General features: G+C 43.9%; 2 protein-coding genes across 2 annotated transcripts; both read right to left on the bottom strand.

The window, feature by feature from the left end:
* Positions 1-47,838: 47,838 nt before the first annotated feature.
* On the bottom strand, positions 47,839-185,464 carry SMS (spermine synthase). Its single transcript, XM_066599796.1, has 11 exons — positions 185,314-185,464; positions 169,169-169,289; positions 142,072-142,162; positions 140,436-140,500; positions 124,952-125,127; positions 121,945-122,099; positions 117,832-117,921; positions 115,751-115,865; positions 112,801-112,880; positions 65,312-65,427; positions 47,839-51,170 (listed from the first exon to the last, which is right to left on the bottom strand). Exons 1-11 carry the CDS (start codon positions 185,360-185,362, stop codon positions 51,131-51,133), a joined length of 1,098 nt encoding a protein of 365 aa, XP_066455893.1. The 5' UTR covers positions 185,363-185,464; the 3' UTR covers positions 47,839-51,130.
* A 24,840-nt stretch (positions 185,465-210,304) lies between these two features.
* On the bottom strand, positions 210,305-282,623 carry MBTPS2 (membrane bound transcription factor peptidase, site 2). The gene is made up of 11 exons (XM_066599794.1): positions 282,488-282,623; positions 279,954-280,102; positions 278,467-278,605; positions 270,803-270,906; positions 268,750-268,877; positions 260,615-260,733; positions 230,117-230,297; positions 222,234-222,328; positions 220,835-221,030; positions 218,574-218,649; positions 210,305-215,183 (listed from the first exon to the last, which is right to left on the bottom strand). The coding sequence occupies exons 1-11, from the start codon at positions 282,560-282,562 to the stop codon at positions 214,961-214,963; spliced, it is 1,485 nt and encodes a 494-aa protein (XP_066455891.1). The 5' UTR covers positions 282,563-282,623; the 3' UTR covers positions 210,305-214,960.
* Positions 282,624-288,358: the final 5,735 nt, after the last annotated feature.

Below are 288,358 nucleotides of genomic sequence, written 5' to 3'. Positions count from 1 at the left end.
AGCTCTATGAGGGCTTATTTTTTGCGAGACGAGCTGTAGTTTTTACTGGTACCATTTTGGGGTACATACGGCTTTTTTGATCACTTTTATTGCGTTTTTAGAGAGGCAAAATGCTAAAAATAAGCATTTTGCCTCAGTTTTTTAGCGTTTTTTTTTGCGTTTTTTTCCATGCACAGTCAAAAGCATGTGCAACTTATTGTGTCGTTACGGATGCGACAATACCAAATATGTGGGTTTTTTTTTATTTTACCTTTTTTTATGCTAATCTGAGAAAAAGGTTTTTTTTACTCTTTTTTTACATTTTTTTTATTCATTTTTTTAATCTTTGTTTTTTGTACAACATTTGTGTCCCCCTGGAGGACTTTAACCACTGCCCTGATGATCGCTGTCATAAGGCATGGCAGAGCTACTGCTCTGCCATGCCTTATCGCTTATACAGCGATCATAGGCATAGGCAATACAGGACGCCACTGTCTGGCGTCCTGTTGCCATGGTGACAGGCCGGGCTCTCGCGATGTTATCGCGTGAGCTGGCCAGAGACACAGAGGGAGTCCGCTCCCTCTGTGAACTCTTTCCCTGCCGTGATCTACTTAGATTGCGGCAGGGAAGGGGTTAACAGCAGGACGCCGGCTGTGACTGACAGCTGGCTCCCGCTGCGGGATAGCGCGGGATCATATGTGATCCCGCTCTATCTCCAGGACGTAAGTTTACGTCCTGTTGCGGGAAGTACCCTGCTGCCAGGACGTAAACTTACGCCCTGCAGCGGGAAGGTGTTTTAAATGCTAATGTCAATTCTGAAAATGGCATTTAAATGCCCCGATCGATGTTCGAGGGTCCCAAACAACCTCGCTCGATGAGATTCGAGGATGCCGTCCGGTTGCCATGGCCTTCTGAAAACCCCCAGGACTGCCATGGCAGATTGCATGGCTTAATAGAAGGCTGTTAGATCACGGTATGGTGTAGTATTGTGGTATTATATCACACTGCAGCAATGATCAAACCATCGCAAATCGCCTGTGGGGACTTTTTAAAAATCTAGAAATCAGCTGAAAAAAGTTTTATTCATTCTTAAAAAAAAATGAAAAGTAATAAAAGTTACAAAAAAAATAACGTTTTGCCATATTAATAATAAAACAAACTAAATAAAAAACCCCAAAACATATTTGACATCGCTGCAACCATAAAAGTCTGATATGTCAAAGTAATGCACTATTTACCCCGTATGGTGAATGTTGTCAGAATTGCACTTTTTTGGTCACAGAAAAATAAAAAAGTTATGGCTGTTGGAAGATGGAGGCAGAAAAGGAATTTATTTTTTTCCAAAGATATTTTATTTTTAAAAATAGTACAGCAAAAAAAAAATCTATATTAATTTGGTATCTTGGTAATCATACTGATCCACAGAATAAGGACTCTTTCCCATGAGCATAGGCATTTTTACGTAAGCCCGCCAGTGCTGTAAAAACGCATAAACGGGCTCACAAATCTAACGTTTGTGCTCACGTTTAGAAGGCACGGGCCTGGTGCATATACGCCGTGCCCGCAATGCTGTTGCCTCCCTTCCCTCCCCCTTGCCGGCTCACCTCCTTTCTCCTTCCCTCCGGCTGTTTGCAATGGGAGTGCGCGGAACAGGGGTGGAGCTAAGAGTCCACCCCCTCCCCTTGTCTGCGGCCAGCAATGGGAAGGAGCGGAGCAGGGTGGGTGCAAACAGCCGGAGGGGGGGGGGGGAGGAGGAGAGAATGGGGAAGGAGTTTAGCAGTCACGCTACTAAACTCACTCCCACCTCCCTTCTCCGGCTGCTGTGATTGGCTCCCATAGGAGTCTATGCAGCGGCCAACGTATTCCAGGCACACAGATGGTTGCTGGACTATCTTTGCTGCCCGGCGTTAAAGCAACTGGTGCTATATTTGCCGGTGGGGGCGCTTTTACGCCGCAGGAATAAGTTTTTTTCATTCCAGTATATGGTACATTAAATAGTACCATTGAAAATATAACTTGCCCCCAAAAAGTAAGCTTTCAGACAGCTACATTGATGGAAAAATAAAAGAGTTAGGATTTTTTGAAAATGGGGAGGAAAAACCAAAAATGACACATCCAATAAGATTTAAAGATTTTATTTTCCCAGCTGAATTCTGGCTTTCCTTCTTCTCAAATGAATTTAGTACTGCCCTGCACACCTATGCAATGGCTATATTAGAGGCTTGTTCACAGCTGCGTTAGGACTTTCTGTCTCTATGTTACGTTTTTGGAGCAGAAAAATGTAATTAAAACGGAAATAAACATTTGTTTTAATTTTAATTCCATTTTTCTGTTCCAAAAATGCAACCGAGAGATGGAAAGGCCGAACGCAGCTGTGAGCGAGCCAGCTGTGATAAGTGGGTGGGGCATTCATTACATGATTCTCAGTCAGCGTGATCAATAAAAGGCATGAACAGTAGAACTGTGTGTGTAATGCTGGCTGCATACGAGCAGGTCGTATGCCGCGTGCAGGAGCGAACAGCAGAATCCAAAGCTGTGCCCGGCTGGCGACCCCACATACCTGACTTTACTCTTCTTTTTTCTGTACTATGGATGGCTGTGGTGAGCCGCTGTCAGACATGCGCAGTACAGATTTTTAAAAATGTTTCTTCTGTTTATATGTCATCGCCTAGCGATGGCGCGGGTACCAGCGACTATTCCGCAATGCCCATCCGTGTGCAGACGGCCTTATTGGTTTAGTTAGATTGTCTTTGTGTGTAATTGTGAATTAGATAACAATCAAACACTTTTTATAATCAATGCAGAAACGCAGGTAACGACAAAGGATTTAATGACTTGTTCTTGCATCTGTACAAGGCGGGCAAGTGTCGCACTCTGATAGGCCTTGGCTATGTGAAGAATGTGCTTATTAAGTGATGAGGAGTGCTTTCTAAGAAAATAGTGTCATTTCCTGGCCTCCTTGTGACATTTGGCTACAAAGGCTAGAAGAGATGTCAATGAGACTGCTGACATTTCCCTGCAATGTAAAGGGTTACATTTGAAGCATTTGCTGCATAACATTGGCAACATGTCAAGGTGAAAAGAGTCATAAACTTCTTAACTCTTGAGACTATTCTAGTGACAGTTTCCAATTAACATCTCCATTTTATTCCTGAAGGTCTCTACCAATATAAACTATCTTCACAACGAGATCATATGGAGATAAATCTTTCTATTACTAGCACAAGTATGGTGTGGTGATCAAGAGAAGGTTTGCAAATGTCATTAGATATACAAAATAACTTCAAGTTGCCTAAAATTAGTTTATTAAGTGTAAAAAAAAACTTAATAAGAATGATGGAATTTTATAGGAATACTCACAGATGATACAATGTATGTTAATCAGTACATATGGAGGATGATTCTTCTCAGATCTTGCTGCTTGGCTGTTTAGCTCAACTCCATTAATGTAGAGCTGTGATTTGTGACTATAGTTAAGCTAAATTGTCTATAGGGAGCCTGTGGTGGTCTGAGACACACCCCCTATTTAATCATTAGTTCAAGCTGCAGCTCTGCCTCATTCGATTGGCTGTTGTGTATAAATACAAGCCTACCACAGGCTCACCATAGAGAGTACATGGAAAGCTGATTGATATTACAGCAGGGGGAGAATAACTATAAAGAACAGATTACTAAACCAACAGTGAGAAAGATATAATTACCTGGTAAATGTTACACATGCACTGAGGAGAATGAGTGTTAGGCTTCATTAACACAAATGTACATCGGCCGCACTTTCGCGGCTGGCCGATATACATTGCCTATCTGATGCATTGGTTTACAATGCATCAGTTCAAATGGGCATATTTCCATGGTGTAAAAGTGCCCAGTGGCAAAAATAGAGCATACGGTGCACATTTTGGCCAGGCGCTTTTACACCGGCCAGGAAAGATAGTTCAGGAACTATCTTCTGGCCCGGAATGCGGTGGCGGCTCCCATAGACTTCTATGGGAGCCTATGGTAGCTGCCGGATAAAAGGAGGTGGGAGGTACTTTAGCAGCATGTCTGCTAAACTCCCACCCCCTCCTCCTCTTCACCACTTGCCGGCTGTCTGCAATGGGAGGGGGCGGCACAGGAGCTAGTTGCTAAGCTCCCACCCCCTCCTATTGCTGTCAGCCAACAAGGGACGGAAAGTGGGCAGGAGCTTAGCACACAGGCTCCCGCCCTGCTCCCTTCCCTTGCCGAGAGCCGGTAAGGGGGCAGAAAGGGGGAGGCAGTTTAGCAGAGCTAAACTGTCTCTTCCCGCAGATGGCATTCCGGGCTCACCGTACATCTGCCGGACCCGGGCCGTCGAAATCTGCCGCTTGTGCGCCCGTTCACGCGATTTTCAGTCACACTGTGGCCGTGACACGACCGACCAAAAATCACTATGCTCATGTGCAAGAGCCCTCAGTAAGGGGGGGGTGCTAGATAAATGATTTAATTAGGGACCATGCAATGTTTAACTATAAGAATAATTAGACGACTAACTACTGAGGTGATCTGCCCATACCGAGTGGATTAGCCAATTAATTTAAAGAGAGACCTTTGCATCTGTTTGCTGCTCTAGAAGCAAATAAATTGTCATTTTGTTTCATACGGTCCCTATAAAACACATTTTGTTATTCCTTCAGATTTAACCCTTTCCAATCCACTGTCTGACATCTAAAGACATTCTGATTGAAGGTTGTACAGCTCCGAAGTCGGAAGACGTCCGGCCGGGTATTCTTACTGTGGATTACTGGCTGCTCTGTTGTCGGGGCCCTCTCCAGCATGTCATATACCGCTGTACTAGCTCTAACCAGCAGATGGCACCATTGTATAATGGCAGAAAGAGAAAGCCCCCCTAGGAAACCCTGAATCCAAAATTGGATTGCAAAGGGTTAAGAAAATAGTCATATAACAAAACAATATATGTTATGTATGGAAATTCCTTTAAGTACACTTTTTAAGACTGGTTTTCCATGAGGCATTTTTGTAATTTTATATAATTTTTTCATATGCTTTTCAACTACTGTCAAATACCTTTTATATTCTGCATGTGTTTTATCTCACATTGCTGGGGTAATGTGTTGCAGTTTTCAGCCTTGTAGCTCTTGTAGATGAAGTACATGGTTCCAACTTCTCCCAGTATGTGCTTGCTGGATAATTTGGTTTCCTCTCACACTCCAAAAATATAGTGATAGATTAACTGACTTTCTATGAAATTAGCATTAGTAAGTGTGCCTTATAATGGGCAATTAGATTGAGAATCCCACGGAGGACAGGGACATATGTGAGTGATTAGTCTGTGTACAGTACAGCATATCTTGGTGCTATAAAATCAATAGAAAATAAATTAAGTTCCTATTTAGCGAAACACGGCTTCTGTGGTCTGCATACTTATATTTCTAATCAAATGTGTGTTCTTCCTTTTTGTTTCCAATTCCTCATAGACACCTTGGGTTTTCTGTACCACGCAACTCATTTTTCTTTCTCTAGTTTCATAGATTACTTATCACTCAGTACTTATCATTCCCTGAGAATGTACAATATATTTTAAGTTGCATGCATTTATCAATTTTTGCACAATTTCGATCAAATAGTGACATTTAAAGCAGCCTATGGACAAGAATGGTATTTTTTGATACAAAGTAGCCTTGATTTACAAATCTCATAAAATTCCTTTAACCTTCCTATTACCAAGGTCATACATGCACACCCTCAGTTGGTGGAGGAGGGTGTATGAAGCAAGCTCAGAACCTGAGCCCGCTTCATACATGGCGGGCATCAGCTGTATGAAACGCTAACATTGTGACCTAAGCTCTTAGCTGGGGGGCTCCAGTGGCAATCTTAATAGATAACAATGACAGGTAAAATAAACTGCAATATGGAAATATTGCAGTAAATTTCTGTACAATCAATCGCACATTCAATGGGAGTTAAAAAATGTTTTAAAGAACTTAAAAATATATATTTTTTAGGGCTCTTTCCCACTAGCACATATCGCCTGTCTGTTTTCACGGCTGGCCAATATGCACTGTGATCTGATACATTGGATTCCAATACATCAGATCACGTGGGCGTATTTCTGAGATGTAACAACGCCCGGCCAAGCCAATATAGTGCTGGGCGTTTGTCCATAGCCATTAATGGTCGGAGGAGGGGTGGACTGGTGCTTAGCTCCGCCCTGTCACACCCACTCCCATTGCTCAGAACGACCAGGGAGGAATGAGGGTGAGCCTGTGATGGGGAGGGAGGGGAAATGGGTGATGGCCTCGTGAGCTCAGCGCATTTGCACTGAGCTCACCAAGCCATTGGAACGGGCGCACAAACATTTGATTTATGCGTTTGTTCACCAGATTTTCCTCTCCCAACGTAGCATATATCGGCCGACTGTGAAAATGGTGGCCTATATGCGCTTGTGGGAAAAAGCCCTTAAATATATAAGAAATAGACTTCAAAAAAAGATTTTTTTTCCCCATTTTTTACAAAAAAATCAAAATTAAAAAAAGAAACATAATTGCTAACATCACATACATATAGTTTGAACTATTAAAATACAGTATAGCTTTATTTATCTTGCATGATGAACACCATAAAAACAAATTACACAACTTCAGAATTCCTTTTTTTTCAGTCACCCAGCCTCTCAAGAAAAATTGGATAAAAAGTGATCAAAACCTTATGTATGTATTGCGAAAAGGTTCACATATAAACAAGAGCTCATCCTGCAAAAAAACATGCTCCACCAGTGGAAAATTAAAGCATGAAGAAAGTTAAGGATCTCTAAATATAAAAGGTTTCTTGTTTAAGTAGTAGACATAAAACTTAAAAAACAATATAAATTTGACATTGCCATTCATACTGACCCACAGAAAAAAAGATTAGTCATTTTGACCACACCATGAATGCTGTGAACACTAAACCCCAAGAACAAAGGTGCAATTTAATTTTTTTTATTTCACCTACATCTTTAACAGTTCACAATACTTTATATATTAAATGAATACATTAAAAAAAATACAACTCGTCATGCAAAAAACAAGTACTCATGGCTATACCAATGGAAAAATAAAAAAGTCATAGCCCTAGAAAGGCTAAAACAAGCAAAACAAAAAAGTCAATGAAAAGTGCCTTTTGAGGGAAGGGGTTAAAAGAAAATCTGACATTACTCAAAATCCATTAAAGCAAAAAATTCTCTTGTCTAAACAGAGTAGGCACATATATCCATGTTGGAATTTCCTGTGGTCAATGAAAAGTGAAATATTGAAACAAAATGGTTATTGTTGTGTCACACATTCAGTGAGAAGGGGTATTGTACATATATTACACGGAACCTTTAAAACAACACTAGTGATAAACAAGGCAGTCATCTACCAAGGCTAAAAAAAGTATCATGCATGCACATGATCAAAGTTATGCTTTTTAGAGGGAGTAAGTTGAACTCTCAAAAAACAGTCCATGAACTTAAAGGAGATGTCTCGAGGAAGCAGTTAATTTTTTTTTTTGCCCAGTCCCCCCCATTAAACACACATTACTAAGCCCCCCTGTAAATGACATTTCTAGCTGGTTCGTACTTACCGTTCCAGCGTTTCAGCAAGTTATAAAAGTTTCCTCAAGATGGCCGCCGGCTCTTTCCCAGTCGCTCGCTGCAGCCCGACGTGCGCGCTCCCGAGACGCCGCCAGCTGTGTCTCCATGGCAACCGGACGCATCGCAGCCGCCGACCAGACGCCCCGCAGCCGCCGACCAGACAGCAGGTAACCGGCGCTAGCCCCCGGCTCCCCAGCGCTAGTTCCCCCGGCGCAGCGACAGCCCCCCCCCATCGCAGCGACAGCCCCCCCGGCCTAGCGCTAGCTCCCCCGGCGCAGCGACAGCCCCCCCGGCCTAGCGCTAGCTCCCCCGGCCTAGCGACAGCCCCCCCCATCGCAGCGACAGCCCCCCCGGCCTAGCGACAGCCCCCCCGGCCTAGCGCTAGCTCCCCCGGCCTAGCGACAGCCCCCCCCATCGCAGCGACAGCCCCCCAGGCCTAGCGACAGCCCCCCCGGCCTAGCGACAGCCCCCCCCATCGCAGCGACAGCCCCCCCGGCCTAGCGACAGCTCCCCCGGCGCAGCGGCAGCCCCCCCGGCCTAGCGACAGCCCCCCCGGCGCAGCCCGGCGCAGCGGCAGCCCCCCCCGGCGCAGCCCGGCGCAGCGGCAGCCCCCCCCATCACTTACCTGGGAGGCTTCTCGGGGCTGCTGGGCTGGGCTGGTCTTCTCCGCTGGGCAGCTCCAGTTTCTGCACCTTCCTCTAACAGAGGATGGTGCAGAATGGCCGCTTCAGCGCGCTCCCGAGCAGTGACAGCTCGTCTGCGCATGCGCAGAAGAGCTGTAGCGGGGAGCACACTGAAGCGGCTCGTGCTGAATGGAGAAGACCGGACTGCGCAAGCGCGTCTAAAAAAGCAAGCTGCCAGCGAATTTAGACGGAACCATGGAGACGAGGACGCTAGCAACGGAGCAGGTAAGTGGAATAACTTCTGTATGGCTCATATTTAATGCACAATGTACATTACAAAGTGCATTAATATGGCCATACGGAAGTGTATAACCCCACTTGGTTTCGCGAGACCACCCCTTTAAGTCAACCTTCACAAAGTATTAATAGTCAGGGAAATAAGGAAGATGGAACCTCTGCAGTGCCAGCTATTAGATGGCAGCATTCCTTCAAATCAATCTACGACTCTTTAAACAAGAATAAACAGAATAAGTTGGCGCTATACAAATAACGATTATTATTACAGGAAACTAAGCCAGAAAACCATGCACAGACAGCTGTTTCGGGGTGTTTGCCCCTCATCAGTGTGCAGTAGGTTTCTGGCTTTGCTACTGAGAGGCCTGTGACATGGGTCAGAACGGGTGTCGTCTCTCCTTAAGTAAAGCACCCAAAAGTGTCTGGAGACACCAATAGATGAGTGGGTCGGGGGAAGTGCATCGTCTCTACCCAAGGGGAGCACCAAAAGAGGTGTGGAGACACTTAGGAGGTGAGTGAGGAGACTTACAAGTCAGGGAATAACTATTAATTGACAATAAGGTCATTATTACATTGTTCTGATAAGTGTGATTGTTCTCAGTAAGAGAAACCAAGTAATCTTGTAGATATGATACCTTTTCATGGATAACAAAAATAAATTATGTTAAAGCAAGCTTTCAAACCTAGTCAGGGTTCTTTCTCAGGCATAATGGAACAGTTCTAAAGATGCATTTATATAAAAACATATACACATGATCACATGGGAGGGCACAAACATGATGTGCTTAATTTGCACTTGGAATTAATTCGAGGACAGGATAAGAGGGTACAGACATGTTGTGATTAATAATACTTAAATAAATACCAGAAAGAGATGAGCATAACAGTAAAAACGTAATTAGTGGCAAGGGATGTGAAAGTTTTATGGTCTCTATATTGATACTAGGGGGTCACCACCAGGCCAATGTGTTACCTCTGCTCTGCGTTTTTCATATCTCATTATTTCCACCAATGTAAAACTCCCCTCTGAGATTCATTCCGTTTCTGATATTATCAAAGGTGGTTATACATTTACATTCCCAAATTCTTCTGTGACATTGGGACTTAAAATTGCCTTTAAGTATAATAACTTTCATATGTTGTATGTTGTGTCCATGACTAGAAAAATGCTTTGCCATAGGTAATTCTGTCTTTCTTTAATTGTGTGGCTTTCAGTTTTTGTCCTGTTTCCCCAACATAAAGACCCTGTTCTGATGAGTTATTCTTAAAGAGGCTATGCACCCTGATGAGTGTACAGTTTTTATGGACCTTCACCCACATTCCTTTTATGGGAGAGTTATCATGCTGAAGGGCAACATCAGATTGCAGCATCACAGAAGAATTTGGGAGTATACATTTATGGCCATTTTTGATACCCCCGAGAATGTAATGAAACTCAGAATGGGGTTCTTGCATCAGTTAGAATATGAAAGGTCTAAAGGAGATCAAGAGGGGTGTCCTTAAAGAGAGCACCCAGGGGGGAATGGGGTATGGATACACCTGGGGCGTGAATAGGTTGGGGGATGGAATCATCTCTTTCCAAAGAGAGAACCCTAAAGGGGTGCTATTCCCAATCATTGTTTTACAGATTTGGTAAAAAGTAATACATTGATTTGAAGGAATGCTGTCATCCAATATGTAACAATCTATCAGGAAAGTGCCTTGTGAATAGTGTATAGTACCCACTAAATTCTAGCTGAACAAAAATTTGAGTGTTGACTCACCTGGTGCTAGGTGGGGTTGTCGTAGATTTCCTTTGCGGAATTACGGCTTACTCAATTTGGAATGTTTACAGCCCTCCATATTAATTCTGAATTGATAATGCGCATAAGAAGTTTTTCACACTGACACGGGGTTCAGCATGCCTAGCTTCCTCAATTCTAACTTTAATGATCGGCGTGTAGCCTATTTTAAGAGTTTAACAAATCCGCCCATCTGGGCAGTCCAAAGATTACATGCATACAACGTATTGTTTAATTATTGGATAAGCATCTTGCAATTCTTCCATCCTCCGGTCATCTGTGATTGGCCATCAGGGTCAGGATGAAATGAGTGGGTTGTCTTGGAGCCATGTGGGGTTCCTTCGATATGATTGGATGTTACATCATGAACTATAAATTGCACAAACCTCCCATGTTATTTGCATACGTTTCCAGTAAAATTGCTTGGGTAATTTCTGCGGTTGTCCATGTCTGATTCCTAGTTCCGTATTAGTGCATGCAGCTGGACAGTCAAATATATTTATACATGTTGGTTACGGGCTAAATTCCATCTTTGTCAGCAGAGTTATGAAAAACAGATACTTTCATATGTAGGAAGTACTTATTGCACAACTGTCATGAACTATATTTGTAGCAAGATAGAAGTATGTATACAGAATGTTAAATTGATAACTGTCTACTGCCAAGGCCCAAAATATAGGAATACTGGACTTCCACCACAGACCCCCCTTGAAACTATCTGTTTCACTAAACTCGCCCTGCTCCGTCCCACCCCAATCCCCCACCGCTGACCCTAGACTCGCATTGTTTTGTAGACGACTGGGCCTACTACTGCCATGGGGGTATAGGATGGTTCGACATCATCACATTCTGGATCCATGATGACGACGGTTGCGCTGACAGTGGGCTTTTTGTTGGACGTCGTAGTGGGACAGGTGGACCAGGCAGTCATCAGGGTCGGAATACACTGTATGCAACAACAAACAGAAATTAGGATGACTATAAAGGTGACAAATATAATCAGGTTAGGAGAGGTGCGACTTTCACTATTTCAGGTAAACTCTGCGTAACTTGTATAGAACCCCGCCTTCTTGACGTTACCTCGATTCATCAACAAGAGTGCAAAGTCAGGACTATCTAATGACTGATCAACATGACTGAACCCCTGTCTTATTAGTAAGTGCATTATCATATATATTAGTCTCGAAGGAAAGAGCTACAAGCTGATTATTCCCACTTCCCTTTTCCAGAGGCGGCAAGGTAACAGGACCAGGGGCGTTGTAACACCGGCATGTTGCGTGGACATAAGCAGAGTGCACTGCAGATAAAATAAAGCAAAGTCTTAGCAAAACCCTATCACAGTGTTCTAAATACACAATGTTCCAAAACCTATTTTTCTATATTTTTTCCTTCTCCTGTTAGGTACCTAACTGAGGAAAACAGACTAAGGTTAGCTCTTTTTAGTTAGTGCGGTCAGCTTCTTAATGGCAACTGCGTTTTTACCTGTGGGTCACGTTTTGTCTGGAATGTAGGTACAAGTCTCCCCTATCATCTTACAGACACTCCCTTTTTTGGCTAAAATCGTACCTAGTGCCATTCTACTTTGAAAAGTCGTAGTCGAGGTAGGTTCTATTGGTCGACTAGTCCCTATAAGGCGTCTCTAGTATAATTTATAAACCGCTGTTAATTATAATAAACCTAATTAATCCAGTCAACATTTATTTACCCTAATGATCGGAAAAATGGACTCGAATCTAGTTTTAACTTGGTCTCTAATTTTTAAAACTTGTCAGGTACCCCCCTTGGCTATCCTATGATGTCAATGTATACGTGTAAATCAAAACTATCACCAGGAGCCTCTCTACTCGCTCTAGCATAATGTTACAATACTAATAGCGTGCACAGGTACGCACGGCGTGGGACTCCTTAATCTTCACCCACACCAATGTCCCTCCTGGAGATAGTCCTAATGGTGAACACGTCCAGTTCCCCTCACCCTTGCGTCAGGGTTTTCCCACTGCCCGTAAGTCCCTACTCCTAAAAGGGGAGGGATCCCTACCTCACCTCAGAAGGAGGCCATGGATTCCCTGGGCTTATTTCCGGGCATCCATACCCTCTATCTGTACGAGTTAACACCCCACAGGGTGTGCCCTCGCCGGAACCTAAGGTCTTCTGCACTTTCCCTAGGCAAATGGGAAGTCCACTGACAGTCCATCTTATGAGACTGAGGCAGGCGCAGTACTGGTACATTTCTCCATTCTTCTGGTAACGTACCTGGTTGGCATTATCGGAACTGGCTCTTCATCTTTTTCAAACAAGGGAAACATTGGTCACATTAAAGGGAGAATACACGTACAGGAAATTACATACCCCACCTCTTCCTGCGAAAATCATATCCACGGCCACTCTATTTTGGAACGCCATGGATGCAGTGGGCCCTAACTGGTTAGCTAACCCTTGCAAAGCATCTCTGGTGTAGTTTACAAACCTCTGCTCATTGTAAGAGATATAACTCATCCAATCTACATTATTATTAACAGTGACAAAAGCAAATGAGGAATCAAAACCTGCTTTAACCTGATCTCTAGAATTAAATTAATTTCGCTCCCCCCTTGGCACTCCTATTACATCTATGTGTACATGTGGATCAAAGTTACCACCTGGAGCGTCAACGTCTCTCTTAGCACGATGCAGTGTTAGATTCTCACCCTCAGTGTAGGCTTCATATTGCACATTTGATTGTATTAATTTGTTCTGAAACAGGGGGCTAGTGTACAGTAGTCAAAGGTGTGTGTTAGAGGAATTGTACCACATTATAGCATGTAAGGATCATTAGTTTTTTCAGTGCGAAGTGTGGATCCAAGTGGGTTTTCCTTTGAGCTTGACTGCAGTTGGGGTGGTGAACAACATCTGGTAGGGACCTTCAAACAGGGTTTCTCTCTTAAACTTTTCCACATAGACCCTGTCACCTGGTTTTAGATTGTGACACTCATCTGTAGGACCTGGGGAAAAGCAGAGACTGCAGAATGCATTACTAACAATTCCTTGGAGAGGCCTATGACAAAATTAACAAGAAAATCATTCCCCAAATTCAGCTACTGTGGCATGTATCCTCCTAAGAAAAAGAAAAACTAATGAAAGACACTCAATTTCAAAATTTACCCATTTTCTCTATTGCCTTTCGTATCTACTTTCCCCCTACTCCGTGGATGGTAGGGTGTGTGAAAAGCCTGAAATATACCCAAAACAGACATGATGTGTTGCATTATTTCACCTGTAAAGTGTGTACCTTTGTTCGACTCAATTACTTCTGGTACCCCATATCTGCAGATTACCTCATTCATGAATTTCTGTGTGGTTATCTGCTCATTTACCTTAGTATCCGGGTGGGCCTCCAACCTGAAAAAGACTCGAGCAACAACAAGCACATGTTCATACTCCCCAACAGGTGTGAGCTGAATGTGGTCAAATTGGCAATCTCTGAAATGGGTAGAGTGGTCAAGGCAAGTGTTATATGGCCACCTTACTTCTGTCCGGACTCGCATATGGCAAAGATCATGCTAACTGGACAAATGATGCAGCAGCTACAGAGAACCCAGGTGTCACCCATTCTTGTTCAGTGTCGCTGTCATCGCTGCTTTTGATTCTGTATACCAGCTGGGCCATCATGGGGAACAGGGACCTCTGTAGGCAAGTTCTGTTGATTGTTCGCCATACGCCGTCCTGTGCTGTCGCTCCCGTATTTTAGCCCATCTGCTTTCTTTCCTCGTTGACTTGTAACTGTAAAGTCCTTGACATATCAAAGTCCAAAGTTTTTATCAAAGTCCAAAGTCTTATCACTGACTCATGCTGTCAGTATCTATTCTTCTTTCTTCCACGGCTTGAGGGCCGCTGCCTTTGCTGTGTTGTCGGCGAGGGAGTCATCTCTCGCTTCTCCGTTGTAGAAATCGGTGTGGATTCTCCATTGCCAGGTAGTAGTAGTAGGGTTTCCATGAGACTCTGCACCGCTGCACCATTCTTAATTGGCTGTCCTACTGAGATAACAAGCTGTCTGGCCTTCCATATTGGGCCATAATCATGAGCTATGCCAAATGCATTCCAGGAGTCAGTGTAAAAAGTTGCCGACTTACCTTCTACCACTCCACACGCCCCAGTGAGGGCCTCCGGTTCCGCTTCTTGCCCTGAGACATGCGGAGGCAGAGCTTCTGCGTTTAGGACATCTTGTTGTGTGACCTCTGCATATCTGGTTCGGAATCATCAATCCTCACCCTGATACCATCTACAAAAGAAAACTCAAAATATGCATCATTACCAGTGTGTACATCACTACAATAATGCTATTTAAAAAAATAGCTGATCCGCCATACTCAAATCACCTATGCCTCCCCTCCCCCCAGGAATACCTGATTAAAAGAAGAGTAGCCGGATTCAAGGTATTACAACATTGGGAAGCTCAGAGCAATATTGGGGGAGGCATGGAAAGAGCACATTGTAGCCGGATCTAATAGGCCAGAGCTAAGTGCTTGGGTTGCACTTGCATGAGTATGTTCTGGGTGTCATTTGGCGTGTGGACCACTAGGGGGTAGTCCAATACCAACTTAGAAGATTTGTCAACCATTGCCTGTACTGCTGCCATCGCAAAAGCAGGTGAGGGAGCTCCTCAAGTCACTGGATCCACCCTCATGGCTGTGGTTGTCCTTCGTGCTTTTGTGTCAATACTGTCATATAGGCGGCAGTATGAAACAAGGCCCAGAAAGGTGCGGAATTTGGCAACGGGTGTAAGTACAGGTATGGCCTGCAGAACTTGGTTAGTCTTTGGAGGCCTCCAGGCCTTACAGCCTTCTGCAAGAGAAATTAACAGTGAAATTGTGGCCGGTTGGCAGTTTTTTCCAAAGCATCAGCACACAGCACCTAACATGTGTGGCTGACCCTTCACCCCCCTTTTTTTTTTTTTTTTTTTTTTTTTTATTATCTAGGGGGATACTGTTTGACCCAGGGGTGTGTATCTGGGTCTCGTATATATTATCATGGTCGATACATTCAATTTCCCTATGCCTGTCTTGCAGGTGTCCCATAATTTGTCAGGAACCGTGGAAAGCTGAGTTTGAGACAGGAGAAAAAAAACAAAACTTTTTCTTCTGGCTATCTATGATTCTTACCCCCTCCTTGGATAAGAGACGTGTTCTTGCATCATCTAGCTCCACCCCTCTGAGTGTGGCTAATCACTTACTTCCTTATTCCCTCATTCAATGTTTGGCAGTCCATGGGTACACATCACAACTCAATAAAGATAAAGTCTTATGCACCACACAATTTACATTTTACAAATTACGGGTCAATCCTGTGGATACCTGGCCTTATCGTTACCTGCTTGTTTCCTATTCCTTGGCTTCTCTACTGTAGTTTATTTATTTATTTTATATTGTCTGTGAATATACGTTACTTGTGCTGGGACTACAGGGCAAGTAACTTCCTCTTTTTAGGTCTCTTACTCATGTGACAGCCCAGCGACAGGATTATAAGGGAGATAACGGGAGTACGTGGCTAATTTTCACTTTTACAACAATTTTTGTCAGACTTCCGGCGACCGGGCAGATGCAGTCTTAGATGCCGGGCATCTCCATCTGATTGGTAATGTACTGCAATTCTCTCTATTCACTAAGCTGGTGTCTTTGTATATTAATACAGACGCCATTGCAGCCCACCTTCACTTCCTCTTTTCTGACACTTAGAGAAATTCTAACGTCTAATGCATAAATCACATAGATTATGTTGTAACTTCTGTCACAGCGGTGGTTACAATTGAATTGGGGACTAAACACCTATTGGGGACTTGGCAAACATAGACGTATTTTCTTGTGGGCACGGTGTATTGGGATTTGGTGGGCTACGCAGTCTGTATTCTTAAGAGCCCCCTCAGGATGTGAGTGGCATACAACTTTTTACATTTGTATGACGGATGTATTTGTCTGAAGGATTAGGTTACATAACAAGCCATCCGCAGTAGTTTTAACATCCAACAGTAGTTATTTATTACAGCACAGGAATTGCTCCGCTTCTATTAAGAGTTCCACTTCCTCTTTTTAAATGTAGTTAGCAGCTTTTTTTTTCTTTCTTTCTCCAAACACACTTACGGGCATAAGCCTATACTTCTATGCTATTATTAACGTTTAACAATTCAAAGACAACACAGTTTAGTAGTCTGTCTTTTACTAGAAGGGATCCAATAACGCAACCTAACCTATAAAGTCCAAACCCACAGCGCGCCGCTGTGTACGGTGCATTATCTTGGCTATAACCCAGCCAATGCATTCTCATTGCTAACACTCCCTTCTTACAGTTTAGCAGGACTGATACTAATTCTATATGACCAACAAACAAACTATTCCTATATAACAACTCAGCAGGATTAGCTCTACACAACAAACAAGCACACTAACTTTATATAGGTAGGACACACAGAAAGATTGCTTGATTAATCAATGATAACTTGACTCTCCACCCCTTCCACACTTTTTTGGAGGGTGTAAGAATTAACCTTGGCTCATTGTTTGCTGCCTTGCAATTTCAATCATGGCTGCCAAATTCATGATTATAGAAGTCTCCTCAGACGCCGGACACAGTATGCCCCGCCCTAGAGTCTCTAGCATTTCTGTCGCTACACAGTTTATCAATCTACCCTCAGACGGAGGGATCTACTCGTGGACATTTAAACAATAAACAAATATTTGTGGACACACACAAGTAGACAGACAATTAGACGGAGCACCAGTACGGCTGGTTTGGTCTAAACTGCCCCTCGGGATACTGTCTGGCAGGCCCCCCTCCTAGGTCTATTACCAGACTCTAACGGAGCAGCGTTGCCTGTCCAGACGTTTGACCGAGCCTGAACTTAGCCACACAGGTATAGATAATTAATTTATCTCACCGTGTTCTGATGATATTTTGGGCCCACCAAGTCCAAGGTCGCATATGTCCGTGTCTTCTGTCCGAATTCTATGGAACCTGTCGATCACAGTCCCATCTGGGTCGCCACTGTCGTAGATTTCCTTTGCGGAATTACGGCTTACTCAATTTGGAATGTTTACAGCCCTCCATATTAATTCTGAATTGATAATGCGCATAAGAAGTTTTTCACACTGACACGGGGTTCAGCATGCCTAGCTTCCTCAATTCTAACTTTAATGATCGGCGTGTAGCCTATTTTAAGAGTTTAACAAATCCGCCCATCTGGGCAGTCCAAAGATTACATGCATACAACGTATTGTTTAATTATTGGATAAGCATCTTGCAATTCTTCCATCCTCCGGTCATCTGTGATTGGCCATCAGGGTCAGGATGAAATGAGTGGGTTGTCTTGGAGCCACGTGGGGTTCCTTCGATATGATTGGATGTTACATCATGAACTATAAATTGCACAAACCTCCCATGTTATTTGCATACGTTTCCAGTAAAATTGCTTGGGTAATTTCTGCGGTTGTCCATGTCTGATTCCTAGTTCCGTATTAGTGCATGCAGCTGGACAGTCAAATATATTTATACATGTTGGTTACGGGCTAAATTCCATCTTTGTCAGCAGAGTTATGAAAAACAGATACTTTCATATGTAGGAAGTACTTATTGCACAACTGTCATGAACTATATTTGTAGCAAGATAGAAGTATGTATACAGAATGTTAAATTGATAACTGTCTACTGCCAAGGCCCAAAATATAGGAATACTGGACTTCCACCACAGGGTAAGCCTGGTAGGGGAAACCCACCTGTACCCCATGTCCCAGTGTGCGTATAATAAATTATCCTCGTCCACAATCCTGTCCTCAGGAGAGACGTCTGGAGTGGAAAGCAGCCTGTGGATCAGATGCTTTAATCTGGAAAATCACAGGGAAGGAAGAAAACTCTGCACTCCTGTCGGCTCATGCCGTTCAGAAATAGGACTGAATGCATGCTTCCAATATCATATTTATTAGTAGCAGATCAGTTCAGTAGCAACGCGTTTCAGCAAAGGCATCATGCCTTTTTCAAGCTTTAAAATCAATTAACAGTATATCACAACAGTATGTATATATATATATATATATATATATATATATATATATATATATACACATACACACATATAGTAGTGAATACACTGATATATATATACAAACTGTTGTGATATATTAATCGATTTTAAAGCTTGAAAAAGGCATGATGTTTTTGCCGAAATGCGTTGCTACTGAACTGATCTTCTACTAATAAATATGAAAAGGGAACCATACGCTCAGTCCTATTTCTGAACGTCATGAACCCACAGGAGTGCAGAGTTTTCTTCCTTCCCACTGACGATTCAATATGTTGCGCTGCAGAGGTATTGCTTTATCTTCCTTATATGCAGGTCTGAAGGAAAGATAACGCACAGGCCTGTGACCCCCTAACAGCAGTTTACAGATCATAAAGCTGCCACATTTCTTATCAGTGGACTAATTGAGTATTTACTTATCCGCTCATCTTGTCTGGTATTGTTTTAAGTGCAAATTAGTCTTGCTATGTCTGTGCCTTTTCATGTGTGTACATTTGTGTGTGTGTATATATATATTATATATATATATATATATATATACACACACATATATATATATATATATATATATATACATACACCATCCAGTTTCATTAACCCCAAGGAAGGATCCTGAGGTCCGACAGCTTGCAATAACATCATGTATTTTTGTTAAGGTCTATTTACACGGGACGAAGGTCGGGAAAACGATGCCCAACACTCGTCCCTGTGTTTCCTCGCTCCCGTGCTCCTGCGCTCACAGAGCAGCCAGCAGAGGGGCAGTGCAGGAGATTTCTCTCCATCTCGCTCCCCTGCCCCTCTCCATTAGGATAACACAGCGGCTGTTCGCTACTGAACGGCCACTGTTTAAACTGAACGATGGGCTCATCGCTGATCTTTTATGCTGCATGTTCGCTACTGAACGGTCCCTGTGTTATCTCAATGAAGAGGGGTGGGGGAGCGAGAGGAGAGAAATCTCCTGCACTGCCTCGCTCCCCTGCAGGCCAATCCGTGAGTAAGTCAGCTCTGCTGGCTCCTTTGCAGGAGCACGGGAGTGCGGAAACACAGGGACGAGTGTCGGACATCGTTTGCCCGACATTCATCCCGTGTAAATGGACCTTTAGCCATTAAAAGGTATCATATCTACAAGATTACTTGGTTTCTCTTACTCAGAACAATTACAAAAGAATACAATAACCTTTCTCATCTTGTCACCTAAACATGATTTATAGAGTTTTTGGGACAACCCCACATCTCTTTATTGTGTCTGGGTTATTGGTGCATGGCCTAGAAGTGTGCAATATTATTAATATATTGCTGGAAGGTTATATATAAGAATTTATCTTTTCTTATAATATGTCACCACTTGTCTTGTGATCCATTGATGTTTATCAGTAAGATATGCATGAGAAGCAAGAAATACTGGCGTCCTTTGTCTCTATATTAAGCATCAATATTTCTGAGGTTACCATAAATAGGCAATGCATTGTAACCCCTTACTGACGAGGCCTGTGTGCGCCTTAATGACCAACTCATTTTTTCAGTTTTTTTAATTGCTGCATTCCAGGAGCCATAACTTTTAATTTTTTCATCAACATAGCCATATGAGAGCTACGTTTTATTGCGGGACAAGTTGTATTTTTTAATGCCATAATTTTTGGGAACAAGTAATGTACTGTATAACTTTTACAAATTTTTTTTTCTGTGAGGATTACAGGAAGAAAAATTCTGCCATTTGTTTGTTTTTTGGATTTCATTTTTATGGCATTCAGTTTGCTAAATAAATAATGTGATAACATTGTTCTCTGGGTCAGCACGATTCCGGCGATACCAAGGTTATACAGTTTCTTTATGTTTGGGTATTTTTGTACACAAAAAAACAAAATGCTTTTTTTTAGGATTTGCTTTTGTGTTGCCGCATTCCAAGAGCCATAGAATTATTATTTTTCATCGATGGAACTCTATGAGGGCTTGTTTTCTGCAGGATAAAAATTCTAGTCTTCATTTATTAAATTTTTGAAAACATATAACATCTTGATTTCTTTTTATTTCTTTTTTTTCTAAAGGCAAGATTAACAAAATCTGCAATATGGTGTTTTTTTAACTTTTATTACCATTAAAATATGTTAAATTAATTCTGCAGGCCTGTATAATTATGTCAATACTAAATTGATTACGTTTTTTGTTTTGCAACTTTTTCACACCTAATTATTAGTGCTGTATTCAAAGAGCCCCAACATTTTTCTTTTGTCAACAGTGCTGTGTAAGGGATCTTTTTTACAGGATTTGTACGTTTTATTAATATCCTTTGTTGATCCATGTGATGTTTTGATCACTTTCTATTCCTTTTTTTGTAAGGCGAGAGATTGGTTACAGCTATTTTTGCCATGTTTTTGTATTTTTTTTCATGATGTGCACTCTGCAGCATAAATAATGTATAAACGTTTTTCTCTGGGTAATTTTAAATTTTTTTACATAGTAAAGGAGAGTTTTGACATTTTTTGTTGTATTTTTTTACAATTTTTGCTCCTTATATACTTTTTTAACTTTTTATTTTTGTCCCACTAGGGGACTTGAATATCACCATTTTTTATCATTCTTTTACTATACAACTATACTTCAGTATAGCAGTGTATTAGAAAGCCTAAGAAGCTCAGCCAGAGGCTGAGTCTTCTAGGCCACTGGGTACCATAGCAACCCAACAGGAGCCTGTAATTGCATCACGAGGGTCTGATGGGTGAGAGAGGGAGACACCTCTCTCTGTCAATGTTTTATATGCTGTGGTCACACTGACCATGGCATGTAAAAGGTTGAACAGAGGGAAACCATAATTTCTTTTGTTCCCGCTGTTAGAGCAGATGCCAGGCTGCTATCCAACAGCTGAGCAACCGCTCCCTCAGCATGGGAGACCTGTGGCAGTTTTATGATGCAGCTCCATCAAAAGATGGCGCATCAGAATAAAGCCCCTTAGTGGCTGTTGTCAAAAGATGTAATGGCTGTCGTTAAGAGGTTAAACAAACTGGTGTTTATGTGATAATCAATGTGATGAATAGCAAAAGTGCAAAGCACTTTAATTACCTTACTTATGCAGTATGCTTTGATCAAAATTATGCTTATGTGATAGAAGAAGTAATAATTAGCTAAAGTGCAATACACTTTAATTACCTATAATGAAAAATCCCTCTAAAGTGCTTTCCACTGGGGGTCTTACTTCTGTCTAATTTGTTGGCCAATGCCTGATGTCAAGTTAAGTCTGTCTCTAGTGACAGAAACACAAAGACGTATTACAGGACGTGTGTTTGTGGGTCCTATCTCATGCTGCTCATAGAAGTCTTTCGCGAGAGGAGAAAGTTGCTGCAGAGGGACAGAGAAGCAGAATGACTGATGTGACTGCAGCTTCTAGTGAAATCATATATACACTTCTCAGTCCTGCTGTATAATGTCCCCCATGATGCTGTTATTTTTCTGTCTGCGTTACAGAAAGTTAAGAGGCAGATTCTGATGTTTTTTTCCACGTACTGTTTTGGTGAGACATCATAGCAGACAGTCTACACCCATCAAGTGGGGAAAACTAGTGAAAAAAAAGGATACAAGTTCTAATAGTAGCAAATAGCATTAATTACACTGGACAACAAAATTGAAAAAATTGTTTGGTGCCGGGAATGTTACAACTGATTTAGTGTATATTTGACCTTTTATTTGCAAATATGCAAACAGTTTCTCCCTATCAGCTATAGTTTCGGCGCATGCGCATGGCCAGTCATGCTGTGTCACATAGCCAATCTTATTCGTACATTTAGTTTGTCCCGACCAGTAGTGAGGAATGGTTGTGTACATTTCTCGCCCGAGGTGTTGTGGGGTGTTGTAGCTATACAATCATTGTGTTCAGGGGCGTACCTAAAGGCTTAGGGGCCCAGGTGCAAAAGTTCAGTTTGGACCCCTCCCTTCTTCTTAAATTGTGCTGCATACAGCTGCAAAACACATTTCCATACATGAACTAGCCCCTTGGTGTAATCTTTCCAAATATAACACATTTCCTGCGCTACATGAAAATTTATTTGTAGCCCCTTTGGCCACTCCTACACACACGCTAGAGTACTAGAATACACACACACTAGGGTACTATCTGATTGCTGACTCCTACCACACTGGTGACATCACCACAGGTCCTGGAAGCTGCTGTCCGCTTTGCCAGTGGGGGTCCATGTGAGACGGCTGTGAGGTGAATGATAGCAGCGGCTGTCCTCTCCTCTTCAGGACAACTGGGGTGATCTTAGGCTGGCATCCTTTCCTCCTTTCCCGCAGCTGCTACACACTGCTGGTGACCAGCCAGTCAAGCACTCAGCATACCCACTGCTCACCCCCGCCGGCACCTGAATCTTTTCTGCTGAGCAGACAGGTACTCGAAAAGGACGATACTCGCTCGAGTATTTTCCCTTAACGAGTATGCTCGCTCATCTCTATCAATTTCCCATTAGTCCAACAAGGCGGGTACACAAAATATCCATGTTTTATGTGCCTCTGGGACACTAGGGCCAAACAATATTGTAGAAAAAAACACTAATTTGTACGGTATTTGTTTAATTATATCAATCATATGTCTAATATGGAATATGGTAACAAAATTCAGTCGGTGCCTATATCTCAGAAACTAGAGCTGATAGGGGGAAATGGATGGCATATTTGAAATCAGGGCACAAAATATACCTTATAACAGCTGTCAAACGCTCTGCACCAAAATATGTGTTGGCCAGTGTTATTATGTAATTATTATTATGTAAACAACTGGTAACTTATTTTTAATAGTCAACCAAAAGTGTGGGTATTTTTAAGTTTAAAAAGTTACATAAAATTTCAGAAAGTAATCTTAATTTCTTCATTCCTTAATAAATTTTCAGACCCTCTAATATGCAGTTTACAACCTGTTCTTAGTTTCAGACTTTTCATGTGGGTGTGTACTTCCTACAAATACATGTTGGATGTGAGTTCTGTGTTTCCAGGATGCTGCTTGCTTTCCTGTTTTGATTTCTCTCTCTACAGTACAGAGACAGACATTGGTGATGAAAAGTGTGAGATTCCCCACCACTGTTAGACCCAACTATGTGATATCTCCTCATTTAGACTGCCTTGCATGTGCTGTCCTTCCTATCTATAGCCTGTACCATCTGCCTGATGTTTTCCCTCCTCCACATTCTGATCTGCCATGTATACATTCTTTCCCCTCCATGCTGGTATCTCTAACACAGAAAGAAGTGATGGAGACAGCAGAGACAGCTAACACAGCCAGAAACATTGTGGTAATGAATCTATGTCAGATTCAGCAGGATAGCCAGCTATGTGAAAGCGTTACACAGTCTCTACAGCAGCAAAACCATAGAAAACATAGTAACAATTGCAGTGCAAAGACATCCACGACCTTTAAGGAAGTGGTACCAGAATAGACTTTTATTACCTATTGAGGTAACAAAAGATTCATTGGTGGGGGCCTCACTGCTGAGACCCCAATTGATCCTGAGAATGGGGTCCTGAGTCCCTACTCCTCGTCAATGCAGGATCACTGCAACCCCTGCAGTAAAAAGGAGATTAAAAGTCTTGTATGCACAGTGCCATTCAATTCAGTTTCAGTGGAACTGCAGAATATAGGTCAGTACTTTTACTCAGCTATTTCCATCACTAAAATGAGTGGAAAAGTGGCAGCACATGCATGGACACTGCTTTATTCAATCTGCAGGTGGGTGCAGTGGCAAATAGAGGGTGACAAGGGACCCCTGTTCTTGCAATCCTTGAGGGTCTCAGTGGTAAGAGCCCTATCGTTTAGAGTTTTATTACCTATATGTATATGTCATAAACGTCTATCCTGGTATAACTCCTTTAAGAGTGAAGGTCACATGATGAAAAGCCTATTAATTATATTGCTATAGTAGTCAAGAGATTAAAAAACTAAGTGTGCCTGTATTAGAAGGTGACATAACTTTTGTTTTATAAAATAATTATAAATATGCAATATTGTTATGAATTCCATTCACGCAAATACTTTGAATGACAATGCAGGGCTTGTACAAAGGAGAAGGAGTCATCATTTCATGATTTCAGCACTTTGTTGTAGATTTATGATGCTTTTCCTGCTTGTCAACATCAAGCAATCTTCTGAAGAGGCTCTTGTAAACTATTCAGTAGCTGCTAATAAAAATTACAAATGACTAACAATCTGGGAAGCGAATGCAGTGCTTTACTACTAGATAGAATTAGGCTTTCCTTACCATTGTGGAGTAGGGTGGCAAGTCAGTCATGGAGAGTTCCAGATTAGGACATGACCATTTCCTGAAAACCTCCACTGAATGCTGATACTTTGTACTTTTATGTCCCGAATATTGTGAAATGCTTTGTTAGAATTGTTCATTATATAATAAATCTAATTAAAAGTAGTTTTGCCCTTAAAAAAAAATAAAATTAAAACATAATATATATAACCCTTACGTTGTTCGATTCCTAAATTTATTATCACATTTTTGCTTCAATAATCCAGCAATTTTTTTTTATTATTGTATATTTGATGTTAAATCTGTCCCGGCCTATTCTAGTAACTAATCATTTCTGTTCCTAATCATATTATGTACCTGGTGTCAATATTCAAATTGACCTCCCTGCTTTTAGCTCTAGGAATACATTTTTTAATGGCCATGCGGCTAATTTTTTTTATTCAGCTAGTGTTATTTTAGTTAGCTATTCCCTTCTCTATAAGACTCCAGGCCTTTTTTTCTCATATGGTCATGTGATCTCAATTCTGACCAGCGGAGATTTACTTGGGTTTATACTCTCTGGAACTAGTCAATTTCTGAGTTTGTGTGATACTGTTAAATGAACCCTACCACAGAAACTGCCTAGAGGGGTGCACAGTCATTCCTGTCATAGTTACTAATGATCAGCTAGTTCCTGCCACAGTTATAATAGAGGAGATCACAACTCATCCTCCTGACTGTATACTTATGGCAATCTTAACAGTAATATGGTTCTTCTTCACCACTTTTTCCTCTATACGTCTTCAATTATAGATAATTACAAAACTGTATTAGAACCAGATAGGCCTTTCAAAATTCTTTGGCATCACTAAGCTTTTTAGTTTGATTCTCTTAAAGAAGTGTGCAGAGTAAATTGACAGTAAGGTAACTTGCATGAGCTGAAGTCAGTGGACGTTATTCTGAACAACTCCTGAAAACTGCACTATTAGAAATTAATATCTATTAACTTATTCAATAGAAGCTACAGCTGCTGAACATTACATTTCTATGGACAAAAGATCATTGTAGGAAATTTCATCATGGTTTACATGCAATAAACGATGAAGCCACATGACATGATGATCATATGTTTTCCATTGAAAACTCTTTGGAGGTTCAGTTATTACAGCCTTAAGGTTAAATAATAAAAGTGTGGTTGGTTTCAGAAACCACTAAGAGGGCTCACTACAGCACATATAGACTTAGAGCACTGAACTCTATACTAGCTGTATAAATCTGTATACAATTATATGGATCCTGCTTGCCTGTATGATGTCAGCTGACCGAGATGGGGGATGCTGTCTGCCTGTCCTGGCTGACCCACATCACACAGGCAAACGGGGTCCCCTTTTAATCCTTCGGGACCCTGCAATTGTATAACAAGCTGGATGGTCCCTTTCCTCTTAAGTCCGCGGTTCCCAAAAAGAATTTCCAATTTTGAGTAAAGTGACCACACGATAGTTTTCCATTTTACCTTAGTCTATTTTAAATGAGCTTTCGCCCAAATAGAACACTGTCGGTTTTGGACTGTGTTGATATATGGCTTCTTTGCAAGATACAACTTTATCCTGTATTTATGGATTGCACAGAGAACTGCATTCACAAACAATGATTTCTGGAAGTATTTCTGAGGCCAGGCAGTGATCTGCATTATAGAATCATGACTGTTGATAATGTAGTGCCACCTGAGGGCCTGTAGATCTCGAGCATCAAATATTGACCATCAGGCTTGTCCCTTGTGCACAAGAATTTCTCCAGATATTCGAAATCTTTTTATGATATTATGTTCTGCAGAAGGTGGGATACTCAAAGTCTTCACAATAATATGTTGAAGAACATTTTCCTGAAATTGTTTCACAATTTTTAGATGCAGTTTTACACAGATAGGTGAATATCTGATCATCTTTGCTTCTCAAAGACTCTGGCTCTCTAACATGCTCTTTTGATTCACAGTCATGTGACTTAGTAAGACAATTGATCCTCCTTCATAAGTGCCACTTACTTTTCCAGCCTTTTGTTACCCCTGTCCCAACTTTTGTGAGATGTATTGCTGCCATCAATTTCTAAACTTGTTAATTTTTTAACAGGAAATAAAAAAAATAATGAAAATTTGGAAATCTCATACAATCCTATTTTATTCACAATACAACATATATCAGAAGTTGAAAATGAGACATTTTTCCTTTACACTTATTTACATTTTGCACAGCATTCCAGCTTTTTTGGAATTCAGGTTGTAGATGGTGTCATTTATTTCTAGATCGTCTATTAAAGTGACTCACCATCTTTCTGCACTCCTCTGCGAGGGCAGTACAATGTAGGGACAGGCACACTGATTGCAGTGATATGGCTGCTGTGTGGATCTGTGCAGTAGTTTTTGAGAAACCTGCCTATTATTATCAGCAAATGCATAGAAAACTACTTAAAGTAGTCCTGGATATTTATGAGCTGCAGGCCAGCTACACCCAACCTGCCTTTCAGCCAATGATTCCCAGCTTTCTGCTAATTATTGTGCATAGAGAGGCCAATCAATGTCTGAAGGACAGGGTGGGTGTGGCTAGAAATTAACTCATGAATATGCAAGACTAGTCCTGTAACTGGCACCTACTAATTAAATGCAAGTTTTTCCAAAACTACTGCACAGATCTATACAACAGACATATCACTGTAATCAGTGTGACAGGCACTACTTTATGGTACTTTCATTAAGGGTTGCAAAAAGATGGTGAGAGTCTCTTTAAGGCCAGAAGTTAAGCTCTCATTATACTGGAGTTTAGGGAGCATGTGCTGTTTATAGATGACATAGGTTTGTATATGTCACATGTGTGTGTATCACATGGGCATATCATCAACCACCTGTGTGAGTCTTGGATGGTGTGCATATGTTAGACATCACCAATTACACAACATATTTTTTTTTTTATAAATTCTTTATTTATTTTGGTTTTAACTTGGGTACAGAAAGGAAAAAAGGGGGAGGGGAATATACAGCAATAAAATGCAAGGAGGTTTGTTCACATACATTCAAGTCTTGTAATTGAGTTACGTATGATAGGAGAGGTTAGAGGGTAAGGGAATACGGGTAGGTATGAATGGGGGGGGGACAGGGTCGATTTTTAGTAGCTTGCTTTATGATCCAAATTGTAGGTCGTTTTAAGAAATAGAGTAGGGTTATTGTGATTATGCACATGGTACGCAGATTGGTGTGTTTCTAATTGGAGGATTGTTTGTTCCCATAAGAGATCCACTTGTTCCAGATAGTGAAGTACTTTTCTGGTTCTCCTTCTTGTAGGCGTCTCGTTTTTTCGTAACTGTTTATTAAATTAACCTCATTCCACCATTCGTGGATGTTAGGGGGGTCTACTTCTTTCCAATGTCTCGGAATTAGTATTTTCGCTGCGTTAAGTAAAAGAGGGAGTAGTGGGTCGCTTTTTCCTGACACCTTCCGGGGTAATATATTTAAGAGGAGCAGTTTGGGTGTGAGGTTTACTTCGTAACCCAGAATTGATTTTAGCGTCCTTTGTATATCCCGCCAAAAGGGGGCCAGTCCTGGGCACAAATATAGAATGTGTGAAAGGGATCCCTCTGCTTTAGAGCACCTCCAGCAGGTCGAGGGATATTTCGAATCTATTCTATGGAGTAGTTCTGGAGTTTTGTACCACCTGGAAGTTATTTTATAGTTCAGCTCTTGATATTTTGTTGAAACCGAGCTTGAGTGAGAATTGCTTAAGATGATCAGGGTTTCCTCTTGGGAGAATGTGGTGCTGAGATCTTTTTCCCAGTTGGAGATATAAGAGGGTTTTTTCTTATTATGGATGAGAGTATTGTAGATTTTTGAGGTGATCCCCTTAAAGGGGCGAAATGTCCTGAGGAGTTTATGGGAGAGTAGATTGTGGTTAGTGCTCAGAATGTCTGGTTGAAAGAGGGACAGTGTGTCCCTAATGGTCTTGTAATCTTTAGAATGGAGTTGTGGCAGGCCGAGCAGGTTTTGGAACTCCTGGTAGGTGATAAACGAATTGTTGTGAAATAATTTAGATGCAGACATAGAATGTAGGTGAGAGTGTTGTGAGAGGTAATTTTTAAGCCTCTTTAATTTGTTTGGTAGTAAATTCAAAAAGGGAGTGTATCCGCTGACCTGAGGTAAGAAGCGCAATTTCTTGTTAGTTTTGTGCCAAATTTTAAAAGAGGTTGCGGATAGGGGATTGGAGATTCCTTTTAGTGAGGGTTTATTGTATGGTGTCACCCAAGGTAGAGAATAAAGATCGGTCTCTAATGGGTGACGTTCTATTTGAGCCCATAATTTATTGTTGACTGGGTGCATAAGGTCGAAAACGCAGGATAGGTGTATTGTATTGTAATAGTGTTCAAAGTCTGGTAGGCCGATGCCACCAGATTTTTTATGTCTGATTAGGGTTGAGTATTTTACTCTGTGGCTTTTATTTTGCCAAATGAATCTGGATATAAGGCGTTTTATTTTAATGAAGAAAGACTGTGGGATTTCTATTGGGAGTACTTGCATCAGATAAAGGACTTTGGGCAGGACCACCATTTTAACTAGGTTCTTCCTTCCCATCCCCGACGCCTGTAGGGTCATCCAGGAAGCTAAGTCTTTTTCGAGTTTATCTAATAGTGGGACAAAATTTAGTTTATATAGATCAGATAAATTATGTGAAATTTTGGTTCCCAAATCTATATATATAAAGCTGAAAGCCCTCACTGACTCACTCACTCACTGACTCACTGACTGACTGACTGACTGACTCGCCAAAAGTTCTCCAACTTCCCAATGTCGTAGAAACATGAAATTTGGCGCAAGCATAGATTATCTCCAAAATAGGAAAAGAAATTGGGTCCCAACTCGATTATTCAATTCTAGCGCAAAAGAATTGGCGTCGAAATTTAACGTACATAATCTACATCACTCACTTCCCAATGTCATAGAAACGAGAAATTTGGCACGAGCATTGATTATGTCATAAATAGGAAAAGTTAATAGGTCCCAACTCGATTGTTCAATTCTATGCGCAAAAGAATTGGCGTCAAAATTTTACGTACAGAATCTAAATCTCTCACTTCCCAATGTCATAGAAACGTGAAATTTGGCAGGAGCATTGATTATGTCATAAAAAGGAAAAGCTAATGGGTCCCAACTCGAATATTCAATTCTAAGCGCAAAAGAATTAGCATCCACATTTTACGTGCGGAATGTAATTTTCTCACTTTCCGGTGTCATAGAAACGGGAAATTTGGCACAAGCATTGATTATGTCATAAATAGGAAAAGTTAATAGGTCCCAAATCCATTATTCAATTCTAGCGCAAAAGAATTGGTGTCGAAATTTTACGTGCGGAATGTAATTTTTTCACTTTCCGGTGTCATAGGAACAGGAAATTTGGCACAAGCATTGATTATGTCATAAATAGTAAAAGCTAATGGGTCCCAACTCCATTATTCAATTCTATGCGCAAAAGAATTAGCCTCCAAATTTTACGTGCGGAATGTAATTTTCTCACTTTCCGGTGTCATAGAAACGGGAAATTTGGCACGAGCATTGACTATGTCATAAATAGGAAAAGTTAATAGGTCCCAATTCCATTATTCAATTCTATGCGCAAAAGAATTAGCGTCGAAATTTTACGTACGGAATCTAATTTTCTCACTTTCCGGTGTCATAGAAACGGGAAATTTGGCACGAGCATTGATTATGTCATAAATAGGAAAAGCAAATGGGTCCCAACTCCATTATTCAATTCTATGCGCAAAAGAATTAGTGTCCAAATTTTACGTGCGGTATGTAATTTTCTCACTTTCCGGTGTCATAGAAACGGGAAATTTGGCACGAGCATTGATTATGTCATAAATAGGAAAAGCTAATGGGTCCCAACTTCATTATTCAATTCTATGCGCAAAAGAATTAGCGTCCAAATTTTACGTGCGGAATGTAATTTTCTCACTTTCCGGTGTCATAGAAACGGGAAATTTGGCACGAGCATTGATTATGTCATAAATAGGAAAAGCGAATGGGTCCCAACTCGATTATTCAATTCTATGCGCAAAAGAATTAGCGTCCAAATTTTATGTACATAATCCAAATCTCTCACTTCCCAATGTCATAGAAACATGCAATTTGGCACAAGCATTCATTGTGTCATAAATATGAAAAGTTAATAGGTCCTAACTCGATTATTCAATTCTAAGCGCAAAAGAATTAGTGTCCAAATTTTATGTACGTAATCTAATTCTCTCACTTCCTGATGTCATTTTATATGAAGGAAACGTTGCATGGTTACCTCCACGTGGTGTTTCCTGGGTTACGCAGAGAACTATGCAAAATGGTGAACATATGTTTTTCCTCAGTATCTCTAAAGTAACCACGACTTCATAAGATTTTCCGTGTGAACACCAGATAAACACCAGTACCAAATTAACTCGGGCGAAGCCGGGTATATCAGCTAGTATGTTATATGGGAGCGTGTATTCTTAAATGGAGATGTTTTGCATAACCTGGACCATATTTTTTCCTCTATATTTATATTAAGAAGGTCAGATTTTGAATAATTGAGTTTGAAGTTTGAAACTTGTCCAAAGAGATCAAATTCTCTCAAGAGTGGTTTGAGAGACTGTTGTGGCTGGGATATTATTATCAATACATCGTCGACAAAGGAAGCTGTTTTATGCTCAATCTGTCCGCAACGGAGGCCTGTGATTCGCGGATTTTGCCTTATACTTTCCAGAAACACCTCCATTGACAAGACAAATAAAAGAGGGGAGAGGGGGCAGCCTTGTCTTGTGCCATTCCTAATAATAAAGGCCGAGGAAAGGCTTCCATTTATTTTGATCTTAGCTGAGGGTTTTTTATATAGTGCCATAATTTTGTCGATGAAATTGTCAGGGAGGTCAAATTTTTGAAGGGCTTTTTTAAGAAATAGCCGAATTACCCTATCAAAGGCTTTTTCTGCATCAGTTGTAAGGATCGCTAGGGGAGTTCTGGCATTCTTGGCTTGGTGTAACGCATTGCTCAGCCTGATGGTGTTGTCTTTAGCTTCTCTAGAGGGTGTGAAACCCGCTTGTTCTGAGTTAATAAGGCTTGGGAGAAGATGTTTGATTCTATTCGCTAGGATTTTGGCATAGAGTTTGATGTCATTGTTGATTAATGAAATTGGCCTATAACTGCTGCAAAGGGAGTTATCTTTTCCTTCCTTCGGAATTAGGGAGATGTGGGCGGTGAGTGCTTCTCTTGGGAAATCGTTTGTGGCGTTGATATGGTTGAAGTAATTGAGCAGGGCCAGGGTTAAACTATCTTTGAATGTTTTATAATATGAAGAACTAAACCCATCTGGGCCTGGGCTTTTGCCTTTGGGGAGGTCTTTAATAACATCCTCTATTTCTTCTATGGAGATTGGGTTGTTTAGTGCCGATTTCTGGGAGTCTGAAACTCGTGGGAGATTGATAGAATCTAAGATTCTCTGAATCCGCTCGGTTCTCTGCGTATATGATATCTCCTGATTATCTATATTATATAGATCCGAGTAGTAAGATTGAAAGGTTCTAGCTATAGCGTCTGTTGTGTGATGGAGCTGGTCGTTCCTATCTTTAATTTTCGTGATGAAAGATCTGGAGTTTTGTTTTTTAATTAAGGAGGCTAGTCTTTTCCCGCATTTGTCTGCTAAAGCATAGTGTTTGAATTTGGCGTAATATAGATATTTGTCGGTATTTAGGTTAAGTAATTGCCTCAGCTTTGAGCGTAGTTCAAAGAGGTCTTTCTCCAGGGGGCGCAAGATTGTTTTCTTACGTTGTAATTCTAGTTTTTTTATTTGTTCGATGAGGTCGTTTTTCTCTTTCTCCCTTTCCTTCTTCCTTCTAGAGCCTATTTGTATGAGAAGACCTTGGATCACTGCCTTGTGGGCTTCCCACAGAATTTCGGGCTTTGAGGAGTATTGGGCGTTATCAGTAAAGTATAATTGGATATTTTGCCTAATTGGGGCAACGTCTTCTTTGTTATGTAGGATGCTATCATTTAGTATCCAATTCGGTGGGCATCTTTTTTTTTTGCTAGTGAAAGTTCGAGCGAAAGAGGGGCATGATCTGAAAAGAGGATTACATCATAAGCAGTCTTGGTCACCGAACCCAGTAAGTGATGCGGAATATATAAGTAATCTATCCTAGAGTATTTCTTGTGTACGGGCGAGTAGAAAGAAAAATCTTTTGTAGAGGGGTTGTGTATTCTCCATGGGTCAACTAAGTTAAGGTCAGTTAGTAATTTTTTTGAGTTTAAGGTAGGAAATTGAAGACGTTCCATTTGATGTGTGCAAGGAGGGTTGGAGTGGAACATTAAAATCGCCGCCTATAATTAATTGCCCTTCTTTGAATTTTTCCAGGCGGTCAAAAACTGAGAGGAAGAAATTTACTTGGTTGCTGTTTGGAGCGTATATATTGGCCAGCGTGTAGGATTTGTCGTACAGAGTGCCCTTAAGAAAGATATATCTTCCATCTGGGTCAGACTGAACATTGTTGAATTGAAATGGTAGATCTTTATTTAGAACTATTGCCACTCCTCTGTGTCGTTTAAGTGGGGAGGAGGCGTTATACCATTTAGTAAATACTTTATTTTTGGATAAAGGTGTGTAGCCTTTTTTGAAATGCGTTTCTTGGAAGAAAATTATATCAGTTTTGTTTTTCTCTAGGTAGTGGAGAATTTGGGATCTCTTATGGGGGACATTAATACCTTTGACATTGAAAGTGGTAATTTGTAGTTTAGCCATTAGGTCTTGTAATGAGTTTTGTTCGATATGTGGTAGGATCGGCAGAGCTACTTAGGGTGAGAGAATCAACAAAGGGGTAAACACAACAATGTTTCATCATTATAAGAAAATGAGAAAATGAAATAAACAATTGGTAACGTTTTGCAGCTGAGCGCGAGTAATTAGACATTGTCCGCTCGCACTCAGGTTCAAAAGCAATCAATCAAGGTTTGTGGGGGGGGGGCCCGCAAGCAAAGAGGATCAAATGGGATCCAACATTAGCAAAGATCGGCGGGAGGAGCTGACTAGACCAAGTTGGGTTTGTTCCCGTCTGATCTCCCAGCGCAATCCATATAACTTAAGAGAAAACCGAAGTAAAACAGGCAAGTGTAAATTGTGAGAAAAACGTGAAGTCTATACTTATCTCCTCAGAGGAGAAAATGGGGCAAGGCGGAATAAAGAGTCCCATCTTGTCAGGTGGCGTCTGGTAGGAGGCCTCTTCTAGGGGACTTGGTGGAGTCTTGCTCCATTCTCCTCGACTTCCTGGGCTTGTTTGGGGTGACTTGAGTCCAAGATTCCATTTTGGGAAGAGCAGGAAGGGCCAAGGAGTCCTCCGCTGATGTCCAATCCGAAATTTGAATATGAGAGAGGTTTAGTTTGTTGAGAACCAAGGGGAGGTCTTCTGGGGTTTAATAACCCAGGTTCTATTTGGGCTTAAGATTGCTAGTCCAAATGGAAAAAGCCATTTATAGGGGATGTTTTTGTCTCTCAATTCTCTTGTGAGTGGTTGTAATTGCCTCTTCAAGTCTAGTGTAAGTTTGGAAAGGTCCTGGAAGATTTGGATTTCGTTGTTGTTGTATTCTATTTTCTTTGCGGATCTCGCCTTCTGATGATTTCTTCTTTGAGTTTGAAGCTCTGGAGGCAGCAAAGGATATCTCGGGGTTTGTCTGAATTCACCGATCTGGGCCTGAAGACTCTGTGGGCCCTTTCCAGCCCGAGGTCTGCGTCCTCTTCCCTTTCCAAGAGGCTGTTGAAAATTCGGTAGAGAGTGGTGATCTCTTTGTCGGGGATGCTTTCTGGAATACCGCGTATGCGGATATTGTTGCGTCTCGATCGGTTTTCTAGATCATCTATATGTAGACGCTGGAAGTACATTTCTTTATGTTTGTCAATCAGAATATCTTTAACCCTTTCTGCGTGGTTGATTATCTTTGTGCAAGAATCTTCAAGGGTATTGATTTTGGCGTGTACTTCTTTGACGTCTTTCCTTAGGTCCGAGATCTCCTCCTTCACCGTTTGGGTGAATTCTTTAAACAAATCTTTAATGCACTCCTTAGTTGGCAGCGCCTTGATGTATTTTTTTATATCTGAATTGGAGATCATGAGTGAGTCATCTTCTGATTCACTTTCTGAACCTTGCAGGGAGGCAGTGTGGTTTTGGTTATCTTCGTCTAATGCCATCTGCTTGGGTTGAAAAGTGGGAGGGATATCTTGTGAGGTCCCAAAGTTTTTCATTAATGCTTGAGATCTTTTAGGTGTTTTGAGATCCTTGGCATTGCTGTTGCCTAGAGATTTTGTGGGTTTCCCCATTTAGCCTGTCTTGATGCAATTGCGCTGAGAGAAAAAGGGTGAGAGGGGTTTTACATATCACGTTTTATAGAAACAACTTTTCTGGTCTTTGTATTTGAGAAGCTGATATATGTGGTTTTTATTGCATTACACAACTAGATAGAGCAAGAGTCCATTATTAGTAATGCGAACAAAGCAGAGCCACTCATATGTAAATGGGGCGATAGGGTAGACTTCAACGATGAGACTGTGCACAATGTTATGCTTTGTGATCATAAGGGGGGTTGCCTGTGCTGCAAGTGTCTCCAGGGACTGTCCTACCCTTCAGGGTTAGTATGCTGTTGGTTGCTGTATTTAACCTTATACAGATCAGAGCAGAGAAATGTGACCTAAGTAATTGGCTGCTCCACGTGGTGCACAGCAAATGGTGGTTGTTTCCTTCTGCACTTTCTAGTGCAGATGTTATGTAGCTGTTATACTGTTATGCAGAGGGGAGACGTTAGCACTCTGCTCTCTCCCCCTGCTCCTGCTCTATACAATGATTTTAGCCTTGCAGAGGGTTTTGCTGCTGCTGGCTCCCTTTCCTCCTTCCGTTCCTCCACAGCTCCACGTGGGGCACAGCTAATGGTGGCTGTCTTCTTCTATACTTTGCAGTACAGATGTTTTGCAGCTGTTGTGTGGCTGTTGTGCAGAGGGGAGTTTATGGCTCTGTTTCACCCGATCTCCCCCTGCTCCTGCTCTTAATAGTTATAGCCGTGTGGAGGCTTTGGCTGTCATGGGCTCCCTCTCCTCCTTCAGTTCCCCCACTCACTGCCTCCCGCGCTCCTGTCTCCTCAGCTGTCGGCACAGCAGGTGTCTTCTCCGCTCTGCTTCTTTAGCTACCCCGCTCTTCTGAGCTTCTCCCTCCGGCAGGCAGCAGGGAAATTCAGCGTCGGGCCGTCCGGCAGCCGATGGATCCCAGGCACCGCGGAGTCAGGGTCTCCGAGCAGGCAGTCTCCGGAGCTGATTACCGCGTCCCGCCGCCTCCACAAGTTGCTGGGTCCGCAGAGTCTGCCCAGGTAATGCAGCTTCTGTCTCCTTGGCACTTTTCTTAGGGTTTTTCTGTTGGTAAGTGGGTATTTTGTGCCCGACTGATGGGAGCTCAGGCTAATTGCGTCCGGCCATCTTGCCTGCTGGCCACGCCCCCCAATTACACAACATATTTACATCATCTTAGAATGCTGGAAATTGAATCTGCATTATACCTGGACCCCAAGCACATGCGCTATGCGGAATGTACCCTGCACCGATGGATGACGTTTAACATATGTATTACGTGTGCAGATGTGATTACATAATCTTATTCTGAAAGTGACTGGTAAGTTGACATGTTTTGGTATTTTGATTTTTTACCATAATCAGTCGAGAACCTGGAGGTGTGCGTGAACTAGTGCCATCCATGTTACACATATCATGGATGTCATTACCTTTGTTGCATGAATATTGTATTACACATCTAGTTACCATGCATTTTTACCACATACCATATTAGCGGCTATTTATTTGATTTTGTTGTAATTCCCTGATGAACCCTATATCACCATTAGGGTAAATGCATCGAAATGAATTGTTTATGGTAATTTATGGGATCAGCCCTATTCACATTTTCACAAGGAAAGACTAGAAGCAATGGGATGAAAATGAAAGGGAGGAGACACAAATTCGATATTAGAAAAAAACTTTTTGACAGTGAGGGTGATCAATGAGTGGAATAGGTTACCCCAGGAGGTGATGAGTTCTCCTTCAATGGAAGTGTTCAAACAAAGGCTGGACAAATATCTGTCTGGGATGATTTAGTGAATCCTGCACTGAGCAGGGGGTTGGACCAGAAGACCCTGCAGGTCCCATTTAACTCTACTATTCTATAATTCTAATTTATGTCAGAGTTTTTTTTTTGGGGGGGGGGGGGCGTTGAGAAAAGGTCTAGTAGTGGTCTTGTAGCGAATAGTTACTGTGTAACAGGGTCACCCTTTTCTGCGGGGTTCATCCAGTTGTCAAGTAGGGACTATATAGCGCATTTATAGGGAGATTCACTCCATTGCCCACTTGATTCCCCTTTTTTTCATTGGACATATGTACAGACTGGGACTCTGCTAGTCAATTGATCTTTTGGATAAAATCTTTGATCAATTTCCCAGGATTCGTGAGTATTCATTCTATTATTTATCAATGGATGATACTTTTTAATTAATTATACTGTATGTTATTGACCTCATCCCTTGCCACCTATTTTAGGGGTCTTGTGTGACGCAGAGTGCTAGGGCAGCAGAATGCAGTCCTAAGCTCTCGTTCACGACCTGAAGGTTTGGGTTCAATCCTTGAATGGTTCAGGTAGCTGGGTCAAGGTTGACTCAGCCTTCCATACTTCTGAGGTCGGTAAAAGGAATACCCATCTTGCTGGGGGGTAAAGATGACTGGGGAAGGCAATGGCAAACCACCCCTCAAAAACAGTCTGCCGAGACTTGGTGCTGGCACCAGGGGACTTTAACCTTACCTAGCAGGAGTATATGTGTGCATATTACATTGTTTTTCTAGAGATTGTATATAATAAATCTTACCTTTTCAACAGGAGGCTTGAGAGTACACATTTTGTAATTCTTTTTTTATTCACTCTATATATCTTTTTGCAGTTTATGGCCCGAACAGGAAATCTGAACTTGCAATTACTTGTACAATATAGTACTGCTGTATACTGTTATTTTATTGAGTCTATTAAGCCTTGCCATAGACAGGGCTCAGTAGACTGCAATACTCGGCAGCGCTGGGAGCCTTTACTACGAACCCATTGGCAGGCCCCCTCAACATTGAAAATGGCATATAAGAACTTAACAGCTATGATCAGTTAACTCCAATCAGGGTCATTTCTGGCTGCGGTCAGCTGTTGAAAATAGCCGACAGCCCCTGGATATAGAGCAGCCTTGGATTTTGACTATGGGCCATACAACACCCACGCATGTACAATGGGTAGTCGTTAAAATAATTTTGTTTTATTTTCCTGAAAGGCATAGGTTGGGCTTATGGTAGAGGTGGGGTTATAACTTTTCATTTTTAATTGTGAAACATATTTACCAATAGGTAGCTTGAAGAAGCAGAGCACACTTATGAAGTAGTAGAAATAGAGCTTGTGATAAAATAAATATAACCGGCTCTCAAGATGTCTTAGAAATTGATTTATTAAAAACTATAAAAATACGGCATAAAATATGCAAATTGGGCACATTTCTATTAATTTTATAGATATCAATAAGGAATTCAGCTCCTTCTACATTAGAGAAGTAGAGCTTGTGTCTGTTTTATATTAGGGAATATAATTGTGACACCGTAACAAGAGTCTTAGCATTTTAACCTTGCAATGCTATGTAACTGAGAAAAATCAAATCAATGACTGATTTGGCATGTGGCCAAAACAAATCTATATAGCAGATGTATCCTTTCATACTTTCTTTGTGTTTCTATTAAGGTTTTAGGATCAGAATGTATTTGGTGTTCTTGGGTACACTCTCAAGAGCCTATTGCAATTTAGATAACAGTTGTTTTTGTTTTCCCAGTTGAGTTTTTGGACTATGTCACCACAGTTTAAGGATAGGGGATGGGGACCTCTTGATTTTGGCAATAAACATGCATGGCCCTAATGCAGCATAGTTTCCAGACATGGACAACCACAAACAAACAATCTTCTGGTGCGGTATAATGATTAATCAAACTTTGAAAATGGAGACTTTGAATATGAGTTTAAATGAAAAGACTCAAATGGTTCTTGGTCCTGAAATAGTAGAATATGCATAGTTTTGATATATTTACAGGAGGTACATCTGGAAAGAGACAGGATCAAGTGGCTACATAAAACATGGACTGGATGAAGTCATCCTCCACTTTCAGCTATGGGAGTCTTGGGAGACACATGGGAGTCTTGTTTGTAATTCAGTGATAACTATTCTTTGATCTAACTGAGGTAGTACAGATCACTATGGGCATTCTGTTCTCATACACACCACTATTAACCATTTCAAACTTTTACTAATTGGAACATATAAACCCACCCCCCTCTCAAGTTTAGTGCTCAATCCTGCGATACAATTAATAACTTCCAAGGTAAGGGTGGTAATGATATGGATGGCAGAATTTAATTGCATGAGTGACCGCCTCAGAGACAAAACCATCACTACATGGATACACTTGCCTCTTCACCAACAATGCTTCAAAATGTAGCAGTAGTCTTTGTATTACCTAATGTTTTGTGCCATCTGCATCTAAATGCCCATGATTTTTCATTCTTCTCTGCTTCATACGAGTCACTTTCCAGAATTGATTTAGTATTAGTGGTCTATAGGATACTCCCCCAGGTTCTGCATGCTGAATATTTACCACATTCTATATCCGACAATGTCTACTTGATGGTAAACTGAGGATGGGAAGATAATTACCCCCACCCCCATTGGAACTTATACTCTTTCTGGCTTACCATAGTAAAACGAGTCACGTTTATTTTGGATAGAGGCCCAATACTCCCCTATCATATAGTTATGGTGCTTTGAAAGATTACATAACAAGGGAACTATCAAAGATTATATACAGTATGACTTAAAAAGGAGTCTCTTGTTTCAAGTTACCACTCTGGAATTAGGACACCACATAGAATGAACTAAATTACATCATATCTCATAACTAAGTCCAAAGGAAATTGGTTCTTGAATGAAGAAAATTGTCTTTGTCCTTAGGGGCAAGGAATCATTTTAATAACTGAGTGGCCAATTATTAGCTAACAATGCTAGAGTACATTAAGAACCACCTCTGAGAACCAAGGTATTTGACACCGTGGTCAAATATAACATCTGAAATCCATGTCCAAAGCACTTATCATAGTAATACCGAAGCCTGGCAAGGACTCAAATTAGTGCTAGTTTTATAGGTCAATATCTTTACTCTAAGTAGATATTAAAATACCGGTCAAGATATTGGCTTCTGGGGTAAGCAAAGTCATTTGACATAGTAAAGTCTACGCAAACTGGGTTTATAGCAGAGATGCCCATTTCTCAGCCTAAAATCCAACCATAATGATAATTGCAGTCCAGGGTCTTAAATATTACAAGGGCATTTGATTCCTTCGAAAAATCTTACCTCTCTCAAAAATTTAGCTTTCCCTTTAACTTTCATTAAGTGGGTCAAACTCCTTTACTACAACTCAACTGCTAGTGTTCTCATGAATGGACAGGCAAAGTAACACAGTCTGTAAGACATACATTAATCCAGTTCAGGCTATTATGTTGACCTAAGTGGAAGACAAAAAAAAATTCATGAGGTACAAACCAAATTTTCTCATCTCAGGGAGAAGAAAAAAAAGTTTCCTTCACAAATTGAGATCTGGCAATCAGAATAAATCCCTGGATCTACAAACCTCTTGAAGTAACTTAGTGACTATAACCATAATATTGTTACATTCAGGGTGCTTTCAGACGAGCGTGTGCATACATAGGTGCGCACAAAACCATGCATCTATTAGAACCATTGGTTCCCTATGGTTTGTTCACATGTCCGTGTTTTACAGGCGTGCAAACACACGTACCTGCAAAACATAGGACATGTGTGCACCATAGGTCTGTGTCAATATTGCCCAGCGAGGAGTCCCCTCATCACTGAACACTGACAGCACTGTCGCAGTGTTCAGAGACAAGGGGAATACCCAGGGAGTAAAGAATCCCCTGCCACAGCTGTGGCAGAGGATTGCAATGTTCTCCCATTGCTTTCAATGGGACCGGCACTTCTGCAGCCCCATTGAAAGCAATGGGCTGCTGGAAAGCCCTACAGGGATTTTCGGGTAAGGGCTTTAAATATAAGCCCTTCCCTGAAAATCATCGCTAGAATGCGTTAGAAATAGAGATAAGCGAACGTACTCTTCCGAGCTTGATACTCGTTCAAGTATTAGCGTGTTCGAGATGCTCGTTACTAGAGGCGAGCACCACGCGATGTTCGAGTTACTTTCACTTTCATCTCTGAGACGTTAGCGCGCTTTTCTGGCCAATAGAAAGACAGGGAAGGCATTACAACTTCCCCCTGCGACGTTCAAGCCCTATAGCACCCCCCTGCAGTGAGTGGCTGGCGAGATCAGGTGTCACCCGAGTATATAAATCGGCCCCTCCTGCGGCTCGCCACAGATGCATTCTGACAGAGATCAGGGAAACTGCTGCTGATGCCGGAGCTGCTATAGGGAGAGCGTTAGGAGTGATTTTAGGCTTCAAGAACCCCAACGGTCCTTCTTAGGGCCACATCTGACCGTGTGCAGTAGTGTGGAGGCTGCTTTTAGCAGTGTTGCACAAATTTTTTTTTTTGCATATCGTGCGTGCAGAGCATTGCGTCCTCAGTCTGCAGTCATTGTACAGAGTATAGGGCCAGTACTGGTGAGGCAGGGAAAGAGATATATAGGCTATATAGGCAGTGGGCTTTTTAAAAAAAATTGGGGAAAAATACTATATTTGGGCTGCCTGTGACCATCTTCAGTTTACTGCGTGTCTGCTGGGGGTAGTAGTCCTAATTAATACGCAGCTAAGCGTTACAGCAGGCTTGCGCAAAATTGTTTCCTGGCTCTGCTGTCTCCGTTACATCACCGCCGTCATCCCGGCAGAGGGAAACAGTATACATAATATTATACGCTGCCTACAGTATCTGTCTGCTGGGGGTAGTAGTCCTAATTAATATGCAGCTAAGCGTTACAGCAGGCTTGCACAAAATTGTTTCCTGGCTCTGCTGTCTCCGTTACATCTCTGCCGTCATCCCGCCAGAGGGAAACAGTATACATAATATTATACGCTGCCTACAGTATCTGTCTGTTGGGGGTAGTAGTCCTAATTAATACGCAGCTAAGCGTTTCAGCAGGCTTGCGCAAAATTGTTTCCTGGCTCTGCTGTCTCCGTTACATCACCGCTGTCATCCCGCCAGAGGGAAACAGTATACATAATATTATACGCTGCCTACAGTATCTGTCTGCTGTATCAGCTCAGCATTTTAAAAAAATAGAAGCAAAATACTTAAGGCCTACTACTGGCCTTTGGCCACTTGACTGCTTCTGCGCTGAGAATTCCACTAGCTCAGTCATACGCACCTACGTCTCATTACAGGCGTGCGCAAAATTGTTTCCTGGCTCTGCTGTGCGTTCCGTAGGGGGAGGTCAGCCTCCAACCACAGGCCAATAAGTGGCACATTTAATTACAGCGTTCTGTTTCTGAACTACTGGTAATACACCATGCTGAGGGGTAGGGGTAGGCCTAGAGGACGTGGACACGGGCGAGGACGCGGAGGCCCAAGTCAGGGTGTGGGCACAGGCCGAGCTCCTGATCCAGGTGTATCGCAGCCGACTGCTGCGGGATTAGGAGAGAGGCACGTTTCTGGCGTCCCCACATTCATCTCACAATTAATGGGTCCACACGGTAGACCTTTATTAGAAAATGAGCAGTGTGAGCAGGTCCTGTCGTGGATGGCAGAAAGTGCATCCAGCAATCTATCGACCACCCAGAATTCTGCGCCGTCCACTGCTGCAACTCTGAATCCTCTGGCTGCTGCTCCTCCTTCCTCCCAGCCTCCTCACTCCATTACAATGACACATTCTAAGGAGCAGGCAGACTCCCACGAACTGCTCCCAGGCCCCTGCCCAGAATGGCCAGCAATGGTTCCTCTCCCACCGGAGGAGTTTGTCGTGACCGATGCCCAACCTTTGGAAAGTTCCCGGGGTCCGGGGAATGAGGCTGGGGACTTCCGGCAACTGTCTCAAGAGCTTTCAGTGGGTGAGGAGGACGATGACGATGAGACACAGTTGTCTATCAGTCAGGTAGTAGTAATTGGAGTAAGTCCGAGGGAGGAGCGCACAGAGGATTCGGAGGAAGAGCAGCAGGACGATGAGGTGACTGACCCCACCTGGTTTGCTACGACTACTGAGGACAGGTCTTCAGAGGGGGAGGCAAGTGCAGCAGCAGGGCAGGTTGGAAGAGGCAGTGCGGTGGCCAGGGGTAGAGGCAGGGCCAGACCGAATAATCCACCAACTGTTTCCCAAAGCGCCCCCTCGCGCCATGCCACCCTGCAGAGGCCGAGGTGCTCAAAGGTCTGGCAGTTTTTCACTGAGAGTGCAGACGACCGACGAACAGTGGTGTGCAAACTTTGTCGCGCCAAGATCAGCCGGGGAGCCACCACCAGCCTCACCACCACCAGCATGCGCAGACATATGATGGCCAAGCACCCCACAAGGTGGGATGAAGGCCGTTCACCGCCTCCGGTTTGCACCGCTGCCTCTCCCCCTGTGCCCCAACCTGCCACTGAGATCCAACCCCCCTCTCAGGACACAGGCACTACCGTCTCCTGGCCTGCACCCACACCCTCACCTCCGCTGTCCTCGGCCCCATCCACCAATGTCTCTCAGCGCACCGTCCAGCCGTCGCTAGCACAAGTGTTGGAGCGCAAGCGCAAGTACGCCGCCACGCACCCGCACGCCCAAGCGTTAAACGTGCACATAGCCAAAATTATCAGCCTGGAGATGCTGCCGTATAGGGTTGTGGAAACGGAGGCTTTCAAAGGTATGATGGCGGCCGCGGCCCCGCGCTACTCGGTTCCCAGTCGCCACTACTTTTCCCGATGTGCCGTCCCAGCCCTGCACGACCACGTCTCCCGCAACATTGTACGCGCCCTCACCAACGCGGTTACTGCCAAGGTCCACTTAACAACGGACACGTGGACAAGCACAGGCGGGCAGGGCCACTATATCTCCCTGATGGCACATTGGGTGAATTTAGTGGAGGCTGGGACAGAGTCAGAGTCTGGGGCCACTCACATCCTACCCACACCCAGAATTGCGGGCCACAGCTCGGTGGTGGTATCTGCGGCGGTGTATGCTTCCTCCACTAAACCACCCTCCTCCTCCTACGCAACCTCTGTCTCGCAATCAAGATGTGTCAGCAGCAGCACGTCGCCAGCAGTCGGTGTTGCGCGGCACGGCAGCACAGCGGTGGGCAAGCGTCAGCAGGCCGTGCTGAAACTACTCAGCTTAGGAGAGAAGAGGCACACAGCCCACGAACTGCTGCAGGGTCTGACAGAGCAGACCGACCGCTGGCTTGCGCCGCTGAGCCTCCAACCGGGCATGGTCGTGTGTGACAACGGCCGTAACCTGGTGGCGGCTCTGCAGCTCGGCAGCCTCACGCACGTGCCATGCCTGGCCCACGTCTTTAATTTGGTGGTTCAGCGCTTTCTGAAAAGCTACCCACGCTTGTCAGACCTGCTCGGAAAGGTGCGCCGGCTCTGCGCACATTTCCGAGAGTCCTACACGGACGCTGCCACCCTGCAACATCGGTTTCATCTGCCAGTGCACCGACTGCTGTGCGACGTGCCCACACAGTGGAACTCTACGCTCCACATGTTGGCCAGGCTCTATGAGCAGCGTAGAGCTATAGTGGAATACCAACTCCAACATGGGCGGCGCAGTGGGAGTCAGCCTCCTCAATTCTTTACAGAAGAGTGGGCCTGGTTGGCAGACATCTGCCAGGTCCTTGGAAATTTTGAGGAGTCTACCCAGATGGTGAGCGGCGATGCTGCAATCATTAGCGTCACCATTCCTCTGCTATGCCTCTTGAGAAGTTCCCTGCAAAGCCTAAAGGCAGACGCTTTGCGCTCGGAAACAGAGCCGGGGGAAGACAGTATGTCGCTGGATAGTCAGAGCACCCTCCTGTCTATATCTCAGCGCGTTGAGGAGGAGGGGGAGGAGGATGGGGAAGAGACAGCTTGGCCCACTGCTGAGGGTACCCATGCTGCTTGCCTGTCATCCTTTCAGTGTGTATGGCCTGAGGAGGAGGAGGATCCTGAAAGTGATCTTCCTAGTGAGGACAGCCATGTGTTGCGTACAGGTACCCTGGCACACATGGCTGACTTCATGTTAGGATGCCTTTCTCGTGACCCTTGCTTTACACGCATTCTGGCCACTACGGATTACTGGGTGTACACACTGCTCGACCCACGGTATAAGGAGAACCTTTCCACTCTCATACCCAAAGAGGAAAGGGGTTCGAGAGTGATGCTATACCACAGGACCCTGGCGGACAAACTGATGGTAAAATTCCCATCCGACAGCGCTAGTGGCCGAAGGCGCAGTTCCGAGGGCCAGGTAGCAGGGGAGGCGCAGAGATCAGGCAGCATGTACAGCACAGGCAGGGGAACACTCTCTAAGGCCTTTGACAGCTTTCTGGCTCCCCAGCAAGACTGTGTCACCGCTCCCCAGTCAAGGCTGAGTCGGCGGGAGCACTGTAAAAGGATGGTGAGGGAATACGTAGCCGATCGCACGACCGTCCTCCGTGACGCCCCTGCTCCCTACAACTACTGGGTGTCGAAGCTGGACACGTGGCCTGAACTCACGCTGTATGCCCTGGAGGTGCTTGCTTGTCCTGCGGCTAGCGTCTTGTCAGAGAGGGTGTTTAGTGCGGCTGGGGGAATCATCACAAATAAGCGTACCCGCCTGTCAACCGACAGTGCCGACAGGCTTACACTTATCAAGATGAACAAAGCCTGGATTTCCCCAGACTTCTCTTCTCCACCAGCGGACAGCAGCGATACCTAAACAATACGTAGGCTGCACCCGCGGATGGAAGCATTGTTCTCTATCACCATCAAAAACGTGGAACTTTTAGCTTCATCAATCTGTGTATAATATTCATCCTCCTCCTCCTGCTCCTCCTCCTGAAACCTGACGTAATCACGCCGAACGGGCAATTTTTCTTAGGCCCACAAGGCTCAGTCATATAATTTTTGTAAACAATTTTTATACGTTTCAATGCTCATTAAAGCGTTGAAACTTGCATCTGAACCAATTTTTATTTTAACTGGGCTGCCTCCAGGCCCAGTTACAAATTAAGCCACATTAACCAAAGCAATTAATGGGTTTCACCTGCCTTCTTGGTTGGGCATGGGCAATTTTTCTGACGTACATTAGTACTGTTGGTACACCAATTTTTTTGGGGCCCTCGCCTACAGTGTAATCCAATTAATTTTTGCCCACCTGCATTAAAGCTGACGTTACCTCAGCTGTGCTGGGCACTGCAATGGGATATATTTATGTACCGCCGGTGGCTTCCTGGCACCCACCCATGCTGTCGGTCCACAGGGACTTCACAATAGGGAGTTGTACCTGCCTGTGTCTATGAATTAAAAACCCCGGTCAGGTTGGGGCATGCAGTGTGGGCCGAAGCCCACCTGCATTTAATCTGACGTTAGCTCTGCTGTCCAGGGCACTGCAATGGGATACATTTATGTATAGCCGGTGGGTTTCCAGGGAGCCACCCATGCTGTGGGTGCACACGGAATTCCCATTGCGGAGTTGTACCTGCCTGTGACTATTTATAAAAAACCGCAGCTCCTGATGGCGGTGGCACAGGATTATATTTCTCATTGCTTCTGTACAGCATTTTGGGCTATCGCCCCGCCCCTTTTAAAGAGGGTCGCTGCCTAGCCGTGCCAACCCTCTGCAGTGTGTGCCTGCGGTTCCTCCTCATGCCAGACGCACTTATAAATAGACATGAGGGTGGTGTGGCATGAGGGCAGCTGAAGGCTGCGCAGGGACACTTTGGTGTGCGCTGTGGACACTGGGTCGTGCGGGGGGGGGGGGGGGGGCGGGGGGGGCAGCATGTAACCCAGAAGCGGCAGCGGAGTGTCATGCAGGCAGTGATTGTGCTTTGCTGGAGGTAGTGTGTTGCTTAGCTAAGGTATGCATTGCTAATGGGGGCTTTTCAGAAGTAAAAATTGTTGGGAGGGGGGGGCCACTCTTGCCGCTATTGTGGCTTAATAGTGGGACCTGGGAACTTGAGATGCAGCCCAACATGTAGCCCCTCGGCTGCCCTATCCGTTGCTGTGTCGTTCCCATCACTTTCTTGAATTGCCCAGATTTTCACAAATGGAAACCTTAGCGAGCATCGGCGATATACAAAAATGCTCGGGTCGCCCATTGACTTCAATAGGGTTCGTTGCTCGAAACGAACCCTCGAGCATCGCGAAAATTTCGTCCCGAGTAACGAGCACCCGAGCATTTTGGTGCTCGCTCATCTCTAGTTAGAAATAAAAAAAATATATACTCACCTCTCCGCAGCTGCCGGGGCTCAGGCGCATCCAGCCGGGTCTTCTCCCTACACTGCTCTGAATCTCTTTCCGCAGGCGAGGATTTAAAATCCCCAAGTCCTTTTCCATGTCAGTTTTGCAGTGGCTTCCCATACAGTATGCAATGGTGACATCTATTTTCCCTCCCCACATGCCTAACTTTACAGATTAAACCCCATCTGACAATTTTTTCTAAAGAAGGGCAACCATTAAGGCCGCCCTCTATCTTCGATCATATGCCTGTCCCATGTAACCACTGGCCGCTATGATCGGAACAAAGGGAAAATCCAAAAGGAAAAATTGAGTGAAAAAGCAAATCATCTTCTATGCAGAACATACTCTTATTTTTCCACACTAGCTAAATCTCTGGAAAATATCCTGTACCTAAATTAATAGATTTGGTACTTTCTTTGTACTAAAAGTTAAGTAGAGCAATTCCAATATTCTCTTCCTGGATGTTTGTGAATCCTCCAGCCTGAATATAACCAACCCCATTAATGGGCAGGTTTAATTACAGACGTGGGTATATGGCTGCCCAGGTAAGTAGAAGACATTAAATTAACTTTGATGCCACAGTCCGCTGCAAAAGCTACATGTAACACACAAAGTGTCGTGACAAATCTGTGTCAAAAAAAGTAATCCACATAGTGCTCACATGATGGCCCAGAGAACACATACAGAACAGTTAAAATACAGGGGGAGGAGCGGGTGGGAGCGATAGTAGAATTAGGTTAATAGTTTATCAAGAAAGCAGACCACTATAATGTTTTTCTTTATTTTTAAAGCAGACTCAATAAGATTACGGAGCGCATGTAATAAGAGTACCTTTATTTAAACATAGGTACTACATGGTGCAGCAGATGCAAGGCAAGCAGTCTTCTTGCAAATGTCAAATCATTAACAATCAAGTTTTCTAAATGCATCACATTTCCAGATGGAAGCAGGTTTGTAGTGCAAACAATCAAAGAAAGCATATCAGTCAGTATTTTACATCTGTTTGTACACATGGTGAGCCTATGTGTCCAGCGCAAACTTGCCAAACGGATCAACAAGGATTGTTAACAGATCTCAGTCTACATAGGTTTTAAAAGCTCGTTTCCACGGCATCTGTAATCATACAAAATAAAATTTCAACACTCAAAAGGAGAACTTTCTTATCCGAAAGTCTTCGCTGCAGCAGTGAATTCTCACAAGACGAACACACCAAGATCTAAGCTCCAAGAACTCCATGTCTCGATGGGTTACACATCAGCATTGTAAGAGTCTTCCACACCCTTATAAGTTCTGTAGAACCATTCTCCAATATAGCGTTTTTTTTTATACAATATAAGCAAAGTAATACAATTTAGGAAAATAAAACATTACATGCACATAAAAAGCTTGGGGATAAAGAGAAAATAAGCCAAAAAGGTTGACATTTCTATGCCTATTATGAAAACGTGGGGGGTATTGCCCATAGGAGCCAATAAGCTAATTCTTTAGTGTTAATTCTGTTAGAATATTACTAGTCACTAAGGAAGACACCTTCAGTTTCTCTTTGCACTACTTTTTTTTTACAAACTTTCTCCATTATGTTTAATCAAGTAGTAGGTAGTTCATATGCTACTGAACTTCCATCATCTTTGGAAGTATCTTAGAAAATGGTAGGTTGTGGGCAACATGTTATGGTTTGAAACGGGCATCCTCTCCCGTTCCATTAATCATCATACTTGGACCAATGTACTTACCTTAGAAGAGTGCAGATAGGAAACCAATAGAAACAGATGGAAAAAATAAAAGTAGTCCTATCGTTAACTTCACTGGTATATCTCACCAGAAAACTGGTTGCTCCACAGAGAGCCGTCAAATAGGAAGGAAGGGTGTTTTTTTTTAAAGTTAAATAAATCATTAATCATAAGTAGTAAATAAAATGTTTAGTTAGAAAATGTGGAATATTTTCTTTTTTTTAATTAAAAACATTAATATCTGATTAAAATAAAAGAACTCCAGTGTGCTCTTCCACCAGTAGTTTATAACACATTACTTACACAACAGGCAAATATTTTACCAAAAACCAAAATCCTACTCTCCTACAAAAACTGAATGACTGTACATTACGCATGTATCGGTATAACATGGTCATGTCCAATTTTATAGTCCGCGTTTAGTGCAAATAGACAATATAATGTGCCTAGGTATTGTTCAAAGTACAGTATCTTCAACTCGCCACTTCGCTCTCCAAATGATCACAACACGAAGGCGGGTAAAATAGTAACTACTTTAGTTTTTTTTTCTTTCTACAGTAATTTTTTTCTTTTTTTTACTCATTTGCGTTGCTGCTATTTTGTCTATATGTTCTGGGACTCGGCAAACGCACACAGACAAATGCACTACAGAAAACTTGCAGTAGCTTTTTCCACAGTAGGATCTCGAATTTGTAGAGTCTACTACATTGCGTACATGTAATCGTTGCCGGCAATAAATAGCTATCAATATAAAGAATGGAGGACATAAACCAAGCTGTGATTCCGTATCCATCATACTAAATGCGAGAGATATCTGGTCGGATGTAGGCCATTTGTCCTGATGGCTCCATTTAAAAAAAATAAAACTCTATAAATGGAATGAATTAACCCTTTAAATTGCTGTATCGATGGATCTATTGATTCTCAAAGCAATTTTATATGTTTCATGGTTTAGACCCTGTAAAGTGGCACAAAGAGTCCCTACGGTCCCGTATGACAGGCCCATAGACTCTTTATATGCCGCCATATGGTGATACCTTAGGGCACTGTATTCTTCCCTTAGCGGATATTCTTCTCGGGAAGAATGCATAGGCGATAAGGCATGTGAGGTAGTGTGCCACAATTTCTCTCACGGATTCATATAGAATAAGTGAGAGAAAAAAAACTTGCTGTACCTCTGTATAGTAGTTGTTTTAATGCATGGGGTCTTATATGATTCTCTGTAGCCTTTTGCAAAGACTCAACATCTCTGGCTGTGAATAGGAAAAGATTCTATCTCAAATGGAAGCACTGATTGCTCAACTTGTATAAAGTGTGCAATACTAAGTTTGCAAAACATAGCACCAAACAATACAAAGGTAAATAGGAAGAATAGCATTGCTGAACATCTGTTACATAAGGCTATGCTGCTGTCAATAAAGGATCGAAGCAAAATGTGTTAATTCTCTAATAAATTAATAAAATGAAGTAACGTCTATGTGCTTAACTAGATCAACAGGCTAACGTCCATTGCAAAGTTAGCCACCAACTTTCTTCAAAAAAGTTTTAACGATTTTCATGGCGTTGGAATATAAAAAAAAGTGTCAAAAATATACATGGTAGCATCTCTGGTTTTTAATAGTGTGGTCAATTTTATTGCTGGAGTCGATATCTATGCCTGAAGGCAGAAAGGGGCCATTGAAATGTAAAAATGATGTAGCTATTACCACATACTACTACATTTGTAGCTTGACTTGTGTCTATTGCAGCTCGAAAGCACCTGGTCAACCAAGGCCTTGTTAGAAAACCCCAAGATATTACAGTTGTAAGACTGTAATACCCCAGTGACTGCCAGATCCTCCTAGTGTTGCATCAGCTGCCCACCAATGCTTGATTCCCCATTTACAGTTAACAAGGGTAATATTGTGACTTAAAAACAAATAGCATTTCTCCATGTATATATGGATAATATACACACACACTGACATTTTTGAAGACCTGCGAAAATATTAGGGGTCTTATGACATACAAATCTTAAAAAATAAAATAAAATTAAAAAAAAAAAATAAAAAAAATCACATTCTTTAGGTTCAGTGCATTAAGCAGCTTTAAGCTTGCTAACAATCTCCGAGCTGACTTTTCAATAAAAGGAAAGGAAAAAAAAAACACGTAACAATGCAAAGATTAAAGTAACATCATACAGTTCATAGAAAAATTTTATAATTCACTTTTTTGTCAAACTTAAATAGTATCTTAAATCGCCACATACACTTGTACTAATCCTTCTTAAGATTATCTACAGAGTATAATTTAAGGTTTTCACAATGCCCACATGCAGCAGGTGCTAAGCCTAATATGCTCCATGCAGCATGGAAGAGCTTGACCTATGCGATGCTCAGGAACGGCTTTTCTTCCATATACTATAAAACACCCATCTGGGAGAGAAGATTCATTAAGGAAAATGATATTGAACACAGTCAGATAACATGTATGGGGTCCTGTTTCTAGAATACGAGACCATTTCAACAGAAAAAAAGACATTTTTACTTAATGCTGAAAGAATATTGCGTATTCACCTAGAATTATAGAAAAAATGACAACTGCTTTAATATTCAGTTCTTTGCATCCCTATGGGTAGAGATCTATGAATTATGAATGAATTTCTGCACTTGTCATTTCAGGTCATTTTTCGTAATAAGCTGTGTTGTGTGCGTGCAGGAGTAGCATTATTTCTGTCCATTATATGGCTTATATATGGAATTTTTCAATAGTGTCCACTTCTGTAAACTCCACATCCAACTGCCACTTTCCCCTGAACTAGCGAGTATAGACTAGCTGTTCTTATGCCTCCTATACCCAGCACACAGAGAAAACAAGAGTTCCCAATTCCCTTCATCCCTTCCATCTGTCTGTAGCACATCCTCAGAAGCAGTAACAGCATGGAGGACGACGTACTCGGGCGAAAAGATTCGGGGGGCGCCGTGGGTGAGTGGGGGGTTGCAGCGGGGAGTGGGGGGGGGGAGAGGGAGAGGGTTCCCCCCCTGTTCCCCGCTGCTACCCCCCGCGCCGCCACGCCTCCCCCCGAATCTTTTCACCCGAGTACTGAAGTACTCGAAAATCGCGGTGCTCAATCGAGTAATTACTCGAAACGAGTACGTTCGCTCATCTCTAGTTTTGAACCAAAGATTTCTTTGGGCTGCATGAAGACTCAACGCTTAGTGAGCTGATTTCCTCAAGATGGATTTTAGCAGTGCTTACTGAATGATCAGTAAGTGCAGAGACAGACATTTTTCTCTAATAACACATATTACACATTTTCATGTATTCACTTGTGCTATTGGTTTATACAAAGATTGTTGAAATGGCAGTGCCTATTTGAAGGGGTATTCTGTAACATTTTTTTTAAATTTATACACAGGTCAACTCGGATTCCTGCTGATCAGCTGATTCTCGAGGCCTCCGTCACTTCAGTCAGCACAGGAAGCAGAAAGCACTGACCACAGCGTGGAGGCCTGAGTTGATACTGTAGTGTTGCTCCCATGAATTTGTGTTTGCGTGCGTTTCCTCCGAGTACCCCAGGTTCTTTGCACACTTCAAAACATGCTAATAGGTGAAGTTAAAAGTTGTGAGCCCCACTGAGGTCAGAACTAGAGATGAGCGAGCGTACTCGCTAAGGCAAACTACTCGAGCGAGTAGTGCCTTATGCGAGTACCTGCCCGCTCGTCTCAAGAGAGTCGGGTGTCGGCGGGGGAGAGCGGTGAGTTTCGGGAGTGAGCGGGGGGGGCTTGGGGAGTGAGAGAGAGATCTCCCCTCCCCTCCCCCCCCCCCCCCCCCGCCCCCCGCCGAACCCATAATATCAAGTGATGTGGAATACATATGCACTATAGAAATACAGGTGATTATTGAGTAAGGTCTGGGAGTAAAAACTCTATTTAATAGTTTGACAGTGTAAGATCAGGCAGTCCAAAAATGTACCAAACTTATGACTGTGTCTCAAGCTGGATAATACATCTGGTGCATCTCTAGACATTTCTGTCTGATCTTATAGCACCCATTGGTTGGCCTAGCTTGAACCAGGATTGTGGCATACCATGTCACATTACAGCTACATCTACCTTCCCCGCAAAGTGATGCCCCTTGACGAGCAAGACACAGTAAATTATAATTTTTGGTGTATTTGCTTCAATATTAGATCTGAAACTTGCTGAAACATACGTGCCGCATTTTGGAGCATTTTATGACAAACTATAGGTGCAATAACATAAGTATACCTGTCCAAGTGTTTATATTCACTGAACCCAAGCACATATCTTGAAAAGGAGGAAGTGGAACACAAAACTAAATTGCAAAGTCTTTCATTTATAATTATTTTTTGTAATATCTAAAACAGGAGACCCCTTTTACTGCAAAATACGGAGAACCCCTTTATCGCATACAGTACGTTCATATTGATTATTCTCTTCATTTCAACCCAGAAACAAACAGCAAATGGATTTTCTAAAAGTTATCTACTCCGTTGCTGAAAATTCTCTCTCAATAATAAGAAAACTAATAAAATGTATTTTTCCTTGCTCAGGCCTTGTTCAGACATCCTTGAGAGTGGACAGTCCGTAAATAATATGATGAGCATAGTAAATAAATGGACAAGGTTCCTGTAAAGGCCAAGGGCTCGTGCCTGTCGTAATCACACCAAAATGGCCATGATGAACGGCCTGTCCCCCTGTTATTCAATATTACCTATTTTGCTGTCACTCTGTCATACTTATCGCTGCCTAGTCATGGTCGTTTGTTGTCAGGTCGAACCGTATGTGGACTAATGCTGTAATATTTAACACTAGGTTAGTCCTTCAAAGATAAACAAATTGTGGCAGACCAAGGAGAGGAAGAGAGGAAAGAAAAAAACGACACACAAACAAGCTATTTATTCCTGCCTTGGTAAAAAGTACGGCCAATAACAGAGAACTGCATTACCAGTACAAGCCGAAACCACTGCAGTGTCATCCAGAGGATTCTGTCCCTACCCTGGGAGAGGATGCCCGTTGCAGTGATTTTTTTTTTAGATCTGTATTAATATGCCATGCCAGCAATTTAATTAGATGTGTGGGACAAATGTCTTCACACGCTGTGGTTGAAATCAGTTTTTCCTTTAATGCACAAACCACAATGCAGTTGCAATGCTGAAACCCAGCCTTATGAAGACCTAGAAATGCAAAGTCAATTTCTTACTGGAATTTTGCTGCATTAACAATCTGAAATCTTCCTTATTATTAGCATGTTTTGACAGATTTACCTGGGGAACAATAACCCTAGACAGTACACATACAAATAAAAAATGCCTCTCTTAATATTCTTCCTTAAACTGAGAACAATTGAAAGTAATCTTCCCCTATGTATCCCAAGAGATCATCCGTTTCCCTTCCATCTCACAAACCATGACAGGCCATAGTAAATCTTGTTGCAGAAGGAACCTTCCCCTGCACCCTTGGCTAAGCCCCTGGCCAGCTATTTACCAGCCCAAATAGTAATAACTAGCCCGATACCAAATGCATGTTCTGCATCACTATGATCGCTAGAATGTCCAAACTAATTTATGATGGTAAAGAATTCTAATCCTCAAAAAATCGTGCAGCGTAATAAAATAAATAAATCTTGTTATTTGTATAGCGCCAACTTATTCCGCAGCGCTTTCAGGTTATTTATTAATTCCCCCCCACCTCAGAAGGATGGAAGGCTGAGTCAACCTAGAGACGGCTACCTGAACCATGCGGAGATTGACTCGCAACCTTCACTTGAAGGGGACCCACTTTCTTCTCTTGAGATACTTTTCTAGACATGCTGTAACATGTAGGGGTCATTGAGCAGGGAGATGTTAGGGTTCTTTTAGATAAGCAGATTCTCATTTGAGCGAGGGAGGGACATCACCGCTAACTCATTCGCACTCGCACAGCCTGTTTAGACAGCAAATGCATCGTTGGCTCGTTCAAACGAGAATCATTCCGTCTCTGTATAAGCAAATGAGAACGACCACTGAACGAGCGCTGTTTAAACCGAACGATAAGCGAAGGAGCCAACGACGGTTTTTATGCCTGCTCACATTTAGACCAAACGATTATTGCTCACTTTCGCTCATTTGAACAATTTTTAACAATAATCGTTACATCTAAAAGCACCCTTAGTGATCATCGCTGACTGAATAGTGGATTCTGCTATTTCGTATAAAAGAAAAAAGCAATCACGAGAAGTTCTTGAAAAAAAAAAAAAGTTTAATATAAAAAAAACCCCTCGATTTCTATCATGGGTCATTTTCTGATGACACATTCTCTTTAAACCTTGGAGGTATTTTTTAGATGTCTAAATAGCATAACTGGTCTGTACTATATATACACACATGCCAAATACTGTGTTCTATAAAGAGACTTAAGCCCTATTTACACGCAACCATTATCGCTCAAAATTCGTTCAAACTATGTCTTTTGAGCGATACTTTTTGCGTGTAAATGCTAGCATCATTTGCTTTTCTGTCGAATGATTTTTAGTTCAGCATAAAAACCATTGGTCAGCCGGCCAGCCGATAGCAGGGACCACATGCTGTGATTCTCTACGGGAGCGCTGATAACATGGCTTTCAGCAGCTGTCCCATGGGAGAACAATGGAGCTATATGTAGATAACAGAACACCTGATCTGCAAACAGCAAAGGAGCCTTATTTACATGCAAATGAAGATAATAAGCTACTAATGGGCATTAGTACCCATTAGTAATTTATGCAAAATGATCGCTCAAACTGTCAATCAAGCTATCTTTTGAACTAATTTTTAGCGATCATCTTTGCGTGTAAATATGGCTTTACGCCTCAATGACCATTCATCAATTGCAGAGGATTAAATTAATAGAAAACTAATGAGACAGGAGTTATCTGATACATTTAAAACATTTTGGCTCCACAGAAATCAAGAAATGGATTTCTTTTCTATCACACATGTTCTCATTGGTATCCCGTCTGTAAACGTCTGTGCCATCCTATGCATCCAAATGATCTAACTGTATCCTTAAGGCAAACACTGACTCAAGCTATCGTCTATGGAAAGCAGATGATAAATGGATTTTAAAAGTTGCTTATTCTTTACCGGAATGAAAATGCAGCAAGGGATTGAAATGGAGGGCAAATAGAGCATTTCAGCATCCATTACAAATCCAAGAGTGGGATCGGTCAAAAACGTCTTTTTATAAAATGAAAAAAGAAATATATGTATAAAAACGTAACACTAAAATGCTATTGTGGACGTAACCTAATGTGTGAAATTTGCACTAGTATACTATGCCTATTGTAACTAATATGGAGTGAGTTTATGGCCTATAAAATTATAGGTTTTTTTTAACCCATTAACCCCTTAATGACATGGCCTATTTTGGGCTTAAGGACGCAACGATTTTTGGCGGATTTTCTTCTCCATTTATCAAAAGCCATAACTTTTTAACGCGGCCGTATAAGGGCTTGTTTTTTGCGTGGCGAACTGTAGTTTTTATCGGCATCATTTTTGGGTACATTGACTATATTGTAAAACTTTTTTTTTTTTTTTTTTATGATAGCAGGGAGAAAAAACGCATCAATTCTGCCATAGATTTTTTTTTTTTTTTACAGTGTTAATCATGCAGCATGAATAAGACATTCAATTTTTTCTGCGGGTCGGTACGGTTACAACGATACCAAAATTCTTACATTTTTTTGGTTTTTCCACTTTTTTGCAATAAAAACCCCTTTTTTTGGAGATTTTTTTTTTTTTTTTTTTTAATCGCTGCATTCAAAGTCCTGTAACTTTTTTATTTTTAGATGTACGGAGCTCTATGAGGGCTTATTTTTTGCGAGACGAGCTGTAGTTTTTATTAGTACCATTTTGGGGTACATATGGCTTTTTTGATCACTTTTAGGCCTCGGTCACACTGGCGATTTTTCGCGCGATTTGCGCATGCGATCTGCGATTTTATAGAACCATTGCTTTGTAATGGTATCAGACACATGGGCGCTTGTTATGCGCTTGTCCGATAAATTATAGGACAAAAATTGCAGATCGCGGCTATCTGCGTTCTGCGATTCCTTGTGTTCTCTATATGCGCTCAATGGGGCCGGCGGCAGCAGCGCCGACCCCATTGAGAACATATACTACACAAATCATTCTCCTCTGCCACAGCTGTAGTGAGGCAAAATGCTAAAAAGTTTTTTAGGGTTTTTTTTTTTTAACGCTTTTCTCCGTGCACAGTCAAAAGCATGTGCAACTTATTGTACGTGCCAATACCAAATATGTGGGGTTTGAATTTTTTTTTACCTTTTTTTTATGCTAATCTGAGAAAAAGCATAAAAAAAGGTTTTTTTTACTTTTTTTTTTTTAATTCATTTTTTTCATCTTTTTTTTTTTTTTACAACATTTGTGTCCCTCTGGGGGACTTTCACCACAGCCCTGATGATCGCTGTGATAAGGCATGGCAGGGCTACTGCCCTGCCATGCCTTATCGCTTATACAGCGATCTCAGGCACTGGCAACACAGGACGCCATGGCGACAGGCAGGGCTCTCGCGATGACATCGCGAGAGCCGGCCGAAGACACTGAGGGAGTGCGCTCCCTTTGTGAACTCTTTCCCTGCCGCGATCTACTTAGATCGCGGCAGGGATGGGGTTAACAGCGGGAGGCCGGCTGTGACTGACAGCTGGCTCCCGCTGCGGGATAGCGCGGGATCATGTGATCTCGCGCTATTCCCAGGACGTAAGTTTACGCCCAGTTGCGGAAGTACCCTGCTCCCAGGACGTAAACTTACGCCCTGGAGCGGGAATGGATTAAGGACCAAGCACTGTAAATTTACGGCTCTTGGTCCCGGGGTTAAGGCCCAGCCGTATGCAAAATTACGGCATGGAATAAAGCCTTCTGCTTCTGCAATCAATCAGAAGCAGGACGGGTTGTCGGCTGTTAGTTACAGCTGATAACCCGGAGGAGAAGGCAGGAGGGGGTTTTAACACTTTCTGCATTTACCTTTCTCTAGTACACATCGCTCAATGAGCAATATGTACTAAAAAGGGAAAGCGGAAGTATAATTTTTAATACGCAAGCCGGCAGTCATTGACCGCCGGGTGACCTCTGACACAGCAGAGCTACAGGGTCTCAGCTGACCCTGATCAGCTATGCCAGTGACTAATGTCACTACAGGGGAAGATTTTGCCTGTAACTGGGGCTCCTATGGATGCCCCAGCTACAGTTGGAAAGTGTTAAATAAAAAAAAACAAAAAAAAAAAAAACAAGTGAATGTCCCCCAGAGGTCTTATATGACATCATGGGGGACATAGATAGTAAAAAGAATAATTACATACATAGGTAAAACAAAATTACAGAATAAAATAATATATCCATAAGCAAGAAAATAACCCAAAGCCAACACCAACCAAAACAGTCGCTATATGTGCCCTATAATCCAAAACCATACATATTATCTATCAAAACATCCGAAACAAAAAGAGGAACCCGTTCCCACACTTTATTTTACTGTAAATAAAACAAATTTTTAAAAAATAATAACTATAAATCTTTTTTTTTTAAAACATTTTTTTTTAGCTTTTTACTTCTAATAAAACTAAAAAACTGAAAAAAAGTGTGTGAACATTTTTTTTTAAAATAGCCCTATATGCCACGGGGAAAAAACGCAGGAAAAATAATTTTGGTAGTTAAAGGAAAAAAAAAATAGGGCAGTAAAACTACCACATGGGTAAAATCCCCCAAAAGTGTCTGGTCCTTAAAGGAGATGTCCCGCGCCGAAACGGGTTTTTTTTTTTTTAAACCCCCCCCCCCGTTCGGCGCGAGACAACCCCGATGCAGGGGTTAAAAAAACCACCCGCACAGCGCTTACCTGAATCCCGGCGGTCCGGCGTCTTCATACTCACCTGCTGAAGATGGCCGCCGGGATCCTCTGTCTTCATGGACCGCAGGGCTTCTCTGCGGTCCATTGCCGATTCCAGCCTCCTGATTGGCTGGAATCGGCACGTGACGGGGCGGAGCTACACGGAGCTACACGGAGCCCCATAGAGAAGAGGAGAAGACCCGGACTGCGCAAGCGCGGCTAATTTGGCCATCGGAGGGCGAAAATTAGTCGGCACCATGGAGACGAGGACGCCAGCAACGGAGCAGGTAAGTAAAAAACTTTTTATAACTTCTGTATGGCTCATAATTAATGCACAATGTATATTACAAAGTGCATTATTATGGCCATACAGAAGTGTATAACCCCACTTGCTGCCTCGGGACATCTCCTTTAAGGTACAAAACAGCCTGGTCCTTAAGGGGTTAAAAACATAAACAAGGCAAGTCATTACTCAAAGCTACAAAAACAATGACTACAAAAAGCACAATAACTGAAAAAAACCCTGAAAATTTATGGACATACAAGCGTGCTACATGATTTTTCTCATCTGTTGGAGTGATACGGAGCCAGGCACATGTTAACCAGATGTTGAACTTTCTAAGTCAGTGGTAATCTGAGAAACGTCACAGTTTCAGAGAATATTCTTGGTAAAAATGAAATGGAGTTTTTAATTATACAATCTATAAATTGCTTCATGCTAAATATATTTAATTCCAAGTGATTTTCCAGAACATATATCAAGACCTAAAGAGTTGTCTGCTTTAGACGGCCCGTTTCCATATAACCTTGGGACATGAGGCCATATGGAGATAATAAAAGGGAGTACCAGAACAGCCCATTGGTTTTATTAGCACTGTGTAAAGCTTGGCTGTGATCCTCAGCGATAAAAGCCTGATGACTTGGGGGCTCACAGAAGCAGAAACGTATGTGTACAGCAACCACTTTTGAGCAAATATTCAAAATATACAAATACTTTAACCCTTTCCAATCCACTGTCTGACGTCTTCCTACATTCTGATTGAAGCTTGTACAGCTCCAATGTCAGAAGATGTCCGACAGGGTATTCTTACCGTCCAATGCCAGACACTGTCGGAGCCTCTCTGGCGCTCACACTGGCTTTAGCCAGCAGATGGCACCGTTGTATAACAGCAAAAAGAAAATGCCTTTTAGGAAATCTTGAATCCAAAATTAAATTGGAAAGGGTTAATGTTTTGCATCTCTCCCTCTCCCCCCAACCCCCCCCCCCCCCCCACTCACCGCCGCAACTCACCTCTCACCCGCGCCGGCAGCCGAATCTTTAGAGACGAGCGGGCAGGTACTCGCATAAGGCACTACTCGCTCGAGTAGTTTGCCTTAGCGAGTATGCTTGCTCATCTCTAATAACGACCCAAAGCATTACTCCAAATCAACAAAAGAATGGCCTTGTCAGAAGATTGACGTTTTGAAATGGCCCAGCCACAGCACAGACCTAAATCGTGACATTAAAGATCTGTGGGCTAACAGATTGCAAAATGAAAACTTACTGACTAGAGGAAAAAAAATTCTCTTTCATATAGTATCAGTAAGAAAAAATGTAAGCTGACTTTTTTATACTTCAGCTTGAAAAGTGGTAACTTTTATAATTTTTGTAAACAATGACATATTTGATGGATTGCTGTGAAGTGCCTGTAGGTCTTCAGGAATTGAAAACTCACTAGAATAGTGACTACCGCTAATATAATACAAGGTACAAATATCAGGTTTGTATCCCCTTTTGGGTAGATGTTACAGTGGCCCAAACCCGGTTCCAAATTTCCTTCCACAGAGAATGACATATTTTGAGGCACCCTTCAAGCAAAATTTCAAGCTAGCTTTGGAACCAGAAGAGTTCTAATGGTACTATTAAACTTAGCATAAGTCCCAAATGTCCCAAATGTATTAATAGCTAAAAAAATGCCATGTTATTCATCGTTGTGGGCGCACTTGCAGACACCCCCAGTGGTCTAACTCAGGATCCATTAGCTGGAGGAACCTACAACGTTGGGAAATGTCTTTTGATACCATGGGCGTGTAATACACAAATTGTGAACAAAATCTGAGATATGAAGGTGGGGACTTTTTCTTGTTTTGGACCACTTGATATTGAATGACTCAAGTGTAAGAATTAGCATGGAGATTCCCTCTGAACAACATGTTTGCAAACAACTACTGAACAATAAGCAAAATAAAACAAATGGCTGCCGTTGGTACGCTTCAGTGATTTTTAGGAGCACCTCACGGAAAAACCACGCCCCTCCGACGCACACGCGATTACGCAATCCGCAAGCGCCGGGTCGGCCACCATGCACCGCTGAGCTGAGGCAGGGAGACGCAGACCCGGCAGTCAGGAGAGGAGGCCAGGTATGGCTCCCACACTTAAGACCCTCTTTGACTAGAGACCGCGGTGGGAAGGAACCGGCTTGGAGGGCTGCCTCTTTCAATCACAGCCGACCGTAAGAGACGTTCAAGGAAGGGAGTGCTGCTCTCATCCCAGCCCCCTGATCCACCTTACTTGCTAGGAGCCCAGAGAGCTCCCAGCACCTTTCGGATGTCCTTCCTCTGACAGGACAGGAAAATACCAAGGAAGGTGGGAGCTTTAAACCTCTCGTGTCTCCTGTCCTATCAGGGGAGGATAATCTTAGCTGGTGCTGTCGTGGAGACAATAGGGAAAAAGGCGTTTTTCAATAGCATGCTATGGGCGGTATTTACTGCGGAATCCAAAGGCGAACGCCCACTCCACATTCCACAATGCAAATATGCCCGTGTGCAGCAGGCCTTACTGGGATAATAACTTTGGAATGCTATTAATTCAAGTGATTCTGGGATTGTTTTTACAGGACACTTTTTACTTTATATCTATGGCAAATTTTGGTAGGCATGTATTTAGGGGAAAAAATGCAAAATTTTTGCATTTTTCAAAATGCGTTAATTTCATCTTGTAATACAGATAGTCATACCACACAAAATAGTTAATAATTAACATTTACCATAGGTCCACATTATAGCGACATCATTTTTAACTGTTATTTTTACGGATGTTAAAAGGCTTATAAATATAGCAGTAATTTTTCTAATTTGGAAGAACATTCCCAAACTCCGTTTTTTCACAGCCATCACATTTCTGAAGACTATGCTGACTGATTTCCAGGCTGAGCCCTGTAATCTCTGCTGTCATCAAAAACCAAGATAACAGAGCTCCAGCACAGTGTGGGGGCTCCATGGGGATTGACTGCAAGGTTTTAAAATGTCCTTGCAGAGATAGATAAGGACTGCCTGGTTTATAGTCCATGGGCAATGATGAAGTGGTTAAATTGAGAAAAACCCTTCCAAAAATGTCACTTTTTTATTGTACATCATGCATTTATGTTTTGTATAAATAGATTTAGTGCAAAACTTAGTTGCCTTAGGCCCCCTGCACACGGGTGGAAATTTCGCGTCAGGATTTCCCGCAGAATTTCCGCCCATGGAAGCTGCCATAGGATTGCGCAAAAAAACGCAATCCTAGGCAGACTGCTGCGATTTGTTCGCGTGAAATCATGCGCAGAAAACAAATCGCGGCATGCTCTATTTCTGTGCGGGGTTCGCAGAGAAGTCACTTCCCGGCAGCTGGCTTCGCTCTGCGCATGCGCCGACTGGCCGGCACATCAAAGAGCCGGAGCTGCAGAAGAGGGGAGTGCTGCGCTGGCCCCTGCAGGGACTTGGGACGGGTCCCGCAGAAAACAATCGCGGCATGCTCTTTTGCACAGAAATGTCACTTCCAGGCCACCAGCTCCACTCTGCGCATGCCCCGACTGGCCGGCACATCAAAGACCCGGAGCTGCGGGAGAGGCGAGTGCCGCGCTGGTCCCTGCAGGGACTTGGGACGGGTTCCGCTGCGAGAATTCTCGCAGATCCGACTCGGCCATCTGTAGGCGGCCTTAGGTGCATTTTTAACCCCTTAATGACATAACTAATTTTAGCCTTAAGAACCAAAAGGCTAAAGCGAGAAACAAACAATGGCTATTTTGGCAAGCACATTCTGATGCAAAAATCTCATGCATTTTTTGCCACAACTTTCAACATTTCAATGTGCAGATTGAGATCCAGTGCAGATCTGCAGCACTATCCACACCAAAATCCCCATGTAAAGGTCCACAAATGCATGATACACTGCAAGATGCCACTTTTATAGATTAAAGGGGTTGTCTCGCGAAAGCAAGTGGGGTTCAGCACTTCTGTATGGCCATATTAATGCACTTTGTAATATACATCGTGCATTAAATATGAGCCATACAGAAGTTATTCACTTACCTGCTCCGTTGCTGGCGTCCCCGTCTCCATGGCTCCGTGTAATTTTGGTGTCTTCTTGCTTTTTTAGACGCGCTTGCGCAGATGGGTCTTCTCCCTTCGGCTCGGCTCGGCAGCAGCGGCGTTTTGGCTCCGCCCTTTGTACACGTCATCGCGTAGCTCCGCCCCCGTCACATGTGCCGATTCCAGCCAATCAGGAGGCTGGAATCGGCACATGTAGTGGGGCGGAGCTACGCGTGATTGGCTGAGCGCTCAGCCAATAGCTAAGCAGTAGCTGCTATTGGCTGAGCCTCCAGCCAATCTGTACAGCCCTTTCAGGAGGCGGGGATTTTTAAATCCCCGACTGCTGAAAGAGCTTCATAGCAGTTCCGGGGAGCCAGCAGGAGGACGCGGCTGAGCGCAGGAGAGGGGAGTATGATTTTTTTACATTTTTTTTTCACACTTATTGATGATTATCGGGGAAGGGCTTATATTTCAAGCCCTTCCCCGATAATCATTCTCTTTCTTGCGCTGCGATGCGAGATTTTTCTTGTGCTCTCGCAGCGCAAAAAAGAAAATATCACCAGTGGGTGGGAGCCCTTAGGTAGTTAGAAGACTGCGGCGGCCATCCTGGACGACTGAAAATGGCAGATCAGAGTGACCATGGCACAGAAGACCAACGTCAGGTAATATAACCCCCTACGTTTTGTCCCAGGACTAGAGTCACTTTGAGACTACAGAACTACTTGTACTGTAAGCGCTCTCTCTAAAGCTGGCCATACACCTTAGATAGCGGTTAACTGAACAGCTACCCCTCCCAACCCCCAGATACACATGTAATACTTGGCTTGGGGTGTGATTTATTGTTTATACAGGCAGATAAATCGTTCGCTTGCAAATCGTTCAATTTCACTGTACCAGTTAATGATTACGACTGAACGATCCGATATTAAAATGAAAAGATTATTGGATGAGCTAATGCTGATTTTCATACTTGCATGAAATCAACGATGAATGGTGAGTGAATGAATTATCGTTCATTGTTCGATTGTTGGCTGTGCTTACACTGAACCATTATCATTCCAATTCGAACAATCCAGTGATTTTTTGAATGATAATCGTTCTGTGTAAAAGCACCCTTAGTCGAGCATGCATTTCTTCCTAAAGGGATAAGGGGAGTAAGACACTGTCACAAATCTCTATGGGTGACTTATCTTCCCTGAGAACAAAAGTACGGGAGATGTTGACATCCCACTGCCAGATCAGTCTCTCCTTTGATGTCTACGGTCAGGGGAGAATTGGGATACCACTCTATAGCTTTTCGCCATATATTACACACAATGTTGGCCGATCCCTCCCTCCACAATCGTCTGCTTAGGCCAACATTACTTTAATATAAATGGTCTGCTTAGTACGAAACTGGAGCGGTTAGCTCTGACAATTGTGTAGCTTCCGGCGCTCATTATGGCAGGCACAGTTCTCACTGAAATCAATGAGAGCTGCACCTACAAATATACATAGGGGTCAGAGCGTCAGCTTCTGCTCCGTACCCGTGTGTTGTGGCACTGACAGCAGGCACTCAATCAGCTAAATCAGCCAGAGTCCCGAATGGTGGATCTTGGTCGATCAACTACTTTATGACCTATTCCTGAGAATAGGTCATCAATAGTATTTGCCTGGAAAACCCCTTTAAGAGCTGTATAGGTGAAGCCAAAAACGCCTTAATAAAAATTAATCATGGTATTACAAAAGGGATTATGTCATGAAGCCAATTCCTGTCCTTTCAGGGCTTATTAAAGTGACCCTCCGGTACTGGATAAACAAAGATGGCTGTCACTGCTTCTCTGACTGCCTGATGCACACTGTCTTTCATTAGTCATTATCAGTCTAAGACACAACGCCTACTGTGATTGACCAGTGTTGCCCATGTGAGCAGCACTGGCCAGTCAGATCAGCATGTAGGGTCTTAGTCTACCAATGCATACTAATGCGCATTGTGCGTACTATAGTCAAGGAAGTGGTTCGGCCATCTTTGTCTGTCCAGGCCTGGAGGGTCACTTTAATATTACAGAGCCTTGGTTTGCAACCTACTACTACTGCTAGAGCTTCTATACTTTAACTAAGAGTTTGTAATATCAGGGCAGATGGATGGTTCATCCTGTGGGTTCACCTCTTCTAATCAGTAACCTGAAGCCTGATTCTATTAAATAGATGTAGAAGAATCCTGATTATATTAAGGCTAATAAGAAAATAAAATAGGATGTCTGCACTATTACAGCAGCCGGTGTTCCTGTTATCTTCAGAATATAATCATAATATTTTTTTATAAAAGCCTTTTCCCTGGCAATATTAATAATGTTGAGGCAGAACTTTGAGTTTATAAAGGATACAGCTCCATGTAGGAAGGAACGCACACTATTTCCTTGGAGAATTCCACAGGGCAATAAAGCATGTTCAGCTGTTCTTCATAGAGTGTCAGAGCCTCAGTCAGGTTTACACAGTTTCCCTGTGGGAGGAAGCAGAAGAGGAAAGTAAAGGTGAATTATAAGCTTATTGACAAGTATTATAAATGATGACCTTGTAAAGGCTTCAAAAGTAAAATAGGAACTTGCCATTTATCACAAGAACTGTCTGGGAGTCTGGGCTGAGCATTAAACAAATCCTAAATTTGGTTAACCCATGAAGGTTTAAGAACCTCCAGATCGAGGCAAGAAACCATCTCAGAAATTGTGAGAGAAGATCCACAACAGCGCGGTATATAATCAATTTCAGTCATAAATTACATGCTTGGCTCTAATCTACTAAAATTGTCCACCTTCTGAAATGAGTTTACACCCAATGGCATCTTTGGGATTGTACCCATAATCAGTCAACAGATCAATGTTCCAAAACAGATCATCAACGGTGACTCCCAGGCCATGTTCACATTTGAATACTGAGGGGCAAATTTACTAAGACCGACATTTTCAACACCAGTCTTAGTATAATTTGCTCCCGATGCACCTGATACATGTAGAGGCACATGTCACTTTATGTATTAGGCGCATCCTGACAAGTCTGTGCTCCTTCTCAGAAATATACACCCGGCTCACCCTGCCGTACATTTCTGGCATAATTTACACTAGATTCTGGCGCAAGTTATACATAAATTTGACGCCAATCCTGATAAGCGACAAACCCTTTTTCGGAAACCATCGAGACGTATGAGAAAAGTCACAAATTTTGTCGCAACTTTTTAAGGCCAGAATTCTGATGTAAAAGCTGTAGTAAATGTCCTCCTAAGTTCAAGCATTCCCAGTGCATAAATTGAATGTATACATACGTTCCATATCACTTGAGTTATGCCAAAAAACTCTCCCTTTGGTATCCACTGGGAAGGTATTTGTTAGCATAACTTTTTTTATGTACCAAGTCTCCATGTAGCTTTGATCCCCCTCCCTTCCGCACCTCTTCTAATTCTCTCTTAGCCTCTGACCCAACGACAGAACAAGTCTTGAGGTTCTAGCTCTTTTTCTCTCCCGGCTAGCTGCATTACTGCTACTATTCCTTCACACCTTGCACAGGCTGTCATGAGTCAATTCACTACAATATTAAACCTCTCTATTTCTTCTGGCATTTTCTCCTCTTTTACATATGTTGTCATATTCCACAAAACCGCATCTTTTCACCTACCCTGTAGTGAGCCATCTCCAATCTTCTGCAACACTTGGTCTACTCTCGCCTAAAAAGCCATTTTGTCTATACTAATTTTATTCTCACCCCCTTACAATCTGTTTTTTTGTAGTCTGCATTCTACAGAAACTGCCCTCACTAAAGAGTCGAATGATGGCTACAACTACTGATAACTACTCTATACGAATTATTTTGGCTCTCTATGCAGTGTTCAATAGCGTAGATCACCAACTCCTTCTCAGTATGCTCCACTGTATTAGCTTTAGGGACACTGTTCTCGCTTGGTTTTCAACCTACCTCTCTGACCACTTTTTCAGCATACCATTTACCAGATCTTCTTCTTCCCTACCTCTTGCTCTTGGGATTCCTCAGAGTTCAGTTCTAGGTTTTCTCCTCCTTTCTATCTGTACAGTCTCTAATGGACAAACTATCTGCAGATCTAGCTTTCAGTATTAACTCTAGACTGATGATACCCAATAATATATCTCTTTCCCATAACAGCCCCCTTTGACCCCAGTGTCTGAGGCAGAAAACGCTGGTAGCGTAATAGCCGACTTCAGTTCTCATTGATTTCGATTGGTAGTGAAGCCAACTATGGTAATTCCTCTCCCGTCCCCTATGATGATCAGATCATCACTGGGGATCCAAAGCGGCGGGTCCCCGGCAATTAACTATTGATGACCTATCCTGGTTATAGTTCATCAAAAATTTTTGTAGGGAAAATCCGTTTAAACTAAAAGATCAGCCAATGAGTCTCTACTTGTTTGTTAGCTGATTGTTCATTCCCTTTACACGTCCCAATTGTCGGGCAAACGTGTGTTTGGAAGAAAATTCGGGCTCAAAAATCTGACCGTGTAAAATGACATTAAGAGTGTAATTCAACTTCATGAAGGAGACAATTACTCAAACTTACTCAAAGTCAATTTTACTAGAGTTGTCATGGTACGAGAAAAAGTGTAGAATAATGGAAGGAAAAAGGTGGAGCAACCCTGGTGGAAAAAAAAATGAGATAAGAGTGGAAGTAGGGAGCTTAGCTGCTGAGGTGAAATAGAAGAGTCAGATACATGGTCAATATCTTTAGATTTGTAGCCCCAGAAAGTACTGAGGAAGAGGTCCCCATACATCGAAACGCATATACAAACTGGTTTTAATAATACACAGAGATATTTTTGGCAATATACGGTAGGAATGCAGTATCAGAATGGCCTGCAGAGGCTGCTAGACAGGCATTCTAATACCCGAAGAAAGAAACCAGAGGGTTAACACCCTGGGTGTGGCAGGAGGGTAGATACAAAATTGCCAGCTCCTGTCACACATTTAGAGGAAGTGATAGCACATTGGAGCTGAAGGGCTGCTAGCCAGAGGTCTTGTGTGAACCTGTTTGGGACCAGTCACCTGGTCTGATGGAGGAGGACACCCTCTGGATGTCTTGGGCGGGGTTGGTGATCGTGACCCTGTGGGTGGTCAAACCCTGAACTTTGATTTGTATGCTGTACAAGTTTCGTTGCTGTTTGCTGTGCAATAAAACTGGCAGGTGCCAGATTTTAAGAAACATGAGTTTCTGGAGTTGCTTCTACACACATGGTGCCCATTTCCTGATGTTGTGGTTGGCCATTGTCAAGCGAGTAAATGCCCTTGCCACAATACCTAATCTCCAAAATTGATATAATGTCTGAAGGTTGCGTCACATTCACCCCTCCATAAGATAAGTTTTTCTTTTTCCCCACTTGGGGAACTAGAAAAAAAAAAAGCAGTGTAGCCTAGGCCTTTGTTGCTACATCATTGTATCGAGATGACTGATTGATAACATGAAGTGTTTTTTTAAATGGTGTTGGTTTGTTTTCTATGATAAAATCCACTAAAATCTGTCCACTCCTCACCACGGACACGCTAAAGACACTCATTGTCATCCTCATCCATAACCGAATCGAGTACTGCAACTTGCTGCTCATTGACCATCCCCGCCCCAGACTCTCCCCTCTCCAATCCATACTAAATATGGCAGCTAGACTCATCCTATCCAGCCGCTCCTCCGACACCTCGGCACTTTGCCAGTCGCAGCATTAGCTCCCATATACTACAGAACTGAATTCAAACTCATCACCCTCACCCACAATGCTCTCCATGGCGCCGCGCCACCGTACATCACCTCCCTCCTGTCCATATATCACCAAACCCGTGCGCTCCGCTCTGCTAACACACTCAGACTAAACACCCCTCTAATATGAACCTCACACACTTGCCTCCAGGCCTTCTCTAGATCATCATCGATACTCTGGAACGCTCTACCGCAAAACATCCGGACAATCCCTGACACACAGAACTTCAAACGTGCCTTAAAGACGCAACTTCTTCAAAGAAGCATACCAAACCTCCTAATCTAGTCTCCCACCCCCACAATATGCCTCCTGTCCCTCCATATAGCTTTAAACTTTTGCCTATCATGTATACTTCCTGCCCCGTAGCTCCTGCACACCCACCCATGTTTCCTAAAATCTATATATCGAAAGTTATCATCACATTGCTGTATTCCCCATTGTTCCACCTCCTGTTCCTTTACCTTCTAGATCACCCTCACCTCCTTTGTTTCCAAATAATTGAATCATATGAAACTTTTGTAACTTCTGTAATTTTCATATTGTTTGTGTTCCCCTTGTGCCTCGAAAGTGCTGCGGAAAAAGTTGGTGCTATACAAATAAAGATGATTATTATTGCGATACACTAGATAAAACAAATATCTTTTCACACTAGATAAAACAAATTATTAATTACAGTAACTCTAGCTTCTCCATAGTCTGAAAAAAGATCGGAATCAAATCTCATAGAGCTGAAAAAGGCCAAATGGCATTACACAAAGTTACTGTGGCGAGACCTAAAACTGGCAGTGATGGAATATCATCAAATTATTAGATGCGCTTCCATTCCAGCTAAGAGTAATAAGAATACAAACTTGTTGTACGCGTTCACTCGGGTTCCCTTTGTCGAATATTACCATCAGAAGACTGAAAAAAAGGCATAAATTCATCCGGTATAATATAATCAATTAGTGTTGATTCAGAGGAGAAATAATAAATCCCAGATCAAAAAACCCATCTCAGGCAATCTAGTAAATGTAAATTATTATATTACATCCAGAGCCTTCTAATATCATTAAAGGGGTTGTCCCGCGCCGAAACGGGTTTTTTTTTTTTTCAACCCCCCCCCCGTTCGGCGCGAGACAACCCCGATGCAGGGAGGTAAAGAAAGCTCACCGGAGCGCTTACCTGAATCCCCGCGCTCCGGTGACTTCTCTACTCACCGCTGAAGATGGCCTCTTCCTCCGTGGACCGCAGCTCTTCTGTGCGGTCCACTGCCGATTCCAGCCTCCTGATTGGCTGGAATCGGCACGTGACGGGGCGGAGCTACACGGAGCTACACGGAGCCCCATAGAAGACTGCAGAAGACCCGGACTGCGCAAGCGCGGCTAATTTGGCCATCGGAGGGCGAAAATTAGTCGGCACCATGGAGACGAGGACGCCAGCAACGGAACAGGTAAGTATAAAACTTTTTATAACTTCTGCATGGCTCATAATTAATGCACAATGTACATTACAAAGTGCATTATTATGGCCATGCAGAAGTGTACAGACCCACTTGCTGCCTCGGGACAACCCCTTTAAACAAAATCAGCCATCACAACATGCTGGGCAGATAATTCCACGGCCTCGCTTCTCTTCCCTGCCATGTTAATGGCCAAAGCTTCTTTCCCCTAAAGTATTGTTTCTTTATACTGTATTCTAAAACGGAATGAAATACACACCGAGTAACAAATATGCCACAATAACTGTACATATATGTAAGGGGACAATTCATTTTATGTTTTTGTATCCCCTTAAAAATGTGCTGACTCATTACTTTTTAAGGTGAATTCCTGAGTTTAGCATCCAAAATTCCATAGCGATTGCGCTTGTTATTTCCTTCCCCACTGCTCGTCTCACACACACCATGCAGGGAGAAAACTATATATGTAAAACATGTGCCTTGTACAAATAAACCGTATATTCATTGCTTGTTTACAGGATGTGATGCCACACTTAATATCATGGTGGTGTTTTATAATAGTACTTATTTTTGCAAATGCAAGGTTCCATACACGTCATTATTCTGGATTAGGCCTAATTACAGCACTGGTTCCTGCCGCGATAATTACATGCTGGAAATAAAGCGCAGCTCTGAGCTATGGAAGCATTTCCCATGCAATCATATACAAGGTTAATATTTCTAAGAAAGGAAGAAGATATTCAGTGAAACCTCGGTCTGGGATACAAGTAAATGGGGTGGATTTCTGTATACAAGCTGTATCAAGAATCACACCATTTTTGCTCTTGAATTGCAGTACTAGAACTGTCATGTTTTCGCCTGAATTGTATTAGTATTTGTTACGATCAGCAGGAATGCTCTGTTTGTTCTGAGATGTCCTGTCCATTAATTTTCTTTTTGCGAGGGCAGTTGCTATCCAACTATGGCCGCCTGCACACAAACAGGCTGGATTCCGCATGCGGGATCCCACAGCAGAATCTGAGCCTGTGACCCCTGCGTACCTGTCTGGATTCTTCTTTTCTGTGCGGTGGATGTGTCCGACAACGCACATGCACAATACAGGTAATGCAGTGCCGTCGGTAGGCAATGATGCTGATCCCGCAACCTTTTCGCAATGGAGGCTGTCCACATGGAATCCAATTTCAAAGAGAGCATGCCCCCTCCCCACGAGCAGAAAATCGCTATTGATTTCCACTCGTGGGCAGGAAAAAAAAACGCTTTTTCATAGCATGCTATGGAAGGTATTTGCAGGAGTAACCAGGGGCAGACGCCCGCTGCGGATTCCGTAATGCAAATCCATCCCTGTGCAGCCGGCCTATCTTCCAGGATCTATTAGTGTGGGTCAGTGGACCACACTGCTGCCTTGATTGGGGAAGTGTTTCTCATTTTCTAGCATCTCTTCAAGTGTTCCTGACTTCTGCAAGGTGTTGCTGCTTATAGTGTATACAATGTGCATACAAATCCAGTATTCTTGTATGCTTCTAGTAGATTGTTCCTAGTGTAGCTTTATTTCACATCTGTGTGCAGATGCACAAAAGTGTAACTTGACTCCTACGCTGGGATCACACGAGCGTATGTTAAAACGCTGCGCATATAACGCAGCGTTTTACCGCTGTGTGGGCCGGCGTAACGCTGTGTATAAGAATGATTTTTGACTACGCATGACAGTGTATCTCACACACGCCGTCATGCACAGTCTTCTTGGTTTCAGTTTTATTTCACATTTCCCGCTCTGCCATTTAGCAATGTTGCGTATAAACACCGCACATATGCAATACAATTTCATATGCACAACGTTTAGTATGTACCCATAGAGAACAATAGGGCTCTAACACGCGTAATAAGCAGTAAAATAGAACACACTGTCTTAGTTTTTTACTCGCGTATTATACACAATGAAATTGATTAATCTGAATTGCCGCCATGTACCGTGTATTATACGCCCGTACTGTATGCGTGTAAAACGCGATTCAAATACAGTCCTGTGATCCCGGCCTCAAGGCGCATTTCACACTGGCGATAAAATTACACGATTTTTGCGTGATGCGAGTGAAAACGCAGGATTATGAAACCCATACTCTTTAATGGTTTCCTTCACATTTGCAATGTTTACACATGCGATGTTGGGAGAAAAAAATTGCGACTTGTCCTATATTTCTTTTTTTTTTAATTACCCATGTTTTCCTATGGATCCTTTTTTTATTCGCATTGAACTAATGGCGAGTCATTTGTTGCTATTAACTTCTCCATTGCTTAGTATTACCGTGTCCTACATGATGTTACGTCTGTGTGTGTGTTACAGACTGTTAGAGGGCAGACTTTATAGTCCATAGGATACAACATAGCAGCAGACTTCTCCTACCAGTTCTGAGAGAACTGAGAATCACAGATACAAACGACAGAGGGGAAAATAGGGAGAATGCAGCATACCTGTCATAATAGCCAGGGATGGTGTCATACCTCATGTACGCACACAACAGCTGATTTTGAAAAGTCATCTGAAAACTTAGGTATGCTTCAAAAGTGCTAATGCACTCCAAAATGTATCATTGCCTCTTTGTTCCCATAGAAACCAGTAGTTGAACATCTACCAATCACCTGCCAATGATATGTTATCAGTAGGACTTCATGAAACACCTTTAAATATTGAACTAAAAAACCTAAATTGTAGTTAATCTTGTTCAATGGCAGTAAACGGCTACAGTGCAGCTTCCTGGAGACCACAAAACACCAACGCCACAAACTTGGCGTAGTTTCCGCTGACAGCAATGTGCCCTATTTCAAAAGTGTTTTATTTCTGGAAAGCTTGTTTTTGTTGCACAGCTTAATTTAGCTCGAGTGTTAAATGTAGAAAAGTGATGCATCAAAGTGGTTAACATTTTCGGTAGGAAGTTACCGGTCCCGGATGAGGTATGATGTTTACCCAGGTATTCTTCTATAAAAAGCTTATAAGAAAGCAAACATACCATTTTCCGGGACACATTCAAGCACAGCTATTCAATATTAATCATGAGGGTTTCTTTCTCAATGGTAACCATACCTCCTGGGCAGCACGCCTGCTGTCTTGGGGTTATGTCTGACTCGCACCTCTCCTTTGCTCCCTAAACATAAATCAGTTACATGCTCATATCACCTGCACTTCAAAAAATATCTCCAGAATCCGCCCTTTTCTACTGTGGATATATCAAAAATGAATATTGCTACCCTGATCATAGTGTTTAAGGCCGATAAAGACATATGTCCATCCAGTTCAGCCTATTAACCCCCAATGTTGATCCAGAGGAAGGCAAAACAAACCCCCGAATGAGGTAGAATCCAATATTCCCCATTTAAGAGAAGAAAAATTCCTTCCAGACTCTAATCTGACAATCTGAATAATCCCTGATTCAACAACCCTTTTGAAGGTATTAATGATAACATGTAGTATTGTATCTCTCTAGAAAGACGTCCAGGCCCCTCTTGTACTCTTATCGAATTTGCCATCACCACGTCCTCAGGCAGATAGTTCCACAGTCTCACTGCTCTTACAGTAAAGAACCTCCTTCTATGTCGGTGTAGAAACCTTCTTTCCTCTAGACCTAGAAGGCACCACCTTGTTACAGTCACAGTCCTAGGTGTAAGTAGATGAAGAAGAGATCTCTGTACTGTCCCCTGATATAGTTATAAGGTCACCCCTCAGACGTCTTTTTTGTAAACTAAACGATCCCAATGTTGATAATCTCTCTGGGTATTGTAGTCTGCCCATTCCATTTATTACTTTAGTTGCCCGCCTTTGTACCTGCTCAAGAGCTGATATATCCTTCCCGAGTACCAGTGCTGGCGGTCTCATCTTGATTACTGTAACTCACTACTAATAGGTCTTCTCCTTACTAAACTCTCCCCTCTCTGATCTATCCTGGATGCAACAGCTAGACTCATCTTTCTGCCCAATCCCTACACTGATGCCTCCACCCTGTGCAACTCACTGTACTTGATGCCCATCCACTATAGAATACAAATTTAAACTGCATTCTCATCCATAAAGCTCTCCGCAGAGCTGCACGGCCATACATGTTCTCCCTAATCTCCGCCTACCACCCTACCCATGCATTCTATTCTAACAATGTTACATCCGCCGTAATCCTGACCTCTGACTCCCAACTCCAAAACTTTTCTTGAGCTGCAGCAGTTCTGTGGAATGCACTACCCCAGATAATAAGATTAATTGCAAATACCTACAGTTTTAAGCATGCGCTAACCCCCCCCACATTTTTAGGCAAGACTATCACATTCGGTAAGGCCGCCTGCACACGGGCGGAAATCCCACCGCGGGATTTCCGCCACTGAAAGTTTGCATAGGAGTGCATTACAATACGCACTCCTATGCAGACGGCCGCGGTTTGGCCGCGCGAAATCTCGCGCGGCAAACAAACCGCGACATGTCCTATTTTTGTGCGGGGCTCGCACTCACCCGGCCGCCGGCTCCGGTCTGCGCATGCGCCGGCACATGAAAGAGCTGGGGCCGCCAGGCGCGGGAGAGTACGCGCTCGTCCCTGCAGGCTCTCGGGTCGGGTCCCGCGGCGAGAATTCTCGCTGCCGGATCCGACCCGCTCGTCTGCAGGCGGCCTAAGTCTTCTTTATCTACCCCTCTTCTACATTACAGTGTGTGCAGATGCTGGTTTCTTTTTGACAGCGTCTCCGCAAGTAAACACTATGCAAGGTGGGTTATTGTCCCTAATGGCAATATTCCGAAGTTCGAAGATAGGCTTCACAATCGGGTGATATTTTTGCTATGTGCACCTTTCTGTATTACTTTGTATAGTTTTCTAATTTTGCTGCATAAAGTTGAAGATTATTTCAAATAATTGTTTGTTCACTTAATGAAGCACCTTGTTTTATAGGATGGCTGGACCATTGTACAGAACAAGCACTTTTACCTTTTGTGTCACTCTGATTTCCTCCTAGAACCGTGATGGCGAACCTCTGACATGCGTAGCCACTTTCGCTGACACGCGGACACATACAGAGAAGTATGGGGCCGCATGCCGAGAAGGATGTTTCATCCTCGGCTCTTGCACGGCCAGGTACAGTAGCCGAGGATAAAACATTGCTGTAGACACTCTGTGCCGGATGTCTGTGGGCCAAAACAACAGAACTCCGGCACAGAGGTACTAGTTTTGGGACTTCCGGTTAGGCCGCTGACCTCACTTCCGCCCGCCAGAGCAGAGAGCTGACACACCAAGCTCCAAAGGTTGCCCATCACTGTCCTAGAATGTAAGCTCTTGCAAGTGGAGCCCTCACTCCAAGTGCTTGAATTGCTTATCTGTTTACTACTGTAAGTAATGTCTGACTTTGGCCGTATATGTACCCTCTGATTTGGTGCTCGATCAATAAAATTCTTTGCTCGCACTTAGTTTACTAAATACAATATGTTCGACTGATGAGCTTGGGCTTGTAGTGAAAGCAACATCAGCAGATTTCTGGCTAGAATTGCATAACTATTAATCCATCTGGCAAGCTTCATTATATCTGTTAATTAAAATCTCATTGCATACTCAAGCATGAATATAAGAGAAGTGATCCAACAATTTATCAAACAAAAATTGATATAATCCTCAATATAATCCTAGAAAAAAAAAATGTTGATTTCCTTCAAAATCTCCCTTTTTTGGCTGGAAACTGATGCAGCGCTTACGAAGGACGTGGCTTAGCTTGCCATGTAAGCAAATACAGAAAAGCAGGTAGGTTTCTGCTGTGGTAAGCTGCCTCCCAGCTAGGGAACGATCAGTTCGAACATCAGTGAGAAGGACGAAATGGAGATCTCCTGTGACACAGATTAAAAGGGGTATCTCACTAAAAATATGTATCTCCTATCTACAGATTGATTGTGTTCCCACTGCTGGGACCTCAACAGTCCCAAGAATGATATACCCCGAATGCCTCATGTGAATGGAGCAGCGGTGTGCATGTTCAACTGTTACTGCATTCATTACTAGGGAATGGCAAGAGATCGATGCACTCATCTATGTATCTCTGCCCCATTGAAGTAGAGGAAGAGGCTGTCGAGCATACATCATACAAGCGTTCCATTTATATGGAGCATTCAGGGTGCATCGATATCGAGATTGCTGGAGTTGGACCCTCCGCAATCAGATATTTATCACCTCTCCTATGGACAGGGAATACATGTCTTTAACTATTTCCAGTCCACTGTCTGATGTCTTCCTGCATTCTGATTGAAGCTTGTACAGCTCCAATGTCAGAAGACGTCCGACAGGGTATTCTTACCATCTATTGCCAGCCACTCCTTTAGCCAGCAGATGGCACCGTTGTAGAACAACAAGAAAAGAAAGCCTTTTAGGAAACCCCAAATTGAAAATTGGATTGGAAAGGGTTAATGGTAAAACCTCTTTAAAAGACCTCTTTATTTTTCACCTCTTTACATGGAAGATGGAGTAGAATCAAAGAGGTAACATTAAGCATTTTCTCTTTCAATGTTCCTTTAAATGTTAAATTAATGAATCCCGCACAAATATATGTACTGACATGCACCCATATATCATGTATTCGGTTACAGAATATCATAGAATGGGGACCTGGGAAATTGCATAACTATTAATCCATTTGGCAAACTCCAATTATATCTGTTAATTAAAATCACATTGATAAATTGTTGGATCGCTTCTGCAATTTTCATGCTTGTGTATTCAAACAGAAAAAAAATCAATATAATCCTCAATATTCACAAGTGTAAATGTTTATCTCGAACATGGTATAAATATTTAGAAAATTTAATTTCATCCATTTTAAAAGGTCAGGGGATGGATAAACATAAATCCATTTATGGCATTATAAAAATATGATTTATGGAACCTCTCCCTGTATACACAGACGATCCACACTTCTCATAACTACACACCCTTAGTGCTGGAAATGTCCAGAGTATCCGTATTAATGAGGCCCTCCAGGCTCAAATGTCAATCCCGAGAGCAGATCTCCGAGACCGTGGCTACCAGGACAGCGTTTGTTAACATATCACAGATCCAGGGAAAGGTTCCAGCTACTTACAATAATATACCTCTAGTTAGAGACAAAGAAACAACCTCAGTAATGTTAGTGTAGGGACGTCCAAGACATGAGGACCCTTGACGCAGGTTGCAAGTTTGTGTATTTGGGCCAAAATACTAACAAATAGCTCATATTTATCAGAAGGAGCAGTCTGTCTCCGAGATGCTTGTGAGTTCAGGGTTGTCAGTGCTTTGTGCACATGGAAGGCGTGGGGAAGCCCACCTTATTTAACAGTATGGACATCATTAGCATACAGGGTGCACACCATGTATCTGTGTGACTGGCACCCTATGCATGCCTCATCTATGTGCAAGTGTAATACTTTACTAAGCAGCTCCCATGAAAGGCAGGTGTGAGTGGTTGTTCATCAGTATTTTGCACCTCTACACCCTCCGCCACGTAGCATTTTTTCTTTGTGCATGTTGCTGGGGAATAGGGCTTGTACCTTCATCCACAAAGCCCTCCACAGCGCAGCGCCCCCCTATATTGCCTCCCTCATCTCAATCTATCACCCAGCCCGGGCTCTCCGCTCTGCTAATGAAACTAGACTGCACACCCCTCTAATTCAAACTTCTCACTCTCGCCTCCAAGACTTCTCCAGAGCAGCACCGGTCCTCTGGAACGCACTACCAAAGGATACCCGGGCAATCCAGGACTCAAAAAACTTTAGGCGTGCTCTAAAAACGCACCTCTTCAGGGAGGCATACCGCATTCCCTAAACTAACCCCTCTGTACTCCGCCTGATAACATGCTCCCTGACCTACTGACTGCAATCCCTGCTAGCTGTCATAAACCACTCCTGCAGTCATACTGATCCTGCCGTCACACGGCTAAATGTCTGACCATTGTCTATGTGTATAACATCCCTCACTCTCCACCTCGCCATACAGTGCACATCTCCAGCCCCTCTACCTTCTGTATCACCCCACTATTCGTAGTATGTAAGCTCGTTGGAGCAGGACCCGCACCCCTATTGCTTCCATCAACTGATTACTATTGTAACTGTGGTTCTGTAATGTTTGTACTTTTGTCTTTCTGTATTCCCCCTGTCTATGTAAGCGCTGCGGAATATGTTGGCGCTATACAAATAAAGATTATTATTATTATTACCTGTCTTTGCATTAGGGTGCATGCATATTTTGGTTCGTGAATACACAGCTTATTCACTGTTGACTCTTGTTTTTACTATCGGCAGTTATTTCACTTGCGTGAATTGAGCACGAGTCAAACCAGGAGTTGGTTTGAATACTAAAATAGTACCTTTAACCATAACCATATGGTAGCTTCTAGTGTGGTGCCTTACATAACCAGGGGAATGTCCAGATTGGCCAAGGTTCGGAAAGCTGGATGCACAAACTGGCCCTTTAAGAGGCGGGCACGGTGACAGGTTGAAAGGTGCAGTAACTGCCACACATGACAGGAAGAAGATGTTGCTGGACGTGACCAGCACCCAGAACACAAGACTACTAACAAAGTAAGATTTTTTATTATGGATGCAGTGGAGCACTTAAAAATTTGTAGCAAAAGGGTTTTTTAACACAACCTGATGTGAGTTGCAGTACTGATCAATGAGACTGGCACTTATTTACCTTGCCTGCACACAGGCAGAATCAGTTTTCAGCATTGTTGGCAGTACATGCCTGGTTGACATAAGAAGATGTGCTGTCAAAAATAATGATTTTTTTGGTTGCGCAAAAGAGGTCATCAGCATGAACGAGCTTACTCTTTCGCTGATTGATCATTCTTGCCAAATCACCTGGCTGTGCCAAAAGTCTTTTAGCGACTGCGGTATCAGGACAAAAATTCTGTCCTGGGACCAAAGGGGAAGGGAGGATATATCGCCTGCAGTAGTTGTTCTCTGTCGACCTTCCAATCCACCGTTTCCAGGACCGATTTTCAGTTGTCCAATATGGCTGCAACAATTTTCTAACTATGTAATACAAACTGTGTATTGCTCTCTAATTGGTCAGTACAATCATGTGAGAAACTCTGCCCACTCACAGAGCAGATATAGTACATTGATTGTCTACCACTGCCAATGCACTGTGTGGGATTAGGTAGTCTGAAGATTGTGTTGGCCATCTTGAATGCTCAAAAAGAGGACCCACAACCACTGCATTGGAGGAACGGTAAAGAAGAACAACTGCAAGTCATAAAGCCCACACCCCTTCTGGTCCTAGGATGAAATTTTGTCTCGAAACTGGAGGGTTGCTTTAACCTTTCATAAAGGAGATGTCCAAACACATGAATTCCTATTCGTTTACCCTATAACCCAGTTGGGATGACTCAATCCACAATAAAAGAAAGCTGCCAAGATAGAATAAGAAATTAAATGACCTACAGAAAACTGATTTTTTTCTATTACTGAGGTATAAAAAGTGCCACTAAAACCCTGGTCCTGAGGGGGCTTAAAATATTGTAGGGCAAACAGAGTCTTAAATACACAACAATATATGCTGTTGTATGGAGCCACCATAGGGTTCCCATTCATAAGCAACAGTTTTACTTTATAAGAGTCTATATGAATCGGCCAAAGAAATAATCGTGGCATGCTCCATTGTGTGCTTTATATAGGGAGCATTGCTTCTACAGGAGGATAGCTGCCAACATACATACCAATACCGCTACGTATCAGGGTCCATGCACATTGTACTACCGTGGTACACAGTATCCTGATGGCCCATTCCAGTTCTAACCCAAGTGCAATAACTATAGATTTTACACCTGGAGATAATAGAGGTTTCATATATCATCGCCCCGGTATGCCAGGAGCTGGATATAACTGATGCCAGAGTTTGATATTCACGAGATAGTCGAAAATGTTGTGATTTTTAATCTTTCTGAACGTGGAGATACACCTCGGAGGTTTACGCTTCCATTTCAATGACATGAACGCAGTTAATCATTTTATCAGCTGGGGTCTGATTCTTAGACAAGTACGAGTACGATGAAGAATAGATTTGATGTGTTTACTTCTGCTGAGTAAGCAATTCAGCGTACGGTAACTGGATAATATTAGCAAATAAATACAGGAACCTTCCTTGTTGAATTCCCATTGTAGCACCGTACATCCGGACACGGCTATAGATCACAGATGATCTGGGAATCCGGCCCAGTACCTTAACATATGATCTACAGACCTTCTACTGCTGTAGCTCTTGTATGGTCGCTCACATACGGTTTCAATTACAGCCAGTTAGACATATGTAGCACTTACTAAGCATGTTTTACTAACACTATTAAATCAGCTTCCTGGCCATACCTGCAGTCTCTGCTACCTCATGTTTATTGAGGTTATGGTGGGAAGCGAACGGCTGACTATGGAATTCTACATTGAAACAAATCATCCCTTATTTGGAGAGCTTCTTCTGCGGCATTAGCATTGTGGTCATCGGTTTGATTATGAAGGATTTCTGGAAGGCACAGTGCTGTAGCAGACCTCAATTCGTTATGTAAATTCCCATTTATACTCCGCAATTATTGGTATGTTTAACTTGTTTCCGAATGACAGTAACATTCAGACCTCCCGCTTAGTCAATGGTAGGTTTGGGGTAATTGCTGACAATGCAGCTCCCTAAAGGCCCATTTAGACACAATGCTTATCGCTCAAAAGTCACTCAAAAGACATCTTTTGAGTTATAATCGCTGTGTCCATTTACACGGCAAGATGATCGCTCAAAATTTGCTCAAACGGCAGTTTGAGTGACAGTTTTGAGCGTTCACTTTGCATAAGTGTGTAAATGAAGGCTCATGCTGTATGCAGAAGACAAGCGGGACCGCTATCTTCTGCATACAGCTGGTGACTTCTCGGAGCACTCAACTGGTATAAAGCTGAGCGCTCCAAACGGGGTATGCAGAACAGAGCTGGAGTGCTGTCTTCTGCATACAGCTGTTGACTTCTTGGAGCACTCAGCTGGTAAACAGCTGAGCACTCTGAGCGGGGTATGCAGAACACAGCTGAAGCGCTGTCTTCTACATACTCCTGCTGTGTTCACGGAGTCCTGATAAGACTCATCGTTGTCTTTCAGCTTGCTGTCGGCCATGCGTAACACAGTTTGTTTTTTTATATTTGTTTTTCACAGGCCATCGCTAGGCGATGATGCGGGTACCTGCGGCCCATCCACAATGTCAATTGCAGACTGGCAGCGGGTCGGACGGCTTCCATTGACTTCAATGAAAGCAGTCTGTGCGGATTCTGCACAAAAATAGAACATGCTGACATTTTAAAACCGTTCGTAGAAATTGCAATTGCCATCTGCTCGTCTGAGCAGACATGCGAATGTTCTATTTTTTCAATGCATGTGGAATACCGCGGATGGTCCGCGCTGGTGACGATCACAGATTCCGCAATTGAAATCCAGTTGCGTGAGACCGCTCTTAATGCTGAGAATGCAATTCCCCAATACTTAACATGAAACCCCAATTTTATCATCAAGTTGCTTCTAGTTCCAAAATCATAAATGAATAATTATAACCTGTCTCATTTCTTACTATATCTTCATAGCCATTCAGGTTGATCTCAGAAGGACAAGCCGCCATGATGTTCGTACTGTGTCCATCCTCTATCCCCTTGCAAGTCCCTTGGCCCGAGAGCAGGGGAGGGGTTCAGACTACTGAAGTACATAGGTTGTGGTATGTTCTTAGAATCTGGCAGTTGTTTGACATACATTAAGAAGGGACTGGGAATGGGATAAAACGTGGCAACAACATTCAAAAAGTAGGACACCGGGTATATTTTCTACACATTCTCCATTTACTGTATAGAGCTTGAAGATCTTTTCCCACATCTAACTCCTTCCAACGCTATGATTCTATTAGCCAGAGTATGTTCTGCTAGTAAAGGAACTGCTGTCTGCCAGAACATGGCAGTAAATCCACAGAGCCTTCTCAGCCGCAGTCACATACAAAATTGCCAAAGCAATTAAAATGACTTATTTTATGATGCAATTGATTAAATAGTGTTGCTTGCTATAGTATAGCTATTAAAGCCAAAAACTCTCAAGAGATTGCATTGTTTCCTGGCTGACATTATGTAATACATTGTGTTAAACTGAATTACGAGGGTGATCTATAATCCTGGTTACAAGCTCCCCTAGACTGCCGGAGTCATTACCTGGCCATAGCCAAGAAATGCCCGCAATTATCTTGGTGGGGAATATCGAAGCAATCAAGTACAAAAATAAATAAAAGCAGAATGTAATATTTATTGACTATACATAATAGAACAGGACCTTGTGTACCAGTTCTTCATATGCCCGCACTGTTCGGAGCCACTCATGTACAAAAACCAATGTGTTTCTACAAATATCTTTGAAAGGTCCTGAAACATAATGTCTTTTTTTGTGTTCCTCTGAAATACGACGGCTCCAGGTGTCTCCAGTCGCTTTTACAAACAGGACAATACAGCAGCCTTTTATAGATTACAGGACATTCTAAAAAATGCAACAAGCACGGCCATTAACCCCTTAGGCCTCATGTCCACGGGGAAAATCAGGCCCGCTACGGATTCTCCATGGAGAATCCGTAGCGGGTCCCTCCTGCCCCGCGGACATGAGGGCTGAAAATAAGAATAAACTCACCTGCTGCGGTCCATGCAGGTCTTCCCTTCTTCGCGGCCGGATCTTCTTTCTTCGGCCCGGCGGATATGCTTGGCACGCCGGCTGCGTGCCGCGCGCATGCGCCGGGCAGATCCGCCGGGCCGAAGAAAGAAGATCCTGCCATGAAGGAAGATCTGCATCGCCCGGAGCAGGTGAGTTTAATTCAGGCGCGGGTCTCCTGCGGATCCGGACAGCTTCCAAAGGCTTCAATAGAAGCCTGCGGGAGCCGTCCCTGCGGGAGACCCGCACCTAAATGGGGCATGTCAATTTTTTTTCATGCTCCAGAAATGTTTTAATTCCCTTTTATTGACCATCCGCGGGTATTTATCTACCCGCGGGTGGTCAATGCATGCCTATGGGGTGCGGATCCGCGTGTGGGTGATCCGCTGCAGATTTTAATTCTTCTTTTCCCCGTGGACATGAGGCCTAAAGGACTGGCTTGTTTTGGGCTTTGAGGACCAAGCGACTTTATTTTCATCGACTCAGAGGCATAAACCTTAAAGCACCAATTCTGCTATTGTCCATTGTGCTTTTTTTTTTTGTTTACAACCAGTATATTTAATTCATTGGTTGACTTTTAGAATTTTTTTTGCACGGGGGAAGGCAAAAAAACCCCCAGCAATCCAACAATTGGTTTCTTTTCAGCAAAAACAAATCTAATCTATGTGGTTCAATGACTGCGATGTGTTCTATCTACAGCTCGTAGAGGAACCATATAACTCTTCTTTTTACCATTTTAAAAAGATATGATAAAGTCTGTTTTTTTGTGGGAAAGGGGTTATTTTATTACATCTGGTTGATCTTAATTTTACCTTTTTGGCCCCCTAGGGATCTAGAAGCTGCAGTTGATCCCATTTCTAGTGCTCAGTGTAATTCCTCCTAATGTTGTGCTAATCTTATTTGTAGCTGCTAAAAACTTTTGGTTATTGCTGCTAACAGAGCATCTGCAGGTTATGGAATTCGAGGGTTCACTTACATTTTCACCCTACCCTATCAATCTTTCTTAATGTAAATATATTGTGTGTTGCTAGCTTAGACTGCGTTTCCTTATACTTGTGACTCAGACTACATTTTAATATTTACAAGGGGTTCACTTACTTTGTCACAACTGTACACACTATATAACACACTGTATACTTGTTTTTCTCCTAAGGCCAATGTACAGCATGCCACTGTTTGCCCATGCATTGGAATGTGATATGTAATTAATTTTTGCTGCATTTTTTCCCATGTCATACAGGTCTATTTTTTATATCTTTTTTTTTTTTTTTTTTTTACATTTTTTTGTTTTATTAGGGGTAAAAGTTTTAGTTTTTGTTTTTTTAATAAATTGAATTTATACTTGTTTATTTATTGATAAAATTAGTATAATTACGCCAAAATAAAGTGCGGGAACGGGTTCCTCATTTTGTTTCGGATGTTCTAATATATAAATTTGTATAGTCTCAGATTACAGGGCGGATATGGTGACAGTTTAGGTTGCATCGTCAGTGAGTCATTTTCTTTTTCATATATATTTTTATTCTGTAACTTTTAAGCTTATTTTTGGAATTATTTTTTTATGTCCCCCATGTTGTCATATAAGACCACTGGGGGTCATTCACATTGTCTTTTTTTTTAATTTCACACTTTTCCACTGTAGCTGACACATCCATAGGAGCCCCAGTTACAAAAAAAAAAAAATTTCCCTGTAGTGACAGTAGTCACTAACAGAGCTGATCAGGGTCTGCAAGGACCATGCAGCTCTGCCGTGGCCGGGAGCACCCAGTGGTCATGTGATCACTGGGTCGAATAGCGGAAGTGACATTTTCGTTTTCTCTCTTTTCTACATAGCGCTTATTAAGCCTGCAGAAGCAGTTAAAAACCATTTCCGCCTTCTCCTCTCGGTCCTTGGCTGTGACTAACAGCTGAGGACTCAACCTGCGCCTGCTAGATTGCAGGAACAGGAGCTTTAATCCCACATTGTTTTTTTGTACCATCAGCTGGGATTGACGCCCAGGACCAAGTGCCATAAATTTACGGTGCTTGGTCCCTAAAGGGTGAAATATGGCCCTTTAATACCCCTGAAAATGGTTGGGATTTCCACAAGAACATGACGTGATGCTTGTGGATAAGTAAAAGAGAAGTATTTTGAGCCTAGATCTAAGAATACAGTTTTATTGGATGATAATAACAACTTATGATGTATTTAATTTCATAACAAAAATGGCATTTTAACAGAAGATGCCATATGGACAAAAACCGCTTTGTCAATGACAGAGCAGAGAAAGTGACTAACCAAAGGATTCCCCACAAGAGTCACGAGGCGAGCACAAGGGAGGTATCTGACTTTTTTTTTAAAAAAAGGTTAAATGTGTTCACGGTACACTGAAAATTATTGCCAGATTCATTCACAGATGATGGATGCATCCATATTGCCAGAAGTGGAGTCTATACATCTCGGAGTTCTCGCATGTGACCCCTGAGGTCTCAAAGAAAACGCACAACATATTTAATTACTGTCCGCAGAGACGTGATCTCAGGTAAACCATTATCAAAGAGGAGCAAACAACTGGTAGGTTAACCCTGCAGTGTCTGACCCGAGGGCATCTCAGGACTTTTTTATTTTCCCGTTGACATGACCATGTGATTGTTTTTGGGAATAGCTATATTTTTTATTGGCACCATTTGGGTGGGCACATAAGCTTTTATCAAAGGGGTTGTCCCACTTCGAGCTACTGATGATCTATCCCATAAATAGCAGGTCTGCAGGGGTCCATTGTCCTAATACCCCCAGTGATATACACACCTATTAAAATGCCATGTTTTTATCATATTTGAAGTTCAGCTGTTCTAGTAGGATTTCCTGACATTTTCTTACTTGCATTTTTCAGCAAAAGCCATAAAGGGCTTACAACACATCAAAGGGATCTGATTGGTGAAAGGTATCAGCCAGGAGAAGGGGACCAAAACATTTCCAAGCCATTACATATACCATGGGAGACAGTGAATATGTCATCAAGAAGTGAATTAGATTTGGCACAAAAGTGACATTACCAAGAGGAGTTTACAGATTTGGTGCGCCTTTGCAAGGAAGAGTGGGCCAAGTCAAGATGTGCCATGCTGATAGACACCTACCTAAACTGAACTGAATGCTGTCATAAAGTCACAGGGTACATCAACAAAGAATTAGCTGTAGGGTGTGCATATTTATGCAACCACAATATATATATATATTTTTTTTTTTTAAGTTTTGCACCCTATAAGATTTTAGTTGGTTTTTCAAGGAAATTGTACAGATAACGGGTCACATCGAAGACGGCAATAAATGTGAAATGCTATATCATCAAATTTTTTTATTATGCCCAAAACACAGCATTTTAACAAGGGTGTATATACTTTTTTACATCCACTGTAGCTGTTCCCCCAAGGCCGTGTCTGGGTGTATGGAGCGACCGTGCTGCAGAAAGCAGACAGCTCCATACATTGTGCAGTGGCCTGGGTTTAACCGCAGGTCCCACCGAAATGAACGTGACACTGGGGAACAGATGATCATTGGGGTAATCTCCTATTTATGTCCCATATGTCTTAAAGAGACAATACATGTACCCAAACATATCTAACCCAAAATGTTGCCATTAAAGAACAGCTCATTGCTCAAAAAAATAAATTAAAAAAAAGCCTTCCTATGGCTATATCAATGTGGAAAAAAAAGTTGTCTTTTGAAACATGGATTTGAATACCCCCAAAGTAAACTAGGTTGCGTCCTTGGGGAGTTAACTAAAATTAAATGGGCTGCTCGAATTTTTTTTTCTTTGCGCTCCCCATGCCCAAACATAATCTTTTGGGCCCCACCAGTTCCAGAGCCACAATCCTCTGGCCCCGCCATTGATGCTGCATTTACAGGCTGCAGTCAGTCTGTGTATAGGAAATTAAAGGCTGCGTCAGCCAATCACAGACCTTAGCACTCAAGTGCGGACATCTGTGATTGGCTGCAGTAGTCTTGGACGTACAGTTCAGAGACTGCTCTGCAAACTGCAAACAGACCTGGCGCCAAGTACAAAGGGGGCATCACTAGAAATGCAAGTAGCTGAGAGGAGAGAATAGGCTGTTTTGCAAATTTTTAAGCATAGGGAGCACTAATTTAAAAAAAACTCAAACAACCCATTTAGCATTTACTGGTATATGAAAACAAGTCAAGGTTCAGCTAACGGTTCGATAACATAAGCTTTGCATCACATGGTTTCCTATGAATCATAGATTGTGTTTAATTGCTTGTCAATGCAAACTAGGTACAAATCACTGCAAAAACTAATCAGATTATATGTCATAAACCCCGGGTGACCGACCGTCAGCGCAGAATACGACAGAAACATAATAAATCTATAGCTAGGAGGCAGGGATAAAGTAGTAAGGGAGAAATAATTGCGGAGGACAGCATGAAACAGAATAGCTTGGTACGGATTTCTGACATTACTCACATGCATTATCATTAGCTAAGCAGAAAGAAACAGTTGGCTGTCGATGCCAAGAAGGCTGTTTATTGTGGAATACTTATTGCTGGTTGTAAACAAAAATGCTACTAGTCCGCCTTTGCCAAAGCCAGTTCCTATTGTGGTTCTTGTGGGATCTTTGTAATTTGTACCTTCTCTATAGTCCCAGAACAGTCCGGCTGCAGAATGTTACATGTATAAAGAATCTACTGCATGAAGAGCTTGAACTAGGTGAGCAATTCAGGCCCAATGCACACGGGGTATTTGCATTGATGAACCCGGAGCGAGTGTCGGCCTCCAGATCCCGCAGTAAATACTGCCCATAAACATGCTATTGCAAATCGCTTTTCCATGTCCACCAGGGGAAATTAATTGCGATTGTCCAGTTGCGGAAGGAAAATCGCAGCATGTTCTATTTCAGCGCGGCATTCGTGCAGACAGCTTCCATTGAATTCAGTGGAAGCAGTCTGATCCGCAGCTGACACAGTAGACGGGCTGCAGAATCCGCATCATCACCTAGCGACGGAGCGGCATAATCTGTACTGCGCATGTGCAGGGGCCAGCACATGCACATACAGATAAGAAGAAATCTGGACAGGTACGTAGGGCTCACCGGCCGGGCACAGGGTTGGATTCGACGGCGGGTTCCTACATGTGCGGCGGAGACACACAAGGGCATTGCTACAGTTAAAGGGAATCTGTTGACTCAAACATGCTGTCTAAACTGCAGGCAAGATGTTCTAAAGCAGCAGGAGTTGAGCAGATTGATACCGTGTTTTCCCGGGGGGGGTGTCTAATAATACTTACCTAGCATCCGGGTCTCCACTGCAGGCTGCCGTGTCCTCCAGCACGCCGACAGAGCAGTTCTTCTGGTAGCGGGGCTTGAATACCCCGCCTCCAGCAAGGTAATGCTCTGATTGGTTAACCGAGCATTGCGTCAGCCAATAAGAGCCGGCGTTCGATTAGCCAATCACAGCCATTCATTGAATGACATAACTTTACAGTCTCACAGCTACGGGGATCACATTGAGACTTCCCAGTACTTCTCTATAATGTCTTCCATACCGGTGCTGCTTCTTATATATGGCAGATGGTGATAGCAGAACGGAATCTCCTCTATGTAGCATAGCAGCTTGTGTCCACTCACCAGCTCAAGGAAAACTGAGAAATAGAGACTGAGCCTGCAGAAGGGGAAAACTAATGCAAAATTCCAAGCCCTCCAGTGACCAGAAGTAGGGTTATTCCTTATGTACACACAACAGCTTATTCTGTAAAGTGAACTGAAAGCCCAGGTACGCTTTCAATAATGTCTCTGGAAAGTCAAATGGTTGCCAGGCAACCTAAACTATCACAATCTGCAGAATACATTATGAGAGGAGCAGAGAGAGGATAAGTAATATGGATTCTGCAGAAAAATGTAGCACCCATTCAACAAGCTATATGTAGTCACTTCATTAGATAGTCTTAGGCACAAAGGGAATCGACAAGAGCCTGATAAAAGTGTATGCAAAAACAAGAATGTGACATACAGATAGCATAAACTGGAGGGCTAAGTGGCAAAAATAAAGACATTGTTTGTACACCTAAGATGAATCGACTATCCAAATACTTCGTCCCTTGCAGACAGAACAGCAAATTTATATTCCAAACGGATCATGACGGCAACGAGCCTACTTGGAGTCTATGAGGTTGCGTGTGTGTCTTGTCAGTGAACTGTCCATATAAAGTTCTGCCGGGGATGACTGCAAGGAGGCGATTCTATTCTCTGCACTCATTTCTGTCCTATATAAATGATGCATAACACTAACATTACTGTGTGTGCATATATGACAAATGTTGGGAATTTAAAACATGCGCCCCCGTGGAGACGATGACTGACGTGAGTGGATAAAGTCTCTGTATACTGCTGGAGAATATGACGGTTAGATACATAATTAATCAAAAGATACAAAATGATAGAAGAGAGGAGGAAGAAATAAGAACTCCGCTTTATACCGTGCATCCTCTAACTTCACAAAACTGAAGTCAGCGAGACTCGTACCGGTTTGTCACATCCCCAAAATGGTGCGTTACCGGGAACAAACAAAATCTTCTCCTTGGCAGATCTAACGGATACTTTGGAATAGGATGTGGTTAAATAGTTGCATATCATAAATTGATACTCACTTTGTAATTGCCAAAAGAACATGCTAATAGATTTGTGATGTTGGTGCCACCTTGTACAATCCCATCATCGGTAAGTGTCCAGCACTTTTAAAGGCCTTCCACATGGCTCAATGACCAAGCAAGAACGTTTGTAAGAATGTTTGCTTGCCGATTATCTGAAAGCTCATGCGTTGGCCAATCGTGTCATTTGTGTAACCCCTAAATAACTCACCGATCAGCAGCACATCTTCCTGTGCAAAGGTGGAGATGTGCTGCTGACTAATGCATGAGGACAAATGCTCAAGCCATAGTACAGATGCAAACATTATTAATGACTACTGATTGATATGTTCATTGTCGGGCAGCACCCATTCCAACAGGCAGATGATCTGCTCATGTAAAACCACCTGAAAGTGTTTTCCCATCAGATAGCACATCAATAGTTGATTGGCGGTGGTTCGCTGCATGGGACCCCCACCAATCAGCTGTTCACTGAGACGCCCTCTACAGAGCAGAAATACATACTGCATACAGAGAATTGAATCCAACGAGGACAGTGCCTGCATTACCATCCGGGCCAACTGTAAAGCTGGGTTCACGCGGGACGGAATTGCTGCGGAATTTCCGTGCGGCAATTCTGCCCATGGCTTCTAATCCCTGGAAAAATCTCGTCCACACAGGGCGGCCAATCCATCGTGGCAAAGCCGGGCAGAAATGGACATGCGGCGCGGAATTCAATTCCACGGCATGTCAATTCCTTTTTTTTCTGCTGCGGCCTCTCTCCTCTCTATGGGGAGAGAATGGCACAGCGGAATGCCGGCAGCCGAACCACTCTAAAACCTGCGGCAAAATGCCATGGGTTTTGAAACTGCGGAAATTTTGCGGTTTTTCGGTGTGGTGAGATTTCTGTCCCGTGAGAACCCCGCCTAATGCATACAGAGCTGTCCGCTTCCTGCTCTGTACACACTGTCAGCAGCCTGGCAAACAACTGATCGGCAGTTGGTCTCAAGCAGTGGACCCCCACCAATCAACAATTGGTGACCTATCCCTAGGACAGTTCATCAATAGTGAAGAGGTGGATAACCCCTTTAAGTCCCCTTAGCATGGACACCATTCATTTCATGAATCTACCCTCATAAATCACTGTATCAACTTCACTGTGATGTCTATTTCCTGAGCAAATCAATGGCTGGAAGCACTAAATCCAACCCGGTAATACAATGCAGGCACAACAAACCAAAAGACAAGGGAGTCTGGATTTCAGCTCTTCCTTTTCCACTTCGATTAGGGGTTTGATGGAGAAAATGCCAAGTAAATGTCAGAGGAAGGCAGAGTACAAATGAACAATTTGTCATGTGAGCAATGGGTGCACACAGTAGGGAATCCTGTGCAGAAAATTAAGGAATCTGCATGGCAACTGTCGCAGATTAAAGATCCGCAGTCCTGTCCGTCTGAGGCGGCTCAGCCAGCAGCTTGGAGAGAAATGTGTTATTCTGCACTAGATACAAGAGGTAGGCTTTGTAAATTGAATATGAAGCCGCACTGTCTCCGTGCATAGCAAATTGCTTCAACAGCAATTCCATAATACGCTGTAATTACAGAAGGTCCTCTTCGGATATGGGTGCTGTAGGACAGAGCCCTTCCCCTAGAACTACTGACTATTCCAATTAATAGCAGAGAGCCCATTTATACATAGCAGATAGTTATAAACTACAGTCTGCAAGGGTGGGGGCAAGCACTGACATCCTCAGCCTTATGACTTTTCCTTTTTATCACTCCTACATCGAAGCACTTGCACAATACGTGCAATTAGATTCTTATGGCCATATTTCATGCCCAAGACCTAATATGGATAAAGCTGGCCACCCCCATTGGAGTTTCGTCAATGGATTCCATCATTTCAAAGTTAGGGCTATGGGGTCTGCTGTAAGGCGATACAGCAATCTTTTGGCTATCTCTGGAAAAAAATGATATAATCTGGGGCAGAAGGAGATAACAAAGAAATTAATGGAACAGTGGTTGGGCACATGCACTACCACACCATTCAGATAAGCCATTTGTGGCGCGCCATTCTCAGGACTGCTGGGGGCAGAACCCAAGCAATCTGACATTTAATCCAATATCTTGTGAACAGAAGATAAAGGTCTTCAGTGGAAAAAAAACCCATGCATGCATGTTAGAGCAAGCATAGTATGCATTATAGCAATGGATTAGAGATAAATTGTCCAAACGTTACGTTAGGCCCAATACTTAATGAAAAGCAACATAAGCATACTCTCACATATGGCCAGCCTGCACTGCAGGTGCTAAATTTGCTTAACGATATTAAAAGTTAAAGGTCCCATTTAAAGGCAGAGTGCAGATATAAATCCGCATTGTAAAAAGTGAAATATACAACGAAAAAAAAGCCTTGGCGATTCTGCAACATAACGGGCATGAAGCGGAATCCACAGAATGGCTCTGTTCGCGTGAGGCTGCACTCAAATGTGTGTTGGAATCTGCATTCTTATCGCATCCCATGGAGTGCAATGAGAATCCATGCTGTAGATTATATGGTGCAGATTTCAAGTTTACGCCATGTAAATTAACAAAATTATTGACATCTCCATTCTTGACCCCGGATGCAATGGGGCTAATCTGTGTGCAGATCCTCGGCATTTTCAAATGCAAATGTGATGCAGAAAGCCATAGATTTATGCCACAGATTAGGAGGTGGATCTATGTCCAATTTTTAGATGAAGATTTCAGACCGTGTGAATGAAGCCTATGTACTCAAATGCAATCCTCAATACAGAACTTGCAGCACATGAAGGACAAGTCGTAAGTTAATGCAAATTGGGGAAGTAGAAGGTGTCGCTTATGCAACGGTGAGCAGCCTGCGTGGCCTAAACATGCTACCACTGCCTAAAGCATCTCTGAACTTTTCTCTCATCCAGCCCATCTGGGACATTATTGGTTGGCAATTGCAAAAGGAGTTGCCAGCAGCGCATCTTGATGATTTGTGTGCCCAAGTGCATTCAACATGGCAGAACATTCCTCAGGCAATCATTACTGACTTCATTGCTAGCATGAAAAGTTGTGTAAAGGCCCATTTAGACACCACGATTATCGCTCAAAAGCCGTCTTTCAAGCGATAACCATTGCATCTAAACGCCTGCCCATCGTGCACTTTTTGTTCATTGCTCACTTCTAGTTTTCTAGACATGAGTGATGACCCTTATCAATAGCGCAGGCTGATATCCCAGCTGGCAGCGCTGATAAGATTTTCTCAGCTGGTATCCCGCTGGCAGTTCTCAGCAGCACGCCAGCTGAAAGCGCGGAGAAGAAAGGAGCTGTATATAGAAGATAGCACTCCAGCTGTCTTCTATATACCCTGCTCGGAGCACAGCAGCTGTCTACAGAAGACAGTGCTCCAGCTGCTTCTGTATACCCCGCTCTGAGAACATAGCAGCTGTATACAGAAGACAGTGCTACAGCTGTGTTCTGCATATCCCGCTTGGAGATCTCAGCTGGATACCATCTGAAAGCTCTGGGAAGAAAGGAGCTGTATACAGAAGACAGCACTCCAGCTGTCGTCTGCATTCCCCACTCAGAGCACTCAGCTGTATAACAGCTGAGTGCTCCGAGAACACAGAAGCTGAATACAGAAGGCTGCGCTCCCGCTGTCTTCTGCATACAGCAGGAGCCTTCATTTACACATTAATAAGCTCTTACGTAGCTAAATAGCTACATAAGAGCTTATGTAAAGTGAACGCTCAAAACTGTCACTCAAACTGCCGTTTGAGCAATCATCTTGCCGTGTAAATGCACACAATGATTATCGCTCAAAAGATGGAAGAGGGCGGATTTTGAGCGATAATCGCTGTGTCTAAATGGGCAGTAAGCGAGTGTATTTTTGCATGTGGCGCTCATACTAGATAATGAATAAATCAAAATGTTTTGAATATTTTGTTTCCTTTTTTAATCATTTGCCTATCATTAACATGTCTATTGATCCTGTGATTTCCATAATTACACAACTTTTAGTTCTTGGTGTTGCAATTTTAAAGTTAAGGAACGGATATGTTAATTTGTTTTTGCTTTGTGTGAATGGGGTTTTAAAAGCTTTAGCATGGGGTATCGTACCAAAAATCCAAGACAACTCCGCTACGTGTTAATGTGACTTCATAATCACCCAACGAGGACAATAACTATCACACTGGAACTCTGTATTATATATAGAAGTCTTATCTGTGCACAAATCCTTCCTCTCACAGGTAGATTCCATTACCCTGAAGCAGGCTGGGATATTAACACCAATACGGTCAGACTTCTATAAATCTGCAGAATGCACAGCAGGAAGCCTTTTGGAAACCGTAAAGCCTAATAAGCAGTTATCAGCATTAAACATCTCAGGGTCGGCCATACATATTGTGCCTGACACAGGATGGCAAATACACCAAGTTATTGAGGGGGGAGCAACTTTTTAAAATAAAACCCACAGAATAAGTTTATTGTGCCGGACACGCTCTAAAACAAAGATTTCCATTAAACCCATGACAAAATGCATAAGATATACAGTATGTAATTGATTCCATGCCGTAGCACGGACACATGTCCTATTTTACTCCAAGTAAACATGCCAATCTGTCACAGAATGTTGTTTAAATCCACTGAAATTGATGATTTGTTATACACTAACATAATTTAAGTAGCTGCTGTAGAGACTCAGATACCTATCAGTATTTCAGTGTCGTGCGCGGCCATACCTGATGCCTAAAAGAGCTCCAGTTTTCTAGATATCTGATTAGATGCCGAGAACATAAATATACTATACTTATACTGCCCCCTGGTGGACATGCTGAGAATTGTAGATTTGGTTTTAATATCTAATTTGGCATGGCAAGACTTCCAATTATATCACTTCTGCTATAAGAATATTCAGGGGTGCGTTCCTCTTATGTTTATGTCACAGCGGTTTGGAATAAGAGAATTTTGAAAACGTTATTTAAAGAGAACTTATCAAAAATCGCATGTCAGCTTTATTTAAAAATAATTAATAGTTCAGCCCAAACTAAAGAGTTTTAGTAAATGTGACCCATTGAAAATAATAGATGCATCTTAAGGCTACTTTAAGCTGAGCGCACTCAACATTTACTGGGCATTTGGTCCGTGTTCTACAGACCGTAATACCAAGCTAATTTAAATCTATGTATCTGTTCACATGGCCGTATTTTGCAGCATTTACCACTTTTGCTCTTTTTTGCCTCAGTATTTGCATTTATTATATTCTATAGAGCTCATACAGATCTGTATTAGGTCAGTAAAAAACAAAACCAATAGCAGCAAATATGGATCATTGATAAAATACTGATGACATACGGTTGCAATGTCATTTGTAACACTTCCGAATCAAATATCCAGATGTAATTAGACGTGTGACAATACATTCATCTGAAACTGGCCTGACCAGCATATTAAAGGGGTTTTCCAAGAAAATATTATTGATGACCTGTCCTAAGCATAGGCCTATATTAGTTGATCTGGACCCCATCCAATCAGCTCATCGGGAGCAGGTGCTACTGCTCCGACCCCTGTGTAGTGGCCAGCGCTTGTAATTGCAGGCACTGGTCTCATTAAAATCAGTGACAACTGCGCCTGCAATTACCAGGTGTGACCACTACACAGGGGTTGGAGCAGCAGCTCCCATTTCATACCCTGCATGCAGCGGCACTGATAGTGGGAACCCAATCAGCTGATCGGTCTCGGTCCCAAGTGGCGGACCCCAGCCCATCAACTATTGACCTATCTTACGGATACGTCATATATTAGGATTTCCCTGGAAAATCCCTTTAAATGCCTGCCTCCCCACAGGAGCCAGGCACAAACTTCCTGTTTATCTGCCCCCGGTATTCCTGCTGAAGTCTCCACTTTCAGAACGTAAGATGTTGTGTTCTGGCTAAAAGAAAAAAAAAAAGAAAAAAAGCAGCCCCATTTTCTGTTATAATAAAGCAGTTATCAATCAGTGACTGCTATATTAAAGCCCACCAATTAAAAACGGTTTTATTCAAGGGGTTTTAGTTATTTGGGAAAAAACATCAAGCAGACAAGGTTGGAAAATCAACAATAAATGTATTAAAGAACGCCTGGGATAAGCATAGCTCTATCCAATCAAACTACTAACGACCACTTGACAGTTAGTATGTGAGTGCTTCTCATGCTCCGCCCCTGGTGATGTCATTGAAGGTCCTACAACATATATAAAACACAGAGTTTGACTGCCAGAAGAACAACACAGTTAGGGCTCTTGAAAAGGGGAGGACAAAAATAACAAAATGAGAATACAACTAAGTTATTATCTCAGCCACAACTCAGTGCTCCTGACAGAAGACACCGACCTATTGTCACCACAGAGATCCGGTGGACTGAAGCACTGGTGGTGACGTCACTGTTGTGGGAGGAGCCAACGTGCAGTTTGGTAAAATAGATCTGGTGGGCTAAAGGACCTGTGGCGACGTCACTGATGTGGGAGGTGCCATTGTGCAGTTTGGTAGAAAGTACTGTATACTGGATAAACCAACAGCAGCTACTACCAGGTCCTGTGATGACGTCACCGTCATGTGATCACCTGTGTGGGTGGAGTTCGGAACCACATGACCAGGGGTGATCACTGTTTCCAGGAGTCTGGTGATGTGTGGAATAACAAAGCTGTGTGTTTGTGTGATATGTGAGAATCAGGATGTAGCAGAGCTGTGTGTGTAATGTGTGGGAATCAAGATTGATGTAGTAGAGCAGTGTGTATGATGTGTAGGAATCATAATGAATGTACAATGTAGAATAGCTGTGTGTGTAATGTGTGGGAATCGAGATGGATGTACTACAGCTGTGTGTGCCATATAGCAGAGCTGTGTGTGTAATGTGTGGGGTCAGGATGGATGCAGTAGAGTTGTGTGTGTGATGTGTGGGGATCATAATGAATGTACAATGTAGCACAGCTGTGTGGTGCATTGCACCACCAGAAACACTGGTACTATGATTTCCTAATAATTACTAGTAGAAAAATGAAAAGAAAATAATATAAGGGCAGACTAGGTGGATCAAAGGGTCTTTTTCTGCAATCAATTTTCTCTTAAAATGGTCTAGGTTTCCTGGACAATCTGTAAAAAATGCAGGGATTTTTCCTGCGACTGTGAAAAAAATATACGGTCGATTTTTAGTTATTTATTTTTGAGTCTGGTTTTAGTTGAACAGGTCATTGGAATTGTCATTTTATGGCTGATAGTAAGTAATGGTAATGATTTTATATCTGACCTATAGACACATCACTTGTCAATAATTGTGGTTTTCCAATTCGTCTGTAAATAACTGTTGGTGATTTTTGGCTAAGCCCGAACAAAGAAAAATTCAGGTTGGTAGCTCTGGTGAAGTCCCAAGCATCTTACCTCAATGACCAACTTCGGAAATAATGTATTACATAGTGAGAACACTTCTTTCAAATCCTTGCTGAATATTGTGTCCCCATTGGTAGACAGTGTGCCCCTCAAAAAATCCTTTGTAACAATGCAGCCAGCAGATCATTATACTGGATTTCCATGTTCTGATACAAACTACAGTAGAGGGGTTCCTGCAAAGTGACACTTTGTGATTAGCTTATTGTCAATAGACCTGACTAACAAATTTGGATACCCCATTTTATATGTAAGATGAAATATGAACCCATATAATATGGGTTAAAACAGCATTCAAATGGCCAAGACAACGTCCCGATGTGTTTCACCTAAAAAATGCAGAACAGGCTCAGTAGGGCACAAGTAATCGACAAAGAAGCCTAATAAACGCCACTGACTGAATATAGGGCTAAATTCCTGTAATTGCCACAATATGTGTAGACAAACTTTGATTAGACCATAACGGCTGCGTAAGCAATTCAAATCAGACGTGCCGTTAGCATGTTAAGTATAAATAAAAGGAGTCCATAAAAGGATCTCTTTACGGGGTCGTCCTTGTCAGGAAAGTTACTCTGTCATCGTAGGGCTTAAAAGCCGGCAGGGCATATTAGGGCGAAACCTTTTTATCAAGATCAGGCAGCCAGCCATGCGCCCCTTTCTAGACACTTGAAAAAGTGGAGTGAGAGGCATAATACTTGTTCTTTTTGACACAAATCTATAGTAAATTTGTCTAAATTGATTTTGAATACTTGTGCAACACCAGTAATAAATGTGTCCCACTGTGTGTAGCCTTTACATTTAGTACATAAGCCGGATAAACTTCATGATGTATGCCAAATTCAAGCCCTACCATACAGTGCTGGTATATATGTTTCTTTGTGGCTTCTTTCTGCAGTGAAAGGCATAGTCAACTAATTATTTATATATATATATATATATATATATATATATATATATAATCTCACACATATGAAAATGTGTTTTAATTGTTTGCTTTTCATTGCCTTCTACTTGCCTTGATGGATCTCAACCAAACTTGGTACATACACTCTCACAGCAACCAATCACAGCACAGCTTTCATTTTTCTAGAGCAGCTTAAGGAATGATGATTGGTTACTTTATGCAAACACAGCTTTCTTTACACAGTTTCAATAAATGAGGCCTGTTGTACAATCTGTGGGAAAATGAGATGTTTTGAGAATCAGCATAGTGAATCAGTAATTAAGCAGAAAGAGAAAACCATTGGACAAGTCCGGCCAACAGCAAAGAAAGTAATGTTATTGTCAGTGAGACACGTGAACAACATGACTAATGACTTCAAAATAAGCGGGAAAGAGACAGATCATTAAGGGATGCAGAGACCTCGGAACATCATGAGGTCCGAAATCGACAGGAGAAGGAAAGACCCAGCGCATCAGGGACTGCAGAAACTCAGGCAACACCAAGTATATAATCTAATCTATTAAGCCCTTGGTAACCACTGATACGCCTTTTGGTGGCCTGTATGGGTGGTCTATAGAGATGAGCGAGCACCAAAATGCTCGGGTGCTCGTTACTCGGGACGAAATTATCGCGATGCTCGAGGGTGCCCTCATGCCACCCCACCCTCATGTCTATTTATAAGTGCGTCTGCCATGAGGAGGAACCACAGGCACACACTGCAGAGGGTTGGCACGGCTAGGCAGCGACCCTCTTTAAAAGGGGCGGGGCGATAGCCCACAATGCTGTACAGAAGCAATGAGAAATCCAATCCTGTGCCACCTCCATCTGGAACTGCACACGTGGGCATAGCAATGGGGAACCTATGTGCCACACACTATTCATTCTGTCAAGGTGTCTGCATGCCCCAGTCAGACCGCGGTTTTTTAAAAATAGTCATAAGCAGGTACAACTCCGCAATGGGAATTCCGTGTGCACCCACAGCATGGGTGGCTCCCTGGAACCCACCGGCTGTACATTAATGTATCCCATTGCATTGCCCATCACAGCTGAGGTAACGTCGTGCTTAATGCAGGTGGGCTTCGGCCCACACTGCATGCCCCAGTCAGACTGGGGTTCTTTAGAAGTGGACACATGCAGTTACAACTCCTTGTGGACCCACGGCATGGGTGGCTCCCTGGAACCCACCGGCTGTACATTAATGTATCCCATTGCATTGCCCATCACAGCTGAGGTAACGTCGTGCTTAATGCAGGTGGGCTTCGGCCCACACTGCATGCTCCAGTCAGACTGGGGTTCTTTAGAAGTGGACACATGAAGTTACAACTCCGTGTGGACCCACGGCATGGGTGGCTCCCTGGAACCCACCGGCGGTACATAAATATATCCCATTGCAGTGCCCAACACAGCTGATGTAACGTCAGCTGTAATGCAGGTGGGCTAAAAATTAATTGGATTACACTGTAGGCGAGGGCCCCCAAAAATTGGTGTACCAACAGTACTAATGTACCTGAGAAAAATTGCCCATGCCCAACCAAGAGGGCAGGTGAAACCCATTAATCGCTTTGGTTAATGTGGCTTTAGTGGTAACTAGGCCTGGAGGCAGCCCAGTTAAAATAAAAATTGGGTGAGGTGAAAGTTTCAACGCTTTAATGAGCATTGAAACGTATAAAAATTGTTTACAAAAATTATATGACTGAGCCTTGTGGGCCTAAGAAAAATTGCCCGTTCGGCGTGATTACGTCAGGTTTCAGGAGGAGGAGCAGGAGGAGGAGGAGGAATATTATACACAGATTGATGAAGCAAAAAGGTCCCCGTTTTTGATGGTGATAGAGAACGATGCTTGCATCCGCGGGTGCAGCCTACGTATTGCTTAGGTATCGCTGCTGTCCGCTGGTGGAGAAGAGAAGTCTGGGGAAATCCAGGCTTTGTTCATCTTGATGAGTGTAAGCCTGTCGGCACTGTCGGTTGACAGGCGGGTACGCTTATCCATGATGATTCCCCCAGCAGCACTAAACACCCTCTCTGACAAGACGCTAGTGGCAGGACAAGCAAGCACCTCCAGGGCACACAGCGCGAGTTCAGGCCACATGTCCAGCTTCGACACCCAGTAGTTGTAGGGGGCAGAGGCGTCACCGAGGACGGTCGTGCGATCGGCTACGTACTCCCTCACCATCCTTTTACAGTGCTCCCGCCAACTCAGCCTTGACTGGGGAGCGGTGACACAGTCTTGCTGGGGAGCCAGAAAGCTGGCAGAGGCCTTGGATAATGGTCCCCTGCCTGCGCTGTACATGCTGCCTGATCTCTGCGCCTCCCCTGCTACCTGGCCCTCGGAACTGCGCCTTCGGCCACTAGCGCTGTCGGATGGGAAGTTTACCATCAGTTTGTCCACCAGCGCCCTGTGGTATAGCATCATTCTGGAACCCCTTTCGTCTTCGGGAATGAGAGTGGAAAGGTTCTCCTTATACCGTGGGTCGAGCAGTGTGTACACCCAGTAATCCGTAGTGGCCAGAATGCGTGTAACGCGAGGGTCACGAGAAAGGCATCCTAACATGAAGTCAGCCATGTGTGCCAGGGTACCTGTACGCAACACATGACTGTCCTCACTAGGAAGATCACTTTCAGGATCCTCCTCCTCCTCCTCTGGCCATACACGCTGAAAGGATGACAGGCAAGCAGCATGTGTACCCTCAGCAGTGGGCCAAGCTGTCTCTTCCCCCTCCTCCTCATGCTCCTCCCCCTCCTCCTCTTCCTCCTCCTCAACGCACTGAGATATAGACATGAGGGTGCTCTGACTATCCAGCGACATACTGTCTTCCCCCGCCTCCGTTTCCGGGTGCAAAGCGTCTGCCTTAATGCTTTGCAGGGAACTTCTCAAGAGGCATAGCAGAGGAATGGTGACGCTAATGATTGCAGCATCCCCGCTCAGCATCTGGGTAGACTCCTCAAAGTTTCCAAGGACCTGGCAGATGTCTGCCAACCAGGCCCACTCTTCTGTAAAGAATTGAGGAGGCTGACTCCCACTACGCCGCCCATGTTGAAGTTGGTATTCCACAATAGCTCTACGCTGCTCATAGAGCCTGGCCAACATGTGGAGCGTAGAGTTCCACCGTGTGGGCACGTCGCACAGCAGTCGGTGCACTGGCAGATTAAACCGATGTTGCAGGGTCCGCAGGGTGGCAGCGTCCGTCTTGGAGTTGCGGAAATGTGCGCTGACCCGGCGCACCTTTCCGAGCAGGTATGACAAGTGTGGGTAGCTTTTCAGAAAGCGCTGAACCACCAAATTAAAGACGTGGGCCAGGCATGGCACGTGCGTGAGGCTGCCGAGCTGCAGAGCCTCCACCAGATTACGGCCGTTGTCACACACGACCATGCCCGGTTGGAGGCTCAGCAGCGCAAGCCAGCGGTCGGTCTGCTCTGTCAGACCCTGCAGCAGTTCGTGGGCCATGTGCCTCTTCTCTCCTAAGCTGAGTAGTTTCAGCACGGTCTGCTGGCGCTTGCCCACCGCTGTGCTGCCGTGCCGCGCGACACCGACTGCTGGCGACGTGCTGCTGCTGCTGCTGACACATCTTGATTGCGAGACAGAGGTTGCATAGGAGGAGGGTGGTTTAGTGGAGGAAGCATACACCGCCGCAGATACCACCACCGAGCTGGGGCACGCAATTCTGGGGATGGGTAGGACGTGAGCGGTCCCAGGCTCTGACTCTGTCCCAGCCTCCACTAAATTCACCCAATGTGCCGTCAGGGAGATATAGTGGCCCTGTCCGCCTGTGCTTGTCCACGTGTCTGTTGTTAAGTGGACCTTGGCAGTAACCGCGTTGGTGAGGGCGCGTACAATGTTGCGGGAGACATGGTCGTGCAGGGCTGGGACGGCACATCGGGAAAAGTAGTGGCAACTGGGAACCGAGTAGCGCGGGGCCGCCGCCGCCATCATGCTTTTGAAAGCCTCCGTTTCCACAAGCCTATACGGCAGCATCTCCAGGCTGATCAATTTGGCTATGTGCACGTTTAACGCTTGAGCGTGCAGGTGCGTTGCGGCGTACTTGTGCTTGCACTCAAACAGTGGCGCTAGCGACGTCTGGACGCTGCGCTGAGAGACATTGCTGGATGGGGCCGAGGACAGCGGAGGTGAGGGTGTGGGTGCAGGCCAGGAGACGGTAGTGCCTGTGTCCTCAGAGGGGGGTTGGATCTCAGTGGCAGGTTGGGGCACAGGGGGAGAGGCAGTGGTGCAAACCGGAGGCGGTGAACGGCCTTCGTCCCACCTTGTGGGGTGCTTGGCCATCATATGCCTGCGCATGCTGGTGGTGGTGGCTCCCCAGCTGATCTTGGCGCGACAAAGGTTGCACACCACTGTTCGTCGGTCGTCAGGCGTCTCTGTGAAAAACTGCCACACCGTAGAGCACCTTGACCTCTGCAGGGTGGCATGGCGCGAGGGGGCGCTTTGGGAAACAGTTGGTGGATTATTCGGTCTGGCCCTGCCTCTACCCCTGGCCACCGCACTGGCTCGGCCTGTGCCCACACCCTGACTTGGGCCTCCGCATCCTCGCCCGCGTCCACGTCCTATAGGCCTACCCCTACCCCTCAGCATGGTGTATTACCAGTAGTGCAGAAACAGAACGCTGTAATTAAATGTGCCGCTTATTGGCCTGTGGTTGGAGGCTGACTTCGCTTACGGAACGCCAGGAAATAATTTTGCGCAAGCCTGCTGTAACACTTAGCTGGCTGCGTATGAATTAGGAGGACAACTACCCCCAGCAGAGACCCAGTACACTGAGGACAGTCACAGGCAGCCCAAATAGATTTTTTTCCCCAAATGTTTTTGCGAAGGCCCACTGCCTATACACACTGTATATGTCTTCTCTCTCTGCGTCACCACTATTGGCCCTGGAGTATGTCAAATAACTGCACTCTGTTGCACCGTGGACTGGAATACAGCGGTGATTTAACAGCCAACACAGAGCCAGGAAATACTTTTGCGCAAGCCTGCTGTAACACTTAGCTGGCTGCGTATAAATTAGGAGGACAACTACACCCAGCACAGACCCAGTACACTGAGGACAGTCACAGGCAGCCCAAATAGATTTTTTTCCCCAAATGTTTTTGCTAAGGCCCACTGCCTATATTCAATAAATATATGTCTTCTGTCCCTGCCTAACCACCACTTCTGGCCCTGGAGTATGAATAATTACTGCAGGGTGCAATGCTCTGCACGGCCGATATACAAAAAAAAAAAAAAGTGCAACACTGCAAAAAGCAGCCTCCACAGTACTGCACATGGTTAGATGTGGCCCTAAGAAGGACCGTTGGGGTTCTTGAAGCCTAAAATACTCCTAACACTCTCCCTATAGCAGCTCCGGCACCAACAGCACTTTCCCTCCTCTATGTCAGAACAAATCTGTGGCGAGCCACGGGAGGGGCCGATTCTTATACTCGGGTGACACCTGATCTCGCCAGCCACTCACTGCAGGGGGGTGGTATAGGGCTTGAACGTCGCAGGGGGAAGTTGTAATGCCTTCCACGTCTTTCTATTGGCCAGAAAAGCGCGCTAACGTCTCAGAGATGAAAGTGAAAGTAACTCGAACATCGCGTGGTACTCGTCACGAGTAACGAGCATCTTGAACAGGCTAATACTCGAACGAGTATCAAGCTAGGACGAGTACGTTCGCTCATCTCTAGTGGTCTACATATGAAGAGAGATCGCTGTGCGATCTCTGTTTATACACTGCAGGCTGTTTCTTACAGCTGACACCTGGTGGCAACAGGTCCGATGTGTCACGCGGCTGATCGGAGTGATTTACCTTTAAAATCCCCCAAACGATATTTGGGGATCCCGTACTGCTCCCCGCAATGAGATCGCAGGGAGCCATGCAGGTGTCATGGCAGCCGGGGGCCTTCTGGAAGCCTCTAGGTCTGTCCTGGCAGAATGCCTATCAAGCCATCCCTGTGGGGTGGCGTGATAGACTGCCTGTCCGATCGCAGTATGATGTAATGCTATGGCATTTTTAGATAAATCATGTACACGTGTGCAGTTTGCAGGAGTTGCATAATTTTTTTTATGCTTATTAAAGTGTCCAGAGGCCCCTTTTTTAAAGGGGAGGTACTGTTACGTGCACTGCTGAGACTTGTAGTACTATGGTTTCTAGCAGCACAGCTACACAGGTGGTGAATGATTGAGCTGGCTGGGTGTGGTGACTTCCTGCTAGCCAATCTCCGGGGTCTTTGCTCACATATAAGCCCTGTCCCTGTCAGTGTCTGTCTAGCGTCCAGAGTGAGCAGTCATGTATCCATGTCCGTTATAGCTTGCTGTGTGTTTGGTGTTCATGGTGAGCAGTCATGAATTCTTGTCCGTTGCAGCTTTCTGTGTGTTTGGTGTCTTGCTGGTTCATGTCAGTTTGTACGTTTATTTTTTGTCAGTTTTATGTCAGTTAGTCCAGCTAAGTTTGTTTGCTATTTCTGCGCTAGGGTGGCCCCTAGGGTCCTCTAGTAGATGTGTCTTGCTAGTGTAGGGACTGCAAGACACGAGGGGCTTTGCCGCTTAAGTTCATTGGCCAATGTACAAACTAACACCTCGCTTTTATATTTAGCTTTACCATCTGCTGTGAAGTGCGAGGTTGTGTGGTGAGGTTGTGCATTGTATCAGTTCTGTCTGGTTGTAAGCATTTCCCTTTCAGGGAGAGCAGGTTCCAGCGTGGGGCCGCCTTTATATAGGCGATCGCCCTGCATAGTAGGTAGGGCCTTATCATCTTCCCTTCAGTTCGGGGCCAGTTGTCAGAAACCTGTGCGTGTGTATCCGTTCCATGGTCACGATCGTGTGGGCCCCATGCTTAGTTTGCCCACACGATCGTAACAGTACCATTGAAAAATACAACTCGCCCCGCAAAAAAAGCCCTCATACAGCTATGTCAATGGATAAATAAAGGAGTTGTGAGTTTTTAAAAGAGGTGAGGAAAAAGCGAAAATGGAAAAACGAACCAAAAGCTTGGTCACTAACGGGCTAAAAATGTAGGTGCGCCTCAAGTTTTCAGCAGCATTGTGGCAATGGCAAAAAGTGTATTAGAACAGAGTGAAATCATCAGAAGTCAAATAGTAATAAGCAAAGGACTTTCTCAGCATGAAATGATGGACAGACTCAACATTCCTAATAAAACATACATGGCAAAAAAAAAAATTACTGAAACCGGATCCGTTGCACTCAAGCCCAATCAAGCAGACCGAAAGAGACCACATTGTCAGATGACCATTGTTCACAAAGGGAACGACAAGTTTATCAAACAAACAGAAACCACTAAATAAAGTACTAGAGACTCCAATCAGCCACAGTACTGAAGAAGGCTGCTCATGGTCTGAAGTCTTATGTGACCCAAAGCACTAAGAGTTTGAATGACATATCTAAATGGAGATTTGTATTTAACCTTGGCATTATTTCACATACAAACATTTCAAGTGAAATGTACAAAGCTATCACTCCGATTTTGTCTATTTCCATATATCCCAAGGCAAGGATATCATCCGGGGTTAATGTAAAGTGATGTTCTCCTTTTATACAGAAAAGGGATATGTGCAGAAAAAGCTGGTGACCTTTCATTTCCAAGCTTGTACAGCTCATAGGAAGCCATTACCCAGAGAAGTCTTCGGTTTATAACAATTCGATTGGATAGCACACAAAAAAAAAATCCACCCTGATAACAGCACATTATCAGATGCAGAACCTCTGTGAACCCTTCTGAAAAATCCCATTGTCCTCTACTAACGAGTTAGGGATAAAAATGAAGAAAGAAAATAAAGAATGTTCACGGTGATGATAAATGATTTTGACTACTAAAAGTGACTGTTGTCAACATTACCTGATGAGTAAAATAGCTGTAGTTCTCTGCTAGATCACGGTTATCTTACGTCATATTGGAAGAACATACATTACCATGTTATTTTTAAAGCACTATTAACTCTGGATCGAAAAAAAACAATAGCAAAAATGGACCTAGACGAATTGGAAATCGGGGTGAGAATAGGTGGAAGCAACATCAACAATCTCCGTTACGCAGATGACACAACTCTGCTTGCAGAAACAGAAGCCGGTCTGAAGCAGCTGATATGCAAGATTAAAACTGAAAGTGAAAAAATAGGCCTCTACCTGACAACTAAAATTATGACAACTGCAAAAAAAGGACAAATTCAAATCAAAATCGACAATGAGGTCATGGAATGCATACAAGGCTTAACCTTCCTTGGCTCAAAAATTGACCAGGCTGGAGAATCTATGCCAGAGATAAAATGTAGGATAGCATTGGGGCGGAGCGTGATGCTAAACATGGACAAACTCTGCAAAAGTAGGGATATCGGTACAGCAACTAAACACAGTATAGTGCAAACCACCAAATTCCCCTTAGCCATGTATAGATGTGAAAGCTGGACTGTGAAAAAAGCTGATAGAAGGAGGATTGATGCATTGGAGCTGTGGTGCTGGTGAAAGCTGCTGCGTATACTCTGGACGGTGAGAGTAACAGAGAAGTCCTGAATCGTATAAGACCCGATATATCACTGGAGGGTAAGATGACCAGACTCAGACTCACGTATTCTGGCCATGTAATGCGAGCAGAGTCGCAAAAAAAAATCTATAATGCTTGGACAGATCAGTGGCAAAAGACAACCCAGCCGCCAAAGGACACGATGGCTGATACTGTAAAAGCCGATACTGCCATGGATATCAGACAAATGAAAGAAGCAGTGCAAAACCGAAAAACATGGAGGGAGCTCGCCTTTAGGGCCACCGAGGGTCGTGAACAACTAAATGGCTAACAACAACAATGAACTAAGGTTGTTTCACTTCTGCCTCGGAACCTCCGGCCAGAGGTTCCATCACAGCTGCGTCTGTAAACACCAAAAGAAAAAGCGTCGCATGCAGTACTTTTTCTTCCGCCCAAAAACCGGGCAGCTGGGTGGAAACCAGGCGGACCACATTATAGTCAATGGGGTCTGCCCAGCACTGTACGATTCCATTCAGAAAGGGAACTTTTCAGCCATGGGGATTCCCCTTTCCTGATCCCGAACAGATTAGGAAAGCGGAATCCTAAGGGCAAGTGTGAAACCACCCTAAACGAGTGACAGATCAATACAGAGGAAGAGAGGACCCTGCCCGCGAGAGTTTACAATCTACAAGGAAAGGGGAAGAAAAAGTAGGTGAGGTTAGAAGCTGCTGATATACTGGTATGGTGGTAGCAGGGATTACAGTAGGTTGTAGGCTTTTTCTGAAGAGGTGGGTTTTCAGGTTCCTTTTGAAGGTAGGGCGAGTCTGACGTGTTGGGGCGATGAGTTCCAGGGCATGGGGGATGTAAGGGAGAACTTTTAGAGATGCTTGTGTGAGGAGCAGACAAGAAGAGAGTTAAAAAGGTTTTCTGAGGGTCATAGATAATATGTGGGGAGGTATTGGGAGATTAAAGGTTATGGACCTCTTAGGGGCATTTTTTTACACTAAAATTCCAGTATTTTGGGTTGACAATCATTTCATTTTTGAAAAAGGGTTTCTATAAATATTTTGCACCGTTTTTCTTCTGCAGCTTCTACACTACATCAATATATATATAGAGGAACCGCAGAATAAGTCTCAATAGGAGGATCACATAGTGAAGCTGTACTGACAGCTTAGATTCCACTTCTCTCCTGAATATTCTAATCAGCTAATTCATAATCTCAAAAAGGTTTACTTGTGCTGTGTTCATAAATTACCTGATAAGAATGTGAAGGAGAGGAGAGATAAGGGCTGAAAACCAAGCCATCAGTCAAGCTTCACTGACTTAAACTCCATTAAAATGCAACAATTATTGCTCAAAATTCGTCAAATGATGGCTTTTGAGCGATAATTGTTGCAAGAGTGCAAAGTCCAGACCACATGCTGAGTATTGCAAACAGCTGCTGGAGGCTCACTTACATGCAAACAAAGGTAATAAACTGCTAATTGAGATTAGTGTCCATCAGCTGTGTATGCAAAATGATCGCTTAAGGCCCATTTACACTGATTCATAATCGCTCAAAAATCGCTCCAAGGACAGTTTTGAGTGACAGTTTTGAGCGATCTTTGCATAACTCCAAGTAGCTAATTAGCTACTTTAAGAGTTAATGCAGGCGGAGTTTTACTTATGCAAACAGCTGCATTGTTCTCGGAGCTTTCAGCTGGTGTCCTGCTGAGAACGGTCAGCGGGATACTGAAAGAATACCATTAGCACCATTCGCTGAGAAAATTAGCGTGTGGCGCTGATAACAGTCAACAACAATCACCAATGAACGAGTATGAAAAGTGCACGATGGCCATGCATTTAGACGCAACGGTAATCGCTCAAAAGATGGCTTTTGAGCGAATTTTGAGCAATGATCGTTGTGTATAAATGGGCCTTTCAATCGCCTTAAGGATTGTCTTTGCGTGTAAATGGGCCTTTAGACTGCAGTTTATCATATACATTGATAAGTAGAAAAGTAGAAGCTGCAGAAGTCAAACAGTTCAACATTTTTAATTAAAAGGTCACTGCAAAAATGAATATCAACACAAAAGACACATATAAATGAAAAAAATATATAAAAATGGCCCCAAAAACAAAGGTTACCGCAAGGTAGCAGACTTACGAGAATGGGGAATTTGTGGAGCAGTTGACTGTGCCATACCTAACTAGAGTCTCTATTTAGGTGGTGTATCAGAGTATTTATGCTTTATGGCAAGTGAAAAAGGTGATAGTAAACGAATACAGTTAAGCCCCTGGTCCTCTAATGATCATGAGATGAGTCTGCTGACTCTTTCCCAATCTGCACAGCAAAGCTGTAAAGTAGCTGTAAGAAATATCAGCTTATTGTGTGTGCTATAGTGCCTAGCATGAAAATTGAATCTCCTTTTTAATATGAATAGTCGCATAACTGTTAACCCTTTCCAATCCAATTATTTTTTCTCATCCATTCTCCCCAGCTCTAAATAAATCAGAGCTGGTGAGAATTGATGAGAAAAAATACATTTCCCTGCACCCTCCTGAACTGACAGAGTTTAGGAGGGTGCAGGTGCTCACTGCACCGTGGGGGGGCCTGCTTACCTGTCTGGCGTCTTCCGCATTCTCCCTCTGCCTCCCAGCTCGGCGATCATGTGACCACTGGGGGTCAGGTGACACCGGCGGTCACATGATCGCCAGCCGGAATCTCCTGCATTACATAGCGCTAATTGAGCGCTATGTAATGTGTAAAGAAGAAGGCAGAAAGGGTTAAAAACCCTTTCTGCCTTCTCCTCAGGGGTCCTCGATGAGGACCAGTGCAGACGTGTATCTGCACCCGATGTGTCTGATGATCGGGTGCAGATCCACTGCTGCACTGCAGTGTCGGGCCTGCCCCGACATCGGAGCTGTGGAGGGAAATTATGATGTTGGGGCAGGCCCGACATTGGATTGGAAAGGGTTAAAATACAATTTAAAAAAACAAATTTAACCAACTGTTCATCTTCTGAGGGTATATTTCCTTTAGATGACAGTGATGTTTACCCTCATCCATTGCCACAAAAAGCTCAGCAGAACTACAGATAAAGTAAATTTCCACAAGACCGGCATCTGAAACCTTGGCACTTGTTTCCAGCAAAGAACTTCTTCATAACCCAGAATGTTGCCGGGAAGATTTAGCAATTACCAATTAGTAGGCTCCTCTAATTAATAAAAATGTAGTTGCATAATTTATGCATAATTAGTTTTCTTGGCTCAAGGGCATTTACAGTATTTCCCTAGGTTTGTCTGATCGTTTCCAGTGTTTGATAATGCAACAGCTGTCTTGTATCGTAATGCCTGATGAAAGCACATTTACTGTACTCATACCTATCAACAATAGTAGAGCCCTTCAGCATTATGACTTGACAAAGATCTGGCCCTGGCTTAAAATTAGGACCGGCCAACAAAAACAGGACGTTTTAACTGGATTTATAATGCAGAATTTACACTACAGATGTAAGTTCTACATTTCATGCACAAGTCTATGACCCCATTTACACTGACAGATGATTGCTCAAGTCGCTCAAACAATAGTATGAGTGACAGTTTTGAGCGTTGATCTTTGCATAGTCTATAGTAGCTAATTAGCTACTTAAGAGCTATGCAGGCAGAGCAGGACACCGCCGCTATCGTTCAGCGAACAATACAGCTGTTCTGCATAGGCAAACAGCTGTATTGCTCTCTGCGATTACAGCTCATGTTCCGCTGTGAACTACCAGCGGGACACGGGCTGTAAGAATCTTATCAGTGCCGCCGACTGTGATAACAGCCTGCACCGCTGATAATAGTTCATCGCTCAATTCAAAAAAACTAGAAATGAGCGAGGAACGACTCGTGCACGAAAACTGCACGATGTCCGTGCATTAAGACCAGTGGTTTTCGCTTACATTTTGGGCGAGAATCATTGGGTCTAAATGGGTCTTTATAAAAGCCGTGCACCTCCGTTTAGAGGTAAGGCCGCCTGCAGACGAGCGGAAATCCCGCCGCGGGATTTCCCGCGGGATTTCCGCCGCTGAAAGTCTGCATAGGAGTGCATTACAATACGCACTCCTATGCAGACGGCCGCGGTTTGGCTGCGCGAAATCTCGCGCGGCAAACAAACCGCGGCATGTTCTAATTTTCTGCGGGGCACGCACTCACCTGGCCGCCGGCTCCGGTCTGCGCATGCGCCGGCTGCGCGGCAGCCGGCACATCAAAGAGCCGGGGCCGCCAGGCGCGGGTGAGTACGCGCTCGTCCCTGCAGGCTCTGGGGTCGGATCGCGCGGCGAGATTTCTCGCTGCCGGATCCGACCCGCTCGTCTGCAGGCGGCCTTACTTTATAAAAACTATTATAAAGACATGCAATATTTCTTTGCAATAGTCATATTTCTTTACTCAATACTAATGTTAAGACTAAGGCCTCGGACGCCTTCCATTAACTTCAATGGTAGACGTCAGTGCAGAAACTGCAATGAAATGGAGCATGCTGCGATTTGATTCCCGCATCCAAAAGATCCACAAATCAAATTTGCATGCTTTAATTCAGCTGCAGACGCCCGCGTTTCCCTATGGGTCCCTTGAACTCCAGATTGTCCGCAGTTCAAATCTGCCCTTGGACATTGGGCCTTACAGCCACTATGTTGCAGACAAGCAGAGTAGGAAGGACTGTAGTTGGGGAGTTTGTCAGGATTAATGGCATCCTCAATGCAGATATTTAGCCACCATGCAACATCATGAGGGAGGCATCTGATTGGCTTCAAATATATTCTGCAGCAGGGGACAATATGCCCAAATATACAGCAAATATTAAAAGGGTGTGTGCCAAGATTACAAGTTATCCCTTATCCATAGGATAGGTGATAACCTTACTGAGTGGTAAGGGTCTCACTGCTGAGACCCCTGCCGATCTCAAGAATAGGGTCCCACGCAGTTACAGCAGAATGAATGGAGCGCTGGGCGTGCATGCACAGTTGGCGCTCTAGTTATTTCAATGGGGCTGACGGAAGCGCTCCGGTATGTCTGCAGTCCCGTTGAAAGTGAATGGCGTTTGGTGTGTCAGTGCTCTTGCATGACCAGTGCTCCATTTATTCTCCTCCTCGCTGCAGGAGGTGCAGTAACCCCACTGTGAGTAGGATGGGGATACAGGACCCTCGTTCTTGAGATCTTTGGGGTCTCAGACCCCAATGATCAGCAATATATCGTCTAATCTGTAGATAATTTGTGATCTTGGTATAACCGCTTTAAGAACTATCTTCAGCATAAGGAACAACAAGGAGTTCTGGAAGTGATGGCAGATCCCTGACCGCAACAACATCGAGTTTGTCTGGGATCACATGCAGAGTTCTCCATGGAGAAAGAGGAAATGGATAACTACTATACTCTAACCCGCCTAGGGGGGAAACAGGCTGAACTACATGGACATGGTTTCCCTTCAGCCTAGCGTACTATGTTAGTGGCAAACGTCTAGGGCAGTTACGCAATTTAATCATTGCAGCATTGTTTCAAAGTTTATCTCAAATTTGACAATGGAGTTAGTGCAAGAGAAGTAAAGAGAACTGCTGCCATTACATCTGAATACCTAGTAGCAGCGGAAAAGAGAAAAGAATCAGTGCCTGTCTTGTAACACAATAGAGCTTAGTTGTCCGAACCTGCAGATTTTGGTGGGGTCAGACTACTCTCTCGTGTCTATGAGGGCCTCCTTACATTCCCCAAAAAGAGGACGTCGGCAGAAAGAAGCTTACTTCCCGCTCTCCATGTAAAACACATGAACTTTTGGCTGAGCCGAACATTTATAAGTTTGGGGGAGTTGGGGGAAATAGTGAAAACTATTGAAGGTGCTTGGGCACCATTATGCTCATGTGAATGCGATCTGTATATTGTACTCTTTCTTCACTGGACTCCCAATTTTAAGGTTTTCTTCTGTCTGTGTAATCAGTTTAATTACAGGTGACATCTATATTGTTGAGATAGCAACCTTTGGCAAGTTCCTATTAGTAACTATTCAATGATCACGTCCTATGAGCTCCATGACCTGAACAAACAGGCTCACAGGACAGGAGCCGCCAAGTCTGGCGGTGCAATTATTTATTCCCATCTGCCTCCTGTGACGACCACACCCCGTGCATTGAGTGGACTCATCTCTTCATTTCCTGCGCACACACAAGCGGTCCATAATGGGAGAATAGTGTGTTCGCTCAATGCGCCAAGCAGCAGCTTCATGTGCTGACAGTAAGGGCATCAGGAAGCAAACGAGCATATTAAAAGGCAAAAAAAAAAATTATATATATATATGTATATATATATATGTATAATTTATCATGCCCGGTCTCCACTTCCTCTGTCCTATGAATCCATAACTTTAGGTTCCCTTTACGTGTTAAGCTACTAAAAACATAATCAGACATCCTAAAAATCTTCTACCCCAGGAAACATGTAATATATTATTCATAAAGAAAACCAGCAGCTCATAAGCTCAGCTCAGAAACACTTATCTCACATTTGGACAGTAAGGACATACCTGAGTGAAGTATTTCCCATCTTGTTTCAAGACTTTAATACAAAGATCCAAAATCAGTCTCAAAAATTCCCATGTAGAATCTAAATGATAAAGGAAGAAAAGTAGTGAGGTAAAAAAAAAAAAATCTTTTCCATACAGCCACATGAAAATTATCATATTAGTGAACATTTTGCTGACGAATCATCCCTCAACTAACTAGCATACAAATCCTTACACATACCACCCTTCCAAATATCTCCATGTGCTAACCCCCCTCCTTTCCCTAATAGACCCTTTTACCATAAAGTAAAAGCCTTCAAGTGGCACACATAAGTTTCTGGTTTCTAGTTGATATCTAGTACTCAAATGATGAGCTACATCAACCTGGCAACTACTTTCTTATATTCTGTAATACTATTCAGCAACGCATTGCATGTTTAACATATCTATGTCCGCTAATTGTATTCTAACGCAACAAATATGTCAACTTCTGGGGGGTTTTTTTGTTTGTTTGTTTATTATAAAATCCAATTAAAAATTATCGAAAAGAAAATGATCATATTTGTTTGCTCAGGCTTCAGAATGCCTACTGTATATGCGGGATTTCACAAGAGCCTATTATTACACAACTTCGCCTGTAATATGGACAAGTGTCCTAGTCCGACCGCAGGCCTACTGACCTGAATTCAGAACATAACAGATCCCTATAACGGTCTGAGTTTGGGTCAGTAGACCCGCGTTCGGGCCAGAACACTCAGGCATATAGTGTATTAGTAGGTAAAGAAACATTGTATCTATTGTAAGAATAGACAGTTTGAGCTCGGTGTGTTCTTGACGACAGCTTATACGTAGGGCAGCATATTAAAAGGGGTTGTCAGAGTATTTATTTTAAAATTTAAGCAAAAACATTACAGTAACATAACAAGTAGACATATACTCCCCTTACCCAGCTTCCTACATTCCCACACCACTGCTCGGTCCTCCGTGCCCAGTATTAGTTTTGACACTGCAGTCAGTGACAGAGATCAGCAATTGAGTGCTGAGCTCTGGCATTGGCTGCAGCAGCCTTTGACATACCGTAAACAGGCTGTTTTCACCTTTAAACGTGATGTTACTGAGGAGATCCAGAGCAGCGGTGCAGTTTACAGCAGGGAGTGGTGACTATATATGTCTGTTAGTGAGGGCGCCTTCACACTGGTGATCACAATTTTGCCACGAGAAAATAGCAGCAAAATTGTGTCTTTTTCCCGAGACTTTTGAGCGTCAGAGTTGCTTTTTCTTGCAAAAACCTCGCTGCCGCTTGCAATTTTCTCATGTGTTTTATTGCAAAAGTCAATAGGACTTTCTAATGTTAAAAATGTATCGCACAATCAGAAAAAAATTTCAAGTGGTGCTCTTGATTTATTGGAGTCACTTTTAAGATGCTATGAGGCACCAGCCAATAGTCTAATAGAAATCCTACACAGTCTGACAATGTAAGCACTGATTAGAGATAACAGACTATGTAGGGACACACACTATTGACTTAAGCAATGTGGCTGGATGGGGCGTGGGTCAGATGACATCCATTGATTTTAATGGAAGCCGGCCACGTGTAGTCCCTGAAAAAATTAAGCATGCTGCAATCTTTTTTTCCTACTGGTTTGAATTTGTGCAGAATGCCATGGATCGTCCACGCAGGACGTAAACTTAAGTTCCAGTTTCCGTCAGTTTCTCACATAACTGCTGGTAACTCTGACGGGCTGCTGGCCCCACTACCACTAAGCCCATCCACTTAATAATAAAAGATAGCGATGGGACCAGAAAAGTCAAAATAAAGTCACATTTTAGGTCAAATACAGTGCGTGGCAAAATGTGCAACTATTTTACACTGGAACATTGTTGCATTTTACATAATAAATCCCACCACCCCCCATCATAAACTTAAAGTAATGCAGGAGTGTAACAAAGTAAACTACTAGGTGATTCTGGGTCCAAAAAAAATGGCACAGCCCATATATTGGATTCAGGCTGGTCTCACAATTGCATCGAGAGGTTCCATCGCCGATCCTGTTGGAAATACTGGAAGAAAAAGCGCTACATGCAGGGCTTTTTTTTCCGTCCGAAGGCCAGGTGGAAAACAGGCGGACCCCATTACAGTCAAGAGGGTCCACTCGGCGCTGTTCGGTTCCATTCAGACAATGAACCGTTCAGCCGCAGGGATTCCCCTTTCCTGCTCCCCGAACTAGGAAAGCGGAATCCCCAGCACAGATGTGAAAGCACGCTTTAAAGTGGCACAAAGACACATGCAAATGCATCTTCTTCATAGAACACTTGGCAGTCATGTTTACCCCTCACTAGGACAACCGTCTTCATTTATCTGATGGGCTTTGATAGAACAGCTGTAATTTACAGCCATGCAATGTGTGCTGCACCTCAATGACGTCCTTGCACCAAGTTTACCTCCGTCCATTCCTAGAAATATGGTGCGTGTCCGATAACATCTACAGCATTCTTATAGATGGGAAAACTGCCAGGAGAACATTATTTTACATGCAGCACGGCCTCCTGCAATAATTCATGTTCTTTGGGCTAAACGCACACTTTCTGACTATATATATATATATATATATGGACCAACTGGTCTTGGTATACAGTAAATGTTCTTTATTTTGGAAACCAATTCCAGGAAGCGCTCGTTTGCTGACTTGTGAGTGTAAATACAGCTATTACCTTTTTACCTATTTCCCCTTCTACGTAACAAGTAATGTTTTTAGCTTTTTTCATGCATTTCTTTTATAGACATTAATAGTCCATTCCTTCAGGCAGTTTCTTACAGCAGCATGGGCCAGGCTAAATTAGGCCAAAATAAATTAACCAGGAAATACTGACAAGCCATTCACAAGTGTTAATAGAGCACGCAACTAGGACTATATGTGCTATGTAATAATAGAAAGAGATAACAGAGAAATAAGAATGAATTAAGAAGCACCTTCTTCTGGAGAGGTGGAGATGGGGACAGCGGTAAGGTCATTAATCACATAATCAAATGTTCGCCCTTCTTTGGCATACATCTTCAACACTGGAACACAATCCTCAACCAAAACCTGTGCAAGGCAAATATTCAGAGAACAAGGTTTATATTCATTTTTTTTTTGCACAAAAAAGACAGAAATGATACATTTTGCTGATAAGTTTAACATTTATATATCGTGACATGGAAAACTAGAAATAAAATAGGTTTAAATAGACACTAACTTTCCCCACAACGCATGCTCCTCTGACAGACTATGTGTGCATCATCAATTTTGTAATATACTTGGATTAAACTTTTATTTATTTTTTTAAACCACTGAAAATCAAGTTTGATGTGCCTGCCACCAGGGGTCTCACTTACAGAACCTTTACAATTCGCTGCCTGTTGTTAGGCATTTGGTTTCTCTAGTAACAGGGACATAGGAACAATGCTACTACATGCAACAAAGGGGCAGACATTCAGATGCTACCTTGCAGTTGATAGGAGCAGAGACATGCAAGGCAGCATGGAAAGTGTGGAGAGGAAGTCTCGAACAGTACAGAACTGGCTTAGGACGCCCCCATCCCCTTCCCCAGTAAGTGGATTGCAAACAGCAGGGTAGCAAAAAAATTGAATCTACATGGAAAAATGAACTGATTGAGGTGAAACTAGGTGCAAACAGTAGCCAATGAAGACCTGGGCTGTCACCAAAACTTTTGGAAAACTTAGGTACGCTTTAACAGAATATAGCTTATTATTGGTCTTTTTATAATACAATGCTCCAAACTCCCTTCGTAGTCAAAAAATTGATTGCAGCCACGACTAGATAGAGCTTACTGCATGCTGTTTTATGAATGAGCTCAATGTATCAGAAATATGCAGAGAGCTCCCTTCTAGTGCTTATGGAGCTAATTTGTTGCCAGAAACACACAGCTCCGTGCACACTGCAGTGGACTAGGATTGTATTGCAGCCAAGTGTGTACAGAGCTGTATGTTCCTGGCAACAAATTGTCTCTATATACTAACACAGAAGCCCAATGATCAGTTGGGATCTTGTCCTGTGAACCCCCACTAATCTACTATTGATGACCTATCCTAAGGATTAAAATCAATGTGGTTTCAAGACTAGAACTCTTAAAGTCCACCTATTACGATATACAGTACTAGCTGATATACCTGGCCTCGCCTGAGGTAATGTGATACAGATGTTTATGTGTTGCTTCCATGGAAAATTATACGAAGTCAAAGTTACTTTAGAGTAACCGAGGAATAAAATACGTATACACAGAGGAGCGTTAGATTCTCCTCAGGCTGCATATACCGATGTCCCTCTGCAGAATGTGTCACCCCTCCCGCTCTCTTCATTTGGGACCTAAAGAATGCTTGCGACAAATTTCACGCTAGTACGGCACCGGGAAGTTACATTACATAGAGGTGCACTTACTTTTCAAGTAGCATTGAATAATCAAGTTGTGATCCCTTTACCTTTCCTATTTAAGACCTAAAGAATGGTCGTGCCAAAATTTAATGTTTGTATGACACCAGGAAGTTAGAGAATTAGATTAGGTACATTACATAGGGGTGCCAATACTTTTGCACTTAGTATTGAATAATCGAGTTGTGACCCCTTTTTTACTTTTCCTATTTAGGACTTAAAGAATGGTCGTGCCAATTTTCATGTTTGTACGACACTGGGAAGTTACATTACATAGGGGTGCCAATACTTTTGCACTTAGCATTAAATTTTTGAGTTGTGACCCCTTTACTTTTCCTATTTAAGACCTGAAAAATGACCATCCGAAATTGCATGTTTGTAAGACATCGGGAAGTTAGAGAATTAGTGGCGAGTCAGTCAGTCAGTGGTGGCTTTCACCTTTATATATATATATAGATAAACTATACATTGAAACCTCTGCAAAAGACCATCTCTTTGAGACTATCGATCTAGAAGACGACTTTTCAATGCAATGTTTAGGTGGTCATCTGAAAGGGGTTTCTCTGTACGCATTTGCAACAGTATATAAAGCTAAAACTGTACCACCATATTAAACACTTACCTGATAACAATCCCCTTTCAGATTGTCTAGCACATCGCCACATGTTTTTCGCATATGTTGTCTACATCCATCGATCACCATCTGGTCTATGTTAGAAGCAAGTTAAGGTGGGATTACACGATGGTGACATTAGAATGAGTCTCCCTGGCAAACAGAATGCTATTTATTTCATCATTCACATTAACAGCCGAGTATAAAAATTGAATCCGAGTTGAAGGACATTAGTTTCACTGACGCCATCACTCAGTCCGTCAGCTACAATTCTCATTCACGGGCTAGATTTCTGTATTTGTGATTGTTAAACACTTCATCTGTTCTGGATATATAACAAATTCATTGTCGATTTTGTTTTCAAAAAGAAAAATGGCTTACCACCAAAGACATTCATGCCCCACGAATGGAGCAGCAGAGCGCATGTGTGATCACCACTTTCATTCACGTCTATGGGACGGATGTAGATTGCCAAATGCATTAATCTCCACCTGTCCCCTGCGCTCCATTCACAGGGGCATTTGGATAGGGAAAAAAATGTCTTTGGATTATCTCCTAATATGTAAGGTTTCTCTAATAAAGGGGATCTGTCATTAGGCTGTGCTGTCTGTTTCATTGTGGATGGGTTTTCTGCAGTATTAGCCCAAATGGCACAAAAATGGTCACTTGGCTATTCGTAGTTAACAAATAAGACAACAGACTCACAGTTATCAATAGTTAAAGCAATTCATGACAGCATATCAGGTGTAAAAAGTAAAAGGCCAATTTTTATCCCTCCATCTACTAGGGGAGCGATCTGTCCACCACTGAGTTATGGCTGCAGTATAAATTATACATATAGTTTATATATATAATTATATAGTTTCACACATATATATATATATATACACACACAGATATATATATATATATATATATATATATATACATATACACACACACACACAGATATATATATAGATATATAAATATATATATATATATATTAGATATGAGATAGATAGATATGAGATAGATAGATATGAGATAGATAGATATGAGATAGATAGATATGAGATAGATAGATATGAGATAGATAGATATGAGATAGATAGATATGAGATAGATAGATATGAGATAGATAGATATGAGATAGATAGATAGATAGATAGATAGATAGATAGATAGATAGACTGCAGCCCATCATTCGCTGGTGAGAGGGAAGGGAAGAGGCAGTGCTCCCATCAGAAAGACAGCAGACTCAGCTATGAGGTCTTGACAATATAGTTTTCCCGTCTGTGGCAGGCTATATAGGGATTGGGTTGTCCCATTTGCAATACTGATGACTATATGCCAGGGACGCCAGTTGCACACCAGGCTTATAAACCCCCTTTTTACTTCTTCTAAAATATTTTGCACACCAATTCCTTACATATTTCAAGAGGTCTGCTTAACTTTAGTGAATTTTAAACTTTACTCCCAAAGGATGAATCACACAGAAGCAAAACTAACCACAAGTAGACCTCCGATAGTCCTTTACTAATTACTCAGGGGCTAAGTCAGGTGTTCATCCTATGGAAATGAATAAAAAAAATAAAAAAACAGGAAAATGCTCAAAAATATGGATCATAAGAGGTCTATAAAGAGGGGGACCAAAGAAAGAGGAACACCTGTACGCCTGTAAACGTTGGGAAGGCCAATCAGTTATCCACAGAATAGGCAGAATAGGTGCAAATCCCCCATCACTAGAGCATCTATCAGGGAGGGCACCAGTCGGCAACCCAAGGATCTAATCAGGTCTCGGTGGGATACAGACATTAAAGAACAAAAAGACAGGAAACGCCCAGAGGAGTTCACCAATTATGAATATACAAGGTAGAAAGGAGGCGTACCGGTACTTCCCCAGAGGGAGTATGAAATCCGATGCTCTACCCCCCTCTCCCAGGAACACTCATCAGACTGCAGCAGGTAAGCACTATTTATAAGGGGTGACAGTGATGATCTGCTGCAGTCTGACAAGCGGGTAAAGCATTGGATTTCATACTTCCACCGGTGAATTACCGATGCGCCTCCTTTCTACCTTGTTGTAGATTTCTAATTGGTGAGCTCCCTTGAGCGTTGCCTGATTTTAGTTCTTTTCTATCAGATAATGAACAAAGATTTGCATTGAAAGCCATAATGAACCGCAGTCCAAATTACGGTACAAAAGTGAATTACTTTTCATAAAATAATGAATAAACTTCATCTGTTAAAACCAGAAAACCTCCTTTAAAACACATCAGGCAATCAACACGGTAGGGGAATATTAATAACACACGATTTAGTAGTTGGAACACAAAAAAAGCTGAATAAATATTATGGGATGATATAACTTCCATAACGTACACTCTCGTGAAATACACCAGACCGGCTGGATTTCCGTTTTCTAAATGGTAGAGACCCATTTTAATCTTCCATCTACATTTTAATGGTCTTATGACTATTTACACTAACCGAACTTGACAGATATAACCACATTTCAAATGGCTCATTTTACATTTCAGCGCTGGAGAAAGCCACATAAATAATGAGATTATGGTTAAGTGTGCAGCGCCTTTGGATTCTAGCAGCTACAATTCACAGGCCTAGACAGAAATCGAATCCATTGCCACAGCCAATTAGCACTGAGCTATGCTTCTCCTGCAAACCCTGGAGGCACTTTCTTCAAAGTTGCGGTAATGGACAGACGATGGAGGGATAGAGGGATTATTTTCTAATCTGACAGTTTTCTTTTAAATGCTTATAGCATAGATGCATAATATATATATATATATATATATATTCAGTGAGCTAAGACTCTTGATGCTTCATACTTATGTGCTGCTTCAAATGAAGCAACACGCAGGTCATAATGCTATTTCACATACCTGTCCTGTTAATTCTGTCACTCTGTTCTCTTTAATGTAAGTTTTCAAGGTGCTCAGTAGACTTTAGGGCTTTAAAAGGATTGTCCACCCAAGCAAAACCTTTTGACCGGATCCCGCTTCTCCACTACTGTCGTGCCCATGCCTGGTTCTCCAGTGCTCTCCACTTACTGCTGAAACAGATACAACATGGGGACATGTGACCTCTACAATTAATCACTGCCAAACTGGCTGCAGCAGTCACATGTCCTGGTGTTGGTGACATTGCGGCAGCAGACAGCAGCAAGGCAGCATGCAGCAGTGGAATGGAAGTGACAGGAGATCAGGCGGAGCGACGATGTCTTCTTTTATGTTTTTAGAGCACTCCAAGCTACCTTCAAAAGGTTTGGCTTGCTGGATAAACCCCTTTAACTGGAGCCATTGTTGCATGTTACTAGTCTGTACAGGTATGCTTGTCAAAATGACACTACCTACTCTCACCCAGAACTGTGACGGTAACAAGAGGGCATCCTCTACATCTTGAGGAAAAGAAGGTTTCATCGCTAACACAGAAGAGGGTTCTTTACTGTAAGAGCAGTGAGACTGTGGAACTCTCTGCCTGAGGACGTGGTGATGGCAAAATCCATTGAGGAGTTTAAGAGAGGACTAGATGTCTTTCTTGAGAGCTATGATATTGCAGGATATAGACATTAAATAATCAGCAGAGTTGTTGATCCGGGTCTTGGAGTCAGGTAGAAGCTTTCAAATATTGATCAAGGGATTATTCTGACTGCCATTATAGAGTCAGGAAGGAATTTTTTTCCCCCCACAATGGGCTAAATTGGCTTCTGCCTCATTGTTTTTTTTTTCCCTTCCTCTGGATCAACAAGAGGGGTGGAAACAGGCTGAAGTTTCTGAGGTTCAGTTTCAGCCAATAGCTGCAAAGCAGTAAGTAATGTCATATTAGGGGGTTATGTTTTGGTAGCCCCTTTCAGTCATCTGTGCAAAGAAATCTGTGTAAAGGCATATATACATCCACCCAGCCTGTGAATAAAGTATATAGCTACATAAGTAAACAATGGAGAGCATATTAGCGAGTACTGCAACACATTCTATTTGTAAATCCTAGAGAACCCCTGTAAGGTATATGAAGAAAAGCAATTAAGTTCTCTGTAGGTAGGTAGGAACACCCCACAGATAATACTTGTAGAATTGTATTTTGCACTAGTCCACAACATCACCTAAAGACAGAAAAGGATATTTCCACCATGGTAGCCATCTTTGGTTTCAGTTTGACGAGTTCGTACAGTATGCCACCATCGCCTCCTCCTAGAATTAACACTTCTTTCCCACAGTAGTCCTCCTTACCACTGCCCATAATGGCCTGGGTGTACGCTAGATCACTTTCTGCTAAGTCTGTAAGAATACAAATATGGTACAGTCTGAGTAATTCCTTAAAGAGAATAATAAAGTAAGCCAAGTAGAATTATTTATGAGATATACACCTACATCCTCCCATTCATGCAACAAAGTATTGCCTAGGGATATTAAAGATTGCTCAAAAAGAAAACATACAGCAGTAAAGTACATTATATAGAATAAGTTACTAAGCATGTATGGTTTTTTTCCGGGACTTAAATATTAATGACCCCTCTTTAGGAGCCATGGATGCTCTTCCAACTCTACACAGCCTGTAGACGAGGGAAAGCATCAGAGACTTCTACAAAACATCAATCTGCTATGCAACCTCCTCACCCTCCCTGCTACGATCTCAAGCCGGCACAGCCATTAGTTATGGCCAATCCAGCAGGACAGCCAGATACATAAAGAGGTACACAAACTTTACAGCAATAGGGGCCACCTAATAACTGTATAGATATATCAGGGGACAATACAAAGATCTCTCACATCATCTATTTATACCCAGAACTGTGACTATAACAAGGGGGCGCCCTCTACATATAGAGGAAAGAAGGTTTCTACACCAACGTAGAAGGGGGTTCTTTACTGTAAGAGCAGTGAGACTATGGAACTTTCTGCCCGAGTACGTGGTCATAGCGAATTCGATAAGAGATCAAGAGGGTCCTGGACACCTTTCTTGAGTGATACAATATTACATGTCACTTAGGACTTCAGATGAGTCAGTCAGTGATGCAAAGAATTTTTCGATTGCTGGATTAGAGTCAGGAAGGATTTTTTTTCCTTCCTCTGGATCAACATTGGGGGATAATAGGCTGAACTGGATGGACATGTGTCTTTTTTCAGCTTTACATACTATGTTAATAAAATAGTAGGACATTTTCAGTGAAGATTATTCAGAAAGTTTCTAAATTTTGCATTTGGAAAGTAAATGAAAAATATAAAATAATATCCAATAAAAAAATACGTTTGAAAGTTTCAAAAGTTTTTATGGTCCGATTACACAGATATATATATATATTTTTAATTCATACAGTTAAAAGTAAGTGCAATGATACAGCAGAAAAGCAAATAATCATCAACATACACTAAAAGTATTGTTTAGCATTGGTGATTGTAAGGCTCTGGTAATATTTGTTATGCCTTTTCACTGAAGTTTTGATTGCCTTTTGATCTGCAGAAAAGCATAGCTACATTTATAAATCGGTAAAAAGAACAACCCCAATGCTGAAGTATCCAGCATTGCTCCTGTAAAAACACAAGCCATGCCACCAGTGTAATTAATGCCATAGGCTTGGTCCTCATGGGGCTGATTTTCAGCGGAATGTTCATAGTGGGCATTCCACTACAGATAAGCTGCCGAAAGCCTTTCCCTAAACTTGCACCACTTGGTGCAGGTTTTGAAGTGGGTTTCAGTGCGGAATTCACCCCCCCCCCCATTGAGAGGGGGTGAATTCTGCAGCGGAGACAGTGATTAAATTGACATGCCGCAGAATTGGAATTGCCATACAAAGGCATCCTATAACTGCATACAATTTGTATAGCACATATTTCTAACAGTATGCAGGACAGAGCTCTGATGTTGGATGCTGTTCTGTATATGTATGTAACAGTATGCAGGACAGAGCTCTGATGTTGCAGGCTGTTCTGTATTTGTATGTTACACTATGCAGGACAGAGCTCTGATGTTGGGTGCTGTTCTGCATATGTATGTAATAGTATGCAGGACAGAGCTCCGATATCAGAGGCTGTCCTGCATATTGTTACATACATATGCAGAACAGCCTCTGACATCAAAGCTCTGTCGATAGCTAGATACCCTATTTCCCTGAAAATAAGACCTACCCCAAAAATAAGTACTGGCCTTATTTTCTGAGAGGCTTGAAATAGAAGCTTTATCCCCAAAATAAGCCCTAGTTGCACTACATTAAAAAAAAAAGAGAATACATTACCTAGCAAGCTTTGTCCAGGTCCTTCCCGCTGCTCTCTAGAGGTTCAACACTCTTCCCACAGTCCTCAGACACTTGTACAACCATCACTTCTTGGTTACGGGATTCATAAATAAATCCCACTTCTAAGAAGCACTGGATGAACCAGTGAGATGGTTATGATTGGCTGTGGCTCAGCCAATTCATAAATCCCACCTCTAAAATGCGGTTCTTCCATCACTGCTAAGCCAATCAATGCAGTACTGGATAAACCAATCACAGCCATTGCATTGGTTCATCCAGCGCTGCATTGATTACCTGAGCAGCGGTCGAAGAATCAATCACAGCCATCAATTTTTGGGAGGCGGGATTTATGAATACCTTAACCAAGAAGCGATGTTGTATGAGCGGCCAAGGACTGTGGGAAACGCGTTGGAGCTGTGGAGAGCAGCGTCTGGGACCTGGACCGAGCCAGCTAAGTATAATAAGACCTCCCACGAAAATAAGACCTAGTGCCTCTTTTGGGTGCAAACATTAATATAAGACAGGGTCTTATTTTCAGGGAAACACGATATGAGATAGATAGAAGTCTTATTATATAAATGGATTGTTACAAATTATCTTCCCGATGTTAAACACTCATAACTCTAGTATTTTTTTTTTATTGCTAATAAAATCATCATGACAGATCATTCTTATGTGTTTCTGTTGAATAATTTCAAGAAATCCACAACGCGCTTTCCAACCCAAAATAAGAGCTGGGGAGTGTGCGGATGGCAGGGAAAAAGAATTGAAAAAGGTTACCATTTTATGCAGACTCAGACTGTAAAATGTTCTAGTTATGTTGTACAAATTTCACAATCTTTTTTGAGCCATTACATTAATCCACTAGACATCACTGATAAAACAGAAGTCACTTACTAACATCTCCATTGAGGATGAGAATGTTTCCAAACTGCTGGGAGTGGAGAATCTTGATGTTCTGATAAGGTGAATCTTTACTGTAAACTATTTCATCTATGTCGTACTCTACTAAGCGCCCGTCAGCGGTGGGCCAGTATCTGTCAACCTTTGCTCCCCGAACAATGGCTGGCAATCTAAGGTGGAAAAGAAACAGAACAATCAATCATCTGTTTACTAAAGAAACAACCAAATAATGGGCACAAAAGGAAGCTAAACTTCATAAACTCGGTATATTTATTTGGACTACACGATGCACTGCACTATAGGACACGCTGAGGCTTAGAACTGAAAAAAGAGAAAAAAATATGTCATACTTTCTTTGTCATCCAAGGTAGTGAAATGGCCAATGACGCTTCGTTATGGTGGTGTAGGCCAGAAGATGGTGTTCATATTTTATAGTAAGCTAAACAGATAGTCTCTCCATGCATGGTCTTCCAGGTAAGTCTGTAATAGACTTGTGTTATAAGCTTTAAGAGACAGCAGCAGCCTGAACCAGAAATGAGAGAGGGGGTGTGTCTCAGACTCCAGGAGACCCTGTAGATCAACTACCAACCCAGATCTCAACTCTGCCCTAATGGGGATGAGCTAAAATGCTGCCAAGGAACAAGATCTGAGGAAAATAAATAGCAGATAATCATCATCTACAAGTACTGAATTACATTAGCATTTTTGAACTCCTAACTGGACAGTCACTTTAAACATTTAAATTATACCTATTATGTTGAATATATATTGGCGATGCATGAAGATAAGAGAAATAGTTAATAAAAGCACTTATTACATGTGTTTATAGTCTGAAAAAATGTGTATCTTCAGTGTCATTTCTTCTGAAAACGTATTATAAAACACAGCAATTATACACAAAATTTGATTACAAGGGGTTGTCCAAGTTACATATATACCGTATTTTTCGCTCTATAAGACGCACTTTTTTCCCCTCCAAAGTTGAGTGAAAAAGTCAGTGCGTCTTATAGACCGAACGTGCCGAGATCAGACCCGGCCGGAGCTGAAAAGGATCGCAAATCCTTCTTACTGAGCTGCCGGCCATTTGCATACAAAGCCGGCATAGCAGTAGAGCAGAGCGGCCGCACAACAGCTGATTGCTGGGGGCGGGGGAGGAGCAGGGAGCAGAGCGGCCACACAACAGCTGATTGCTGGGGGCGGGGGAGGAGCAGGGAGCAGCGCGGCCGGCTCCTACAGCAGCTGATTGCTGGGGGCGGGGGAGGAGCAGGGAGCAGAGTGGCCACACAACAGCTGATTGCTGGGGGCGGGGGAGGAGCAGGGAGCAGAGTGGCCACACAACAGCTGATTGCTGGGGGCGGGGGAGGAGCAGGGAGCAGCGCGGCCAGCTCGTACAGCAGCTGATTGCTGGGGGCGGGGGAGGAGCAGGGAGCAGAGTGGCCACACAACAGCTGATTGCTGGGGGCGGGGGAGGAGCAGGGAGCAGAGTGGCCACACAACAGCTGATTGCTGGGGGCGGGGGGAGGAGCAGGGAGCAGAGTGGCCACACAACAGCTGATTGCTGGGGGCGGGGGAGGAGCAGGGAGCAGAGTGGCCACAACAGCTGATTGCTGGGGGCGGGGGAGGAGCAGGGAGCAGAGCTGCCACACAACAGCTGATTGCTGGGGGCGGGGGAGGAGCAGAGTGGCCACACAACAGCTGACTGCTGGGGAGGAGCAGGGAGCAGAGCGGCCAGTACAACAGCTGATTGCTGAGGGCTGCCGGAGGAGCAGGAAGCTATTATACAGACAGGCAATTCCTGCTATATTGCTGACAGTGTGATAAAGATAGCAGGTCCGCTCCACACCAGCACCCATACAACAGATGATTAGTGAGAGGGAGCTGCTGCTCCCCCTGCTCAGCAGTCAGCTGTATGTACAGACACTCTCACATTTGCCAGCTACATAGGAGAGGGAGGGGCAGAGGGAGAAAGAGCTGCCTGTATTGTGTATATATTTGTGCCTAGTTATGCATAACCATAATGATACATGCCATGCAGGGTTCCTAGAAAGTTGGGTGACAACTAATGGAATCATTACATTGTCACTCAGCTCTTCCAGGATCCTGAATGCCAACTGCACAGTTATGCAAGCATGCATACCCCATACATTGTCATAACTATTCAACGTGGGATTCAGGGCTCCTGGAAAGCTGGATGACAAGTAATGAGATCACCATTACATTTATACTCAGCTTTCCTGGATCCTGAATGACAGGTTGACCTAGTGGTATATACTTCATTCCGAGGCGGTACTACTGCTGTTTATTTCTCCTGTAATACCTCCCTCACTGCCTGGTCTGAGGAGTTCAAAATATTTTTCTCCTATTTTCCTCCTCTAAAACCCAGGTGCGTCTTATCATCAGGTGCGTCTTATAGAGCGAAAAATACAGTACATTTTTTTCCCTTTTAAGTAAAACCCTGTTCTCCATGCTATAACATAACTAACCAGCGTATTCTCCCCTCTCCCCGGCTGTGTCCCACGGTGCTCCTCAGTCCTCCGATCCTTTGTTTGTTTACAGGCTGCAGTCCCTCCCGATTTACAGGACATCACAGGTGCTGCCGCCAATGACAGAGCTCAGCAATCGAGTGTTCAGCTCTGTCATTGGTTGCAGCACCTGAGACGTCCCGTGAGCAGCCCGGGGGCAACCTGAAAATGTGACGTCAAAGAGGAGACCTGGAGCAGCGGTGTTGGACACAGCAGGAGCGTGGTGAGGGGAGCATGCGCTGGTTAGTTATGTTATAGCATGGGGAATGGGATTTTACTAAAAAAATACAACTCGGACAACCCCTTTAAGGCATTGTTACTTGGATTGCATATAAGATATTATCATGCAAAACATGTCTATAAAAATAATCTAGAACTATACGGTATTTCTATGTTACTTTACATGTAAAAGTATAAAAAAGATACATTTCTGGTAAGCTTCAGAGCCAAGAAGAATCAAATGAATGCCTTGTTTGTTCTTGACATATGGATGGATTTAAAATTAAGAGCCAAAGGAAATGTTATCTATCTATAGAAGAAAGCTACCAAAGATAGAGATTCCTTATGACATAAAATTTTAATTGTCAGCCTTATGGTGCTTTGAAAATCTAAGCGTGGGTGCCCTACAAACTTCAAACCACAGCAATCCTACAATTCAAAGGAGTCACAGCCCACAGCAAAGCATATTAAGAAGATGAGCCGAGGCACGGGGCTTGTAATACCGAAAGAAACATGTTTCACCTAAATAAATGTAACATTCAAAGCGCTGGATCAGCTAGTCTGAAGGATTACTATGGGAATGACCTACATGGTATAGCAATAGCAGCAGGCAGAGAATCTCACTAAGACATTGGCAGATAGCACCAGGTCTGTAATAAGCGATGGCATAATGTACGAGACACATGTGGACAGTCGGCACTTCACTAAAGGCCTCCATACATATTAGACCATAGTCATCTGAGCCCAAAATTTGTAGTGGGGCTGAACGACACTCAACTGTGCCCCTTCAGTTGTCTTCACTGCCTGTCGGCTCCTCTCAGCAGCTGAAGTCAGGTGCATAAACGTCTATAGAAATCTATGCGTTGGTATTCAGCTGCCGAGGGGCGCCAAAAGTCAGTCATGACAGCCAAAGAGGACGAGGCACTCACCTGAGAGCTGCAGCCCCTTCATTTGAGTGATTACCAAGGGTCTCAACACATGGACCTCCACTGACCAAAGCTTTTGGTATGGTGCTCTGACATGTCAAAAGTTTTTAAAAAGTTCATTTATTCTTTAATTTCCCAGCTGGCTGTTTTTATTCATTTGTATATGAATGTTCTTAAAAGTTTAAAATACGCATACACATTTGTCATGTAAAGCAATTTTTTAACCCCTTCATGATGCGGTTTTTGAGTTTTTCTACAGGCAATCTCTCTTACTGCTTCATCAAAATAACAGGATTTTTTACTCACCGTAAAATCTCTTTCTCGTCTCGTCATTGGGGGACACAGCAAAGACCGTGGGATATAGCTTCTGCCACTAGGAGGCGACACTAAGCACAAAAAGTTAGCTCCGCCCTCTGGCTATATCCCTCCTGCCGACAGCAGGCTAATCAGTTTGTCATGCCAGCAGTTGGAGTAGCCATGCAGGAACAGAGAGACAACAATAGTTAGTCATATGACACGTCAACAAAAAATTTAACTGTAATGAAAAACACACGACCATGTGTGACTTACAGAATCCGGAGTCCGACCAGGACCACCACTGTGTCATATAAAGAAAGAGGGGTGGGTGCTGTGTCCCCCAATGACGAGACGAGAAAGAGATTTCACGGTGAGTAAAAAATCCTCTTTTCTCGCTCGTGTCATTGGGGTACACAGCAAAGACCGTGGGACGTCCCACAGCCGTCCCCGAGGGTGGGTACAAATAAATCATAAACGCATGTGGTCAGTTTACAGCCGTCTGTAAAACCTTTCGACCCAGCGAAGCGTCGGCTGACGCAAACATATGTAACTGATAAAACTTAGAAAAGGTGTGCAGGGATGCCCAGGTAGCTGCCTTACACACCTGTGATACTGAGGCACCGTGATTGACCACCCATGAAGCCCCCACCGCTCTGGCGGAATGCGCCGTCACCTGGAACGCCGGTGCCTCACCCTTAGCCCGGTAGGACTCCACCACTGCCAAACGGATCCAGCGAGCACTTGTCATCTTTGATGCCGCAAGGCCACGTCTCGGACCATCCGGTTTCACGAATAGGGAATCCGAGCGCCGGAAAGACGCGGTCTGGTCCAAATATGTCCTCAGGGCGCGGACTAGGTCTAAAGTGTGCAGAGCCCGTTCCCTAGGGTGAACCGCCTTTGGACAAAATGATGGCAGTACAATGTCCTCATTAATGTGAAAGGTAGACACCACCTTTGGGAGAAAAGACCGCACCGGTCGCAGCACCACCCTATCCTGGTGAAAAACCGTAAAGGATGGTTTTGCCGACAGCGCCACAATCTCCGACACCCTGCGAAAGGAGGTAACCGCCGCCAGGAAGGGGACCTTCCAGGACATCAGCCGCCGCGGTATCTCCGCTAATGGTTCAAACGGATGGGCCTGTATGGCATCCAGAACCAGTTTTAGGTCCCAGGTTGGCACCGGAGACCGAAAAAGGCCGGAACCTATCCCTTAAGGGAGCTGGAGCTCAGGCCCAAGTCCAACTCGTCCTGCAGAAAAGACAGGAGGCGGGCCAACGAGAAATGCCTCGGGTGTGCCCCCCTCTGCTCGCACCAGTGAAGAAATGTTTTCCACAGCCGGTGATATAGCAAAAATTCCATGCAGGAAAAAGTGTAATCCACGCTTGCTTGCAGAGTAAAATTTGTAATCTTCTTTATTTAGTCATATTTAAAATTGCCCGGTGTACCCATCTCTAACCAGACATGTATTGGCTGCACAGAGCCCTCGTCAGTGGTAGTGAAGTGAGCAGGCTGACAGCACAGCACACCATATTCTAGTGTTTGTTCTTCGGAATTACCCGGTTATATACTCTCAATGACGATGGCTTTCTAGCCCTAATCATTGTTTGAATAACTGGGTCTGAGAAACCCTCAGTACCGTGGCCTCAACCGCCACGCTGTCCAACGCAGCGTAGCCAAATTCTGGTGGTAGAGGGGACCCTGAGAGAGAGGTTTTTTCCGCAGGGGTAACCACCAGGGCGCGACTGCTACCAGGTCCATGAGTTCAGCATACCATGTTCTTCGCGGTCAATCTGGGACTAAGAGAATCACAGCTAGCCCTCCTTCCTGATTCTCCTGAGCAGCCGGGAAATGAGAGGAGTTTGTGGGAAGACCTAGGGGTAAGGACAACCCGTCCGGGGAGCCATTAGCACACCTGCTGCTAGTACTCTGGGGTCTCTTGACCTGGCCAGCTAGGCTGGAAGCTTCTGTCTGAAGCGGGATGCCATCCAATCAAGTGACTCCTCTGCTGCAGATCCAGCCCTGATGGCTTATGTAAGCCACCGCGGTCGCACTGGCATTCCCTCCAGCCGATGTGCAAAGAACTGCAGGGTCCGGAATACTGCTTGCAGCTTCAATACATTTATATGGAGACCGGATTCCTGCCTGGAACAGGTTCCCTGTGCCACCAGATCCCCCAGCGCGCACCCCCAGCCTGTCATGCTGGCGTCTGTAGCCTGCACCTGCCACTGCAGGCGCAGGAACGACCTGCCCTGCTGAATGCGTGGCGAGTCCAACCATCACTGGAGTGACTGCTGAACCCCTGGCGGAATCCTTATCTTCCGATCGAGGGATCATGCCAACCCGAACTGGGCAAATGAAACCGCCTCAGAAAACGAGACTATAAGGGCTCATGTCCACGGGCAAAATGAGATTTAAAATCCGCAGCGGATCTCCCGCGCGCGGATCCGCACCCCATAGGGATGCATTGACCACCCGCGGGTAGATAAATACCCGCGGATCGTCAATAAAAGTGATTTTTTTAAAAATGGAGCATGAAAAAATCTGGACCATGCTCCATTTTCATGCGGGTCTCCCGCGGGGACGGCTCCCGCGGGCTTCTATTGAAGCCTATGGAAGCCGTCCGGATCCGCGGGAGACCTAAAATAGGAATTTAAAGCATTTACTCACCCGCAGCGGACCGCGAAGCTCTTCTCTTCCTCACGGCCGCATCTCCCTTGCTTCGGCTCGGCGGATGTGCCCGGCGCATGCGCGCGGCACGTCGACGACGTGCCGGCGACGTGCCGCCGGCGTCAGGAATTCATCCGCCGGCCGAAAATGAAGATCCGGCCGTGAGGAAGAGCAGAGCTTCGCCGCCCGCTACGGATAGGTAAATGCTTTTAAATTGCTATTTTCAGCGCTCATGTCCGCGGGGCAGGAGGGACCCGCTGCAGATTCTACATGTAGAATCTGCAGCGGATCTGATTTTCCCCGTGGACATGAGGCCTTAGGCCCAAGACCTTCATTGCATGGCGGATCGCCACCGGTCGCCATGATAGAAGGGACAATACTTGCTTCTGCAGCAGCTGGCGTTTTGCCTCCAGGCGAGCCACTCGACCCAGAATCGTGTCGAAGTACATCCCCAGGTACACCATGCATTGTGCTGGCACAAGAGATGACCTCTTATAATAGATCAGCTAGCCAAACCTGGAAGAGTGTCCAAGGCAATCTGCAGGCTCTCCAGGTTGTCCCGCTGGGTCGGGGCTTTATCAGGATGTCGTCCAGATACGGCATGGCAACGACCCCCCTGGAATGCACAAATACCATTACTGCTGCTGAGACTCTTGTAAACACCCTGGGAGCTGTTGCCAGCCCGAAAAGCAACGCCCCGAACTGAAATGCTCCTCCTGGTACCCGAATCGGAGGAATCGCTGGTGCGCCTGACGAATGGGGATTTGTAAATATGCATCCTGGATATCTATCGAGGAAAGGAACTCCCCTGCCTCCAAGGATGCGATGACCGGTCGTACAGATTCCATGCGGAAATGACTTGTTCAACTTCTTTAGATCCACAATCTGACAGACAGCCATCCTTTTCGGGGACCACCAAAGGATTAGTGTAGAACCCTGCGAAGTGATCCTTGGGGAGAGCTTGCACCACCACCCCCTGTAAAATAGAGAGTGTGGACCGCCTTGAGGTAAGCTGCTGCTTTCCCTGGGTCCCCCAGGGTTCTGGACCGAAAAAAGGGGCGGACGTGTGGTTGCGTCAGGAACTCTATCACATAGCTCCTGGACACGACCTCCTGCACCCAGGTATCTGAGACATGAGTCGACCAGACCTGGCTGAACTGGAGAAGCCGACCCCCCACCCTATCCGAAACAGGTGGGGGCAGTCCCTCATGCGGAGGGCTTTTGGAACTCCTCGTAGGCTGAGGCCCACGCCAAGAGACCTTGGTTTAAAGGGAGGCCTCTTCCTTTATTCCCGCTCCTGCGGACCTTTCCTCTCCGTCCTGCGAGGACTCGTCCGGCGACAGGAGCGAACGTCTCTGCTGCGGGGAAGACTGCTTTGGACGATTCTGCGGCAAAAGCGATCTCTTTTCACCCGTAGAAGTGAACGGGACCTGGGCTTCCCAGGCAGACATCCATACTGGTACTTGCCAGGCCTCAAGCTGGCTGGGGGCCGCCATCTGACGAGAGCAGGAACATTCAGCTTAGAATGCCCGTTGACCCTCTGAGATGAGCCCGACTAGCTCGGCGCCAAAAAGGCGAGATCCTCCAAAAGGGCATATTGATTAACGACCCCTTTGAAGAAGCATCTGCATCCCACGATTTTAACCTTAGGCTCCGGCGAGTTGCCATTGATGCCGCAGAGGCCAGAGACACCCGTTTCGCTGCATCTGCTGTGCCCAGCAAATTCCCGGGAGAAGCCCCTTCAAGGACTCCCCCTCGTAACCGTTTTGCCCAGTCAGTAGTAGCCTTACTGACCCGGGAAGAGGCAAACACAGGCTTAAGAGCCGACCTAGCCGCCTCGAAAACGGTCTTCGCCAACGCCTCGACCTTTCGATCCTTGGAATCCCTGAGATAGGAGGACTCCGCCGTAGGCAGCATAATAGGCTTAGCCAGGCGAGAGATAGGCGGATCAACTAGCGGTGGGATCGACCACTTCTCCTAACTCTTGCGAGAAGAGGCATTTCCCGTCCAAGTAACCAAACTTGGAAAAAACGCTTATCCCGGTGCCTTCCACTCCTTAGATAGGACCTTGTCAAAGACCTCATGGGCAGGAAAGGTCTTCGGGAAGCGTCTGGGCTGCCTAGAAGAAAACTATATCCCAGACGCCTGTGGCTCTTGCTCAGTGAGCTGAAATGTATCCCCTAAGTTCTCCACCATCGCCGAAAATCTAAGGACCTGATCCTCCTCCATGTCAAAGTCTGAGGAGGATTCAGACCAATCCTCGTCCGAACAGACTTTCTCTGCCGACGATCGACGCGCCCTCATACCTGAGGAGCGCAAAAACGACGAGGAGGATGGAGACCGGGAGGACTGCCGCGAGTCTGGGGGCCTGTCCCGTCTTCGCCGACGGCCGCGCTGCGAGCCATCTCTATTTCTCTCACGTGAACCGGAAGTGTCCTGTGCCAACTTCTCCAAAATCGCACCAGACGCCCGAGTGAGGACCGACACCACAAGGGACAAGGAGCGGGCCCACTCCGGCTCGGCCATAAATGGGGGCTGAACGGGGGAGGGGTGCTTTGCACTGTCACTTGTTTCGCTGGGGAACAGTCTCTACCAAATGGCTCAGCCTGTCCGCATGCGAACTCTAGGTTACAGCGTGAGCAAGCAAAGTGCGTTACTCTTGCTGTCCCTGGTCCAGCCTCCAGAACTCTGGGGTCGGACATGGTACTGGGATTTCGACCTGGCAAAAAGCTGCAAACTATCCTTCACTATGCCAACCGCCGGCAGGAGGGATGAGCAGCAAGAGAGGGGTAGTAGCCGCCAGGCAGCTTACCCTGGGTCCTTGTCGAGGTCTGAAGAGGTCCGAGGAGCTGCTGGGTCGAGAGCCTGCAGATGCTAAAGAGGCCTCCTGGAGCTTTGACTTGTACTGCACACCAGCCTGAGCAAGCACAGCAGCAAGGAGTGGAGGCGCAGGGCGGTCTCAATCTTTGGCGAGCTGTCTCCCGATCTGCTGCTTCACTACATCATCCCTCCTCAGAATCCTAAGAGAGAAAGGGAGGGGATGGGGAGGGGCGGCGTGCACCACCAATGAGGCCACGTCCCCACAATCGGTGCCGCGAAGCCACGCCCCATGCGGCTGGGGGCGTGGCTAAGTCGGAGCCATGCCCCCTTCCGGCCCAGAGTGTTGCTGCCACGCCCAGGGCTGCACAGAGGCCCCCTATTGTCCTGCCAGGAGCCCAAGACCCGGGCGGCACCATGTCAACGCGCTGTGCTACTAAGGTGCCACGCTGGGACACCACCGCGGGTAGCCATGCCCACTTAGCGTGCTCGTGCCCTGATACCGGCACCAGAACACCACCAGGTAAGCCATCAACCAGAAACAGGTGTGTGTGTGTGTGTGTGTGTGTGTGTGCTGCCTGCGAGCTCAAAGGGAGCAGAGGGAGAGATTATCCTCCCAGCCGCTGCACTATAATATGGGCACGCTAGCGCTTACCCTACGCCATGCTGCCCAAAACAACAAATACATACACAGCGCGACATACGGGGAGCCAAGGAAGGGGGGAAGGGAAGGTCGCCAGCGCATACTCACCTCTTGCGTCCTTGCTGGTGGAAATAGCGGCTCCCCAGTTCCAGCAGCCTACCCCTGTAACATCGCCTGCCCAACGGGGAGGGGATGTGGACCTTTGCACCAAACGGGGGGCTCTCGCTGGCGGGCCACAAGCAGATATATATGATCCGGATGTGCCACTTTTTTTTCTGAGGCGGGCCGGGCAAGAAGCAACCTAGACAAACCCGAGGTTGTTCGCCCTCCTCTCCGTTCGGGTTTGATGGGGAGCGTCCTGCCTCTCCATCTAAACCTGGCCCTTAAAACTAGCCCTAACGGGCACGACCGTCCTCCTATGAGACACTAAGCTAAAAACTAATTAGCCTGGTGTCGGCAGGAGGGATATAGCCAGAGGGCGGAGCTAACTTTTTGTGCTCAGTGTCGCCTCCTAGTGGCAGAAGCTATATCCCACGGTCTTTGCTGTGTACCCCAATGACACGAGCAAAAATACCTTTTTGCTTGATTCCACCTTGACAGACAGTATTGAAATTACAACAGAGAGTGAATTACGGTGTTTGAAAGATACTGAATCACATTTGCACTGCTCAGTACTGCTGTACACTATCCTTCATGCGGATGTTATGACTCTCTAACTGTGCTGTAGTTAGGCAAGGGCTATTTTACATGGGACAATTATTGCGCAAAATTTATTCAAATGAACGAAAATGCACTATAATTGTTACATCTAAATGCAAAGCCATCATGTACTATTTTTGTTTTTACTTTTCGTTTGTCGCTCAGTTTCAACCAGCATAAAAACCATCGCTGGTTTGCTTCTAGCTGTGTCTAAACACCCCCCACTCAGTGATTCACATAGAATGTGAAGCTCCAAGCGAGTGGTACACAGCAGTGATCTGACTATCTAAACGTTCTACATGAACGCTTACAACTAGCGGTGACATCAATTGCTCATGCAGACTGTTGTACTGACAGTCGTCCCATGTAAATGGGGCATTAGAAAAGAAATCCTGTTTTCTCCATGTGCAGCGTATTGAAGTTAGCACAACAGCAGGCTCTTCCAACCAGCTCACAGAGAACTGAAAATTAGAGACCGGGCCTGCAGAGGGGAAGACAGGTGAAAAATACAGGATACAAGTCTTGTAAATATGTAGCAGCTTATTCTAAAAAATTATGATACGTGAGGCACACTTTAACACTTTTTGTCTACTGAACTGATTTATTGGGACTGTTTAATACAACTTTCATTTTCTTGTTTTTTTTGTACTCACAGACTCACATACAGACACTGGACATCCAAAAGACTTTGGGTTCTGAAAAAGCTGTAGCGACAGCGGTGGTTCTTCAATCAATATGGCTCAGTGGTTAGCTCTGTTGCCTGGGAATGCTGGGGGGCCTAGGTTCAAACCTTATCAAGGTCAACATTAAGTGGAGCAAGATCGGTCAAGTGATCCTCTTACAAGGTCTTTGGTCTCTTGCTTGAAGAACTATCTTTAATAGGGTCAGACACATGGAGGTCCGAGTCTTTTCATGGTACTCCAGCATACAACAATATGTTTTGCATTGACTTAGCCATAACGAACAAGCAGTTATTGAATAAGGCACACAAAGTGGAATATCTTTCAAGGTCGCGGTCCGGTCCCTTGCCAATTCTACTCATCGTGGATTTCTCGAGGGGGGGGGGGTCATAATGAGTTCTTATGTCTGGCACTTAATCCTTTCTGGATTCCACTATTAGAGGACACTGCCATTGCCCGACATATAGAGAAATATTTTAGAATTAATATTGGTTGAACAAATCCTGCAGTGGTCCGAGATGCTATGAACGCCGCTCTTCAAGACCTGTTGATGCAGAACATCTGTAGAGTTAAGAATCGGAACAGACCGATAGGAGAGGAACTCAGTAAACGGGTGACTGAACCCAAAGCAATTTTTAATCAACCAACCAACAGATGCTCATAGAACAAATTGGTTGCAGACGGTAGGAGAATTACAATCACATATCTTTGAAATGGCAGAGAAGAAGAGATATTTCTCTCAGCAGCACTACTACGAGGAAGGGGAAAAAGCTGGCCGCTTGTTAGCGACCATAGCCAAACAGTTGGGGGCTTCCTAGGACCTCCTCAGGATCTGGTGTCTGAACATAGTGAAATTGTTAGTCTTCAAAGATGTTTATAACAATCTGTATAAGGCCAGGCTCACACAACTGGGTTGGATTCCACTTGTGTATATCCACAGCGGAAGACCTGCGAGTGATCGCAGAAACGAATTGCGTCACATATGCGTGCGGTTTTCTGCACGGATGTACATGTATCATCCACATGAGATCGCAAGTTGGGACACCAGAACAACGCACAGTCGACCGCCCAGGTGATAATTATTATTCTCTCCCTTTCTCCCTCCCTCTCCCAAAATTCCGGCTTCTGTATCTGGCCTCCTAGCAAGTTGCGAGCAAAAATGCATACGGGCTGCAGATCACACGCACCCATAGAGATCAATGGGGCCCATACGCGCAACATCCACGCTAAAATAGAGCCTGCTGCAATTTTTCTTCTGCTCGCAGAATAGCCGCACATCTTAATGAAAGGCGAAAGTCCATACCTTGCAATTACACCTGGAGGAGCTACAGGAGGCTGTTGCTTCATTAGCGGATAATGAAGGGAGGCCTTTACACAGAGATTTACAGGAAATTTGGGGATTCCCTGAGCTTCTACAGGTACGACAAAACGATTGCATACTTTCCGGATTCAATGCGAGAAGCCATAGTTCTTTTATAACCAGGCACAGACACTTTGTCACTAAGCTCCTATAGGCCCATCTCCCATTTGCCAGGAGAAATTAAAATAATTGCAGAGGCTTCAGCTATAAGTCTTTCCCAGGTGATAACCTCTACTATTCATCCAGGTCAAAGCCTAGAGCGATTTATCTGTATCTGCATCTACAGATTCCTGTTGACAACCCTAAGAGTACATTGTTCTTCGGATGCAGCCAAGGCATTTGATAGTGTTGAGTGGGACTTTCTATGGGCAGTGATTTTCAAGAAGGGTTTGGGGGACTCTTTCATACATACTGTAAAGGCTCATTTACACGCAAAGACAATCTTTTAAACAATTGAAATGTTGACAGTTTTACTGATCATTTTGCATAAAGTAATAATGGGCAGTAATGCCCATTAGCACTTTATCAGCTTCATTTGTGTGTAAATGAACCTCCAAGAGCTGCTTGCAGAACTCAGCATGTGGTCTGAGCTCTGCACATAGCTCCATTGTTCTGGCATGGGCTTCCAGCATGAATATAATGTAATCAGCTGCTCCCATGGAGAACACAGCGTGTGGTCCCTGTTACCTATTCTCTGGCTGAATGATGGATTTTAAGCTCACCTTAAAATCATCGTTCAGCGGAAGAGTAAATGATGGGAGCACTTACACACAATGATTATCGCTCATATGCCATTGTTTTAAGAAATTTTGAGTGATAATCGTTGCGTGCAAACGGGCCTAAAGATTATTGTATGCTAGACCAATAACTAGCAAACGGATTAATAATTAACTGACAGTAGTGTTCGTGTTGATCAGGGGCACATGGTGAGGTTGTCCCCCCGTCTTTCAAAACTGCAATAGAAACTCTAGAGATAAAAAAAAAAAAAGACGGGCACATTCTGGTATTAAGGGCTTCTGCCGTTGTGATGTGGTGGATAAAATTGCTCCTTTATGCCTCTGTTTTTTGCGAATATATGATCTTCACTCCACATTGCTACATGGGCAATATTACGGGTTATCTATAAAATAGTCTAAGTTGGAACTGTTACTAGTAGATAAAGAAGATACAGAAATAGATGAGGAGAAGATTCCATTGAGATGCACCGATATCATCTAATACGAAGGCTGGCTTCACACAGCCGAGAAAATCGTGTGAGATTTGGGGGTAGCGAGTCCAGTACTTTCGGGGGGTCAAAGCAAAATGGGAAAAAGATCTTGGTCCAATGGAAGACGGGCAGTGGCAGGAGATACTGGAAGGAATGCCTCAGCTTTCACTCAGTGCATGTATACTCGGTTATGTGGAAGATTTGCACTCTTTAGAATGTACAAAATTGGCAGTGGCTAGACGATTATACTTCGCAAGAAAACTGTTGGATCAAAAACGGAGACAAGACTCTCCTCCAACAGAGAGAATTTATAAATAAAGTGAATTGTTTTGTAGGCATAGAAAAATATCTATCTATCTATCTATATATTTAGATAAAAAGAATTCATAAATCCTGTGGGTGGCAGAAAACTGCAAAAAGCGCATCGGAGCTCCGGAGAGTAGCGGGAGGGACCTACCGTAATGCAGCTAGGGTTTATTTTAGGGGTAGGGCTTATATTTCAAGCCTTCCCGAAATTCCTGAAATTCCCTTATTTTCAGGGAAACCAGGTACTCACTCACATACTATGTAAAATATGACGGCTTATATATTGAGATGTACTTTCTTTCCTTTTATAAGGAGGGGGTGGGATGTATATTTGGTTCATGGCAGGTTAAGTTGTATTTTAGATTACATAATTTGGTGTATTTATCAAAATTTCAATAAAAATATTTAATTAAAAAATTCTGATGTTCTTAAATACATATTTATAACACGTTATCTGCCAATGGAAGACTCGCTATCAGAACCGGTTGTCTGAGGACACGTCCACTAGCTGTGCACTTATATGGTGCCCTGTCGACCGTGTGCTGCTTCCCCACTCTTCCTCCTTCTCATATACTGACAGGAGGAACTACAGTGTAACCTGAGCCATGAGCTGAGGAAGACAGCTACAATATAGTAGCATCATATTACTTCAATATATGATGCTGCAAGCTGCCTTTAAAAAAAAAAAAAAAAAAAATTATATATATATATATATATATATATATATATATATATATATATATATATATATATATATATATATATACACACACACACATACATACATATATATTATAGCATGAAACTAATTCTATTGAGTGAATGATCAAAGTCACACCAGATCAGATGATGCAGCACCTCTTTTAAATGAGACAGTTGACCCGAAATGGTTGCAAAAACATTGGCACACTCGGAATAATAACTTTTTCAAAGCAACTAAAATGCTAAACAAACTGATGTAATAAAAATTAAAACAGTACAAAGATCTCAAGTTTGTCCCATTAACACACCAAATATAAAGATAGAACAGGTTGGACTGTAGTTTATAAAACTACCACACGAGGGCAGCAAAGTACTATATTTCTCTAGGCACAATGGCAGCGGTATTACAGTATAACCTCAATGAATGAATTACCTTTTCACTTGTGAGATACTGTTGTGCAAAATTTCTTTCATTTTCTCCTCAACCTCGTCAAGTAGCTAAAGAAAGACAGACAATGGTCATATTTACTCATGTGCGCACGGGCAATAGAATAAGAAGCCTTTTTACAGCAGCACAGCTGGCGCTAAGCCAACGGTACAGGCACAATTGTTTTTATTGGTCAATAGGACGGTTGTGAATCGGGCATCCTTGTTATATAGGGAAGCTTTTTACCCCTCGTCACATCCAGTCACCTAGTTTGTAACCGTACTAGCATACTGGGCAAGTTCATATCTACATCTTCCTTTCCACTTAGACGGAGCCAGTTACAAAAAAAACCCAAAACACATTAATAAAAAAAAGGAAATCAAAACACAAACAAAACCGAAAACATGCTGTGTTTTTTATTTTCTTATGGACCCGTCTGCAGGATGCGTCAAAAATGGAAAGAATGCTTTTTGTTCGTTTCCGTTATTATATAAAATTTAAACTTATCAGTTTCTTATAATTCCATGATTTAGCGTCTGCGCACGCTCTGAAAAAGAAAAAACGGATAGAACAATGCAACAGAAAAACGGAAACAAACTGACGCCTTTTTGTCCCTTTCCGTCTCCCATTGACCGCAAAGTTAAAAAAAAAAAAGCGGACAGCAAGCCGCAGTCAGCGCTTTTGTTCAAGTTTAAAAAACGGAATGGAAACAGAAGACCTGCAAACGGACTAACACTAAAGGTCTTCCTTTTCAATTGACTTCTAGGGGTACAAAAACAAATCATTTTCTTTCCGCTTCTCAGCATCTACAACGGAACAGCTAGACAAAAAATAGAAATGCAGATGAATTTGCCCTAAAATGTCCTGTAATTTGATGGCAACATATACAATTATTAATAATGATCTTTTGAACCGGCAGGAGTGATGCAGAATAAGCCCAAATGTTCAAACACTCCATTCGGCAGCAGCGCCATATTACAGAACAAGATGAAGTTTGTCATGAGACCACCAGAAACCATGACAGGCCCCCGACAAACCCCATTATAAGTCAATACGGTCGATTGGGTGCTACTATGGAATAAAGATTTGAGTGCTGGAAAAAGTCTGTGTTGATCATCTGGTTTCAGGCGCTTCTCTGCCGTCTGTGTAGCCAATTCTGACAATGAAGTGTCAAGCGACTCCCATCCCGCCAGACCAGGTAAGATGGCCCACCGTGATACTGGACCATAAACGTTACATATACGTCATTGCAGCACAAGAGGGAGACTGGATCGTCATTGCAGTATAAACATTAAGCTTTAGGACAGGGTGACAGGGAGTGGCCTGTAGGGCGCAGTATTAAAATCGTAACTTTAGCGCGACTTGCGGGAGACTTCCATGGTTTCCCTACAGGAGAGACAGCTTCGACCACATTGAAATTGTAGAATGATCACAACTAGAGGATGGGAGACTCCCTAGTGTAAAGCCGTTCACTGCAGGCTGCTCTATAGGTGCCCACATACAGTCAGTGATCAGGACTTCCCACTAATCTAGAATTTTGGAAAGTTGGAAACTGGATACAGCTCCATGTTCCGTGGGTAGGTGCTGTATACGGGTGTGCTGTACAAAAAGGGCCATACATATGGGGCCATTATATACTTACTTGCTGAACAGAATCATTCTTGTCCGGCTCATCAAGGCTTTGCAGGTCAAACAGCACTAAGCCATGCGGATAGATTCTCAAAGTAGCAAAACTGAAAGAGAAAATAAAGAGAAATCCATGGAAGCATTAGTCACATATAGAACATTCACACCCATTAATATTCTACACACTAGAGCTTGTGAACACAAAGGCAGTGACAGAACTGACTGTACAAAGAGAATAAGCAATGGCAGCCAAGTCTGCAGCATTTTTCTAGGTTTTGGATTGGGAAGGGTATCATTTTTCCTTAAGGAGAGCACCTAGGAGGTGTAAGGGGACTTATATGGCCGTCCATGCTCATCTGGGAAATATGCAGATGAGAAGAAGGAGCAAGACCTCTCTGCAGCGCCCCCTCTTGCGCAATGAGTAGGAGCAATCACCTAAAAACAGCTGTCTGTGGATGGTTATTCTAGCTTTGGCTCACAATTCCCAGTCATTGTTATAAGGCTTTTTTAAAAAGCTTGAGATTGACTTACAGGAATGCTGCCTTCCAATAGGTGGCGCTGCAGAGGTATTGTTGCATCTTTCTAGGTTTTGGGACATGTTTGTTACATCTACCCAACGTCAGTAAGGCTGCAGACTGAATGCACATGCATTCAATGCATTCCAAATCTTGGTCCAAGTAACCATCCTGGAGGTCCAGGTCATCTGATGTTCAATCAATATCAAGTATACTTGTTTCCTAAAATGTGATCCATCTTGTGACTAAGCTATAGTGCGATTCTTGTGACTTCTTACTTGCCCTGAAAGCGATATAAACTGAAAGACAGTGTTGTAAATGCTATATAAAAGAATATTGTCTCAGTATCAGACACAATATATAGCAACCGTACTCTGCAATGGTGAGAGCACAAATGCTGCCGACTAAAGACGGTCCGGCGTGACCGCAGGCATCCTGAGCTGGACTCCCACCATTATAGGAATATATGATGCTCCAAGTTCCAGTCAGAAGCCCCGCTGTCCGGCTAGGACACATATCCGCATTACGGATGTATAACGATGGCTGGAATATGCCGGTGTGTCGCCACGCAGAGTTGTTCCCGGCGTCTTAGCAGTTTTTGGTTTTCTGCCAGTTAGGCCTTGTTCACACGGGCGACAAATGCAGGTATGGGAAGCCCATACTTTTCTATGTGTTAGTTCACACATGCGATGTTTTGTAACATGTGCCAATCCAACACAAAAACCTCGTGGGGCCGCAATATGCATGTGACTCGTGAGGTTTTGTAGCCCATGTTTCCCTATGGAGCCTTTCTCTCGCGATTTTCGAGCGGCACGATGCAACTTTAACAGTAGGGAAGCCTGCTGTCAAAGCTATAACCTAAGCCCTAGCTGCACGGGAAAAAAAGTATATACATCACCTTAGAAATGCTGTCAGCTCCGGGGCGTCTTCTCCCCAGCACCATTCTTCTTTATCTCTTCTGGACGGGGATTGAAAAATCCCCGCCTCCTGGAAGCGCTGAGTCTGACTGGCTGATACTTAGCCAATCACAGCCAGTGCTCAATGAACCAATCACAGCCATCATCAAGCGCTGCCTCTGATTAGTTAAGCGTCAGCCAATCACAGCCAGCACTTCCAGAAGGCTTGGGATTTTTCAATCCAGAAAAGAAGAAAAACAGTGCCGGGGACCGGGGAGAAGCCGCAGCGAGGGCCCCGGACAGCGCTTCTAAGGTGATGTATACTTTTTTCTGCTTTTAGGGCTTATTTTCGGGGTAGGCTTATATTTCAAGTCCATCTCCACTGATACTGGCATGGATATCGCACAACTGAAGAAGCAGTGCAAAATCGAAAAACACGGAGGGAGCTCGCCTTTTGGATCGCCAAGTGTCATGAACAACTAAACGGTTAACAAAAAAAAAAAAAAAGGAACTATACAACATGTTTGGTACAATTTTTCAGTACATTAAATAGTACTATTGGAAGACTTGTTCTGCAAAGAAACAGCTCTCAGACAGCTACGTTGATGCATAGATAAAAGTTAGGATTTTTTGAAAATGGATAGGAAAAAACAAAAATGAAAAAAAAAGTGGTCCTTAAGGAGTTAATTTTGCTCTATTTCTTCAGCTACAATACTAAAGTTCTTACTTGACAAAAATTGTTCTCAGATATTTGTGTGTCTAGTAGCTGGAGTGAGGTTTTTTTTTCTGTCCTTCCAGCCAAACTTGGGTGCGTCTTATCATCAAGTACATCTTAAGAGTCCAGAAAGTCAAAAATATTGTTTCCAACAATAATTCTCTGAAACGTTCTTTTAAAAAAAAAACAACAATGTAACTTTTATCATTTTCATCTAATAAACCTACACATTCCTGAACTATTTTCAGCCCAACAGGAACAGTTAAACAATGGAGAAAAGGTTATTCCCATTACAAAAAGAGGAAAAATACTGCGAGCTTAATGTAAGTGGCGGCCACCGATGTACAGCCGCGGACCCCAGTCCACAGCAGCACCGCACAGGGTTTATTTAGTGATGTAAGCATGTAAGGTTGTTCTCAGGATGGCTGCAGCTCAGCGGGGTCTTCAGGATATGCAGCACCCAGGTCCCAATCAGTGATAAGATACCCATGTGTCCTTCCAGGAGATGGGAGAAATGAGTTACCGTATATACTTGAGAATTAGCCGACCCGAATATAAGCCGAGACAATAAGTTTCACCACAAAAAACTGGGAAAACGTATTGACTCGAGTATAAGCCGAGCTATACTCGAGTATATGCTGGGTAAAAAAGACCCACCCTCCATACTCACCTCCCAGTCTGTGCTACAAGCTGCTTGAATTCTCCCCGCTGTAATCCCCCACCGTCCTCTCTGCTTGGCTCTGTCAGTTCTGTGTAAGTAAGCACTGTGATTGGATTGAGCACCAGCCAATCACAGCTGGCGCTCGATCCAATCACAGCACTTTCTTAAACAGCACTGACAGCAGGGGATTTGAAATCCGAGCAGGGAGATGATAGCAGGGAGAATTCTAAAGCAGCTTGATTGGCTGTGAATGATTGAGTGCCGGCTGTGATTGGCTGACACTCGATCCAATCACAGCTCTTACTTACACAGCGCTGACGGCGGGGAATGACAGAGGAGAGAATTTAAGCAGTCTGTCGCACAGCCGCCAGAGATACAGATGCCGGCTGGGAGGGGAGTATGGAGTATGGACTCAAGTATAAGCTGAGGGGGGCTTTTTCAGCACAAAAAATGTGCTGAAAAACTAGGCTTATACTCGAGTATATACAGTACATTTCACATATCTAAGGGGTTTTCAGGCAGTAAAATAACAGGCACTGAGATCTCTGTGCTGCATGGGGGACATTTGACAGGGAGTGCAGCTTATTATTTTTATTTTAACCCATTCCCTGTTAACAGAAATTTTATTTCCTTTACTTTCAGAAAACTTCTTTAACCCCTTAGTGACGGCCCTATTGTGTTTTTACATCCTGCCATTGCAGGATGTGTATGGAGGGAGATAGCGCTGCTATCTTCCTCCATATATCGCAGGTGTCAGCTGTTTATTACAGCTGACACCTGCGGGCAACAGCCCCGTTCGGCTGTGCAGCCGATCGGGACTTAACTCTTTAAATGCTGATGCCAAGTCTGACAGCGACATTTAAATCCCCCGAACAATGTTCGGGGATCCCGTACGACAACCCCCCACCACCACCCCCCGCTGTGAGATCGGGGGGAGCCGTGCGGGTGTCATGGCAGGTAGGGGCCTTCTGAAAGCCCCCATGGCTGTCATGGCAGAATGCCTATCAAGCCATCCCTGTGGGGTGGCTTGATAGGCTGGCTGTCAGAATCCAGTATGATGTAATGCTATGGCATTACATCATACTACATAAGCGATCTAAGCATCGGTAGTTGTTGTTCCCCAGGAGGACTAAAAGAAAGTGTAAAAATAAAAACAATAAAGTTTTATTAATTATCTAAAAGAAAAAAAGTTATAAAAGTTAAAAAAAACCTTCTTGCCATGTTTAAAATAAAAAAAATCTAAAAAAATACATATTTGGTATCACTGCGTCTGTAAAAGTCCGTTCTATCACAGTAACACATTATTTACCACGCAAAGTGAACGTCGTCCGAAAAAAATATATATAAACCACGAGACATGCGCTTTTTTGGTCACCCTGTTGCCAAGCAAAAATCTAATAAAAAACGATCGAAAAGTCCTATGTATTCTAGAATACTACTAATGGAAACTACAGGACGTACCGCACAAAATGAGCCCCTCAAACAACTATATCGATGGAAAAATAAAAAAGTTATTGTGCACAGAAGATGGAGACAGAAAATAATCTTTAAAAATTAAATATCTTTAAAAAAATATATAAGTAAGTAGTACAGCAAAAAAAAAAAAACTATACAAGTTTGGTATCGTAGTCATCGTACCGACCCATAGAATAAAGTTATCATGTCATTTTTGTTGCAGTTTATGCTCCGTAGAAACAAAGACGCACCGAAAGATGGCAGAATGTCGTTATTTTCCATTGCTCTCCACCTAAAATTTTTAAAAAGTTTTTCAGTACATCATATGGTACATTAAATAGTGCCATTGAAAAATACAACCCGTCACGCAAAAAACAAGCCCTCATACAGTGACGTCGATGGATAGATAAAGGAGTTATGATTTTTTATTAAATGGAGGGAGGAAAAAACGAAAATGGAAAAAAGCAAAAATGTGTGGTCACTAAGGGGTTAATAGAAGAGGAAGCTCTTTGAATTAGCAGTTGGAATGGGACTTTTTAGGAACTCCTCCATGTATATAGGATGTGGGCTTACTGTTCACTTCATGGTAATCTTTGTTATCATGGCCTTTGCAGGACATATCAGGAGTGGCCGGAACTTCGGTTTGGGCACTGGGACATAGAAAGGGTTGGAGCGAGTTTACACGCATGTATGTGAAGCCCGTGGTTTCCAATGGGTTCTTCCAGGCTACAAAACACAGCGATAATTTTGTAGTCCGCGTGAACGAGGCCTAAGGCTGTAAAATTACAGGACGTGCCGATACCAGATTTTAACCCCCTACTGGCGGGCTTATTTTGCACCTTAATGACCAAGCTATTTTCCTTATTGTATTGAAAGAGCCTTAACTTTTTTTTATTGCCATCACCAAAATGTAGGCTTGTTTTTTTTTTTGTTTTTTTGCAGGACAAGTTGTAATTCTTAATGGCACATCTTTGGGGTACCTATAATGTGTTGTAAAACTTTACATTTTTCCATCATTATTTGGGTTTTGCTTTATTGGCGTTTACCATGCAGCAAAAAACGATGAATTACAATGTTATTCTCTGGATCAGCGCAATAACGGCAATACCAAGTTTAGAGTTTGTTCACATCTGTGTACGAGTCTTCTTTCTGAGGCTTTGTCGCGGATCCATATAGAATGACGGATGAAAAAGTCCAACACGCTCAACTTTTTTGTCAGGTAAAATGGCGGATGGCTGAACAGAAACCAAATGGACCTCATTATAGTCAATGGCGTCTGTTCTGCGCCATTCGGTTCCATCGTAAGACAGATCTATATAGCCAGGGGTGCGGTTTACCTGCTCTGAGTGTTGCAGGAAAACAGAGCCTCCAAGTACAGATGTGAACAAGCCCCAATATAGTTTAACATATAACTACTTTTGCACCATAAAAACAAAAAATAAAATACTTTCTCTGCCGCCGCATTATGAGACCGATAGCGCTTCCATGGTTTATCGGCAAAGCTGAATAAGGACTTATTTTTTGGCGAGACAACCCGATCTTTTTATTGGCACCCTTTCAGGCTATAGAGGACTTTTTGATCGCTTTATATTCCCCATTTTGGGAGGTTACTGTTGTTGTTGGTCGTTTAGTTGTTCATGACATTCGGCGACCCTATAAGCGAGCTCCCTCCTTGGTTTCCGGTTTTGCACTGATTCTTTCAGTTGTGTGATATCCATGCCAGTATCAGCTCTGACAGTATCAGCCATCGTGTCCTTTGGCGGCCAGGTCTTATTTTGCCACTGATCTGTCCAAGCATTATAGATTTTTCTAGCGACTCTGCTCCCATTACATGGCCAAAATCCATCAGTCTGAGCCCGTCCATCTTGTCCTCCAGTGATATATCGAGTCTTATATGATGCAGAACTTCTCTGTTTATTACTCTAGCCATCCAGGGTATACGCAGCAGCTTTCGCCGGCACCACAGCTCAAACGCAGCTTTTTTCGCAGTCCAGCTCTCACATTGATACATGGCTCCGGGGGAAATGATGGTTTGCACTATCCTGTGTTTAGTTGTTATACCATTATCCCTACTTTTCCAGATTTTGTCCATGTTTAGCATCGTGCTTCACCCCAATGCTATCCTACATTTTATCTCTGGCATAGATTCTCCAGCCTGGTCAATTTTTGAGTCAAGGAAGATGAAGTCTCGCACGTACTCTATGGCCTCATTGTCGATTTTGATTTGAATTTGGTCTTTCTTTTACAGTTGTCATAACTTTAGTCTTTAAATTCAGGTAGAGGCCCATTTTTTCACTTTCAGTTTTAATCTTCCATATCAGCTGCTTCAGACCTGCTTTTGTTTCTGCAAGCAGAGTTGTGTCATCCGCATAATGGAGATTGTTGATGTTTCTTCCACCTATTTTTACCCCAATTTGCAATTTCTCTAGGTCCATTTTACGCATGATCACTTCAGGATATAGGTTAAACAAAAAGGGTGAGAGAATGCAGCCCTGGCAAGCACCTTTGTTGATCCCAAACCAATCTGTGTCCTCTTACTGTGTTCTCACAGGCTTCTTGATTGGTGTAAAGTGATTTTATCAGCCTGACTAGATGTGTCGATATGCCTATCTCTTGTAGGGGGCGCCATAGCTTGTTATGGTTGATGCAGTCAAAGGCCTTGTAGTTGATGAAGCACATGTAGATATTGTTTTGGTATTCCCAAGCTTATACTCAGGTCGGCTAATACTCGAGTATATACGGTATTATATCCCTTGCCCATACAAACAGCCAACTACTGAGCATCCTACTGCTCCCCCGCCTCCACCAATGAACAGTTTGTAAGGGTGAATCTCCTTCCCCCTGCAATGGATGCAGTCTTAGCCAGCAGTTGTGTGAGAAGGACTTGTGATCCTTTTCACACATCTGCCGGCAAGGTCCAAATTTAGGCACATTCGCTTTATAGGACGCACTGACTACCCACCCCCTCATCACCACTTGGGAGAATGGGCGTGGGGGGCGAGTGCGCCTTATAAAGCAAAGAATACAGTAAATATTTTCATGGGTAGTGTCATTTTGAGCACGGTGATGCTTTTAAGTGTGGGGGAAAAATTATTTAACACTTGATTTTTTTTTATTTTTTTTTTTAAGTAAACTTCACTGAATTTTTTTTTTTTTTCTTTACACTTTGTTAGTCCCTCAAAAGGGACTTGAAGATGCATAGTACACTGCATTACTTCTGTAATGTAGTATATTATGCACATGCTGTGAGCCTATGAGACTGTGTCTCATAGGCTGAGCTACATGGCAAAAATGTAGGCCTTTGCTGGCCTCCTGCTGCTATGGAAACTCAACGACATTTCACGATCGCATCGAAGAGTGCCGAAGAAGGGGAGAGTGTCAATGCGGACTCCGAATGAAGGTATCACATGGCAAGGTAGCAAGTAGACAGTGTGTCAGAAATAACCCCAGCTCTCCACAGGCTCTGCCTGGACACTGCATGACACAGGACACAACTGCTATTGATCGCCGCATGGAAATAGTTTAATGGAGCTTTCCCCCCCCCCCCCCCCACCCCCCCCACCACCCCCACCACCCACTTACCTTTTTTTTAAATTATTTTAACGGCGTTCCCTGTTGAGTTGTTACAAACAAAGTAATACTGATTATGTCTTTGTTTTTTTTTTATCTCTTATTTATTTTTTGTTACGTTATCCATAGAGATGAGCGAGTACCAAAATGCTCGGGTGCTCGTTATTCGTGTCGAGCTTTTCGTAATATTCGAGAGCTCTATTCGAGTAACGAACCCCACTGAAGTCAATGGAAGACTCGAGCATTTTTGTATGGGACCCGCCGGGTGCCGAGCTTTTTTTTTTTTCTCTCTCTCTCATTTTCTGGTGAATTATTTATATAAAATGAAATCAGTGACTAAGCTAAACTCTTTATTTTAATGTAATACAGAGTGGATGAAGTGCTAAAAATAGTCACTAGATGGCAGAACAATGTAGTTGAGCAGGAAGGTTACTGACATGAGCCTATCTGTATTGCTATTTAGTGTTGTTTGCAATCTGCATGAAGCACTTCTCTTCATTCTTACCTCAGCATATCAGTATTATTTGAGTTTCATTCTCAAATACATTACCAGAAAAACATTATTGAGTTCTGAGTGTTATTTTTTTTTGTATTTAACACCAGACAATATTTTACAATACTGTATTATTGTATTTGTAATAGTGCTACGTATCTCAGAAATGTGAAATTCTTCCACTGAATTTAGCACCCCAAAATTAGTTTCCAAACCAGATACAGATTTTTTTTTAATTTGTTGACCAGTTTAAATAGGAACAAAATAGTTGTATTTTTTAAGAAGCACTCCAATAAAAATACATTTTTCCCTCCCTGCCCCTCCCCCAATTGCCTGTCACATCTTGAATGTCTCCTACGTATATTGCAGTCACTTTCATGTAGTGCAGCCTTCTGTCTGATGCTTATCAGACAGAAGGCACCATCCTGATCTTTAGATTTCTCCCCTGTTTTCTCTATGCTGTTCCAGTACCGTAATCCCATGATGCATCAGCACAGTATCAATTACCAACTAGAGGCAGTACATCTCTGCCTGTTGGGAGGACACTGTAGTTAACATTAAAGGGGTTTTCCACGCAAATATTATTTATGACGTATCCTCAGGATAGGTAATCAATTATTGATCAGCTGAGGACCGTCGCTCAGGAACCTGGCTGATTAGCTGATCGGAGTGCCCACTGTCAGTGCCACAATACACAGGGGTCGGAGCAAAAGCACTTAGTTCCAACCCTTGTGTAGTGACTAGCGCTTGTAATTGTAGGCACAGCTCTAACTAAATTTTAATGTCAGCTGCGTCTGCAATTACAAATGTCGACCACTACACAGGGGTTGGAATCAACTGCTTCCACTCAGATCCCTGTGTATTGTGGGGCTGACAGCAGGCACCCGTTCAGCTGATCGGCCAGGGTCCAGAGCGGTGGCCACAGCCGATCAACTATTAATGACCTATCCCAAGGATAGGCCATTATTAGCATATGATTGAAAAACCGCTTTAACTTACATTTACAGAAAAAGCTAAAGACTCGTATACAGTCATGAAGGATGAACTCTCATCTCCTTCATTATGACTGTGAGACATGAGCCTTTAACTATCACCAGTAGCTGTCATAGGATTTTACATGGGGCGGGGGATGGGAATATCTGATACAGTCTTTGCAATTTCATAATTCACGAAGTTCTGATGACAGAGTTCTGGTGACTCTTTGAGAGAACAGAAATGCAAGTAATTCCCTTGGGTCACCATGAGATCACATGACCCAACCGGAGAGAATTTTACTGATAGTTAGGAATAACTAAACAAGGTAATACTAGCTGACTTACTACATATAACTAAACAAGGTAATACTAGCTGACTTACTACATATAACTAAACAAGGTAATACTAGCTGACTTACTACATAACCAATGAATGAAAAAAAAAAAAAAGCGAACATTGGAGTGTTTCTTTAATAATATTATAGCAGAAAAGCAGAACAGGAAAACGCAGCTTGAACAGGAAGTTGTTGAGAAAATATTAATCTTTTTAAACTTTTCACCACGGTCGCTCACATTTATCAGTTCCTGAATTGGTATTTGGGAAAATAACATTATTTAACATCATGCGGCAGGGCCTCCATCAAGATTCCCTTCTGTTAAGTTGACAATGTGCACGTTAATCACATTCTTCTCATTTTTGACTTTCTGCCACAGGGAGGTTTAATTAAGACTGAGTCCAATAAAATCACAGCAGTATTAATCGTGAGCCCCGGGTGTGATTAAATAAACAGAAAAGTCAGGCAAACATTCAGCCACGCTGGGTACCGCAGTTACATGACAAATGCTGCAAAGCAGAATTGTACAAACATCTTGCAAGTACTGGTAAGAACTTGGACTGAACTCTGGATACCAAGAGCCCTCAGATCTGAAACGGTCCTAGAACTGCTTCTTCTGGAAACTGTGACTGACCAGTTTCTCCTTACTAAATAGAATGGCAGAGTCAAACAATGACCATGATGTGGTTGGAAAAATAGGAACTTATTCCAAAAAATATCTGATGACATAAAAAAATGACAACTATGAACTTGACCAACATGAATAAACTTCCGCATGACTACACAACGGAGTCTGCGATGCCGGCTTAGTCTTCTTCTTTCCGTGCCTACACTAGTAGCCCTCCCTCTCTACATTCCAATTTAGGAGCCCACGGTATAGATGCAATCCAATCTAGCTTGTAATCCTAATGAATCAGGGATCAAACAGACGAGATAGATGCGTTGGTACTTTTAATATGACAGAAGGCAGATTTACTCGATCCTATAGCTTTGCCCCTGCCCCCTACAGCGACTCTAAAGGATGGAGGTTGCCGATACTCCTTCACGTAAAGCCCAGAAATAGTTAAAAGCTGAAGGCTCTTCATCCGAAATGGGTAGAAATGGGCAGTAAATGAAGTTTGTGCAAAGCGACTAGTCAGTGTGGAGGCCGTTTCTACACACAGACAAGGTCTATAGAGAAGTGCAACAGAGCTCAACTGTGAAGTCTTAAAGGGGTTTTCTGGACCAAAAACTATTGATAACTAGAGATGAGCGAGCGTACCCGGTTCGGGTGTTTTTGCACTCGAGCACCGCTTTTTCCGAGTAACTGGCTACTCGGACGAAAAGATTCGGGGGGCGGGGAGCTCCCCCCTGTTCCCCACTACTATCTCCCGCTCCACCACGCCACCCCCCAAATCTTTTCGTCTGAGTAGTCAGTTACTCGGAAAAAGCGGTGCTCGAGTGCAAAAACACCCGAACCGAGGACGCTCGCTCATCTCTATTGATGACCTATCCTCAGAATATCTGCCATGTGTGAACTTTAGCAAAAAATGTTCTAAATTAAATGGGCTATTGCGGGCTTTTACAAGTGATGAACTATTCTCTGGCATATTAGGCACATAAAAAAAGAAAACAAAGAACACCCAAGGCCGGCCTCACACAGAAAAGTCGTATTCCCGCAGCAGAATCTGGCCCTGTCCCCGGCCGGTGTCCGAGCGTACTTTGTATATTCTGTATTGTGGATGGTCGTGGCAAGCCAAAATCGTACATGCGCAGCACAGAATCTTTCTTTTGTCAATGTCAATTGCAGATGGGTCGGACGGCATCCATTGACTTCACTGAAAGCCGTCCGTGCGGAATTCGAACTAAAATAGGATATGCTGCGATTTAATGTCCACAAGTGGAAATCACAATCGCTGCCCACTTATGTGAGCGGACATGCAAATGTCCTATTGTTTGAATGTCGCGGATCGTCCGTGCGGGTGTTGATTGTGGATTCCGCAACGCAAACCCGGTCATGTGAGACCTGCCTTACTCTGCTCTGGAGCTACATAGGGAATCTTATCTATATAGACGGGTGCTTTTTATATTATTTACAACAATTCCCAATACAGGTAAAGGGAAAAAGATCAAGCCCGATTGGCAAGAGTGAATGGGCCGCAGTGTTGTCTAGGATTCCAATGACAGATCTATCTGGAAGTCAACTAGTATCACAATTGTATTTAGTGCATAGAGTTTATCGCACTCCAATAAAGTTGTTTATCGTGGGAATCAGATTAAACTCGGACTGTCTGTTATATGGATGGTGCAGATTTAATGCATGTGGTCTGGGATTGGGTACAATTGCATGAACTTTGGAATGCGGCATTAGAGATAATTTAGAAAATATATATCTTGTCGATCTTGGTCTCAGTCCTAGAATTTGTATACTGAGTATTGTTGATGGGCAAACTTTTTGGGGAATTCAGAGCACATTGCATCAAGCGCAAAAGCGGATTACTGCCCGCCCCCTCAACAATAGGATATTTTGTCACAAAGTTATATCTTTGGAATAGGGGATGTCAAAAAATAAGGCTGTTGGACGGAATTTGGGGAAGATGGTCTGATTACATATATATTATATATATATACATACACACACACACAACGGATAGTTCACATACAGTGCTGGTTACATTGAGGTATCATTGAAAATTGGTGGGGTTATGAAGGGGGTGCGAGGGGGAGGAGAGGTTAGAAGGTGGAGAAGAGTTAGGTCGTCACTAGTTGATCGGTGGGGATTCGCGCCTACCAGCGGCTTGTCAGTGCAGCGGATTGAACGTGGTCATTGGTGGTCAGAGGATGAAGTGTAGTAGACGGTTTCGCTCCCATTAAAATCAACGAGGGTGCTGCCTCCAATTATACTTCCGGCTCCTCAATGCGGTGGTGTAATTAGAGGCTTTGCTCCATTTAATTTCAATGGGGATGAAGCCTGTCTATTACGGATCCTTCCCTAGACCTTCGATCACAATGTCTGACCCGCTGTACTGACAGCAGGCTGGGTGATCGGCGAGGATCCTGAGTGATTAATCCCTGCCGATCAGCTAGTGATGACCTATCCAGAGGATAGGCAATCATTTATAAACCCCTGGAATAGCCCTTTGGGTTCTGAATATCATCATAACTTATTTTTACAGCGGTCAGAATTATATTTTTGGATTCGGAGCTTCAGATCTGTCGCTCACCTTTACATAGGCATACAGTCAAAGGGGCTATCAACCAGGAAATTGTTTCTCAAAACCTGCTCAGTCTGCTGTATCAGCATAATCGAAACCATACTCCCCTTCCCTACCGCTCCCATTCCACTGTTGCCCAGTCCCCGCTAGTCCTCACTTACGGCTGCAAGGAGCCAGCAATGTTGTCACTAAGAACAGGGCCATGTGACCCCGCAGTCAAGAACCTGGTGAAGGGGTGCCATCGCTATGCAGCCGTAAGTAATGAGGAGTGGGGGACCGGGGTATCAGTAGGATGGGAGCAGCCATGGAGCAAGGGAGAAGAGTATGGCCGGGCTCACATGAACAGGTCAGATTCCGCATGTGAGCGTGGCCAGTGACCTCATGTATCTGATTTATCTCTATTGAGATTGACTGTGGTCACTTAGCGATGACATCGATACCCGCAGCCCATAAACAAAGTGAATTGCGTTTGGGCTGCGGTCCGGATGCCTCTATTGATTTCAATGGAGGCCGACCGCACGGAGTCTGCAGCAAAATAGATTTTTCTTCTGCATGCGGAAAACACAATTTGTATCCGCGAGTGTGAAGGAAAAAACTGAGACTAAATAACTTAATGCCTGCGTTTTGTGGCGTAAAATTCTTGCAGACGGCGAGGGCAGGTTCCGCAATTAGAATCCGTTTTCTTACGCTATTGGCTCTATTTTCGTGTGTTTAAGCTAATTTTAACACACCTCATCCCCATTACAAGGATGGGACGCAGTAAAAAAACACTGTTTAATGCTGTACTATGCGTTCGGAACGCCGCTCGAAATTTCAAACAAGCCGTCTTACTGAGGGTGTGTATGCGAGAGGCCTAAAGCTGTTTTTCACTGTTTTCCAATAATTGATATTTTTAGATATGTGATATTAACACCATAAGGACGCAACTATTTTTTTTTTTAACGTTGCTGTATGTGGGCTTATTTTCTGTAGGACAAGTTGTATTTTTCACCGGTACATATCAGTTATTGATCAAATTTCATTACCTTTTTGTGGCTGAAGGAATGGAAAAATAAGCATAAATGTTACCTTTATTTGGCAAGACAAAATACTATCGACCACCTGTCCGTGAATGTCTGTGTAAGGCCGCCTGCAGACAGCCGGGTCGAATCCGGCTGCGAGAATTCTCGCAGCGGGAGCGAGCGTCTGCAGAGAGCAGCGGTCCCACAGCTCTGGCTCTTTCATGTGTCGGCTGCCGGCGCATGCGCAGACTTGAGCCGGCGGCGGGGGAGTGAGATTTCTGTGCGGGGCTCTGTGAGCCCCGCACAGAAAGAGCATGCCGCGATTTGTTTGTCTCGCGGCCGTCTGCCTAGGATTGCGTTTGTTAACGCAATCCTATGGCAGCTTCCACGGGCGGAAATTCCGCAGGAAATCCCGACGTGGAATTTCGGCCCGTCTGCAGGCGGCCCAAGTTACATGTGATTATGTCATCATCGTGGGATCAGTGACCGGGCCTTTGAGCTCCGCCCCTGATCACATAACGATGACGTCATCACAAGTCCTTCATCCTCGTGCACTGAACGAGGAATTGCATGTAATCAGTCACCGGGGCTCCACACAGCTGCTGTCCGACTCTGCTAGTTTAGCACCTGTGATGCCGTCACAGTCATGTGATCAGGGGTGGACCTCAGTGCCCCAGTGACTGAACACATGATGGTAACATCACAGGTCCTATAAGCACATGGCTGTTGTCCGGCTCTGCTGGTTTAGGACATGTAATAACGTCACCATCATGTGATCAGGTGTGGACCTCAGAGCCCTGGTGACATATCACATGATGGTGGCATCACCACAGGTCCTGTAAGCACACGGCTGCTGTTCGGCTCTGCTGGTTTAGGACCTGTGACCAACTCCAATCTCTTTCATTATATTATATTAGTAAGTGGCACCACTAGAAACACTGGTACTAGTCAGTACAATGATGACAAAACCAAATTTATAAGTGTTACTCTTTTTATATTATGTTGGCATAATAAAAACACTTATTTAAAACAAAAATCGCTTTTTTTGGTTTTTGGTTTTTTTTTGCTATAGGCGGCCTGCAGACGGCCAGGTCGGATCCTGCTGCGAAACTTCTTGCAGCGGGCTGCGGACTCGGGATGCCAGCTGGCACACGCGCAGAGTGGAGCCGGCCCGTCACTACTGACATTTCTGTGCGGGCCTCTGCGAGACCCGCACAGAAATAGGACATGCCGCGATTTGTTTTCCGCGTGTGTTTTCACGCGGACAAATCGCGGCCGTCTGCATAGGATTGCATTTTGTAATGCAATCCTATGCAGGCGGGAACGGACGGAAATTCTGCAGCAAATGCCGCCGCGGAATTGCCGCCAATGTGCAGGGGGCCATACTCCGAGAGCCATAACGTTTTTATTTTTCCATCAACAGGACTTGGTAGGGGTCATGCCTATTGAACTCTGACCCCATTTAATTGGCGTACAAAGATGACAGGCATGGGGGCCTTCATTAAATGTGTTGCTGCCATGACAACCCATCAGCATCCCACGATCGTGGTGCAGGTGCCAATAGGAGCGCCAGTGCTTTTGTCAAATTCCTTAGATGCCTTGGTTGCTGCCATAAATATACGGCACAGTGGGCTAAGTCCCACCTGCTCTTAACGTAAATGTATGCCATGGTGCGGAAAGGGGTTAGACGGGCTACTGGCTTTGGATAACCCCTACTTGATAGAAAAGTAACCCGATAACAAGCTGCTCTTAAAGTGTCCTCTTGCTGGAATTCTCAGCAATCAACTGCAATCTGTGGGGAAAACCTGGAAGAAAGCATTCACTCTCCCTGTAGCGCCATCACAGGGGAAATCAAGCATTACACAAGCCTCGCTGAAATCAATAGATCTTTCTGTGTACTGCAGAACAAAGTCCACCAGAGCATGAGACTCACTTTGCAACCGCTCTATTTTGTCCAAAAGATGCAAATCCTGAATAAAGGCCTCCCTTCTAGTAACCCAGGATTTCCTAACAAGGTACAAAAAAAACAAAAAAAAAAAACAAGAGGGGTTTCTAATCTAAACAACCACGTTAAGAAAAAGGAAACACTTGCTAAACTGCAATATGTAATAATGATAAATAAAAAGGTAATAATATATAAACCCTTTCCAATCCAGCATCCAACATTGGGATGTCCCTTCAAAGCTCCCATGTCAGACGAAGTCCAATATGCTGCTAACACTATGCAGAGGAGAGTTATCTTCTGCAAATGTATTATTAGGGACTCTTGAGTCTAGACCCATTGTGCTCACCAACCAGCCTGGATTTTGGACCAGACCTGGTGTGGCTGGCAGCTAACCCCAGTGGTCTGATGTACCGCTGGAAGGCAATCTCAGATGCGAAACTTGCCCTTAGCTACTCATGTAGATGGGAAGACCTCTGCCTGCAAGCAGGGTGATCATCCCGATAAGGACGGCCCCACGCTGGTACATCAGGGCTAACTATCCCCAACAAAACACAAGGATGATGTACTGAGCGTAGGGCACACAGAACAGGACTGACTTACTAACCACAGAGACGGGAACGATGCGACTAGAAGGAAAAGAACAAAAGCACAAGGCAAAGAACATACAGAATAAACAGATACAGGATCAGACAGACCTAACAGTCCTGTCACAGGCGACCTAGATGTGCTGGGTGTCTGAAGCAAACACACATCAATACTGAGGCCAAGATGGAGGATTCCCAGCTCCATTAAATAGGAAGGTGATTGCCAGTTAAATTGCAGCTGTGCTGTGAGCACTATGCATGGTTAAAGGGGTTGTCCCGCGAAAGCAAGTGGGGTTAAGCACTTCTGTATGGCCATATTAATGCACTTTGTATGCATGCGCAGAAGACCTGTGCGGCGCGAGCACGCCGGAGCGGCCCCATTCAACAGAACAGAAGAGCAGACAGCGCGTCTAATCGTGGGAGAAGAAGGCTTCGGTCGGCGCCATGGAGACGGGGACGCCAACACCGGAGGGGGTAAGTATATAACTTCTGTATGGCCAATATTTAATGCACAATGTATATTACAAAGTGCATTAATATGGCCATACAGAAGTGCTTAACCCCACTTGCTTTTGCGGGACAACCCCTTTAAGTAGTGCAGTGCTGAAAGAAAGTAGAGCAAGCAAGTACATTTAGGCCCAATGTCCACAGGCAAAATTGAATAAAACCATGCGGGTCTCCCGTACGCGTGATCCGCGCCCATAGAGAATGATTGGACACCCGCAGATAATTAAATATCTCCGGATGTCATTTTTCCCTGGCGTGCGGATTGCACGTGCAAGAAACCACCCACAGCATGCTTTATTTCGTGTGGTTTTCCCGCACGGACAGCTCCCGCAGCTTCCATTGAAAATCAGAAGTTCCAAAGGATCGCGAAAGCAGGAGGTGCCGGCGTGCTGAGCACATCCGCTGGGCCGAAGAAAGAAAATCCGGTCGCAACGGGGGGGGGGGGGGGGGTAGACCCGCAGCGTCCGGACAGATAAGTATGATCTATTTTCAGGGACCCGCTGCGGGATTCTGCATGGGAAATCTGTGTGTGCCCGAATTTCCCTGTGGACATGAGGCCTTATACAGAAGGAGCAAAGTGATACCCAAGGCCACACGTAACAGCAAGAGGGCAGCAGGCCTAATATGTATATTACACTATGCAGAAGAGAGGTCTGACACCCAACCTGTCTTCTGCATATGTCAGATCTCTCTCCTGCATACTGTAATATACATAACAGTGTGTGTATGAATACACACAAACACATATATATCTATATATATAAAGCTGAAAGCCCTCACTGACTGAGTCGCCAAAAGTTCTCCAACTTCCCGATGTCGTAGAAACATGAAATTTGGCGAAAGCATAGATTATCTCCAAAATAGGAAAAGAAATTGGGTCCCAACTCGATTATTCAATTCTAGCGCAAAAGAATTGGCGTCGAAATGTAACGTACATAATCTAAATCACTCACTTCCCAATGTCATAGAAACGGGAAATTTGGCACGAGCATTGATTATGTCATAAATAGGAAAAGTTAATAGGTCCCAACTCGATTGTTCAATTCTATGCGCAAAAGAATTGGCGTCCAAATTTTACGTGCGGAATGTAATTTTCTCACTTTCCGGTGTCATAGAAACGGGAAATTTGGCACGAGCATTGATTATGTCATAAATAGGAAAAGTTAATAGGTCCCAAATCGATTGTTCAATTCTATGCGCAAAAGAATTGGCGTCAAAATTTTACGTACATAATCTAAATCTCTCACTTCCCAATGTCATAGAAACGTGAAATTTGGCAGGAGCATTGATTATGTCATAAAAAGGAAAAGCTAATGGGTCCCAACTCCATTATTCAATTCTATGCGCAAAAGAATTAGCGTCCAAATTTTACGTGCGGAATGTAATTTTCTCACTTTCCGGTGTCATAGAAACGGGAAATTTGGCACGAGCATTGATTATGTCATAAATAGGAAAAGCTAATGGGTCCCAACTCCATTATTCAATTCTATGCGCAAAAGAATTAGCGTCCAAATTTTACGTGCGGAATGTAATTTTCTCACTTTCCAGTGTCATAGAAACGGGAAATTTGGCACGAGCATTGATTATGTCATAAATAGGGAAAGCTAATGGGTCCCAACTCCATTATTCAATTCTATGCGCAAAAGAATTAGCGTCCAAATTGTACGTACATAATCCAAATCTCTCACTTCCCAATGTAATAGAAACATGAAATTTGGCACAAGCATTGATTGTGTCATAAATATGAAAAGTTAATAGGTCCCACCTCGATTATTCAATTCTAAGCGCAAAAGAATTAGTGTCCAAATTTTATGTACGTAATCTAATTCTCTCACTTCCTGATGTCATTTTATATGAAGGAAACGTCGCATGGTTACCTCCACGTGGTGTTTCCTGGGTAACGAAGAGAACTATGCAAAATGGTGAACATATGTTTTTCCTCAGTATCTCTAAAGTAACCACGACTTCATAAGATTTTCCGTGTGAACACCAGATAAACACCAGTACCAAATTAAGTCGGGCGAAGCCGGGTATATCAGCTAGTGTATATATATATATATATATATATATATATATATATATATATACACACACACACACATACATACACACACACACTCGTAATGATTTTTTATTTTTTTATTACTAATAAAATCATCATTATAGATCATTTTTATGCGTTTCTGTTGAGTAATTCCAAGGAATTCACAATGTGCTTTCTCATCCAAAATAAATAAGACCTAGGGAGTGTGCGGGTGGCAGGGAAATTGCATTGGAAAGGGTTAATACATCATTAAATGATTGAAGTGTGCCAACAAGGATGATGCTGGCACGAATTAGCAGGTAAAAAGGGCTAATGCCCATGGCCAGATTTCTGAAAGCCGTGGCGTTGTCCCGCAGCTGTTAGGTTCTATTAAACCTAATGGCTCAATGTTCACGCTGCGGAATTCCATTGCGGAATTTCGCAGCGTGACAGAAAACACAGCATGTTCTATTTGTCGCGGGAATACGCGTGGCCGGCTTCCATTGTAGTCAATGGAAGCCAGCCGTAACGCTTTACGTCCGCTGTAGCACAGCGGAAGTATGGCGTGAATACGCGTCCCCGCCCACAGGCGGTCGCGTCATCTGACACTGCTGGTGCATCGTGAAGCTAAAAAGAAAGATATGCACATTTCTTGAACACACAATCAGTTTGTACACACGGCTGTAAGTATGATGCATCTAGGAGTAAATAAGTACTTCTTATATATTTTATAAAGGGGAGGTCAACTTTTGTGGTAATGGTGCTTAATGGGTTAATACTGCATGGCGCTACATTCTGAAGATATTTCCTAAAGACATTTGTGGATACAAGTCAGCTGCCCTATATGGATGAAATCTGTACTTCTGAGCCGTACAATTATACCCTTTGTTACTTGAGAAGCCACACTGGAACAGGCCTGAAAGTAGTGGCACAAATGACCCTCGGGGAGCGGAGCGGTCCGCAGGTTACGACCATCATCTGCTGTTTTACTAAATGCCCACAGGAAGATGCAACTTAATCCTCCAATCCAAGGTCACACTGCAGCTGTGCGCTCGAAAAAACCAACAAATAAGACATTTTATTTACCGGCTTGAAAGTTTAAATAACATTTAGTGTTTTCATGACACGAGCTGCGGAATTTACGTGGGACTCTCAATTCTTGTCTTTTCACATGATATAGCCAAAAGAAAGGTGGACACCTGACCATCACACCCTTATCAGCTTATTGAACGACCCATTGCAAAACCATGGGCGTTATTATGGAGTTGGATCCCTTCTGAGGATTCTAGGAAGGCGTTCCACAACATTTTGGATTGTGCCGACAGGAAGTTCAGCCAGACACATAGGGAATGTGAAACACTGAAAGAGAAGAGACCGATTCTCATTGACCCAGTCAACGATGAATTCACCTGTCTAAACAGTCTGCCTGAGCGCAGATGAGCTGCCGATGACGTCATCAGCTCGTTCGATTGTGCAAGCGACAATCATGCCGTCTAAAAGGAGCGTTAGGCTAATGTCCACGGATGGATTTTATTTATAAAATCCGCGCGTGGCCCCCGCACTGCATCTTGCTGCCCATAGGGATGCATTAGCATCTGTAGGGCAGCTAAAAGCATGCGGATGGGATTTCTTCCCGGCGTGCGGGTCGCACGCACGGAAAGAAATCGCAACATGCACCATTTTCCTGCGGGTCTGCCACACGGACAGCTCTCGCGGCTTCCATGGAAGCCGTCCGTATCCGCGGCACACCCGCAGCTGAATTTCTGCTCTGCCACGGAACCGCGGGAAAGCAGGAATTCAAAAGGAAAAAAAGTGTGCACGGCGCATGCGCCGCCGGGCCGAGCACATCCGCCGGTCCGTAGAAAGAAGATCTAGCCAAGACATATTCGAGATCCGCAGCATATGGACAGTTAAGTAATAAGAATTTTCTGGCCTCCTGTCTGCAGAAAAGGAGGGATCCGCAGCGGGATTCTGCATGGAGAATACGCACGGGCCCGAATTTTCCCGTGGACATTAGGCCTAAACCTACATTAACCCTGCTGCCACTAACTACCATACGAGCAGCTTCTACCCTCACCTATTATGCCCTTCCCCGGTAAACGTATGGACCGGCGGTTTCCAAAGCCATCTCTTAGATTCGCCTCTTGTGATGTTTCCCGCACGTGTCCCAGAGCCCATTCCAGCTAAAGTGAAGGCTCCAATTATCTACCAAATTATTTTTGGCATATAGAGCATTAGTTTGCTTCAGGGGAAAAAGCTAAAAGCATATTATATAATGCAATCTGCTAAACGCCTCATTGACAGATGTATTCAAGGAAATTTTTTCGAAAAATGCAAATCAACCAAAGTGAGAAAATACCCCAGAGCTCCGGATGACCTAGAAAGCAGATCGCGGCCATCCGAAGGATGGAGCGCAGGACAGCAGTAAATAACACAATTATCAGAGCTCGTTAATCCCCTCATTATTTCTAGAGCATCAGCAGAACAAGGAACACAATCATACGCTAGAGGGCTCACTATGGGGGAATGAAGGCGACACAACGAAACACTATGGGGACATTCACTTTACTAATACATGGCCTGGTCTGGTTAATTATTGATTAATAATAAGGACTTCTGATTAATAATTACAGAACGACAATATATAAGGGGTATTTCCATAGCAAGCTTTCATCTTATAGTTTGCTATACCCAATACCCCATGTATCATGTGGTGTACTTTTTTACTGTACTTCACTACATAGGAAATCATAGTCGACTTCGTTTTCCTATACAGTAAAAAGAAGGTATGCCAATGCATACGGGCCCAGCGATGCCAATAGGACAGCGTTTGGCTTATCCGGGTGCATTGGAACCTATGGACACGTTCAGTGTGGTACGTGCCGACAAGTCCCCCAGCCCTCGTGCTGGATGTGTGCATGTAATGCGGCATAGAGTGTTAAGGCAGCAGTATGCAGTCCTAAGCTCTCACTCACAACCTGAAGGTTGCGGGTTCAATGCCCCTTATGGTTCAGGTAGTCGGATCAAGGTTGACTCAGCCTTCCATCCTTCCGAAGTCGTTAAAATGAATAAGTTGGCGCTACACAAATAACAAGTCCCTCCCTTCATGTAAGCTGAACAGTGGGCCTCCGACACACCAGCAATTTTTCCATCCATGTGTAGTCCTTCAAAACAAAACAGACTATACACGGATCCATATTATATTATGTGGCAACACACATGAACAAGTTTTTTCACGCAGACACGGACCGAGTGAAAAAACTCATAGCATGCACTATTCTGATTGTTTTACGGACGAGACTTGACCATTGAAATCAATGGGGTCAGAAAAAAACAAAAAACAATGGACAGAACTCAGATGCTGTCCGTGTGCTTTCCTTTTTTGTAAAAAAAAAAAATGCGTTTTTTTTTGTTTTTTTTTTAGGACACATGGATGATATAACAGACTTTCTTTGTTTTGTGCAAGTGTGCACCTAGCCTTAAATGGTACGTGATAGCTGTTTACAGTACAGATATTGCATATAATGAAAGATGTGAAAAGTGCAGTGTTATCCCACGAGCGGATATCCGCAGTGGAAGACCTGCATTTGATCACGGAAGCAAATTGAGTTTGGTCACATTTGCATGCAGTTTTCCATGCAAATGTACATTTAAGGACTGCGTATCATCCGCGCGGAAGAACGGCCGCATGCAGGGAATGACATCAGAAAGTTGGGCAACCCCCTGGAAACACCCTTCTATCGCTCAGGTGACATTCTCTTGTGCTGTCGTGGTGAGATGCTCTAAGAGCCTTCAGAACAAGATACTGCTCTCTAGGCTTGGCTGGTTTACACTACTTATTTTGGGAGTAGTATAAACCACTTTAAAGAAAAACCACCTAATTCTTATGGAGGAAGAGCCCAGAGGGATAAGCGTAGGTTGCAGACAGCAGTCTGGATGGTGTGCTGCTCCCCACACTATCGTGCATTGTCTGCCCACAAATTCATGTTTTCTTTATACCATTATCTGGTTTCCTAGCAACTTGCAAGCAAATCCGCTCCCATATACAATGTAATGGTGTATGCATTGCAAATCGAACACATCCATAGAGATCAATGGGGCTCATACATGCAGAATCCATGGTAAAATAGAGCCTGCTGCGATTTTTCTTCTGCTCACAGAATCCACAATTCCTACCTGCAAGTGAGAGCGAACTTGCGAAAGTCTATGCATGCCAATGCCCATGTATTACTGTGTATCAGACGCACGGACGGCGATAACGGAATCCGCAATTCAAATCCGTTCGCGTGAGACTGGCCTTAAAGACATAAATGCAGTTCTGGCCTTTAAATGAAACACAGAAAAGACCCTAGCTAGTCAGAAAGCCATAAACTACACAATAAAGCAACAGAAATCTACGGTTATGTCAAACAGTTATCGGACTGATGCATTGTAAGGGTGACTACCCACTACAGTTTTTTTTCATCACTGTGAAATTCGCAAAGTTTTTTTTTTCTGCAGGGGTCTATGGGACTTGTAATGTTAAAATCGCGCAAAATCGCAATTTACCGCAAAATCGTGATTTTAACATTACAAGTCCCATAGACCCCTGCAGAAAAAAAACGCTGCGAATTTCGTCGTGAAAAAGAACTGTAGTGGGTAGTCACCCTAAGACTGTACAGTAATGATTAATAATAAAAACATTTATTAAACATAACAAATTAAGGTCACAGCCTTATATAAAATAAGTAAATATATACTTGCAACGTGGAATATGCGACGCGTTTCGACGTGCTAGACGTCTTTCTCAAGCATACATGAATACAGATCAAGCCAGGTATATATAGCACAATAATTGATTACATACCTTTCCCTGAAAGGTCACCGGTGTTGTGCATCGTTCCGGTGTACGGCGCCATCTTGGGCCATGAATGATGACGTTCTCACAACTAATCTATGGGACTCCTCTCTGGGAGCCGACGTACGGGGTTACGTCACATGACTCCTAATACGGAGCTACGCTGTATGGATGACACGCAGCGCTGCGTTCCATACACCGGTGGTTTGCCGGGGGCGGCGACTGAAAGCCGTACCCCGTCACATGACTCCCCACGTGGAGCCGCGCTGCGTAGGTGACACGCAGCGCAGCGTTCCATGTAGAGGAAATGGGCCGGGGGCGGCATACAGGAGCCGTACCATGTGACAGCTCAATCCTAAATTAAAGCCAAGTCACGTGACTCGTTTCCAGAAGCCAACTATGTAAAGGAAAACTACCTTTATCTACCAATTAGATTTCTGACCTCAATATGTAACAAACAGCTATTTTAAATACACCGATGTGTTGCAAAACTATTGTGTTGATTTTCTTTTTTTAAAAAGAATCGGTCCTTGTTCCATACAAAGTAGCGCAGGAACCCTATTTTTTCTTTTTCTTGATGTCTGTGCGATCCGACCTCTTAGGAGGTTCGGATTTTTCTGGGTGACACCTGCAGCTCTCCATTGTAATACAATTCGGTGGATTTTTTGTGAAAGAAAAAAGAAAAATGCTATATGCCTGCCTGGATACTAGGTGCTGACATGTTCACCCTAGGGTGTCATGTCTGGCACCAGGTGAGTTGATACAAGTTACCAACTAACATCTGAAAAGTGTTTGGCGCTCTCCTTGACTTCCTTTCCTTAAGACTGTACACCAAGTTTTAGGCATTATAAGTAAATGTGCTCCAATACAGGAAGTCATAAAGAGCCCAGCCAGAAATAAGGAGGCATTAAGAGCTGCAGAATGGGCAATCTCAGGGAGAATATCCCGAAACACAGGGCAGCAGAAGGCATTACATCCTAATTAGAGCAAAGAATGCATCTGCGCGACACATTATTAGTTACCCCCTTTCATTAACAAGATCTCCTTTCTCAAGCACAAATGTATTACAGATCAAGTGTCTAAAGGGGTATGTATAGTTAACAGTTGTGTAGGGGGGCCGTTCGAAAAATAATACGCTCTCACATGGTGCCTGTAACGGGCATGCGCTAGAGCAAGAGCGCCAACTGTAGGCGTGCTTTTCAAAGACCGAAAGTGACCACGACGCACAGTGAGAGTTGTCGCTTTCGCTGGAGTGCACGCCCATTATGGACACCATGCTTCGCGAGAGCGCACATTCATTTTTCGAATGTAATCACAGCCGTCCCCCACACAACTGTTGACTGTATATACCCCTTCAGACACTTTATCTGTGCTTAGGAAGGAAGATTTTGCCACCGAAACGCGATGCTCTGTTCCTGTACCGTTTTTATATGAATTAATAAATAATTCCTACACCGCACCAGAGGATTCATTACAGCGTTACCTGAAAACCAGCCTTCATTATTTTGCATTCCTGGATAAAGGCCCATTTACACGGCCCGATGATCGCTCAAAGATCGCTTAAATTACACTTTGAGTGACAGCTTTGAGTGATCATTTTGCTTAAACTATTAAAGCAGCTACTCAGCTACTTAAGAACAATTAATTAAAAAAAATGAAGCCTTAGCTGAAAGCAGTTAATAGCCCGAGGGCTCTTATCTGCATTCAGATCCTTTGTTCTCCAGTGGGAAACAATGCTATCAGCACTCCCCGTGGAGAACTGCTGATAAGGCTGAAGGACGATTTTTAGTTTGCACTGAATTTAACGATCAGCTAGCAGTGCCCGAAAAGCGCACGATGGGCGCACATTTAGACACACCGATTATCGCTAAAACGATCGCCGATTAGCATTTTTTTTCTTTTTCGCGATCATCGGCTGGTGTAAAAGGGCCTTAAAGGGGTTGTCTCACGGCAGCAAGTGGGGTTAAACACTTCTGTATGGCCATATTAATGCACTTTGTAATGTACATCGTGCATTAAATATGAGCCATACAGAAGTTATTCACTTACCTGCTCCGTTGCTAGCGTCCCTGTCGCCATGGATCCGTCTAATTCTGATGTCTTTTTTAGACGCGCTTGCGCTGTGCGGTCTTCTCCCCTTCTGCTCGGTCCAGGCACGAGCTGCGTTCTGGCTCCGCCCCCTTCTACGCATCATCGCGTAGCTCCGCCCCGTCACGTGTGCCGATTCCAGTCAATCAGGAGGCTGGAATCGGCAATGGAACGCACAGAGCCCATGGTGCACCATGGGAGAAGACCTGCGGTGCACCATGGGAGAAAAACGCAGTGCATCCCTGGGAAAGGACCGGCGGCCATCTTGGGAGAAGATTTTTTATTTATTTCATCAGATCGGTAAGTAGCAAGCGGCTTAAAAACCGCTTTACTTTGCTATTTTATGCCAGGGGGGTGACAGGGGGAATGGGGTAAGGTAAAATTTTGAGGTTTGCCGTGAGACAACCCCTTTAACAGGGCGTCCGGACATTCATTAGTCCCCCTTTGGAGTAAGTACCCATATGTTTATTTTAATGGACTACAGATACGTCTTTCTGACGGACCCTTTAAGCACTTGATTTTATCTTTTGCTACCTATTTATGCAGAGGAGAAAGGTAGCTCGAGTGAGAGGTAGAGACATACAAAGACCCCACTGCTCAAGGCTCTTGTAAGCATTTTACTGCCTCACTCCAGAACTGGACTTACATCTACACTGCTCAGCACTGCTGTATAATATCCTCCATACTGCTCTTACTTCTGAGGGTGTGCTACTCAGAGATAGAGGGGCAGGATCTCCTCTGTGCATGCAGGGTGTAGAAGACATCATAATCTCCATCCAAACTAGTAATAGATACAAGTCACATAATGGCGACATAAGGGGAGACGTTTACGATTGGCATTTCATATATACCAGTACCACAATACATTGAAGTAAAATGCGCTATAGTTATTAAGAGACACACACCTCTTACTACATTTTGAGCAGCTTTGCCTGTCTGTATCAGAAATTAAAATCTACAGCTGCTCATTGATTTGTGCAATAATTGAAGCCAATTCTGGTACAAATTATAGTAAATATGGTAGCTTGTGGAAGGCCGTGTTCTCCACTAATCCCACTTGCTTTTTTCATCACTTTTGAAAAGTGGCGAGAGAAGTGGAAACAAACAAAAAGTCATATTTGTACGCAAAAATGGAAAGTAACAAAATCCACGTCTTTCCAAACTCAGAAAAGTGGCGCAAATCATTTGCTAAATTCACCCATGCGGTTATGTATTCCTATTCTGAAAAGTCATCTGAAATGACACATCTCAAACATGACTACTGTGTCACCTAATGATCACGGCATTCAAGGATGCTCTATTACACGCCTGCCATCTTACCTCCCATTTTCGGCTGTGTATGTGGCCAGGTAGCCATGGTCTGCCCAGCTATGTACAGTCTCTGTCATTCCATGTTGTTGGAACAAGGGCTGCAGCTCTTTGATGATGGCACTTCCGTCAGCTAAAAAATAGTGAGATGAGAGCAATTACATTAAACATTTTTGAAAGGCAATTCTTCAGAAAACACAAAATCGCCAGTTATGAACTTGGTCTGACAGCCGACACCTGCCGTGTACTGAGGCAACGCCATAGAATAATACCCAACACCATATATACCATACATATATAGCATCCGCTGGGAAGAGGTTGAATGTCTTTTGATCGTCCCTGCACACAGCTTCTGCAGATTGCTGTTGCTAGGTTGAATCCTTACACCACTTCTTAGCAAGCAGAGTCTACATAGGGGTGGGAGTGCGATCTTATCAGCCGCTTCACGCTCCAGGAAAATCTGCCTCCAGAGCCGGAAGCAAGTGATAACACGGCCTCAGCTGTACACAGACTGCATTTTGTATACCACTTCCTAAAAAGTGCTGTAAGGATTAAACACAGCAACAGTGATCAGCAGCCGCTATGAGCAGGAAATATCAAAGAGCATTTTAAACCAAAAGGAAGCAAAATCCTCTTATTATTACCAAGTTTACTAAAATCATATATCCAATTCAAATCCCCCCCACCCCCACCCTACAGTATAGGCATTTAATCCATATAACCAAGTGATGATGCAGAAAATCTGCATTATGTTTTTATTCCATGATGTCTTATAAATAACAATAATAATCCAACCTTAGGCCTCCTTCCCACGAACGGATTTACGCCGCGTAAATCCTCGGCAAAAATCCGCTGCGTTGCACCCTGCTATTAGGTTCTATTGAACCTAATAGCACAATGCACACGATGCGTAATTCCACCGCGGAATTACGCACCGTGAAATCTCCCGTTCTCACCCGCATGTTCTATTTGCTGCGGGTGTACGCGCTGACGGCTTCCATTGCAGTCAATGGAAGCCGTCCGTTCACGCTATCTCCCGCTGCAACCAGCGGAAGATAGCGTGAAAAAACGCTTCCCCGCCTACCGCCGCGCGTCACGTGACACGGCCGGCCACGTCATGTGACGCGGTGGGCGTGTCACATGACGCGACGGCGGTGGGCGGGGAAGCGTCTTCACGCTATCTTCCGCTGGTAAGTGTGGGGTCTCTGGGGGGCGCGTGACGGGCTTCGCAGCGGAATATTACGCGGCGGAGCCCGTCACGCTCGTGGTAAGGAGGCCTAAAGATTAAAGTGAATCTGTGAGGACCGATCTGAGATCAACTCTGTAGGAGTGATGGCGACTGATGCTGGCACAGACAACTGGCACTGGCATTTGGCAGTGAGCACGAGCTTAGATCTGCCAAAAGCTAGGACAAGACCAGACAAACTTTCCAGTCATCTGGTGTCCCGTCATTGTCTGGCTGTACCTTGCTGGGAATACACACTGCAAGTGACAGTTTATTGCATTCAAAAAAAGACACGGTGGTGAGGTGGGGCGTAATAACAGCATGTTATATCATTGGGCCTATTTCACATGAGTGCAATACTGGTGCATTCCTACACCCGTATAATGGCTACAACCAGGGGTCTCAACACCAGAACGAGCAGCATCATAAGCACCCACAATGCTGTCAGTTGGCCTAAGGCCGTCTGTACACGACCGGGTCGGATTCCCCATGTGGGAGCCCACAGCGGAATTCGGCTCGGTTCCCAGGCAGCAACCCCGCATACCTTCTTTTCTCTGTATTGCGGATAACCACAGATGCTCGCTGCTGGATATGTGCAGTACAGATTTTAAAAAAAATAATATATATATATTTGTTTTTCTCGTTCCATCAATAAGCAATGTCAACTGCGGATGGGCCACTGGTTGGATGGCTTCCACTGACTTCAATAGGTTTGTGTGAAAAACAGTCAATGTGTATAATGGGGCCGAGTGCTTCTGTGGATTAACACAGCCCCAAATATACTACTATGGCGGAGGGACCTAATAGACATAATTGACACCAGAAGAACAGAGGGACTTTGTTGAACATATAGAAATTCTAATTTTGAGAGCTCCCTATGTAATTTGGAGGCAGGTCCCAGATGTGATGAACAACTGGATAATTGGGCAAATTGTGACCACCAACTGCCCATCGACGTATTAAACATTTATTATAACACACGTCAGGGCGGTTTCACACCTGCGTTGGGGGTTTCGCTTTCCTGCCCCATTCAGGGAGTAGGAAAGTTAAATCTCTGTGGCCAAAGCGCTCTGTCTCTGGACGGAACCTAACAACGTCGAACAGACCCCATTGACTATAACGCTGTCCATTCGCTTTCCGCTCAGGTGCCCTTTTTCTTCCGGCAGTTTGTGCCGGATCTGTGACGCAACCTCCCACCGGTAGCTCCAGCGCAGATGTGAGACCTCCCTCACGGTTCTGCAGTTCCTCAGACCACTTCAGGTCACCTTTGAGAAAGTTTATATGAAACTCTTGCAAAGAACACATCATAGCTAAACAAGTGTGGGAATTTACGGACAGACAGCCTCAGATAAGCATGTCAGCAACAAACTAGTAACATTTGTAGCATGCGGATGATAAGTTCACGCCAGCACTGTTCTACTTAAATGCTTTGGCTGCTTTCCCAATAACAAGGAATACATTAAATTTCATATGATTAGCCTGCCAAACATGGTAAAGAATACCCCCAACCTAAAGTGAAAATAAATTTCTGTGTGTCTATAGTATTAGTGGCATGCGGGGGCGGAACTAAAAAAAAGGCCGAGTCCCATAGCAAACTTTCCAATTCCCCCAACAAGCAAGAACACTGACTAGCTCTACGTGAAAGTTAAGGTAAGGACACACTTGTTTTCCGAGTCATGTAAGAGTTAAATATGTAAAAATATGTAGACTGTATATATTACACACACAACTGGGCCGCAGGGTATACCATTATCATTACCAATAAAACAGTTAAGGACTGGTATCTTAAATCGACTCTCTGGTCCCGGACAAAGCCAAATGGCCACACCGTTCTCCGATTGCCTTTTGCATACTGAGCATTGTTAGTGTATTTGCTACGCACTGCTCCGATTGGCCAGCACTGCTCACCTGATCACCAATGGCCTATCAGAGCAGTGTGTAGTGTCTAAAGGCCCATTTAAACACAGCTGTTTTTTGAGCAATAATCGTTGTGTGCCTCTAAGCGCAAGGTGATCGCTCAAACGTTGAGCGATCCCTTTGCACTCCGAGCGGGGTATGTAGAAGACCAGTGGGGCTACTTGTCTTCTGCATCCAGTCGTTCTCTGTTCAGAGTGCCTGGCTGGTCTACAGCGGAGCGCTCTGAGCGGGGTATGCAGAACACAGCTGTACCGCTGTGTTATTCATATCTCGGCTGTTCTCTCAGCTGGTATACAGCTGTGCGCTCCGTGTGGAGTATGAAGAACACAGCTGGACCACTTTGTTCTTCATACCCCGCCTGTGTTCAGAGAGTGGGATACAGCTGAAAAAAAATTGTATCAGCTGTATCCCGCTGTGAACTCCTGATAAGGCTGATCGTTCTCTTTCAGCATGCTGAAAGACAACGATCAGAGACTACTTAACGAAAACTGCACAATGTCAGTGCAGTTACACACAATTATCGCTCAAAAGACGGCTTTTGTGCAAATTTTGAGTGATAATCGTTGTGTCTAAATGGGCCTTTAGACTACGATGAACTACCAACACACTGTGTGCATCAGGTAGTCAGAGGAGCGGTGCAACAATCTTGCTTTTTACGGGACCAGAGGGTCGATTTGACCTTTCATAGAACTCGGACCACAAAATTATTTCAGACCATAGATCACAAAATATTTCCAACTCCAGACCAAACCTCTAAAATAGTAATATCCCAGAGCCCAAAGTTTATTCAGACTCCAGAATTTATCAGATACCGGCTCAGACCCCTAAATTATCAAGCCTCAAGACTAGAACCCAATATATTTAGCTGGGGACTTCTTGGTCCTCTTAACTTCCTCTTGAAGCTTCCGTCATTGGCCAATGTCAGAACCTTGTTTGTGTACGTTGTTCTGACGCCCCCTAGTGTTAGGAGATTGTGTGCTGCACTGTGCGTTATTTTAAGGCAATTGGAGAAATGTTGTTGGGTAACTGGACAGCCCCTTTAAAATGAGCTCTTGATATTGATGAGCTACTTATCCTTGGACAACATAAAAGATTCTAAATGCATGAAACAATGAGAGCTGAAGCATAAAGACAATAAAAAATATATATATATATATATTCATATTCCTTATTTTTAATTCTCTGTATGCTCAAACTCTCATACATAATACGATAGATAGATATGAGATAGATAGACATGAGATAGATAGATAGACATGAGATAGATAGATAGACATGAGATAGATAGATAGATAGATAGATAGATAGATAGATAGATAGATAGATAGACATGAGATAGATAGATAGACATGAGATAGATAGATAGACATGAGAGAGAGAGAGATATGAGAGAGAGAGAGATATGAGAGAGAGAGAGATATGAGAGAGAGAGAGATATGAGAGAGAGAGAGATATGAGAGAGAGAGATATGAGAGAGAGAGATATGAGAGAGAGAGATAGATACACACAAAACTATTCTTTTTTGTTTCTAGTAAAAAAATATATTAAAAAGTGAATTGTTCACACAAAAAATGCAATCACAGCATTCAATCAGTAATGTAAGCAGCACAAATAATTGTTCTGCATTCTGCTGTCATTTGACAGGTCTTCATCCCCATTTAAATCTTAAGCCAGTCTATAAAATCTAACTGACAAGACTTGGTGGGTGCATTAGGTGAAAAATCTTCCCACGTACGGATTGGTTTATAAGGTATTTGGCCATCTGGTGACACGTGCCTCTTGGCATTGCTACTTTTAACCAGTCATTGGTAATGGCAGCATCTAAGCAGTTTGGATGAGGGCCACCTCCCCTCCACCCGGCAACATAATCACGGGGTGCAGAGGGATTGTCCTGGCAGCTGGAGGCCAAATGAAGGCCCCCAGGTCTGTCATCTTAGTACTCCTATTAGGCCCTGCCTATTGCTTAATAGGATAATGCATCAGCACTAGAAATACTGCAGTGTATTATACAAGCGATCACACATTTAAGCTCCCTAATGGGACTAAAATGTAAGAACAAAAAGTCCAGTTTCACACAAGCGTTGCAGCACCTTTTCTTGCAGTAAATGCAGGGCAGCTGAGTGGAAACCAAACGGACCCCATTACAGTCAACGGGGTCCGTTCAGCGCTGTTCAGTTCTGTTATAAAACAGACCCATTCGGCCAGGGAATTCCCTTTCCTGACCCCCCCCCCCCCCCCCCCAACAGAGCAGGAAAAAGGAACTCCCTCTGCAGATATTAACCCTTTGCAATACAAATATGGATTCAGAATTTCCTAGGGGGCTTTCTCTTTCTGCCAATATACAATGGTGCCATCTGCTGGCTAGAGCCAGTACTGCGGTATGTGACATGCTGGAGAGGCCCCTGAAAACAGAGCGGCCAGTAATATACAGTAAGAATACCCTGCCGGACATACTACCGCAGTACTGGCTCTAGTCAGCAGATGGTGCCATTGTATAATGGCAGAAAGAGAAAGCCCCCTAGGAAACCCTGAATATAAAATTATACTGCAAAGGGTTAAAGCAGCCTTAGGTCACTTTCACAGGGCCGAGAAAAATCGCACGAGATTTGTGCATTGAAAGACGCACAGATCTCGCAGAAATATGAACCCCATTCTTTTGACATGAGCGATGTGATGCGGGGAGAGAAAAAATGGCAGCATATCCTATCTTTGGGTGTTCCCTTGAAACACCTTGCTTATTCTTTTGAATGTGGCCGATAAAAACACCGTACGGCATGCAAGGTGCACACGAGTGCAATGCAATGTTCTGCATTGAAAGCAATAGGAAACACTTGCCGATCCTCCAGCAGTGATTGGCAGCTACCTCTATATGTATAGTCATACACAGATAGCTCCGCCCACTGGACTGTTCAGCTCAGAATGTGCAGAGATATAAATGAATAAACTACAAGTTGTTCAGTATATCCATCTGCTCAGCTGCTCCGGCTCTACAATGTGCCGCCTGCAGTTTGGGCAACATGTTCCAGCTGACAGGTTCCCTTTAAGTTATATACATCGACGGGAAAGAAAGGAACAGCAGCCATAATGGTAAGCCAAATAGATGACAAAGTTACAGAATCAAAGCCCACGTACACTTGCATCATTCACAACGTTTTTGAAACAGCTCCATGAAATGGGACTTCCAACTTGTAAAGCTTTCTTGTCCAGTAGAAATACATCTTTATATATGGGATCAAAACAGTCAGGAATATAAAGGAGTCCAGATTTGTGTCCACAGAAAAAGGTTCTCGGTATTTTCTGTACTGTTTTTGTTGAAAAGTCTCCAACCGAACTGTGAAATACAAGTTGTTCCTTAAAAAAAGAAGAAGAAAAAAAAAGGACGCCAATTCTAATGCCAAGCCCTGAGCTTAATTAGGGTTTGAATGAATGTCTCACAAGATGCCACAAAATAAGCACATTCATCCAGACGCCAGATGCCTGCACGGAGTTGTAAACTTACGGAACACTGCAGTTTTTGATCCTAAATCAGGGTACTTTCACACAGGCCAAGTATAGGCCGAAAAATCGATCATCTGATTTTCAGCTACAGTTGTCCATGTAAATGTGAGACCCAACAAGGTACCGAGCGAGAAATCGATCATTAGTCGCAGCTCACAACTGGCTGCTCACGATGAATGGAGGCGAGTGGCCAAAAGAGATCTCCGGCGTGCTTCGCACCTCCATCCACGGAGCATTGATCACTCCTGCGTGAAAGGATAGGAGCGATGGACGTTGGGATGACTGTAAGCCAATCGAGTGCCCAACAGTCATCCCTTAAAATGACAGCGGTTTGATGCTTAGGATCAATGGAGACAGGAGGGGAAACTCATTAAGATTGACAGAGAGCTCTGGGAAACCCCAGGTAGAGGGTTGCATATACCATAATCCTGGAGAAGGCTCGTCGGGGCACTGCGGGACACCCGCTTTTATTGACACAACCGACACATAGTTGTGCTGGTCTTCATGAATATGGCATTGGTCATGAATAACCTGGTAGACCAGTTATAGGTTATTTGTGCGAAGAGACCAACACCATTTCCCAAGGCAATTCAGTGGTGGATAGTCTGGCAAAAAGGAACGGGCACGATATTGGAGGCGTGAATGGAGGATTTTCAGAAGTGCGTGTCTAAGGCCTCATGTCCATGGGGGGGTTGGATTCCGAATGTAGAATTCGACCCTGCTCATGGCCGAGGACCGTGTGTACCTGTCCGGGTTTTTTTCTTTACTCACATTCAGATGCGGACGCCCATGTTACCCTATGGGTGGCTTGAACTGCGGATCATCCCATAGACTTTAATTGTGCCTCTCATACTATGTGCAAGAAATGCGCATAAGAAAAAAAGTAAAAATAAAAAAAGAAATGGCTGCATGTCCTATCTTGACGCACATGGTATGCACATACGTGCCAAGATAGGGCATAGGGATTGGCGGTACACAACAAGTATGTATGTCATGTCTGTTTAAGGGCTTATTTACGCAAGCGTATATTGGCTGGCGTTTTCACGGCTGGCTGATATACGGTTCCATCTGAGCAGCCCCCCCCCCCCCCCAAGCTCTCTGTCTCTTTCCTCCACTCCGGCGTTTGCAATGGGAGGGGCGGGGCTAAGCTTTGCTCTGTTCCGCCACCCTCCCACTGCTGGCTGAGGACAAGGGGCGGGAGCTTAGCTCCGCCCCTATACTGCCCACTCCCATTGCAAACCGCTCGGAGGGTAGAAGAGAAAAGCAGAGAGCCGGTGAGGGGGAGGGAAGGGGAGACTCCTCAGACGGATGCGTATATTGGCCAGCCGTGAAAACGCCGACTGATATACGGTCGTGTAAATAAGCCCTAAGACGGAGTAGTTTGGCCAAGGGATTCCCCTTTCCGGCTTACTTAACAGAGCAGGAGGGCGGAACCCCCAACGCAAGTATGAAACCCCCCCTTACTGCCCACATGATGAGACAGAAGGGTCTAGCCTTTTGAGGAAATACATTCATAATAAACAATTCATTAAGTAGAAATTTCAGAAGTATACTTTGCAGAAATTAAATTTAAAAAACCCTGCAGCTTTCCCCAGGGCAGGAATACGGGGGAGATGAATACCAGCGAGTGTTAACCAAACCTCACCAACTACGTAAGGAGAACCAGCCACTATGACGGAGCACCAACACCGCTCATAGCGTCCACTACAAGCAGGGCCCCTCGGGCCGTATTCACACACAAGGCGTCTGGTTCAGTATTTTACATCAGGATTTCGGTGCAGAGCAGAACTAGTGCGATACCGAGTTAGCCAGAAAAACATCTCTGATGTTCGATATTCCTGTATACAATAAGTGTACAAAACAGGCAAAAGTATTATTACAGAGGTGGAACTTTTAACTGGCTGACCATAAAAATCACCTAAGCAAGCTTTCGAAGCTTTCAAAAAAGTGAGGCCAGAGCAAAAAGAGAAAAGGGTTGCAACTTTTTGCGCAAATACGCACTTGCACAACAGTTTGCAACTTTGTTTTGCTAGAAGCTGGCCTAAAAAGGTAAGTCTGGGAATATTTCCTTTAGTCTACTGTTTTATGGAGTATGGGTTGGATAATAAACTGAAGGCTCCTTCACACTGGCAAGAGTGAGTAAAACTAAGAAACCAGTGATTTTCAATAGTTTCATTCTCATTTGCAATGTTTTCACTCCTGCGATGCTGCGTGAAAAAAAAAAAATCACAGCATGTACAGTGATGCCTTGGGTTAAGAGGGCTTCAGCTTACAAGCTGTTTGACTTGAGAGCAGGCTCTCTCCTGAATTTTTGCTTTGACTTAAAGGAGATGTCTCGAGGAAGCAGTGATTTTTTTTTTTTGCCCAGTCCCCCTAATTAAACATACATTACTAATTACCCCTGTAAATTACTTTCCTAGCTGGTTTCTACTTACCGTTCCAGCGTTTCAGCAACTTATAAAAGTTTCCCCAAGATGGCCGCCGGCTCTTTCCCCGTCGCTCGCTGCAGCCCGACGTGCGCGCTCCCGAGACGCTGCCAGCTGTGTCTCCATGGCAACCGGACGCCAAGCAGCCGCCGACCAGTCACCCACCGCCAGGCAGAAGGTAACCGGCGCAGCCCCCCCCCCCCCCCCATCACAGCGACAGCCCCCCCGGCCTAGCGCTAGTTCCCCCATCACAGCGGCAGCCCCCCCGGCGCAGCGACAGCCCCCCCGGCGCAGCGACAGCCCCCCCGGCCTAGCGCTAGTTCCCCCATCACAGCGGCAGCCCCCCCGGCGCAGCGACAGCCCCCCCGGCCTAGCGCTAGTTCCCCCATCACAGCGGCAGCCCCCCCGGCGCAGCGGCAGCCCCCCCGGCCTAGCGCTAGTTCCCCCATCACAGCGGCAGCCCCCCCGGCGCAGCGACAGCCCCCCCGGCGCAGCGCTAGTTCCCCCGGCGCCAGCCCCCCCCCCCCCGGCGCAGCCCGGCGCAGCGGCAGCCCCCCCCGGCCCATCACTTACCTGGGAGGCTTCTCGGGGCTGCTGGGCTGGGCTTCTCCGCTGGGCAGCTCCAGTTTCTGCACCTTCCTCTAACAGAGGATGGTGCAGAATGGCCGCTCCAGCGCGCTCCCGAGCAGTGACAGCTCGTCTGCGCATGCGCAGAAGAGCTGTAGCGGGGAGCACACTGAAGCGGCTCGTGCTGAATGGAGAAGACCGGACTGCGCAAGCTCGTCTAAAAAAGCAAGCTGCCGGCGAATTTAGACGGAACCATGGAGACGAGGACGCTAGCAACGGAGCAGGTAAGTGGAATAACTTCTGTATGGCTCATATTTAATGCACAATGTACATTACAAAGTGCATTAATATGGCCATACGGAAGTGTATAACCCCACTTTGTTTCGCGAGACCACCCCTTTAAGAGCAAAAACTTGGGTTAAGAGCCTTCCTCTCAATGGGACCGCCGCTACTGCCGGTGGCCCCATTGAAAGCAATGGCCTGGCAGCAACACCTGAAGTGATTTTCAGGAAGGGCTTTAAATATAAGCCCTTTCCTGAAAATCATCCTTAGCTGTAGTAAAAAATATATACTCACCTGTTCGCTGCTGCCGGGGCTCAGGTGTGTCTAGACGCCGCTTGTTCTCCCTGCATTTTTAATCCGCGCCTGCTGAAAAGTTTCAGAGCAGTGCAAGGAAAGCAAGCGGTGGCTAGACGTGCCTGAGCCCCGGCAGCGGCAGACAGGTGAGTATATATTTTATTTATTTTTTTACTACAGCTAGGGATGATTTCAGGTAAAGACTTATATTTAAAGCCCTTCCCCGAAAATCACTGCAGGGATGCCGGCGTACTATTGGAAACGCAATCCCCATTGAAATCAGTGGGAGAGCTTCAGAATCCGGAATAGATTAACCCTTTCCAATCCACTGTCTGACGTCTAAAGACATTCTGATTGAAGGCTGTACAGTTTCCGATGTTGGAAGACATCCGGCAGGTTATTCTTACTGTATATTACTGGCTGCTCTGTTGTCAGGGGCCTCTCCAGCATGTCCAATACCGCAGTACTGGCTCTAAACAGCAGGTGGTGCCATTGTATAATGGCAGAAAGTGAAAAACCCTCTAGGAACCCCTCAATCCAAAATTGGATTGCAATGGATTAATGGCTTTTCCATTCATTTCAATGGGAAAACTGGTTTTGAGACAAGAGTGTTTTAGGTTAAGAGCTCCATCACATAACGAATTAAACTCTTAACCAAAGGCATCACTGTACTTTCTTTTTGCGATATCACCCTTTGTTTTCAATGCAGCCGACAACAGCAGCGCCGCCCCCATTGAAAACAATGGGAGGACATCACGATCCTCTGCCGTGGCTGTGTAATTGCGCTTACTTCTGTATTAAGCCGGCCTTAGGGCGCCTTTACACTGGCAAGAATATCATGCCAGATTTGCGCGTTGCGTTATTTTGAATAGGTTCATTCACACTTGTGATATTTCCCTGCATAGCACCGCATTGCTATCCAAAGCGGGAAACAAATCGCAGCATGTCCAGTGATGAGGGGATTTCCCGCGGGGATGAAGGAATCCCCTTTGATATCTGCAGCAGGAGATTGTTCCAACGATCTTCTCCCGCTGATTTCAATGGGGCTGGCACTGCTGCCACTGGCCCTTTTGAAACAATCGGGAGAAGATTGCTATCTCCTGCCGCGGCTGTGACAGCCACGGCAGGAGATTCCTTCAGCCCTGCGGAAACGCCTCGCACTTAGGGCTTTTCAGAAGGATTACGAGAGCGATATCTGGTCATGAATCACAGCCCGATATAGTTCTCGCCAGTGTGCAAGAGCCCTTACAGATATAGAAAGCAATAACTAAACAAGGTAACGCTCTATATATATATATATATATATATATATATATATATATATATATATATATATATATATATATATATATAGGCTAGCATGCATAGTGAATGGAAAAAAAAAAAATGGGAGTGCCCCATTAACTTTTTGTTACTATAGGCAGATATCAGTTGACTAAAGACAAGACTCAGCAACACCGCAGCAGCTTGTGATTACAAGCACTCAGTTTGTATACATGCTGACTGCAGCTTCTGAACAGAGGTCTACCGGGAAGAGGCGGTGTTGGAGCTGCGGAAATCCAGGAGCGCTGAGTATAGGCTATTTTATTAATGTTCAGCTGTTCAGAAAAAATGTAACTCGGACAACATATTTAAGGCCATCTTGACTCGGTCTTCCTATGGATTACTATAATATATTTAGAAAAGGCAGATGTTACTTGGCTGCCTACACGAGTGAGGCCGATGATGGCGGCGGTAACTATGAGAGAACTACTTCAAGCATAAATTACAAAAGGAAGAACGGATTCCTGGTACTGAGGACGTTCTAAATGCCTGAACACGGGATGTCTGAAACCCCCTCCAGTGGTATTTGTCCCGCTTTGTACAGCCGCGGCCACTATATTATGTATTCATGTCAGAGTGTAAATTACCATCCCTCCGGGGGGAGAAGATCTATTTAGAGCGTTACCATCTGACATCTACGTTATGTACAGATCACCAGATGTATAGAAGAAAACACAATGAAATCAATTAGCTCTACTGCATCATTATGTGACGAGAATCGGAATAAAAAGCCAGCGAGGACCCTAGTGATCACAGCCAGTCCAATCCTCATGGCTTGGGAGGATAAAGAGATGCATCAGCAAATACAAGCCATCTAACTGGGCCATAGGCAATGAAAGTGGCGCACGTGACTTGGTAGCCAGGAGTGCATGCCCACTGCCATCTCAGGGAGTCCCAAAGAAATTAATAAAGTGGTATTACGCACGCGTGAGATCCGCTAAGTTCATTCCAGGACACTCAAGACACTCGTCTGATGCGCGGTTCCAATGGTCAGACTCGGTTAAAAAGCCTGGCAGCTGAGTGGAAACCGAAGGGCCACATTATAGGCAACAGGGTCCGTTTGGCGCTGCTCAGATCCATCATTAGGCAGACCCGTTCCACCAGGGGATTGCCTTTCCAGCTCCCGGGATGGAGCAGCAAAAAACAGAGCCCCGCCGCAGATGTGAAAACAGCCTAAGGGCTTATTCAGACGACCGTATATCGGCTGGGTTTTCATGCCAGCTGATATACGGCGTCCCTCTGTGCAGGGGGAGGAGGCTGGAGGAGGCTGGAAGAGCCAGGAGCAGTGCACTGAGCTCCCGCCCCCTTTTCCGCCCCCCTGCCACTATTTGCAATGGGAGGGGGCGGGACAGGGCAGAGCTAAGTTCCGAGACTTGGCTCCATCCCATCCCACCGTGTTCATGAATGCCAGGACCCAAGGTTTCTAGAACATTGCTCAGCACATCATGCTACCTCTGCCAACCTTCCTTTGTCCCGTACGGCATGCTGGTGTCAACTATTCACACACACCCATAGAAGGAAACACGATGCATCAGACCATCTTCCTCCATTGCTCCACGGTCCAATTCTGAAACTCAGGTGGGCACCGTAGGTGCATGCCATAGTGGGCAGGGCATCGGCGGTAGGCGAGATGCCAGTGTGTTCCGCTGCCGCTCTATCTATCCTAAATTTTTCCGTATGTTGTGCTTCTGCAGCTCTTCTGTGGGATCCAACAAGACTGATAGCCTTCACTCCCTAAATGTGTAAAGGATTCTTAGCATCCCGTGACCTTGTCCTTGGCTCACTGCTTGCTCTTCCTTAGACTACTTTTGGTAGGTATTAACCCCTGCATATCAGGAACGCCCCACAAGACCTGCTGTTTTGGAAATGCTGTGACCCAGTCGTCTAACATTACAGTTTAGCCCTTAACCCCTTAAGGACCAAGCTGTTTTGTACCTTAAGGACCGGATACTTTTTAGGGATTTTACCCATGTGGCAGTTTTACTGCTCCTTTTTTTTTCCTTTAGCTACCAAAATTATTTTTGCTGCGTTTTTTTTTCCGTGACATGTAGGACTATTTTTTTTATATCTTTTTCACTGACTTTTTTCCCCGTTTTTTTAGTAAAAATCTAAAAAAAAATCGTTTTTTTTTAACATTTTATAATTTTTTTTTAAATTTTTTATATTTACACTAAAATAAAGTATGGGAACGGGTTCCTCTATTTGTTTCGGACGTTTTGATATATAGTATGTATGGTTTTGGTTTACAGGGCGCATACGGCGATGGTTTTTGTTGGCGTCTGCTTTGGGTTATTCTCTTTCTTTTGTATGTATTGTTGTTTTATTCTGTTATTTTGTTTTACTTATTTACGTAATTGTGTTTTTTTTAATATCTGTGTCCCCCATGACGTCATAGAAGACCTCTGGGGGACATTTACATATTTTTTTTTCCTTTATTTCCCACTTTCCCACTGTAGCTGGGGCGTCCCTAGGAGCCCCAGTTACAGGGGAAAGCAACCCCTGTGGTGACATTAGTCACTTGCAGAGCTGCCAGGGTCTAGTCTGACCCTCCAGCTCTGCAGTAGCAGGGAATCCCAGGAGGTCACATGACCCCCCCGAGGCCCCGTAGTGAAAGTACATGTTACTTTCACTTTCCCCACTGTATATCGGGGAAGCAGAAGGCAGGGAGGGTTAACAACCCCTCCTGCCTTCTGCTCCAGGTTATCAGCTGTCACTTTCCTGCCCTTGACTGATTGCAGAGCAGGAGACTTAGAGCACCGCCGTAATTTTACTATCGGCGGTGCTCTAAGCCCAGGACCAGCCCCCGTAAATTTACTGTGGCTGGTCCTAAACGGGTTAAGCCAGCTTCACACATGGCGTATTCGTCGCAGGCTTTCCACAGCAGAAATATTCGCCGCAAATACGCACAGGTTTGCCATGTAAGTATTACGGATTTGGCTGCAATTTTAATTGCAGATCTGCTGCGGGATTTAACCCTTAACGAACATTTAGACAACGATTATCACTCAAAATTCGCTCAAAAGCCTTTTTTTGAGTGATAATCGTTCTGTAACTGCACTGACATCGCACAGTTTTCGTTAAGCAGTCGCTCATTGTTGTCTTTCAGCACGCTTGTCTTCTGCATCCTCTGCTCCGAGCGCTCAGCTGTATAACAGCCAGGCGCTCCGAGCGGGTAACAGCTGGATGCAGAAGACAAGCGGGGTGTCCGGCTCATCTTCTGCATCCTCCGCTCAGCTGTATAACAGCCAGGCGCTGCGAGTGGGGAACAGCGGGATGCAGAAGACAAGCAGGGTGTCCGGCTCATCTTCTGCATCCTCCGCTCGCAGCGCAAGGAGATCGTTTAACGTTTGAGCGATTACCTTGAGCTGTAAATGACACAAAGGCATCTTTTGGGCGATAATCGTTGTGTCTAAATGGGCCTTTACATTTCAAGTGTTGAATTTTCTAGCCTAAACAGGCAGATTAGTTGCAGGACTTTTCTGTAGGACATGAAGTAGACCGTTTTAAATCCCCCACCTGGCTTGTGCTGTAAAGTCTGCCGACCGTCCACAGCGATTCCGCCAGCAGGAATCCCGGAGCAATTGTACCGTGTGAAGACGTCCGCAGGCGGCCTTCACATCTGCTGCAGGAATTCCGTTTAGGAAGCCAGACGGGGGAATCCCCTGGCTGAACGGGCTCATCGTATGACGGAACCAAATAGCGCCAAACGGACTATAATGGGTTCCGTTCGGTTTCTGCTCAGCTGCCTGTTATTTTAGCGGTAGAAAACACACTGCTATTTTTTTTTATACATTTTATGGCGGATCTGCGACGAAACATCCAAGCGTAGGCTTCAATGCAATGTAAAGCTGGCCTTAAGGCGCTCTCATGAGCATATACTACCGCGTATTACACGTGCGCATGTACTACGCAATACCCATCTGCACATTGACTTGCAATTCTGCCCCTCAAACACAGCATGGTCTATTGTGGCGCGTAATGTACGCATATAGATGCCAAGATAGTGTATGCAATTCACTGCGTGCTCCCGTGCGGTGCGCGATTTTATTTATTATTTACATTTTCTTTACTGGTGTTTTTCAAAGTTTATTTTGCTTTTTTTTTTTTTTTTTTTTTAAAGTGCCATGACGACGACCCTCAAATAAATAGCTAAATGTCTGATTGCATCTCCATCAGCGGCCAGTCCATGAGTGGTAGGAAGCAGCACACAAAGGTCATGCGTGAGGCGAGACTAAACATTATAATCCACTGTGATAACCCTTGCAGCTCCCTCTCACAAGGCCAGGAGGGTTTACTCCAGGCGTCTATATCATGCACTGAAGGTGAAAGTCCAGGGAAGGCCAGTGCAGAGCGGCACAATACAGGCAGGGGCCCTGCACAGACTCAGCCGCCCGCCCGCACCACTTCTATGCTCTCCGCGAACCATAAAACTAACCGTGGAGACATATAGGCAGTATGAGCGCCGGCAGCCGGTAGAATGCATGAAGCCGCGGGCTCAGCAGCACCGGCAGGAGTGCTAGAACTTCCCGGGAGACCGTTGGTGTGAGGCACGGGATGTGAGAGAATGGGCGACAGCCCCCTCACCGATAGCCAGCGTTCTGCTCGCCCCCCGCCATGCGCCTTACCTGTGCCACCGAGCTGGAAGTCGCGGGTGTTTTGTCGCACTGCTGCCATAGTGAGCTAGAGCCCTGTGCCATGCCTGGGGGAGGCGGCCGCTGCACAGTGTCACCGACAGACTGCAGAGAGCCCGGGCTGCCAGACCTGAGGGGAGGAACACAATGCTGAGCGGCGGGGAGGAGCTCCCATCTCCGAGGTCACAGCACTAGTCACATGGCGAGCGGCTCCGGGAGAGCCGGGCTGTAGTCACATGGCGAGCGGCTCCTGGCAGCACGCTGTAGTCAGACACATGTCCGCCTAGTGCTGGCTGCCGTACAGCTATGTCTGCCCAGTACAGGCTGCTGTACAGCTATGTTTGTCCAATGGAAGCTGCTGTGCTGCTATGTCTGCCCAGCGCGGGCTGCCGCATTGCCATGCCAGTCCAGCGCGGGCTGCCGCACTGCCATGTCCGCCCAGCGCGGGCTGCCGCACTGCCATGACCGCCCAGCGCGGGCTGCCGCACTGCCATGTCCGTCCTGCGCGGGCTGCCGCACTGCCATGTCCGCCCAGCGCGGGCTGCCGCACTGCCATGTCCGTTCCTGCGCGGGCTGCCGCACCGCCATGTCCGTCCTGCGCGGGCTGCCGCACCGCCATGTCCGTCCTGCGCGGGCTGCCGCACCGCCATGACCGCCCAGCGCCGGCTGCCGTACCTCCATGACCGCCCAGCGCCGGCTGCCGCACCTCCATGACCGCCCAGCGCGGGCTGCCGCACCGCCATGTCCGCCCAGCTCCGGCTGCCGCACCGCCATGTCCGCCCAGCGCCGGCTGCCGCACCGCCATGTCCGCCCAGCGCCGGCTGCCGCACCGCCATGTCCGCCCAGCTCCGGCTGCCGCACCGCCATGTCCGCCCAGCGCCGGCTGCCGCACCGCCATGTCCGCCCAGCGCCGGCTGCCGCACCGCCATGTCCGCCCAGCGCCGGCTGCCGCACCGCCATGTCCGCCCAGCGCCGGCTGCCGCACCGCCATGTCCGCCCAGCTCCGGCTGCCGCACCGCCATGTCCGCCCAGCGCCGGCTGCCGCACCGCCATGTCCGCCCAGCGCCGGCTGCCGCACCGCCATGTCCGCCCAGCGCCGGCTGCCGCACCGCCATGTCCGCCCAGCGCCGGCTGCCGCACCGCCATGTCCGCCCAGCGCCGGCTGCCGCACCGCCATGTCCGCTCAGCGCCGGCTGCCGCACCGCCATGTCCGCCCAGCTCCGGCTGCCGCACCGCCATGTCCGCCCAGCGCCGGCTGCCGCACCGCCATGTCCGCCCAGCGCCGGCTGCCGCACCGCCATGTCCGCCCAGCGCCGGCTGCCGCACCGCCATGTCCGCCCAGCGCCGGCTGCCGCACCGCCATGTCCGCCCAGCTCCGGCTGCCGCACCGCCATGTCCGCCCAGCTCCGGCTGCCGCACCGCCATGTCCGCCCAGCTCCGGCTGCCGCACCGCCATGTCCGCCCAGCGCCGGCTGCCGCACCGCCATGTCCGCCCAGCGCCGGCTGCCGCACCGCCATGTCCGCCCAGCGCCGGCTGCCGCACCGCCATGTCCGCCCAGCGCCGGCTGCCGCACCGCCATGTCCGCCCAGCGCCGGCTGCCGCACCGCCATGTCCGCCCAGCGCCGGCTGCCGCACCGCCATGTCCGCCCAGCGCCGGCTGCCGCACCGCCAGCGCCGGCTGCCGCACCGCCAGCGCCGGCTGCCGCACTGTATTGCTATGCCAATCCAGAGGAAGGAAATAATCCCCAATGAGGTAGAAGCCGATTCTCCTCAATCAGGGGGAAAAAATTCCTTCCAACTCCAATTGTGCAATTGGAATAATCCCCGGATTACCGACCCCTCTGAAGTAGTCAGTGACTATAACATGTAATATTGTTACATCCAGGCCCCCCTTGAACTCCTTTAGTTAGTTCACCATCACCACGTCCTCAGGCAGGACTTAACCAGGACTATAAGATTTTTACCTCCATTTTAGCAACCAGACTGAACCACCTTCTCCCATCCCTGATCAAGAGAGATCAAGTCGGTTTCATACCAGCAAGACAAGCGCCAGACACTATAAGAAAGGTCCTAAACATTCTAGACTCCATCAATACAACAAATACGCAAATGACTCTCCTAGCACTAGATTTAGTCAGATGAACCAAAAGGCAGTTTATGGCTGGATATAGGGAAAAATCGTATTTACCCACACAATATAGCATACCTGACTTGGTCTTCGGGGCCACTGCCCCCAAGGGCTACAAAAAATGAGCGCGCTGTCATACCACTCCCTCCTGCTGTGGAGAAGCACCCGGTTTTAGTACAATCCTCCAAGATCTCTCCTGTGCTACCAATACTTCATAATCCGCAATTTCCACCAAGCCAAGACCTAGCTCATTTTAAGGGGTGGATAGGTAATCACATAACTACCGGAAGACATTTTTACACTAAATCAAAACTCTACACCATACAACAATTTGTAGCCACATTTAAGCCGCCCCCTCAGGAATATATGAGAATTAATCAAATATTCCACTTTATCCACTCTATAGCGCCCACCTCTCTGCCACTTGTGCCCACATCATTTGAAGCCACCTGTGCCAGAAACCCCTCTCAGAAAGGAATGCTTTCATATATATATAATATGCTAAACCAACCCCTGCCGGGGGAGAAACTTATCTTTATGAGGAGATGGGAAGCAGACCTATAACTTGAAATGACCTCTGACAGATGGCAGCATTGTTGTACCACGATCTCCAAAGGTAGCCATCAACTCTTCCTTATGGAGACTTCAATTAAAATTCTACATAGGACATATTTAGTTCCACAGAGATTGCACCATCTCTACCCAACCTCTTCCCCGCTATGTTTTAGGGGATGCCAAGAAAGGGGAGATATGCTCCATATATGGTGGACATACATAATGAGTACATTGTTTACTCATGCCAGGAGAGCACAATGGAATCCTGTTGGCCAGATAATCCCTCACATAAAAACACGCCCACGTAAGCAAACAACTTGTACAGAGTTTACTTTAACTAATGAGGAAAAGCCATTATCTGTATGCGTAATTTTATGTAAAAATGTTTTCAGTTTGTTCAGTTATTCGGCGTTTTAGCGATAATCGTTGCCTTTAGACTGGTGACATTTAGTGGAGAGTTTACTTTATCGCTCTGCATCTCATCTAACGTTTCATTTTCCTCTGTGAATAGATTGGAGAAAAAAACTAATAGATTTGCTTTCTCATCAGCCTCTACCATTTTTTCCTACATTATTTATTAAAGGGCCAACACTTTCAGTATTAATCTTTTTACTATTTAATTGAAAAACAGTTTAGGGTTAGTTTTACTCTCTTTGCCAATAAGCCTCTCTGTCTCCATCTTTTTATCTGATTGTTTTTAACATTTTTTTTCCATTATAGGTTTTTAGTGCTTCTTCACTGCCTTCTTGTTTTAGTAGTTTAAACGCTTTCTTTTTGCTGTTTACCGTATATACCGGCGTATAAGGCGACGGGGCGTATAAGACGACCCCCCAACTGTCACCTTATACGCCGGTATTCAGTGGAGAAAAAAAAATAAATTCATTACTCACCTCCCACGGCGTTCTGTCGCGCTCCGGCAGGATGTCGCTCGCTCCGGCAGGCTGTCGCTCGCTCCTCGTCCCCGGCGCAGCATAGATTTCTGAATGCGGGGCTTGAGATCCCCGCTTCCAGAAAGCTAATACACACGCCGGCAGCCATGACATCATTGAATGGCTGTGATTGGCTAAAGCGCACGTGGCTTCAGCCAATCACACTATTCAATGACATCATTGAATGGGTGTGATTGCTAACACGTGCGCCTTCAGCCAATCACAGCCATTCAATGCTGTCATGGCTACCGGCGTGTGTATTAGCTTTCTGGAAGCGGGGATTTCAAGCCCCGCATTCAGAAAGCTATGCTGCCATGCTGCGCCGGGGACGAGGAGCGAGCGACAGCCTGCCGGAGCGAGCGACATCCTGCCGGAGCGCGACAGAACGCCGGGGGAGGTGAGTAATAAATTTTTTTTTTTTACACTTTTTTTTTTTTGTATTACCGGCGCATAAGACGACCCCCGACTGCAGAGCAGATTTTTCGGGGTTCAAAAGTCGTCTTATACGCCGGTATATACGGTACTTCTTTATTGAGCCACATTGGTTTTTTCTATCCCTAACACTTGTATTCCTCCTGTAAGGGATGAACCGTTCACAGTAAGTATTAAGGATTTTTTTTAAACATTTTCCATTTATTGTCTGTACTCTTATTTTTGAGGACATTGTCCCAGTCGATAAGATTAGGGGTATATCTGAGCTGATTGAACTTTGCCTTCCTAAAGTTTATTATTTTTGTAGCTCCCCAATAAAACACTGCATTGAAAGACAAGTGGAAATGTATTGCATTATGGTCACTATTTTCCAGGTACCCCCCGACCTGCACCCCTGTTATTTTGTTATTCAAAAAGACTACTGATTAAAATCTACCTATCAGAGACACATCGAAATTGAGCACATACATATATTACATGTTGGCACATTCTCTTTTTTCTATGTGCTATATCATCTTGACGAAACTCTTTTTTTGTTGTTTGTGTTTCAGTACTCGTAATTTGTGTGTTTGTCTTAGAATTGATGCCTGCTTTTCCACTCTCAGGCCTCATGTCCACGGGGAAAATCAGGCCCGCTACGGATTCTACATGTAGAATCTGCAGCGGGTCCCTCCTGACCCGCGGACATGAGCGCTTAAAATAAGAATTTAAAAGAATTTACCTATCCGTAGCGGGCGGGGAAGGTCAGCTGTTCCTCACGGCCGGATCTTCTTTTTCGGCCGGCGGATGAATTCGTCACGCCGGCGGCACGTCGCCGGCACGTCGTCGACGTGCCGCGCGCATGCGCCGGGCACATCCGCCGAGCCGAAGCAAGAAAGATCCGGCCGTGAGGAAGAGAAGACCTTCCCGGTCCGCTCCGGATGGGTAAATACTTTTAAATTCCTATTTTAGGTCTCCAGCGGATCCGGACGGCTTCCATAGGCTTCAATAGAAGCCCGCGGGAGCTGTCCCCGCGGGAGACCCGCACGAAAATGGAGCATGGTCCAGATTTTTTCATGCTCCATTTTTTTTAAAATCCCTTTTATTGACCATCTGCGGGTATTTATCTACCCGCGGGTGGTCAATGCATCCCTATGGGATGCGGATCCGCATGCGGGAGATCCGCTGCGGATCTTAAATCATATTTTGCCCGTGGACATGAGGCCTCAGGAGTTTAGCTTGCACGATTCCTTTTTTTTGTGCCCTTCATTTTAAGAAATCTAAATAAAGAATTTAATATTTCATCTTTTCGGTCTATACTATGAAGGGCCTTCTATACTTTGCTTAGATTACGCTGCCCCAGTGAAAAATATAATACATATTGCCACCACTGCACATCAAACTTGGATGAAACCATTTGTAAAGACATTGAAGAGAAATGGAATGTGTTTTGGCTACAAATGTAGAAAGTTTCCTGCGATGAGCATGGAGAAGCTAAAAGCAAGTAAATTCGATAGACCACAAATCCGGGAACTCATGAAGTACCGGCGTTTCCAAGATTCAGTGGACAACTTTGAGGCGCGTGCGCGGTCATTGTTTTGTATGCTTGCGTTTCTTAGGAACTGTAAAGCCGTAAACTACGGTGAACTTGTGGAGAAGATGCTCACTTCTGTTCCTGAACACTTGGTTGTAACATAAGCATCAGATTGCAGGAGCTGCAGTCATTTTGGATCGAATTGGTGATGTAAGTGATGAACAGGGTGAACAATTTGACCAGGAAATAAGGACCTGGAAGAACCGGACTGTGGACGATGGGATACGCATATGATGGCGGACTACTGGTGACCGTGGAAGAACAGGACTGTGAACAATGGGATACACATATGATGGCGGACTACTGGTGACCGTGGAAGAACAGGACTGTGGACGATGGGATACGCATATGATGGCGGACTACTGGTGACCGTGGAAGAACAGGACTGTGAACGATGGGATACGCATAAGATGGTGGACTACTGGTGACCGTGGAAGAACAGGACTGTGGACGATGGGATACACATATGATGGCGGACTACTGGTGACCGTGGAAGAACAGGACTGTGGACGATGGGATATGCATATGATGGCGGATTACTGGTGACTGTGGAAGAACAGGACTGCAGACGATGGGATACGCATATGATGTCGGACTACTGGTGACCATAGAAGAACAGGACTGTGAACGATGGGATATGCATATGATGGCGGATTACTGGTGACCGTGGAAGAACAAGACTGTGGACGATGGGGTACGCATATGATGGTGGATTACTGGTGACTGTGGATGATGGGATACACATATGATAGCGGACTACTGGTAAAACATCCAGTGCAAATTACAAAAATGCAGTTTCAGCGACATCTCAATAAAGAAACTTGTTTTATTCTTCTAATGGGCTTCTAGGGATTTATCTTTGTACCTTCAGCTTTTCATTGGCAGTTATTCCATGTATAATACAATATGTGTATATGGATATATTTATATGGATATATGTCAAATCTTAATAAGTAGACCTGATGTTGAAAAACTTATGTCATTTTCAGAATCTATGACCCCATAATGCCCCCCCAAAATTCTAACATCTCAGTCACCAAAAATTGTGTTCCCCAGTGTAACCAAAGGAGAATGGCAAGGTAGTGACTATAGTGTGTGAGAGGCTCACGTATGGCAACTATAAAGGTAAAGTCCTCTGGTGCAAGCACGGAGTCATGACTGACTCCTAGGGGGGACATCACATTGTGACATTTTCTTGGCAGACTGCTTTTGTGGGTTGGTTTGCCATTACCTTCCCCAATGGCAACTATAACATCATTGAATTAATTGAAATTTAATGAGAACCTGTCAGGTCCCCCAGGCTTTGGGCTACAGGATATGTGACAGTCACAATGATTTCAGAGGTCTGCCACTTATACCTTTCAGTTTTAAAACTTAGCAAGGCCAGGTTGGAGATGATTCCAATAAACCTCATGTCTATTCCTATACGCATGCTCCCCCAAACCCTTCTCCTCCCTCCAAATGCCGATCGGTGTGTTCACCGCATGCACAGCACACTGAAAGACAACGATGAGCGACGGCTTAACGAAAACTGCACAATGTCAGTGCAGTCAGACACAACGATTACCGCTCAAAAGACGGCTTGTGAGCAATAATCATTGTGTCTAAATGGGCCTTAGGATTTGCAAAACCACTAAACGAATTAGTATAATTGGTAGGCTGCTGAAGTTAGCATGTCTGACACTATACCCGGCTGTCCGCAGCTTAGGGGAGCTGACTGGTTCCCTTTAACCCCTTAGTGACAAAGCTTGTTTGCGCCTTAGTGACAGAGCCAAATTTTGGAAATCTGACGTGTCAAACAGAATAACTTTATAAAGGTTTTACATATCCAAGTGATTCTGACATTGTTTTTTCGCCACATATTGTACTTCATTAAGGGCTTTTACCCACTAGTGTTTTTTTTTCTCGTTGCTATTTCTCAGCGTTTTTTTTCTCCAAATGTCAATGGGACTTTCCAATGTTAAAATAGCATTGCACAAAAATCGCAGAAACGTAAACTTGCAATTTTTTTTTTGTGCAATGCGATTTTAACAATAGAAAGTCTCATTGACATTTGGAAAAAAAAATGCTAGTGGGTAAAACCCCTTAGACCTTAGTCACACGGGCGTTTTTTCACGCGATTTGCGGATCGCATGACGGATGCGCATCCGCAAATCGCGTGACCGGTGCATGCAAGTCGCCCGCAAATCGCCCGAAAATCTGCTCCTAGCCGCGTTTCATTAGAAACGGGCCGGAGCTGTCCAGCGCATTGCATTCAATGGAGACGGCAATAGAGCCGGCTCCATTTAAAGCAATGCGCTGCGAGCGAGCCCGGGATGAATTGTCGGTAAGGGCTTAAATATATAAGCCCTTCCCTGCAATTCATCCTAAAACGTGTAAAAATAAAAAATATTTATATACTCACCTCCCGGCAGCCGGAGCTCCGCGCGGCCGTCCTGCAGTGGGTGTGAAGGGGGTGTGAGTCAGACCTGCCCCTGATTGGCTCAGCGCTGAGAGGCAGCAGTCACTCACCCATTCATGAATTCATGAATGGGTGTGTGAGTGAAACCTGCCTCTGATTGGTCAGGGCTGTGACCAATCAGAGGCAGATCATTCAGCAGGCGGGGATTTTAAAGCCCCGCCGGCTGAATAGTGCCGAGAAGCAGTTCAGGAGAACTGACAGCGGCCGCGGCTGGACTCCGGCTGCAGCGGAAAGGTGAGTATACAATTTTTTTTTTATTTTAACACACTTTAGGATGAATTGCAGGGAAGGGCTTATATATTTAAGCCCTTCCCGACAATTTACCCCGCGCACGCTGGCAGCCCATTGCTTTCAATGGAGCGGCTGTATTGACGGCTCCATTGAATTCAATGGGCAAACATCGTTCTTCTCTGTCACAGCTGTTACAGCTGTGGCAGAGAAGAATGATTTGTCTTCTATATGTTCTCAATGGGGTCGGCGCTGCTGCCGCCGGCCCCATTGAGCGCATATAGAGAAGAGAACAGGAATCGCAGATCGCAGATAGGTGCGATCTGCGATTTCTGTTCTATAATTTATCGGACGAGCGCATAAAAAGCGCTCATGTGTCCGATACCATTGCAAAGCAATGGTTTTATAAAATCGCCGGACGCATGCGCATGCGCAAATCGCGGCTAAAAACGCCCGTCTGACTAAGGCCTAAGGTGGTAAAAATAAACCAATATAATTTGTCTATATTTATTAAAAGTGCAGAAAGTTTTGAAAAAAATATTTTTCATTGTAATATCTCAAATATGTGCAAACATACTGGACAAATTTTTTCATAAGATATATTTTTCCGTGCGTTTACTTTATTCTAGAAGCACATTTGAAAAACTTTCGTGTTTTTTTTTAACCATGCCAAGATTGCAAAGGCTCATAGGTGTCAGGATGATAGATACCCCCACAAATAATGTATTCACTGAGGGGGGTCAGGAGTAATTTTCCCCCACAGTTTTTTTTTAGGAGTTAATGCAATTTAGAGGAGAAAAAATAAAATTTCATATTTTTGCAAATTTACATTTTAAAGACATTTTTTTTTTCTATAGTGCACATAAAAATGAGGCTTTACACCCCAAAATGGATATCCCTGTTTGTCCTGCGTTCAGAAACATACCCATTGTGGCCCTAATATTATGTTCACATGCACAAACTGAAAGGAGCAGCCGGTGGTTTTCATAAGACATTTTGCTTGAAGGTGATTTAGGCCCCCTGTCCACAGGCGTTGCGAAGTCCCGCGGCAAATCTCCACCGCGAGAACCGCCACCCGGGAGCAGGAGCCGGCAGACGAATCTCCGCTGATCAGCCTATCTGACAGATAGGCTGACCACAGAGAATCGCGACAATTCGCAGCATGCTGGGAATTGTCGGCCGCAAGCAGAGAATCGCAATGATTCTCCTCTCATGGACACGGGGCCGGCGCTTCAGACTGCGTAAATCATGCCTGTGGACAGGGGGCCTCAGCCTACGTGGCTTTAGTCCTCAGAGGATGCCTGTTTTTATGTCCCTAGGATGTAAGCCCACTTAGCTAGGATGTAAAAACACTATGGGGCCGTCACTAAGGGGTTAAGAAACTACAATATTGTAACATTGTGCAATTATATAAGATACTGTAATTTTATGTTATTTAAAAGTAACAACTGTCCCTGTTTATGATGTTTATCCATCATATATATCTCCACATAAATCATAGAATTGTAACAGTAATTTTGCACTTAATACAATTTTATATATTTTTGTGTTTAATTTATTGTGCCTAACCTTAAGGCCCATTTTGACTGCCCAACACTCGTCCCCGCCATACTCGCTGCCGTGCTGCTGCCCGGGAGCTAGTATCGCTGGCTCACAGCAGGGCAGCTGGAGGAGATTTCTCTCCTCACGTTCTCCCCTCCCATCTCCATTGCCTTAACATAGCGGCTGTTCAATACTGAACGACCACTATTTACACTGAGTGATCAGCCCATCGTGTATGCAGCATAAACGATGGACGTTGAGCTGAACGTTGATCGTTCAGTGTAAATAGCAGCCGTTCAGTACTGAACAATCGCTATGTTAAGGCAATGGAGACGGGCAGGGAAGATCGAGGAGAAAAATCTACAGCCCCCCTGCCCCCCTACTGGCTGCTCTGTGAGCGAGCCAGCATTACTAGCTACTGTGCAGTAGCACGAGAGCGAGTGTATGCGGGGACGAGTGCTGGGCATCGTTTGCTTAAATTCGTCCTGTCTAAACAGGCCCTTAGAATCTGATGCTGTTGGATGTGAATTAAATGCTTCCTACACTCTAACAAGCTTATCTTACATATACTTCAATCCTTAATTAGCACCTGGCACAAATGTAAAAAGTAGTAGTACCCCCTGTACAAAGTTGTATACTGCCCCTGTGTGTGGAATGAAAGTTGTTTTGCATAGATGAATATATGTTCACATGTCCCAATTTTTTTTTTTTGGGCATGATGGTATGTTATGGCATGGGGGAAAGGCACAGGTTGGTTGTTATAGTCATGGGACACCAAGATAGCAGGGCAACTTGAAGACAAAGGTGACATAAGACATGGAGTTACCCACATTGCTCTTGCAGAGTATTTATTTGTGAGTTGCAGTTCCCTCCAGTGTGCATGGGTGTTAGAAAGAGTATTGGGTATTTAGCTTTTACTAATGCAGCACAGAAGCATTGGAGTAAAACTATAGAGCTACTTTGCGGGCTGGCTATGGACACTCATCTGAATGCCAAGAGGTGCAGGGAGAGGGTAAAAGAGTGCCAGGGGATCTGGTTATATGAAAAAGAAAGGTACTGAGCTTAGTCTGCCTGACTAAAAGTCATTTTACAACAGCGAAAATGCGCTTCAGCCCTCTTAGGTATGTTCACAGGGTAAATTTCGCCTCAATAAACCATCTTGATTTCCCAAGATCATCAGGCATTTAGAGATATTCTGGCCAAATGGTCAGTAAATCTACTATAATGTGTGCACACATACCACCTGGAGAGGTAGATATTGTAGAGATAGTTATTTCAGTGTCTGCAGATCTGTCAGCCTGCAGCCTGTAAGTGCAGGGGAGCCACCTGTGAAGGTAACTCCCCCTGAACCCCATTGCTAACAGAGTCCTCTCTTTGAGACTAAATTCAGGGAAAGGGAACGTGTCCCAGGCTTCTTTAGATTAGTCACTGTAGCTATACTATAGTCACAGATCACAACTCTGTCCTAATAGTGCTCAGCTAAAAAGCAATCAAGCAGCAAGATCTGAGGAATATCAACCCCTTAAGGACGTGTACCTTTTGTTTTTTCTTTTCTCTATTTATATCTTTTCCTCCCCTCTTTAAAAAAAAAAAAATCACAACTCTTATTTATACATCGACGTCGCTGTATGAGGGCTTGTTTTTTGCGGGACGAGTTCTATTTTTCAATGGTACTATTTAATGTACCATATAATATACTGAAAAACTTTTTTTTTAAAAAGTGGAGTGAAATGGGAAAAAAATAACTTTTGCCATCTTTGAGTGTCTTGTTTCTACGGCGCACAATCTGCAACAAAAATGACCTGATAACTTTATTCTATGGTTCAGTGCGATTACTACGATGCCAAACTTATATACCGTATATACTCGAGTATAAGCCGAGTTTTTCAGCACATTTTTTTGTGCTGTAAAAGCCCCCTCGGTTTATACTCGAGTCAGAGAAGGGTTAAAAAAAAAAAACTTCCATAGTCACTTCCCAGCCGGCGTCTGTGTCCCCGGCGGCGGTGCGGCAAGCTGCTAGAATCCTCCCCGCTGTCCTCTCTGCTCAGCTCTCTCATTCCCCGCCGTCAGCGCTATGATAGGCTGTGAATGATCGAGCGCCGGCCAATCACAGCCGGCGCTCGATCATTCACAGCCTATTATAGCTCTTCCTTCCACAGTGCTGATGGCGGGGGATATGAAAGCCGAGAAGGGAGATGACAGCGGGGAGAATTCTAAAGCAGCTTCCTGCACTGCCGCCAGAGACGCGGGCTGGGAAGTGAGTATGGAAGTTTTTTTTTTTACCCAGCATATACTCGAGTATAGCACGGCTTATACTCGGGTCGGCTAATACTCGAGTATATACGGTAGTAATTTTTTACTGTAGTAATTTTATTTCTTTTCAAAGAAATTTAATTCTTTTAAAATTATTTTCTGTCGCCATCTTCTGACAGCCATAACTTTTTTATTTTTCTGCCGAGGGGACTCATTTTGTGCAGGAAGTCTGAAGCTTCTGTTGGTATCATTGTGGAGTACATATAATTTTTTGATTGCTTTTTATTACATTTTTTTGGGAGATGGCGAGGCCAAAAAAGCATAATTCTGGCTTTCTTTTGTTTTTTCTGACGACGTTCACCGTGCAGGATGAATAATATGTTACTTTGATAGATCAGACTTTTACAAATGCAGCGATACCAAATATGTATTTTTGTTTTATTATTTTATTATAAATATGGCAAAAGGTTTTTTTTTTATAAAGTACTAGCTTACCCGTCGCCCGTTGCTGCAGAGACAGACAGACAGAAATACATTCGTTTTTATATATCTAGATAACAACCAATCACAGCACAGCTTTCATGTTGCCTCAGCAGTATAATATATAACAACCAATCACAGTGTAGCTTTAATTTTACCTCAACAGTATAAGAAATAGCAACTAATCACAGCGCAGCTTTTATTCTGTCTTAGCAGTATAAGAAATAGCAACCAATCACAGCGCAACATTCATTTTACCTCAGTGGTATAATATATAGCAACTAGAGATGAGCGAACGTACTCGTAATGAGTACTTACGCACCCGAGTACCGCCATTTTCGAGTACTTCAGTACTCGGGCGTAAAGATTCGGGGGGCGCCGGGGGGCGGGGAGAGGCGCGGCGGGGTGGGGGGGAGCAGCGGGGAACAGGGGGGAGCCCTCTCTCTCTCCCTCTCCCCCCCACTCCCCACTGCTACCCCCCGTGCCGCCACGGCGCCCCCCGAATCTTTACGCGCGAGTACTGCTGTACTCGAAAATGGCGGTGCTCGGGTGCGTAAGTACTCGTAACGAGTACGTTCGCTCATCTCTAATAGCAACCAATCACAGCACAGCTTTCATGTTACCTCAGCAGTATAATATATAACAACCAATCACAGTGCAGCTTTCATGTAACCTTAGTAGTAGAAGTAGCAACCAATCACAGCACAGCTTTCATGTTACCTCAGCAGTAGAAGAAAGAGCAACCGATCACAGTGCTGCTTTCATTTTACCTCAGCAGTATAAGAAATAGCAACCAATTACAGTGCAGTTTTCATGTCACCTGAGCAGTATAAGAAATAGTAACCAATCACAGTGCAGCTTTTATTTTACCTCAGCGGTATAAGAAATAGCAACCAATCACAGCGCAACTTTCATGTTACCTCAGTAAGAAATAGCAACCAATCACAGTGCAGCTTTCATGTAACCTCAGTAGTATACGAAGTAGCAACCAATCACAGCACAGCTTTTTATGTTACCTCAGCAGTATAAAAAAATAGCAACCAATCACAATACAGTTTTCATGTGACCTCAGCATGATAATAAATAGCAACCAATTACAGCGCAGCTTTTACTTTACCTAAGCAGGATAAGAAAAAGCAACCAATCACAGTACAGCTTTCATGTGACCTCAGCAGTATAAGAAATAGCAACCAATCACAGCGCAGCTTACATGTGACCTAAGCAGGATAAGAAAAAGCAACCAATCACAGTACAGCTTTCATGTGACCTCAGCAGTATAAGAAATAGCAACCAATCACAGCGCAGCTTACATGTGACCTCAGCAGTATAAGAAATAGCAACCAATTACAGTGCAGTTTTCATGTGACCTGAGCAGTATAAGAAATAGTAACCAATCACAGCGCAGCTTTTATTTTACCTCAGCGGTATAAGAAATAGCAACCAATCACAGCGCAGCTTTCATGTAACCTCGGTAGTGTAAGTAGCAACCAATCACAGCACAGCTTTCATAATACCTCAGCAGTATAATAAATAGCAACCAATCACAGTGCAGCTTACATGTGACCTCAGCAGTATAAGAAATAGCAACCAATCACAGCGCAGCTTACATGTGACCTCAGCAGTATAAGGAATAGCAACCAATCACAGCACAGCTTTCATTTTATCTCAGCAGTATAAGAAATAACAACCAATTACAGTGTAGTTTTCATGTGACCTGAGCAGTATAAGAAATAGTAACCAATCACAGCGCAGCTTTTATTTTACCTCAGTAGTATAAGAAATAGCAACCAATCACAGCGCAGCTTTCATGTAACCTCAGTAGTATAAGAAGTAGCAACCAATCACAGCACAGCTTTTTATGTTACCTCAGCAGTATAAAAAAAATAGCAACCAATCACAGCGCAGCTTTCATGTTACCTCAACCGTATAAGAAATAACAACCAATCACAGCGCAGCTTTCATGTTACCTCAGCCGTATAAGAAATAACAACCAATCACAGCGCAGCTTTCATGTTACCTCAGCGGTATAAGGAATAGCAACCAATCAATCTTTCAGGTCTTAAACAGGTGGACATGAGCGCAGCTACACTTGCAATGAACCGGGTCTTTCTTTTTCTTCTCTGACTTTTCAAAGTATTAACTACATGCAAGAAAGATAAGACAAGTCCAATCTTTTCTTTTAACGGGCGAGAATACCGCTAGTGAAAACAAAACCTTTGAAATCAATGGATTCATTTCGTCACGGCTGCATAACGGGACAAAATCATGCCTCTCTGTTTAAGCCCCCAGTTGGCAAAAAAATGTGTAACACGAGAAGCCCACGATCCAGCAGTAAAGGGGCCAGTTACACGGGACGATTATCGCTCAGAGATGTTCACATTCCCACGCTCCTGCAGGAATTTGGGCAATGCATTTTCTGCATACAGAAAACTAAATGACACGCCGTCCAGTGTCATTCACTTCTGAACTGTCTGTGTAAAGTGAATGTAGAGTAAGGGGGGCGTGCTCCCTGTCCCGCTCCACCTCAATGCCGCCAGTGCTTTCCGCAATGCCAGCGATACTTGCTCGTTTACTTGACAGCTTGTCCCATCTAAATGGGGCATCATACCACTGGATCTCTATTATATCCTTTTTTAGTTCTTATTATCCCCTTGTCTTGCTGCCGGTTGCCGTCGGTCTTCCCGGTGATGACAGCCTTCTTCCTTATTGGAGCCCCCTCATCGGGGGGGTTGAGGATGGAGACATATAAGCCAGTTTCTCCTGAAACCCTGGCACTACTAGACCTGTTGTTGGCTGGTCATCATAGCTGCGACTGAACATTGAACACTACTCTTTTAGGGCTCCTGGTGAGATATCATACATGTTGATATTAGAAACACATCGAGCTAGGGCTAGTCAGTCAGGAACCAAGACAGTTAGAGTCTGGCAGGTTCTAGTAACTACTTATGACAGTATTCGTGTGTGGTGTCTTCTTACATGGGCTGCTCTGTTTGCAAACGTTGCCCAACAGCTCATACCGGTGATGCTCGAGTATCACTGGCATTGTCCACAGCACTGGCGGTATGAAGATGGAGCGAGCCGGGGAGCGTTCTCCCTATGCCTGCTTCCATTCACTATTGAGCGACTGCTGTTTACACGGAACGGCAAGTCGTTCAGTCGCTCTATGCATTCACAGGGGACGATTATGGTTCAGATTCCCGCAAGTCTGGCTTTGCTGAAGTTTTAATCATTAGGAGGGCTATAGTCTAAGCTGGAGGTACTGACTCCAGCTTAGAATATGCTTGGATAATGTGCTTCTCTGCATAGAATACGCTTATAAAATGTGTTCTTCTATTCAGCCCTTGCCTACATTTGCATAAAGATAATGGAACCTGTGTTTCCTTTATGCAGGGTTGGGTTAATTATATTCTCTCCTACTAGTGTTTATTTTTGCAAACTGGGTCATGGCCAGTAGACTCTGCGATTTTGGCTGTAGATATCAGTGTTTTTCACAGTGAAGTCCTGGTTTGTATTTATTATCTTTTTTCCTCTATTATTGTTTGCTCTGATTTTCAATAATAAAACTTTTATGTTTTAGTTTCTAACCTGTGAGAGTAAATTAATGGCAAGCTTTTGAATCTATACTGCCTTTCAGTGAGGGGACATTATTATAATTAACACTTTTTTGTGTATATCTATGTATTGATTTAGTAATAAATAGTTTGTTATTTGATAGTATTGTGAGTGTTAATTGGTCTAGTAAGAATTGATGAGCATTTTGAGTGAAAACATTATTTATGGAACTACATACATCCCATACCTTGTGGAATTTTTCAGGACATTTTCTCTTTCTATAAACAATTTTTTATATAAGCTGATTATATTTACCATATTTTGCCATTGTGCTACCGATGGAGGTTGCCTGCCCATCGAATTCATCACTATTGTCCTACGTGCACTAAAACATGTTTCATGAAGTAATATTTGTATATAGTGGTGCCATTCTTCAACATCTAGGAGGCCTAGTAAACAGACTTCTGGAGTTTTCAGAACATGGAGTCCGACTAATTAAGTAAATGTTAGGTTCCAGCTCAGCATTATTTGTTGTCCTACCTGGGTTTCCAGCAGCGCAGTCCCACAGGTGGGGGTTGATTGAGCTGGCTGAGTGTGGATTTCTCCAGCCAGCTAATCACCACCGGCCTGCTGCTCGTATATACCAGCTCCTCTGTTTGTTCAGTGTGAGCAATGTCATGTTCCTACTTGTCAGTGTATGCGACGTGTGGTGTGAACAGTCCTTTTCAGGGTACATGATGTTCGGTGTTGTATGCAAATGCATGGCGTGTTGGTGTGAGCTGCGTTCAGTCCTGCTGTGTTTCATTTGTCATCTAGGTCGATAGGTCGAGGTAGGTCCCTAGGTGCCAGCGCTGTGTAGTCCCTGTCGGGATCTGCATTCAGGTAGCTTTCATGTGGAAGTTGTCTAGTTAGAGTAGGGACCCACGAGACAATGAGGACCCTTGAAGTGGGCTTGCGAGCTTTAGTATCTTGGCCGAAATACAAACCAATACCTTTCATGGTACCTCTTTACATCTGTTTATGCTTGTGGGTATACTTGGTCATGTTTTTGGCATTTGTCAGTCAGTGTGTTATGTCTGTCCGTGAGTTATGTCCACTGTTTCAGAATTCCGCCAGAGTTTTCCAGTTAACGAGTGTGAATGACTAGGGAAAATGTACACGGTTCAGGTGGGAGGTATGTGTGTCGTTTGGGCCCCTCCTCTGTGTTTGTGGTATGTGTGTCCTTGAGTCCAGTTTGCAGTTTTCATGTTCCGTCTGAGTTCCTGAGTTCTTGTGTGAACTGGGCATAACAGTAAATCTGTCACTTCAGTCCAAAAGGTCTGAATCTTATCGCTATACCAGATTAAATGAAAGAAATCAGCATCCGTAGAAAAACATCTATGACATTGAGAAGTGGGTTGTCTCCCCATGTGATATAATTTGAGTTAAATAAAGTTGATCAGTTATGTTGAATTGAATACATTATTATTACTGACTGGAGATACTAATAAGTGGGATTCCATAGCATTGGACCATTCTTAATTTGCTCTCCAATTATCTTCCATTTTTAATCACATGATTGAGAATTTGGATCTTAAGTGAATGTACAAATGGTAAATTAATTCTTTAGTTCCATGTGTATGTAAGATCCCAATTAAAGGGCAAGAGGAAATGGATGGTCAAGGTTTCGGATATTGAATACATACTGCATGGTGTAGTTGAAGAAATTTTTAGAAATGTGGTCTGGGTAGATCATACATTTGTTGTATTTGTTCAAAGGGTATAAAGAATCCTTGTATATACCAATGCGATTATTACTTTACACCATGTTCGGCCTAAAAATGAGAGTCAGGAAAATTAAGAAGAGGAGGAAGACTTCTATTATTCCGTAAGGGAGTTTCAGATGGAATCTTATCCCATATTTGAATGACAAGTTTATGTGTAGATAAAAGGTGTTAAAAGTATAACTTTTGGTTTTCTTATGCGGTCCATGAGATAGTAGAAGAGGGATAGTATATCAAATGATGTTCAGCATTAGGTAGAGGTTCAGTTGATACCAAATATATCCCAAACAACATAGTTGTCTTGCTATATAATTTAAAGTCTGGTAAGGCCATAGCCCCTAAATCTGTAGGTCACTGTAATATTTCAATACTAATTCTATGTCTAGAGTTTTGGATGTTGATTTCTCTGGTCAGAGTGGATAATATTATGGATAACTAGGTTCAGTCTATTTGCTAATAATTTAGTTAGACTTTTTTTGGTCTGTATTTAGGAGAGAGATGAGTCTGTAAGATCTACATTCTTTGGAGGTTTTATCAGGCTTTAGTAAATGTACAATATTTGCCTCATTAAATTAATTTGGAAATTTCCTTTTTTTATGATCATGTGAAAAAGTAAAATAATCTTAGGAGTAGGATTTTACTGTATTGTATATAAAGTTCAATAGGAACAGAGGATTTATTTTTGGTCATAGAAGATAAAGCTTCTTCCATTTCCTCCCAAGTAATAGGAGAATCTAAAAAGGAGATATGATCTGTAGAAAGGTTAGGGAAAATTATCTTGTTCAGATAGGCTCGAAGAATTTCAGTCTTATATGTGGCAAGTATATTAGTAGCGTCAGTAATTAATTAGTTTTATGGGAAACGTATCTTCAATATTGGGAGAGAGGAGGAGTTTTGAAGGACCATATGAGCTGTAATTTTACTGGATTGATTGCCAAATACAAATATCAATTGTATGGCAAAAAAAATATTATAAATTTGCCCTTTTCTTAGGATTTGTAGCTATTCCCTTCCTGACTTTAACCATCTAGATTTATTAGCATCATTTGAGTTATTTTATATAGAATTTTTCTGTTTCAATACTCAGTTTTTTTAAATGTATGGGACAGGGAATTTTAAACATTCGCATAAATAATATTTAAGAGTATCCCAAACCACAGAAGTATCAGAATCAGGGGGATTTAATTCAAAGAAAATATATAAGTTGTCTGAATTCTATCTGTGGGTCTAAAAAGGGATAACCAAAATGAGTGCATCTTGCATTTTCTATAAGATTCAGTATTTGAAAATGATAATGTTAACCTGATTGGGGAGTGGCCCGAGATATCTGCAGGTAAGTAGTCTATGGCTTATATTAAGGCAAAGTAGGATGGGGATCCAAAAATATGAAAAATTCAATTTAGGGTATTTTGTAAGGAGTAGGAGAGGAGAATTCATGAGAATTAGAATTATATTGTCTATGGATCTAACCCTCCCACTACAGCTTGTAAGGCAGGCAATCTAGTAGTGGGATTGGAGTTATGGGTCTGGGGGACTCCTCCAAATATAGCTAATAAAGGGTCTATTTATAAACTTAGGCCTCCAAAGCATATGGTGACAGCTTCAGAATAAAAGAGGCAAAGGAAATTCCTTCTATTATATTAGCTAATGAGGCAGGTGGTGGGTTCTATATGCATAGAACATTGTACATAGTGATTACTATTAATTTTGTTTACGATTATAAAATTAATGCATCCTTATTCTTAAAGGGCTTGACTGTTTTTTTTTTTTAATTCTTGCACCCCATACCTAAAAATAATTTATAAAATGATATACTCACCCCAACTCCTTTAACCCCTTAGTGACGGAGCTTTTTTGCTTTTTTCCATTTTTGTTTTTTCCTACTCCCTTTTAAAAAATCGTAGCTCCTTTATTTATCCATCGACGTCGCTGTATGAGGGCTTGTTTTTTGCGGGACGAGTTGTATTTTTCAATGGTGCTATTTATTGTACCATATAATTTACTGAAAAACTTTTTAAAAATTCTTAGCGGAGAGAAATGGAAAAAAAAACGACATTCCACCATCTTTCGGTGTGTCCTGTTTCTACGGCGCACAAACTGCAACAAAAACGACCTGATATTTTTATTCTATGGGTCAGTACGATTACTACGATACCAAACTTATATAGTTTATTTTTGCTGTAGTACTTGTATTTTTTTTTTAAGATATTTAATTTTTTTCAATTATTTTCTGCGGTCATTTTGTGCGCGCAATAACTTTTTTATTTTTTTGTCGACGTAGTTGTGCAAGGGCTCATTTTTTGCGGGATGTCCTGTAGTTTCTGATAGTATCAATTTCGAATACATACAACTTTTTGATCGCTTTTTATTGCATTTTTTCTGGAAGACAGGGTAACTAAAAAAGAGTAATTCTGGCGTTCTATTTTTTTTTTTTGGACGACGTTCACCGCGCAGGAAAAATAATGCACTACTTTGATAGATCGGACTTTTACGGACGCGTCGATACCAAATACATATTTTTATTTTATGATTTAGATTTTTTAATAATTGATATGGCAAAAGCGGGGTGATTTAAACTTTTATAAATTTTTTTTTTTTTACAATCTAAAAAACTTTATTGATCTTTTTTCTTACTTTACTTTGAAGTCCCCCTGGGGGACTTTAACATGCGATGCTTTGATTGCTCCTGCAGTATGACGTAATGCTATAGCATTACGTCATGCTGCTTTTTTACAGGCTGTCTATCAAGCCACCCTGTGTGGATGGCTTGATAGGCAGTCTGCTAAGGCAGCCCTGGGGCCATTCATTAGGCCCCTGGCTGCCATGACACCTGCACGGCTCCACCGATCTCACCGCGGGGGGGGCCGTGCGGGACCCCCAAACAGCGTTCAGGGGATTTAAATGCCGCTGTCAGAATTGACAGAGGCATTTAAAGGGTTAATAGCCGCGATCGGCCAAACGGCCGAGCGCGGCTATTGCCCGCAGGTGTCAGCTGTAATAAACAGCTGACGCCCGCGCTGTATGGAGGGAGATAGCGGCGCTACCTCCCTCCATACACGTCCTGCAACAGCAGGACGTAGTTTTACGATAGCGGCTTCACTAAGGGGTTAATAATGCCATTCAGTATGGGAACTAGGTTCCTTTAGGTGAGTGTGCTGTAGGTTTAGTACCAGGTCACACTATTTAAATTGGACATATTGCTGTGGTGCATCTGTCATTGCTGTACTTGGTTGTATACAGCATTTATCCCAGAACACTCTTAAGGTATTTATACTTCTGTGCAGCTATTAATTAGAAATTTATACCAAGAAAAAAAATGTCTTCTTTTAGATGCTCTCAGCAGATTCTGGTGACAGGTTCGGGAAGAAGAAAAGCAACTTCCAAATTAAAACACTTTAGCTGCAAGGACTGTGATATTCCCTTGTCTGGTAGCTAGGAATTTCCAAGTGCCAAGATTGTCGCCTTCACGACCGTGCTGATGAACCATTTCTGCAAAATAGGCTGATCTGGGTTAAGGTCTAGGTCCAAAAATCCATGCCGAGTTTAACAAGGTAAATTTCTCTACTCTCAGGAAAATCGAAATGTTGTTGTGTGCTATACGCCTTGTTGGAAGATCATTTTTGTGAAGAATTTAAGAGTTTTGTGGGTTTGTCCAATTGCAGACGTTGCATGGCTGCATGAGTTCTGTCTTGGTTGGTGGCACATGGAAGGCTAGCCCAGTCTGAGGAAGAGGAGAACAAATGGAGAGAATATTCTTTCCATAAAAAACAGACATTCTTGAAGTCCATTTGATCTAAGGACTAAGATATTGACTGGGTGGGGGGAAAGCTCCTTCTCCACCTCTAGGGAGCCTTTGGTTTTCAAAGTGGATGAAGCTTTGAAAATAGCTATGATGGTGTTGGAGAACATAATTCTTTGACATTGTCAAATTGTTTCTTTATATAACTTCTCTGCGATTTAATTCTTTGTTGTGATCAAAATTATATCTGTAGCTTTAAGGGAACATATATTGAAATATTAAAAGAGTTTTTAGGTGCAGGGCGTAATTTTTGGAAGTCTTTGATAGCTGGTTTGGCTCCTTTATCAAGATTCCATGGCCAGAAGACATGGCTGATAAGACAGTGTAACATAGTATGTACTCTTATGCTGAAAAATAAGGATGACAAAAGCAGAAACTAATGTTCTGTGAAAAAAACATGTTTTTGTAAAGAACCTTCCACGCTTGTTTATTGGCTCAGGATGATAAGCGCACCTTTTGATTTGAAAGTATAAAGCTTGCTACATGTTGAAATAAAACAGGAATCATCAGAGTCCACCAATTGCGTTGCGATTTGTCTTGAATTCCGAAATACTTATTCCCGCTAATTTGGCACAAGCAAAATATAGCGGTTTCGCAGATAAAATTGTGATAGCAATGGCAGAATGAAAACATTCTAGGGAGGAACCAATTCTTGATAGCAATTTAAGCCCAGCTTTTTTATGGAAAAGTTGGCATCATGTTAAACTGAAGGTGCCTGTCCTCAGAGTGCAGGTGATGTTCAGACTCCTAGCAAGTTCAACTGAAATAGTGGGATCTTTCTCCAAATGCCAATATAACTATTACCTGTCCAGGCTTATTGTTGTACCTGCTGAGAGGAGTCAAATCCTCAAGATCCTAGGGAACACTGCTTTGTGGCTGCAGTTGCAAGGGACTGCCTCTCGGCCACAGCCCAGTGTTTAATTGCTGCAGCCACTTATGATATCTCCAAGGCTCTAAGAAATTAATGCTTCTGGTCGAAAAAGAGATGACAGAAGTTTCTAATGCGGATATCTCTCAGCGGTTAAAAATTGTTATCTAAGCCTATGGCCTTGACTACCACAAATGAATATGCTCTCTGCTTCACAATTAATGCTTCCAAGAACAACTTCTGTGGGTTACAGCATGAGTCAGACTATTTTGTCTATTTCAGATAAAGTCTCCATTTCCTTATACAGCTCTGAGCCAAATTGCCACGGACTCTCCAGACGTAGAAGAGCTCCTCCGAGATCTATGATATTCAAACTGAAGCAGATCGAGGTCCAGTGAAAGGGATTAAGAGGCTCCAAAACCTCTAACAAAGTCAGTCGGGATGGCTGAGCCATGTAAGGCTCAGCCCTAAGGTTGCAGTCTCCTTTGGAGATACAAGTGCAGGCCCTACTTCTCATACCTCATGAGCCTAAGTTGGCAAAGTGTAACCTCAGATTAAATATCATCCTGTGAAGCATGCTAACCTGGAAGATGGCATTCTACAGTTTCTGGAAATGAAGGTCCTAGAGGAAGTCCTACTGAAGAGAAGGCCAGGAGTTTATTCTCTTGTATTTCTAGCTCCTAAGCATCGCATCCGGGTATATGAAGGTCAAATATTGTCCTCAAATTTCCTAACTACTTCTCCATGAAGACTAAATTTAGAAATTAATAATGGAGATAATCATAGCCATAATCTCTCTATACTTGAGGGAATTGTACACATTTGTTTGCCTCACAGAAGATGACTAAGCATTGCTGTGGAGAGAAGAGGCAGTGTCAAGTGTTTGGAAATGCTTAAATGCGTGAAGGCGCTCCAATAGATTTTAACTTTTGTTTTCTTTCATCCAAGGGACATTTGGGCTAATCCACAAATTGTAATTGGATTGTAATATCGGTTTATAATTTCTTGGCTATAGGATAGCGGCTTATAGTTCTAGCCATTTTAAGCTTCGTAATTTCCAGTTTACTAAACTTCTCAATAAATGGCAAAGAGATTTCATGTCATTTAGGTTCAAGGATAGCTAGGACTACAATCCAGCATGCAGACAAGTGTGCTCAGCAGACACATAAGGCATTCAGGTATGCATGTGGCTCCCCAGCTACTGACAGCTCCAAATTCTATGGTGCCCTAGTGGCACAAAAGCAGTCATAGAAATACTAGAATTGGTATCGGGGTCAAAACCATGTTAATGGCAGTGCACACAAGGTAAAGTGTCATAGCACTTCCCTTTTATTTTCCTTGTAGCTGTACACTATGTTATATCTTCTAACATTTGAATCCATTTTTTGCTGAGCCCCCTGCCTTCTTAGAAGCACCCACAAAACATCCCAGAAACAATAATTTACAAAGACCCTCTTTGAGGTCTCTGGGGAAGGCAATGGCAAGCCATCCTGCAAAAACAGTCTGCCAAGAAGATGCCACAATGTGACGTCACCCGAGGAGTCAGTCATGACTGTGCTAGCACCAGGGGACTTTACCTTACTTTTGAGGTCTAGTTTGTGGGCGACTCTCACATAAAACAGGACAGTTTGGAGGCATGCTGTAATATTTGAAAGTGTCCCACAGCCTACAAAAAGTCTGTGACTTTTGATTTAAGGTGGCCTACATGTTAGATAGAAGTAGATTGATGGTTGAACAAAACGATCGTCTGGTGACAGATTTGGCTTATTTTGCCCTCAGTCGTTCAAACTAATAATACATATTCAATGACACCGGCCAACGGATGAAAGATCTTTCATCCTATTACCAGATTTCAAACATGGTCAACTTCATTTCAGACGACGTCGGTCAGTGGTTGGCTGTATTAATCATTGGTTGTTAATCTCCACCTGACGAAAGATTGGTTTGGTTTAAATTGTTTATTTTCAGCAATTTTGGTCTAATGTATATGGGAACCTCTAGAGTGACTATAGAAAAGTAAAAGAAAAAAAACTCAAGGACTTGTACTGTCTTGTTTCTTTCTTTTTATTCCATCAGACAAGATGTTTAAGAACCTCAACGTTAACTACAAAATTGAAACAAAAGACAGCAGTAAAATTGGGGAATTTGAACAACTGAGGTAGGATTATTTTTAAGAAAGGCATTACAACCCCCACAATCCACAAAATTACATAACAATCATAAAACAAATTCACCATACTAAGTGCAGAATACAATCTGTTACAGTTTGTGTTTAGTCTGAGGCTACACATAAGGGAAGATTTATCTAAACTATCGCAAATCTGGCTCACATCTGAAAAAGAGTGTTAAATAGAGATGAGCGAACGTACTCGTTAAGGGCGATTTCGCAATCGAGCATCACTATTTTCGAGTAACTGACTACTCAGGTGAAAAGATTCGGGGGGCAGTGTGGTGGAGCGGGGGGGAGCAGTGGGGAGCTCTCTCTCTCCCCCCCACTCCCCTCTGCAACCCCCGAATCTTTTCACCCGAGTAGTCAGGTACTCGAAAATAGCGATGCTCGATTGCGAAATCGCCCTTAACAAGTACGTTCGCTCATCTCTAGTGTTAAAATATTGGGCCATGGTTACATGGCACAGCAAATTCTCTGTGGTTTCTTTGTGTTTCTGCTGAAGATTGGCCAATGTAACAACACACAGAGTTGTCCTATTGTAAGTCATTAGCGCTAATATATGGTTTTTCTACTTCTCTGCTGCACAATTTGATAAATCTCCCCTTAAGACATTTGTCCCGTCACTGAAAGTTGGGGTTGGCCTGCAATTCGAAAAAGTGCAATAATTTATACTTGACTGCAGACTAACATGTATTTATAGTTTTCATAAAAAATGTTATTTTCTACAAATATTTTCACAAATCCTTTCACGATTAAAGTCACTTGGGACAGTAATTCCAGTCGAGTCATGCAACAATTGTCCGTATGTAGCCCCAATCTTACAGGATATAACACTCATTAAATAAAAGAACTCACAATTCTTACTGTATGTAAACACATAATGGGCCTCGTGCATACAAACACTTTTAATAAAAAGTATCAGCATAGTCCAATTCAGTTTTGTGGTTTCAACCTTGCATTAGAAGAAAAAAAGCTTTAATCTGATTGGTTGTTATGGGCAAGAATTTTCATAAGAAAATATTTTGATCCACAAGCATCGATGCCGTCCATTCCCATGATGAGAATGAAATTCATGATAAAATAAGGTACTTACCGTAGTGAAAATATTCTTTAATTGCTTATTTTTCACAACTTAATTAAAGAAAGTTTTACTCGTTCTATAGATGTTTATATGAATTCTAGTAGGGCTGTTTTAAGTGCTTGATCCATAGGTGTCATCTACACATAGGACAGAAAAGGGGGCAATACAAAGCTGGCACACCGGAGAGCAGCTACACTGGCACAATTTTCAATGTGCCCACCTATTAGAGAATATGAAGGTGTAATTTTACAATGCAGGTTTTACACTTTATGGAGGACTTAAAAAAATCTGTTGCACTGAAAAGGACTCCTCTTTACTGACGTTTCTGCAGCTAACAGGCCTTCATTTAGTCAGCACTCACAAAGAATGCTACTTTAAATCAAAATCTCAACTGAAAACCTCTCCTATAATTCTGTAAATATCGGTAAGGCCCCATTCACATCTGTGGAGATCTGGTTAAAGATTGCGTGTTAAATAGCACAGCATGCTGGGCTACGTCATCCGGGAAAATTTTATCCAGCATGCCTGAAGTCAGCCAGATCCCATTATACTCCACAGAGTCCTTCTGAAGCAGGTCCAGTATCTCCGTTGCTCAGTTTCAAGGAAGGAGCTGAGCAATGAAAATTGCACTGGAAACCCCAACGTCGATGTGAGCAAAGCGTTACTTTTCTGCTTTAATAATTTTGTCATAAAACCAGATACATTGAAAAGTACTTACGCAGAACTGCAACTAAGGTCCATCTTCAGTAAAGAAGTTAGGCTGCTTTTGAAAGAGCTGTTGGATGATGTTTCTTGACCCCATCGTAATACACTGAATGGCCAATTTATTAGCGACACCTGTCCTTCTTTACAATTGAAGCTTTCCTCAATGCCAAATAGGCATGTGATCCTGACTACAGCATAAAACCAAGTGAATAAGTTTGCTGTGGACCCGTTTCAGTGTGAATCTACATTTAAATGGAAAAGTTGAGCATTCTGAGCAACTTCAAATGAGGCCAGGTCATGAGTGCTAGACTAGGCCGGGACAGTTTTTTTTTTTTGTATCAAAAACAGCCAATCTTGTGAGGTTTTGTTGAGAGTATACCAAGGCTGTAATAGTAGATGACCAGTCCAAGTGTCACTGCTGTCTAAGAGAAACAGAAAAACAAGATTCCAGTGGGCAAAACAATGCAAAAATTGGATCACTGAGGAGTGGTAAAACATTGTCTGGTCAGATGAATCCAGATTTCTGTTGCACCATATAAGCAGCAGGAATCAATGAACACTTCCTGTCAACATGTCAGTTCCTCCATCTAAATGGACTGAAACTATTAAAAGCTTCCTGTCCTCATGGGACAATATTACTGTGGAACGATTTTAACACCTAGTAGAATCTATTCCACAAGGAATTGTTGCAGTTCTGAAGGCCAAAGGAGGTCCAACACACTACTAGGTGGGTGTCTCTTACAGTGGTCATTCAGTGTATACACGCTTGGCCGAGCATGCATGTGTTCTTAATAAGGAGAGAGTGGTAAGTCGCTGCCAGACTCCTCTGGTGGTGGCTTATTCCCCCAAGTAAAAAGGGACAACGCATGTTGAAATCCAACATCTTAATCCTTCTCTCCCCTGAAATCTGCCATCGGGGAAAAGTTGGGAGGTCCCATATACATTAGATAGTTGGGTATCCCATAGAAATTGACAGGTTTGGTCAACGTTAATCTAATGTGTCTCACCAGCTTTACTATAACTTTATAATAAATCAATGAAAATAAAAAGACAACAGTAAAATCCTTTGAAGGGATTGCAGTCTTCGGACCCCCTCCACAAGCCAGATGAAAGAACCATAGCAAAAGGCCACTGCTGAACTGGAGGACTAAATATGTGCCATGTAATACTAGATTTTTCCTGCAGAAACTGCCTGCAAACATGAAGCAAAATGTTATCACTGGACGGTACAAGAGCCAGACGTGAAGTGATGAGCTGATGTTCTATAGATCTATCCTCGAACATCCACTGCAGCTACTTTGTAGCATTCAGGTTTCTATGCAATATCTACAGCAACTCATTTTTGTTGAGGATGACAGCCGTACCCTCAGGTCTGAGTAGTATTTGGCTCATAAAGTATTGCTTGTTAACTCTTGCTATACCATTTGAAATTTTCAATAGCCAATTCTATTGCCCCCTGCCACACCTTATAAAGGAGAAATCGCAAGGTTTTGTAACATTTACCATGAAATCTATTTGTATGTACTTTATTTATTTGATACCAGTTGATTTCAAATCTGCTGGCTTTAAGTTGAGCAATGCATTATGGTAGCTCATATTTACATAGTTAGACTAAATATATAGATTCCGGTAGTATTGCAGCATGGGATCGCACCACTACTACAGTCAAAGATGTTGCAAAAACTGTACATTATTACACATGGTTTTGTCAGAGCCTTGCCATAATTACCATTGCTGCCAATGACCCAAAGGCCTCTGCCACACTAGTGTTTATGGGGCCGTTAAAACAACCGACAGTACACAGCCCCATTATAGGCTATGAGGCTGTACACTTGAACTTTTTTTCCCCCACAAACCCATGGTCCGAGTGAAAAAACCCATCATATGTCCTATTCCTATTCGTTTCAAGGACGAGAAAAATAGGACACTCAATACATGTCAATGTACTGTGTCCACATACAGGAGGTAGACAAAAACATGGAGACACTGTACGAAACGCATGAGATTTTAACTATTAGCACTGCACTGCATTTTTGACCCCTGCTTGGCTGAGAGCTTTCCTGCCAAATTTGTGTTTACTTCACCTCTTACCCTGCTCTGGGTGGTTTTTGGAGCCATCTGATAGCAGCTGAGTGGCTCAAACCCCTGACCAATTGAACCTTGTTGCTTGGACAGATGTTCACTTCTGCCCAGCAGCATCTGTGTCATTATCTGCACTTAAGTTACATGGGGTTATAAATCACATTTCAATAAGAACATGAAGTCCCGGTGGCTCTGTACTACTGAGGCCAGGCAACTGTGTGCCACTGTATGGTATGAAAATTGGAGTAAGATGAGGTAAAGCAGGGCCCCATAAATATCTTTAGCAACTCGGGTGCAGTAAAAACGCAGAAGTATCTCCCGGTGCAGATTTGGTGCAATATTTGCATGCCTTTTATTAACCCAAACGGGAAAAACATAGAGAGGAAGGACTTCTGGGTTGGATCTGCTCCTGCATGTAAATATTGCACCAAATCTGCAGTGTGTGAATATGGCTTTAAACTGGAAAATGTTACAAAAAGTGGAATTCTACCTAAAACGACACCCAACCTAGATTGCATAATATTAGCATGGTCCGAGCCTTTTATGACACGTTAACAGTAAAGGGTCTTCTAGGATGAACGCTGCAACAATACATACAGTAGAAAAGCCAATTACTACCGTGAGAAAATATCTCGGGTGCTCTCAGCAATGAAGCCACGTTCACAATCAAATATAGGGACAAAGACGGACACTAGTCGTTATGGCGGTATTGGTCATGAAGAGCTATTCCTTTGGACTTTGTGCTGTACAATATTACATTGTCTATCAATGTCTCCATCCCATCCACCAGCCTCTGGTCAATCACATTGTTACGTATAGTCCCAGAACACCATAAAAGCGAAGCTCCTCACCGGTCACTGAGCCGCGCGGTCTACATGATTCTGTTCGGAGACCCGGTCTCCTGATTATTTTGCTCATATATGTGACATTAAAATACGAAGAAGAATAGTGCATGATTTATGAAGGTCAAGCTTTTTAAACCGAGTATGATTATTCACTGTAGATGTTCCAGAGGCTTGTAGCCAATAAGGACACGGGGCTACCGAGCGGTCACCATCCAAAGTCCCAGTGCCACATTAGCAGTTAACAGAATACTGCCGGCTAGAAGAATGAAGAAACCCAAAAGTTCTCTGTTCTCCTTCTGTACTATAAGAGAACTCAGTGTAGCTTCCAGGAAAGAGTTCAGTATCCACTGTCCATCCAGTGCAAAGCAGGGAACAGCATTGATTACGGCCAGCGCCCCCGAGAGGGAGATCACATATCTGAAGTGCAATTAAGGAGAAAATATCCCAACGATAGCTTAAAGGGGTTGTCCCGCGGCAGCAAGTGGGTCTATACACTTCTGTATGGCCATAATAATGCACTTTGTAATGTACATTGTGCATTAATTATGAGCCATACAGAAGTTATAAAAAGTTTTATACTTACCTGCTCCGTTGCTGGCGTCCTCGTTCCCATGGAGCCGACTAATTTTCGCCCTCCGATGGCCAAATTAGCCGCGCTTGCGCAGTCCGGGTCTTCTGCAGTCTTCTATGGGGCCGCTCGTGTAGAATGCCGGCTCCGTGTAGCTCCGCCCCGTCACGTGCCGATTCCAGCCAATCAGGAGGCTGGAATCGGCAATGGACCGCACAGAAGCCCTGCGGTCCACGGAGACAGAGGATCCCGGCGGCCATCTTCAGCAGGTAAGTATGAAGACGCCGGACCGCCGGGATTCAGGTAAGCGCTGTGCGGGTTGTTTTTTTAACCCCTGCATCAGGGTTGTCTCGCGCCGAACGGGGGGGGGGGGGGGGTGTTAAAAAAAAACCCGTTTCAGAGCGGGACAACCCCTTTAAAGGAGTTCTCTGAGAGTGGGATACGGATTACTTATCATCAGGATTAGGGAACTACACTCATTACAGGGATGTAGGTATTAGACCTCATGTCCACAGGCGGGTCGGATTTCACATCCATGAGCTTGCAGCAGAACCCGACACTGCCTGCGGCCGGCAACCCTGGATACCCGTCCGTGTCTTCTTTTTTCTGTACTGCAGATGTGTGCGGCAGTGCTGGCTGGTGCACATGCGCAGTACGGTTTTTGTTTTTTAAACTTCTGCTTTCCTGCGGAATCGGACAGCTCTCATTAACTTAAGTGGAAGCCACCCACATGGAATCCGCACTAAAATGGGCCATGCTGTGCTTTGTTTTCTCCATGCGGAATCCGAAAAACAATCCCGCATGTATAAATTGAAGTGCAGATGCCCATGTTTCCCTTTGAGCGGCTTGAACTTTAGATCATCCGCGTGTGAGTCGATCGCAAATTCTGCAAATCAAATCCGCCCATGGATATGAGGCCTTACTCATAGGGCTAAAAGTAGGTGACAATCTCTTTAAGGGTCTGGGTGCGACCGCATCCTCTGCACCCGCTATAGGTTTGCTCCTGGTTACGCACATCACGTCGTTGTGTGTCTGTAAATTGCTTCCCTAGTTCAAGCTCTTCATGCAGTAGATTCTTTATACATGTAAAATTATTTTGCAAATTAAAATCTGCTCGTAGACATTGGGCCTTATTCTGAAACACTGCGACATTCCAAAAATAAATAATTAACAAAAAACAAAAACACATAACTTCCTTTATTAGGGCTCAGTCAGACGGGCGTTTTTATGTGCACGTTACTTGCGTTTGCGATCCGCATCTATTAAGAACCAATGTTTTCAATGGCAGCGGTCATATGCCCGATATTTACCTGCGCGCAAAAATGAGCAGCGGTAAATATAGGGCAGCGGATTTTAAAACGCAAGTAACTGCGGCATCCGTCTTTTTTGGATGTGAAACCCCTGGATGCTGTCACATCCAGGGGTTTCACCTTGTGCCCAATGGGGCCGGTGGCAGCAGCACCGACCCCATTGAGAACATACAGTGAAGATCGCGATCTTCTGACACAGCTGTGGCATAGCAGCGCGATGTTCTCCCATTGAATTCAATGGAGCTGGCGCTACAGCCGGCTCCACTGAAAGCAATGGTCTGATAGCAAGCCTTGCAGTGATTTTTGGGGAAGGGCTTTAAATATAAGCCCTTCCCTGAAAAATTATCCCTAAAATGTGTAAAAAAATTTAAAAAATATATAAATTCACCTCTCTGCAGCTGCTGGGACTCACCCGGGTCTTCTCCCTGCACTGCTCTGAAGTGCTTTCAGCAGTCGGGGATTTAAAATCCCCCGCTACTGAAAGGGCTGCCTCTGATTGGCTGAGCACTGTGACAAATCAGAGGCAGCACTCAGCTATTAAATGACAGCTGAGAGCTGTAATTAATTAGTAAGCCTCGTCTGTGTTAACATGAAACCATATTCTAAAGATTAATAATTCATAAATCGGGTTCTGATTTACTGTTACAAAATTGGTGGTGGCAGTGTTTTGTATGCATATTGTAGAGCTCTGGAGTGTGTTAGAATGGATCAGGTGGGCGATTTAAACTTTTGCTTCACATGCGTGCAGGAGCCTGAGAAAGCTGGATACAAATCAGCCTGTATTCTAACGACCGCCATCTTGTAATACTGCAGAGTGTTTGAGGACCAGAGGTGGGAACGATCGGTACCGTCCCTTCCCCTTTCTCCTCTTGTCCAGTGAAGGACAAATTGGTTTACAGTGCAGGGCCAGGCGGATGACTGTGGCTCATGATCGCTTATCTGGTGTCTCGAAAAGTTGGGTACCAGTCACTCCCAATCTAACAGCCTTCCCTTCACCTCGCCCTGCTGCTATGGGACACCCAGTATGAAAATTGTACGCCCTGTGGTGTTAAAGAGGTTTAAAATGTGCTAAGAACAGTATAAAGGGTCAAAGGAGCGGTGCACCACTGGCATATTTTAGCCCAGACTAGCTAGAGCGACAGGTCTCTTCCTATACGTAAACAGACAGCCAAAAATGGCACATCCGAATCTAAAAAAATCTGTACCAAAACTCCATGCAAAAAAAAAAAAAAAAAACACGTAAAAATCCACACCATTGGTGCAAAATTTGACAGTTTTTGATGTGAATCCACAGCAGATTTCACCCTTTCAATTGAAGGGGTTAAGTCATTGCCGATTCCACATCAAATCCACACTGAAGGCTTTTAAAGCATTTTTTGATCAGTTTTGATATGCATTTTGATGTAATTTTCTAATATGTGTGAACGTACCCTTATGGTTAGGAATGAAGTATTTATGGGCTTTTATGCAAATAAGGAAGATGGAACAATATCTCAGCAGTGCCACCTAAACCAATGCTTGACCCTTTATACAGGTCCGTAGATCAATGATTGGGAATTGAAAGCCAAGCCAGAATCCATACACAGACAGCTGTTTCGGGGGGTTTGCCCCTCATCAGTGTGCAGTAGCTTTCTGGCTTGGCTAGTGAGAGGCCTGTGATGTGGGTTGGGAGGGGTAACATCGCAGCTACATGTAAAATGTTCTCACAAAGCAACTTTTTACAAAAATGTACAATATAAGAGCAAATTTACTGGCCAGCCCTCTAGTGCTATAAAATATGTCAATGAAGAACCACCGCCGTGACAAATTAGCAAAATTTTAAAACCCAATTGACCCAATCCAAAAGTATAAGAAGGACCCAAAACTGAATCATCAGACTTAGCAATCAAATCCTCGGCTTGGTTCTGAAGAGACCGCTTGAAAGGATACTTGCAGAAGGTCTCTATGACCACCGGAAGGTCGACGCTCAGAAACTTGTATCGAGGAATGAAGCTGCTCAGGCTCACTGTGAACAGAAAGGTGCTCATCATTAACTTCTAGCAGCACGTCCATTATACAAGTATAGCACTGTAACTACGGAGATAACAAATATAAGACAGATTATTCGGATATTACATGGAAAGACATCTGGCCACGAAACTAACCCGAAATATCGCCGGCCCCTTGCCTCACACCGACACTTAGACACCAACATAGTAAAAGAGGGCATAGACTGCTAAACTTATAAATAGTGTATGCAGTATAGGGTTTCCGTGTGAAACAAGAATCTACTTCATGTAGAACAATCTTAACCCTTTAACAATCAAACAGTTTTCGCTTTTTATATCCCCGGTTCCAAGAATTATAAGTTTTTCTTAAAATTTTCTATCAGCATAGCTTTACGAGGACAAGTAGCATTTTTGCACGTTGTTTCTTGCAGAACGAGTTGCATTGTAGGTACCATATAATCCACCATATGATGTATTGGAAAGCTTTAAAACATTTTTAAGTGGGGTGAAATGGAAAAAATGCAAATGCGCCATTTTTCAGAGGGTTTTGCTTTTGTGATGTTTAAGGTGCGGTAGAACAGGCATGTTACTTTCACTGTATGCATCAGTACCAGTACGATGTCCAGACATTTTTTTCATGTTTTACTACTTAAAAAAAAGCTCTATTATTAAAAAAAAAAAAGTTTTTTATTGTCATTTTCAGAGTCCCATAACATTTTTATGTCTCTGTCGGTGGCGCTCGTTCTTTACAAGGTGAGCTGTAGTTTTTATAGCTACCAATTTTGGGCACATGTGGCTTTTTATTCGATTTTTATTGGAATAAGGGGTGAGCAATCCTAACGTTATGTATTTTTTATAGCATTCACCAACGTGACATAAATATTGTGATATTTATATAGTTTGGGCTTTTTCGGAAGCAGCGATACCAATTATGTTTATGCTTTTTGTTTTATAGTTTTTGGGAAAAATGAGAATTTTTTTTATGAATTTTCAAAATTTTTTATTCTTTAGGTTTACAAATTTTATTTTACTTAAAATTTTGCATTATTTTTTCTAGTCCTCTTAGTGGACTTGAAGTAGCGATCATTTGATTGCTCCTATAATATACTGCAATACTTCAGCACTGCAGTACATTATATTTTTCACGTTCCCATATTTAACCCTGCCAGAAGAAGGGCTTTATATGGATAAATACATAGCAGCCTTTACTAAGCCCAGGGCTGCCATGATAACCATCAGAACCCCATGATCGCAGATAGTCAAAGTTAGGATACCCCCCTCCCCTATAGCTGCCAGTTTACATGCTGCGGTCAGCACTAACCGCTTAAGTAAACTGTCAAACAGTCGCAATCAGGACTAGCTCCAACCGTGGCTATTTGTGGCAGGTTTTAACTATTAGAAACAGCCGAGCCCACTTCATACATACCCCATACCTCTGTGACGTACATGTACATCACTTAGGTTGAAGGGGTTAAAGAGGGTTTTCTGAATTATGTGCAATTTAAAAGGATTGTCCCACTTTTATCGGTCTTGCTGCAGGAAGCAGACAGCTTTGTATATTGTGCAGTGGCCCAGGTTTGTACTGCAGGCTTAGACCTATTGAAGTAAATAAAACTCAGCCTGCAATACCAGCATGGGCCACTGCGCGATATATGGCGCTGTCTGCTTTCTGCAGCAAAGTAGCTAGAAGTGGGACAACCTCTTTTAGAACGCATCATCAGATGCCTAATGCCCAAAATAATAATTTGCCAAGAAAGGAGCAAATTCATTGTGTGCCGAAGCAGCACTATCACACTGCAGTTCTTGGCATTCAAGTGCTCCTTTCTTTAGTGTGTGACTAACTAAAATTGGCCATACGCATTAGATAAATGATCTAATGTATATGGTGGCCTCAACTGTCCACGAAAACAGCTGCTGAGGGAAAAGGGGATGGCATAGTTGGATTTCAACATGCCCGATCACTTGTTCCTGTAGGAGATAAGCGTCTTACAGGTACTTTTTGCTCTTCCCCCATAGAAATAAGCATGCACACTCGGCGGAGCAGGGTTATAGTGCCTCTATGATGCCATGAAGGTAGCCCAACTCTTGCCCAATGTCTCCAGTTAGACGAAAGAGAGAATGGATGGTTAGCATTTTCCGGTTGGAGAGCCAACGTTCCTCTGCCAGTGGTTTTCTTTAACCCTTAGTTTTGCGTTTTCTCACCTCCGTATTCCAGGTGTACAGGATATCCAATAAATAGCATATCTAGCTGAGGAGGATGCTTTACTCTGATCAGACGAGTCTGATTCTCTATGGAAGGAACGGCGCAGACGCTGTTAGCAGCCGACTTCTGACACTCCGCATTAGACTGACATTCATGGCTTGACTGCATTGCTTTCCTCGCTGGCAGACAAGCATGCTGTAAATCACAAATTAAAGACCATAGGTCATGACACCATGCACATAACACTCCACTCACAGAATATACTGTATATGCATGTATATTGTTTGCACAGATATGCTGACATACTACAGCCTTTTCAATAATCTGTAATATTCGTCTAAAGTGATTAACCCCTTCCTGCTGAAGCTCTTTTATTTTTGGGTCTTCATTTTTAAATCCCCAAATTCAAAAAAACCATAACGGTATAATTGTTGTGGCAACATAGCCGCATGAGGCCCTGGTAAAATTAATGGAGGGAGCAATTTTGCCTTTTTTTTGTTCTTGGGAGGGGGGGGGGGGGGGTGAATGTTGGTTCTCACAGCATTCACTGTGCAGTGAAAATGTTCTCTTTATTCTGTGGGTCAGTATGGTGATACCAACTTTATAGAGGTTTTTTTTTATGCTGTACTGCTTGAAAAAATAAAATACCTGACCCCCATGACTTTTTTATTTTTCTGTCCATCGGCCGGTGGGAGCCTGTGGACCCTCATAGAGCTATATCAACAGAAAAATAAAAAAGTTATGGCTCCTAAACGAGGAAAAAACAAAAGCAAAAAAAATTCTTTGTCCCTAAATGGACACTAACTTTTCACACAATGTTTGCTCATCTAACAGTCTATGTGCATATCATCAATCTTGTAATATACTTGCATTAAAGATGCTTTTGTTTTATCCCTAAAAGTGAAGTTTGAAGTGGCTGCCTCCAGCGGTCTCCCTTCTAGCATTTTTGCTATCCACTGCCTGTTGTTAGACATTTGGCTTCTCTAGTAACAGGGACATGGGGACACTGCTAGTCACTATACGTAATAGCGGGGCGGGCATTCAGATGCTGCCTTGCAGCTAATTGGAGTAGGGCTATGCAAGGCAGCATGGGAAGTATAGGAGAGTAAGTCCGGGCCAGTATTGGTAGAATGGCTGGCTTAGGACGCCCCTCCACTGGGGCAAGCAGCAGGACAGTAGAAAAAAATCTACATGGAAAACTAATCTAATAGAGCTGAAACTGGGTTTAAACAGCAGCAAAACAGCGGTCGATGAAGATCTAGGTTGCTTCTTGAAACTTTCTTGCAAACCAAAATATGTTTTAAGACCAAAAACAGACCAGTCTCCAAGGGGCTAAAATTCAGTAAGCTCTGTAAACAGAAGTAGAGGACATCACTGGATCCTGTAGTAACGGTTTACCTGTCGACTGTAGCCATTAACACTGTAGGAGAAGCAGATGTCAGAAAGACTGTTGTTACCACAACACTCTACAGATCCATCCAGCCGTCTGTACACTGAAAATGCAGAAAATTATCTCCATTATATACCAATTTAGGATTTTCTATGTATTCTCAAAAAAATATAAATTCGGTGTTATAAAAATGTTTTTTCCCGTGAAGGAAACCAAACACAGGAAAAGACCCTACAGCATATAGTGGAGACTCTACTGACCCAAAAGAGGATACTTATCAATCACTTAGGACCTCTAATATCACAGGTTGACAAATGTCTTACATCACTGAAGCATCTACTTGTTGGGTAAAAAAAAAAACACTGTATACTCAACGGGTAAATTGGGGTTCGAATGCAGACCTCAGCCACCAGAGGATAGACCCCTGCTGTCCTGACCAGGAGAAGGAGCTGCCATGTGTTCCCCTTTTCCCCTCCACTAACTGTTACACTGTGGCTCACAGCAGGAGGCAGCACAGACAGTGGCGGAGCTATAGGGGTCATAGTTGCACCCCTCGCCACACTATTTCTTCTATTGTAGCTGTTTGTAAGCCGCTGTAAGCCTGTGCAGTGCTAAAGATACAATCACGGGTTAGGGGAGGGGTTGCTGTCTAAGGGTAAGTGGCGCTATGGAAGCCAATTAGAGAAGGGATTGTGACGACCACCCACCAGCCAGCGCAGCAAGTCCTGAGGCCTGAAGGTTTGGTGCCAACATGGGCTGATATTTAGAACTGCTCATAATTCCCTCCACCTTCACTAAAGCCCCAGTTCCAGCAGCAGAAAAACAGTCCAAAGTATAATGCTGCCCCACCAACTTCACTGCGAGTCTTGTAGTCTTTTGGTGATGCTCAGTGTTGGCTTTGTGACAAAAATACCTTTTGGAATTTTGGCCAAAAAGTTCCCCCTTGGTCTCTATACATCAAGTCCGCCAAAAGTATGTGAGTTTTGGCAAAACATGGCTGGCGTTTTATCAGGGGTGTGTAGACTTTTTATAGCCACGCTACATTAGATCTTCTGAAAGGAGGAGGAGAGAGGTTTTCCATGGGACTTGATGTTGGAGGGGTATAGTTGAGGAGCTGAAGGTAGGGGGAATGCTGATTTTTTATTTTACAAGGGACTGTAAGGCCGGCTTCAGACAGGCGATAAAATGGTGCTAGATTTGTGCGTTGCGAGACGCAGAAATATGAACTCCATTCTTTTGAATAGGGTCATACAAATGAGTGATATTTTCCCGCATGGCATCGTGATGTGATGCGGGAAACAAATTGCGGCACGTTCTATCTTGTGCGTGCTCTCGCATTGCACCGCGCATTGTTTTTAATGGGCCCGGCATCAGCATCGAGCTAGGTGCGATGTCTCCCATTTATAACAATGAAAGAAACTCTAATATCCTCCGCTGTGGCTGACAGGGGAGTTACTGGAGCGGGCACTGTAACCAAAGGGACAGGGGGAACCATATGCAGCCAAGACCCGGCCTGTGGATGGGAACCTTAACTACTTCCCTTTTACCGTCATTGGCCACTGTGAGTGGGCAGGTTTTTGGCTGCATGTGGTCAATGCAGCATGGAAACCCAGCTTAACTGACAGGGGCACGGCAGAAGTACTGCCAACCTGTACACAGTCACCATAAAAGTACGGCTCGGCGCATTTCTTGGGGTGAGGATAAAGGCAAGGGAAGTGACATTTTGCTTGTTTTCTTTCCCCCCACGAAAACAGCAATTACAAGCGATGCTACAACTATCACTGCTAACATCGCTGGGATTTCCACAGCGGATCATCAGAAAAGCATCACCTCACATTACTTTTTGTTCTGCGCTGTGGTACTTGGCATGTTTCATGAACATTGTTCTTCCTCTGTACAAGCCACTGGTTAGACCACACATGGAATATTGTGGACAGTTTTGGGCACCGGTACTCAAGAAGGACATATCAGAGCTTGAGCGGGTACAAAGGCGGGCAACTAAAGTAATAAACGGAATGGGTGGACTACAATACCCAGAGAGGTAATCAAAATTGAGTTTTTTCAGTTTAGGAAAAAAGACGGCTGAGGAGTAACCTAATAATTATGTATAAATGTATCAGGGGACAATATACCGTATATACCGGCGTATAAGACGACTTTTGAACCCCGAAAAATCTGCTCTGCAGTCGGGGGTCGTCTTATACGCCGGTAATTCAAAAAAAAAAAAAGTGTAAAAAAAAAAAATTCATTACTCACCTGCCCCGGCGTTCTGTCGCGCTCCGGCAGGATGTCGCTCGCTCCGGCAGGCTGTCGCTCGCTCCTCGTCCCGGCGCAGCATAGCTTTCTGAATGCGGGGCTTGAAATCCCCGCTTCCAGAAAGCTAATACACACGCCGGCAGCCATGACATCATTGAATGGCTGTGATTGGCTAAAGCGCACGTGGCTTCAGCCAATCACACTATTCAATGACATCATTGAATAGTGTGATTGGCTGAAGCCACGTGCGCCTTCAGCCAATCACAGCCATTCAATGCTGTCATGGCTGCCGGCGTGTGTATTAGCTTTCTGGAAGCGGGGATTTCAAGCCCCGCATTCAGAAAGCTATGCTGCGCCGGGACGAGGAGCGAGCGACAGCCTGCCGGAGCGAGCGACATCCTGCCGGAGCGCGACAGAACACCGGGGCAGGTGAGTAATGAATTTTTTTTTTTTTCTCCACTGAATACCGGCGTATAAGGTGACAGTTGGGGGGTCGTCTTATACGCCCCGTCGCCTTATACGCCGGTATATACGGTACTGTAGAGATCTCTCCCATCATCTGTTTATATCCAGGAATGTGACTGTAACAAGGGGGCGCCCTCTACATCTAGAGGAAAGAAGGTTTCTACACCGAAACAGAAGGGGGTTCTTTACTGTAAGAGCAGTGAGACTATGGAACTCTCTACTTGAGGACGTGGTGATGGCGAACTCACTAAAAGAGTACAAGAGGGGCCTGGACATCCTTTTTAAGTGTAACAATATTACATGTTATAGTCACTATGTTACTATGTATTTCGTACTGCACTGTCTGGGGAACCATTTTTTCCTGTAGTGCGGTATTTGGCGCTTCTGCGGAGCTATTTCGCACAGCACTGTGGTATTTGTTTGATGCGTCTGGAGACCTATCTTGTGTTGCACTGTTGTACGGTTTTAACTCCATGCGCTCACTCTTAATCTGTCGTGACTTAGGTGAAAGTCCATTAGGCCTGACGTCAAACCCAAGTCAGTGGACTGTTATTAAAAGCAGCTGAGCACCCATGCTGTACACTTCTGGACTGGCACTGCTCATTCTTTACCCGTCATCGGTTGGGAGGTCACTTCTGCTTGATGGTTTTTTACGTAGTGCTGTGAAGGGAAAGACAAATGTACCAACAGATACAGATAGGTACATGGAGAATAATATGCTATAGTGTATGCCTAGTCTTCAGCTACACATACCGTTACCAAGGAGTGGCCGCAGTGTGTAGGGGCAACTTTACACCTGAAGACGGCACACACAATCTGATCATTACAGGAGTATACACAAGGGGGCGCTATGGGGCTAGACCTCCCCCTTGTGCAATCATCTCTCCTGGCTCATCTTTGCGGCTTTACTCTTCGGGTTGATGTAAGTTAGGGACTGTTCATATCACTGTACATTTTAATACAAAAAAACATTAAAACATATCATTTGACGGATCCCATAGACCAGAATTGTTCGAAGCGGTTTACAACTGCATACTTTGACTATGTTTGACCTCCCTTATATTTCTGTACATTTTTTTTTTTTACAGGACAAAAAAGTATAGCATAACATGCTTTACTGTCCCACACAAAAAAAAAAATATGCTCAACATATATTTTTTATTTTTACATCATGGTCAATAGAAAAAGTAAAGCTGTACGTTATCATGCATTTAACATATGTTTTTTTTGTTCTCAAATGACTAAAAAAAAAGAAAGAAAAAAAAGCGATCAACTGCAAACTTTTTTCACACATCCATTTAAGAAAACTACCAGGTGTACAGGCTCATAGGCTATAATGGGGCCGTCTGTGGAATTACACGCACAGTACACGGCCCCAGAACTTTTTTAAACTGCACAAACACACAAACATATGGAAGGGTTTGGCTATATGTTGTACTGTATACACTAACAGAAGAAAGAATACATATGCCTAAAGTTGTAAACACCCGTATACGTTTTTTCATGTAACGTAAAGACTAAACGTACATTACAAACGTGATGTGAATAACCTCTCAGTCTGTATGAAAGGTTGTCTGCCATCTGCTGGTGAAAGGTGAATATTACATGGGAGATGGCAGACAACATAACACAGACTATAATGGATGGGAGAGAGGTTTCACATTTATTAAAGATGCTATAAGAGCCTGATGGCATCGGCATACAAGTAGTAATCACTATGAGGACCGGCAACAAGATGGAAACAATGGTCTACGTAGTTCGGGCGCTACATCCTTCTTCATTGCCACGTGTATGCCATCAGGCTTTTATATTGTAAAGTACGGCTATTTCAGTTATACCACGCTCTGGATAGTTTCCTGCCGTTGTTACATTGTTTGGGGTCTTTGGACCCCCTGAGGTGACCAGTCGCACCTCCTCTGCTATAGAGACTTTCACAGCTCCAGCATCCCTCTTCTGACTGGCGCAGTCACATCCTACTATGGGCAGCTCCCTCATGAGAAAACCCAGCAGGAATGGTGTCACACCTGCGCCATATGTGTGCCAAAGGGCGCATATGTGTAACGGTCACAATGTGCGTGTGTAATACAGATGTCACCGCTTCAGACTGGACAAAAATTGTCTAGGTATGATTGGCTACTAAGCTAAAAGTTTAGGAGCCAAATAAAACTTTTAGTCACCAAATTTAAATATCTATGATAACATCATATATTTATGACATTTTATTTAAGACAGGGGGCGCTATTATACAAGCACCGGTAATCTTCGTGTAACAGCGCTGATTGTCAAGCTGGACCTGCAAGTGCAGCTGAGCAGAAATTGAACGGGTCACATTATAGTCAATGGGATCTGTTCGGTTCCATCATAACCGCCCCCCAAGCCCACACATTATAATTGCATACACCCCCCCTCAATATAATTGCACTGACATACTCCAAACAAGTCAGAGGCAACTCTGCTCATCTCCCTCCCGCCTCCCCTACTGAGACCAGCAACTCACCTTCCACCCCATCCATTGGTATGCCGCTTATCTCCCTCAGCCCCACACTCATCAGTAGGCAAGTTGCTAATCTCAAAGTCCATAGACAGGCCACTCTTTTTTCACCCAGTACTTACCTTGAACGATGTCGCTGGCAGCATGGCGCAAATTACATTACTTCATCACATACAGCCAGCACTCAGGAAGCATGCAGCACCCAGCAGTTTGTACGTTGCCCCTTTAACTCCAGGCAGGAAGCGCCAGCATGCAGAACATCTCACCTTACAGCCGCATGAGCAGCCAACTGCAAACTCTTTCAGCGAATTGACTACCATATTGACCGCCACCTGGAGCCATATATGTGTCTGTATCCAAGTCACAGTGCGTATGTATGTATGCATTTACTACCGTATGCAAGTATGGCTTCTACTCCCAGCCTTTCCTGTGTACAACCCAAGATCATAATGTGCGCTAAGGACCCTCAGTATCTCACCTCACAGGAGAACCACACCAGCACTCACAGCCTGGGCTCCCCCAGCATTCAAAACCACACTGCATGTTATTGATAAATACTGATAAGTACGAGGTATTAGTTGATATTATGGCCAAAATACGTGAGCTCACAACACCTTGTCAGGAATAAACACTAAGCATCCACCCCCTCGGTATAAGGAGGGCTTGTGAGTGGCTGACTCATCAATGTCCAGCACATGTGTAATCTGCTCCCCCATTTAGCAGTCTGGCTGTCTGCATGTTGGGTGTTACATTGTTTATATGCCTGCTCTCTTGTATCAGTTTATCAGTAAATATATGCACATTTTCTGTGACTTTTGGTCCATTCTCCTTTCTATGATTTTAACTAATGTTAGTTTAGGGACGCACAATAAACTAGGACCCTAGACGCTGGGTTGTGAGCTCACATTATTTTGGCCAAAATATAAAGAAATATCTTGTACTTATCAGTATTTATCAATAACATGCAGTGCAGTTTTGAATGCTGGGGGAGCCCAGGCTGCCAGTGCTGGTGTGGTTCACCTGTGGGGTGCACGGCAACCAGCTGAATTCAAAAATGGCATCACTAATAGGTTGTAAGCCTGCATTGTCCACTACATATATCATGTGGCCTGACACCTGGTGTCTACTCTTCTGTGCAGGAATCAACACTAATCAGCCACCCCCCTCAGTATATAGCCTCCTGCACATGGGCTGAAATTCCGTGGTGGGATTTCCCGCAGAATTTCCGCCCGTGCCCGCTGCCATAGGATTGCATTAGATAATGCAATCCTATGCAGACAGCCGCGATTTGACCGCGTGAAAACACCCGCAGTAAACAAATCGCAGCACGTCCTATTTCTGTCCTGGCCTTTGCACAGCCGGCACATATAAGAGCGGGGAGACGCCAGGAGCAGGCGAGCCGCAGTGGTCACTGCGGGAGCACGGTGTGCATCCGGCGGCGAGAATTTTCGCAGCGGGATCCGACCCGGCCATCTGCAGGAGGCCTAAGAAGGCCTTATGAGTGGCTGACTGACTTTGTCCTTCAGATGTGTTAGTCGCTCCTGCATTTAGCATCTGGTTGTCTGCATGTTGAGAGATAAGTGGCTTATATGCCTGCCCTCTAGTATCAGTATATGGCCGTTTTCTGTGGTGTTTTAATATAAGATATCACATGTAGCACTATTTAATAATTCATACTTTTCCTACTTAAATCATAACTTTTATTTTCTTATTAAGGCCTTAGTCAGACGGGCGTTTTCTCGCGCGATTTGCGCGTCGCATGCGCAAATCGCGTGACCGGAGGCGAAAAATCGCGGGAAAAATCTGCACCTAGCCGCGTTAATCGTCGCAGCAAAACGCCTGTCTGACCGGAGAAAAATCGCCGTGCGCATCAAAATGCGCATGAAACTTAGACTGGCCGGCGAAAAAAATGATTTTGGTGCGCACATAAAACGCAGATAGGCGCGATCTGCGAATCGTCGTGTCCTATAATTTTTCGCATATCCGCATAAAAAGAGGACATGTGACCGATACCATAGCGAACCATTGGTTCTATATATGCGCGAATCGCATGCGCATGCACAAATCGTGCGAAAAAACGCCCGTCTGACTAAGGCCTAAAAGAACCATTCTTTCAAATGGGAAGATGTAACAATACCTCTGCAGCGCCACCTATTGGAAGGCAGCATTCCTGCTAGTCAAATGATAGACTTTTTAAACAAGCCTTGCAACAATGACTAGGAATTGTAAGCCAAAGCCAGAATGACCATCCATTTCGAGGCGATTGCAAACAGCACTCTATGTATGGTCTCTAGCCTTGGCTTATAAGTCCCATTCATAGTTACAAGACTTGTTTAAAAAGTCTAACATTGGCTTGCAGGAATGCTGCCTTCCAATAGGTGGTGCTGCAGAGTTCGGTTCCTTTTTTTCCATTTGCATATCTCCCAGAGGAGCATACATGGCCTTATAAGGCCGCATATCTTCTAGGTGCTCTCCATAGCACAATACCCTTACTGACCCAGTACCATTCTTTGTCATTACTGTTCTGGGAGACTTCAATGTGAAATCATTCTGAGACCCAAAGATAGGAGTCTAATTGCATCTCACAATCTAAGGACAATAAGAGGACTCGGAAATAAAATAGAAATGTAAAACAATACATTGTCCTAATGTCAGAGGATTTGTAACTGACTACTGTACCTCTGCTAGGGAAATGCAGCTGTTGAAGAGTTGCAGTACTTATGCAGAAGCCTGTTTGGGGCTTCAAGGAGATGTCATTCAGGCACTTATGCCAGTCGTCCACACTTTTCACTGGACAGTCTTGAACTTGGGTTATGATATCCCGAACAAACAAACCTCTTGGCCCACTTGCCGGAGATTCCTTAAAAGAAGAAGACAAATAGCGTTGATCAGACATCATTCTAAGAAGCTGATGTGAGCAAATGCACTGCCTTGAGTCAAAGAGGCGGAACAGTCTATTATGGTCAGCACGACACTACCTAAATCTGGCCAATCCACCTACTCGCCGCCACCGCCTTGCCGTCAGCTTTGGTAGGTGCTGAAATCTTGCGCATGCACCGTGTGCCCCTCCTGCTGGGGGTTGCTGCACATGCGCACTGCACCCGGTGAAGTCTAGCGGTGCATTGGCATAATCTCTGTATAAGCTTCAAAATAAGATTTCCTGAAATTGCATGTTTTTCATTTTACACAGTCATGTCTGCCTTGCTTGTGTTAGGGTGGTTTTACACGGGCGAGAAAAATCACACAATTTTCACCTGCTGCGATAGTCAGTAAAAAAGCAGATGATTTCCTTCCCATCTGTAATGTTTTCACTGATGCGATGTTGAGAGGATAAAAACTCCTTTAAATAGGAACCTGTCATCACCTTTGTGCCTCATAAACTACGTTGTGGGGCTTAAAATGTGATGGGAATAGGGAGTCTGGGGAGCGATGTGTCATACTCACCAGGTGCCCTTTTCCAGCACTGTTGCTGTATCTTTTCAGCTGGCTGTGTGACCATGCTCTCCCACAGAGATGAATGGGAGAGCGCACACACACCGGGCTGTAGAGAGTCGCACTGTGGGTGCGCGGCAACTTCACGGGGATACAGTGTGGGAATGGGGCGTCCGGTGAGAATAACACAGAGCCCCCCGGGTCCCCCTTTCCATCATCTTTAATCCCCATACTGTAGGTTTTGCGTCTCAAAGATGACGCCAGGTTCCCTTTTAAGAAAATGATGGTCCTCTGAAGGAAACCAGAGTGTCCTTCACATGACCAGGACGGATATTTAACCAGTGGAAGTTAAGGATTACTGTTTTTATACTAATTGAAGCAAAGATCTGGAAAAATGTGAGGAACTGATACAGAAAGTAAGTTGGAAAAATATGTAACTAAACATAATAGAAAGAATAACCTTTATTAGCTGAAACGTAGAACCATTAATGGTCTCCAATACATTGGGCCGTATATCCAATGGATAGTAAGTAAATACTTTAATGTTCCCATAGTAGAATATACGTCCACGTTAAAATTAACAGATTAATTCTATCAACCCTTTCCAATCCACTGCCTGACGTCTAAAGACATTCTGATTGAAGGTTGTACAGCTACGATGTTGGAAGACGTCCGGCAGGGTATTCTTACTGTGGTTTACTGGCTGCTCTGTTGTCGGGGGCCTCTCCAGCAGGTCATATACTGCAGTACTGGCTCTAACCAGCAGGTGGCATCATTGTATAATGGCAGAAAGAGAAAGCTCCCTAGGAAACCCTGAATCCAAAATTGGATTGCAAAGGGTTAGGGGATTACCCAACAATTTTTTTTCACATATTATATTAATGCAGCAGATAGAGAAAGCTGTTGTGTCTCGTGTATTACGGAGCCCCTTGTTCCTTCACATTACTGCCATGAGCTGAAAATTGTAATAACAGATGGTTACTATTTATGGGTTGTATTCCTATTTCTCACCAACAAAGTAGTCTTAGACCGGATTAAACCCAAGTTTTCATTGGAGGGCAAAATTATGAAACAGAGACTCTAATATTTTGGCCACATAATGCGAGCTAATTCATTGGACACATTGATAATGCTTGGAGTGGTCAACAGCAAAAGACGACGTGGCCGCCAAAGAACGTGCTTGCTGATTACTATCAAAGCCGACACCAACATGCAAATGATCAAACTGAAAGAAGCCATACAAAACAGAACCCCGTGGAGAGGGGGCAGATCCTTAAAGTGTCCGAGAGTCGCCCCGACTAAACAGGTAAAGATAGATTCTTATGTCAATATATTTTTGCTTGCCATGATACTACAAAGCTCATCCCCTGCTGACGACCTACAGTAGGCATCAGCTTGTACGCTGGCCAACGACTACTTCTGTAAACCTGTTATATTCTGTAGACCAAGCGGGCATGCCTTTGAAAATCTTCTCCTCTCCAGTAAGTGTCGGCAGCATTATTTCTCATATTCAGTAAAGAAAGTATTGTATATATGTAAGCAGATCTATTACCGTATTGCTCCGAAGAAGAATTACATATGGTCAGCTCTACACAGTGATGAAAATCCCATGCATTGCTTATTAATCACTTTACGGCAGAGTAACTGATATATGTTTTTTTGTCCATAGAGAATAACAGAAATGCATACCTTCCAATAACATGCAGCCCAAGACTTGAAGAGACCCTGTCACCATCTTTTTGTACACCTATCTGGGAGCAGCACAAGCTAGTGCCTATTATACTGATTGCAGTGATATGTCTGCTGTGTGTATCTGTGGAGTAGTTTTTGAGAAACCTGTATTTTATCAGTAGCAGCACATACAGAGAGGACTACTTATAGTAGTCCTGGTTATTTATGAGCTGCAGGCTAGCTACACCAACTTCGCCTTCCAGCCAATGTTTGATAGAGGTCTGCCTATAACTGTGAATGGTGAAAGAGCTGCCAATCATTGGCTGGAGGGCGGGGTGGGTGTGGCCAGCCTGGAGCTCATGAATATGCGAGACTAGTTCTGTGTCTGGCTGCTAGTAATAAAATACAAGTTTCTCCAAAACTACTGCACAGATGCATACAGCAGACATATCATTGCAATCAGTGTGACAGGCACTACATTATGGTGCTCTCAGTGAGGCCTGCAGAAACATGGTGACAGTCTCTTTAAGGTGTTCATATGCTTTCAATAATGTTCAGTGGACTGACAACCATTGCCCACCAGCACTCTCCCCGACTCTCACAAACAGACAGCTCATCTTCACTGGGAACAAGGCCAGGTGTTGAAATTCAGCATGCCCAATGCTTCTTTCTTCCCCCGTCATAGTCTGATGGGAAAACATTGACAGCCCCCCCACCCCCCATACAAATTAGTGAATTGTCTGTCCCAAATTAGTGGGCTCCAATAACTATATCCAAACGTGTTGGGGCTTTTAGCATATGTATTTCATAATGATGGATACAATTAAAGTAGGTTCATAATCAGATCAGATTATCGTCTTCCTGTAGCTCACTTCTGGGTCTGCAATCTTCTGCAGGGATTTGAGCAAAACATTACAATTCTAGCCGTCTCGCCAACGAGTCGATGAGACCGATACTTGTCAAGTGTTTCACTAGTGAACCCAGTGCCTGAAAGAGATGGGAATCCAGTATACCTACATGGAGGATAATGGGCAATGTCCAGCCACAAGGCACTACTATCCGAAGCCGCTGGCACAGACTGTCAAGCCTGTACTTGCCCATATCTGCCTGTTTAGACACCATCTAAATAAGACTGCAGAGTAATTAGTACCAAATCTACAACAATCAGCATCTTCAGCACAACACATCTGTGCGGAGCAGTTGCCAAGAAATCCACAAGTAATCCTTCAGGCTTAGGGCGCCTACCTACTTGCGTTGCCGATTTTCGCGCGTGAAAAACGCGGCGTTTTCCGTGGCGTTTTTTGCAGCCCTCCATTGACAATCATGGGTGCATTAAGAGAAAAATAAGGAGACATATGCAACTGACAGTTCTTATGTGAAAAAAACCCACGAAACGGAAAAAAAACCCCAGATGGACAAGAACACATTCTATACTAATTGCTCTTGAGAAAAAACGCAAAAAATCACAGGAAAAAAAAAAAATCGCAAGTGGGTAGGCACCTTTATCAGTAATTAAAGGGAAAAAAACTACTAAAAACCAATAAATAACAGTAAAAACATATACAGATGCTTTCCCTAACAAGAATACTCTACCTCCTCATATGTATGTACCAACCTCCATATACAAGGTTTCATCAAAAGGAAATAATTGCCCCATGATTAAATGTTACATATGTTACCTTAGATTGTGCAAAACAAAACTGTATGCGTTTAGTCATTTTCAGAAAAATGCTGCTGTGTGTAGATGTCACGATTACATACTTGTGATGGCGCTGTTCTATCCCTCAGAATGTCCATGTTATTTGTCCCGTGCTAGTGAGAAGCTCCTTCTATTGCTCAACTGCTGAACCCGGTCATTGGCTTGTGAGCTTGTATATTTTGGCCAAAATATTAACCAATACCTTGTATTTATCATTAACATGCAGTGTGGCTTTGAACACTTGGGAAGTCCGGGGTGCCAGTGTGGTTTGCCTATGATGTGCAAGTCCGTCAGCTGGATTGAAATGGGGCGTCATTAATAGGTTGTAAGCCTACATGGTGCACTACATGTATCATGTGGTCTGACATCCTGTATATGCTCTTTGTGCAGGAATTAGTACTAAGCAGCCGCCCCCCTCAATATAAGGAAGGCGTGTGAGTGGCTGTTTAGTGTTTTCCCCATGTGTGGTGGCTTCTCCGTTTGGCAATCCGGCTGTCTGCATGTTGAGGGATATATGTGGGGTTATTACCTGCCCTGTTGCATCAGTAAGTATATGGCCACGTTCTGTGATCTATTGTCTGTTTATATTTCCCTTTTCTGTGATTTAATTGATGTTAGTGTAGGGACTCACAAGTACATGAGGACCCTTGACATTGGGCTTGTGTGTTTTGGCCAAAATATTAACCAATACCTCGAATTTATCAGCAACATACAGTGCGGCTTTGAATGCTGTGGGAGCCCAAAGTGCCAGTGAGGGTTCCCTATGATGTGCAGAGCAGTCCGCTGGATTGAAATGTGGGGTCATTAATAGATTGTAAGCCTGCATGGTGCACTACACATATCGTGTGTGGCCTGACATACTGTATGTGCATTTTTATGCAAGAATAAGTACTAAGCAGCCGACCCCCTCAATTTAGGGAGGGTGTGCGAGTGGTTGTTCATCAGTGCCCTGCCCATATGCTATCTGCTCTTCCGTTTGGCTGTCTGCATGTGGAGGAATATGTGGTGCTATTACCTGCCTCTTGTATCCCTATATCAGTAAGTATATGGCCACTTCCTGTGATTTTTTTTTGTCAGTTTATATTTCCCTTTTATAAGATTTTAATTGAGATTGGACATGAGCAACTAAGTCTACAAGATGGTAACTTATTTTGTTACTTACATACATATAAAATATTCAACTGCCGGACCTTTTCTTGTTTTATGATAAAACAGTATTGATTAATAGGGCATATAATTAGGTTTTTCTGACAAGGTTTAACCGAAGAAGGATCTGTAAAGAGATTTTTGTACCGTAGACAAATATGGTATATCTATAGAATATGACATAACAGATGTTCTGTAGAAGTTCCAACTGCTACAGGGGCAGATATACCGTCTGTGCAGCTGTTTTAGCTGCACAGGTGCCCAGATGGTGAGGGGGTCTTGGGTGCAGCGCCTCCCTGAGTTTAAATGATAGCAGTTGAATAACATAAACAGCTTATACTCGCTGCTGGCTGCTGTAGCCTGCATTGCAGTCATTCCCCACTGACTTCCTGGTTGTGTGATCAAGTGACAAGCACTGCTGCGGCCAATCCCTGGCCTCACCAACGCTGGAGTACAAGGATTGGGCAGTGATCACGTGTGCTTCTCATGTGATCACACTACTAGGTGGTCAGCAATGGAATGAAACTGAAAGGGAGGAGACACAAATTAGAGATTAGAAAAACTTTTTGACAGTGAGGGTAATCAATGAGTGGAACAGGTTACCACGGGAGGTGGTGAGTTTTCCTTCAATGGAAGTGTTCAAACAAAGGTTGGACAAATATCTGTATGGGATGATTTAGTAAATCCTGCACTGAGCAGGGGGTTGGACCCGATGACCCTGGAGGTCCCTTCCAACTCTACCATTCTATGATTTAGCAGGAGATCACTGTAGCTTGGACTGCAGTGCCTGAGATGGGAGTGTAAACAGTTTTTTTGGTGCATAAAAGAAGGCATAAAAGGACATTATTATATGAGTGGTGCATATACGAGGGTATAATAAATGATTGGACAATATATGGGGGCATAATTATGTAAAGGAGCATTATAACTGAGTGCATGCATGCAGGGGGCCTTATTACTGAGTGGGGGGCACTCAAAGCAGCATTTATCATATCGGGAGTACAAGCCGCAAAAAAAAGGGGATACTTTTACTGTGTGGGACACCATGAGTGGTATTATTACTATCTGGGATACTAAAGATGGGGAGATTGCGTAGAGGTATGGAAAATGAAGGCAGCTTGCTGGGAAACTGAGCAGCCAAAGAGGTCTGTGTCAAGTTCCGCAGAGTTGTCATGGCGGTCTGAGCCAGATGGAGAAGTAAATTGAATGTGAACAACTTTAGTCAGAGAGGATGCCACCTGTGATCATTGTAGGTAACTGTACTTTAAGTACTGTACTGTCTGCAGGTATCTACTGGTATACACTTAATGCATGGGGGGGGGGGGTAATATTCATCTTTGTATAGTGGGTTTTGTTTAGTTCAGTATGGAGGGAATATGAACGGTGTTAATATTTGCACCCAGTATGTTATAATTTAAGGGTCTGGGGTAATATACATATCGGTGTTGTTTGTTACACTATTCCTAAGCCAATAAGGGTAAGCGCACTTAGTCTTTTCTTCTTCAATTGCAACAGGAAATTGTGCGCATAGCACATGCCATCAGTGTGACAAAAAGGTATAAAAGTATGCCAACAACCAGGGACTAATGCTGGGGACACTGAAATAAATACATGTTTGTACTGGAAGAGGAGTTGGCAAGTGTACCTGGCTCAGGAATGGATATGCAGTTTTATCCATCAGATTGGAGTAAAACAGTTCTTTATTCAGCACTGAATTATAATGTCACAGACCTGTATGCCAGTTCTAGAAACCTGATCCCGCCCTTTATGTGGTATTTCACAATAAGGGTCAAAGACACTGCAGGTTAGTACTGAGATCCATTCAAAATATTATATAAAACATTAATGATGGGTTTTTACATCATGAAAGAATAATGAGTAGGTTAATGGCGAATTCACTAGTTTACTGTAGGAGTGTAATCCAGTAATGTACGTTTTTCTCTACATGTCAGTCATCAGTTGACTATAATTTGTAAGAGGGCGTACCTTATGCGGATGCCGCGAGCACGCTTACTCACAGCTATAATAGCAGTATTTTTCCAGGAATAGATGGTTTAGGTTGGTTTCATACCAGTTAAACAAAAATTGACACAATAATGTATATTATGAATCCTTTAATATTCCTCAAGTTGAAGAGGTATTCTGCCAAGAAACATTTTGGGAAAGTTCATCTCACATGGCAGAAATGTCTGATCGGTCGAGTAGAATTGCATGAGAACTTCTGGCTCTACCAAACTTACACATGTAGTATGTCCCTACGCAATTATTGTATTCTGCATGGTGTATTCAAGCCAACTCAGATAAGGCCACGGTGCTCTCAAAGGCCGCGTTGGTCACTTTTCATAATACTCAAACACTATACATCAGAAGAGTAAGGATTGTAATTTGGTACATTAAACTAAGTCATTAAGGCCTCATGTCCACGGGCAAATTCGGATTTAAAATCCGCAGCGTTTTTCCTGCACGCAGATCCGCGCCCCATAGGGATGCATTAGACACCCGCAGGTAGTTAAATACCTCCAGATGTCATTTTTCCCTGCAGGCGTGGGTCCCGCGTGCAGGAAAAAATCCAGACATGCTCCATTCAGGCATGGGTCTCACGCGGGGACGGCTCCTGCAGGCTTTGTACCGAGCACATCCGCCGGGCCGAAGAAAGAAGATCCGTCCGCAACGGAAGGAAGACATGCACGGACCGCTGCGGGTAGGTATATTCTGATTTTTTAGCATCATGTCCGTGGGGCAGGAGGGACCCGCTATGGATTCTCCATGGAGAATCCGTAGCGGGCCTGATTTTCCCAGTAGACATGAGGCCTTAGTGTACAAAAAGAAAGGGAGGGAGAAAGAAATAAGCCCCCTCAGTAAATACCACAATTAAGTAACCAGAATTAACATTGTTAATATAAATCCAGAGGATTAGGAGTCTCATCTGGAAGTAGACTACCCCTCTGGAGTACGGCTATTGATGAAGAAAGTAAGTGTGCGAGGATAACAAGTGAGAGAGGAATTGCACCACTGACCCCATACCTTCTCAAACCTTTTAGGACATTGACGTCCTTTATAGACCAAGTAGTCAAACGGCAAGACTGAATTTACCAGTTTCCTCCACGTAGATAAAGAAGGGTTTTTTCGATCCATCCATCGTAAAGCGATAGTTTTCCTGGCTAAGAACAGAGTTTCCCTCAGGAATAATCTCACGTGGTGTTGCCAGATTTCTTCAAGTACTTTAAACAGGTAAATCTTAGGACGCAAAAGGTAAAGAAATCCCTAAGATCATAGAGGGGAAGCTTGTGACCTCTCCCCAAAAATCCTGCATGGCAGGACACTCCCAGATCATATGCTAAAAATCAACATACCCACATGAGCAGGGTTACACTTCTAATAGGATGGCAACAGTGGAAGCCTGTTCTTTGGTCCAGGTTTATTAGAACAAGGAGGTAGGAGGTAGAGAACAAGTTGACCTTCCATTACTACATCGTGGAGGAATTCGAGGCTATCTGAGCTGATGTTCCCTGACTGAGTTTTCCCCCCAATGCAAATATAAAATACCTCACTTGTACACTCAATTGTACACTGAAGGGATTTTCACTTCTTTTCCTAACTACAGTAGAAGTTCAATCTTCCCCCAACTTGCCTTCAGTTGATACACAATTGCGCTGAACAGTTCGAAAGGGGATAGATTTCCTTGAAATGTGAAGACAGTCATCCACTTGACTAAGCCTATTTCCACCTTTTAGAAGGCTTAACAACAGTAAATCATCTCCACTTGACACATCCTTTCACAAGTGTCAGAGGGATTTCTCAAATCTGGAAGGCTGCCATGTGAATGAGTTGACCTCTACATGGCAGTACACAGTGAGTAGCACCAGGAACCAGCTTATTCTAGTCAAGGGTTTACGTAGAGCGTAATTTATCGCAGTTTGCCTGGTGCAAATGTGTGAATTTACTGGCAATATCAGTACCAGAGGTGGAAGGGAACAAGGTACTTTCTTATTTACAAATGGTGTGGAAATACATGGTCATTAGTCTATACTGAAACTGAGGCTCACTGATTCCTCAACAAGAAATTGGGCTTTTCATGGGGTGTGCTCTGAAGAAGTTAGTCTCTTGGGGTTACGGAGTGATCACATCCCCACTAAGTAAGTGCAAAAGATTCATCATCTATATATACAAACTATCCTACTAATCCCATCATTGATACAATGGGCAGAATTCATAAATGCGGATCTTCCACTTTATAATCTAAACCGACCTATGTCCCATTTCCATAAAATGTTGGACCAGATCAAGCCAATATGTATGGGCAATGAATGTGGTATGAATGGGTGCCAATGATACTGTTGTTTGAACATGGAGAATTCTTAAACAATTATTTTCCAAATGGTTTCAGGTTCTTGATTTATGTGGGAAACTGTGTATTTATCTACCTGATGATGTGTGGATGACAGTGTTGATTTTTTTCCTGTTTTAGTAAAGTTGAAAGCTGAAGAAAACAAAACTTTACAAAAATATAAAAAAGTAGCCCCTTGTCTCCTGCCCTATTTGTACTTGCCATTGCACCCTTGGCGTTAGCGATCACACCTAATCCTAATATATAGGGTGTGCGACTTGGTAGCTCCGAATATAAATTAAGCCTCTTTGCTGATGATCTGTTGTTGATTCTCTCCCAGCCCCAAACCTCCTTACCAAATTTAATTTCGGGACTGGATGCTTGGGCTGCCCTCTTGGGCCTAAGAGTACATTTCGATAAGCCTGAGATAACATTTATTAATTCCCCACCTCCCTTAGTAAAATTAATTTCAATTTCCAACATGGTCACACTGCCCCGCCTGTTATAGCTCTTCAGCACTCTTCCAATACCAATCCCTTTAACCACTTTGAAAAATGGTGCACTGAAAATTATTTATTTTATTCGGGCTCACAAACTTCCCAGAATTAAAAATACAGCTATGCACTATGATAAAAGGTTGGGAGGACTTTTAGTGCCCAATCTAATTAAATATTATACATCAGCATGGCTTGCACAATGGCCCTGCAGCCCCATTATTGGTAAAGCCTGAAGAAAATCGAATTGCCCCACACTTCCTTGCTTTCCTGACTTGGGCTTCAGAGCCTCAGGTCTTAGGCCTGGTTGCACTGAGTTCATTTACATACTATTCCCTTCTTCTTTGTAGGAGGACTCGGCTTAAATACAGACTGTCCTCTCAGTTCTCCCCTATGCTTCCTATTATCCTGGATGCTAAATTCCCCTCAAGTCTACATTCTGTTGGAGCACCAATCAACCAACTAACCTGCACCAATATAGTGTTTGATCTAAGCTGTACACTGCAACAATTCATGACAAAATGTAACCACCCCCTGAACAGGAACATTTAAGACTCAATGAAGTCTTTCATTTTCTCCACTCCTTGCCTATTCCTCCTTCACTCTCTAACCTTACATTGTAACAAAGCCATTTGTGCACAAAATCCTTTACAAAAGGGTGTTATTTCCGTGATCTATAGCATATTAAACCAACCACTGAAGGAAAAACTTCTATTAATACTGGGATGGGAAGCAGACCTTTAGACCAAAATGTCAGTTGATAGATGGAATCATTGCTTGGTAGCCATCAGGTCTTCCTTATGGAGACCTCAGTAAAGATTCTCCAAAGAATCCACCTGATCCCTCAGTTGGCTACATCTATGCTTTCCTCCCTGCTCCCTGTTGTGTTTTCAGGGATGTCAAGAAATTGGTTCCCATCTTGATGGACTTGCCAAAAAGTCAAGAAATTACAATCACAGGTTCGCAGTTTACTCAACTGCTTGTTTGTTGGTCCAGTTCCCAAATCCCCCACTATTTTTCTTTCATGCCATCACCCACCACGATATATAAAGCAAGCCCATATGTTTATCCAGTATATATGTATGGCATATATAGCTTCCAGGTGGAAATCACCTACTCTCTTGAAAAAGACTGCTGTGCAGCAGTCAAAACGTTGCTGCAAAAATGGATTAATAAAGAGAAGCATTCCTTGAAGAAACTTTTGCTGTGATTACTTATACCCCAGATGCTGCTTGGAATCGAAGTGAAGTTGGCATATTTTGGATGATCGGTCTATATCCTGGTGAGCGTGCATCATTGCCCTGCGTAAAGCACCTTCCTTGGGATAAGGAGTTTTTGTGTGCTGCAGCCGCTCATTTGAAGGTGGACGGTATGGATACTTTATTCAAGCATGATTTCATTAAACTTCCCTCCCTACTAAGCAGATGTATAGTAACACAATAACTCCATGTTCTAGATGAGAACATTAATTGGTCACAGAGGCAGTCAAGTCTAATATGTCCAAGTAAAGCCCTTCACAGTTTAGACGAAAATAAATATAAAATCAATTCCTTTTATTAGATGTATTTAAAACCATAGAACACAAATAGGGCACTACACATAAACCTCTAGATTGCCAGAGGTGTCCAAGTCTCCGAGAAGAGACTCTTACCACTTGCTCCCTGTAATTGTTCTCTCTCGTACATAATAGTCAGGGGGACAGTATCCCACCGGTAAGTTGGATCTGAGGGAAATTATAGCAATGTGGTAGGATGTCTTATCATCAAAAGTTAATTCTAGAACTCAAATCTAGATTTATTAGATCCTTTCCTATAAATCTCTCCCCAATGTTGTCCTATTCCTTATGACATTAATCACTAATAGGAAATTGAACTGAAGTATGTTGCTTAGATGGATAGCATCAAAGTGTGTTTTTTTATCTTCAGTTTTACCTAGATAAGATTTTGGATTATCAGTGGGAATTTGATATATATACCCACTTTAGAGCTGGGGAAAGAAAGATGTCGGCCCGAGATGACATGAGTAGTGGATAAAAGCAGTAGTGTCTATATATATCCAACATTAACTGCAATTACTCATTGTCTCTTAGGGACTTTATTTGCAGAAAAAGATCTAGATGGACGCCCTTTTATAATGGACATTGGACGAGCATATATACTTTGGGTGGTGATTACTGTTTTTATAAATAGTCACACACTCAGTATATAATGCTTTTTGGATCTTTGATTATTTCTATTCAAGCATATATAAGCTTGATCAATAGTACTTTGTAGTCGCTTTGCAATCTCAACGCGTTTCGCTGCTCATCTGAACGGCTCATCAGGAGATTTTCAATGTTAGTACCATGTATATTGTAATTTGGTATCCGTTCCAGAATTTAAGTCTTAGAATACTAATAGTCTGAAACTCTTCTACTAGTCCTAATAGGCAGAGATATGAAAGCTTCCTTATATGCCAGATCAGTGTAAATCTGGTGGAATACAACTAGGATGAAGCAAATGGTCACTCAATCATTAATAGTCACTGATCCAGTGATCTATAGAAATACTATTATAGCACGATTCCTATAGTCTGATGGTGAACGGTGTATCTAAATGAGCTATCTGTGTAGATACACAGTGCTCAAGATACAAGTGCAGCTTTATTGCTATTGCTTCATCTGCTTTCATCTGCCTATGTCTAGGAGAGTTTCTATGATAGAAGAGGTAGCGCCTCTGGCCTTGGTGGTAGGTCAGGGCTATCTGTGTGCTGTTCATATGTCAGTCCTTTTAAAGCAAGCCTAGCTCCTCCTTCGGAGACCTACAAGCTATAGATATCCTTGAATCTTTGGAGAACGAAAAAGTAGGTGTTGGTCCTTTTACCGACCTCAAACTACCAAACAAAACTTCACCACCGGTGGTCCATAGTCCAGAGTTGGACATGTTCAAGAGGCTTGTCCTGAGAGATTTAAAAACTCTGAGACCACGGACCTTTAGGTTCCCAAATATGTCCAAACAGGAACTTGAAGCACTCCACACTCTAAAGAATATGGATAATCTGGTTATTAAACCCTCGGATAAGGGGGGTAACATAGTACTCATGAATGTAGAACAATACATCGAAATGTGTAACCGACTGCTAGGGGACAGCGATACCTACATCAAGTTGACATCGGATCCCACACAGAAATACTGGATTGAACTCAGAAATCTTTTGATGCAAGCAAAGGAAAACCAACTGATCAGCGAATCCGAATATTGATTCATGCTTAACGACACTCCACGGACATCCACGTTTTACTCCCTCCCAAAAGTACAAAAGGGACTTGACCCATTAAAAGGAAGACCCATCATATCGGGAATAAACAATCTGACTCAGAATCCAAGTCAATACATGGACAGGATTTTGAGACCATTCGTATCATCTCTGCCATCATTTGCGAGAGATACCATGGATCTCCTTAGACAGCTACAGAACATATCTGTCGATCCTGGTACCCTGATTGCCACCCTGGATGTGGAAGCTTTATATAGTTCCATCCCACACCAGGGTGGCATCAGGGCCGTAAAACATTTCCTCTCACAAAGAGGTATCTATATGTCCGAGCATACGGAGTTTGTCATCTCACTGCTAGAATTTATTCTAACCCATAATTTTTTCATCTTTGATTCAAAGTACTTCCACCAGCTCAGGGGCACCGCGATGGGGACTTCATGTGCCCCATCGTATGCCAACCTGTACCTGGGCTGGTGGGAGGAAAAGATCGTATTCGCTGAGGAAAATACCATCTGGTCTCAATATATCGTCCTATGGACAAGATATATTGATGACATCCTTATCCTTTGGTCGGGTAGTGAGAATAACTTTAAAGACTTTGTGGATTTCCTCAATTGCAATGAGCTCAATCTACGATTCACATCAACAATCAGTGATTGCTCTATAGAATTCCTAGATGTGTCTATAGAAATCAAACAAGATGGCACAATCTCTTCGAACCTCTATCGTAAGCCAACGGCAACGAATAACCTCCTGAGATGGGACAGCTTCCACCCCTATTCCTTGAAAAGAGGAATACCCAAAGGGCAATACCTCCGTGTAAGAAGAAACTGTTCAGAGCTAGCAACCTTTGAAACCGAAAGCAAGAAATTACATGATCGGTTTAGACAGAGGAAATATCCATAAACCCCCTTGGACAGCTCATACAAACACGCTTATGAACAAAATAGAGAACAACTACTGATTCCGAAGGAAAGAGGGGAAGCCTCTAATATGAGGGTCTTGGGAACTTATGATACAGCACATCTTGAAGTAAAAGAAGTACTTGAAAGGTACTGGGACATCTTATCCCATGATAAAGATCTCAAAGATCTCATCCCGGAGAACCCAAGAATTCCGTATAGGAAGGGAAGAAATATTAGGGATCATCTTATTAGAAGCCATTTTGATTGCAAAAAACAAGACGGAAATTGGTTGTCTAGAAACGTGCCCAATGGCACCTTCTGTTGTGCCAACTGCGCTGCCTGTAGCTTCATTAAAAGAAGCAGGTCGTTTTCGTCAAGTGTGACTGGAAAAACATATATGACCCAAAACTTCTTCAATTGTACCACTCGAAACATTGTCTATCTTGTAACATGTGTGTGTAAAAAACAGTACATCAGAAAAACAAGACAGGAGTTTAGGAGGAGAATTTTGGGACACGTCGGCAACGTGAGAAGAAAGGAAAAGACACCAATATCGAATCACATCTGGGATGTACATGAGGGCAATCCTGAATGCCTTAAATTTGAAGGGATCGAACTTATAAGGAGAGATGCAAGAGGGGGAGATATTGACACTTTTCTCCTCCAAAAGGAAGCGAGGTGGATATATAGGATGGAGACCGTACAACCCAAAGGGTTGAATGAACAGCTAATATTCAACTGCTTTATATGAAAAGTGTGAGAAATACTAACAAAGAAAAGACTCTGCTAAAACAGAATTACCAATACAGGCCATGGAAATTACCAAGATCAGGGAGAAAGGAGTATGTGTATGGATAACTCAATCTAAAAGAAGGAGTAATTATCATTTTTATATACAGTATATTCAAAGGAGGCCCAACAACATATCCTTCCTAAAATAAGGTACTATCGGCATAAAATGCATTAGGCATATATCAAAGGTAGCGTTCTTACGCTTTTATAATTAAGAAAAACACTATGGAAGAATAGCGTAAGTAGGGGATATCAATTTACTAGTCCTTGTACTAATTTAATCAATACAGCGATTTGCCTAATGTAGACTCATTAAGAATGTACAGATAGTTATAACTGAACAAAATAAGACAAATAACACATTTTATTGATCCATTGTGAATATATGTGAATGCTCCCCAAATAATGCAATAAACACAGGGACAAATAACAAAGAATAGATGTTACCTTTTGTAATAAGAGAGAGAAACGAAACAGAAGAAAAACAATGTCCCTATTAATATCATCGCCCTTCTTTTCTAGAAAAAAACAATAAAAAATAGACATTGCCTTCTGATAGAAAAGACAGCAAAAAATAGAATAAAAAAAACAATATCGCTATTAATATAACTGCTCCTCTCTATTGTCAATATCAAGAAAGAATACACTGAATAAAAATAATCTTAATGATCAATATATAAATATATGCCTAATGCAGGATCACATGACCGGCGGGTTAACATATAGATCACCACCCACAATATAGCGCATTATCACACTGCGTTCGGAAACTTCCAAGACGCTGGTCATGTGATCACCCCGTGCTTTGTCTTCAGGCACATACCGTTGGACTAAGCGACGTTGAGCATATAACAACACGTGACGTGACAACGTCGGCACGCCGCGTGACGTCACTACGCTACTACGTAGCAACACAGATAGCGCCTTCATTCTTTCCCTATCATAGAGCGGCGACGTTGTCGCGCCGCATGACGTCATTACGTCATGAGACAGTAGCACGGACAGCGTCCCCTACCATAGAGCGGCGACGTCAGCACGCCGCGTGACGTCACGACGCAGCATCATAGACAGCGCCCCCACGCTCTCCCTATCACAGGACGATAACGGAGGCACGGCCCATTTTGGGAGGTACCCCGAGGTAAACATAATATACAAGTTTAGGTACTTTACAGGAATCGAAATAGGGGATAAGACGATCGGTAGGCATTATGACTAACCGCTTGAGGAAATGAAACTATAGAGACAAATGTAGAGCTCCTCATATTTACAACAAAGGGGGATATAATATTAGACAATATGAAACCCCGCCCTGATGCAATTCTATTGGCCGTTTCTCGTGACACTCCCTCCGAAGGAGGAGCTAGGCTTGCTTTAAAAGGACTGACATATGAACAGCACACAGATAGCCCTGACCTACCATCAAGGCCAGAGGCGCTACCTCTTCTATCATAGAAACTCTACTAGACATAGGCAGATGAAAGCAGATGAAGCAATAGCAATAAAGCTGCACTTGTATCTTGAGCACTGTATCTACACAGCTCATTTAGATACACCGTTCACCATCAGACTATAGGAATCGTGCTATAATAGTATTTCTATAGATCACTGGATCAGTGACTATTAATGATTGAGTGACCATTTGCTTCATCCTAGTTGTATTCCACCAGATTTACACTGATCTGGCATATAAGGAAGCTTTCATATCTCTGCCTATTAGGACTAGTAGAAGAGTTTCAGACTATTAGTATTCTAAGACTTAAATTCTGGAACGGATACCAAATTACAATATACATGGTACTAACATTGAAAATCTCCTGATGACCCGTTCAGATGAGCGGCGAAACGCGTTGAGATTGCAAAGCGACTACAAAGTACTATTGATCAAGCTTATATATGCTTGAATAGAAATAATCAAAGATCCAAAAAACATTATATACTGAGTGTGTGACTATTTATAAAAACAGTAATCACCACCCAAAGTATATATGCTCGTCCAATGTCCATTATAAAAGGGCGTCCATCTAGATCTTTTTCTGCAAATAAAGTCCCTAAGAGACAATGAGTAATTGCAGTTAATGTTGGATATATATATATATATAGACACTACTGCTTTTATCCACTACTCATGTCATCTCGGGCCGACATCTTTCTTTCCCCAGCTCTAAAGTGGGTATATATATCAAATTCCCACTGATAATCCAAAATCTTATCTAGGTAAAACTGAAGATAAAAAAACACACTTTGATGCTATCCATCTAAGCAACATACTTCAGTTCAATTTCCTATTAGTGATTAATGTCATAAGGAATAGGACAACATTGGGGAGAGATTTATAGGAAAGGATCTAATAAATCTAGATTTGAGTTCTAGAATTAACTTTTGATGATAAGACATCCTACCACATTGCTATAATTTCCCTCAGATCCAACTGACCGGTGGGATACTGTCCCCCTGACTATTATGTACGAGAGAGAACAATTACAGGGAGCAAGTGGTAAGAGTCTCTTCTCGGAGACTTGGACACCTCTGGCAATCTAGAGGTTTATGTGTAGTGCCCTATTTGTGTTCTATGGTTTTAAATATATCTAATAAAAGGAATTGATTTTATATTTATTTTCGTCTAAACTGTGAAGGGCTAGATCAGAACATTAGTATTACTGTATCGTCATATGCATAGTTCTTGTACCATGGGAAATGATCTTTTGTCAACACCAATTTCCCTAAAGATGCCTATACACCTTAAACTAAAGCCCCATCTACATGCAACGATTATCGCTCAAAATTCATCTGAACGACAGCTTTTGAGCGATAGCCGTTGCGTGTAAATGCGCGCCCATCATGCACCTACTCTTCGTCCATTGCTGAGTTCAGCTCAGCATAAAATCCGTTGTCCCAGGTAAGAGGGAAGGCATGCTGTGTTCTCCACATTCAGCGCTGATAGTATTGTATGCAGCCGGCAGGAGAACAAAGCAGATTTATTTGGAGAACAGACGACCCGCTAAATTTTGAGCGATCATTTTTGCATGTAAACGGGGCTTAAAGTTGATGACAATGGCCAATTTCAACCAAAACAAACATTCATCAGAGATAATTTAACAAAGAAATATAGTTTAAGCTGACCAATGGCATATCATCGTGTGGAAAGAAGTCAACTGCGTTTGAAATTTTTAGTTGATGGTTGGAAACTTTTTTATTGATATAAAGAACATCTCCAGAAGTATCTTTCATCCATCACCTGTTGTTCAAACGTTTGGCCAATTTAAATTACTGTAAAAGTCAACATTGACTAGAAAGTGTATGGCAGTGTGCGCAAAATAATCATTCGCCAGATGATTGTTCGTTCAACCATCACTCCCATCTAAAGTATACGGCCACCCCGACCTCCAGTCACTGAGTGGCTGCACTCCCTTTATACTCAGTAATATGGAGACAGCTGACAATCATTGGCTGGATAATGGGGTGAGTGTAGCTAGCTTGCAGATCATGCCTAGAGGACTACTTAAAGTAGTCCTGGATATTCATGTGCTGCCACTGAAATTCAAGTTTCTCAAAAACTACTGCACAGATACACACAACACTGCAATCAGCGTGCCTGTCACTACCTTGTGCTGCTCTCAGATACGGGTGCAAAAAATCATAGAATGGTAGAGCTAGAAGGGACCTCAAGGGTCATCTGGTCCAACCCCCTGCTCAGTACAGGATTTACTAAATCATCCCAGACAGATATTTGTCCAGCCTTTGTTTGAACACTTCCATTGAAGGAGAACTCACCACCTCCTGTGGTAACCTATTCCACTCATTGATCACCCTCACCATCAGAGAGTTTTTTTCTAGTATCTAATTTGTGTCTCCTCCCTTTCAGTTTCAACCCATTGCTTCTAGTATTTCCTTGTGCAAATGAGAATAGGGCTGATCCCTCTGCACTGTGACAACCCTTCAGATATTTGTAGACAGCTATTAAGTCTCCTCTCAGCCTTCTTTTTTGCAAGCTAAACATTCACAGATCCCTTAACCGTTCTTCATAGGACATGATTTGCAGACTGGTCACCATCTTGGTAACTCTTCTCTGAACTTGCCCCAGTTTGTCTATGTCTTTTTTAAAGTGGGGTGCCCAGAACTGGACACAGTATTCCAGGTGAGGTCTGACTAAGGAAGAGTAGAGGGGGATAATGACCTCACGTGACCTAGACTCTATGCTTCTCCTAATACATCCCAGAATTGCGTTTGCCTTTTTGGCTGCTGCATCACATTGTTGACTCATGTTCAGTCTATAATTTATTAGTATATACAAGTCTTTTTCACATGTGCTGCTGCTTAGCTCAATTCCTCCCATTCTGTATGTGCTTTTTTCGTTTTTCTTGCCCAGATGTAGGACTTTACATTTCTCCTTGTTAAATACCATTCTGTTAGTCTCTGCCCACTGTGCAAGCTTTTCTAGATCTTTTTGAATACTCTCTTTCTCTTCCCTAGTGTTAGTTATCCCTCCTAGCTTTGTAGCATCAGCAAATTTAATCAGTTTCCCATGATTTCCCTCCTCCAGAAATGTTGAACAACACTGGGCCTAGGACAAAGCCTTGTTGGTACCCCCACTTGATACATTCTTCCACTTGGATGTGCAGCCATTTATGACCACTCTGAGTATGATCACTCAGCCAATTCTGAATCCATCCAACATGTCCTTGTCAATCTCACATTCGGTCATTTTTTCAATAAGTATGGTATGAGATGGTGAACAGAATCTCTTTAAATGAAAAATAATTACTTCTGAGCTCATGTTGTGTCACAGCATTCATTTTCAGCAACGATCTGGACTGTACAGTTCCAGCAAATCAAGTTCTGTTCGACGGATGAATTGCAGAAATCAAGGATAGATTTGTTAAGAACTAGTGGCATTCTAGATGCTTAATCGATACATATCTGGTAGACTATCAGTTCCCACACATTAGACTAAAGCATAACTCACTTTCATTGAAAGAAACTCAATGGCTTTAAGAAGTTTGTAACCAGGAAAATATCTCTTATTCACAGCATCTACAATGTCGCAATCCTTCTAGATAAGTGAACAAATAAAACTGTCCAGATTTTGCTGGCAGTTCATTGACTACCATTGTAGTTACACATTTCAGAGCAAAACCGGTGATCACTCACAAAAAACAAGAGCACACAGAGAACTATCTGGCCGCCTGCCCTGGGGGTCTTTCGAGTTAACTTTGAACTTCTATGGTCAACTTTTGGCTCAAATAACAAGTTTAATCAAAAAGGGTTGTTTGGTTTAGAGAGCCTTTTTCTCAAACATTCTATTTTGAGTTAATTAAAAAGCGGTCAATCATTTAGCGCCTCCATCAATTAAATGGAGCAGAGCTGCATAAAGAACCTCTCTCTCTGGAAGATGCAGCACTTTTGTGCATTACATAGACAGCTCATTTGTTTGAATGGCCACTGTGCAATGCTTCATTCCCCCTGCGGTGGCGCTGCAGGGAAATTGAACACTTGCTGGCAGGATGTCCTCATGCACATGTCAGAGGTGTCTGCAAGGAGCAGCAGTTCCCGTCAGCGCTCGCCACCAACCAACAGTACTAGTAAATGATTGCACGTTTGCTTGCATGATCGCAAGTTTGTTTGCGCGGCCGCAATTTAGTTCCCACGATCAAGTATATAAACTCAAGATCACGCCGGAATCCTTGAATTTCGGTACGTTCACTCTCATAAGACGCTCTGACTCCCCCTCCAACACACTTTGGGGGGGAAAGAAAAGTGTGTCTTATAGAGTGAAAAATACAGTAAATTGCCCACCACTGTCCTAAAATATTGAACTAAAAGGTCTAGACAGTTTTTAGGGATTTAAAGGGGTTGTCCCGCGCCGAAACGGGTTTTTTTTTTTTTTTTCAACCCCCCCCCCCGTTCGGCGCGAGACAACCCCGATGCAGGGACCTAAAGAAAGCTTACCGGAGCGCTTACCTGAATCCCCGCGCGCCGGTGACTTCAATACTTACCGGTGAAGATGGCCGCCGGGATCTTCTCCCTCGGTGGACCGCAGCTCTTCTGTGCGGTCCATTGCCGATTCCAGCCTCCTGATTGGCTGGAATCGGCACGTGACGGGGCGGAGCTACACGGAGCCGGCATTCTGCACGAGCGGCTCCATTGAAGAGAGCAGAAGACCCGGACTGCGCAAGCGCGGCTAATTTGGCCATCGGAGGGCGAAAATTAGTCGGCTCCATGGGAACGAGGACGCTAGCAACGGAGCAGGTAAGTATAAAACTTTTTATAACTTCTGTATGGCTCATAATTAATGCACAATGTACATTACAAAGTGCATTATTATGGCCATACAGAAGTGTATAGACCCACTTGCTGCCGCGGGACAACCCCTTTAACTTATGTGGTGGTTTAAGGGCCAATGTCCGCAGGCGGATTTAATTAGCAAGATCTGCAGTTCGAGCCGCCCATACAGAAGCATGGGGCATCCGCACTTCATTTATCACCTGCAGATTTGATTTTAAATAATTTGCGGATGCCATGTGCGGATAATAAATCGCAGCATGCTCTATTTATTGCGGATCAGGCACGGATGTGGCTCCATTCATCTCTATGGGAGCTTAGGATCCGCAGTGCATCCGCAAATACATTTAAATACATTTGCGGATTCGTTGTGGATTTGAAGGTTAAAAACAATTAGGGAGTTGGGGAAAAGGCTGGAAAGTGGGGTTGCAGATTTTTTCTGCGAGGATGATGTGCAGTGCATCTGCGCAGGGGGGGGGAACCGCAATCCACAATCTCCCGCAAGCAATAAAAAATGCTTTTATCAACAACTGCCCTACTCTTTTTTTCTTCAGCTACAAAAATTATTTTTGCTGCATTTTTTTCCTGCACAATATAGGGCTATTTTTAATCTTTTTTCGCAGATTTTTTTCCCCTGATTTTTAGTTTTATTAGGGGTAAAATGTAAAAAAAAAAAAAAAAAAAGTTTTTTTTTTAAATTTATAGTGGTGTATTTTTAAAATTAGTATATTTACGCTAGAATAAAGCATGGGAATGGGTACATAGCAGCATTGGAATGGGCACATTTCCTTTCTACATTGAGCGCTATGTAGCCTGGAAAGGAGAAAGCAGAAGTGTTTAAAAAAACGCTTCTCCCCTCTCCTCTGGGTCCTCGGCTGTATCTGACAGCCAAGGACCTAACCTGCTCCTGCTTGGTTGTAGAAGCAGAGTCTTTAATCCTGCACTGTATTTCTGCTGTCAGCCGGGATTAAAGCCCAGGACCAAGAACACAGTGTTGTTCATAATAGCAAGAGTAAGGAAGATAAAAACAACCCTGATGAGTGGGTACCCAGATGAACAAATCTTTTATACCTTGTATGAACATTTCTAAATAGTAATTTGTAAAGTAAATTAGATTAGCGGCCAGGCCAAACGCCTAATAAACAAAAGGGAGGAGGGGAAGAGGTGGGCAAGGTGGAGGGGAGAGGTACCTGACACAGGGAAGCTTCTTCCACGGAGTTGATGTCAGGAAACCAAGTGCCATATATTTACTGCAATTGGTCCTTTAAGTGGGGGGGGGGGGGGGGGTTAAAAGGTGTTTGAGGCACATCATTTGCAAGTATCTCTCCATATACGATTTTAAATCGGGATTCTCTGCATACTTTATTTGTGATTGCTTTATGGACTGAAGCCCAACTTCGTCCAATCAGATCTATGGTCTCTTGGACATTTAACTACGGAGGCGAGCCTTCAAAAAAGATTTGGGATCACTTTCCAGCAGTTCACTTCTCAGCTGGTTGTAAATCACAGAAACAGAGAGGGGAAGCGAGGGGAAGGTATAAAAGAGTTAAATGACTTTTGAATCACCTCCTTGGAAATGGTTGCATATAAGAAGTGTTTCATTTGGGAATTAATGGAGGAACTGATGAAACACCCTACTGATATTAGATTTTCAACTCTTCCTAAAAGATACACCATATTTTCCCTTACTGATGAGGGATGATTGTAAACAGGATAAGTTTCATATATATATGCACACTAGCTAATATACCCGATTTCGCCCGAGTTAATTTGGTACTGGTGTTTATCTGGTGTTCACACTGAAAATCTTATGAAGTCGTGGTTACTTTAGAGATACCGGAAAAACATATGTTCACCATTTTGCATAGTTCTCTGCGTTACCCAGGAAACACCACGGGGAGATAACCATTCGACGTTTCCTTTATATAAAGTGACATCAGGAAGTGAGAGAATTAGATTTCGTACGTAAAATGTGGACGCTAATTCTTTTGCGCTTAGAATTGAACAATCGAGGTGGGACCCATTAACTTTTCCTATTTTTGACATAATCAATTCCCGTTCCAAATTTCATGTTTCTATGACACCAAGAAGTGAGAGAATTAGATTCCGTATGTAAAATTTGGACGCTAGTTCTTTTGCGCTAGAATTGAATAATCGAGTTGGGACCCATTAACTTTTCCTATTTATGACATAATCAATGCTCGTGCCAAATTTCACGTTTCTATGACACCAGAAAGTGAGAAAATTACATTCCGCACGTAAAATTTGGACGCTAATTCTTTTGCGCATAGAATTGAATACTCGAGTTGGGACCCATTAGCTTTTCCTATTTATGACATAATCAATGCTCGTGCCAAATTTCACGTTTCTATGACACCGGAAAGTGAGAAAATTACATTCCGTACGTAAAATTTGGACGCTAATTCTTTTGTGCATAGAATTGAATAATCGAGTTGGGACCCATTAACTTTTCCTATTTATGACATAATCAATGCGCGTGCCAAATTTAAAGTTTCTATGACATTGGGAAGTGAGAGATTTAGATTCCGTACGCAAAATTTCGACGCCAATTCTTTTGCGCTAGAATTGAATAATCGAGTTGGGACCCAATTACTTTTCCTATTTTGGAGATAATCTATGCTTGTGCCAAAATTTCATGTTTCTACGACATCGGGAAGTTGGAGAACTTTTGCGAGTCAGTCAGTGAGTGAGTCAGTCAGTCAGTCAGTAACGAGTCAGTCAGTAACGAGTCAGTCAGTAACGAGTCAGTCAGTAACGAGTCAGTCAGTAACGAGTCAGTCAGTAACGAGTCAGTCAGTAACGAGTCAGTCAGTAACGAGTCAGTCAGTAACGAGTCAGTCAGTAACGAGTCAGTGAGGGCTTTCGTCTTTATATATATATAGATTAGTGCATTTGATGCATAAAAGGCCTACCATGTTCCATGGCAAACTTGTCGTTCCGGGTTTCACAGTCCTATGTCAAACACGGAACGATAAGTGTTTAAACTGCCTGACAAATGAATGAGCCGGTGCTGATTGTTATGCCAGCTGAAGCTGACTAACGAACGAAAAACTCCCGATTCTCATTCAGTCGTTGGCTCATGTTTAAACTGAACAATTACCGATCACTCATTTGTTTGAACGATTTTGTGAATGCAAATGGTTCCATCTAAACGAACCATAAAACACAAATGGAATAATCGTGATAAATTCAAGCCAATTAGGAGTCCCCTCGGAACACATATTTTGTCATGCGTTAAAAACACCGATCTAAAAATGGACCAACTTGACCCAAAACTGTTCAATAAAATAAAACAGCTTGTATATTGGGTCATAAAAAAAATGAAATTGGACATTATAGAACATGAATAAATTTCATTACAGAGTATGAACCTCATACCATGTGATGCTACTCTGCCCATGTGATTGGATTAAACCAATAACAATTGGTAGAACTCTAATGCCCTTGGTTGCTAGATTATAGCGGGATCATACTGAAACCCCGAGGTTGGTAAAACTGCTATGAGATACAACGGATATGAGTTTTCCCTCAACACGTGAATGTCCCAACTCTGATTGGACAAACTTACTAGAGCCATGATTGGCTACAGGACCTTATTAATGAACCTATATCAGGTGGTATATTTGCACCTATCATGATTCAGTGGAACAGCATGACCAATGAAAAGGCTTTAAAGGGTTTGTTCACTGATAAAATACTAATCTCTCCTGTTCACTGCGAAATTACCACCAAAGATCATTATCTCTACTTGATCAGAAGATGCACATCATGGGCATAATTCATATGATGAGCAGTAATACATCTGACATAACGAACGATTGTTATTATGGTAGAATAAATTTGTTCCATAAGGCTATATGAGAGGAGGGAAAAGTGTGGCACTAATCATACTTTGCAAACTGTATTTCTTGTTTATAACATATTGAGATCTCTCTCTCTCTCAATCAATCAATCGTAGTAAAAGTGGAACCATTTAATTCCGTCTCTGTGCTCGAAGAATGGAACGGAGAGGCGGAAAGCCTGAATGGAGGATAAACACTAGTGTGAAATGGACCTCAGGAATGAGTCACAAGATTGTTACAGGTTTGGTTACCTAGTTTCATTTTTGAAAAATAAATCAAAAAGTTTCAATAAGAAAAAAAAAAAACAGACTTGAAATTTAAACCTACGGGGTTCTTGCTACGGAGTCTCCAGATGCAACTTATATGAAGCAGAGAAACATTTTCAATTTCCCCACAATGGTGACACATCTTCATTCAGGTTCTCTGGAACAGAACAAGTCCCAAAAGCCATAAAGAGAGGGCGACAAGCGTGAAAAACGTTCTTGCTGCAATGCCTTTCCAATTTGGAAACTCAAAGAGTGTTTACTAGCGTACTTTCACCCTCATTCATCACACACGGCAGATGACCGTCTGTAGGGACAAGAATGATCAATGATAAGACCCGTTGTCCATAGACAACGTTCATTGGATGGCTGCAATCTTCCTGTTCACACTGAGAGATGTGCAGCTAACCAGTCAGCATTTTTTTTTACGCTTGCTAAAATGCCATGATCAACTGAAGAAGCGTTTGCTCATTCGTCGGCTGACCACCGGCACTTTAGGTGTAGCCATAAAAAAAAATACTGGCATTGGCAAATAATGCTGTTTATACTACTTTTTGTCTGATTGGTATCTCTTGAAAAGTGCTAGGGTCAGACAGTGAACGAGTTACAGGGTTTCGAATGATATTGAATAAGAAGACGTGTGAGAGGCATCCTAGACGTATCTGCCTCCAGATAGAAAACTGGAGGCATAAACTTGTGCTTTAACCACTAGATAGTCTCTATATAGAAATTGTTGATAGCCCTATGCAATCCTTCTCAGGGTACATTGTTAAATACCTTTTCTGCATCAATAGCTAAGTTTGGGTACATACGTACTGAATTGCTGCAGAATTTCCATGCGGACCGTCTGGAAAAAAATTCAATGGCATTTACAATCGCAGCAAAGTGGACGAGATTTTGAAAATCTTGTACACAAGCTCTGGAGATGATCTGCACAAAACCCGTGCAGAAATTGACTTGTGGTGCAGGATGTTATTCCACTGCATGTCAATTTTATAACAGTCTCTGCTGCGAAATTCATCCGACAAATTCGGCACAGGAATTTGTGATGAAACCAGCACCAAATGATGCGGGATTGGGGGCAGGCTATCCGCAGCTGGATGCCCGCTGCGGACAGTCCACTGGAAATTAGCCCCGTGTGGACCCAGCCTGAAAGGGCAGGTGTTTCCCAAGTTAATGGGGTACAGTGTCCTAACACAAAGTTTGACACTTCCTGTTCAGCGGAGAAAACTTTTCAGCTATCATTTCATTATCATCACAGGCAAGATTGCAATGGAAGTTACCAGCTATATGTAAGATTACCCAGGATCCACCATTCACAATAAGTGCTAATCACACCTTATCTACTCCCCCTCCCTGCATATCACAGAGTAGGTCCTCAATACACTACTATAGACGCCAATGAGTCCAGTCTAGTCAATTATTTCTATGGTCCCTGAGGTTGCTGTATGGAACAGGAAGTCTCGGCTAGGGGGCAGCGTGATATTAGAATGTTATTAACATACAGTCTCATTCCGCGTGTCGCTATGTATGTTTAACATAAAGTCACTTTTAAACAGTCATTTTCTGATGACACATTCCCTTTAAACCAACCGCTATAATGTATGCAGTGCCTGAAAAGGCAAGTATAACATAAAAGATTCATTAATCAGTAAACCACCACCCACAGAATCCAAAAATAAGAGTTATATGGTGTATGTCTTATATATAAGAGCGAGGAGGCCAAGGAATAAGTATAGTGGCTCTCCGGTTGGCACCGAGCATAGTGGCTCACACCAGTAAGCACTCTTGCCTTGCTGCATTGGGTTCTTGGATTCAAATGTGACCAGGGGGCAAAGTTGGTATAGAGATGGGTGGACAAAAATATGGAAACCCCGTAAGAAATGATTGACTTAAGTTACAAGAGATTTTGAATCACGTTTCAATAAGACATGTAGAGACCAAATTTAAGTGGAGGTTATATGACACAGATGCTACCAGGCAGAAGTGAACATCTGCCCGAGCAACAAGGTTCCATTGGTCAGATCAGGGGTTGGAGCCCCTCAGCTGCTGTTACCAGCTGGCTCCCAAAACCACGCAGAGCAGGGCAAGAGGTGAAGTAAACACAAATTTGGGTTGAAAGTTCTCAGCCAAACAAAGGTCAAAAGGGCAGCTCAATGTGAATGATTAAAATCCTATGCATTTCATACAGCATTTCCATATTTTTGTCCACCCCCTGTATCTTCACCTACACTCCAAAAATATATGCATACATTCATTGGATCTCTATGGCTTCATTGCATGTGTGTGTAATTAGATTGTGATACCTCAGCATATCTTAGAATATAAGAAGTGGGTAAAAACTGAATAGACGTACAGCATAAAGCAGTGAATCTTTTTTGTGGTCAAAATTCAAGATGCAACTCAAAACCCCATTTATATCATGTGTTTCCAGATCTAATCTAATAGCTCTTTCACAAATATAAGTGAAGGAGAGAAAAAGGCAGGTTTTTATGGGTAGAAGTGGAGGTGAAATAATATATAAGCACTCTCAGGTCTTAAAAATGATATACTACTGCATAATATCTTGCTTATCAGAGCCAGTATATTGATCTACAATATATGCAAAGCATTGTCTTCTTCAACATGCAGTAAAGTTTGGAGGATTCTGCTGAGCAGTACTACAATGCATTGCTTAAAGAAACCAGTCCGACTCAGCTGAAAGCTATATTAGCACTATACGTACGCACAGAAAGAGAACACGTGCCATCCAGTACCGCAATAAAAGAAATCTATAAATTAGGTGGAAACCCTCTACAGAGCAAAACGGGGACAAGGAAGACAACAGTTATTTTAAATTCAAAGATTTATCTGGAGGACCTTCCAAAATCCGTACACTATAGACCAGTGGTGGCGAACCTATGGCACGTGTGCCAGAAGCGGCACTCAGAGCCTTCCCAGCTGGCACTCACCGCCGTCGGCCGCTCACCACATTAGTAAATATCAGCAGGGGTGCCGCAGCTCCCCTGCTGGTATGCACTCAGCAGCACTGCTAGAGGTGCTGATCCCGGCGCACACTATGATGTCAGTGTGCAGCCTGGATCATCCTCCTCCTCCCTCCTCTGACGTCTCCTACTTGGTTCCGCGAGAGCAGGGAAGGGAGGAGGTGTCCGGCAGCACGTCACAGTGTGCTCCTGGGATCAGTGACAGGAACAGCGCCAAGCAGAGGAGGTGGGGGGCGCTATTACTACAGGGGCCACTGTGGGATGTCGCTATTACTACTGGGGGCCACTGTGAGATGTCTCTATTACTATTGGCTGCTGTGGGATGTCACTATTACTGCTGGGGCCGCTGTCGGATGTCACTATTACTACTGGGGCCGCTGTGGGATGTCCCTATTACTACTGGGGCCGCTGTGGGATGTCACTATTACTACTGGGGGCTGCAGTGGGATGTCACTATTACTACTGGGGGCTGCTGTGGGATGTCACTATTACTACTGGGCTGATGTGGGATGTCACTATTACGACTGGGGCCACGGTGCGGTGTCACTAATACTGCTGGGGCCGCTGTGTGGGGTCACTATAACCACTAAAGCCAGCCTGGGGGGTCACTATTAGCACTGGGGCTGCTCTGGGGGGGGTCACCCTTACTGCTGGGGCTGCTCTGGGGGGGTGTCAATATTACTGCTGGGATATGTTTACACGAGGTGGAAATGCTGCAGAATGTCCTCAGCGGAAATTTCTGTGGCAAATTCCACAGTATTTCCGCATTCAAAAGAAGTCAAGATCTGCACCCTGTCTATTTTGAAACAGCCTTGTCATTTTAAGAACGACGGAGGTAAAAATCATACGTCGTGATAAGCCCCGCCCCCTGACGTGTTGGCACTTTACAATAAATAAGTGGGTTTTGAGTTGCAGTTTGGGCACTCGGTCTCTAAAACGTTCGCCATCACTGCTATAGACAATAAATGTGTAAAATTGTCAATCAATGCTGTGTAGTAGAAGAATAAGCATCCGGCCAGAATGCCTGAGAAGCGCGGTTCTCTGTAGACCCAACCTATTAGGAGGTATGGAACACACAATCACACACTAAAAACATACTAATAGATGAACAGAGACTATGAGCCCCAATTGGGACATCAAGTAATGTACAACGCTGCAGTATAAGTATGCAATATATATATATATGTGTGTAAAAAAAAAAAATCTAAATACTAATGACCACCTGTCCGTGACTGACTGTGTGTGTTACGTGCTCCGCCCCTGATCACGTCGGTGACATCATCAAAGGTCCTAAAACATAAAAAAAGCAGAGCCTGACAGCAGCCGTGTGCTTACAGGAACTGTGATGACACCATCATGTGATCAGCTACCTGGGATCTGTATCCTAGAGTTACATGCTCCGCCCCTGATCATGTGGCGTGATCACTGGTCCTTCATCCCTGTGCAGATTACAGGTGGACTACATCCCCTAAAAACCACTGCAGCCTCAGTTGCTATGGAATACTAACGACCACCTGTCTATAAGTGATTGACTATCAGTTACATGTGAAGATGCCACCGTTATGGGATTAGTCACCAGGACTCTGAGCTCCGTCCCTGAGCACATGACAGCGGCATCATCACAGGTCCTTTACTGTATTAAAGACCTGCAGAGCCTGACAGAAGCCGTCAGTTTACAGCACCTGTGATGATGTCACCGTCATGTGACCAGTCACCTGTGTGGGAGGAGTCTGGGGTGATCAGTGTGTGCAGGACTCTGCTGTGCTGGTTGTGATCCCTGTTGTACGGGATGAAAAATGTATGTAGCAGAGCTGTATGTGCGTGACGTGCATGTAGCAGAGCTGTGTGGAGCACTACGCCACTAGAAACACTGGTACTATAATTTCCTAATAATTACTGGTAAATGTAATATATGGTACAGAACTTCTAGTGGGAAAAGCACTTCAAATACGATAGTGCCACAAGTGAAAATGTAAGCCTACTCATAGAAACCCGAAAATTCCAGCTGCTATTTCTGAATTACAAGTGAGCACTACTAACCAAGGGCTCTGGAGTCGCAGTACTTACCTCTAAAACTTCCGTCACAAGGGCTCCAACCCCCGTGTTATAAAACGGATACAGAATCGCAGGGAGTGGAAACAATATCAAGATGCCCAGGAGGCCGAGAATGAAATTGTGCCAGACTCCTACAATAGATGCAACAGACACAGTGAAGATAATTATGGCAAGAAATATATATATATATACACTGCATAAATGGAATAGTACATATACACAGCAGATTATAGGTAAGACTATACAAACTGGAGGCAAGTTAGGATTTATGACTTATCCCACAACCCATCACGAACAGCATTTTGCAATGTTCACCCGTGAGCCACTTTCTGATTGACATGAGATCAACCCAATATCTAATAGTTCAAGCGCTTCACTGAAAACATGGTAATCCGAGCACACAGAAAGGAGTTAGGGGGGAGACAGAGGAACCTACTAATTTCTAGGAAGTCCAAGTGACTCTGTGACCGAATGAGATTTATATAGCTGCGAAAAATAGAGAAAATATATACAAATATTCCATTAATATTCCAATCTGGGGACAAAGTTATTCCCCATCCGCTCATTAGGCAATAACTAGCTGATCGTGGAGGTCTGGCCACTAGAACGAGAGTCCATTACCACCAAGAGACTGGCAAAATGAATGGAGAGGCAGTGCACATGCTTGATCACCATTCATTTCAATGAGAGTGCCGAAGATTGCCAGGGGCTTGAACTCCGCTATTTTCTGCACTCCCATTGAAATGAATGGAGTGGTGGCTGAGCATGCACATTGCTGCTCCATTCATTTTTCCAGTCTCTGGGGTGACATGAGAACCTTGTTATGGCAATCGGTGTTGGATCCCCACAATCAACTAAATACGTCAAACTGCCACCACCACCCGTTACTTCACCTCTTCTACGATCTATGTTGTTGTTAGCCGTCTAGTCGTTCATGACCCTAAAGGCTCCTCCCTCCACGTTTTTCGGTTTTGCACTACTTCTTTTAGTTCGTTGATATCCATGCCAGTATCAGCTTTGAACGTATCAAAGGCATCTATAGGCATCTTCATATGCAGTAGTGGGAGGAGGATTGATTTCAAATAAAGTCTTAATCCCTGCAAGCCCCGTATATAAAATGTATATTCCAGAGTCAAGGAGGTAGAGCTGTTTGGGAGAAAAGTGAAGGATGGCCATGCCCAAAACGACTCACACCTTGCTTGACACACCCAAGAACAAGATAGGTCATCTTAGGCCCATCCGAAATGGCACAGTCTGCCTATTTTGGCGCATGCACAGTGAAGTTAGGTGCACTTCCCCGCCTCATCAGCTCGTTGTACATGCGCCAGATGCCACCAACCTATGAAAAGAGAATAGCTGATGCATGTGCATCCATCTTCATTACTTATGTACTGGAACAGAAGACAACAGCACACGTGTAGGATTACAGCCGGCTTGAGATGTACCTGTCATCAGGAACATCAATCAAACCAGATTGGGTGGATTTTGGGCATGGCCATCCCGGACTCCTTTCCTTGACTTCAGGATAGCACTTTACATACAGCTCTTCGAAGATATAAGTTTCTTTTTTTTTTTCTTCAAATCTAACCTGCCCCTAATACTATAAATGAGGACATCTGTAGAACACCAAGAGGTGAAGCAACGGGTATCAGTGGCACTTTGGTGAAAAAAAAAAAAAAAACAACTTCAGAATGGTCCCTTTTAAGAGCAAAAAATAATCACCCGCCCATTATAGCCTAGTAGGTATAAGTATATAGCATATTACTGGTAGGTATAGCTATATATTACCCCAGCCACATAGTAAAGACTAATTATGGTTGAGTGTCTGGTAGAAACTGCAATATATGTCAGTTTTATTGGGATAAGTTTAAGGCAGACGAGTAATGTTTATGTAATGAAGATGCCAACGCCTGCAGGTCTTCCTGGTTAGCAATCCTATATTCAGAGATCAGTTCCAGCATGCATCCCGTAAAGATAGATATATTATATATTTAAATATATATAAATTTTAATTCAAAAAAAGAAAAAAACAAGCATTTTTTAAAGTAATTTGGTAGAACGGGGCCCTAATAGATTGTGATCTACACAGCGTAAACGTGTTAATAGGAAACTATGGCAGCTTATCACTACGGCCCCATGCAATATGAATATATAGTGTACAGCACAGAGTTAGTCTGACATCTGGTGGCCGTGACTCCACATTACCAAGAAAGTGCAGGATCCGGTCAGAATACAATAAGAGGAATTTGTAGAATCTCTGTGTCACAATGTATTCTGAATAATTCACCAAGTCCAAAATTGCTGACCTCTCTCAACAAACTACTATTATATGGGGGACAATCCATACTGCACTAGACGAAATACACCCAGCACAACACGACAGCCAAGATTTGCCCAATATCAATAGATGCTAAACGCTTTCCGATCTCCATGCCCATCAATGTTCTGCTTGCAAAGCCCGAACGTTCATGTGCTATGTTAAGAACCCACAGCCAGACAACTCCGGTGGAGGCGGCTTACAAAGGACTACAAGAGGTTCGGGTTTGTTAAAATTCAACGTGCCCCATTTTCTCCGACATCATCCGATAGGGGAAAGTTGGGAGGCCCCCGTACTTATTCATCAGTCGTCTGATCCCACCAAAATAGTCAGGTTCGATAGGCTAAAGTCTAATGTGTATAGGGTCTGCCATTCGGGATCCCTGCCGATCAGGTGATTGTTCGGCCTGCTGTCAGTGCAGTGGGCCAGGCGCCATCATCAGTGGTCAGGGTCGGAAGTGTAATGGATGGCTTCACTCCTATTGAATTCCAAGGGAGCGATGCTTTCTGTTACACTTCGGGCAAAGGACCAGCTAATCGGTGGGGATCCTGAGGATAGGTCATAAATAGTAAAAGTCATGTGATACCCCTTAAGTTCTTAAAGAAATGTGCCGTATGGTTAATCTAATGGGGGCTTTGCCCTATTAAACAAGAATTCTAACAGGCAAAGTCTGTAAAGGGCCCTACTGATCAGTGATGGTCCCAGTTTCTGATGGCATAAAAGAAAGGATCAGATATCCCACACGCTTTGTTCCCCTGAGGTAAAAGTTGCCTAACAGTGGTTTATCCGCCTATGACAACTGAGGTGAGCATGCATGTTTATGGAGTAGTCAGCAGATATAGCCATTTTTGATCACTTCCAGCATGTCCACTGACTTTATCCTTTAAATAGGTTTGGTCCACCATAGCAAGTGCTGGCATATCACTAAAGTCCAGGCAATCAGGTTCCATGATGGATACAATGAAGGGGCAACCCAAGCGCCGTGGCTCCTTCCCAGTGTTTCCGTGCTGATAAAGACCTTGGTCCCTTCATTTTCTGAACTGGCCAAGGTCACGGAGGTTCAGATACTCACCAATGCCATATACTAGCAATATGCCATAACATGAAGATGGAACTAACCCTTTAAGTCCTATTTGCCCATATTGTGTGCCAAAAAAATGCGTAGAAACATTTTCGCCTTAAATTGAAGCTAACGCTTTATAGCATGCCAGCATTAACCCCTTCCCGCTCCAGGACGTACCGGTACGTCCCGGGAGCCTGGTAATTCCCGCAAAAGGACGTACCGGTACGTCCTGGCGATAGCACGGGATCACATAAGATCCCGCGCTATCCCGCAGCGGGAGCGGCTGTCAGTCACAGCCGGCGTCCCGCTGCAACAGCGGGGGGACATCGGAGATGCGCCCCCCGCTGTTAACCCCTTCCCTGCCGCGATCTAAGTAGATCGTGGCAGGGAAAGAGTTCACAGAGGGATCTCGCGATCCCTTTGTGTCTCCGGCCGGCTATCGCGATGTCATCGCGAGAGCCCGGCCTGTCACCATGGCAACAGGACGCCAGACACTGGCGTCCTGTATTGCCTGTGCCTATAATCGCTGTACAAGCGATAAGGCATGGCAGAGCAGTAGCAGTAGCCCTTTTTTTATGCTTTTTCTAATATTAGCATAAAAAAAGGGAAAAAAAATTAAAACCCCACATATTGGGTATTGACGCGTCCGTAACGACGTGTACAAAAAGTTGAACACGCTTTTTATTTTGTACGACAAGAAGCGTAAAAAGAAACGCTAAAAAACAGAGGCAAAATGCTAATTTTTAGCATTTTGCCTCACAAAAAATGCAATACAAGTGATCAAAAAAGCTGTACATTCCCCAAAATGGTACCAGTAAAAACTACAGCTCGTCTCGCAAAAAATAAGCCCTCATAGAGCTCCGTACATAGAAAAATAAAAAAGTTACAGGACTTTGAATGCAGCTTTAGAGAAAAAAAAAAGATTTCCAAAAAAAAGGGGGTTTTATTGCAAAAAAGTGTAAAAACCTAAAAAAAATATAACAATTTTGGTATCGTTGTTACCGTACCGACCTGCAGAAAAAATTTAGTGTGTCATTTATGCTGCATGATTAACGCTGTAAAAAAAAAATCTATGGCAGAATTGATGCGTTTTCTCTCCCTGTTATCATTAAAAAAAAAATAAAAAAAATTTTACGATATAGTCTATGTACCCAAAAGTGGCACCGATAAAAACTACAGATCACCACGCAAAAAACAAGTCCTTATACGGCCGCGTCCACAGAAAAATAAAAAAGTTATGGCTTTTGAAAAATGGAGATGGAAAAATACCAAAAAATCGCTTGGTCCTCAACGCCAAAATAGGCAATGTCATTAAGGGGTTAAAGGGGTTGTCTCATGAAATCAAGTGGGGTTATATACTTCTGTATGGCCATATTAATGCACTTTGTAATATACATCGTGCATTAATTATGAGCCATACAGAAGTTATTCACTTACCTGCTCCATTGCTAGCGTCCCTGTCGCCATGGATCCGTCTAAAATCGCCATCTTCTGGCGATTTTAGACGCGCTTCCACTGTGCGGTCTTCTGTGCGGTGAATGGGGCCGCTCGTGCCGGAGAGCTGGTCCTCGTAGCTCCGCCCCGTCACGTGTGCCGATTCCAGCCAATCAGGAGGCTGGAATCGGCAATGGACCGCACAGAGCCCACGGTGCACCATGGGAGAAGACCCGCGGTGCATCGTGGGTGAAGATCCCGGCGGCCATCTTAGTAAGGTAAGGAAGAAGTCGCCGCAGCGTGGGGATTCGGGTAAATACTAAACTTTTTTTTTTTTTTTTAACACATGCATTGGGTTTGTCTTGCGCCGAATGGGGGGCCTATTGAATAAAAAAAAAAACCGTTTCGGCGTGAGACAACCCCTTTAAAACGATTTATCGGCAGTGACAGGAAACAGGAATGATCAGTTCCCCATCACAAAAAAGAGCCAAGCATAACTGGATTAAAGCAGTGAGCGATGAATTTAACACTGGGGTCTGTATGTGAAGGCAAACTCCCAAGCCTTCAAGCCACCAATATGGAAGCACACGGTAATACAATGATGTTATGGATTTCTATCTGTCACAGAGGAGGAGATCTTTGTCCTTCTTGCATTCCTCCACATCTCTATTACTGGTAACAGAGTAATGGCTTCTATCCATTAAATGGTCACTTTTGTTTCAGCAAACCTAGTTTAACAATAGGAAACTTTGTAATTATATATATATATATATATATATATATATACACACACACAGTGGGGGAAAAAAGTATTTAGTCAGATACCAATTGTACAAGTTCTCCCACTTAAAAAGATGAGAGGCCTGTAATTGACATCATAGGTAGACCTCAACTATGAGAGACAACATGAGAAAACACATCCAGAAAATCACATTGTCTGATTTTTAACGAATTTATTTGCAAATTATGGTGGAAAATAAGTATTTGGTCGCCTACAAACAAGCAGGATTTCTGGGTCTCACAGACCTGTAACTTCTTCTTTAAGAGGCTCATCTGTCCTCCACTCATTACCTGTAGTAATGGCCCCTGTTTGAACTTGTTATCAGTATAAAAAAGACACCTGTCCACAACCTCAAGCAGTCACACTCCAAACTCCACTATGGTGAAGACCAAAGAGCCGTCGAAGGACACCAGAAACACAATTGTAGCCCTGCACTAGACTTGGAAGACTGAATCTGCAATAGGCAAGCAGCTTGGTGTGAAGAAATCAACTGTGGGAGCAATAATTAGAGAATGGAAGAGATACAAGACCACTGATAATCTCCCTCGATCTGGGGCTCCACGCAAGATCTCACCCCGTAGGGTCAAAATGATCACAAGAAGGGTGAGCAAAAATCCCACAACCACACAGGGGAACCTAGTGAATGACCTGCAGAGAGCTGGGACCAACATAAAGGCTACCATCAGTAACACACTACGCCGCCAGGGACTCAGATCCTGCAGTGCCAGACGTGTCCCCCTGCTTAAGCCAGTACATGTCCAGGGCCGACTGAAGTTTGCTAGAGAGCATTTGGATGATCCAGAAGAGTATTGGGAGAATGTCATCTGGTCAGATGAAACCAAAGTAGTACTGTTTGGCAGAAACACAACTCGTAGTGTTTGGAGGAGAAAGAATGCTGAGTTGCATCCAAAGAACACCATACCTACTGTAAAGCATGGGGCTGGCAACATCATGCTTTGGGGCTGCTTCTTCAAAGGGACCAGGACGACTGATCTGTATACATAAAAGAATAAATGGGGTCATGTATCATGAGATTTTGAGGGCAAACCTCCTTCCATCAGCAAGGGCACTGAAGATGAAACATGGCTGGGTCTTTCAGCATGACAATGATCCCAAGTACACCGCCAGGGCAATGAAGGAGTGGCTTCGTAAGAAGCATTTCAAGGTCCTGGAGTGGCCTACTCAGTCTCCAGATCTCAACCCTATAGAAAACCTTTGGAGGGAGTAGAAGTCTGTGTTGTCCAGTGACAGCCCCAATACATCACTGCTTTTGAGGAGATCTGCATAGAGGAATGGGCCAACATACCAGCAACAGTGTGTGCCAACCTTGTGAGGACTTACAGAAAACGTTTGACCTCTGTCATTGCCAATAAAGGATATATAACAAAGTATTGAGATGAACTTTTGTTATTGACCAAAAACTTATTTTCCACCATAACTTGCAAATAAATTCGTTAAAAATCAGACTGTGATTTTCTGGATGTGTTTTCTCATGTTGTCTCTCATAGTTGAGGTCTACCTATGATGTCAATTACAGGCCTCTCATCTTTATAAGTGGGAGAACTTGTACAATTGGTATCTGACTAAATACTTTTTTCCCCCACTGTGTGTATATGTGTATATATATATATATATATATATATATATATATATATATATATATATATATATATATATAAATTTTTATTGAGAAAATGTTTCTTTCTGCACTTTTTAGGCTGTTTTAGTCCTCTCCCTCCTAAACTGTTCATTTAATCTGAAAACTGCTAATAGCTGTCTTGGTAGACAAAATGGACTAACAGCATGAGAAAGATCACATTTCTCTGGGCAGCATGTAGTCATGGAAAGGTGATTGGACAAAGGAGCTAGGAGAGAGAAGCAGAGAGACACACAGAAAGATGGTGCTGCAGCTAATAGTAAGCATTTCCTGTCTCCTAGCTACTGGATTCACACCTACACTGCTGAGTACTTCTCTACAATGTCCTCCAAGCTGCTGCTTCCCTGTATATGGCATGTGTTATTCCTCATGTACACACGACTGCTTATTCTGAAAATCCACCTGAGACGTTAAGTATGCTTTAAATCACTTTTATATGTGATTCGTGAATAGACGATTACAGAGATTAGATGAGGCTATACTCCTCTCTCTGCATCTATAATATATTAATCTATAATATATATATTACTTTTTCTCATAGTTTCTGAATACAGATGGAATATACTTCCCCTTACAATGTTCATGGCATTCCGGTATGCGTGTCCCCTCGCCCTATAATCTCTTTACATGTTCTTCTTGTGTGGTGGGTGTAGAGGAAAGCAAATACTCCACATGCCAAGTTGTATAAAAAAAACCTGTTGAGCCTTAATAATTTCTTCTCATCGAGGACACTTGCTGTGTTGTCACACCAAGTTATGGCATTGAGGGGGCATGAATGTGAAATATGTCCCATCCAATTATAAATCTAAATTCCACGTCCTAACTCCCAAGAACAGCATGTAACATCAGCCCCGAGGCCAGGAATGACTTATTACAACAGAGGAAGGTCAGTCACCTGCGCAAAATATCCGCAACTGCTGAACGGGTGAAACCAGCTGGAGGTGAGTGGTGAAAAGATCAACAAATGCCCCGGGGTACACCACAAATATGAACATGCCAAAGCCATTAAATCGCACCGTTTCCCTGTGGATACAAAATCAACATTAATACAGTGACAGTAATACGTTATACATAACATGGCTGCAGAAAAAGAAGAAATGGTTGAAGTGTAAAAAAAACCCAAAAAACATAAGAAAGGTTACATCTTTATTATAAAGCTGGGGACAGGTAACACAGGAGCCATAAATGACAATAGGTGATGGTCACAGCTCCCCTCCTTCCCTCCCTGCACAGTGATTTTTGCCCACAGTATGCCCACAACGCTCTTGCACAGAAGTCAACAAGTTGCTTTCTCAATAAGATTTTCTTTTCTAAAGCAGTAGTTCAGGCAAGATGGCTGCCCCATAAGAAAAAAACTGAGAACTGCAATGTGATTGGTTGCCATTGGCAACTGCTCCACTTCACCTTTTACACCCGTTTTGTCATGCAATGTCTCACCTACAGGCTCTGTTTGCACGGGTTTATTTGCATGAGTGTGCCCATGTGCTGACTGCAAAAATCGAATAAAAAAAAAAAAAGAAGTCGGACACCATCTATTCGTGATCCAATTTTCGTAGGATCTTTAACCCTGAATGGGCTATTCTCGTTTCTGAAAACAGACCAAAATAGGACATGCTATGATTTTCTTCATTCAGACGACTGATTCGTGTGAAGAATCAAGCAGGAGTCAATGCAAGGTCGCCTACACGCAAATAGATTTTTGCCGTGGCATCGACGGCGGGCGTCCGCAACCCGGATCCACAGCAAATACCGGTCGTAGTATATTATGGGAAATCAATTATTCCTGCACACTCACAGAAGCTGTTCGACCTGCGACCCGTCCGCAATTGACATTGCGGACAGGTCGCGGCTTCCGTGTCATTGCCAAGCGATGGTACGGGAAAAATAAACATTTAAAGAGAAAAAAAAACAAAACTGAACTGCGCATATCCGACAGTGGCTTGCCTAGACCATCCGCAGTACGGATGAAGAACAGAAAAGACAGGTACGCGTGGACGCCGGCTGCTATCAGGGCTGGATTCCGCTGCAAGCTCCCGCGTGCAGAATCTGGCAAGCGGCCGAAAGTCTGCACAGCATACAGACAGGAATTCCACGCATATATATAATCCCTTACGCTGGCTTCACGCCCGTGTATTTGGGCATGCAACATGCAAAGAATAGAATCCATTAATTTCCATATTTTGAATGCCCATTTCGTTCACCAAAAAAAAAAGGAACATTCATTATGTGCTTTTGTGCACCAAAAGTTCCCCAAGAAGTCAATGGGGGGTGTGTGCAAAGGCATGTACAATATGTAAGGAGATGTGTGGTGAAATACGGCATAACTCCGCTGGAAAAATAACACATCTGGAACTTATTAAGACTAATTAGCTATTTCAAATCGGTGCGTCTGTTTGCCACGAGCAATTGAACAGACAAAAAGTACAGTAAAATACGCCAATGCACGTGCAAAAAAACATCGTTCACTTCGCAAAAAAGCAGGGCTTAGGCGCACAAAAATACGTTTACGTGAAGCTGGCGTTAAAAAGTTTTTCCATCAATGGGCATCATTGACTACTACAGATCTGAACTGTACTGCCACCTACAGCATGGCGATGACATTGGCAGCTGCTGATCATTTCCAAAAGTGCTTGCCTTGATAGGAGAACCCCTATATTTCCCACCTAACACTGAGGCAGCCCCCTCCTCCTGCATAAAGAGGTGCGTTACATGACTTCCCGTGGGATAGTCCGCTATGTACTGCAGTCTCCATCCGACATCCCGTAAGACAAGCCGCATATTACAGAAATGTCCAAGTATAAATGCTAATTAGGATAAATGGAGGAGACGGCGGTTACACAGCAGGTCCCGCTGCACTATAAATTATTTCATACTCGCTGTCCCTTTAAATATTCATGCGAATACAAAATGCAGCTTCAAGTCTGCCAGACATAAGAAGATCAGATTACCTGACGGCTGCCACTCCGTGCCCGACCTCATGTATGATGCCACTGATGAGGATCGCCGAGAAGAAGTATGTCAGCTGGCTGATGGGCAGGTTCACACCGGGCACCTGTCACAGACACAAGGCATGAGCCCCACATAGAGAGTAGCAGCAGCTGCACTCATATCATTACATGGATTTTAGGATTAAAAGGGCTGGGCAACTTTGTAAGAGAAAATAATTAAGTGAAAAAAATACCCTAAAAATACAAAAATAGTTCCTGATATGCACAGTACAAAGTTTCAGCTCCCCACCCCGTAAAATCCCCAGAGCTCATTCTCTGTTTATTGCATGCATCCCATGTAGTCCAGTAATCGTGCCTATTACTACATGCTGCCACTAAAGGGAAAATACCGTCATCATTCATTACTACTATTCATCATTAGGACGGAATACAAAGTGGTGCTATAAAAGGGTTATACGGAGAGGTATGCCTACCCCAATCCATTCAGCGGTGCCAGCACCTTCATCTCCGCCCCGAACTGCTCATTATCGGGTAGGTCATTGAAGGAGACCAGCTTATTTCCATAACTTAGGGCTCCTGCTCACTGGCGATAAAATTGTGCGAGGTTTGTGCGTTGTGAGACGCACAAATATGAATTTTGATTGGGTTCATTCACATCTGCGATGTTTTCTTGCAAAGCTCCATGTTGTGATGCAGAAAACAAATCGCAGCATGTTCTTTCTGCTAGCGATATCATCCAGGGTCCGGCAAGCCCCACTGAAATAAATGGGAGAAGATCGCGAAACAACCTGTGGGGCTGAAGGAATACCCCATAGCGAGCAGAACAAGGAGCTACAAGGGCTCTCCTAGAGATCTCCCTATATTTGAAGAGATAGGGGGCTGAGTTAGATGGCTTTCCCAGGGCTTCCACGAGAGTGGAGGCGAAGATAGAGGGGGTTCTCAGTGATTCTGCTCTAGCCAACAGAGGGGCGGGCTAAAGGATCTGTCCTCTAGCCCGGCCCCCTCTCTTGGCTAGAGAGGAATCACTTTGAGAACCCCCTCTAGCCCCACCCTCCTTGAGAAGCCGCCCTCTAGCCTGCCTGCCTATCTCTCCAAATATCGGTAGATCTCTAGGAGAGCCCTGTAGCCCACCCTTCCTCTTTCTCCTTGCTATGGGGAAATTCTTCAGCTCCGCAATGATGCAAGGCTGGTTTCATGTGAAAATGCCTCACATCCAGGGCTTTTTAGAAGCATTGCGAGGGAGATATAGGGCTGTGAATCACACCCCGATATCGCTCTCACCAGTGTGCAGGAGCCCTCTTGGTCATTTTAGATAAGCAGATTCTCATCTAATCGAGCGAGTGACAACACCGCTAGCTTGTTCGCTTCCGTGTTGACTGTTTAGATTGGCAGAGTCATCGTTGACTTGTCTAGTTTTTCATAATTGCTGTATTAGTAAATGAGAGGGACTGAATAATTAGTGCTTAAACCGAATGATAAGTGAATGAGTCAATGATGATTAATCGCTCGTTCCAATCATAAATCGTCTCGTCTAGAAGGACCCTAAGTGAAGACAAACCCGGGGGCTCAAGGTAGACAGCAGCTTTTATGGGCAAGACATTTTGGTATCACAATAATAGCTTCCTCCGGTCACTTGTAAACCCACACGGTTACACATCTTATTAAACCGCCTTGCCCATTAAAGCTATGGTCTACCTTGAGCTCTTAGGTCTGTCTTCTCTTGCTTTAGTAGCACCGTTGTTTTCCCGTACAGCCCCGAGATGACAGTGTCGCCAACAACGGGAACCCATACCACAAAACCCAGTGTAGGATCCAGAAGTGGAGGAGATGGCAACGCTGGACCTGGAGTGGACTGGGATAAGTACAGCGCGTCTCTCCACACAACCTCTTTAAGTCTCCATTTCGTCCTTACAAACCTCCAAAAGTTAGGTTTCTACACATCTGTCTGATTTATAGAACTTGCAAGAAAATGTAAGCAAAATAGGAAAAAGCTATCACCAAAACTTTAAAAGCCCAAAGTCAACAGAGACCTACATGACTAAAATACAAATATGTTCTATATCTGGCATTATAAGGAATGACTATGGTGGTTGGCCCCAAGAATTCACAAAAGTGGATCTACAAATAAGAATGTCAGCTTCAGCTCATCTGATGGCGATAACGTCTTGTAAGGGGGTGCTGGTCATTGTACACAGCAGACCGGTGGTGATTGGCTGGCTGGAGAACTCCACACCGCCAGCCAGCCAAATCAACACACCACCAGCAGTGTGTGCCTGGAAACCCAGAGCCACAGGTCCCCGGAGCACAAAACATGACTGTAAGCACAAAAAGCACCAAAAAAATGGAATACCGGGTGAGCAAAAAAAGATTCTGAAATCCAAGCACGACCAGTCCAACCCAAAAGCAGACCCCATCCGGTTCAGTGTTTTACTAAAGTCTTATCAATAATCAAATTATACTTTCGTCTAAAGGACTGTATTTTGTTCCCATGTCGGGATTAACCCTTTCCAATCCAGTGTCAGACCGCGTACAACATTGAGTTTTCCCTGCATAGCTATGTCGGCCGAGGTTCAATGCAGGTTTCTAACACCATGCAGGAGAGAGGTCCGACATTGGAGCTCTCTTGTGCATGGTCGGGCAGTGCTCCACAGCGACGTCCCTGCAGGAAGGTGGTGGGGTGGGTTAATCAACCCCTGCAGCTACAAACAGAGCAGGACACCGGAGTCCCAGTCTCAAGATTGACAGGGATCCTAGCGGTGGATAGGGGATAACTTGCAATTGTGGTACAACCCCTTTGATTTAGATAAATCTACAGTAGTTGCTCACCAAACTTAGGCTACCTGCACACGGGCACACACTGTTTCCGCGTGGGGAATCCCGCATGGAATACGTGCCGGCGACCCTGCTTACCTGCGCTTTCTTTTCTTCTGTACTGCGGACGGGCCGCAGCGCATATGCGTAGTACAGATTTCTCCGTGCCGTCACTGGGCGATAATGCGGATTCCGCAGCCTTCCGCAATGGTGATTGTGGAAGGGCCGCGGATCGGACGGCTTCCATTGACTTTAATGAAAGCTCTAAAATAAATCATGCTGTTATTTTTCATCCGTGAGCGAAAACCGCAACTGGTTTCTGCTTGTATACAAGAAAAATCACTTTCCCACTGTATGCTAAAGATGGACATTCCTGCGGAATCTGCGAGCAAACACTCGGTGCGGATTCCGCAGCAAAAATCCACCCGTGTGCATGAGCCCTTAGAAAATAAAAAGCAAAACATTAAAAGGGGTGATCTAACACTATAAAATGCTTAGTACATAGCTGATCAGTGTAAAAAAAATAGCAAAAAACATAATACTCACCGTGCGTCAAAGCTTCTGTGGTCCTCCGCTGGTCTTGGTTCACCTAGCTCCAGCAATATCATGGTTAATCAGAGGCCGCATCAATGGTGTCGACAAGTCATGGCTACAAGCCTGGTAACCAGAGACCGGCAGGGGACCGGAGAAACGTCGACATGATAGTAGCAGAGGATTGCTTATGTATTACCATTTTTGCTATGTTGTATGAATTATCTGTTTTGTTATATTATTACATTCTGTGGGTGGTTGAGCGGTGATGTGCACAATGAGCGGGGCTGCAGAGCTGGACAGGGAGGCGCTAGGATAGGTAAATATTCAATTTCTCTTAATTTTAACCCTTTAGAATTTCTTTTAACATCCAGGAAGACCCCTTTAATCTGCAGATATCCAATCGGCTTGATGTATAATGAAGATTGTATATGTATAAAAACAGAGTGCCCCATCCCAATCTAGCAAAGTCAGGGAAGAGAAAAGAGAAACAAATGAAATATACATACCATATATACTCGAGCATAAGCCACGTTTTTCAGCACAAAAAAATGTGCTGAAAAAGCCCCCCTCGGCTTATACTCAAGTGAGGTTAAAAAAAACCCAAAAAACACTCAATACTCACCTATCGGCCGGAGTCTGTGTCCCCGGCGGTGCGGCTTTGCTGCAGTCTTCTCCCTGGCTTGCTTTTGAAATCCCCTTTGTCAGCGCTGTGATTGGATCGAGCGCCAGACAATTACAGCCGGCGCTGGACAAACCAATCACAGCCATTCAGTGATGTCATTCTGAATGGCTGTGATTGGTTTATCAAGCGCCGGCTGTGATTGTCTGGCGCTCGATCCAATCACAGCGCTGACGAAGAGGATTTCAAAAGCAAGCCAGGGAGAAGAACGCGGGGTGAAGACTGCAGCAGCTGGCCGCACCGCCAGGGAGAGCATTGTGCCGGGGACACAGACCCCGGCTGATAGGTGAGTGGTTTTTTTTTTTAAACCTACTATATACTGGAGTATAGCTCAGCTTATACTTGAGTCAATGAGTTTTACCAATTTTTTGTGGTAAAATTTATTGACTCGGCTTATACTCGGGCCCGCTAATATTTGAGTATACACAGTAAATGTTGGAACGAAGATAAACTAGTGCATTATGCAACAAAACCTTCAATTTACAAACAAATGTGCAAAGTTTCGTAAAAATCCAAGACAACAGGTCTTTACCCATTAGACGATTTTTGTCCTAGAATGACCCAGGGGTTTATTAAAGAGATAGGGGTTTCTCTTGCTTCCTGGAAATTGCTGTCTGAGCTAGTGGGGTTGGTTTTTAATACCATCCAATCTATTGGTCTTTGGGAGGGATAGACGACGTGGGGGGATAAAAGATATACCCATTCTTTGTGTTATAAAGAATAGTAGAAATGCAGAAGGACGTCGCGGTGAACGAGTGGTTTTCTTTAGGTTTAACCTTTACTGTATCTTAGCTCTGTCTACGCTGTCTCTGCGGCTCATGTATATATTCTACATGACACATGCATCATGTGAGAGCTGACATTTAACTCCATGCAAAGTTTAGAAGGCCAGAAGACTTTAGGGGTCAGATTTGGAGACGAACAATAGTGACTTACTGAGGGAAATGACTGAAGTAGAGCCAGAAAATAGACCTTAGAAAAGCAGAGCAACACTAAGACTAGTAGTAAGAGGAGACTTGTGAAATGTCACATAATGCTCTAGAAATGTCACTGATAAGCAGCAGCTTTACAAGAAGCTCTTTCATTTTTGTCTATGAGAAATCTATCCCAGTAATAGTGACCTCTGCTGTCAAGGATGTCGTTCTGTAACTCGTCCCCTCCAGGCTGTGTATTCTGCACTTTTCTTCCAGCCTCCAGGTCAGATGACCAGTACTCTGACAACACTCTGTGCCCTGCAGTTAATGGGGCAGATTAAGGACAAGCGTCATAAAGGAAACAGTCTTTCTTGCTTGGAGCAACCAATCACAGCACAGCTTTTATTTTGGTTTTTTTTGCCCTTTAAAATGAAAGCTGCACTGTGATTGGTTGCTGTGGGCGAGAAAGGAAGTTTTTCTTTATGACACTTGTCATAAATCTGCACTATTAAAGTGACCCTCACTATACATACATAATCTATAGATAACATACTTGCTGTACCGTTTTCAATGTTGCTTCTGCAGTTCAACCCATTTCCAGCACTTTCTTCATGCAAGTAAAACGGCAGCCATATTATCAGACTACCCTCTACACAGTGTACTTTGGTAGTCGGAGACACCCCCCAGTGATCTACACAGTGTAATTTGGTAGTCGGAGACACTCCCCAGTGATCTACACAGTGTACTTTGGTAGTCGGAGACACTCCCCAGTGATCTACACAGTGTACTTTGGTAGTCGGAGACACTCCCCAGTGATCTACACAGTGTACTTTGGTAGTCGGAGACACTCCCCAGTGATCTACACAGTGTACTTCGGTAGTCGGTGACACTCCCCAGTGATCTACACAGTGTACTTCGGTAGTCGGTGACACTCCCCAGTGATCTACACAGTGTACTTCGGTAGTCGGAGACACTCCCCAGTGATCTCAGGGCAAAGGATCTGTGGGGAAAAATAGAGGATGGACACAGTGTTGACATCATCACCACTGATCCGCCCGAAAGCAGGGGGGAGTGTCTCAGACTCCTAAAGTGCACTGTACATAGGGAAGTCTGAGTATCTGTCTGCCATTTTACATACATGAAGAGTTTACTGGGAATGGGATGAGTCAGCAATAGCAGAAAAGATGGAACCAGATGGGTTATCTATTCATTCTGCACATGTAGTGAAGTTTTTGCTGTGGACCGGATGGTCGCTTTAACTGCAGGGCACAGAGCGTTGTCAGTGCTGGTCATGTGACCTGGAGGCCGGGAAAAAAAATGCAGTCAGGATATATAGCCTGGAGGGGACGAACTACAGAACTGGGTTCTTTGCAGCGGAGGTCACGGACATTGTGATGAAATTCTAAAAAAGAAAAAAAAAACAGAGTGCTTCTTTAACCATATATATGAAAATCTGGGCTAATGCCACCAAACACAAAATAATTAAAAGGAAGCTGTCACCATGTTTCATCCCACTAAAACATTCCCAGCTTACCTGCAGTCATGAGGTCACCCTTCCAAACATGTATTTATTATTGACCACTACTCATGCATATCTTACGAACAATACATGACATTGGGACCGGCTTGTGGAGAACATAGGGGACTTCATCCACATTGAAGGCAGAGGGGCTGGGTTACAAAGAATTTTTCTTACGGTTAGCATGGTCCAAGTATGTCCGCTGGACCGTTAAGACCTCATTAGCATAAGGTGCAGGATTTTTAAAAAGGACTATTCCTAAGATATGCAGGACTAATGTTTACTAACAAATACATGTTTGGAAAAGTGTTTTTATGACTGCAAATGTGCTGGAAAAGGTGTAACAAGGTGAAACCTGGTGATAGGTTCCCTTTCAGCGATACTAGATCTAGCAAACATTTGTAGGTTACTTAGAAATTAGAGAACCTATCATCAAGTTTTTACAATGCAATCCATGATAAACCTTTAACAGCGCTGCTAATGAGATTTCCTTATCGCCATTTGGTTTTGTAATCCGTGCCCCGGTACCTTTACAAACTGCTTTTGAAGTTTTCCCATGTAGCATTCTAATGAGCTGAAAAAGAGTCCAACTTTGCAGAAAAGTGTCCGACTTTGCAGAAAAGAGTCCGACTTTTTCCTTAGTGCTGCACCAGGGATGCCCCTGTTCTTGAATGGGATGTATACTCATTCCTCTTCTTCGCTGTAATCCTGCGCAGGCGCCATAACAAACCCTGCCCGCTAAACCTTAGCCCTCCGTTGCTAGCTGTAACTTCAGCAGTGTACGGCGCCTGTGCTTTGAGAACCAGTACTGCCACTGCTTGACTCAGATGACTGTGGAAGTAGCGATCCTAAAGGCGCATGCGCAGTACACTGCTGATGTCTCAGCAAGTAAGAGAGAGCTGAGGTGGGCAGGCTTGCTATGGCGTCTGCACTGGATTACAGTGAAGACAAGAAATCAGTATGCATGCCAATCAAGAACAGAGGTGTGCCTGGCGAGGAGTTGGCCAGAAAATCTGACTCTCTTCAGCTCATTTTAGTAGAGTGCGGGGAAAACTGCAAGAGCAGATTATAAAGGCAGCGGGCACGTATTACAATACTAATTACTGATAAGGAAATCTCACTTGCAGCGCTGTTAAAAGGTTTATCGTAGACTGCATTGTAAAAACTTGATGACAGGTTCCCTTTAATGGATTTAATCAGTACTGACCACGACTTGGAGCATGCGACCATTTGGAGACCCTGGGGTATCTGCCATCATCTGATTTAAAGTCTGCACCAGCGTCCTCCCCAGTAGAATCATGGATCCAAACATGGCGAAGATGCCAAACACCATGCCCAAGCTGAACCTGCAGTGTAGGAGGAAGGATATGTAGTTAGCCCAGGATACATGCCAAGCTCTAGCACTGGCACATAGTCTCTTACTAAAACCAGATTTCCCATCCATTGGCACCATTCTGTGCCGAAAAGTGCAGTCTACCAGGCTTTTCTTCCTGACCGGGTGTCCAAGTGCTCCATGTGGGGTACCCTGCAGCTTCCTTCAGCACAATCTATTCATTGATGGGATTCCTAAGGGGTCCCATGCTGCGGAAACTGGGGCCGAATTGTAGCGGAATTTCGTCTGTGACTCCTAATCCCGGGATTAGCCAGCAAAGTGGACAAGATTTTCCAAAAATCTCGTCGACACACTGCGGCCAAGCCACGTGGAAACGGACATGCGGCGCAGAAAACAAAGATACTGCATGTCAATTCTTTTTTCATTTCTGCAGCGGCCTCTTTCCTCTCTATGGGAAGATATGGCCACAGCAGAAAGCTGATGGTGAAACCGCTACAAAACCTGCGTCTAAAGGCCCGGGGTTTTGAAGCTGCTCTTTTCCAGCAGAATTCTCGCATTTTTTTTTTTTTTTAAAGTGCGGCCATTCTGTCCCGTGTGACCCCAGGCTAAGGGTGCGGCCAGACGAGCGCATAAACGGCGCGTTTTTGCGACCAAACGTATATACGTGACCATCTGAGGCAATGGTTTCGAATGTATTCGTTCACATGGGCGATTTTACGGCGCGTAAAAACGGCAACCCGAAAAAAAAAACGGAACATATGCGACCGAAATACGCGCCAACGCATATTTGATGGCCGAAAAGCTTTCCAGCTCTGGTCGTGATCGGTGAAAAACGTTCTCTCGGGCGATTATACGTTGCGCTCGGGCGATTTTCGTTGCGCTCGTGCGAACGTAAATACGCCTACGCTCGTATGCCCGCACCCTCAAGCTGATTGCTGGGCCAGTTCAATGATGATAATGGTCACATCTATTGCCAAATAGCAGGCCACCATAGCTAGCAGACCTGGAAGCCATGTTCAAGCTTCCAGGTGCCATAGCAACCCATCAGGACCCAGCAGTCACATTGCACGCCTCTGTCAACCCTCTATATGCCATGGTTGCATAGACAGCGGTATGTAAACCGGTCAACAGCGTGGATCGGCAATTTCTCTGGTCCCCACTGTTTGAGCAAGTACCAGGCTGTCATCCAACAGCCGAACACCGGCTCCCCTGGTACGCTAGACCCGTGCCAGACTTCTCATGCAGCACCATAAAAAGGTGATTGCATCAGAATAAGGCCCCCAAACAGCTGCTGCAAAAAGGTGTATGGGCAGTCGTTAAGGGGTTAAAAGACGAGAGGTGCTACTTATACAAATACTTACCATATATATAAGAAGTATGGCTTCCATCTTCCCCACTTATAAAATAGACGGTTAAAGATTGTGGTTTGCCAGCGGATGTGGAAGGGCGAGATGCTGAGTCCGTGGGTAGAAAGCCATTCTTCATATGTGCTCTTGTACGCCTTCGAAGACTATGGGGGGAAAAGAAAAACTAGTTTCATCTATAAAATGGACAAATAACCTCAGAGTGAGTTGCACTTATTTTCCATACTGATGTCTATTGTAGTAATACATTCAGTTACACACAATACACTATAGATTAGTATCAGCTTCATTTGCGTGTAAAAGAACCTCCTCCAGGAGCTGTTCTCAGAGCACAGTATGTGGTCTGAGCTCTGCACAGAGCTCCATTGTTCTCACAGGTGCTGTCAGCAGAATACAATGTAATCTCCAACTCCCGTGCGGAACACATCACGGATTTTCACCACAAATTTCATTCACTTCAATGCATGAATTCCAGAGTGAAAATCCACAAGTTGGTTTCAATGTGGATTTAGGTAAGTTTTGCACACAACGGGAACATTTCCGCGTTTTTTCACGTTAACAAATCTGCACTGAAATCTGGACAAGATTTTCTTGCAAATTTGGAGCGGATTTAGCCGGGAATTGTATTTGCTGATACTTTTCCACAAGAGATGGGTCGTGCTGCAAATGTTAAAATCCTCATCATGACTCAAATCCACAGTTGAAGGGTGGATTCAGACGACCGTATATCGGCTCCGTTTTCACGCCGAGTCGATATACGGTGTCCTCATCTGCAGGGGGGGGGGGGGGGGGGGGGAGGATGGAAGAGCCAGGAGCAGGAACTGAGCTCCCGCCCTCTCTCTGCCCCTCTGCACTATTTGCAATGAAAGACAGTTGCAAACAGTGCAGAGGGGTGGAGAGGAGGCAGAGAGGGGGCGGGAGCTCAGTTCCTGCTCCTGGCTCTTCCAGCCTCCCCCCCCTGCAGAGAGAGACGACGTATATCGGTCAGGCGTGAAAACCCAGCCGATATATGTTCGTCTGAATCCAAACGAAATCCCATTGATTTCAATGAATTTCTTCACATTTCTGTATTTCGCACGTGCATTTTGGTCACACACAAAAAAAGGCCACTTAGAAGTCAATGGGGGTGGGGGGTGCACAAATCTGTGCGTAATAGACGAGAAGATACGTGAAACACTGCATGATTGCGCTGGAAAAAAAACCACATCTGAAACTAAATAGCCATTTCAATCGGTGCAGCTTTATGCCGCGCACAAATGAACATGCCCTGCAGGGCCAAAAACTGCAGTAAAGTACAAAAATGCATGTGCAAAAATGCAGCGCTCAAGCATGCGCAAATACACGTCTGCTCGTGTGAAGCCGGCCTTAGAGCAGACTCATATGGCAGAAGTCACCAGAGAATTTTCCACCTCTAAAAAAGGCATCTTTCGAATACGTATCGATGCGTGGATTTAGCCCCGTCAATGGGTAAAATCCGCATGCGGAATTGCAGCGCAGTACATCACATTTCCGCACGTGGTTTTTGTCTATTGACAGGGCTAAATCCAAGTTCGGATCCGCGCCAAAAACCGCATCACAAAGAAAGAGGTTTTTAAAGGGGAAATTCACACAAAAAATTCCCCGATAATCCCACCGTGTGAACCAACCCCCAGTGAGCAGAGTTTGCTACAACCCCATTCACTTGTACGCGGCCTGTGAACGCGGCCGCGATGTGTGATCACACCTTTACACACAACTGAAAGCCACTATCAAACAGCGACGCTCGCCGAGGTTGTCTGTACATTGTCGCCCGGGCACTGGCTGACACGCTACAGGAGAAGTACAACTTGCTCCCCTGACAACGGATTTGTGGAAGCGCCAAAGTTAGAATCGCTACAATGGTTTGATGAAAACGTTTTTATCCTGACAAACTGCCTTTCTACATCTTATTGCAGGAGAAGAGCTAAGCGTCTGTCACTGCAGACAACACTGGCACAGCTGATCGCCCAGAAAAATGGCGCAAATTGGAAACATTAATCCAAATGGTCCTTGTCCAAGGGCAGAAAATGTGAATGTGCTAACGACCACCGACCGATAATGAGCAGGTCGGTCGGCGCTCGTTACATCAGTGCGCACGGGCTGATTATTTACCCTGTAGGGACAACCGATTGTTAACGCGATTTTTCGTCCCCGGACAGCGGTCGTTGATCGGCGGCACACTTCCCCGTTTATAGGGGGAGACATGCAGCCAAGCAGCGAGCCGATCAGCCGACAAAGAAGCGCTTGCTCGTTCGCCGCTGTCCACCGGATTGTCAGGCGAATGCGCGTTCGTAGGAATGCTCATGCTCGATAAGCGGCCTGTGTCAGAGGACCACAAGTGTCCTCACCAGCTGAGGGTCCTGTAGCCACTGGACATGTGGCAGACCCAGCAGTAATGTGTATGGCCAGTTAAGTGTGCTCTTCCCTGGGCATGCCTGCCTAGCACTAATATAACCACGTGACTTCCCCCCCTTCCTGCTGTGTATACTAGGCCCATCCCCGTGTCCTCTCACCGTCAGGAACGTGTCAGCCAGATATAACGCGCACCATCCTCCGAGCACCACCACGACCAGCGGGATCGGGATCATAGTGAAAGGTGCCCGGCCATGTAGCGGTCTGAGCACGGTGGAACTTTATGTCACAGGAACTTTGAACCCCGATGCACGTTTCCTGGCGGACACTTCCGGTGCGGGGAAACGTCTCAGTGATTAGCAAGTGCTCAGCACCAGGAGCATACAGCGGCCATTTTTACTCCTGGCGGAAGTAAAACGGGCAAAATTTTACAAGATGTATGAATAATCACCTTGTCATCTAGTTATTTCCTTAGGTGGTTCAAATACTTTTTGCGTTCTCTGCAGCATTCGCTGTCATTCACAATTTAATATATGCAGACGTGTTTGCCATGTCCTTAAGCTTCTGCTGAAGAACTGTCCTTAATGTCCTCATACACTCTCCTACCAAAAGTAATTGGACAATCAAAAGTAGCATTTATTTAGATACATCAATACTTGAGCCACGTCACAGGAGCACAACTTTTTCGCGCACTGAACGCCGCTTTTTTTGCATATTCTACTGTACTTTTTTAGCTCGCAGGGCATGTTTATATGTGCGCGGCAAACACAGACACACTGATTGAAATGGCTAATTAGTCTAATGAGTTCCAGAGGTGTTCTTTTTCCAGCAGTGTTTCACACATCTCCTTGCATATTTCATTTGCGCACCCTTCTTTGACTTCTATGGGGACCTTTCGTGTAAAAATGGGCAGAAAAGTAGAGCGTGCTGCGGTTTTCTTTTTACCTGCGACCGAAATGTGTACATAAAATACGGAAAAGTGAACAAACCCATTGAAATCAATGGGTTGTATTCATTGCGCACGCAAGTATGCCTATGGGGCCTACTTTCTGCTAACGTCTGATACACTTCAGCTGGTATTTCCCTTAATTCACCCTGTAAATGTCTAGCTAGTTCTCTCAAAGGATGATGAATGCTGCTCATATTCCCTGACCCGATGTTCCAGTTCATCCCCAAGCTGTTCAGTAGGGTTCAGGTCAGGACATTGCGCAGACCAGCTGGAACTTTGCCGGATTCTGCACTGCTATATACAGCCTGCAGGAGGGACATCGGAAGACTTGGAGGTTCTGGTGAACGGCCCGGTGAGGTACGGGTGAGTATAGGATTTTAGTTTTTTGTTGACAGAACCCCTTTAACTGTTGGCACAACATACTCAGGAAAAAGACATTACCCAGGCTGCTCCACACCCTATGTCCTATTTTTTCGCGTGATTTCAATAGGGCCTTAAATACATTGCATGGCACTTGCATGCCATGCAAATGCGATGCAAGGTTTCCCATTGAAATCAATGGGTACCCCTTCCAATCCTCTACCGCGCGTTAAACACATGCAAGACGATCGGAATTTCACAGAAGCAATGTGAGGTGTTTTTGCCTGAAAAATGCCTTGCATCTGCGGGTAAAACACACGTTGACAAGCGCAATATCGCGCTTGCCTTGTGAGAACAACCTTGGGGTGGCTTCATACAGCATTTTTTGTACATCTAAGGCCTCATTCTCACGAGCATTTTTACGTGGTTATTTAGCCACGATAAAACGGCTAAAAATCGCGACCATGTGAAGCATTGGATTCCAATTAGAGATGAGCGAGCACTAAAATGCTCGGGTGCTCGTTACTCGAGACAAAATTTTCGCGATGCTCGAGGGTTCGTTTCGAGTAACGAACCCCATTGAAGTCAATGGGCGACCCGAGCATTTTTGTATATCGCTGATGCTCGCTAAGGTTTTCATTTGTGAAAATCTGGGCAATTCAAGAAAGTGATGGGAACGACACAGAAACGGATAGGGCAGGCGAGGGGCTACATGTTGGGCTGCATCTCAAGTTCCCAGGTCCCACTATTAAGCCACAATAGCGGCAAGAGTGGCCCCCCACCCCTCCCAACAATTTTTACTTCTGAAAAACCCTCATTAGCAAGGCATACCTTAGCTAAGCACCACACTAGCTCCAACAAAGCACAATCACTGCCTGCATGACACTCCGCTGCCACTTCTCCTGGGTTACATGCTGCCCAACCCCCCCCCCCCCGCACGACCCAATGTCCACAGCGCACACCAAAGTGTCCCTGCACAGCCTTCAGCTGCCCTCATGCCACACGCTGGCCTCATAGCCACACCACCCTCATGTCTATTTATAAGTGCGTCTACCATGAGGAGGAACCGCAGGCACACACTGCAGAGGGTTGGCACGGCCAGGCAGCGACCCTTTTTAAAAGGGGCGGGGCGATAGCCCATAATGCTGTACAGAAGCAATGAGAAATCCAATCCTGTGCCACCTCCATCAGGAGCTGCACACGTGGGCATAGCAATGGGAAACCCATGTGCCACACACTATTCATTCTGTCAAGGTGTCTGCATGCCCCAGTCAGACCAGGGTTTTTTTATAAATAGTAACAGGCAGGTACAACTCCGCAATGGGAATTCCGTGTGCACCCACAGCATGGGTGGCTCCCTGGAACCCACTGGCTGTACATAAATGTATCCCATTGCAGTGCCCAGCACAGCTGAGGTAACGTCAGCTTTAATGCAGGTGGGCTTCGGCCCACACTGCATGCCCCAGTCAGACTGGGGTTCTTTTAAAGTGGACACATGCAGTTACAACTCTGTGTCGACCGACAGCATGGGTGGCTCCCAGGAAGCCACCGGCGGTACATAAATATATCCCATTGCAGTGCCCTGGACAGCAAAGCTAACGTCAGATTAAATGCAGGTGGGCTTCGGCCCACACTGCATGCCCCAGTCAGACTGGGGTTCTTTAGAAGTGGACACATGCAGTTACAACTCCGTGTGGACCGACAGCATGGGTGGCTCCCTGGAACCCACCGGCGGTACATAAATATATCCCATTGCATTGCCCAGCACAGCTGAGGTAACGTCAGCTTTAATGCAGGTGGGCTAAAAATTACTAGGATTACAATGTAGGCGAGGGCCCCAAAAAATTGGTGTACCAACAGTACTAATGTACCTCAGATAAATTGCCCATGCCCAACCAAGAGGGCAGGTGAAACCCATTAATCGCTTTGGTTAATGTGGCTTAATTTGTAACTAGGCCTGTAGGCAGCCCAGTTAAAATAAAAATTGGTTCAGGTGCAAGTTTCAACGCTTTAATGAGCATTGAAACGTATAAAAATTGTTTAGAAAAATTATATGACTGAGCTATGTGGGCCTAAGAAAAATTGCCCGTTCGGCGTGATTACGTGAGGTTTCAGGAGGAGGAGCAGGAGGAGGAGGATGAATATAATACACAGATTGATGAAGCTATAAGGTCCCCGTTTTTTATGGTGATAGAGAACGATGCTTCCATCCGCGGGTGCAGCCTACGTATTGTTTAGGTACCGCTGCTGTCCGCTGGTGGAGAAGAGAACTCTGGGGAAATCCAGGCTTTATTCATCTTTATGAGTGTAAGCCTGTCGGCACTGTCGGTTGACAGGCGGGTACGCTTATCCGTGATGATTCCCCCAGCCGCACTAAACACCCTCTCTGACAAGACGCTAGCCGCAGGACAAGCAAGCACCTCCAGGGCATACAGCGCGAATTCAGGCCACATGTCCAGCTTCGACACCCAGTAGTTGTAGGGGGCAGAGGCTTCACGGAGGACGGTCGTGCAATCGGCTACGTACTCCCTCACCATCCTTTTACAGTGCTCCCGCCGACTCAGCCTTGACTGGGGAGCGGTGACACAGTCTTGCTGGGGTGCCATAAAGCTGTCAAAGGCCTTGGAGAGTGTTCCCCTGCCTGCGCTGTACATGCTGCCTGATCTCCGCGCCTCCCCTGCTACCTGGCCCTCAGAACTGCACCTTCTGCCACTAGCGCTGTCGGATGGGAATTTTACCATCATTTTGTCCGCCAGGGTCCTGTGGTATAGCATCACTCTCGAACCCCTTTCCTCTTCGGGTATGAGAGTGGAAAGGTTCTCCTTATACCGTGGGTCGAGCAGTGTGTACACCCAGTAATCCGTAGTGGCCAGAATGCGTGTAACGCGAGGGTCACGAGAAAGGCATCCTAACATGAAGTCCGCCATGTGTGCCAGGGTACCTGTACGCAACACATGGCTGTCCTCACTAGGAAGATCACTTTCAGGTCCTCCTCCTCCTCCTCAGGCCATACACGCTGAAAGGATGACAGGCAAGCAGCATGAGTACCCTCAGCAGTGGGCCAAGCTGTCTCTTCTCCCTCCTCCTCATGCTCCTCCCCCTCCTCCTCCTCCTCCTCAACGCACTGAGATATAGACATGAGGTTGCTCTGACTATCCAGCGACATACTGTCTTCCCCCGCCTCCGTTTCCGAGCGCAAAGCGTCTGCCTTTATGCTTTGCAGCGAACTTCTCAAGAGGCATAGCAGAGGAATGGTGACGCTAATGATTGCAGCATCCCCGCTCACCATCTGGGTAGACTCCTCAAAGTTTCCAAGGACCTGGCAGATGTCTGCCAACCAGGCCCACTCTTCTGTAAAGAATTGAGGAGGCTGACTCCCACTACGCCGCCCATGTTGGAGTTGGTATTCCACTATAGCTCTACGCTGCTCATAGAGCCTGGCCAACATGTGGAGCGTCCCAGCCTCCACTAAATTCACCCAATGTGCCGTCAGGGAGATATAGTGGCCCTGCCCGCCTGTGCTTGTCCACGTGTCCGTTGTTAAGTGGACCTTGGCAGTAACCGCGTTGGTGAGGGCGCGTACAATGTTGCGGGAGACGTAGTCGTGCAGGGCTGGGACGGCACATCGGGAAAAGTAGTGGCGACTGGGAACCGAGTAGCGCGGGGCCGCCGCCATCATGTTTTTGAAAGCCTCCGTTTCCACAAGCCTATACGGCAGCATCTCCAGGCTGATCAATTTGGCTATGTGCACGTTTAACGCTTGAGCGTGCGGGTGCGTGGCGGCGTACTTGCGCTTGCGCTCAAACAGTTGCGCTAGCGAAGGCTGGACGGTGCGCTGAGAGACATTGCTGGATGGGGCCGAGGACAGCGGAGGTGAGCGTGTGGGTGCAGGCCGGGAGATGGTTGTGCCTGTGTCCTGAGAGGGGGGTTGGATCTCAGTGGCAGGTTGGGGCACAGGGGGAGAGGCAGTGGTGCAAACCGGAGGCGGTGAACGGCCTTCGTCCCACCTTGTGGGGTGCTTGGCCATCATATGCCTGCGCATGCTGGTGGTGGTGAGGCTGGTGGTGGTGGCTCCCCGGCTGATCTTGGCGCGACAAACCTTGCACACCACAGTTCGTCGGTCGTCTGCACTCTCAGTGAAAAACTGCCAGACCTTTGAGCACCTCGGCCTCTGCAGGGTGGCATGGTGCGAGGGGGCGCTTTGGGAAACAGTTGGTGGATTATTCTGTCTGGCCCTGCCTCTACCCCTGGCCACCGCACTGCCTCTTCCAACCTGCCCTGCTGCTGCACTTGCCTTCCCCTCTGAAGACCTGTCCTCAGTAGGCTTAGCAAACCAGGTGGGGTCAGTCACCTCCTCGTCCAGCTGCTCTTCCTCCGAATCCTCTGTGCGCTCCTCCCTCGGACTTACTGCAATTACTACTACCTGAGTGATAGACAGCTGTGTCTCATCGTCATCGTCCTCCTCACCCACTGGAAGCTCTTGAGACAGTTGCCGGAAGTCCCCAGCCTCATCCCCCGGACCTCGGGAACTTTTCAAAGGTTGGGCATCGGTCACGACAAACTCCTCCGGTGGGAGAGAAACCATTGCTCCCCATTCTGGGCAGGGGCCCGAGAACAGTTCCTGGGAGTCTGCCTGCTCCTCAGAATGTGTCATTGTAATGGAGTGAGGAGGCTGGGAGGAAGGAGGAGCAGCAGCCAGAGGATTCAGAGTTGCAGCAGTGGA

Source organism: Eleutherodactylus coqui, chromosome 4 (assembly GCF_035609145.1).
Source record: "Eleutherodactylus coqui strain aEleCoq1 chromosome 4, aEleCoq1.hap1, whole genome shotgun sequence".
Taxonomy (NCBI): Eukaryota; Metazoa; Chordata; class Amphibia; order Anura; family Eleutherodactylidae; genus Eleutherodactylus; species Eleutherodactylus coqui.
The sequence above is the reverse complement of the archived record's forward strand: the minus strand, read 5'-3'. Positions and strand labels throughout refer to the sequence as shown.

Bases quoted from the DNA above. Each gene is read 5' to 3' on its own strand.
- MBTPS2 (XM_066599794.1), bottom strand. From the start codon at position 282,562: ATGATCCCGATCCCGCTGGTCGTGGTGGTGCTCGGAGGATGGTGCGCG. The intron at 278,606-279,953 runs GTAAGTATTTGT...CCTACACTGCAG, and splicing joins CCATACTTCTTATATATATG to GTTCAGCTTGGGCATGGTGT. The intron at 222,329-230,116 runs GTACAGTAGTCA...CTGCATTTTCAG, and splicing joins GCTGCATTTCCCTAGCAGAG to TGTACAGACGGCTGGATGGA.
- SMS (XM_066599796.1), bottom strand. From the start codon at position 185,362: ATGGCAGCAGTGCGACAAAACACCCGCGACTTCCAGCTCGGTGGCACA. The intron at 169,290-185,313 runs GTAAGGCGCATG...ACTATTTTTTAG, and splicing joins CTTCCAGCTCGGTGGCACAG to CTGACGGAAGTGCCATCATC. The intron at 142,163-169,168 runs GTAAGATGGCAG...TTTCTCTTTCAG, and splicing joins TACACAGCCGAAAATGGGAG to TTTTGCTACTTTGAGAATCT.